This window comes from Phacochoerus africanus, chromosome 9 (genome assembly GCF_016906955.1).
Source record: "Phacochoerus africanus isolate WHEZ1 chromosome 9, ROS_Pafr_v1, whole genome shotgun sequence".
Lineage (NCBI taxonomy): Eukaryota > Metazoa > Chordata > Mammalia > Artiodactyla > Suidae > Phacochoerus > Phacochoerus africanus.
This window is the reverse complement of record NC_062552.1, coordinates 47,438,073-47,726,430: the sequence shown is the minus strand read 5'-3', so window position 1 is coordinate 47,726,430 and position 288,358 is coordinate 47,438,073. Positions and strand designations below refer to the sequence as shown.

At 45.9% G+C, this 288,358-nt stretch overlaps 3 protein-coding genes and 1 long non-coding RNA gene across 8 annotated transcripts; 2 read left to right on the top strand and 2 right to left on the bottom strand.

Annotated features, from left to right (window-relative positions):
* Positions 1–4,701: 4,701 nt before the first annotated feature.
* On the bottom strand, positions 4,702–12,353 carry TMEM14A (transmembrane protein 14A). Of its 3 annotated transcripts, none has more exons than XM_047796672.1 (5): positions 11,854–12,346; positions 10,088–10,172; positions 8,463–8,564; positions 6,442–6,529; positions 4,702–5,565 (listed from the first exon to the last, which is right to left on the bottom strand). In XM_047796672.1, exons 2-5 carry the CDS (start codon positions 10,155–10,157, stop codon positions 5,526–5,528), a joined length of 300 nt encoding a protein of 99 aa, XP_047652628.1. In that variant the 5' UTR covers positions 10,158–10,172; positions 11,854–12,346; the 3' UTR covers positions 4,702–5,525. The 3 variants fall into 3 exon arrangements, with proteins under 3 accessions (XP_047652628.1, XP_047652627.1, XP_047652629.1); XM_047796671.1 differs by having other exon boundaries at positions 5,266–5,565; positions 12,211–12,353; XM_047796673.1 differs by having other exon boundaries at positions 5,266–5,565; positions 12,204–12,346.
* Positions 12,354–14,538: 2,185 nt separating this feature from the next.
* Positions 14,539–96,370, top strand: LOC125136388 (uncharacterized). Of its 2 annotated transcripts, none has more exons than XR_007137170.1 (3): positions 14,539–14,696; positions 34,622–35,022; positions 95,446–96,370. It is a non-coding gene; the product is annotated as an uncharacterized LOC125136388 (long non-coding RNA). The 2 variants fall into 2 exon arrangements; XR_007137171.1 differs by lacking the exon at positions 95,446–96,370 and adding an exon at positions 80,039–80,173.
* Positions 96,371–114,545: 18,175 nt separating this feature from the next.
* TRAM2 (translocation associated membrane protein 2) lies at positions 114,546–198,160 on the top strand. Of its 2 annotated transcripts, XR_007136904.1 has the most exons (12): positions 114,573–114,804; positions 161,733–161,796; positions 179,833–179,942; positions 180,399–180,515; positions 186,493–186,551; positions 187,798–187,882; positions 188,630–188,700; positions 190,932–191,036; positions 191,259–191,402; positions 192,124–192,287; positions 193,343–194,035; positions 194,157–198,160. XR_007136904.1 is itself a non-coding variant. In XM_047794768.1 (11 exons), exons 1-11 carry the CDS (start codon positions 114,685–114,687, stop codon positions 193,414–193,416), a joined length of 1,113 nt encoding a protein of 370 aa, XP_047650724.1. In that variant the 5' UTR covers positions 114,546–114,684; the 3' UTR covers positions 193,417–198,160. The 2 variants fall into 2 exon arrangements, 1 of the variants encoding a protein (XP_047650724.1); XM_047794768.1 differs by having other exon boundaries at positions 114,546–114,804; positions 193,343–198,160.
* A 2,098-nt stretch (positions 198,161–200,258) lies between these two features.
* On the bottom strand, positions 200,259–275,720 carry EFHC1 (EF-hand domain containing 1). The gene is made up of 11 exons (XM_047796381.1): positions 275,519–275,720; positions 260,887–261,108; positions 249,183–249,470; positions 243,037–243,186; positions 240,645–240,837; positions 229,235–229,455; positions 227,351–227,491; positions 220,107–220,320; positions 219,388–219,535; positions 202,039–202,249; positions 200,259–200,490 (listed from the first exon to the last, which is right to left on the bottom strand). Exons 1-11 carry the CDS (start codon positions 275,579–275,581, stop codon positions 200,419–200,421), a joined length of 1,923 nt encoding a protein of 640 aa, XP_047652337.1. The 5' UTR covers positions 275,582–275,720; the 3' UTR covers positions 200,259–200,418.
* Positions 275,721–288,358: the final 12,638 nt, after the last annotated feature.

Genomic DNA, 288,358 nt, shown 5'->3' with positions numbered 1-288,358 from the left:
AACAGTAATTCCCTTACATCAGATGTGCAGTTATGGTTCAAATACTCCCAACTGTATCATATTTAAAAAATAATAGGAGTTCCCATCGTGGTACAGTGGTTAATCCAACTAGGAACCATGAGGTTGCAGGTTCAATCCCTGACCTTGCTCAGTGGGTTAAGGATCTGGCGTTGCCGTGAGCCGTGGTGTAGGTCACAGACTCAGCTTGGATCCCGCGTTGCTGTGGCTCTGGTGTAGGCTGGCCGCTACAGTTCCGATTAGACCCCTCGCCTGGGAACCTCCATATGCCGCGGGAGTGGCCCAAGAAATGGCACAAAGACCAAATAATAATAATAATAATAATAATAACTACAGTTAGAACCAGAAGCCAAAAAAAGTCTACATGTTGCATTCATTTGAAGAATCTCTTAAATCTCTTTAACCTCTAGGTTCCCTCTGACTCTTTGATTTTCCTGCAATTTACACACTTTCTTGTGGAAATGTAAAAGTAGAGAGTCATTTGAAATGTATTAATCACTTGAGTTGGAGAACAGTGCTTCTCAAACTTGAATATGCATAAAAATTCCTGTGGATTTTGGAGTTCCCGTGGTGGCTCAGTGGAAACGAATCGGACTAGGAACCATGAGGTTTCGGGTTCGATCCCTGGCCTTGCTCAATGGGTTAAGGATCTAGCGTTGCCGTGAGCTGTGGTGTAGGTCACAGACACAGCTTGGATCCTCAAGCTGTGTCTGTGGCGTAGGCCGGTGGCTACAGCTCCAATTAGACCCTAGCCTGGGAACCTCCATATGCCACGGGTGTGGCCCTAAAAAGACAAAAGACAAAATAAAAAATTCCTGTGAATTTTAAAATACAGATTCTGGGGTAGCACATGAGATGCCAGGTACAGTATGTTGCTGATCTGGGGACCAATCTCTGAATAGCAAGCCTATGGAATTCCACATTATAAATGTTGCTGATTTTGCTAATTACACCCATCCCTAAAGTGTTTCTCTGCTTACTGTGTTTCCTGTAAATTGCTATCTAGAGGCTCGATTGAATTCTGGGTCAATTGTTTTGGCAAGGATTCTTCACAGGCACTGCTGCATACTTTCTATTGTTTCACAGAAGGACCTTCATGTCCATTTGTCCCACTTTTAATGATATTAGATATTTAGGACAGGCAGCCTGATCTTTCCACTACAGAGATCCCTATGAGTCGTTTTAGCAGCTCTTGGCATTCTCATCGCCCAGATGGATGGTTGTCAACGCTGGCTACATGTTAGAATCACTTGGAGAGATTTTTCACAGACGCTGATGCCAGAGACTTTTCTGGATCAATTTTATTAATCTGGGGTGGTGCCCAGGCAGTATGGGTGTGTGTGTGTGTTCTCACTTGCACACTTGTGTACCTGCATGTGTTTTAAGGCTCTCACATGATTCTAATAGGTACCATGTAGGGTTGAAAAATCATTAGCCCAGATCACTTTTGTTCATTCTGGTTTCCAAATGGTGATATTCTCCATCTGTCTTTTTTTTCGTCATTTATTTTGCTGAGCTCTTAATGTGTACTGTAGAAGTATTGGCTTAGAAAGTGAGCTGGGTAACAGGCTACAAAGCAAATCAGCTCCCATTCACACTATGAAGACATTCTCTCCTCCTCCTCCTCAAGCCACTCTCTCCCTTCCCCACAGCCCCCCTCACTTTCAGGGACTGACTCCACACAGGTATCTCAAACTATCTTTGCATGTCCAGCGCCTGTTACCCCACTGTCTCCCCAAACATGACTCACCAGCCCCTCAAGGCTGTCTTGGGGTGATGGGGATGGGCTTCTCATTTCTCATTTCTTCTCTTTCATTCTGTATCTTCCTTCCTTCTTCTTTCTTTTCTCCCTTCCTTCCTCCCCCTTTTTTTTTTTTTTTTTTTTTTTTTGCTTTTTAGGGCCATACCTGTGGCATATGGAAGCTCCCAGGCTAGGGGTCAAATCGGAGCTGCAGCTGCTGGCCTACACCACAGCCACAGCAACTCGGGATCTGAACCACATCTGCAACCCACATGACAGCTCACAGCAACACCAGATCCTTAACCCACTGAGCGAGGCCAGGGATCAAACCCACATCCTCATGGATACTAGTAGGGTTCGTAACCCAATGAGCCACAATGGGAACTCTAGTCTTCTGATTTTTATACTATTTCACCTTCATCAAAATAGGCATGGGTTATGTTTCTATAAAAGATAGCTTCCTTTCCAGAAGAAAAGTGTGAAAAGACCCATTTTTCCTAACTCTGCACTTTTTCTATAAATCCCAATATGTCAATGAAAATCCTCTTAACAGATGGAGTTCCCATGGTGGCTCAGGGGTTATCGAACCCAGCTAGCATCCATGAGGTTGAAGGTTTAATCCCTGGCCTCGCTCAGTGGGTTAAGAATCCGGTGTTGCCGTGAGCTGTGGTGTAGGTCACAGATACAGATCAGATCCAGCATTGCTGTGGCTGTGGTGTAGGCTGGCAGTTACAGCTCAGATTGGACTCCTAGCCTGGAAACCTCCATATGCCACGGGTGTGGTCCTAAAAAGACAAAAAGAAAGAAAACCCTCTTTATTGAGGTCTTTATGCTTCAGAGGATGCCAGAATTAAAATATGGAGATGACTGTAACTTGGAAGGTAAAAAAACCTCAGCCTCCCCTAATCTCACCCTGTTTCACCAGTTAAGGCTTGTCCTGCCAGGAAGAGGATCTGTAAATAGATGAAAAGAAAAAAAATTGGAAAGCTAAAAACTTGCCACCTGTCCCAGGAGGAAAAGCTGTCCAGAGTCTGTTTTCCTTCTGCCTGGCTTCCTTAGTCTCATCCCCTATTTTTAAAACATATCAGCTATTTAATTAGAGCACAGTTTGTGAGCATAAACTCCATTTGTGAGAAAGAACACAGAACACAGGTACCTTAGAGCTAAAGAACAGCTTTGATTTTTGGCATAAATTGGGAGTGCAGAGCCTTCTAGTCAACCTGGCACTGCTCTGTTAGCCTGTATCTGTCTTTGTCTCTCTCTGCAGAAGAGTCTTCATCAGTCTCACTCTGTTGACTTTCGGGAATCCTTAAGCATGGCAAGCCAGCCCAGGCTTTACTACTTCAATGGAAGAGGATGGAAGCTTTCCCGTGGCGCTTGGCTGCAGCAGGAGTAGAATTGAGATGCTGGAGTTACTCAAATTACTTTCGGGGGTAGGGGTGTCACTGAGCACTTACCTAGGGAGCAGCTGGGGAAAATTCTTTATATGGCACTCGAATGAAAAAGTTTTTACCACTTGTTCTTTGAATGTTGGGCTGTGAATGGATGAGTTAATTTTTTTTAGCAAGTACCCCGATGCTGTGTTAACTGGTTGTTGATACTGAGCTCTTCCAAGGTGCAAAGGAAGGAAGGAGGGAGGAAGGAAGGAAAGGAGGGAGGGAAGAAGGGACTCATTCCAACTTACAGCTTCTCTTCATTTCATTCTTGTCAGCAAGTATTGTGTTTATTTAACTACATTTGCCTCAAGAACATTAAGAGACAGGTAATTTTCAGAGTTCCTGTCATGGCTCAGCAGAAACAAATCTGACTAGCACCCATGAGGATGCAGGTTCGATCCCTGGCCTTGCTCAGTGGGTTAAGGATCCGGGGTTGCTGTGAGCTGTGGTGTAGGTCACAGACACAGCTCAGATCCTGTGTTGCTGTGACTGTGGTGTAGGCTGGCAGCTGTAGGTAGCTCTGATTCGACCCCTAGCCTGGGAACCTCCATATGCTGCAGGTGTGGCCCTAAAAAGACAAAAAAGAAAAAAAGTTCACGACCCAACATATCTTCAAACTAGTTTCTTACGCTTCCAATCACAAGAGTATTTTATAGATAAGAGTATACGTTTCTATGGCCAATTTCACATTTAGTTTCTGCTCCAGTATCATAATCATAGTCTGTGTCCAAGCTGTTGCCCATCTGAACCTGGAGGTCTCGCTCCATCATCTTTGACTGTCAGCAGTAACCTCCGCCTTCCCAGCCTTGCTTGTGGTACCACCTCTTTGGCACCAGTAGGATTGATGGGATTTTTTTTTTCTTTTTTTAAGTAGGATATTTTTAAAGTATATCAATGGATTCTGTCTGGGTTTCCTATCTGGTTAAATTAGTAAGCTTTTTTTTTTTTTTTTTTTTCCCCTTTTCCTTCTTCCCTTAATGGAATTACCCCTGAACGTTTAACAACCTCCTTGAAGGCTGGTCAGGAAAGATAAGCAAAGGTAACAACCTTATAAACCCTGCTGTCATCGGCTGGGCCTCTACCCACCAGGCCATGTAAATAAAGGTCTGAAATCTGACACCATTGCACAGAGCCAACAGGACCAAAATTACAGATTTTTAGAGCTTTAAGGATCCCTTAGTTCAAATTCCTCCTCAAGGATGAGAAACTGAGTCCCAGAGAGGGGACATGACCTTCCAAAGGGCACAGAGCAGTCAGTGAGAGAACTAGGCTGATTCAGGCCTTCAGGGAAATACCCTGGACATGAAGAGTCCTAAGCATGCCTAAAAATGAAGTGGTGATTTAGAACAAAATCGCTTTTGTTTCAGAATTATTACTGTTATGGCGGAAGAGGGAGAATATCTGCTTCCAAGGAAAAGTTCTGGCTTAAATAACCCTCATTCCCAATCTCCAGCAATTAATAATTTAACACTGAAATTTTATAGAGAAGACACTAAAATGAAAGAATCAGGTTTAAAAAGAATGTCTTTTATTTGAATACTGAATACATTCTGTTAAGTACAGAGTGTGCTGAGGATTAGGTTTTTTTGAAGAAAAAAAAAACATTGGCAGTGATACAACTAAAATGGGAAAAAATTTTCAAAAATAATACAAATGCCATATAGGGAGTTTCCACTGCGGCTTTGTGGAAATGAACCCAGCTAGTATCCATGAGGATACAGGTTTGGTCCCTGGCCCTGATCAGTGGGTTAAGTATCCCGCGTTGCCATGAGCTGCAGTGTAGGTCATAGATGTGGCTCGGATCTGGCACTGCTGTGCCATAGGCCAGCAGCTACAGCTCTGATTTGACCCCTAGCCTGGGAACCTCCATATGCCATGGGTGCAGCCCTAAAAAAAAAAACAACACAAATGACAAACAGCTACATTAGCATTTTGTGAAGCCCACTTAGGGTGTCCCATCATCTGATCAGTTATAGTTTAATTTACATTTACTTCAGACATGGGTATTTGGAACTGTCAAAAAAAAAAAAAAGTGTCACATCTATAAAACATGACACAGCAAATCAAAGATATATGATATCACGATTTATTAAATATCTTTAATGAAACCAATATCAGACAGTTAGAAAACAGTTAAACCATTTGCTTAAAAAAAAAAAAAAACAAACTAGTGTCCATATTAGAGGTGACAGTGTTTCTTTTGTAGTTTCTAACATAAAATAAGACCATGTTGAACCTTCATTATCGAAATTTATCTTTTCAATACAAAGAGGAGGCTTTGCCCGTTATGGTAGAATGACAAGAATTTAGATTTCAGTTCCTCTGGATTCTCAGAGCAGCAATAAGACAAGTCTCAGGATCATCAGGAGGCTGGATTAAAACAGAAGACAGGCAAGGGGAGGGTGAGGTAGAGGCCTGAGACTGAAGGGTCACGGGCTCACCTAACCCGCGTGGTCCTGATCCCCCACTCCCAGGGTTCTGTCCTGCTTCTACTCCCTAGGGCAGGGGCGATCACGCCATCCTTGCATTTGAACTTCCCAGATATGACTGAATTAGCCACTTAAAAATAGCCACTGAATGAAGGAGAAAGATCAGAATTCACTGTTCTGAGAATATGGGATGAGTCTTCATAAGAGAAAGGTCCGGAAAGAAACACTAAACTTTCAAAAGCTAGTAAAGGCAAGCAACTTGAAAAATGAATCAAGGAGCGATTTAGGGATGCCACGATGATAAGCTCAGCTACTTTCCACCTTTGGAGTCTTTTTTTTTTTTTTTTCCCCTACCATGCCTGCTGCATGCAGAAGTTCCTGGGCCAGGGATTGAACCCAAGCCACTGCACAGACAATGCCAGATCCTTAACCTGCTACACAATGAGAACTCCTGAATGCACAATATTTTAAGGTTTTATAGTCATGCTGATTGTAATAAAAATTACTTTGACCTTTCAATTTAAAACTGACTTTTGCCAAAAATTCAGCACTTCACTGATGCCGTAGGAAAGCATAGATCAAAATAGTTTTTCTTGGAGTTCCTGTTGTGGCTCAGGGGTAACGAAGCCAACTAGTATCCAAGAGGATGTGGGTTCAATCCCTGGCCTCCATCAGTGGGTTGGGGATCCCACGTTGCTGTGGATGTGGCGCAGGCTGACAGCTGTAGCTCTGACTGAACCCCTAGCTGGGGAACTTCCATATGCTGCGGGTGTGGCCCTTCCCCCCCAAAAAAGACCCAAAAAAAAGTTTTTCTTACCTCAAACCTGCAACCAGCCCAGCTGGCATTATTTTCTTGGATCGCTTAAACCTCACCCCCATTATGGTGGCCAGGAAGAAAGCTGTAACTAAAAACCAAACAGTGCGTGAACCAGAGTTTCAAACATGTTATCAGTGCTTGCTCCTGAAAAAAAAAAACATATTGTTTCAGCTTTTTAATATAACGACTATGATGTATTGATATTGAATTGCTGTTTTCTTGAAACGACAAAGTGCTCTATTCAATCCCTTTATGAACTAGCTTATCAGAAAAGTTTCTGAGTTAACAAGTATGTTAAAATCAACTCCTGAAATCTCTTCAAAAGAAAAAGGCTTTTTCAAACTTAAATTTCTATGTACTGGGTCTTATTCAAGTTTCCTCAGAATACTAGGCAGTAAGCCTGGGTCCACAGGACACACCAAATAAGTATTTAGCGAACTGAATATATGGAAAAGAATCAGTTTCTAAAGTAAATCTTTAAGACTTTATTTATAAAATAACACTAAGAAAAGGCTGGCTGTTTTTATTTTGTAGCATTCCATTTTGGAAATTTTATGCCTAGAGACTAAATTAACAAGTCTAATGATAACATTACATTCAGAAGCATCATACCAGCCTCTAGGATCTGAACCCATATGATGAGAGAGGCAGTTTTATGTAAGAGATTAGGACATGGATGTCATAATTGAAGAACAACTTCCAAGGAAAAATCACTTGCTGATGTAAAAAACAACATGACTGACAGTAAACATGTATAAACTATTTAAATGCATATAAATAAAAAAGCCCAATATAATCTTGCTGACCTATTTTTATCTTTTGATACAATTTCATTACTAAAAATATCCCTACCTCCTATTTAAAATAAGGAAAAAGGGAGTTCCCATTGTAGCTCAGCGGAAACAAACCCAACTAGGATCCATGAGGACGTAGGTTCAATTCCTGGGCTTGCTCCATGGGCTAAGGATCAGGCGTTGCCGTGAGCTGTGGTGTAGGTGGCAGATGCTGCTCGGATCCCGAGCTGCTGTGGCTGTGGTGTAGGCAGCAGCTATAGCTCCGATTCTACTCCTAGCCTGGGAAATTCCATATGCCACATGTGCAGCCCCCCAAAAGTAAAATAAGGGGAAAATCCCACTTAATCTCTCTCTCCCCCTCAAATAAAGAACTGATACAATGTCTTCTTTTGTATTTTATTCCATGCCCAAGGCCCTTTGAACTATCATCAAATTAAACAGAGACCATTTCCTCAGTGTAGTTTCCCAAATTTTCCCTATATTTCTCTTTCTAAAAGGAAGAAAGCCAAGCACCCTGGGCTTTAAATACACACAGCTTCTTTCCATCCTCCCTGTGCACATTCTTCCACTAAGCTCAACAAAGGGAAGAAGCGAAAAAAGGGTCAGCCTTGCTTTCCTAGGTTAAATCTTAAGGCAAAGTGGGATCGAAAAGCTGTTTGTGAATTAAATAAAATAATGCAAGGCTGTCTCTTTAAAGGTATTTTCACAGCAACACAGACTATGCTAATCTGTACTGAGAAGCATTAGCAGAAAATCCAGACATAATTCCTGGATTTTTCTCATTTTATTTTTCTAGCAACAAATGTTATAGACATAACCTTCTGAGTTGTAAGGTGGTACGGCAACATCATTATTTTTGATTGGGTCTGTGTAGAAGGAAACAAGAATGGTGTTTTTTCTCCACAAGTGACCACCTGCCATCTGACAAGTATGTCTTTTTGTTTTTGGCCACCTGCAGCACATGGAGTTCTGGGGCCAGGGATCAGATCCAAGCCACAGTTGTGACTTACTCCAGAGCTGCGGCAATGCTGGACCCTTACACCAGATCCTTAACCCAGTGTGCCAAGCTGGGGATCGAACTTGTGTCCCAGCACTCCAGAGACACTGCCAATCCCGTTGCACCACAGCAGGAACTCCTGACCAGTATTTTCTACACACCAAGGCTAGGTATCAAAAAGCCACCCCCAAGCTTCAATTCTCCAGAACTGGGGAAAATGTCTTACTCACACAGGGACAGTTTTACATCTCGCTTGTCAAGGGAGACACGGTAAGCTCCATAGCCAGCCAAAAAGCCAACAAAAAGACCAGCAATCAAAGACGGAACACCACCTGGGGGAAAAAAAATTATGGGCTCAGAGAGACAGTCCTCAAATGAAAGGACTTCAAGTATGATACAGACATAGAAAAATGCATTTCTTCTTGGGCACTGTAACTAGATAGAGCCAAACTAGGTATCAGCTATTCATGGATAGTTTCTAAGAAGTGACTGTTTCATGCTGAACCCCAAATGCGAGCAGAGGAACCCAAAGTACCTAGCATTGCAAGGGTCAGGGGTTAGGTACCACAACAAAACCCATCTTGTAGTAATGTTTCTAAAGTGACTGCATGATCTCAGACAATTAATTGACTTCTTTATGCCTCTCTCTTTTTTTCTACTTGCCTCCATCTCTTCACTCTGAGGTTGTGATGATAAAAATTAAGATGAGATGATATTTTTACCTCACGGAGGTAGAGAGAAACCCTGTGCAAACCAAGTGATGGTTCCGTCCTGAATAATTAACAAGCCTTCCCGCCTCAACTGGTCAGGACTCAGAGATGGAGCCTGACCACACTGAGTGGTCCGGAAGAACCTGGTCACTGATACAGCCAGCCAGCCACCATCCCCCGCCCCAGCCCCATCCCCCACTCCTGCCCAGCGCTGCCTGGGGCACTGTGACAGATATGGCACTTCCTGGGCCCTGGCCAGTGGGCATAAGCCAGTGACACTGTCACCAATCACACAGTCCTCACTTCAGGGTACTCACTCTATTTAGATCTATTGGATGGAATCCCTAGGGGTAGGGTCAGGGGGTCTCTGTTTTTAAGTGTCTACAGGAAATTCAGATTGCAAGAGGGTTAAGAATCATTGCAGCAACACACATACATACGCACACAAACTTGCGTGCAAGCTTTCTCTCTCTCCCTTTCCCTACCACTCAAAAAAATCACTAAAGGAAGTGACGCTGATAACTGTATAGACCTGAAACTTGAGTCTCTCAATGTCACAAATATAACGCTCTTTGAAATATAATTTCATTTGATGTATTTCTCAAAAATATAAGAAACAGAAATCTGAGACATCATGACTATAAGTGTTTTGCCTTGCAGTAAAATAGAAAACTTGACCTTTCATTTTTCTCCATGAAAATCCTCAAATCTATCAACTAGGTTTTCTTCTGTCTTTGGGAAAAAATGGAAGAGACCACTTAGGATATGACATCTAAGTGTTTAATGAACTGTCTTCTGAAATACACAATACCATCATAAATCAGTTTTTTGACACCATGTAACAAACATAAAAACAACTAAAAAAAAATCCACCTTTGATAAGAAGTGGGCAGCCTGAGGAGGTGAAGTCAATTAATTTTACAACTGATATTGACAGAAGAAGGGAGACTCAGATGCCAGGGCTGGAACATCCACCCAGCTCCAGAGAGAAGCCCCTCTTTCCACAAATCCCTACCATGTGCTGGTTCTCCACTGCCTGAGGACTTCATTAGCTTCCTGTCCTACCTATAGACCCTTAGATGATCCTGACACAAACATCGACCTCCCACCAGGTCCCTTGGATGAAAAATCTGGTTGGGGCTTACCTCTCCGCTTGTAGCCCAAAATGCTTCCGAACGTCACCAGGGCTGCATAACCAAAACCAATCAGGTCCATTGGCAAGGTTTAACTCTATATAGCAAGAGGGAAGGGATGCATTTTACACAAGAAGACTTTGGGGGAGCATGTGTGTATAAAAATGGTACGTGTTCCACAGAATTACAGAAATTAATCTCTCCAGTCTACTAAGAAGAGGGCACCTAGATCTTCACCCATCCCACCACCCAGCGCTACCCCAGTCCTCATCACTCTCAAGCACCATTTGAGGCGGCATCTCCTCTCCTGGTGAAGACCTGCTGTGCCCTCAGCTGTTTACTCCTTTCTACTTCCCCAGAAGGACTTTTGCCCTGGCTGTGACCCTTCCATCTCCACTGTGCACTTCCGTGCCTGGAAGGTCCCCCCTCCCTCACCTCCAATCCCAGCTCCCTTTGCACCTGTGCCCCATCTCAGCCGCACCCCGCCCCCCAACCTCCTTAACCGCTCCAGCCTGCACCGTCCACGTGGTCTGGAGCATCTGCTCTTCTTCCCCCGAATTCCTTGACTTCAGCAGCTCCGCCTGCTAATTCTTTCATATTTGTACAGATCTTTGTGCCCCCTCCTCCTCACACCAAAGAATAGGAAAGGGATAACATGGACGTTTGCTTATTGACTGAACCAAAGATCCCCTTTCAACATGTGCTTTGCCCTGGCTTTGCTGTGAGACAGATCTCCCTTGGTGGCAGAGACATCCACGCTTAGTTCATGGTAAACCATTAAAAGACAAACGCAGCCCTGGCACGCATGAGGTTAACTGAGTGACCGTGAAAGGCAATGTAACTCACAGCAGCAGCTGAAACATCCAGGGGTGGGAAGTTCTCAGAAGTTCCACTGAAATCTTCCCAGGATTCTCTAAGACCTAGGAGAACTGTGCTGACCACAGGTGACTACTAGCGGCTACTAGTCCCAGAAGTAATTTAGGGACCTAATTTTCTCCTTAATCCAATCACCTGGTGTTAAAGGCCAGTTCTTCACCCTCCTCTGAGCTTCGCAGTTCTTCCTCTGATCCTCTTTTGAGGCCCCATCCCTCTACTTAGTGTAGAGTTACTTCTGTTGAACTCATCTCTGCCCTGGGCCAGTCAAGCTTCTTGAGGACTAAGCTCAGGTTCACTCATCTTCCTCTCCCACAGCGCCAAGCCCAATGCGTGCACAAGGCAAATGCTGAATAAATGAGTGAATGAGCTAGGGAACCAAAGCAATAACTTTGGCCTGAAGACATTCTGTAACTGAGCCACCCTCCGTGTAGCTCCACTGCCAGGAAAAAAAGCCCTCTATCTCCTCAGTGAACTGAGTGTTGCTCTACAAAGGCAAAATAATCTATTCTCAATCCTTGTTAAGAAGTTTCCGTGCTCACAGCGAAAATTCACATAAAAAGCAATCCGCCCTGGCGCTCCTTTTCCGTAGCAGGACCGTATAACCTGCTTAGGACCACACAGTAAAACCAGAGGCTTGCGTTAGCCTGGGAGGGATAGGGGTGGGGATAAAATGTCCAATGCATCACGTGCTCTAAGTGTCATCGGTTGCCCAGCACTCGGAAGAGCCAGAAAGCATCGTGGGTGCAATGCGGCAAAACAATTTACTGCACAACGTACAAAACCAAGTGACACGGCCCTGCCTTGCCCCTAGCCCTGCAAAATTTGACGAACCCACTAAGAGATTTCCCGCAAGTCATTATATAAAAAGCATTTTCACATGCTGAGGATCAATAATTACCTACCTTTTAATTCCTTGGGGCTCGAAAGACATTTTCGAGTGCAGTCTGGTTGGTGCAGGAAAGGTTTTAAAACCTCGCCAAGCATTTCTGTGATGGTCCAAGATCTCCACCCCCTTCCCCACCTCTCCGTAGCTCCAGGAACTCCAGGGAGGACAAGTGTCCAGGGAGGACAAATGGGAGATTCAGGGCCGTGGAAGGAAGAAATTCGGAGAATTCCCAGGCAGAGGAGAAGCGATACCCTGGAGAGCTGACCCCACCCCCTGCAAAATCCTCCCAAGGTTCTTCGCATTGTTATCTATTTCTGCGCCTTTGCATTAAATTACGGGCAGGAAGGTATAAGTTGCGAGACGTACAGCTCACCTGCAGCCCCAAGCTCTCCCCGCGGCTGAAAAGAGGAAAGTCGGGAGCCAGCTGTGGGAAAACTTCGTAACTGCAGTCAGGAAGCTGACCTCAAAAGCCTGCGCCTTCAGACTCTGGGCACTACCCTCCGGCACTGGGCGGGGCCGCTGGTTCCGGGCGGCCCCGCCCCCCCCTGCGCGCATGCGCTCCCTCCCCCCAATTCCGCAGCTCGGGTCTGCGTAGGATGGTTCTGCTTGTACCATCTGCAGCCCTCTCTCTGGCAATAGCATCCTAGGCCGCGGCCACCCTCGGTCACTCGCTCCTGCGGCCTGGCTTTCCGCCCTGGTGCCAGGATCTGCTGCTTTCTGTCAGACGGGGCGGGACTGACAAGCATTCGCAAGGAGTGGGTCTGGGTGTACCAAGGATTCCAGAAGGCGAAAGATTTTTAACCATGAAGAAGTTCCTTCATCATTCAAGGGGCATTTGTGGGATTTCTCCAGCAGCCTAGGCCTTTTACATACTCTCCTGTAGATTGTCCTCATTTTCAGCGGTGGGAGCTAAGGTTCAGAAAGGTGAAAGGATTTCGTTGTCCTCAGCCTCAGCTCCTAAGAGAGGTGCGAGTGTTAGAACCCAGGCTGTCCAGTTTCGAAACCCGAGCAAACTTCCTTACACCGCCCATCTACGAGGTCATCTAGATGCGGAGGGGAAACCAGGAAACCGGTCTTATACTTCACACCCGGGATTTGCTGGGCCTAAATACCAGAAGGGAAAGGTACACCATGCCAGAAGTGTAAGGCACTTGAAATCATGTCTAGTTCCAGGATAATCTATACCCAGGAATGAGCTTTAGATTGATCTGGCATCGTGCCTCCTAAATACAACTTTTCATTTCACCCCAGTTTTGCCTTCTAGGCCACAATCCAGTAACTCCAACCCTTCCCCTTACATAACAGGCTGTCATCTAGGAGTCATCAAGTTGCTCTAGGGGTGCTTCGGGCTAGGAATAATAGAATTTCTTTTAAAAAGAAACCTAAGAATATACAGTAAATATTGTGAACTTTGCTGAATCTACTCCTTCTGCTTAAAAATGCTTCAGGGAAGCAATGTGACTGTATCTAACTTAGGAGAAGCCTAAGGTAGGCCTAGGAAGTTAACCAGGTTCCAGGAAAAGTCAAGGAAGAGTTGATGGCAGGTGCTGGAATGTGGATGGAGGAAGTGATACCCTGGAGTTTGGCTCTGAGTGCTCCCAGCTCTCCTTCTCAGCCCCTCTAGGCTTTTGCAAAAGGGAGGATAAGGTTGAAAGCCTGACCCACTGACAGACCTTACTGGAATACTTAGCATTTTACTGACTAGCAACAGCAATTTTTAGATTTGTAGGAATGTGCTTCCATTTCTCCAAAAATTTCCACCCACTTCTTAGCCACAGGCTTGTTTTGATAGTCCAGCTGTTGTCAATCAGGTCCTGTGTATCTATAGATTCATCCTGAAGGCTGTCCTTGTCTACAGCATCCATCATTTGTAAACACTCTGAAGCACGCTGGATGCTGTCATATGTTAGACATTTTCTCAGAGCAAACGGTTTTAAGGCACAGAGATAATTTGAACTGGTGAAATATAAGTTAGAGTCCAAATAAGTTACAGTTTCAGTAAAGAAATTAAGAAAGTCCTGTTTAGGAGTTCCTGCTGTGGCTCAGCGGTAAGGAACCCAACTAATATCCATGAGGACGCTGGATGGATCCCTGGCCTCGCTCGGTGTGTTAAGGATTTGGCATTGAGATGAGCTGTGGTGTAGGTCACAGACGTCACTGGGATCTGGCCTGGCTGTGGCATAGGCCAGCAGCTGCAGCTCTGATTCCACCCCTAGCCTGGGAACTTCCATATGCTGCCAGTGTGGCCCTCGAAAGAAAAAAAAAAAGTCTCAATATCACATTTAAGCAAATCACAACCCTTTTTTTTTTTATCATTGTTGCATATAAGACGGGCAGGACATCGAATACGTAAGATCTTTTCATTTTCTTTAGTAAGAAATTAGCAGACAGTGGCATCTGCCAACATTTACATTTGCCCTATCCGATGAATATGCAGATAGATGAGCTAAGTCTAGTTTGTATTTGGACAAAATATCAACAACCTTTGTTTTATGATTTCAGCGGACCGGGAAAAAAAAAAAAAAAAATCTGTGAGAGAAGAGGACAGACCTTTCACAAGGCCCAGGGGCGGGGCGGGGCGGGGGAGAAGGCGGAGCCACCCTCCCCAAGCGAATGTTCATTGGCTGAGCCCGCCTGACACTCAGCCGTGCTCTGGCGTCCCATTGGCTCCCACCTCGCGCTGAATCCGGGGAAATTTGGCCTCTGAGGAGGCTAAGGGGCGCCACGGAGGGTCGTCCGCCAGCTGATGCGGCAGCCTTCTCCGGTCTCAGGCTTCGCGGAAGTGAAAACAAGCCAAGAACAAAACCCGTACAAATCCCTAAGTCCAAACAGCTCCAGTCACATTCAAGGAAAGCAAAGGTAAATGCGAAAAGTAAAATTCAGTCATTTTCCCCGTCAGAGGCAAAGCAAGCAACTGAATTTCAAGGGGGGTGAATTCAAGAAAAGATAAGATGGAAATCTAAGTTCAATTTTAGGATATTTATACCAGGATATTTTGTTCGACATTGATAAGCGAAAGTTGTCTAAGAAACAAGTATTCGTTTTTGTTTGCCTTTCCTACGAAAGGCAGCAGGGGGCGCCAGACGCTGTAGTTTCCTTCTGGCAGGAGAGGCGTTTTAAACTTTGTCACTTATTGTCAAAACAGCAAATAGTTTGCTCTTAGAACAGGGCGGTGGTCTGCGCAAAAGAATGTACCACAAAGGTAACGATTTCTCCATTGCAGCCTGTTGACTAAGAGATACGGTTTCCTGAAATATTGTGTGGGGGGGAGGTCAATTGCAGGACGTAAGGGGGAATTTTGAGGTGGGCTGTGAAAGAGGCAGGCAGTGGAGAGCAAATAGGGTACCACTGACTTCCTGTCCCAGGCCTGCCAGCTAGACTCATTGCAAACTTTTGCCAAGAACACTGGACTTTTCCTTGCCAAAACCAGGACTGTGGGGTTTCCTGGGATTTGGGACTTTCCTATAAACAATAATGATAACAGCTAACTTTTGGAGTTCCCTAGTGGCTCAGCGGGTTGGGGATCAGGCATGTTCACTGCTGTGTCACAGGTTCCAGGAGACAGCCAAAAACCAAAAAGCGAGGCCGACATTGAATGAGTACTGTGGGCCAGCCACTTTCTAGCATTTAATTTTCCCAATAACCCCCTGAGGTAGATAATGTGTCACCCCATTTTACAGAGAGGGAAACTGAGGCAACTTGCCAAAGGTTATACAAACAGCTGAGAAGTGTCAGATCCAAGCTTAAGAAGAGTGTGCATGCAGGCTTTGCACACAGTTTTTTTTCTCCTTTTTCTGCCTGCCGGCCCCATGGCATATGGAAGTTCCCGGGCCGGGGATTTAATCCGGACAGGATCTGCAACCTAAGCCACAGCCACAGCAAGGCCAGATCCTTAACCCACTTTGCCTGGCCGGGGCTTGAGCCAGTGCCACCACACAAAGACAAGCCAAATCATTAAACCATTGTGCCGCCACAGCAGGAACTCCACAGATTTTATTAATACAGGAAAGCACATGACACATTGACTGGCACATAGGATATGCTCTGAAGTATTTGCTACTATTATTAAAAGAGTGGTCCTTGCTCTCCAAGAGTTTATAGTCTACTTTAAGGAGTTCCCTGGTAGTGACAGGTTTGGTGTTCTCACTGCTGTGGCCCAGGTTCAGTCCCTGGTATGGGAGCTTCTGCATACCTTGGGCACAGCCAAACAATACAAAAAGATAAAATCTAACTTAAGAGGTTGGTAAGATTCATAAGACCAGAGAGGTGCCTATTCGATGGGTGACTGGGACAGAGAATAGATGTGTGGAAATGATCGTAGGAGGGAACAGCTATGAAACGCAGAGGTCACGTCTGGGTCGCAGTTTGCTCAGTGTGGCACCTGCTTAAATGAGTACCTGCATGTCCTCATTAGAAGGTGGCCTCAGATCCTGAATGGCTTGAGCTAATCCCTATATTCTTTGTGTTTGATTATCACTTGGCTGTATGTGTTTAATTTAAAATGTCAATTTTTTTGTTAGTCATGAAAATTGTCTTAAGGAGTGGCATGCTGTCTACTCTTTTAGCTTGAAGAAGCACTTATTAATTTTTTCAAAGAAAGCATTTGTTAATTTCACAAATCTGTTAGATGTTGTATGGTCAGACCGCTCAAGATGGCTGTTCTCTTGCTCTCTTTATGTCTGTCTCCTCGACTAGGCGCTGTTTCACACACATAATTATCCAATTTTCTTACTTATAGGGTTTAATTAGTCCCTGATAACTGACCCCACCTGGTGTCAACTCCCCCCTCTAAACGGTAGCCTCCTTCTGCCACAAGTATCAAAGACCGTTGCCATGTACTATCTGCCGTACACGGTGGGGTGTCACTCCAGGACCTTTTGTAAGATTCCTTCTGTCCGGTAAACCATTGACATCTCTGTCACTGTCTCCGGGCTCTTTCTTTGGTCTCAAGGCTGGACAACTACAAGGCTGCAGCCTGACAGATGTCTTGACATGGAGTAGGAGTCTGAGTTAGAATAGGACTCTGGGGAGTTCCAGTCGTGGCTCAGTGGTAACGAAACTAACATCCATGAGGACGCAGGTTTGATCCCTGGCCTCGCTCAGTAGGTTAAGGATCCGGCATTGCCGAGCTGTGGTGTAGGTCGAAGATGTGGCTCAGATCCTATATTGCTGTGGCTGTGGTATAGGCTGGCAGCTGCAGCTCTGATTTGACCCCTAGCCTGGGAACTTCCATATGCCTCAAGTGTGGCCCTTAAAAAAAAAAAAAAAGAAGAAGAAGAGTATTCTGGGAGTTCCTATGGACCGAGGGGCTGGAAAGGGTTATTATCTTGAAAGCTGAAGTCTCAGGGGGAGCCAGCAGGCAAGGAGTCAGAGGAACCACAATGTGGGCAGCAGGAATGGCCTGCACCCTTGGGTGGAGAAAGGGCTCCATGCCTTGTAGGAGGGCACTTGGTTGGGGCTAGAGAGTTGTGAATTAGAAGCAGGATAAACTGGGTCAGCAACAAGTTGTGTTCATAAAGAGTGAGTGTGATTTTCTGCCTCTGAGTCTTCTTTTTTTTTTTTGTCATTGCACTCACGATATATGGAGGTTCCCAAGCTAGGGGTCTAATCGGAGCTACAGCTGCTGGCCTACACCACAGCTACAGCAACGCGGTTTCTGAGCCGCATCTGCGACCTACACCACAGCGCATGGCAATGCCGGATCCTTAACCCATGGATCGAGGCCAGGGATCGAACCCGAAACCTCACAGTTCCTAGTCGGATTTGTTTCCGCTGCACTATGACAGGAACTCCTGAGTCTATTTAAATTCTCTGGACTGTGCAGCCTCCAGATGTTGCCCCTTGGAAACTTTCCATCAGGGGTTGAGAGGTAATCTTTGTGTGCAGCTTGCTTCCACTGGTTGTCCTTAACTGATGCTCTACATTGAGTTTAACGCTCTGCGTCTGTGCAGGCTTCAATCCCGGAGAACTTCTATTTTGGATGAGATGACTCTTGAGCCTTCCATTTTGCTTACCCGTAAAAAAAAAAAAAAATGGTAAAATGGATTTCCATCCGTTCATTAGCATACTGATCCAACTATATCTTACCCAAAAGAAATTTCTTGGAATGAAAAATAAGAACAAGTGTTAAAGATAGCTCAGTCTTTCCTCTTCCATGGGTCTCCATGGAGCCTCTACTATACTTTCGATATTGGCGTGTAAAAATCAGACAGATGTGAGAAAGAGGACCTGATGCGCAGAGTTAATCCATGAGTCCTCTTCAGATCTCTTTGAGGAAAGAACCCTTAATGCAATAAATATGGTGTCTTTGAGGAAAAGCAGATTATCTTGTCTGATAAGGCTGCCTTTTTCTCATTATGTTAATGTTGCTCTGATAATCCATGTTAAAGTGTTTTTAATTTAAAAGAAAAAATCCCAAGAGAAGGCTTAGGCCGAAAAACAGGGCGTGATAATGCTTGGAAAGTGCAGTGGAGGAACTACCTGAAAATCCACATGACAGCACAGAGGGTCTCACTGTAAAGGTGAAATTGGGTCCAAATTTAGTGAAAAGATTCAGCCCCTTTCTCCTTTCTTCTTATAATTCAGTCTAAGCGGAAATTGATAGAGCATATTTAAATTTCCAACAAATTTCTTGGAAAGAAGGGCAGTGACTATTAAAGTGTCTATAAATCAAACCAGGTGTGGGTGGAGTGTTAATTTAAAATCAGGGAGTTCCCGTCGTGGCGCAGTGGTTAACGAATCCGACTAGGAACCATGAGGTTGCGGGTTCGGTCCCTGCCCTTGCTCAGTGGGTTGACGATCCGGCGTTGCCGTGAGCTGTGGTGTAGGTTGCAGACGCGGCTCGGATCCTGCGTTGCTGTGGCTCTGGCGTAGGCCAGTGGCTACAGCTCCGATTCAACCACTAGCCTGGGAACCTCCATATGCCTCGGGAGCAGCCCAAGAAATAGAAAAAAAAAAAAGGACAAAAAAAATAAAATAAATAAAATAAAAATAAATAAATAAAATCAGAACCACACACCTGTCTGTAATACCTTGGGCAGGTTCTGGAACACATGACAGCATTTGTGTAACTCACCTTCTCAGACTGGATTTAATCAAGATTATTGTGATGAAGATGATAGGAAGAAATTGAATTTTTTTTTTGTCTTTTTGCCTTTTCTAGGGCTGCTCCCACGGCATATGGAGGTTCCCAGGCTAGGGGTCCAGTCGGAGCTGTAGCCGCTGGCCTACACTAGAGACACAGCAACGTGGGATCCGAGCCGCGTCTGCGACCTACACCACAGCTCACGGCAATGCCGGATCCTTAACCCACTGAGCAAGGCCAGGGATCGAACCCGCAATCTCATGGCTCCTAGTCGGATTCGTTAACCACTGAGCCATGACGGGAACTCCAGAAATTGAATTATTTTTGAAATAAATTTTCTTTAAAAATTGATAAATGATTCTGGTTAGCAAAGTGGTTAATATTGGTCGCTTTTAGGCTGGAGTTTTCTTTTTTCTTTCTTTTTTTTTTTTTAAGTCCAAACCCGCAGCATGTGGAAGTTCCTAGGCTAGGGGTCGGATTGGAGCTGTAGCTGCTGGCCTATACCACAGCCACAGCCCTAACCGGCACCACAGCTCACAGCAACACTGGATCCTTAACCCACAGAGCGTGGCCAGGAATCAAACCTGCATCCTCATGAATACTAGTCACATTTCCGTTGAGTCACAATGGGAACTCTTGGAGTTTTCAGTTAGGATAGCTTCTAGGCCAGGAGCCTGCCAGATGAATAAGAAGGGGTCAGGGCTTCTCCCCCAAATTGACTGGGGCTGTGGCCAAAATGTAACAGGATATGCCTTTGGTTCATGCCCTCTTGCAAAAACGTCTCTACAGACAGAACTTTAGGAAAACTTTTTTTCCATTCTTCTTCTTAAATTGTCCCCTTGGAGGCTTCTGAGATGCTTAATTCAGTGGTCCCCAAATTTGCTGCCCATTGGAATCATCTAGGCATGTTTAAAAGCTAAGTTCTGGCTCCCATCTCCCGATATTGTAATTTACCAGGTATGAGCTGCAGCTCAGGCATGGGGAGTGGTTTTGTTCGTCCTTTTTTTCTTTTCTTTTTTTGCCAAACCCGCAACCTACAGAGGTCCTTGGGCCAGGGATGAAACCCATACCACAGCAGCAACCCCAGCTGTTGCAGTGATAGTGCCAGGTTCTTAACCTGCTGCACCACAAGGAAACTCCATCATTAATCTTTTTATATTGAGAAGATTATAGATTTACACATGGTTTTAAGAAATGATAGATTCCAAAAAATAAATAAATAATAGATTCCTTAAATTCTTTACCCAGGGCCACCCCGCCCCCCAGTCTTCCAGAACTTCATACAACATCACAACCATCTTATGGATATCTCTACAAGCAAGGTTTGCCACATTTCCATCACCACTGGGATCTTTCCCTCTTTTTGGCCTTTTATAACCTCACCACCCTCCCTGCCCACTCCAACCCCCTCGTTAATCTCTTGGGAACCACTAATCTTGTCTCCATTTCTATAGTTTTGTCATTTCAAGAATATGATATAGGGGTAATCATACAGTGTGTAACCTTTGAGGATTAGCTTTTTCCACTCAGCATAATTCTCTGGGGATTTAGCCAGGCCGTTGCAGGTGTCAGTATTTGGTTCCTTTTTATTGCTGAGTGGTGCTTCCTCATATGGATGTACCACAAGTTGTTTAACCATCTGGATTGTTTTCAGGTTTTGACTATTATGAAACTGCTATACACATTAATGTGCATATTTTTATGTGACACATATTATCATTTCTCTGGGGTAAATGCCCAGGAGTAGATTTGCTGGGCCAAGGTTAGTACATACATAGTTCTTAAAGAAAATGCTGAGCTGTTTCCAGAGTGGCTGTATTATTTTTACATTCCTGACAGCAGTGTAGGAGTGATTCTCTTCCTCTGCATCCTTGCCATCCTTTGGTGTTGTCATCACTCTTTTATGTTTTAGGGCAGTGATAGCACATTGGTTTGTTTGTTTTCTTTTTCAGGTCACACCTGCGGCATATGGAGGTTCCCAGGCTAGGGGTCCAATTGGAGCTGCAGCTGCTGGCCTACGCCACAGCCAAAGCCACAGCAACTCGGGATCCAAGCCGAGTCTGCAACCTACACCACAGCTCACGGCAACACGGGATCCTTAACACATTTTTCGAGGCCAGGGATTGAACCCACATCTTCATTAACCGCTAAACCACGAAGGGAACTCCAGCACACTTTGGTTTTCACCTGCACGTCTCTGGTGGCTAATGATATTGAACACCTTTCCCTGTGCTTATTTGCCACCATTTGGTGAAATGTCTATTCATGTCTTTTTCCCATTTTCTAGTTTGAATATTTATTTTTTACTGTTTTTGAAAGTCCTCTGTATATTCTAGATGCTAGATACCTTTGTCACATTTGTGGTTAGCACATGTTTTCTCCCTCTTGTAACTTGTCTTTTCATGCTTTTCAGGAGAGTCTTTCCACAGAGCAAAAGTTTTAAATTTTGATGCAGTCCGGTTTGTCATTTTTTTAAATGGATTGTGCTTGACATTATTCAAGGACCATCCAGTATCATGCGCTAAACAGACATTGCATCAAAGAAGATAGAGTCCCACATTACAGAAAGCTTTCATGTTCAAAGACTTCCATCGAAAATCTTCCCTCTGTTTTGTTGTTTAGATGTGTTGACTTTTAAAAGATGTTTGTGGTTTTAGAGAAACCCCCTGGACATAGAGATGGACTTAAAACTTACAAAGATGTGAATTGCAAGACTACTGTTGCTTACTATAGACAAGCTTCTGTTAAAGAGCTATTTACTCCTGGGCACATGGAGTTGGTGCTCATTTCTGCACTGTCACACACAGGGCATACAACCTCACCAATAAATCGTTCATTGTATAAAGAAAAAAAGGAACTGTTGTCATGTGGGAGGAGGTCAGGAAAAGGCTCATATGTCCCCAATGGAATTGCAACTCATTCACTTGAATGGAATCACTACTCATTCATTTGAAAAATAAAATAGGGAGACTTAAGCACAGTCCACGGGGATTATAAATTATGGGCAGTCTGTTCCCTTGTTTAGAATATTTGGGAAAGAAGAACTTTTGTATAGTCAGAGCAGTGAGTTTCCAGTTACTGAATATTTTCAAGCAGACTCTGGACCACCATGTAGCAGGGGTGTTGGAGAGGCAAGCCAGGCACTTTAAGGTATACGAGATGTATTTTGAGAGCCTATCCAGTCCTGGTGTCTCTGGTATCATGACCTTTGTCCAAGGTAAAGTACAGAACTGTCCTGGGAAGAAGAACACAGGTAGGACTGATCCTAAGAAATTAAGAAAGAGCACCAGGAAGGAGCCAGATAAATGAAGGAGGTCCTTGTCTAGACTAAGTTGGATTAATGGAGTTGGAAATGCCGTTGAGGGGAGGCTATTTTGCTCTTGATAAAGCGTTGGGGAAACTGTATTAGATATGCTAGACGGTGATGCACTATGAAATCGCAGTGACTTACCACAAGCAAAGTTTATTGCTTCCTTGTGCAAAGTCCTTCATGGATGTTTCTGGTACCGCATCCTCCCCCATGGGAATGACTCCGTGACTCAGGTTCCATCCATCTGGTTGCATGTCCCTTCAACTCATGGCCTCTAAGGTCCACAGGAAGGGGGAAGGGAGTGCAGGAAATACAGCCGCCTACTTTAGACGTCCCATCCCTGATTATTTCATGCATCACTTCCACTCACATCCATTAGGCAGAATGGATCCCACAGCCAGTCCAGTTTCTGGGAGGACCACCCAGATAGTTATACACCTGTAGCTTGTGCCACAAGAAGCCAAGACTTAGAGGGGTGCCAAGATTTCATTATGACCACTGTGTTATTATGACCAGAACCAAGATTAGATTCTCGATAGGATGACCTATAGGGTTAAATATGGTGTGTGGTGAAGCCTTCTACGGCTGAGTCCTGGGCATTCCAAGATCCTTTTCTGCCCCTTCCCCCTTGGCAGCCAGAACTTCTATGAAACATCTGTTTATAACTCCCTATGCTCACTTGACTTTATATCTTTGCTCCTGCTGCTCCTGCTGCCCCTGCTTAGGTGTGAATTCCTTCTACTTCTTCACCTATCTCCTCTTTGCCTACTTATTCCTTCAGACTCAGCATCTGTGCTTCCAGGAAGCTGGTCTTAATCCCCTGATGCCCTGCTCTCCAGATGGGTTAGATATCCTTCTGTGCCTCTGCATCCTGTCCGCCTCTAACATCACAGGTGCTGAAGGTTATGTCACTATCCGTTTATGACTCTGTTTCCTTCACTAGATTGTGGACTTCTTGTAAGCAAAAGACATCATTCAGACATTCAAACATTAATACAGCAAATCTGACCTTTTGTAAGCAGTTTATGAATTTTAACAATTATAAACTTGTATATATAAATTGTAAAATTGTATATACTTACTAGAGTTGAGACTTTCTTGATTCTTGGTATGCTAATTTTGGGTTTTTTGTTTGCTTGTTTTTTGTTTGTTTGTTTTTGTTTTTTAGGGCTGCACCTGTGGCATATGGAAGTTCCCAGGCTAGGGGTCAAATTGGAGCTACAGCGGCTGGCCTATGCAACAGCCGTAGCAGCCTGGGATCCGAGCCACATCTGCGACCTACACCACACACCACAGCTCACGGCAACGCCGGATCCCCACCCCACTGAGTAAGGCCGGGGACTGAACCCACATCCTCATGAATACTAGTCAGATTCATTTCTGCTGCTCCACAACAGGAACTCTTGGTATGCTAATTTTTGATTGTACTCTGGATATTTCGAAATTATAAGACTCTGAGTCTTGTTTGAATTCTATAAAATGACGGCATTTCTGCTTTAGCAGGCGATCAACCTAGTTGGTTTTAGGCAGACCAGCTTTCTGTAGGTGGGTTCTATCTTCAAAGCCTTTGCAGATCCAGCTGATGTGTACGCCACCTAGTGGCCAGTCTGATTGTGGGCCCTGATCTCTCCTGTGGTTCATTTGTTTCTGATCCACTCTGCATGGTCAGCTTAGAAATAAGCCCAGATTCTTAAACAACTTGAGCAGCACTCCCAGCTGCCTCTTCTCTGAGGTCTTCTGAGATCTCCCTGGTACTTCCTGGTTCCCTGAATTGCCCTTTTTGGACCCTCATCTGCTGTGTATTTCCCATAACTATACCTGTGTCTGGGGCAGTGGGGGTCACTGAGATAGATTCCCACCCCCAATTTTGGGGGGGCGTGTGTGGATTTTAAGATCAGTGATTCCATACATGCAACAAGAGGGAATGAAAAGGTTTATTATTTGTATTCTGGACAGTGCAGGGAGGGCTCCCAAGCTGGTCTGAAAATGGCTTGAGAGAAGGGAAGGGAAGGGCCAGGGAAGGAGGCTGGCTTGGTGCTTGTGATGCAGGGGTCAGGCTGGAGTAGGAGTTCCTGCATGCGGCCTGGAGCTCCATGGTTTGAACTGCCTGCCAGTTACAAAGGAGTATCTGAGCTTTCTATCAGTTTTACCCAGATGTGGGGCAGAAAGGGAGGAAGGAGTATTGAGGCTTGAGAGCTATGAGGGATCAAATAGCAAAAAAAGAGAATCAAATCCTTTGTTACAAGGAGCAAATGGCAAGAGGACAGAGAAAAAGCAACAAACATTTGTATTTTCTTGGGTGAGTTCTGTCAGAAAGGAAGAATCCTCTTCCTCAGAGTTTTTAGGTACCTGTGGGCCAGCTCAGGCTGGGTGGAGTGAGAGAGAAAGGAAAAGGAAAAATGGGGTTATTTCCCCCATTCCTTGAATGTCGGGAGACCCCTTTCCCACTCCTCCTGTCAGAACTTAAAGGGCTTCTTCTAGAGCCTTTGTTTTCCATCCTTGCCAAGGCTCATCTCTGGGTCTGGGGTCCTTGAGTCCAGGCCAGGAGATACCAGGAAGAAAAGTGTCAGACTCACCGCCAGTCTAATGGTACTTCAAATTGTGGTCTTTTCTCCAGTCTGCCTCCTACCATTGACTTTTCATGGTAAATCCCTGTTTGTGTATTCTCTCCAGCTTTTATAGATGCATTCGCTGGAGACACATGGTTACCCACCCCATCTTACATAGAACCAGAAGCTATCTCATTTCATTTTGTTCATCCTGGGCCTAGCACAGGGCCTGACACATGGAAGGGACTTAGCATATGTTGACTGAGTGAAACAAGTTTCTGATAACCATTCTATGATCAATTCTTTTCTTTTCTTGGGAAAGTGAGGCATACAGAACAGATCTAGCCTAAGTTTATAACAAGTTTTTTTTTCTTGTTGAATCTTTAAATCAGATAAGTATTTCAAAAACCAAAGTTGCTATATCTCTGGGAAGGGTTTGGATTGCATAGATATCAATGAAATTACTTTTTTTTTTTTTTTGGCCATGCCTGCAACATGAAGAAATTCCAGGGCCAGGGATCAGACTTGTGCCACAGTAGTTACAATGCTGGATCCTTAACTAGCTGAGCCACCAGGGAACTCCTCAGTGAACTTTTTCTTAAACTCTCTTACCTGTTCTAAGATTAAAAGAAAATAAAACAGAACTGACAAAGTACTTCCTTTAGTTGCAAGTGTTTATAGCCTAGTTACCACCCAGACAGGCTGAGCCGTAGGTTTAAAAGAAATTCTGTGGAGCTCTGTTGCCCATTCATCCGTATGCATATAAATTATTGGATTCTTTTACAATCCGAGTGCCAGAAACACCCCCAAGTACTTGAATAGCCAGCTCTTTTATTGCTGCCTCTTTAATCCTAGGCTGCTGTGACCCTTGCCGGCAACAGAACTTAGCCAGCAAGTCCAACATGAAATTGACCAGGGCTCATCTTTTCTGTTTTTGAAGTTGGCTTTGACAGGGACCACACGAGTCAATGGGACCTCTGTGCGTGGATGGGATTCCCAGGAGAGTCAGGAAGGAACGGATGATTCGTTAGATAAAACAGCCCAGAGAGAGTCTGCTTGCCTTTTAAATTCGTGTCCTGTGAGAAATTTTGAAAACTGATGCTGCTGAAGACAAAATTCCCATCATGAGCTAAACAGGATCCCTGACAGAGAGGAAACCCAAGCTTCTGAGAAGCAAGATGCAGTTCTCTTTACATGGAGGCCACATCGGTGGAGAATGGCACCCAGCCAACTAGGGTGCACACTCTTTCAAATGAATCGGAGGCTCAGCCCCCTTCTAAAGAATCTTTTTTCACTCTGATTCCATAAGAACAAATCAGTTATCTGCTCTGAGTGATCGAATGCCATTTCTCTCTGAGTCTGCTTTTCTCTGCTCCCTTTTTGTTCTATCTAGCTGCTTTGGCTTTTTGAATGGCTTTTTCTGTCCTGGTTTATCACAGGGATGAATTGCATCCATATCAGGAGTTCTCTCTTATGGCAGGCTTGGCACCAAATGGAGAAGTTAAAACCCTCCCTCCCTAAGTCAAATCCAGTTCCAGGGGGCACCAGAGAACCATCCATGCACTTTGGATGCAGTGGTTTTGGTTTTATCTCCATTTTGTATTATTTGCTGCAACCTGGAACATACTTGACTATGCGAGAATTTTTATCGACATAGGACTGGTCTGGCCACAGAATCTACTCCCTGGGAGTTCCTATCGTGGCACAGTGGTTAACGAATCTGACTAGGAACCATGAGCTCCTTGCTCAGTGGGTTGAGGATCTGGCGTTGCCATGAACTGTGGTGTAGGTTGCAGACGCAGCTCCGGTCCTGCGTTGCTGTGGCTGTGTCATAGGCCAGCAGCTATAGGTCCGATCTGACCTCTAGCCTGGGAGCCTCCATATGCCCTGGGAGCAGTCTTAGAAAAGACAAAAGACAAAAAAAAAAAAGAATCTACTCCCTGTCCCCCTACTGCAATCCCCAACCCGGTCCTCTGTATTTGCTGCCAGTTAGTCCCATGTGACTCGAGGAGGGCTCCTGTGGGGGACTTCTGTCCTCTAAAGTCCCCCGGCCCCCTTAGGGGGAGCTCCCTGCTGCCATGTCTTTCCGGTTGCTCCCTGGGAATGTTTGTGTCTTTCATCTATATCTGGATCTGGCACATGGGAGGAGAGGGTAACTATCTATGTCAGGGATTTTTCTTCCTTTATTTCCCCTCTCCTCCTGAATGCACAGTATGGCAGATTAGAACCATAACTACGTCTTCACCACAAGTATTGTGAGTCCCTGCCCTGTGAAAACGGCACAAAGTGAAGCATATTTGTTGCAGAAAAATGAGAAGAGATGAAAAGAAACATCCCCACGTTCTTTTTAATAAAACAATCGGGCTGAGGTCCCTTCCCTCCCTCTAGTCTTTCTGACTCAGCTCCTGCTCAATTTCATCAAGTTCTGGTCTTGCCTGGCATCAGGATGGTGCCCTCACAACCATCATTTTTATTCCTCAACCACTTTAGTGAAGTTGCTTTTTAAGGAAAGGCTTTTTAGGGCCACACCTACAGCATATGGAGGTTCCTAGGTGAGGGGTCCAGTTGGAGCTGTAGCTGCCGGCCTACACCACAGCCACAGCAACTCAGGATCCAAGCCCCATCTGCTACCTACACCACACCTCACAGCAATGCTGGATCCTTAACCCACTGAGTAAGGCCAGGGATGCTAGTCGGGTTCATTAACTGTTGAGCCACAGCAGGAACTCACCCAGAATTCATATTTTTAAAAGGTCTTCCAGCCACACAAGCATCAGCAGATCCTAGCCCTCCCGGACTCCAGGCTGTGGTCCTGTATCTGAGTCACAACTAGGCCCACCTGTGGGACAGCAGGGGCTGCTCTGCCACCATCTAGGCTGCGCCACAAACTCTGGTCTGCATCCCTGCTGGGGAGGAACAGGCAGCCTAATGTCTAGGACTAGGGCAGCAGGCAGTGCCATGTGGAAGTTTGATGTCAGCCGGCCAGGTGCTGTCAGAGTTGTATTCTAAAATCTAAACGCGATCCTCAAAGTGGGGTCCCACCCAGACCTGCAACATCAGCAGCACTTCAGAACTCTAGAAATTCACATTCTCTTCAGGCCCACTGAAGCTGACTCCAGGGTTGGGACTGGCAGTGAGTTTTAACAAGCTCCCCAGTGATTCTAATGCACTATGAAGTTTGAGAACCACTACTTTCAATGTGTGCTCTGGATTCTTCAGGATTCTTCAGTAGGTTTTTATTTATAATCTCATTAAAATGACTGTGGGACCCAGTTCAGAGAATTTTAAGATGGTTTGGCAACTCCAAATATGTCCTCAAACCTCATATTACACTATAGGGGATTCCTGCATTAGAAATTTATTCCTTCAGGTTTTTATTTTATTTTTTTTAAGCTATTCTCTTTTAAAAGGTAAAGATTTGGGGAGTTCCCATTGTGACTTGGTGGTTAGCGAATCCAACTAGGAACCATGAGGTTGGGGTTTGATCCCTGGCCTTGCTCAGTGGGTTAAGGATCTGGTGTTGCCGTGAGCTGTGGTATAGGTCACAGACATGGCTCAGATCTGGCATTGCTGTGGCTCTAGCGTAGGCCGGCAGCTACAGCTCTGATTAGACCCCTAGCCTGGGAACCTCCATATGTCAAGGGTGTGGCCCTAAAAAGACAAAAGGACAATACATACATACATACATATATACATACATACATAAAAGGTAAAGATTCTGCTTAGTAAATTCACATAAAAGTGTCCATGATACCTGTCATGTTCTGCTTACCGTGGCTAGGAGGGGAGAGGAAGACATCACGAAATAAGGAAATAGCTGAACCAAGATAAGTATTGCCTGGAGATGGCAATTTTGCTTAGGGCTGGCATTTCCAGAGCTTATGAAGTCACTAGAGTAAAAAAATTTATTTGAACTGTGCCCAATAGCTTAATTTAAAAATAAAATAAGGGAGTTCCCGTCGTGGCGCAGTGGTTAACGAATCCGACTAGGAACCATGAGGTTGCAGGTTCGGTCCCTGCCCTTGCTCAGTGGGTTAACGATCCGGCGTTGCCCTGAGCTGTGGTGTAGGTTGCAGACGCGGCTCGGATCCCGCGTTGCTGTGGCTCTGGCGTAGGCCGGTGGCTACAGCTCCGATTCGACCCCTAGCCTGGGACCCTCCATATGCCGCGGAAGCGGCCCAAGAAATAGCAACAACAACAACAACAAAAAGACAAAAGACAAAAAAATAATAATAAAATAAATTAAATAAAAATAAAATAAGGATGGGAGTTCCCCCTGTGGCTCAGTGATGATGAACCCGACTAGGATCCATGAAGTTGTGGGTTCGCTCCCTGGCTTCGCTCAGTGGGTTTTAAGAATCCGGCATTGCTGTGAGCAGTGGTGTAGGTCAAAGATGAGGCTTGGATCCTGCCGTTGCTGTGGCTGTGGCATAGGCTCTGATTCGACCCCTACCCTGGGAACTTCCATTGGCTGCACATGTGGCCCTAAAAAGCTGAATAAATAAATAAATAAATAAGAGAATGGAAGCGTGAGTTCACGGGGATTTATGGTGGGCAAGACCTCAGTTCATATGCTGGCACCAACTAGCTAAAATCTTAGCTAAGTTACTTAAACTTTGTGTCTGTAGAATGTGGTGATATAATCCAAGACATTGTTCAATTAGAATTTGGTTGCAAGTGACAGAAAGTCCAACTCAAACTGGTTTATGACAGAAAAAGGTAATCTATTGGCTTTTGTAAATAAAAAGTCTAGAGATAGTTCTGACTTTAGAAACAGCTTGATCAGAGTTCAGAAGGGGCCACGAGAATGCAGTGGGTCTTCATTTCCCTCTCTGCTGCTCACCGTGTGTTGGCTTCATCTCCAGCCTATGCAAGTTGGCGAGATGGCAGCCTCAGCTCCCGCCAACATGTCAGGGTTCAAATTTGGATCAAGGGCAAACCCCAGAGCCCAGACCAACCCCCCAAAGGAGACTGATTGGCTCTGATTTGCATCCCTTGAGTTATATGCTTAGCCCTGAGCCGGTCTCTGACCACAGGGGAAACTGATGCTCTGGATCAAATGCCAAGTCTGTGTCCTACCCTGTCCCTGGAGCGGGGGTGGTGAGAGGTACTGCCCATGCCACAGAAACCACAGGGGATGGAGGTTGGGAGGGGTGGCTCCCCACAAAACATGGGAGGGGAGGTTGTTACTGGAAACAGAGTGAATGGAGAGGGGCTGGCCTGGAAACCACACATGTCCACCACAAGGATCTTGGTTCCCACATCTGTCACTCTGTGAGGTCCTCCCATGGCCCAGAGCGGGAGCCATGTTCACCAGACTGCCCTGTAAACGGAGCACGGCTTGGCCTTGGGGAGGGAGGGGTCCTGCTTCTATTCAGGATGACTAAACACATCCCCTTCCCGATGGAAAGGCTGTCCCTGATAGAAAGGCAAAGCAGTCCGGCTTCTTGTTCTCATGAGAACACACGCAGCCCTGTCCACACCGCTCCTGCTGGCCTCTCCTGCCTGCTCACCGCCATCTCCCCATCTGCCATCCTCTGTCCCCTGGGCTCTTCCTTGGCACGTCCATCTCTTTCTTTCTCCCTTCATCTCTGATCACCTGTGTTTCCTGTCTGTTCTTCTCTGCTGCCTCTCTGTTTCTCTCTCCCCATTGCTGATTGGATGCCTCTGTCTGTCTGTCTGTCTGTCTGTCTCTTCTTGCTCTTCCCTAGCCTCTGTCTCTGCTTCCATTTCTCTCTTGCTGGGATTCTGCCTATCTCTGTCTGACTCATTCTTTCTTATATTGTCTGTTCTTCTCTATCTCTATTTAAGTACCTGCCTGTTTCATTCTTTGTATCTACTTCCCTTTCTCATCTGCCTTCATCTCCGATTTTTCTTTTTTTTCTGAAATAGACAATTCTTACTGCTCTAGACGAAAGCAGGTCATGCTCACTCCACATGTTTCTTAGCCAACGGGCAAATGGTTTGTAAGAATGGAGGAAAGACCTCAAAGGGGAGGAAATAGATAGAGAAAAATGAAGCATTGATGGGATACCTGAGGCATAGCACTGCCAGTAAGGGGTTTTTTGAACCAAAAAATACACAGCATGGGCACATGTACAAACTCGCATATTCAGGTCATAACCACCTTCAAGCAAGCACTGACCTTCTCCATCACAATTACAGTTGGATTTGGTTGACTTTTTTTTTATTTTTTATTTACTTTTTCCTAACTGAATAGTAGCTCTCTGGGTCTCTAGGCAGTCTGGATTTCTGTAACTGATATCCAGTCTCAGCAACAAATGACCTGACTGCTATAGGACACCTTCATGTCCACCCCGTGGACAGCTTAGCCCCAGGTTTCCTGGTAGTGGTCACCCAGGTCCTGCTCCTCAGTGACTGACTATATCTCCAGTGCTCCACTCAGCAGGGAGCCTTTCTTACTGTTGAGCTGCAATCTCCAATTCCATAGGAGGCATGGCTAAGTTTTGAAAAATAGAATGTTTTTGAAACATTAGAAGGGAAATATCTATCCAACAGGTGTGGCACCCAGATTTTACTTCCTTATGCATATAAAACTTTGCTTCATATAGCTTCCTTGAGGACAACCCTAATCTTCAACGAAATGAGTTAGTCTTCACTTAATCATGTCTGCATTTTCAAGGGCTATACATTGGCTTCTGCCATCAGTATGCTTTTTAGGGCCACACATAGCATATGGAAGTTCCCAGGCTAGGAGTCAAATCGGAGCTACAGCCGCTGGCCGATGCCACAGCCACAGCAAACCAGGATCAGAGCCTCATCTGCAACCCACACCACAGCTCACAGCAATGCCGGATCCCTGACCCACTGAGTGAGGCCAGGGATTGAACCAGCATCCTCAAAGATACTAGTGGGATTCATTTCCGCTGCTCCTCAATGGGAATTCCCACTAGTGCATCTTTTAACTCCTTGATATAAATGACAAAAAGAGTGTAAGGTCATAGGATCTTTTCTCTCTCCAACTTGAACACTTAGCTGCTCTGTTATGGTAAACAAATTAACCTTTGTGAGTCCCAATTTCCATGTTAGTAAAATGAAGGATAACAGGTGCCCAGCCCAGTGCCTGGTACTTAGTAGGTGCTGATAAATGTGTTCATTAATATAGGAGAATGATGTTCTGCTTTGGCTGCCCATGAGAATCAATGAGAAGCTTTTTTTTTGCTTTTTTGTTTTTGGTGTTTTTAAGGCCGCACCCACAGCATGTGGAGATTCCCAGACTAGGGGTCAAATTAAAGCTGTAGCTGCCAGCCTACACCACAGCCACAGCCACATGGGATCCAAGCCATGTCTGCGACCTATACCACAGCTCCAAACATCACTAGATCCTTAACCTACAGAGCAAGGCCAGGGATCGAACCTGCATTCTCATAGATGCTAGTCACTTTCGTTTCTGCTGAGCCATGATGGGAACTCTGAGAAGCTTTTTAAAACCTGAAGCCCAGGAGTTCCTGTCGTGGCAAAGTGGTTAACGAATCTGACCAAAAACCATGAGGTTGTGGGTTCCATCCCTGGCCTTGCTCGGTGGGTTAAGGATCTGGTGTTGCCATGAGCTGTGGTGTAGGTTGCAGACGCGGCTCAGATTTGGCATTGCTGTGGCTGTGGTATAGGCCAGTGGCTACAGCTCCAATTCGACCCCTAGCCTAGGAACCTCCATATGCCGCAGAAGCGGCCCAAGAAATGGCAGAAAGACAAAAAAAAAAACCCAAAAAACAAACAAACAAACAAAAAAACCTGAAGCCCAGGCTGTAGATTAGACCATTTTTTTTTTCTCCTTTTTAGGGCTGCACCCTTGGCATATGGAGGTTCCCAGGCTAGGGGTTGAATAGGAGCTATAGCTGCCAGCCTACAGCACAGCCACAGAAACACAGGATCTGAACTGAATCTGTGACCTACAACACAGCTCACGGCAATGCTGGATCCTTAACCTGCTGAGCCAGAGATCGAACCCGCAACTTCATGGTTCCTAGCTGGATTTGTTTCCGCTGCGCCATGATGGGAACTCCCCAGATTAGACCAATTATATAAGAATTTCTGGGTCTGAGACCTGGCAGCAAATATTTTTTAAAATCCTGGTGCTCATTCCTCTCCAGGTGATTTCAATGTACGGCCAAGCCTGACAACTACAGATATAAGAGGCGGTTTACATTAGCTGGGTGCCTTATGTGTTTAATAAAGGGTCAGGAGTTCCCATCATGGCTCCATGGTTAAAGAACCCGACTAGTATCCATGAGGACTTGGGTTTAATCCCTGGCCTCGATTAGTGGATTAAGGATCCTGTATTGCCATTAGCTGTGGTATAGGTCATAGACGTGGCTCAGACCTCACATTGCTGTGGCTGTTGTGTAGGCCAGCAGCTATAGCTCCAATTCAACCCCTTGCCTGGGAATCTCCATATGCCGTGGGTGTGGCCCTAAAAATACAAAAAAAAAAGGGCGGGGGAGTAAAATGCCCCCTTTTAAAAAGTGTGCTTTCAGACTCCAGCCCTCATGAATGAAATGTCTCCAATGTCTGAAGATCGCCTGTTCCTTAGGGTCATCTGAAACAAAAAATGACCTATCAGAGTTCTTTATTTGGTCAAGGGAAAGTACATGTTAAACATTTAGTTCAACAACACACAATGAATGTTTTCCAGGTACTGAGAATTGTGCTAAACCAAAAGTCTCTATCTTCAGAAAATCATCTGTAACTGAAAAAGACACACCGCAAGTAAAAAGCAATACTTCGTGAAACAAAACCAGACCAAGCAAAAACTTCCTTTCCTTGAAAGTTGATGCCTTTAAGCACACACCCTGCCAAGTTAATTTTCTGCTGAATATTATTTCTCCTGCTGCCTGTAATGAGGGGCCTGAGAAGAGGAACAGGAAGTTTGCACTCATGTGGGAGGTTTGCTGGAAAATTGTGTGCTAAGGAAATCATTTCAGTGGTCAACATTGCTAACAAAAATGCATTGAGCTTCCCCCCCAAAAAAAAAAATTGAACAAGTTTTGTACTTAGTGGTACCCAGCGATTTTAATCTAAAAAAATTGTGTGTACATTTATGAATTTCTTCCTCATTTTGATGACACTGTTGACACACTCTGGAAATGAGATGTGTTTGTTTTTCTTTGTTCTTTGCTCTGCATTGGTTGTTCCCAGTCTAGAAAAGAGATGTAATCTTCAGAAAGGAAATAGATTAAGGGGGCTCCATTTCAAGAGATTCCATCAGAAGCTCCACTTGTATCTTCTTCGCTCTGAAGCCTTTTCTGTGCGTCTCATGTCTGCTTCCTACCTTTCGCCTCCCACTCTGGATCCCCAGGATCACATTAGGGCTTGTTTTCCACTGGCCGCTCAGCTAATACTACTCTCTAAAGAATTCAAACTGGCATCTGGTATTCATGGACCATCTAATGGGAAAAGATCTGGAACCAGGAGGCCAGAGTTTAAGGCCTTGTTTTATTCCTTACCATGCATACGACACCAAGCAAACACAGCAGCCTCTTTGAGCCGCTGTTTCCTTGTTTATGAGTGATACCAACATTAATTGTTGTAAAAATTTAGTCAACCACAGGCTTATTTGTATATGTGATACAAATGTCCCGGGCTATTTTGTAACACCCTGAACTGGCTTGATTTTTTCCTTTGGAAATATTTCACCTTTAATATGAAAAAATCGATAAATGACTTAAATGAACCAACCGAATTTTTTCATTATCCTGCAAACGACCCCCACCCCCCCAGCTCACACCTTAGTGCAGTCCAGCCCCTTTGGAACAGGTAACCCTAAATGCACCAGGAAGAAAGATTTCAAAATGTGTTGCCTTATTCTTTTTTCTTTTCCCAGGTGATTTATTACAGAGATCCAGCTGGGCTTTGGAGTGAAATCTGGTGGCTCTGCAGAGGGTGACAAAGGCAGAAATGGATCTGTCTTTAAACAAAACAGAAGGAAGGGCAGAGAAACCTCTATATGCCTGCCCTCCCTGCCACACACTGGGAGCATCGCTCAGGGTCTGGGAGTCAACTCAGCAGCCTCTGCTGACGTGTCCCCACCACCAGCTCATGGGGAAGCTGGCCTCCCACACAGCAGCTTAGTCCCAGATCAGCGGTTCCCAGTGAGCAGTAAAAAAACAAAAAACAGCAAGAAATGGTTTTCCAAGTCCTCTTTCATGGAGACGAACAGAAATGGCAAAGACTATTTTCATCATTACTGCTGTAAAACGTTCTGATGTTCTAGGGAGATAAAAGGTAAGGATCATCCAGCCCTCCCACCTCTATCTACCCTGATCCACCCATAGCCACCCCACCTGTAAAACTGTTCCACCTGGTCTTTATAAATTCCCCAAAGGTCCAGATTTCAAACTAACTATCTCTGAAATATGGAGGAAGGTTATTCTTCTCTCTTGTCCTCTGCTAAGAAGTTCAGGGGAGGTGCTAATATTTACTGAGCTCCTGGCAGATGTCAAGGCATTTTCTCAGTATTTAATGTTCATGATGGCACTTTAAGGTACGTATTCTTATGCCTATTGATGGGGAGACTGTGCATCAGAAAGATTAAGAAATTTATTCAAGATCACATTGCAAATAATTGATGGGAGTTCTCTTGTGGCTCAGCCGGTTAAGGACCCAGCGTTGTCACCACAGCAGCTTGGGACACTGCTGTGGCATGGGTTCAGTCCCTGGCCAGGGAAACTCCAAATGCCATGGGCATGGCCAAAAAACAATTGGTAAAAACAGCATCTTAACCCCATCCACCTCATTCCTTCCATTAATTGATCTTCCAAAACATGATTGGAGAGAAAGTATGGCATAAATTACCACTGTAGTTCTTCAGTTGGTTAAACAGAAAACATATTGAGCTTATTTTCAAATCAATCAATCAATCAATCAATCTTGGTTGTTTCCTCCCAAAGGCAATATTGACTTGTTTAAAAAAAAAAAAAAAACCCTAAACATGAAGCTTTGTTGATATTTGAAAATGACCATATTTTTTCTATATGTGTCATTGAAACCCTTGAGAAGGCTAGAAAATTCTACCACTTCACAAACCCTCGGACCTGACAAGGGGGGGAAAGCCTTTTTTACAAAGTCAAGACACAGTCATTCTTGGCTCATGAGCATATGGGGATCAGTTGAAACATGTCTGAAAGCAATTTATTGCCAGTATAGAAGTTAGCAAATCATTACTCAGATATGATGAAGTACTCATAAAAGTATACTTTCTAGTGTTTTGTATGCCTGAAATTTACATTAACAAAAAGATTTATTATGTTTCTTTTACATTTTCCAATTTTTATTGAAGTATAGTTCATTTGCAGTGAAACGTCAGATCTTCAGCACACAGTTCTGAGTTTTAGCAGTCATGTACATCTGTGTAACCCACACCCCATCATGCTACAGAATACTTCCACACACCCCCAAATATCCCTCAGGCCCTATCTCTGTCAACCCCTGCCCACCCTACCCCTCCATAGACAACCACTGTCCTGATTTCTTCTGATGTAGATGGGTTTTGCCTTTGTTAGAAGTTCGTATAAATGGAATTGGTGTGTATCTCTTTGTACCTGGCTTCTTCCATTCAGCATAACAATATTGAGGCCCATCCATGTGTTGTGGGTATCAGATTTTCTGTGTGATTTTCTGTTCTTTTTTATGGCTGAGTGGTATTCCTTTGTATGGAAGGATCCATTTTGTTTATTCATTCTCCTGCTGATGGACACTTGAGTTGCTTCTAGTTTGTGGCTATTCTAGTTGTTGAAGCCAAGGCTGGGAAAAGAAAAAAGAACTAGGTAAAATATTTTGAAATCTGATTTTCTTCCTGGAACATTCTATTTTAGGAATAAAACTGCTATGAACATATATGCACAAGTCTTTTCCATGTCCAGTGTTTTCATTTCTCCTGGGCAAATACCTAGACGTGTGTTTGCTGGGGTAGGTGCATGTTTAACTTTACCAGAAACTGCCAGACTGATTTTCGAAGTGGTTGTACAGTTTTACATTCCCCTCGTGACACGTGAAGTTCTCTTGCTCTACTTTGTTGCATCCTTAGCAGTTATCCCAAATCTCCTCTGACTTCTTTCTTTTCTTTTCTTCCCCCCCCCCTTTTTTTTTTTTTTTTTTTGCTTTTTAGGGCCACACCTGAGGCATATGGAGGTTCTCAGGCTAGGGGTCAAATTGGAGCTGCAGTTGCCAGCCTACACCACAGCCACAGCAACTCAGGATCTGAGCCACATCTGTGACCTACACCACAGCTCACAACAACACCGGATCCTTAACCCACTGAGCAAGGCCAAGGATAGAACCTGGATCCTCATGGATGCTAGTTAGATTCATTAACCACTGAGCCTCTGACTTTCATTAGCATTTGCATTTTCTTGATAACTAAGGATGGGTTTTTATGTGCTTACTGGTATATCCTCCTTTCTGAAGTGCCTGTTCCAGTCTTTTGCCCACTTTGTTTTTTAACTAAGATCACGTAATCACAACACCCAGAGATAACCATCATTAACATTTTGGTCTTTTTTTCCCCCTAAGTATTTACTAATTTGCAAATGTCTTCTTTACAAAATTGAATCTGTATTATATAAACTGTTCTGTAACCTATTTTTTTCATTTGTGATTGGTCATGAACATTTTTTTTTTCTGTCCGTAAATACACTTCTTTGTCATCATTTCTTTTTCCATGAATAGTCATTGTGAAACTGACAGCACTAACGGCCTGAACCCAGCCAGAACACAGATTGGGACTTGAACCCACGGTTTTAAATTCGAGTTACCCTGTATCTGAACTCACCAAGGCTCAGTTTCTTTATGCCTCCGTGCAGAAGGAATTCAGCGAGAGACAAAGTGATAGGCAAGGAACAGATTTATTAGGATAGGATACTTGTAAGAGATGCAAGCGGGCAGGCAAGGAAGCTCTGCCCCAGGATGCTGTGGGCCACAGTTTTATCATCCAAAAGTCATGGGGTTGGAAAGGCCTGCCTCTTCCTTTCTGGGAGTAGTAGCTCCTCCTTAGTATCAGGTAAGGTGTGTATTCAAATCAGCTGACAGGAAATCTTCAAACTCTTGCCCTTGGTCTGAATCCGAATGCAGGCCTCATCCCATCCCCCACCCAATGACTTGAGGCAATTCTTGCACCTCCACTAGTTAAGCAGGCCTGCCTTTTCTTAATGGTCTTCTTAAACTTACAGTGTTCTTCCAACATCTCCTAGGTTTCCCTCTTTATCAATAATCCCCTAATGAGACTTGCAACCACCTGTAGCAACTCTATCCCTATCAATTGCAGTTTCATTTACAGTAATAGCCCAGACAGGATACACTCCAAATGCCTTTCACTTGGTGGGTGGATAAACAAAAGGCAGCTTATATCTGTACAGTGGAAGACTACTCAGCAATAAAAAGGAATGGACTACAGATAAATGTGTCATACATGCAGAACCATTATGCTGAGTGAAAAAAAGCTAGACCCCAAAGTGTAAATGCAAACTAAGGTGAAAATGCAAAAATAGTGACCAAAAAACCCCCAAAAAAACCCCAAAAAACTTGGGCCTGAGAGATGGATTGCCAAGAGAGAAAATAAAATCTTTGAGGAGAAAATATTCTATATATTGATTGGAGTTATAGTTTCACTGGTATATGCATCCATCAGAACTCGTCAGGTTATACCTTTAAAATGAATGCACACTGAGGCAAATTATAGCTCAATAAATTGATTTCCACAAAAAGCATTGTTAAGGAAATGCAATATAGGATACAGGCACTGAAAGAAGCAAAGCAAGCATGGCAACACAAAGAAAAGAGAGGAATTAAGTAGTGAGAAGCCAGGAAGTATAGGAAGTTGAGATAAGAAAGTAGAATTTTTCTTTCAGGAAAAAAAAAATTAAGTTGAATTAGGGCTCTTAGTTAAACCTCATTGAAGTTTAAGCCAATAGGTGACTTACTCCTCATAGCATACAAAAAAAAAAGGGGGGGGGATTGGACAATTGGAGCCTGAGACTCAAGGCTGTCCATTTTGATCCTTTGGCTAGAGCCAGCAAGCAGGCTTTTCTAGGGTATGTGTGTGTATGTGTGTGTGTGAGAGAGAGATGTGTTGCAATTGATTTTTTTCCTACATAGATAGCCAGTTGTTTTAGCACCATTCGATGGAAACATTTTCTCTCCTTATTGAACTTCTTTGGTTGTCTAAGATTTTCTATAAATATAATGATGTCACTGCAAAGATACTTTTACTCCTTTCTTTGCAGTTTTATGCCTTTTGTTTCTTTTTCTTGTCTTATTACACTGTTGGAGACCTCTACTAGGAGGGATGAAAGTGGACATATTTGTCCTGATCTTAATCTTAGGGGAAGAGTTCCCAATGTGGCTCAGTGGTTAACGAATCCAACTAGTATCCATGAGGATGCTGGTTCGATCCCTGGCCTTGCTTGGTGGGTTAAGGATCTGGGATTGCCATGAGCTGTGGTGTAGGTCACAGATGCAGCTCGGATCATGCATTGCTGTGGCTGTGGTGTAGGCTGGTGGCTACAGCTCAGATTCGACCCCTAGCCTGGGAACCTCTGTATGCTGCAGCCCTAAAGAGACAAAAAAGACAAAAAAAAAAAATCTTGGGGGAAAACTGTTTTTATCTTTCACCATTAAATACATTGCTAGTTATAGATGTCCTCTATTGGGTTGAGCAAATTTTCTTTTATTTTGTGGGGTTTTTTGTTTGTTTGTTTGTTTGTTTTTGTCTTTTTTGTCTTTTTAGGGCCGCACCCAAGGCATGTAAAGGTTCCCAGGTTAGGGGTCAAATCAGAGCTATAGCTGCCAGCCTACACCCAAGCCACAGCAACGCACAATCCGAGCTGCGTCTTTGACTTACGTCACAGCTCACAGCAATGCCAGATCCTTAACCCACTGAGTGAGGCCAGGGATCCAACCCAAAACCTCATGGTTCCTAGTCGGATTCATTTCTGCTGCACCATGACAGGAAGTCCCAATTCTGTGTTTGATGAGAGATTTTATCATGATCGATTGTGTTGTATTTTGTCAAATGCTTTTCCTACATCTATAGAGGTGATCACATGATTTTTCTTTTTTATTCTGTAAATTGTAACAATTTGTATTCAAATGTTAAACTAACATTGGGTTCCTGGAATAAACATCATTTGATCATGATAATTATTATTTTTCTCTGTTCCTGGGCTCAATTTGCTAAAATTTTGTTAAGGACTTTTATATCGATGTTCTTTTTTTTTTCCTTTTCTTCTTTGGCCACCCCGTGGCATATGAAGTTCTTGGGCCAGGGATCAGATCCGAGTCTCAGTTGCAACCTAAGCCATAGCTGTGGCACCATTAGATCCTTAACCCACTTTTCTGGGCCGGGGATCAAACCTATGTCCCAACACTCCCAAGACGTCTCCAATCCCATTGCACCACAAAGTGAACTCCTATATCTGTGTTCTTGATAATATTGGTCAGCAGTTTGGGGGGGGGGGTTGTTTTAGTGTCTTTTGGTTTTGATATGAGTAACTCTGGTCGCATAAAACAAGTTTGTAAATGTTTCCTCCATTTCCGTTCTATTTTCTAAAAAGCGTTGTGTAGGATTAGTATTATTTCCTCTTTAAATGTTTGAGATAATTCGTCAATGAAGTTTTTGTATGTATATGTAAAACCCCTTGTTTGTTTCCCTTCTTTCAGGAGTTAAAGCCCTCTCTGACTGTTGTCCAGCGTCTATTTTATGTACTTTACCTAGTTTTGTGGTTGTTTATAGCGAGAGGGCTGTGTGGTGCCAGTTGCTCCATCATGGCTAGGGCAAAAGTATCTGGTAATAAGCTTGTTTAAGTTTCTGTTATTATTAGAGTAATTCTAAATTCAGTAGATTCAGTATTACCTTGGTATTGAACCCATCTCAGTAGATTGTCCTAACTGCATTTCTACCGGGTCTACCCCCAAATTAAATATGAATGTAATTAGTATAATTCAATGTACAATTTCATTGTAATGACTAGTACAATGAAAGGCAGCTTGGACTCGATAATTAACGTTGCTTTTACTCATTTCAACATTGATATGCTTTCTTGTATGGAATACAAAGTAGCAGCGTTATAGGTAGGGTTACTGTGTGTAACTCTGATATGCTTCAGGACAGTGTTTGCATTCCATCTATTATGCTTACTGATAGGAGAAAAGTTTGACAGCCATTATTTCTGAAACATCTTATATGTTTCAGAAAGGTTATTGATTAAATGTGCTAAACCATTTTAATAAAAAAAAAAAAAAGCATGTATAATTCTGGTATGTTAGCCGAAATGAGATGTTTCCCTGTAGGATGTAAAAGACCTTTGCTATCACAACTCCTGGGTGGCTTTGCCCCTGCTGATTTTCATCATGGGATTGGACAATGTAGAAAACAAATCATTTTCCAAAATGATACATAATATCTAGGTCAAGTGGATTTGTTAGGCTCATATCTCGCTCCATAAGGAACCATGCTGGAAACCCAGTACTTTGCTTATAAGGCCGAGTCTGGGCCTAAATCTACTTTCTTAGACAATCAAATTACTTCACCTTCCTTTGTGGAATTAAGTGGGAGTATTAAATAATAAAATAAAAATTAAAACCTACTGGAGAGATGTGATTTTTGCTTTCACTTAGAGTAGGTAAAATAGTTTTAGCCTATGCTCCCTTAAAGCACTCCACCCTTTGGAGAGCCCCAAGACCCAAAGTCTGCATCCCACTTCTGGGCCCAAAGGGAGGAATCATCAGAGCTGGGGGTTACCATGGCTATCCCAGTGTGAACTTTAAGCTGGAATAGATTATAAAACAAAACCAAACCCTGGCGTTACAGGTTGTTATGGTGACACACGCTATGTAAAGGTAATGTTACATCCTATGAAAAATCTTCAATAATATTGCAACATGAAGAACATGTACGAACACTCTAACTGGGGAAACTTTTTTAAAAAAAAGCTATAGTGGAAAAAATAAAAATCATGATAAAAAATAAATAAATAAATAACACATTATAATGCAATGAAACAATTACTATGTTCCTTTATTGCTAACACTGGTGAATTCTGGCAGGGGTAAATTTTAGCTAGGATTACTCTAGACTTTTTCCTGCCATCTGTTCCCATTGAAATTACCATTAGAGCAATTATGGAGGGTCAAAGAATTGTGTTAAATCTCTGCCAACAAATTCACAGTTAAAAAAAAAAAAGATGGATGGTTTATTTAATCCAGTGGATTACAAACTCATGGTTCTTCAAAATCACCAGGCAGCCTTTAAAATTTTAAATGCCCAGGCCTCATCCCCAGCAATTGAATTTGGTTGATCTGAGTAGAGACTAGTCACCAATATTTTTTCACAGAATTTTTTGAAATATAATTCACATTATACAATAGAATTCACAGTCTTGAAGCATGCAACTAAGGGGATTTTGGTGTATTCACACAGTTGTACAGCCATCACCACTCCCTAATTCCAGAACATTTTCATCTTCCCCCGAAAAACTCCTACTCATTGATAGTCCCTCCCTGGTCCTTCCTCTTTCCAGCCCCTGGCAACTATTCATCTGTTTTCTGTCCAAATGGATTTTGGTTCTGGACATGTCATGCATATGGAATCGCACAGTATGTGGCCTTTAGTGACTAATTTATTTCATCTAATGTATTTTCAAGGTCATAACTTACTGTAGCATGAATCCATACATTATTCCTTTCTATAACTGAATAGTATTCCATCACATAGCTATATCACATTTTGTTTATCCATTCATTAGTTGATGGACCTTTGGATTGTTTCTATTTTGGCCATTATGAATACTGCTGCTACGAACGTTCATAAACAAGTTTTTGTGTGGATTCTCTTGGATATACATTTAGGTGTCAAATTACTGAGGCATATGGTAATACTATGTTTAGCTTTTTGGAGAACTGCCAAATTGTTTTCTAAAGTGGCTGCAATATTTTACATTCCTACTAGCACTGTATAAGGATTACAATTGCCCATAGAGTTCCCATTGTGGTTCAGTGGAAATGAATCTGACTAGTATCCATGAGGATGCAGGTTCGATCCCTGGCCTCAATCAGTAGGTTAAAGATCCAGCATTGCCGTGAGCTGTAGTGTAGTTCACAGACACAGCTCTGATCCCAAGTTGCTGTGGCTGTGGCTAGGCTGGCAGCTGTAGCTCCCATTTGACCCCTAGCCTGGGAACTTCCATATGCCGCAGGTGTGGCCCTAAAAAGCAAAAAAAAAAAAAAAAAGGAATTACAATTTCCCCACTTTTTTCCCAGTAACACTTGATGTTATTTGTCTTTTTGATTATAGTTATCTAAATGGGTATGAAGCAGTGATATGTCATTGTGGTTTGGATTTGCATTTCCCTTATGACTAATGTAGAACATCTTTTTTTCTCTTGCTCTTTTTTTTTTTTTTTTTTTGACAGTGTTGGTGGCAAGTTCCTGGGCCAGGGGTTGACCCTGAGCTACAGCAGTGACCCAAGCTGCTGCAGTGGCAACACTGGATACCTAACCCACTGTGCCACAAGTGAACTCCAATGTTGAAAATCTTTTCATCCGTTTATTGTTCATTAATATATCTTCCGAGACATGTCCATTCAAATCCTTTATCCATTTTTATATTGAGTGGTATTTTTTTTATTGCTGAGTTGTAAGGGTCTTTATATATCAAGGTATAGACTTATTGATATATAATATCTAATATATGATTAACAGATATATGATTAACAAATATTTTCTCCCATTTTTGGCAGGTTGTGTTTTCATTTTATAGTGCTTTTTTTTTTTTTTTGCCTTTTCTAGGGCTGCTCCCTCGGCATATGGAGGTTCCCAGGCTAGGGGTCCAATCTGAGCTGCAGCTGCCAGCCTACGCCAGATCCACAGCAATGCGGAATCCGAGCCTCATCTGCAACCTACACCACAGCTCACGGCAACACTGGATCCTTAACCCACTGAGCAAGGGCAGGGATAGAACCTGCAACCTCATGGTTCCTAGTCAGATTCGTTAACCACTGCGCCACAATGGGAGCTCCTATAGTGCTCTTTGATGCATGGAAGTTTTTAATTTTGAGTGAGTCCAGTTTACCTCTTCTTTCCATATTGTTTGTGCTTTTGGTATCAAATCTAAGAAAACATTGCTCAATTCAAAATCACAAAGATTTACTCCTACATTTTCTGCTACAATTTTATTGTCTTAACTCTTACATTTATGTCTTTGGTATATTTTAGGTTAATGTTTGTATGTGGAATGAGGTAGGAATCCAGCTTCATTCTTTTGCATGTGGATATCCAATCATCTTATAATTCTAATTCTGATCTCACTTCTGATCACAACCATGATTCTCACTAGTTCCACTGTGTGAGTTTTCCTTCCCCCCACATAACCAAGCAATTCTCTGACACCAACTGAGTGTCCTGAAATGTAACTCAATTCTGACTCTGTCTACCTGGAGAAAGCTTTGGATCCCACAAGTAAAGGGTCCAGTCCCATAAAACTGCCCCTTCCCTAATTTCAGACACCAGTAGCAAGTCTGGCTATAAATCAGAGGTTCCCACAACCCCCTCTTTGGGTTCTGTTAAATGCTGGAGTAGCTCACAGAACTCAGGAAAACATTTATTTACTAGAGGATATGTCATAAAAGGATATGACAACTAAAAAATGTCCCTTACATTTGGTTCTACAAGAATACAGTCACTAGTCACTGCCGTAGCTAACCTTTAACACACGCTGAAAAGAGTTCAGGGCAGAAGAATGAGGCACTCTGTGCTGTGCAGAAACAGGCAGAACAGGCCTTCAGATAGTTAGATATTTTTAGAAGATTTTATGAGCTCAGTTTCTTGCATCTTCTCATACCTAGAAAAGCACTAAAATCATTAACAGAGATATCTGCTCCCTGTGATGAGTAGCAACCTTCCACCGAGATGTGTGCTTAATTGCAAGAACCCCCTTCCCCAAATCATGTATATACTGATCTCCCTCCCCACCTCTTTGGAGCAGTTCCTTAGAGCTGTCTGAGATGCTATCTCCTTGGCTATAGTCCTCAATAAGTCCCCCAGTAAAACTGAACTCATAGCTCTTAAGTTATGCACCTTTTCTTTTTCAGTCAAAAGTCATAACAGCCAGATGAAAGAGATGCCTAGGGAAAGGTATGTGGGAAAGAGCATGAAACTTCCGTGACCCCTGAGCATACTACTCTCCCTGCTCTCTGGACTGATCCCTTGATCATTATGTAGTAACAGTGTTTATTTTAAAGTCTTTAGAGTCTATTTTGTCTGATAAGTATTGCTGGTCTGGCTTTTTGATTTCCATTTGCATGGAACACTTTTTCCATCCTCTCACTTTTAGTCTGTGTGTGTCTTTAGATCTGAAGTAAATCTCTTATTGTACAGGTCTTGTATTTGTATCCATTCAGCCACCCTGTGTCTTTTGATTGGAGCATCTAGTCCATTTACATTTAAGGTAGTTATTGATATGTACATTTCATATTAATTGTTTGGGGTTGTTTTGTAGGTCTTTGTTTTTTCATTCTTTTTTTGTCCTCTTGTTACTTGATGAGTACCTTTAGTGTTATGTTTGGATTATTATTTTTTTCTTTTTTGTGTAGATCTACTATAGATTTTTGGTTTGTAGTTACCATGAAGTTTTTATACAGCAGTCTGTATATATATGTGATTATGTTACTTTGCTGATCTCTTAATTTCAAATGTATTTTAGAAATCCTGCATTTGTACCCTCCTCTCATTTATTACTGTTTTGATGATATATTTTTCACCTCATTTGTTTTTTGTATCCCTTAACTGCTTGTTGTGGATATATAGATGATTTTACTTTATGTTTGCCTTTACCAATGAGCTCTTCCATTTCATAATTTTCTTGTATCTAGTTGTGACCCTTTCTTTTTTGTTCCTTTAACATTTTTTATAAAGCTTTAGCTGTAGCTTGTCCAAAAAGCTTTTGATTTTAGCTTTAGCTTGTCCAAAAAGCTTTTGATTTCCCCACAAAAGCTGAACAAGAGTCTTGCTAAGTTTTGTTTGTTTGTTTTGTTTTGTTTTTGTTTTTTTGTCTTTTGAGGACTGCACTTGTGGCACATGGAAATTCCCAGGATAGGGGTCAAATCAGAGCTGTAGCCACTGGCCTACACCACAGCCATAGCAACACCAGATCTGAGCCACATCTGCAATCTACACCACAGCTCATGGTGACACCAGATCCTTAACCCACTGAGGCAGGGCAGGGATTGAACCTGCATCCTCATAGTTACTAGTCAGATTCACTTCCGCTGGGCCACAACAGGAACTCCCAGTAGAGTATTCTTGATTGTAAGTTTTCACCTTTCATCACCTTAAATATATCATGCCATTCCCTCCTGGCCTGCTGAGTTTCCTTTGAAAAATCAGTGATAATTTTATGGGAGTTCTCTTGCATGTCATTTGTTGCTTTTTCCTTGCTGCTTTTGATATTCTCTCTTTATCTTTAATTTTTGTCATTTTTATTATGACATATCTTGGTGTGTTCCTTCTTGGGTTAATCCTGTATGAGACTGTGCTTCCTGGACTTGGGGGACTGTTTCCTTTCCCAGGAAGTTTTCAGCTATTACATCTTCAAATATGTTCTCAGGCCCTTTCTTTCTCTCTTCTCCTTCTAGGACCCCTATAATGCAAATATCAGTGTACTCAGTGTTGTCCCAGAGGTCTCTTAAACTATCCTCATTTCTTTTCATTCATTTTTTTTTCTGTTCAGTGGCAGTGATTTCCGATACTCTGTTTTCCAGCTCACCAATCCATTCTTCTGTATCATTTAGTCTACTATTTATTCCTTTTAGTATTTTTTTTTCTTTCTTTTTAGGGCCACATCCACAGCGTCTGGAGGTTCCCAAGCTAGGGGTTGAATCAGAGCTACTACAGCTGCCAGCCTACACCACAGACACAGCAATGTCAGATCTGAGCTGCATCTGCTACCTACACCACAGCTCATGGCAATGCCAGATCCTTAACCCACTGAGTGAGGCCAGGGATTGAACCTGGAACCTCATGTTTCCTAGTTGGATTTATTTGTGCTGAGCCATGATGGGAACTCCTTTTTTAGTGTATTTTTTCACTTCAGTTATTGTATTTGTCATCTCTGGTTGTCATTTATATTTTCTAATTCCTTGTTTAAAACTTCTAATTTCTTGCTCTGTGCACCCATCTTCCTCCTAAGTTTTTTTTTTTTTTTTTTCTTCTTAATCATCTTTGTAATCACTACCTTGAACTCTTTCTCAGGTAGATTGCTTATCTCTACTTGACTTAGTTCTTCTTCTGATTTTACCTTGTTCCTTTATCTGGAACATGTTGCTCTGCAGCCTCATTTTGCCTAAATTGCTGTTTGCATTTTTGGGTATCTGGTGAATTAGTTATATTTCCCAACCTTGGAGAAGTGGCCTCTGTAGGAGACACCGTAGGTATCCCAGCAATGTAACTGTTTCTTGTCTCCCAAGCTCTATGCTCTAGTGGTTCCCCCTATTAGGGCTGCATGGGTCCTTCTGTTGTGGGCTGACAATGTGGGTGGTTTGGTGGACTTGGTTGGCCCCTAGTCTGGTTGGTTGCCAGGCCCTGTCTTGTGGGGAGGCTGCTGGCTGCTGGTTGAGGGACCAGGTCATGAGTGGCTGACTGCAGAACCCCAGGGGGCCCCAGGGCTCATGCTGGCTCACCGATGGGTGGAATAGGGTCTAGAAGACTCTAGGGACTGTTTCTTTTTTTCTTTTTTGTTGTTGTTGTTGTTGTTGTTGTTGTTGCTATTTCTTGGGCCACTCCCGCGGCATATGGAGGTTCCCAGGCTAGGGGTCTAATCGGAGCTGCAGCCACCGGCCTACGCCAGAGCCACAGCAACTCGGGATCCGAGCCGCGTCTGCAACCTACACCACAGCTCACGGCAACACCGGATCGTTAACCCACTGAGCAAGGGCAGGGACCGAACCCGCAACCTCATGGTTCCTAGTCGGATTCGTTAACCACTGCGCCACGACGGGAACTCCTCTAGGGACTGTTTCTTGCCCACTGGTGGATAAAGACTGGGATTAGTGCTGGACTACTAGCAAGCAGAGCTGGGTCCTGGAGTCTGGCTGTATCAGATAACTAGTGTGGGGAGGCAGATTCCTGACACAGTTGAGTATGGAGTCCAAGGGGTCCCAAAGCGTCTGTTGGCCCCCTAGTGGGCAGGGCCAGGGCCAAGTTGGTCCCAGAGCAGGGTCTGGCCCACTGTGGGCATGCTGTGGGAGGTAGTTTTCTTGTATCTGTGTCTGCCCCTTGGTGGGTGAGGCTGGTTCAGAGGCTAGAGCAGGCTTCCTGGAGGGCAGGGTTTGTGCCTTCCTACTGGTGTGTGGAGGTGGGTCCTGGCCCTCTGGTGGGCAGGGCCATTGCTGGAGACATGTCTAGAGGTGGCTGGGTGCTCATGAAGTCTTTAGGCAGCCTGTCTGCTGATGGGTGGGGCTATGTCCCCGCCCAGTTAGTTACGTGGCCTGAGGTATCCCAGCACTGACGCCTACAAGCTGTTGGCAAAGTCTTGGTGCTAATGAGCTAGCTGGAGGACTCCACAGTGGCACCTGCCAGAACCAGTGTCTATAATGTAGAAAAAGCCTCCAAGAAGAGCTGCCACCAGTGTCTATGTTCCCAGGCTGAGCCACAGCCACCCTCTGCCTCTCTAGACTCTTCAAGACTAGCAGGTAGGTTTGGCCCAGATTTCTATCAGATTACTACTTTTTCCGTGTGTCCTGGAGAGTGTGAAACTCTGTATGTGCCCTTTAAGAGTGAAGTCTCTGTTTCCCTCAGTTCTTTGGGACCATAATTAAGCCCCACTGGCCTTTAAACCAGATGTTCTGGGAGCTCATCTTCCCCGTGGAGGACCCGTGGGCTGGGAGCCTGATGTGGGGCTCAGAACTTTCACTCCTGGGGGCAAGCCTCTGTAATATAATTATTCTTATGTTTGTGGGTCACCCACCTGGGGGTATGGGCCTTGGCTGTATAGAGTATGCCCCTCCTACTTGTGTTTAGTTGTAGAAGATCTTTTCTCATAGGTTCTAGTCTTTTTCATGGTTGGTTTGTTGTTCTGCAGGTTGTTATGACTATGGTCTGCTCATGAGAGGAGGTGAGCTCAGAGTCTTTCTACTGCTCCATCTTGGCCCCATGTCCTCCCTATTCTCCCTGTCATGTTTAGTTTTTATGCAGGCTTCATTGCTTTGGCATGATTGATTAAATCATTGGCTATTGGCTGTTGATTCAACCTCCAGCCCCCCTCCCCTCCCCAGAGTTCAGGGAGACGGGACTGAAAGTGCCAACACTCAAATCACAGGGCTGGTTCTCCTGGCAATCAGCCTCCATCCTTAGATGCTTTCCAAAAGTCTCCTCCCTAGCATAACAAGAAAACCCTTTATGGCTCTCATCACTTAGGAAATTCCAAGGGTTTTAGGAGTTCTGTTTTGTCTAGCAAATTATGCTCCGAGATTGAGATTATCTTTGCCAATAATCTGTTTAACACAGGTTCAAGGCAGTAATTATAATTTATAATAGTAATATTTCACAAGCCAATAGCATACAGGATAATGTCTCTTAATAAGCCAATAAAGAGATTTCATACTTTGAACCAATGATAAATTAATTACACCATTGCTCCAGGCAGAGGGGAGGTGAAAGAAATAAAGTCCAAATTTAGTCTACCTTCCTACAAGTTAGTTCTCAGTAGCATCAGCTTAGCCAAACAAGAGCAAATATACAGCTGCCAGAGCAAGTAGAAAGTCCCTTTTGTAGCTAGAACTCCATGCTAGTGGAGTAAAGGCATTAGTATTAGCCGTTAAGGCTGGGCTGCTCAGAAGATCATTATTCCAGGGACCCTTTCATGGCTTGCAGCATTCCTATAAGGAGTACAAGGAAGAAATAGATGTCCTTTTTCTTCCTGAGACTGCTGCATGCCCACCAAGAGTGGCTATGGCAGAAGCCAGTGTCTTAAGCTCTTAGGAGATCTATTTTGATCAGCAAAGAATAGCCTTGCCCAGACTGAACACTCTTGGTAAATCTTCCCAAAGACTTGGAATTTAAAGTTTAAATGTCCATTACATGATAGCCACTCTTCCATATGTTCTGATCCATCAGCCCCCAGTGGTACCTCTCAATAGTTGAGCTACTGATCCACAACAACAGGTGTCAATGACATCATCCTGGCACAGCTTTCTCAAGATAAACAAGGTTACCCTTAGATCAAAACGACTTCACTTAAGTTACAAGCAAGTGGATTTGAAATCATAACCAATACATGACAAGTTCTGTGCCTGAAACTGAGATGAAGACCAAACATACCTTTCTTATTATAAATCACAATATCACACATCTTAACACCATTTGTCAAAAAGACTATTCCTTTCCCACTGAATGTCTTGGCATTCTTGTCAACTGACCATAGACACCACGGACATGGGTTTACCTCTGGACTCTCAGTTCTATTCCATTGATTTATATGTCTAACCTTATGCCAGTACCAAACAGTCTTGATTACTGTAACTTTGTGGTAAGTTTGAAATTGAGAAGCACAAGCCTTACAACTTTGTTGTCAAGATTGCTTTGACTCCTTTGGGTCCCCTGAATTTCTGCTTGAATTTTAGGATCAACTTGTCATTTTCTACAAAATAGCCAGACTGGATTTTGATAGGAATTGCATTGACTCTGTATATAACTTTGAAGAGTATTATCATCTTAACAATGTTAAGCCATCCAAACCATGAATGTGTTTCCATTTATTTAGGTCTTCTATAATTTCTTTCAGTGGTGTTTCATAGTTTTCAGTGTACAAGTCTTACGGCATCAAATTTTTTGAAGCTCTTCAAATAGTTATGATATGCAGCCAGTGCTGCGGATCACTGGTTATTGTCCTGAAGATTGTTCCCTCAAATCACAAATCTTAGGTTATATGTCTGTGCAGCCCCACTGGGGATAAGGAAGTGGAGTTTACCTTGACCAGAATGAACTGCTACTGAGAGATGTCCATTTCATGACATTTCATAGAACAAATCTGATAGTAAAATTTAACTATACCTTACAGAGAATCAGAGTTGCAAAATCTTTGGAGGTCTGAGATTCATTTGTTTTGACCCAAAGGGGTGAGATTCTATCCTGTTTTAATGTCCGCCAAGAGCAAATATACTTTGAACAACCTTCATTAAAATAACCCATTCGCATGTTAACTAACTCACTCCTCTGAAGATATCCCCACCCACTAGCTCTGCTTTCCAATTTATAACTAGATTTTTAATCCCCTGGGCTCTCCAGCCCATCTGCACCAAAATCATGATATGTCTAAATTCTGATTATTACTTAAGGCCACATCTCAGTGATGTGGGGAACATCTGTTCACCATTTCTGATATAAAGACAAAAAGGACTTTATTGTTTGTTCTTGTGTTGTTGGTTTGGTTTGGTTTAGTTTGGCTTTTTCTTTTTCGCTCTTGATTTTTGTGCTTTTGACACACACTGGCTTCTAGCTTGATAAAATCACTCTGAGATCTAAAGGGAATAAAGTGACCTCTCACTCTAATACTACATCTTATGATCCCATCAGTGATGAAGGCCATGAGTAGCTGGAAATGTTGACTTCAAATCTAACCTATCAAATGGTCAGTCTATCTCTGGGGAAACTTTGGAACAAAATCAATGCATCAACTTGTGGGCATCATCTCTTCCTGACTCCACATGTCTCTCTTTCCCATCACTCAACTTCAGGGTCCCTCTAGGTCCTGAAAGTCTGGTCCACCTAAACTGCCTGGAGCAGTCTGGATTTCTGGAATACTGGTGAAGAGATGATCTCTTCAGATGCGACTAAGATATAGGCCCAAGGTTCTCGTCTTTTCCCCACGGCAGCATGAGTGATGAGTGATGTTCACAGCCATGCCGCTCTTTCATGATCCGCTCCAGATATTAAAAAGGTATCTGGAAATATATATATATATATATATATATATATTTTTTTTTTTTTTGTCTTTTTGCCATTTCTTGGGCCACTCCCGCGGCATATGGAGGTTCCCAGGCTAGGGGTCAAATCAGAGCTGTAGCCGCCAGCCTACACCAGAGCCACAGCAATGCAGGATCTGAGCGACGTCTGCAACCTACACCACAGCTCACAGCAACACCGGATCCTTAACCCACTGAGCAAGGCCAGGGATCGAACCCGCAACCTCATGGTTCCTAGTCGGATTTGCTAACCACTGAGCCACGACGGGAACTCCTGGAAATATTTTACAGAGGAAAAAATAAGAAAAGAATACTACAGGGCTTTTTTCTTGATTTGATATTAATAAAATCATTTTCTTCATCTGGTAAATCAGTCATTTGGAATTTGAAAAAGTATTATACATCATGGAAAACCACAGGGTTTGTCTAACCTTTAAACTTTGATTATGGTGTAAGGGGAGTTGTTTTCAACTCATTTCTCCATAGGTATGTTAACAGGGCAAGGAAGTATTACAAGTGAAGAATAAGCTTAAATAAAACTTATTTTAATATGCCATCTGTTGATTTTTTAAAATTAACATTAATGTAAATAACATTAGTGCTAATTTCATTCACATTGTTGCTTTGTGATGATGATATGTTATTATGATTGATATATTATTGATAGTGATGATTGACATATTATTGTGATGATGATATATTATCGATAGTGATATTTAAAGTCCCAGTCTTGTTTATAAACTGTTTATGCATATGTTGACTATTCTTTTGTTGTATTCTTCTATACATCTATTCATGTTTCTCATTTAAAAGAAAATGAGAAATTTTCTCATGAGAAAATTAGTTATAATGATTTATACGTTTCTTGGTAATTAATAGTACCTCAGAAGTGAGGGCTAACTTTGGGCTCTGAAGAAAACGGAGCAAGCTATATGATATTTTTCTTTTCCACTGATAAAAAGCACCCCACTGACACCAAATACACAATCCATAAAAGAAATAATTGGTAAGCTGGATTTCATTGAAATTGAAAACTTCTCTGCAAAAGACAACATCGAGAGAATGAGAAGACAAGCCACAGACTGGGAGAAAATATTTTCAAAGATGCATCCAATAAAGGACCGTTATCCAAAATATACAGATAATTATTGAAACACAACAAAAAAGTAAACAAACAACTCAATTTTAAAAAATGGATCAGGAGTTCCTGTCATGGTGCAGCGGAAACGAATCTGACTAGGAACCATGAAGTTGCAGGTTCGATCCCTGGCCTTGAGCAGTGGGTTAAGGATCTGGCATTGCTGTGGCTCTGGGGTAGGCCGGTGGCTACAGCTCCAATCAGACTCCTAGCCTGGGAACCTCCATATGCCGCGGGTGCGGCCCTAAAAAGGACAAAAGACCAAAAAAAAAAAAAGAAAGAAACAACCAAGCTATGAAAAGACATGGAGGAAGCTTAAATGCATGGTACTAAGTGAAAGAAGAAAATCTGCAAAGGCTAATACTGTATGATTCCAACTATAAGACATTCTGGAAAAGGCAAAGCTTTGGAGATAGTAAGAAGATAAGTGGTTGCCTGGGGTAAAGGGAGGGATGAATAGGCAGAGCACAGAGGCTTTTCAGGGCAGTGAAAATACTCTGTATGATACTGTAATTGTGGATACATGTCATTATACCTTTGTTCACACTCAGAATGTATACCAAGAGTGAACCCTAATGTAATCTATGAACTTTGGGTGGTGATGTATCAACGTAGGTTTATCAGTTGTAACAAATGTATCACTCTGTGGGGGATGTTGATAATGGGAGAGCTTATGGATGTGTAGAAACAGAGATCTGTGAGAAATCTCTGTACTTTTAATTTTACTGTGAGCTTAAAACATGTTTTAAAAATAAAGTCTTTAAAATGAAAAAAGAATTTAAAACACACGACCTATATGAGAACTGAGAGTGATACACTGAATCTTCTGATTTTTAAAAATCCCAATCTGATATGGTATTTCACTATTATCAGTAAAATAAATATTAACTGCAACATGTTTCAGTTAATTGAGGCTGAGATCCCCTAGTCTAGATTTTTTTGCACATACCCCACCATTAAAAAATGTGAGCAAAAACACCTCATATATGTATATTTGTTTTGAAATTATATAAATGTACCACAGTGCTGATATATTCTGTACACAGAAGAAATAGACTTTTTGGGGGGACACACCCATGGCATGCAGAAGTTCCTGGGCCAGGGATCAAACCCACACCACAGCAGTGACCTAAGCCACAGCAATGACAACACTGGATCTTTAATCATTAGGTCACCAGGGAACTCTGAGAATAGACATTTTTAACAGGTGACATGAAAGTAAATGTACATCAGAACTCTAATATGTTTTTCCTCCATCTATATGGACTGTGTTACACAGACTTTGGCAAGTTTATTTTCCTTCCAACTTTCAGCAAAAGTCAAGCAGAGGGAGAGTTATTTATTGGTCCACCAGGGAATACAGGCCTTAAATTTTGCTCTTTGATAAAGAACTTCAAAACTACTAAAGAGCAGGTCAGATGCTTGCTTATGTGTGTCATCTGTCTTCTGTGGATGTCAGGAAGATTTTGGGTCCCCCCCCCCTCCCCAGAAACTTCCAGATTGGATTGGTTTTGACCTCTTGTGAACTCTGGAAAGAAGATGAAAATGACTCAGTATAGAGTCTTAGGATTTTTCTTTTATAACCCCCATTTTTCCCATTGTAGGAATTGCACAGAATTTTATGCAGCTTTCATGATCTTTTCCTCTTTTTTAAAAAATGATTTTTATTGTTTCCATTATAGCTCATTTACAGTGTTCTGTCATTTTTTCTACAGTATAGCAAAGAGACCCAGTCACACATATGTATATACATTCTTTTTCTCATATTATCCTCCATCATGCTCCATCATAAGTGACTAGATATAGTTCCCTGTGCTATAGAGCAGGATCTCATTTCTTATCTGTTCCAAAGGCAATAGTTTGCATCTGTCTTTTCCTTTTGACAAAACATTGAAATGATGAGCCTTTGTCAATTGTCTATATCACACGTGTGTCCTATGTCATGGGATTCCTCAAGGAAGTATGTTTTTTTGACTTTTGATCTATTCTGTGCTTTGTTGTTTTTGTTATTTTTTTCTCCAGTGTAAATTATATGGAAATTGCAGTTATTTCATCCTCAAGGGAACTGAACCAATGACAATTCATTTACTTTTCTTTCTTGAATTTTTTTTTTTGATAGGCAAGAAATTGATTTATTAAGATAGGGTGCTTTAGAGAGATGCAAGCGCCAGGCAAGGAGGCTCTGCTCTTTCTTGAATTTTTTTTTTTTTGTCTTTTTCTTTGTCTTTTTTCCATTTCTTGGGCCGCTCTTGCAGCACATGGAGGTTCCCAGGCTAAGGGGTCTAATCGGAGCTGTAGCCACCAGCCTACACCAGAGCCACAGCAACGTGGGATCCGAGCCGCGTCTGCGAGCTACACCACAGCTCACGGCAATGCTGGATCCTCAACCCACTGAGCAAAGCCAGGAATCGAACCTGCAACCTCATGGTTCCTAGTTGGATTCGTTAACCACTGCACCACGATGGGAACTCCTCCTGAATTTTTTGAATAAGCTTTTCTTTTTGTTATAGAAATCTTGTGATATATCTGTATATACCTGTATGTCTGTAGATCTCTATTCTCTCTATATATTCTCTATGTGTAATCGTTTGATTATAAAAATTTTTGGAGGAGTTCCCATCGTGGCTCAGTGGTTAACGAATCCTACTAGGAACCATGAGGTTGCGGGTTTGATCCCTGGCTTTGCTCAGTGGGTCGAGGATCCGGCACTGCTGTGAGCTGTGGTGTAGGTCGCAGGTGCGGCTCGGATCCCACGTTGCTGTGGCTCTGGCATAGGCTGGCAGCTACAGCTCCGATTAGACCCCTAACCTGGGAACCTCCATATGCCGCGGGAGTGGCCCAAGAAATGGCAAAAAGACAAAAAATAAAAATAAAAAAATTTGGAAAATACAAAAAGTAAAAGAACAAAATTAAAATTTCCTATACGTAAATTAACCAGAGATAGTACCTATCTAGTCTTTTTTCATTAATATTTTTCAAAGTTTATATCATTTTATTTCACTCTTCTTAATACTTAATCGTTATGAGTATTTTTCTTTTTTTTGTTTTACTTTTTTAAATTATTTTTTTAATAGTTATTTCCCCAATACAATTTTTTTTCTACTGTACAGCATGGTGACCCAGTTACACATACATGTACACATTCTATTTTCGCACATTATCATGCTCCATCATAAGTGACTAGACATAGTTCCCAGTGCTACACAGCAGGATCTCATTGCTAATCCATTCCAAAGGCAATAGTTTGTATCTATTAACTCCAAGCTCCCCAACCACCCCACTCCGTACCCCTCCCCCTTGGCAACCACAAGTCTATTCTGCAAGTCCATGATTTCCTTTTCTGTGGAAAGGTTCATTTGTGCTGTATATTAGATTCCAGATCTAAGTGATATCATATGGTATTTGTCTTTCTCTTTCTGACTTACTTCACTGAGTATGAGAGTCTCTAGTTCCATCCATGTTGCTGCAAATGGCATTGTTTTGTTCTTTTTTATGGCTGAGTAGTATTCCATTGTGTATATGTACCACATCTTCCTAATCCAATTGTCTGTCATTGGACATTTGGGTTGTTTCCATGTCTTAGCTGTTGTGAATAGAGCTGCAATGAACATGTGTCTTTTTCAAGGAAAGTTTTGTCTGGATATTTGCCCAAGAGTGGGATTGCTGGGTCATATGGTAGTTCTATGTATAGATTTCTAAGGTATCTCCGTACTGATCTATATAGTGGTTGTACCAGCTTACTTTCCCACCAACAGTGCAGGAGGGTTCCCTTTCGTTATAAGTATTTTTCATGTCATAATTTAAAAACCTAGTTTTTAATGATTGCAAGCTGTTTTGAGTAAATATATTAAAATCTAACCATCCCCTTATGATGGTTACTTAGGCTGTTTCAATTTTTTGTGTGTGCGCTTTAATTTGTCTCTGACTTTATTGAGAAATAACTGACAAATGTATATATTTAAAGTATACAATGTGATGATTTGATTTACATTTACATCTTGGAAGGATCACCAACATCAAAAAACCAACACATCCACTACCTCACATAGTTGACTTTTTATTTTTTTGTAGAGAAAATGCTTAAGATCTACTCTCAACAATCTTACGTATACAATACTGTATTACTAACTCTAGTAACCATGTTAAATATTAGATCCTTGGAACTTCTTTAACTGAAAACTTGTATTCTTTGACTTACATCTCCACAATTTCTACTTTTTTGAAAACACTTCTGTAGTGATAGGCATCCTTACATGTATATGTTTTATTAAATCTCACATTTGCTTAGGATAGAATCCAAGGAACTCCATTCCTTCCATAATGAAGAAACTTAAGCAGTATCAATACTTCTGATATTATTGCACAACTGCCTTCTAGAAATTCCATTTCTATTAATGATTTGTGAGAAAGCACGTCTCACAACACAATGACAGGTACCAAGTATCAGCTCTGAAACATTCTCCAGAGGGGCTGACTGGGAGAGGGCATGAGAGAGGCTTCTGTAGTTTTGGAAGTGTTCTGGACCTTGGTTTGTGTGGATTCACTATGTGTGTATGTGTGTGTGTGTGTGTTTGCACATAGGGGTCAAAGTTTCATTGACTTTTAAGGTTTTGTCCTTTCCTGTGTGCATATTTTTCCTCAATATGGTTTTTTTTATATTGACTGTATGTTTTATACTTGACAACTTGATACATGGAAATAATATATCTGTTTGCTTGTTTGATTTGACAAGTGTGCCACCATTGTGCCTGAAAGAGGGGTACCAAATTTCTTTGATTGACTATCAATACATTTTTTTTAACCATTAGAATTTTCCACTCTGGCCAATTAGTGAAAATTTTATTTCTATTGTATCCGCAAATCAACATTAAATCTCTTTGGTGGATGCTAATTTTGAGTGTAGTTCACTGTCTCTTTTCGTCTTATTCATTGCTTTGTTCAAATGTTAAAAGTATTGGGGAGTTCCCATTGTGGCTCAGTGGAAATGAATCCAACTAGTATCCATGAGGATGTGGGTTCGATCCCTGGCCCCACTCAGTGGATTTAGGATCCTGTGTTACTGTGGCTGTGGTGTAGGCCAGCAGCTATAGCTCCGATTCCACCCCTGTCCTGGGGACTTTCATATGCCCTAAAAAGAAAAAAAAATGTATTGGGAGGGGGAGGGAGTGGGACGAACTGGGAGTTTGGGGTTAGTAGATGCAAACTATTTCATTTGGAGTGGATAAGCAATGAGATCCTGCTCTGTAGCACAAGGAATTTTATCTAGTCTCCTGTGATGGAATATGATGGAGGATAATGTGAGAAAAATATATATATGCCTGAGTCACTTTGCTATACAGCAGAAATTGACAGAACATTGTAAATCAACTATAACATGAAAAATAAAAATCTTTAAAAATGTTAAAAGTCTTAAAGCTTCGAAACTTTAAGTACAACTGCAGAGTTTTTAGGATATAGAAGAGTGCATCTCAAACTTGAATGCATGTACAAATACACCTGGGTTTTTGTTTTTTATAAAAGACTCATAACACAAAACTTACCTTCTTAGCCATTTTTAAGTGTATGGTTCAGTAAAGCACATTCATATTGTTGTACAGGAGATCTCTAGAACTTTTTAATCTTACAAACTGAAACTCTGTACCCATTGAATGACAACTCTCCATTCCGCCTCCCTCCACCCCAGCTCCTGGCGACCCCCATTCTATTTTCTGATTCTGTGAGTTTGACTATGTTAGATGCCTCAGACAGTAAAATAATACAGTATCTCTTTGTGACTGGCTTATTTCACTTGCCATAATGTGCTCAAGTTCCATCCAGGATTTAGCATGTGACAGGATTTCTTTTTTTAAGGCTCAATAAGATTCTTTTGTGTGGATATACCACATTTTGTTTATCCATTCACTTGTTGATGAACACGTGGGTTGCTTCCACCTCTCAACAACTGTGAATGCTGTAATGAATATGGGTGTGCAAATATCTCTTTTGGATTCTGCTTTTAATTCTTTTGGATATATACTCAGCAATGGGAGTACTGGATCATAAGGCAATTCTGTTTTTAATCTTTTAAAAGGAACTTCCTTATGATTTTCCATAGTAGTTACTTCACTTCACATTCCTACCAACAGTAAATGAAGTTTCCAATGTCTTCACATCCTCACCAACACTTCTTATTTTCTGGTTTTTTGATAGCATCCTAATGGGTGCAAGGTATGGTTTTGATTTGAAATTCTCTAATGATTAGTGATGTTGCGCTCAACCTCTTTTCTTATTAGTTGCATATTTTACTGGTTGTATTATCTTCTTACTTTTTTTTTTTTGCTATTTCTTTGGGCCGCTCCCGCAGCATATGGAGGTTCCCAGGCTAGGGGTCGAATCGGAGCCGTAGCTGCCAGCCTGCACCAGAGCCACAGCAACGCGGGATCCGAGCCGCATCTGCAACCTACACCACAGCTCACGGCAATGCTGGATTGTTAACCTACTGAGCAAGGGCAGGGACTGAACCCGCAACCTCATGGTTCCTAGTCGGATTCGTTAACCACTGCGCCATGACGGGAACTCCCCCTTTTTTTCCTTTTTTTTTTTTGGCTTTTCTAGGGCCACTCCCTCGGCATATGGAGGTTCCCAGGCTAGGGGTCCAGTCGGAGCTGTTGCTGCTGGCCTATGCCAGAGCCACAGCAATGCAGGATCTGAGCTGCATCTGCAACGTGCACCACAGCTCATGGCAATGCCAGATCCTTAACCCACTGAGCAAGGCCAGGGATTGAACCTGCAACCTCATGGTTCCTAGTCAGATTGTTAACCTCTGAGCCACGACGGGAACTCCTGTATTATCTTCTTTGATGAAATGTCTATTCAAGTCCTTTGGCTATTTTTCAATTGAATCGTTTGTTTTTTGTTGTTATTGAGTTGAAGTTCTTTATAAATTGAGAATATCAACTCCTTATCAGATATGTGATTTGCAAATATTTTCTCACATTCTTATATTGCTTTTTCATTATATGAATTTTTTCTTTGGTGTGCAGAAGTTTTTAAGTTTCATATAATCTCACTTCTCTATTTTTGCTCTTATTGCAGCTACTTTTAGTGTCATATCCAAGAAATCATTGCTACAACCAGTGTCATGAGGTTTTTCTCCTGTTTCCTTCTAGGAGTTTTATAGTTTTAGGTCTTACATTTAGGCTTTTGGTCCATTTTTTTAGGTGGGGTAAAGTTGGAGTCCAACTTCATTATTTTACATGTATATATCCAATTTTCCCAACATCATGTTGAAAGGATAGGCCTTTCCTCTTTGGCATCCTTATCAAAAATTCCTTGATCGTATATATTAGGATTTATTTTGGGGCTCTCTATTCTATTATATTGGCCTACATATCTGTCTCATGTCATTACTGTATTGTTTTGATTATTGTAGCTTTGTAATAAGTTTTAGGAGTTCCTGTCGTGGCTCAGTGGTTAACGAATCTGACTAGGAACCGTGGGGTTGTGGGTTTGATCCCTGGCCTCACTCAGTGGATTAAAGATCCTGCATTGCCGTGAGGTGTAGTGTAGGTCTCAGACATGGCTCGGATCCTGTGCTGCTGTGGCTCTGGCGTAGGCCAGTGGCTACAGCTCTAATTAGATCCCTGGCCTGGGAATCGCCATATGCCTGCCACGGGTGCGGCCCTAGAAAAGACAAAAAGAAAAAAAAATTTTAGTGTAATAAGTTTTAAATTGATGAAATATGAGACCTCCAACTTTGTTATTTTTTCAAGATCGAGTTGGCTCTTCAGGGTCCCTTGAGATTCCCTATGAATTTTAGGATAGATTTTTCTTTTTCTTTTTTTGTCTTGTCTTTTCAGGGCCACACCTGTGGCATATGGAGGTTCCCAGGCTACAGGTCAAATCAGACCTGTAGCCACTGGCCTACATCATAGCCACAGCAACGCAGGATCCAAGCCATGTCTGTGACCTACACCACAGCTCACGGCAACGCCAGATCCCTAACCCACTGAGCAAGGTCAGGGATCAAACCCACATCCTCATGGATATTAATCAGATTCATTTCCACAGTGCCACAACGGGGACACCAGGATGGATTTTTCTGTTTCTTTAAAATACACCACTGAGACCTTAACAGGAAGTGCCTTAAATCTATACATCGCTTTTGGATCATATTGCAATATAAACAATATTAAGTCTTCCAATCCCTAAACATGGATGTCTTTTTTTTTTTGGTCTTTTCTAGGGCTATACCCATGGCATATGGAGGTTCCCAGGCCAGGGGTCTAATTGGAGGTAACCCACTGAGCGAGGCCAGGGAGCAAACCTGTAACCACACAGTTCCTAGTCCGATTCGTTAACCACTGAGCCACAACGGGAACTCCATGGATGTCTTTTTTAAGCTTTCTCCCTTTAGTTTTTTCATATTCCCTGCCTTTTCTAGGCAGTTTAATTTCTTTCATTTTCAACATTTTTGAATTCTTTATATGTTAAGAATCTTAGGGAGTTCCTATTGTGGCTCAGTGGGTTAAGAATCCAACTAGTATCCATGAGGATGCAGGTTCCATCCCTGGCCTCACTCAATGGGTTAATGATCTGAGGTTGCTTTCTGTGGTGTAGTCACAGGCATGGCTAGGACCTGTATTGCTGTGGCTGTGGCGTAGGCCAGCAGCTGTAGCTCCAATTGGACCCCTAGCCAGGGAACTTCCATGTGGTGAAGCGTCAGCCCTAAAAAGAAAAAAAAAAAAAGAATTTTAACTTGTCATATTGGCAAAATTGGAAAATATTTTGCTCAGCAACATACCATCATTTTAAAGACTGATTTAGGACTACAACTGAAGTCAAATCCTTTTTTAAATGTACCGGGAAGGCGTTCCCGTTGTGGCGCAGTGGTTAACGAATCCGACTAGGAACCATGAGGTTTGAGGGTTCGATCCCTGGCCTTGCTCAGTGGGTTAAGGATCTGGCGTTGCCGTGAGCCGTGGTGTAGGTTGCAGACGGGGCTTGGATCCCGCGTTGCTGTGGCTCTGGCGTAGGCTGGCGGCTACAGCTCCGATTCGACCCCTAGCCTGGGAACCTCCATATTCCGCGAGAGCGGCCCAAGAAATGGCAAAAAGTCCAAAAAAAAAAAATGTACCGGGAAGTTTTATTTTTTTTTTTGCAAATTATGTTTATATCATTTTCATTTTTAAATTAGGGGTTGGCATTTTTAAGGATCGATCAGAAGGAGTTAATTTTATGTGGTAGCAGATACTTATCAGTGTATTGGCATAACACCCCTCATTAGGAATCACCCTCTCCTCTGCCCATCTAGTTGCAACAGGGAAGCCACTGCTTCGTGTGCAACTTCTGATCCACCTCCACCCTGGCCATAGTCGATTGGTCCTGAGATAGATACCAGTCCAACTACATTAGTCACAGACTTCCCCAGGGAGTTGGGATGGAACAAACAGAGTCAGGTCATCTTCTCTCCAAGTAGCTGGACAAGTTATAATAAAACTTGGGTGCTTCAGGGGGCTGTTGACTACCATGTGCTCTGGGAAATAGAGATGGAGACCTGCAAGGAAAATTAAGTATGAAGCAGAAGAGAGAGAAAGAGAAAAATCTCAGGTCCTGATAATGTTCTAGTAACTGAAGTCTAGCTGCCTTCCCACTCTTAGTCAGTTTTAACTTAAAGTAGCTGAAATGATTCCCTCTTAATTGTAATAATAGTACTAATTGGGGTTCCCATCATGGCTCAGTGGTTAACGACCATGGCTAGTATCCTAGAGGACACAGGTTTGATCTCTGGCCTTGCTCAGTGGGTTAAGGATCCCACTCCCTGGCCCCGCTCATTGGGTAAGGGTCCCACATTGCTGTGGCTGTGACATAGGCCGGCAGCTACAGCTCTGATTGGACCCCTAGCCTGGGAACCAACATATGCCGCAGGTGCAGCCCTAAAAAGACAAAAAGAAAAAAAAAAAGACAATGTACTAATTAGTAAGTATATATATTCTGAGTACTATATGCAGGTACTGTTCTAGATGCTGGAAATAGAGGTGTGATTGAAGTAGACAACCCCTGCCCTTGTGGAGCTTACATTCAAGAGGCAGAACACAGAAAATCGAGTAAATGTATGCAATGTCGGGGAGGAAAATAAAGCAAACCCCCGGACAGGGGTAACCATTTAAAAAAGTGACGTGGAGGGCTGAAGAAACAAAGACCAGGGAGTGGGCGTGGGCATGAGGGATTCAAGGTACAAGATGGCCAGTGTGGTTTGAGTGAGAAACGCAGGGAAAGAGCAGGAGGCGACAAGGACTGAGGACGCCCAGCCCTGAGGACACAAGAAAGACTTTTTGTTTTTATTTTTGTTTGTTTGTTTTTGTCTTTTTGCCGTTTGTAGGACCACACCCTTGGCATATGGAGGTTCCCAGGCTAGGGGTCTAATTGGAGCTGAAGCCGCCCACCTTCGCCAGAGCCACAGCAACTCGAGATTCGAGTTGCATCTGTGACCTACACCACAGCTCACTGCAGATCCTCAACCCACTGAGTGAGGCCAGGGATTGAACCACAACCTCGTGGTTCCTAGTCGGATTCGTTAGGCACTGAGCCACAACAGGAACTCCTGAGAAAGATTTTGATTTCTCCTGGGAATGACATGGAGGTGCTTGGAAGGATTGGAAAGAGGCGGGTGATCTCCTGTGTTGTAAAAGCATCGTTCTGTCTGAATCTCTTTGTCACATGTGTTGAAGAGGTGCTTTTGAGTTCTGCCTTGATTTAATATGGATGATAAGCAAAAGGAAGGCTGTGGGCTAGGCAAGCTCCTGGAGTCACCATGCCTCTGTACTCTTGTAACTCAGAAGCTCTGTAAAAGAGTTTTATTTTTGTATATGCTCAAAACATAACCTTTCCTCTTATGACCTCTTTTTTTGTTTGTTTACATTTACAGTGGCCTTCTTTCTAAATAGCAATTACAACTTAACCTACATTTTCAAATAAAATTATATATCTTGTGGTTATATGGAAATGTTGAGGCCAAACTGGAATTAGTATTGGTTTTTTTTTTCTTTTCTTTTCTTTTTTTTTTAACAGCTGTACCTGTGGCATATGGAAGTTCCCAGGCTGGAAGTCAAATAGGAGCTGCAGCTACAGGCTTACCCCACACTCTTGGCAGCACTGGATCCAAGTCGCATCTAACCTATGCTGCAGCTTGTGGCAGTGAGCGAAGCCAGGGATTGAACCCACATCCTCACAGACATTATGTCAGGTGCTTAACCCACTGAGCCACAATGGGAACTCCCAGGCTTGGTTTTGTTGTTCTTTTCGCATAACCAATTTAAAATATATATCATCTGGTGAGTATTCTTTCCTTTTATCATCAGATTGTGGTATTTATCTCTAATACATTATATTGATTGATCTGTTTCGGGCCAGATGTTCTATTTTGTTGAGCTAATTCTTCTGATTTTTACAGCACACATTTTAAAAAGTTGATATTCTGTGCTATAGTTTAACATGTAGTAGAACAAGAAAAATCCTGATTTTTCTCATCATTCTGTCATGAGTGGATTTTAGGACCATGTCCTCAAATTCCAACAATAAAATAAAATCTTTTGAGATTTTTTTTGTTGGGAAGACTTAATCTTGTAAATTAATTTGGGAAGAATTTGTTTATCCTTTGCAACAGTCAGTTGTGTTTTGTTTTTCTCACCCAGGGGCATAATCTACCTCTCCATTTATCTCAACCTACTTGTATATTTCTTAATAAAGTTTTGGTCATATGGTACCTGATATTCTAGGATGTTTTATGCTCTTCTCTTGCTTTTATGAACATTTTTTTTCGTTAGTGGCATCCAATCAATAATTGATCATATATTAGAAAACTAAGCATAACTCCAGATGTTTTACTCAATTTCACTTTATTTTGGGGGGTTTCCTTACTTACTCCTAAGTTTAGTCATTTCTAGTAATAAAGATTCTAAGTAATATTCTATTATGTAGTACATTCTAGTAATAAAGTTTTTCAGTAAGAGTCTTCACAGTTTCAGTTGGTTATCTATTTTGTAGTCTCAAGACAAAAGCTCACAGAAAACATAGTTTCTTAGTCCCAACAAAACCAGTAGAAGTTGAAGTTCTTCCTGGAAGAGTCTAAATTTAAGAATGTTTTGCTTAGTTTTTCCTACATGAATTTAGCAGATAGCTAAGTGGGATCCTCATATTAGGAACCCTAAAGCAAGTTCTTTTTCAAATTAATTTTATAATTAACACTGAATAAATTATATAGCTAATGCTTAAGTATATCTGCTTATAAAAATTAAATATAATAAACAAACCTGAAGTCCCCTTTTGGCCCTGAGCCCTTAACTTATTTTCCTTTCCAGAAGTGACCACTCATCAATTTGCTATATATCGTTTCAGAACTTTTTCCAATATATTTACTCTCAGAAACAATATAGCATTATTCAAATTTAGTTTTCTGTTCTCTTTTTTGTTTTGTTTTGTCTTTTCTAGGGCTGCACCTTCAGCATATGGATGTTCCCAGGCTAGGGGTCCAATTGGAGCTGTAGCCACCAGCCTACGCCAGAGCCACAGCAATGCGGGATCCGAGCTGTGTTTGCAACCTGCTCACGGCAATGCCGGATCCTTAACCCACTGAGTGAGGCCAGGGATTGAACCCACAACCTCATGGTTCCTAGTCAGTTTCGTTAACCACTGAGTCACGACAGGAACTCCTCTTCTCTTTTTTAATATTCAAGGGTTGTCAAACTGTGCATATTATTCTGCAATTAACTTTTTCCATTCAGCTGGGTGACAAGGCACATTAGTCCCCTGAGTACTTATTAGTACCAATTATTACTTCCTTTTCCTTTTTGTATGATATTCCACAATATGACTGCACTAGTGTATTGGTCTCCCACTGATGGACATTTAGATTGTTTTCTGTTTTGTTTTCAGTCATAAGCAATGTTGCAATGACATCTGCATTTGCTTCCTAGCGCAGATAGTGTTAGGATAGTGAAATATTCTGACCTCTCATTGAGTTCCTAACCTATTTTCAAGGTCTTGGTCATTTTCATTATATTTTTCCATTGTTAAATAGTTAAACAATATCGAGGCCTCGAGTTAGCCTCTCAGACCCGAATTGGTTAAAAAGCAGATTTGGCCGTTATTTTCTTAATTGGGCAGGGTGATTCCTGGAAACCTCCGGGAGCAAACGGCTGCTGTTCGTTTTTTACCCTGGGCCATTTGACTTGGAACATTTCTGAAGTTGTTCCGTTCCTGCACATCTAAATGAATGGCTGTTTCTGGGGACAGGTCGTTTGGTAGTTTTTAAAACCTGGACATGGGCCTCTGTTTTTGGAGGACTCAGTTCTGTGTACCTGTGTTCCTCTATACAAGGGAGCCTTATGTAAGGAACCATTCATCACGCCTCTCAAATGGGTCACAGGAGAGAAGCAATTTCCCTCCAACCCCCTGGTTATTACTATGAGGCGTGGGCCTGAGTCGAAGTCAGTGAGGGAAACATTAGTCCTCCTGATTTTGCATGGTTTAAATTCTGCTTTCCCCATGCTTCATCAGTGCAGCTCTCCCAGGACACCTCTCACCCCCTTCCCTGGTGCTTTCTCTTTTATTTTTTTTTTCTTTTTAGGGCCACACCCTTAGCATATGGAGGTTCCAAGGCCAGGGGTCAAATTGGAGCTGTAGCCGCCAGCCTACGCCACAGCCACAGCCACAGCAACGAGAGGGATTGAAGCCTTGTGACTGCGACCTACACCACAGCTCATGGCAACGCTGGATCCCCAACCCTCTGAGCCAGGCCAGGGGTCAAACCTCCTCATGGATACTAATCGGATTGGTTTCTGCTGGGCCACAATGGGAACTCCCTGGTGTAGTCCTCCTTCACTCCCCATTTCTTTATCCAATGCAATGTATATTTTTTATATACCTGCCATTCTAGGCAAAGCATAGAGGAGCTTATACACCTGGACTGATGTGAAAAGGTGACAGAAAAGAAATATCCTAAAACATCTTTGATTAATATAGAGCAACTTTCAACTAAACAGACCTTTAAAATTACCTATACTTTGGAATAAGATAGTTCTGGGTTCAAATTCCAGCTTTATTTTTTGATAATAAGCAAATATTTACATCCAACCCTAAGACCTCAGGCCAGTTTACTTAAATGAGTTGAGTCTCAGTTTTTGTAACATTAAAATGGGTATAGAAATATTTAGCTCACTCAATGTCCTACTAGTATATGAGTTAATATAGGACAAGAGTTTGACATGAAATACCCTCAGGTGATATACTAGTCTCTGTATTGATTTGGGAAAATCTCCTATATTATTTATTTTTTTAATCATTTTTAAAATTGAAGTGTAGTTCATGTACGATATTATATTAGTTTAAAGTGTACAGTGAAAAGAATATATATATACTTTTTCAAATTATTTTTCATAATAGGCTATTATAAGATAGTGAATATAGTTCTCTGTGCTGTATAATAGGTCCTTGTTGTTTATTTATTTTATGTGTAGTGGTGTGTATCTATTAATCCTAAGCTCCCAATTTATCTCTCCCCCTCACCTGCCTTGCTATCCCTTTGATAACCATGAGTTTGTTTTCTATGTCTGTGACTCTATTTATGTTTTGTAAATATGTCCCTTTGTGTCATTTTTTTAGATTCCACATAGAGTGATAACATATGATATGGTCTTTCTCTGAATTACTTCACTTAATATGATGATCTCTAGGTCCATCCATGTTGCTGCAAATGTCGTTAATTTCTCTCTTTTTTTGTGACCATGTCGTATCCCGTTGTATGGATGTACCGCCTCTTCTTTATCCATTCATCTGTCAAAGGACATTTAGGTCATTTCTCTGTCTGGGCTATTGTCAATAGTGCTGCCATGAACATTGGGTGCTGTGTTATTCTTTTAAGACCCTACAAGAGCTTGAATTTTCAAAGAATGACTTAAGTGGTTTCTCACTTTCAGGACTAATGCAGGGAAATTGGTCAAACATCTTAACAAGACCATTAGCAATAATCCCAGGAAGAAAGACCTTACTGAAAGCTCCCAAACACCACATTCCTGATTTGAGGGGCTGGGAAACAGCGTGCTCTAGATGACGGCCAGATCTGGTCATGAGAATCTGCAGCTTCAAATCCATCCAGCCTAAATCTGTTAGCCTAGTAGATGAGACCTCCCATGACCTGGGTTGCTTCCCTCTTCACCCTCTCTTGCAATTTTCCTACACTCAACACATGTGCACACATGCATTTTATATTCTATTCTGATTCAGATTCTTCCAGTTACTCAAACCCAAAATGCTCTCATCACCGGGCCATTGAATACATGCTTTTTCTGTCCAGTACACACCTTCTTCAACTTCTTGCCTAACTTCTCACTTTAGAGGTTTTTTTCTCTGAGTGACATTCCTTGATGTCTCCAAAGCTGGATTAGCTGTGGTTCTGTGTGCTCCCATCCCATCCAGTGCTTAACTCCATGCAGGGCTCCTTCCATCATTATTGTCACGGTCAATTCATTTGTTTGTATTCTTGTCTAAACAGTAAACTCTTTGAGTATAGAACTCAGACACCACCCCTTATCACTGCACTGCCATACAGAAGACATCCAATCCATTCTTGATGTATAAATAGACTGGATATAAACATTTAGCATAAAAATCTGACCAATTTGTCCAAGCAGAAAATTTATAACGAGTAGTTGTGGGAAGACCAGGAAACAAGTTCATTCCAAATTTTAGAAGCTCTTGGACTCGAGTTAAATTAAGAGTTTGATCTTTGAGTTCCTGTTGTGGCTCAGTGGGTTAAGAACCCAACACAGTGTCCATGAATATGCTGGTTCCATCCCCAGCCTCACTCAGTGGGTTAAGGATCCAGTGTTGCTGCAAGCTTTGATGTAGGTCACAGATGTGGCTCAGATCTGGCATTGCTGTGGCTGTGGTGTAGGCCAGCAGCTGCAGCTCTGATTTGACCCCTAGCCTGGGAATTTCTATATGCCACAGGTGTGTCCATTAAAAAAAAAAAAAAATTGATCTTTATCCTGTGAGCAGTGAGGAGCTATTGAAATTTTGAACTCCACAAAATGACATAATTAAAATGTTTATTGAGGAATATTAATTTGGCTATGGAATGCTTGATAGAGAAGAGATTGCAGATGGGAGATTAGACTTGGACCTTCAATTTCTCTCATGGGAGGAAAATATCTGAGAAATAATTGACAAATGTTGCCCTTAAGAAGCTTTGTAAACTTCTTCATGGTGAGAACCAACTCTTATTTCTTATTTCTATCCATTTGTTAGTCTTATTCTTATCCACTGCCACCAGTACAATGGCTCAGATTTCATTGATGCTTAATAATTGTCACTAAGTAAATGAATGAAGTACGTGGAAAAGGAGAGGTGTGCAGGCTTTGGAAAGGAGGACTTGGTAAGACTTGACTGGTTGCCTCTGGAAAGGTGTCAAGTAGAAGACAGTCCCTTTGCTAGAAAAAGAGGAGACAGGAATAGGACCAGGCTTATGGAAGATTTGAGTCCAGGAATGCATACTATGTGTGGATCATTTTCTTAGAAGGGATGGACAAAAAGCAATTCATTCTCATAATATCCTTGGGCCTGAGAAGCAGTTCAAAAGCTCCCCTTCTCCTTCTCACCTTTAATGGCAGGAAGAAAGTTGCCAGGTGGTTGAGTGAGTCACCCAGTCATAAAGAAAGAGGCTGTCTTCAGAACAGAAGCCTGGCCTCCCTGACAGGGTTGTCTAGGACTAAGTCCATGCTGTCTCCTTACTTTGCACTAAAAAGCAAATTCTGTCCTTAAATAAGTGTATCATGACACTCTGGTTGTGAAACTTATGACTTGAACCTAGCCAGAACCCAGATTGGGACTTGAACCCACAGTTTTTAAATTAGAATCACTCACCTGGTGTCTGGACTTACTGAGGTTCGGGTTCTTTGTGCCTCAGTGCAGAAGGAATTCAGGGAGAGGCAAAGTGATAGGCGAGAAATAGGTTTATTAAGACAGGACACTTGTTGGAAGTTCTCTTCATGGCTCAGAGATTAATGATCCCAACTAGGATCCATGAGTATGCGGGTTCAATCCTTGGCCTCGTTCAGTGGGTTAAGAATCCAGCGTTGCCAGTGAGCTGTGGTGTATGTTTCAGATGCAGCTTGGATCTGGCATTGCTGTGGCTGTGGCGTAGGCCGGTAGCTGTAGCTTAGATTCAACCCCTGGCCTGGAAACTTCCATATGCTTCAGAGTGCGGCCCTAAAAAACAACAAAACAAAACAACAACAGGAGTTCCTGTCGTGGCTCAGTGGTTAACAAATCCAACTAGGAACCATGAGGTTGCAGGTTCAATCCCTGGCCTTGCTCAGTGAGTTAAGGATCCGGCATTGCCATGAGCTATGGTGTAGGTGGCAGACGCTGCTCAGATCCCACGTTGCTGTGACTCTGGCGTAGGCCAGCGGTGACAGCTCCGATTAGACCCCTAGCCTGGGAACCTCCATATGCCAAGGGAGCAGCACAGCAAATAAAAGGCAAGAAGGCTCTGCCCTGAGGATTAGGTGGGCCGCAGTTTTATAATCCAAGGGGGTTGGGGGTGGGAAAAAAACACCTCTTCCTCTTTCTTGGAGGAGGAGCTTCTCCTCAATATCTGGTGAGAGAGTATTCAACCCTATAAGGTCAAACTAGGACTGTCAAGGTGCGTATTCAAATCAGCAGAAGGGCAATCCTTAAACTCCTGCCCTAGGTCCTAAGGGTCATTGTCTTGCTGAACCTGAATGCAGGCCTTATTTTAATGACCTATGGCATATCTCAGGCTTTAATTTGTGTTTTGTAGTTAAGCAAGCCTGCTTCGTTCTGATGGCTTTCTTGAGCGATTATTAACTTATGGTGGTCTCCCAAAGTCCCCTGGGTTTCCCTCTCCATCCATGGTCCCCTATTGGGACTTCTACAACTACCTGTGTAACTATCCTGCTCCCTCCCATCAGCTGCACTACACACCCTTCAACTTTTTCACCTTGGTTGAAGGAGATGAAACTCTAACTGCCCGCTGTCGGAGGAAATAAAAAAGAGAATATAAGCACACAGTGCTCTTAGAATTCTCTGGTGGGCTGTTTTCAGGAAGCATTCTCTTGGGTAAAGAAGTGAAATGTGATGATAAAAAAAAAAAATAGGCTAAATTACAACTAAAGGAAAGGGTGCAAGTGAGGCCAGGTGATAAGTAGTCCAAACTGGGGTTAACTAAATGGTAATCACCCTCAAATCAGGTTTAATTAGGGGCTTTTTTTTTTTTTTTCCTTAGGCATAAGGATGTTAACTGTCACAGGTGCTTGACCTGGGGTCTGTGTCTGCCTGCCAGCTGGGAGCTGTATGCAGCCCTCCCAGCTGCCTCTTGTCTTCACAAATGCCCCAGCTGAGTCCCCTCATGCCAGTGAGACTGGCTGCATAGCACACAGGGCAGACTGTGGTTATTCATTCACACAAATATTTATAGAGGGCCTGCTCGCCTGACACTGTACTGAGTGTAGTGGAGGTAGGAAAAAACCATAAATTCCAACATGGGAAAAGCATTCCCTGAGCCTGACAGGAGTTTACCCTCTCCTCTGGCAGACAAAAATACATCACCTAAGGAGAAAAATAGCATAAAAAATTTTTTAAAACATTATAAAAACATGATAAGTGGTGCAGGCATCCCAGAACACTAGGCTAGGGCTTTACAACATATAGGAAAATTTAAAGGTGGTTTGAGTTTGTAGGGACAAAGACAGAGCTTATTTTTTGTTGGAAGAAAGATCTTATAGAGGAGGAAAGAGCTCACTTCTTTGGCTGTTGTTATCCAAACCTGGCCTGAGGCTAAGCTCAAGAGGCCGAATGAGTCACCAGAGATAAAACAATTAAACAACAGACTGCCTGGCTTGCACAACCCAGCATCCGGTCCTGAAGTCTTTTTCTCTGAATAGCCAGTTGTCCTGATGATCACAGAGCCTCAGCCTACCATTACATCCCTTATTGTTTTAAGACTTTAAATTTATTGCATTTACTGTTTTAGGACTGATAGGAACTTTTAGTTGTTATGCATGATTGCTGGATAATTACTGAGCAAATGGAAGCCAGCTCTCCCTAGCATTCTGGATTGTCAAGGAGAACCCCAGAGACTAAGAGAATATGCTAGACCTGATGGAGGATCCCAGTCCAAGGCTCTGACACCAGACAGGAGGTCCACTGCTCCCTTCTGAGAGGAGCCTTGGTTGGGAGGAAACACTCTGAGGGATACAGAGCGTTCCCTGTTCAGTCCCTCCATTTGGGAGCAGGGAAGACAACTTGGGGTCTAAAACCATGTGAAGTTTCCCATCTTCTTTTTCCCATCCAGAAAATGCAGGAAATTAAAACCCAACACGAGCTTACTTACACCATGGTTGTCATAGAACCTGGGCACTCACTCAAGACCTTTCTCCTGAAAGCCTAGGGCAGTTGTTTTAGCATAGTGAGAGGGGGGTCCCCATCGAGACAGTGGGGTCTGAGATGGGCAGGGGGGCAGGAGTGATTCCTTTTCACTCCAGCTTCATCTATTCTTGAAGTCTTCTCCACCCGTGTCCCCTGTGAGCCACCTTGGTCCCGGCCCCGCCCTCAGCTAATGCACAGCACTTGGCGATGCATGAATCATTCATCCACGTGAATTCCTCCTTTAATTGTCATAATCGCCTTCATATTCTCGGTACCTCCTTCGCGCCTGATACATGGCAAGGATTCATTAAATGTTTGCTGAAAGAATGAGTCCCTGGGAATTGTAGTTGGCAAAGTTGCGGCTTAGGGACATGTTTTTCAAAATAGGATTGTCAGAGCCCCAAAAAGATGTTTGGGGACCCTCATGAGAATGGGGTAGACGGTGTTCCCAAAGGCTCCATCTCCTCTTGTAACTGTCTGTGATCTGACTGGTTCTGCTTTTGTCTGTTTAAAAATTAGGGGTCCACATCTGGTTTTGCTAGAAAACTGCTAGAAAAATCCTAGCAGTGGGAAGAGGGGGTACAATATGGTACAATATCAGCAGGATATGATCACAAGATAAAGAGGAGTGAGGCATTCAGGAGAGTCTGAGCTTGGTAACAGCCTCAAGACAGCAGGCCAGGAGTTCCCATTGTAGCTCAGTGGTTAAGAACCTGAATAGTATACATGAGGACTCGGGTTTGATCCCTGGCCTAACTCAGTGGGTTAAGGATCTGGCGTTGCTGTGAGCTGTGGTGTAGGTCGCAGACGTGGCTCAGATCCCATGTTGCTGAGGCTGTGGTGTAGGTAGGTAGCTGCAGCTCTGATGTGATCCCTAGCCTCAGAACTTCCATATGCCCAAGTGTGGCCCTAAAAAGCAAAAAATAAAATAAAATAAAATAAATAAAATTTAAAAACATAAAAAAGACTTCAGGCCAGTAGAGAGAAATCCCCAAGGGGAGAAAGGTGGCCAGAGGGGTCTCTGAATCACTCCTCAACGACTTCCCCTTGGTCTTTGGCCACGGACTGGACTTCTTCAGACACCGAACATGGCCCCACTTCCTTCTCTTGCTCTTCCCACTCTCTTAATTTACACTGTGGTCACTCTTCCCTCAAATACAGCACACTATTTCCTGCCTCAGGATCTTTGCACGGACTGTTTCCTCTGCTTGGAAAACTTCCTTCCTCCTCTTTCCTGGGCCAGTCCTTCTTTAAGTCTCCACTGAAATGTCCCTGCCTGACAGCTGACCTCCCTCAACGTAGACCAGGCGGGAACCTTTATTCCCTGTATGTCTAACTTGGAGTGCTCCTCACCAATTGCAATATTCTATTGTCTGCTCATGAGTTTCCATGAGAGAAAGATGTTCAACGCTGTATTCCCTGTACCTGGGCCCAGGGTCACACAGCTAGGAGGTGCTCAGCAAATTCCTAACATGTGATTGGCAACCTCTGAGGTGGCCCTCGTTAATCCCCACTGCTGGTATTCAGGGCCTCGTGTAGTCTCCTGACCCTGAGAAACTTCTTTTGACCTACGGGGTATGGCAGCGTTGAAGGTATCTTCCATTCTTAGGTTACGAAAGATAGCAACTTCCGTCTTGCTGGTTACCATCTCAGCTTACGTGCTCTGATGAAGCAAGCTGCCAGGTCTCAGCTGCCACTGCAAGACCCTGAAACGAGGGCCCAGCCAAGCCACACCAGACTCGTGAGCCTCAGAAACCAAGAGATAATAAATGTGTATAGTCTCAAGTCACGAAATCTTGGGGTTAATTTGTCACACAGCAATATATCACTAATAAAATTTTTAAAAATGAGTAAATCAGAATATGAGTGAAACTAAAGACCTCGCCAAAGGAAGGGGTGCTTAAGACTCAGGGGGAACCGTCTGAGGTGCTCAGGCAAAGACATTTGCTAATGCTTCCCGTTTGTTTTTTCTGGCTACAAAATCTGAAGTTGGGATTCAGGCGAAAACTCTTCCACAGTTTTCAGAATCAGAATTTCACCAGATCAGTGGACATTTTATATGCCCAGGTACCAGGTACCGTCTGATTGTCACACATGAGAATTTGTGTTTGTGGATAAATGTAAAAGAAAAAAACTATCCTTGGGAGTTCTCTGATGGCCTAACAGGTTAAGGTTCCTTCGTTCTCACTGCTATGGCCCTGGTTGCTGTTGTGTGGTGGGAACTTCCCTGGCCTGGGAACTTCCATATGCTGCCTGTGTGGCAAAAAAAAATTTTTAACATTTTTTTTAAATTAAAAAAATAAAAAGGAGTTCCTGTTGTGGCTCGCTGGAAATGAATCTGACCAGAATCTACTAGGACACAGGTTTGATCTCTGACCTCGATCAGTGGGTTAAGGATCTGGCATTGCTGTGAGCTGTAGTGTAGGTGGCAGACACAGCTCAGATCCTGCATTGCTGTGGCCGTAGTGTAGGCCTGTGGCTACAGCTCCAATTCGAACCCAAGCCTGGGAACCTGCATATGCTGTGGGTACAGCCCTAAAAAGACAAATCAAATAAAATAAAATAAATAAAATAAAATAAATAAAAATATGAGAGAACCTGAAATAAATGTTGCAACTCTCATTAAAAAAAAAAAAAATTCCTTAGGATGCCAATTTGGATCTGATTCTTGTCAAAATGAACAGCCTGGCCTGGGCGGGGGGGGGGGGGGGACTTTATTTTAAATGGCTGTATTTTAAGTCTTGATCCCAGTGACCCTCTCAAAGTATCTCTGTCTCATGTGCATTTGGCTGCAAGAAGAGCCTCATGTGATTTTGAAAATGGAAATAGCACTAATTAACTGGAATGGGTTAGTAATATTGTATATAGTCTAGATATAAATTATATAAAGTCCTTGCTAGAGCTATAAATACCAGCCTTATCAATAACTCTCATAATTTAGAATTTCCCAATGCATTTCAATTCACCTTTTCCTTAGACTGATTTCCTTGCTTCAGAGTAATAAAAAGGTGCCCAAAAACATAATTGATATACTTTAAAGTGCATTCGTGTTGCAACATCCAATTTTAATGGAGGTCTACAAAGAAGTTCCCTTCCTACCTTCTTAAATCTCATATTTTTTCCTGCCCAGTTACACATGGGAAATAGAATTGCCTTTTGAGTTTCCCTGGGTTAAGCTTATTTCAATTGGGACTACTAATTACTTGATCACCATGGCATTGTAACCTGCCCTGACATTTAAAATTTATTTGCTCTCAAATAAAGGGCATTTGTTTTTCCTGTTATTTATAATCATTTTCTTAATCTCCTAGCAGCCAAATCCCATTTCAGTTGCTCATTATGAAAACTCATGTTTGCTCTGTGAAAATGCAGAATTGCATATAATGGCATGATGTACATTTGTGTGTATCCAAAAAGAAAGGGAGGAATCTGAATGGTGAAATCTTGAACTTAAAGATGAGTTAACAGACTGCCTATTGGAGTCACGAACTTTCCAAAATCATAATTTGCAGAGGGATGCATTACACTATTAGACTGTTGGTTGCCAGGCCAGGATTCTTAAAGCTGCAGTTTTAGAGGCCACCGTCAAAAAGTAACAGATCAGAAATTAAGATAAAGGGAGTACACTGGGGCTGGAGCCTTACACACGTGTTAGGCTCAGGTGAGCTAAGAAAACAGTTCTTGACTGTCTCTCGAATCCTTGCCCGCTGAATTACCTTAATCTGCTGCAAGAATTCAAACAATACTCAAGGGGAAATACTCAGGCTTTCTGATTTTGTTGCCTTCTCTGTTTCCCAAGGGTGAGATTTTGTTGCCTTCTCCTCTGTTTCCTCTGTTTTTCCAAGGGGAGGGGCGTGTTAACTGAACCATCCCACTATGATGTGAAAGGGGTTCTAGAATCCAAGACGCGTCCCTGGTGTGCCGATCCCCAACGTTGCCCACTGCTCCCTCTCTGCTGACCTTTACAGCAGCTAAGTTGACTGGTGATACGCTTCATCTGATCTCTTGGCCAGAGTTTGGGGCTGATTCCTGGCTGCTTAGCTTCCACAGCCTCTTGCTGGCGTTAAACCCGCAAGGCATGTCCTCTGTCTTGCCCCTGGTCCGGGGGATTAGCCCATGACCCCTGCTGTAGCGTCATCTGCCCCTATCATAGCCAGCCACTCTCAACTCAGCTCCCTCCTCCCCTCTGCCTTCTTGAGGGGACTTCCGAGGCCCCTGCCATGCCACGTGGGAACTTAAATGGTTGCTCTGTCACCAGGCCTGCTGAGGAGTGGCTGCCTCCTGGGTTTGGTGTGGGGCAGTTGCAAGGCAACCTCATCCCAGAGTCCAAGCCCTGAATTGAAACAAACAAAACCAAAATGACCCTGCCCTTGGCATTCCTCTCCCCAACTCCCCAGACTTCCCCTGAAAGAGAGATGAAGAACCATGTGATTTACTTCCTGCCTCACATGAATTTCCTCGTCCCTCTATCCACTCAGGTGGAAGGGAGAACTTTCTTTTATTTTCCCTTTCTGAGCACCTGAGATCTCCTCTGTATTGTACCGTCCTCCTTGCCGACTCCAGCCCTGAGACTTGATGACTGATGGCATATGAGAAAGACCCACTTACCCATAAAGGAGCTGATTTAGGAGGCATCTGAAAAATATCCTACCTCTTCCATAAGTTAATGGGGAATAAATCATCTAATTTGGAATGAAAATTATAGGGTTTTTTTTTCTTGGTCTTTTTGCCTTTTTTAGGCCACTCCTGTGGCATATGGAGGTTCCCAGGCTAGGGATCTAATTGGAGCTGTAGATGCCGCCTATGCCAGAGCCACAGCAACGCCAGATCCGAGCCGCATCTGTGACCTACACCACAGCTCATGGCAATGCCAGATCCTTAACCCACTGAGCAAGGCCAGGGACCGAACCTGTGTCCTCATGGATACTAGTTGGGTTCGTTAACCACTGAGCCACGATGGGAACTCCTATTTTCAGATTTTTGAGGAACCTCCACACTGTTCTCCACAGTGGCTGTACCAATTTACATTCCCGCCAGTGATGTAAGAAGGTTTAAAGGAGTGAATTTTATTTTTTTTTATTATTTATTTATTTATTTGTCTTTTTGTCTTTTTAGAGCCACATCTGCTCAGCATATGGAGGTTCCCAGGCTAGGGGTCAAATCGGAGCTGTAGCCCCCAGCCCATGCCTCAGCCACAGCAACATGGGATTCGAGCCACATCTGTGACCTACACCACAGCTCACAGAAATGCTGGATCCTTAACCCACTGAGCAAGGCCAGGGATCAAACCGGCAACCTCATGGTTCCTAGTCAGATTTGTTTCCACTGCGCCACAACAGGAACTCCACGAGTGAATTTTATTTTATGCAAATTAGACCTAAATAAACCTGACTTTTACCAAAAAATGATGAGCTTTCACATTTTCAAGATAATACCTGACATGTATTAAATAGTATATCATCCTACCACCTGGCACTAGCTCATTCAGTCCTCAAAAGGACGGTATTCGGAGGGTAGTATTGTTAACGTCATTTCCATCTTACTGATAAAGGAACTGAGACCTAGAAAAGTTAAGTGCTTGCCCAAGACCACACAGTGCGTACAGCTGGGATTCATGCCCAGAGAGATCTGATGTCAAAGCCTGTGGGTTTCACCGCTATGTGAGATGGCCTCTCAAGTAAGTCCCGGCTGATAAATATTTAAGAGATCAACTGGTAATGTTTATGTTTGCTTACAACTTACCCTTCCTAGAGTTTTTTTTTTGGTTCAATCATATTTGTTCTCGAGTCAGAAAGTAAGTGGTACCACCACACACACACACACACACACACACACACACACACTCCCAGGAACGTATTTCTCCAGTTGCCCCAGTTTGCATCCTCAGTTACTGAGAGACCCATTCCCAGCCATATCACCAGAGGGCCTGGAATGAATCAGAGATGGAAGACTGTTGGTTAGGAGGATCCCTGGAAAGTCTAGGGATTGCGTCGCCCACATCCCCTGACCAGGCCCCCAAGCTATACTCTCAACTGGGGGTCTTGCAGTTCCAACCCAGATACCACTGCAGCCTGACAACAAAGATAGCAGACTTCTCCTCCACCTGTAGATACGTTCCCTTCTCAAGTTCGAATTCACTTATCCTGGGTCTGAGATCCCCAGCCTGTTCTGCCTCTGACAGCACATGAATGAAGCACTGTTTTCATTAGTTGCTGGTGCTAGCACATCCAGAAATCCAGATTTCTGAGTCTTCCTAGCTGCTTTTATCTGGCAGAATGCTTTCCATAATCAATGACGGAGCTGATGTGGGACAGTGTTGAGATATGGCAAACTCGTGGGAACTCGGGGCTGCTGCTTTTCTCTTTCTTTCTTTCTTTTTTTTTTTTTTCTTTTTTGGCTGCCCTGCAGCATATGGAGTTCCCTGGCCACAGATCAGATCCAAGCTGCAGTTTTGACCTAAACCAAAGCGGCTGCAACACTAGATCTTTAAGCCACTCTGCTGGGCCGGGGATCGAACCTGCGTCCCATCTCTCCCAAGAGGCCGCTGATGCCATTGTGCCACAATGGGAACTCCTCAGGGCTGGTTCTTGTGGAGGATAAGGGGCATGGAAGCCCACATCTAGTGTTCTGGTTCTCCCAGCCTGGTACCTGTGCTTCAGAGCACACTCATTATCAGCAAGGCTATCAGGCAATGTACATTATTTCAACAGAAGCTTTGGGCATGTGCTGACTCCAGAGCAGGGAGGTTTAACTGCTCACGTATCACTTTGCTCAGCCAGGGACCTTGGATCAGAAGTAGATATAGTAAAAACATGCTGAAAGGACAGTGATTCACAGAAGCAAATACCACCTCATGTTTTCTCTTATCTGCTTTACTCGGGGAGCAGTTTGGTCCTCTGACATTGCCGATGAGTCACCCATGCCCACAGGGGTGGAGGAAGATGCACTGCAATAGAGGAAAGACCACGTAGGCCACAGCCTCACTCATCTGTCATCGATCTTTTTGGGGTGCCTCGACTCCAGGGCAGAGGTGCTTATATTGGGTGATTTGAAGGTCTGCCATCTTGAAAATGCGCTTGCCCCTCATTCTCACTTTTAAGCATATCAGTATATTTGGTCAATTTATGATAAGATGCAATGCTGAGACAAGGTTGGGTAAGTCTGGATGGGGATGGTCAGAGGGGGAGTGGCCTGGGGGTCAGACTCGGTGAGGCCTTAGCTAGGAAGCCTCCCTTGAGCTGATAAAGAGCCTCAGGGAGGCGCTCTGGAGGCCAGGGACATCTTGGCACTGAAAACGGAGGATCAAAAATAGTTAAGAAAAGACTTAGGGGGAGTTCCCGTCGTGGCGCAGTGGTTAACGAATCCGACTAGGAACCATGAGGTTGCGGGTTCGGTTCCTGCCCTTGCTCAGTGGGTTAACGATCCGGCGTTGCCATGAGCTGTGGTGTAGGTTGCAGACGCGGCTCGGATCCCGTGTTGCTGTGGCTCTGGCGTAGGCCAGTGGCTACAGCTCTGATTCAACCCCTAGCCTGGGAACCTCCATATGCCGCGGGAGCGGCCCAAGAAATAGCAACAACAACAACAAAAAAAGAAAGACAAAAAAAGAAAAGAAAAGACTTAGGGGAGAAATTTTGCCTGTTCACAGTTTCACCTGGAATACAGACCATCTGCGCCAAACTGTTACCAGTTGTTTACACCTGCATGTAAAGGAGTTTTCCCTTTTTTCTAGAGGAAGCGGTGAAAATACAGGACACCTAATGGGCAGGGTCGTGGTCTGGGTCAACAAAGGATTCCAAGGAATGAAGACCGGAGACTTGGCCAGTGTCAGAGTTCCTGCTGTGGCTCAGCAGGTTAAGAACCCAGCAGAGTGTCTGTGTGGATGTGGGCTCAATTCCTGGCCTCCCTCACTGGGTTAAGGATCTGGCATTGCCGAAAGCTGCAGTGTACATCAAAGACTTGGCTGGGATCTGGCGATGCCGTGGCTGCGGCATAGACCTGCAGTTGCAGCTCTGATTCAGCCCCTAGTCTGGGACCTTCCATATGCCACAGGTGCGGCTGTAAAGAGGAAAAAACAAAACAAAACAATGTCACTTATATTTACCTTTTCAACCTGAGCATGAAGGATGAAGACTATTCAAATCTGAATGGGCCTGGCCTGATCAACAGAGAGATCAGTCAGGACAGTAACAGAAGGTCAGTCTTCATTCTGGACCAAAGGGTGGAGGGACTGGAAAAGGCAGCCTGTCTGGAATTTTATTTGCGCAAGCACTAGAAATCAGCTGTGTGAAACCTATAATGCCATCCTATATGAGTAAACAAAAAACATCGCTACGTTTAGAGTCGTCCCTTTTTCCTGTTTCTTAGTAATCTGTCCTGTTGTTTCAATCCTCCTAAATCTTGTTGCTTCAATATTCTTTTATTCTATTGAACAAATCGGTATTGGTGACAGCGCATGCAAACTTCTTTGCAAGGCCTGTTGCTACTAGTGGGGGAAAAAATTACAATTTCCTAAAATTGCTCTGTGCTTTATGCTCAGACCATTATGAAAGAAACATTGGGGTATGCAATAAAATGAGTACCTACTGTATACAAACAACAGCCTGGTAAGGAGAGGAGGGTGTTTATCCAAAGCTATGCTGCCCTGGCTCTTCCGAAGACTGGTAATCCCTGATGGGAAAGAAGCGCCTTGGAAGGGAAACTGAATTACGGGAGCTTGCATTTCCCTGATTAATCCCACTCTCTCCAACCACTCTCCCCAACCTGTCTTTTCTCATTTATAAAATGCATCTGCTCACACCTCATTGATTTAGGTAGTCTGCTCATTGATTTGTAAACATGGATCAAGGTGCCAGACCATCATTTATGCAAACTGGCCTTGCTCACAGATACAGAAACTAAGATAAATCAGGCCTTGGCCCACAAGCGGTCAGGGTGACCTCAGGAAGCAGAAGCCAGGGCTCCCCACAGGCCGATTCTCTCCCTCCTTCAATGCCAAATGGTGACTCAACGCCGACCTGCCCTGCCAGCTTGGTTCTCTCAGCTCCAGAAGGTTCTTATCTCCCTTCCATACCCAAAGGTTCAGTTATCTGTGGAGTGTAACTGTCTATACAGTATTAGCTCTTAGATGTTAAAGCTTCCATTCTGGTTTCTAGCACCAGGGAAAAGGCCTGTGGACTTCTACAGTCTAGAATGTTTCAAGTTTAGCCTTAAAAAAAAAAGTAAATTTGGGAGATACAAAAAAGCACAAAGAAACAAAGAACCCATAAAATTTGCCTTTAGCCATGTTTTCTAGCAATTGTTATGCATATACACCTTTAAGAATGTATTTTAGGTCGAGTTCCCACTGCAGTGCAGTGGGTTAAGGGTCCAGCATTGTCACTGCAGCAGTTTGGGTCGATGCTGTGGTGAAGTTTCAATCCCTGGCCTAGCAACTTCCACATGCTGCAGGTGTGGCAAAAAAAGAAAAGAAAAGAAAAGAAAAAGAATGTATTTTAGAGTAAAACCTGGTAATTGTAATACTGTTGTTTCTGCTTGTTGTTTAAGATTTCCCAAGACTCTTGATGAAATCTTCTTCATCCTTTGCAGGCACTGCCCTCTGACCCAATCAAGTGTAAGACCATTCCTGCATTCCTAGTGGGGTGGGGAGAGGAAGTGATTACAACTCTAAATACAGTATAGCAGTCCTTTCCCAATTATTTGGGATTATGTAGGATGCTTCCAGGAAATTCAATTCCCCTGCTGTATTTTAGGTTTTTGGCAGGTGCATGTGTGTGGAAGAGTATTTCTAGCACGGAAGACAAACCACAGTTGGGATGGTGAGGGAGGGTGGGGGCGGAGGGGGGACACATGGGAAACAGACTCCCCCCTAGACCTAACTGTTGAGAATCTGCATTCTCAGGAGATCCCCAGGTGCCCCCAAACTGTGCACCTGAAGCTTGACAAGCTCTGGCCTGTGGAGTCACTCTGTGGCCTTTCTCAGGTGGTACTGATTGTCAGGATTTATACATAACGGTCACCCCTCTTGATGCTGAAATTAGCAATAAAAATGCCACCTCTATGGGAGTAAACACCTTTTGCTCAAGCCATAACCTGCATTCTTCTGGGGAAATTCTGTATTACCTTCTCAAGGCCCTGGAGAGTTGCAGGGGCTCCAAGAGGAAGTCACAGGAGGTGGTCAACCTTTTCTTTTGCCTCCCTCTGTAAGTCCACTTCAGGGTCAGAGCTGTGCACTTGCAGCCCCTTAAGTCACAGTAAATCATTTGCCCAGGGGCACCGCGAGATTCACAACAGAGTTCTTCAAATTCTGTTGGGAAGAACTCCACCGCGCCTTCCACCCCCCTCCACACCACCACGCCTGCCCTATTTCCAGCCTCCACTGATTCATTTAACCTTGGTGCACCCACAGGGCCCCTAGGGTGGCAGCGGGGGCGGGGGGGGGTGGGGAACATACGTGGGCTCCACAGATTGTGAGGACCCTAATCACGCAAGCAGGGATCAAGGAAGCTCCGGGTACCGGGCTGCCGAGAGTGGGGAAGAAGAAGCCACACAAGCCGACACAGTCTTGGGCGTCTCTGGATGACCAGAACAGCTGCGTGTGCCTCGGAAGGTGTGCTAGCCCTGCCTGGGCAAAGCCCCCAAGGGCTGCTTCCATTAGCCTCTGCTTGACAGTCCCAACCGGGAAGGTGTTCCCAGGCTGTCGGAAGCATCTGCGAAGAGCAGTATCCGCCCTCCCAGGACTCGCTGCTCCCGCCCGAAGTGTCACAGACTTGAAAGGTGTCGCAAAGCCTTTGTGCCCGGAGAACCTTGGCTGCCTCAGGCTTCTGGCATCAGGTCCCCCTCTATATCTTCGGCAACATCAGATTATCCCGCTGGCGCCCGGCCCTGGCCTTGGTACTCCAGCTCTCACCTGGCATCTCTCCTCTCCCAAGCTTGGCATCCTAAGCTGTTATGTCAGATCTGCAAATCCTTCCTTGGGAGCATATGGGACCCTTTTGGGGCTCCAGTGCCTGTGGCAACAGGGAGAAGGATGAAGGATGGTTAGGAATGGCTTCTTCCTGGCCTTTGGAGAACTTATAAACATCACCCTCACCCTGGCCACCTGGTTTAGAAAGCAAGCAACTGCGGTGGTCATCTTTTTTCTAGAGGTTATGGTGCATAAGGGGTTGAAAACTCAGGCCTTGAGTTTGCAGAAGGCTGTACTCAAGTCCTGACTCCCCATCAATAGCTGGGTGATTCAGCTGTAAAATGGGGACCACGGAGTTCCCGTTGTGGCTCAGGGGTCATGATCCCGACTAGTATCCACGAGGACTCGGGTTTTATCCCTGGCCTTGCTCAGTGGGTTAAGGACCCAGCACTGCTGAAAGCTGTGGTGTAAGTCACAGATGCGGCTTGGATCTGTCCTGGCTGTGGCTGTGGTGTAGACCGGCAGCTACAGCTCTGATTCGACCCTTAGCCAGGGAACTTCCATGTGCCTCAGTGGTGGCCCTAAAAAGACACAGACACAAAAACCATAAACTGGGGATCACAAGACCTGCTTCAAAGCTTCTGATGAGGATTATATGAGGTGCTGGATGGAAAGCACTTAGCACAGTGCCTGGCACTTAGCGACTGCTCAGTGAAAGGTAGCTGTAGTCATTGTTGTTATTATTACCTAAAAATGGACAGCAATCAGGCCAGATAACCCAATTAGTCAGTTCTATAACCCCTAAAGCCTGGGTTTCCATTCTGGATCTGCCTTGAATCACCATGTTGGTCTCCATTTCCTCATCTAAGGTGCCGACACTATCTGGAGTTCTGTTCCTATTGTAGCTAATGCTTATCCACGTGAACTGAATACCAGGCACTGTTGTTAGTCCCTTCTTATGCAAGTAACACTTCTTGGGTTAATTCATTTCATCCTTGGCACATCCCTGTTTGAGAGATGAGGAACCGAGGCACAGAGGTGAGGGTCAAGAGTACCCAGGGTCAAGCAGCCAATAACAGACGGAGCAGAGATTTTAATCCAGGTGGTCTGGCCCCAGAGCCTGCACCGTCCACCTTTCTTACTGGGGTGAATGAAATAGTATATTGATTATGAAAGTGCTTTGGGAGTGAAAAGTGTGATATGAACACGAGATATTTCTCCTATTCATCCGAGTCTCTTGGTATTTGCTCTTCAGCTGGGATCCTTAATCTTCCCTGGCAGGGCATGGGGTAGGGGGGCCTCTTTAGCTTTTCCTGAATCCTTTTACTCACTGGATGTTATGAGCTGAATTGTGTCTTCCTCAAAAATATAAGTTGAAATTCTAGCCCCCAGGATCTCAGAATGTGATCATATGTGGAAAAAAGGTCTTGGGAGTTCCCATCGTGGCTCAGTGGTTAATGAATCTGACTAGGAACTTTTTTTTTTTTTTGGTCTTTTTTTTTTTTTTGTCTTTTTAGCCCGAACCCATAGCATATGGAGGTTCCAGGCTAGGGGTCTAATCAGAACTGTAGCCGCCAGCCTACACCATAGCCACAGCAATGGCAGATCCAAGCCACATCTGTAACCTACACCACAGCTCACGGCATCACCGGATCCCGAACCCACTGATCGAGGCCAGGGATCGAACCTGCAACGTCATGGTCCCTAGTTGGATTTGTTTCTGCTGCGCCACGACAGGAGCTCCCGACTAGAAACCTAGAGGTTGTGGGTTCAATCCAGGCCTTGCTCAGTGGGTTAAGGATCCAGCGTTGCCACGAGCTGTGGTGTAGGTCACAGATGCTGCTCAGATCCCAAGTTGCTGTGGCCCTGGCCTAGGCCAGCGGCTACAGCTCCAATTAGACCCCTAGCCTGGGAACCTCCATATGCCGCGGGTGCGGCCCTAGAAAAGACAAAAAAGAAAAAAAGAAAGAAAAAAGGTCTTGGAGTTCCTGTCGTGGCATGGTGGTTAATGAATCCGACTAGGAACCATGAGATTTCGGGTTCGATCCCAGGCCTCGCTCAGTGGGTTAAGGATCCAGCATTGCCACGAGCTGTGGTGTAGGTCGAAGATGAGGCTCAGATCCCACATTGCTGTGGTTCTGGCGTAGGCTGGCGGTTACAGCTCCGATTCAACCCCTAGTCTGGGAACCTCCATGTGCTGCGGGAGCAGCCCTAGAAAAGGCAAAAAGACAAAAAAAGAAAAAAGGTCTTGACAGAGGTTATCAAGCTAAAATGAGGTGACTTAGGGTAAGCCCTAATTCAGTGTATCCTTATAAGAAGGGGAAATTTGGACTGAGATACACACCGGGGGACAACTACTTGAAGTCGCAGGAGAAGGCCATGTGGATGTGAAGACAGAGGACTGGTGTCGTCCCTAAGCCACGGATGACGGAGGTCACCAGAAGCTAGGAGAGAGGCACTGAAAAGATCCTTCAGGGGCTATAGAGGGAGCATAGCCCCGCCAACCCCTTGATCTTGAACTTCTAGCCTGCAGAATTGTGAGATGAAAAATGTCTGTTGCTCTAAGCCATCGAGTCTGTGGCAATTTGTTCGGCAGCCCTGGGAGATGAAAACACTGACTAAGATCAAGGGGATGGAGATGAGTGGGAAAGTCAAGGCTGACAATGGGGAGTTCCCCCTGTGGCACAGTGGGTTTAGAATCCGATTGCAGCAGCTCAAGTCACTGCAGAGGCACAGGTTCGATCCCCAGCCTGGCACCACTGCTGCTCAGATTCGATCCCTAGCCCAGACACTTCCATATTCCACAATAATAATTGTTTAAAAAGGCTGACAATGGGTGCTAAGAGGTTGCTGAGAGGGGCCCAGTACCCCCATGTGTGTGTGTGTATGTGTGTGTGTGTGTACATGTGCATGTGTGCACTTCGACAGTGAAAACTGATCTCTGGGCTCATCAAGCCTGCAGAGCCTTCCTCTGTAAGGTCACATGAGAGGCAAAGTGAACATTAAATGTGAATCAGGGAGGGAGAGAAGTCTTCTCCGTGAGCACAATTCATCGAATCCCACGCCTTTGTTCTGCAGCAGAGGATGTGAGAATCGGGGGGCCGGGTTTCCAAAACCCTCTCCCCAGTGAACAGCACCAGTGGGGGCACGGATGAACTCTGACCCACAGCCCCGTGGTGAGGTTGTGCTGCCTCCCTGACCCTCAGGGCCTGCTTCTGGTTGACACACAGGAATTCACTTTTCTGCTGTTACAACTTATTTCACACAATTATACTGTTTTTCTTTTCTTTTCAATTTTCAATGAAATATATCAGACACAGATATGTCACAGATCCCAGGTGGCCATGACAGTGTGTCTGCATCCGTGTAAGTGGTACCCAGACAAGGAATGAGTACATTACCGCACCCTGAGGCCTCCTGCCCCCGTGCCCCCACCCCCTGCCCCGCTACTGGCGCCAACAAAGGAACCACTATCCTGACTTCTGACATCACAGATGGATTTGCCTGTTTTTGAGCTGATATGAATGGAATTCACAGTCCTCCTTTGTTCCTGCCTTCATTCTCCACACCGTATGTTTGTGAGATTTCTTTGCACCTCGCATATGGAGTGGTTCACTCCCACTGCCAGAGAGAAGTCCGTGCTTCTGGTCTTTTGAACCAAATCAAGAGGTACACAGAGAGAGGTGTCCTGGAAAAACTCAAGCTGGTCCTGAAAAAAGAAAAAAAAGTTAAAGTCACCCAATTGCTGAAATGAGAGCAAAACAACTTAATCTTTTCAAATTGGATCTAATTCATTGGCCATCTACTAAAAGCCACTTTCCAGGTCACTCCCAACCCGCTCTTTCTTTCCCCTTTCTCTGGGATGTGTCACCCTGGGATGACCCAGCCTGGACTTAGGGGATCGGGTTGGAGGTTAACTAGCTGGGGGTTACCTGGGTGAACCCCTCTTGACCCCAGAGTCACTCAAAGCCTGGACTCTCCCTCGCTTGGCTAGTAGGGTCCCTGTTCCTTCAGCAGCGTCATAGCCAGCTTCACCCACAGTCGGAGAGGCTGCCGGCACATCTGAGTTTTCAAGTTATTCCTTGTGTCTGAATCAGCCTCAGATAAAAATCCTGGAGCCTCAGGCTCGCCAGAGGCAGAGTGGAGTCCCTGGAAGGGGGCTGGTCCTCTGCTGAGTCTGTCCTCTTGCAATTGGCTAAGAGCCACTCCCACAACTTGCTGGGGTTCTGGCCTTCATTCTTAAGAGTGGCTTGGCTGAAAAGGGGCTGCACCCCCTTCCCTCATCTTTCCATGCCAGACCACAATTGGTCTGACTTCTTTCTGGGGTCTTCCCTTTCGCTGATAGCAATGACCTAATTCCAAAATGCAGTTCAGGAAGCTCAGATGCAAATCAGTGGGTCTGCTGTCCAGAGCCTGAGTCCATATATGGTCCAGTCTCTAAGCTGGGACAGGGATGGTGCTGGGCGCAGAGCGGCACAGTGATTCTTCAGCCGTCCCTCTCCCTGCCCTGAGCTGCGCCTGCCCACTCCAGTTTCCAGTGACGTCAGCACTGCACCCTTAACAAAAGGTTAGGACAGCCCCAGCCCAGCCCTGCTTTGTGCCTTTGGGAGCAGCAATCCAGTTGTTTCTCTTCAGGCTCCCTAGTTTCTAGGGGTCTGTCCTTTTTGGAACATAATAGAATAACAAGTTAAACCGTGTTTTTTCTTCAGTACAGCTCTGGTTGTGGGAATGGTCAGGGGGAGGCCAGGAGAGAGGACAGTCAGAGTTCCCGGGGCCAACTCCAGCCCAGTTGCTGAGGACTGTTTTGAACTGGAAGCAGTCGCAGGGCCCCACCCTGGCACTGGGCAGAGTTCAGTTTTCATAGACCTTAGTTAGAGCCTTGGCTCTTCTTTGGTCTCCACCCTCAGCTAGTTTCTATTTGTTTGGCCTTCTGTGAAGTATGAGCCGTGGAACTAGGACCTTCTCAGACACTGGAAAGAATCCGAAGTCTGGTTACCAGCTCTACTCAAAGCTCATTAGTGGATGATCGTGTTTTTTTATTAGCATCCTCACCACCATTCTAGAACCAATTAAAAGCAAAGCCACGGACTAGACTCTAGCCTGGCAGGAGCCTGGAGCCGGCTCAAACCAGTTGCAAACCTAATTGTTACGTTTTCAGGAAATGTGCGAGCCCATCGTTAAATAACAACTATTAGAGAATAAGTTACACACAATTAAAACAGAAGAAACCTCTCTTAAAACAAAGTCACTGAGAGTTCCCATGATGGCTCAGCAGGTTAAGAATCTGACATAGTGTCCCTGAGGATTCGATCCTTGGGCCTTGCTCAGTGGGTTAAGGACCCGGTGTGGCTGCAAGCTGCAGCATAGGTCACAGTTGTGGCTTGGACCTTGCATCGCTGTGGTGGAGGCCAGAAGCTGTAGCTCTGATTCAATCCCCTAGCCTGGGAACTTCCATAAGCCACACGCTCAGCCCTAAAAAAAAAGTACTAAATGAACAAAGCTCATTCACTTCAGAATGATTTTACTACATTTTGCTGCTATCAGTGCTCTGGAAGCGACTCACATCTATTGTATCTGTATGGTGGAGGCACCCTATAATAAGGTGCTTCTGTACACTCTTGCCAGCTCCTGGTTTTGTAAAATCTCACTGGAACCTCGAAATCAGCCGTGGTGGGGTATTTATGCCATGAAAAATACTACAAAGCTGGGCTCCCAACCCCTAACGCCCAAGCCAGCTGTTGACTTTGACGAGCACACCACTGACTCTAGGCGTCTCGGAGGAGTGACTCACTCCCCGCCCTCAGGGTACCTGTATTGCATGGGGGACAAGTCCTTCAAGACATAAGTTGGGCAGCGTGTTCTATAAAATGCCAAACGGGGCGTCAAAGGACATGGGCATTGAGGTCAGAAAGGCTTACATCAGCATCCCAGTTCTGCCACTTACTGGCTAGGTCACCTTAAATAAGTTACCTAATATTTTGAATCTTTTGCCAAATGGGAATAAGAGCATCATGGATGGTCACAAGGATTTAATGGTGAAGATATAAGAGTGTGGAAAGGCATTTCTTTTTTGTTTGTTTTAAAATGTAGATTTTATTTTATTTTAATATAATGATTTTTTTTTCACTATAGCTGATTTATAGTGTTCTTTCAATATTCTGCTGTGCAGCATGGTGACCCAGTTACACATACATGTACACATTCTTTTTTCTCCCATTATCATGCTCCATCATAAGTGATGAGACGTAGTTCCCAGGGCTACACAGCAGGATATCATTGCTTTTCCATTCCAAAGACAATAGTCTGCATCTATTAACCCCAAGTTCCCAATCCATCCCACTCCCTCCCCCTCCCCCTCCCCCTTGGCAACCACAAGTCTTTTCTCCAAGTCCATGAGCTTCTTTTCTGTGGAAAGTTACCTTTGTGCCATATATCAAATTCCAGATATAAAGGATATCAAATGGTATTTGTCTTTCTCTTTCTGACTTACTTCACTGAGTATAAGAGTCTCTAGTTCCATCCATGTTGCTGCAAATGGCATTATTTTGTTCTTTTTTATGGCTGAGTAGTATTCCATTGTGTATACATACCACATCTTCCTAATCCAATCTTCTGTCGATGGACGTTCAGGTTGTTTCCATGTCTTGGCTATTGTGAATAATGCTGCAATGAGTATGCAGGTGTATGTGTTGGAAAAACATTTCTGAGTGAGGGACCAGCATGAGGAATGGTGTAGCAGCATGAAAGTGGTAGGACCAGTCAGAGAATGGCCAGCAGTCTAGGATGTCTGGATATTAAGATACACCAGAAACATCAAGCTGGGCAAATTGCAGGTAGTCTGTGACCCTGGAAATGCAGGATTATTAGGGAGGGAAAAGCTGAGACTTCCTGGGTCAAAGCTGGGGAGACAGAGCTGCTGTGAGGGAGGCTTGTGGTCCAAGTCACCAAGTGTGAAAGTTACAGCAAGTTCAGGCATCATTCAGACAATCATCTCCACCAGAAGGTCAAGCCTGGCCAGCAGCATTAAGGACTGTGGACCATCTGTACTTCTAAGACTAATCCCCAGCCACAACTGGAAATAGAGGGGCCTCACCCAGCCCTACAGAGGGGATCAGCAGGAATAAGGTTCAAGAGTCTAGGCTGGTTCAGTGGCTCAACATTGTCATCAAATGGCTAAACATTCTCTCTCTTTTCATTCTGATACTCTCACTGCCATTCTCAGCGTGTCTGATTTTTTTCTTGGAGTTGATGCCTGGCGAGGTACAATGGCTGACACAGCTCACAGTCCCTCAGTCAAAGCAGATGAGGGTGGCAAAAGCCGCCAAGTCAGGAAGCAAAATCCTTCCCCGAGTTGCAGCAGACTTCCTCTTGTCTCTTGGCCAGAGTGGGTCATGCACCAGAGGCAGACAGTAGCCTCCAAAAATGCTCACACTCTTGGCCCCTGGAGCCTCTGAAGTTGCTACCTTACATGGCAACAGGGACCTTACAGATGTGATTAAGGGTAGACCCTTGAGATGGGGAGGCTCTCCTGGATTATCTGAGGTGTTCAGTGTAATCACATAAACCCAGCCAGTTGATGGAGATGGTGACGTGAGGGGGGAATTGTCACTGGTTCTGAAAGTGAAGGTTCTGTGCCTAAGACCTGGAGAGAGGCCACTAGATGCTAATAGAGGCCCCCAGCTGAGAGCCAGGGACCTCAGTCTTACAGCTACAAGGACATGAATTCTATCCATTTCAGAGACAGCAAAGAAACCAATTCTCCCCTAGAAGCTCCAGAAAGGAACTCAGCCCTGCAGACAACTTAGGAGACACCCAAGGAGATCTGTACATGACTTCTGACCTACGCAACCATAAGACACTAAATTTGTGTTGTTTTATGGTAAAGCTCTAGTCATTTGTTACAGCAGCGATAGTAAACCAATACACATGCCCACCCCTTAAGCCAGTAAAGGCAAAGGAAACTGAGATAACTGCTGGCTTAATCCAGTTAGGGATTTTCCCCTGGGACTGGGTGACAGGCCAAGTTCTCCAAGTGTGCTGGCAAGGGTCCATAAACTTTGGAAGGACTACCACAGCCAGGGTGGGGATGAAGTAAGCTTCAGGACAGATACGTTAGTGGTTTTCAGCCGTCTTCTGTTTCAGTTGGTCTGGTGATTAAACGTTTTAAGTTTGTTTTTTTCTTTTTATGGCCGCACCTGTGGCATATGGAGGTTTCCAGGCTAAGGGTCAAATTGGAGCTGCACCTGATAGCCTATACCACAGCCACAGCAACACCCGATCCAAGCCTTGTCTGCAACCTACACCACAGCTCACAGCAATCCTGGATCCTTAACCCATTGAGTGAGGCCAGGGATCGAATCCTCATCCTCATAGAGACAACGTCAGGTCCTTAACCCACTAAGCCACAATGGGAACTCCTTGTTTTTAAACAATTTTTTTGGTCATTAAGCATTTTAAATATCACCTGTGTGCAATCGGAGGGACATAAAGGCCTCCAGAGATCACCTCCACTATACCAGGACCCAGGCCTAATTGGGAGGAAGAGACTCAGAGAATAAGCTCACAGCTTCCCAGTCTCTGGCCAGGCTTCTAGAGCACAAACCTGAAAAATGCTACTTACTTCCTCAAACCTGGAATGCCTTCAGTTGGAAGCTACATCACCATTTTACAGATCACTACAAAAGAAAAAGTGCTGGAGTTCCTGTCGTGGCTCAGTGGTTAACGTATCCGACTAGGAACCATGAGGCTGTATGTTCCATCCCTGGCCTTGCTCAGTGGGTTATGGATCCGGCGTTGCCGTGAGCTGTGGTGTAGGTTGCAGACGTGGTTCGGATCCCACATTGCTGTGGCTCTGGCGTAGGCCAGTGGCTACAGCTCCGATTAGACCCCTAGCCTGGGAACCTCCACATGCCGCCAGTGTTGCCCTAGAAAAAAGACAGAAAGCCAAAACAAACAAACAAACAAACAAACAAAACAACTTGCCATCATTTTGCATGATCAGTGTTAAATAAATAAGATATTAAAATGAGAAAAAGCACGCATCTTAGAATCAACCAAAGAGGATGCCACAAATCTATTGGTACTAAGAATTAAATCTTAAGATGCTGCCAGCTCAGTTGAAATTGGCAAGGGAGGTATTCATGAGTTTCTAGGGAAGATGGAGGCCAAGGTGGGAAGACGAGAGTGTGCTTATGGACCAACTTGAAACCAAACTAAAGGATGCAGGAGTTTCCGCTGTGCCTCAGTGGGTTAAGAACCTGACACAGTGTCCATGAAGATGTGTGTTTGATCCTGGCCTCACTCAGTAAGTTAAGGATCTGATGTTGCCAGAAGCTTCGGTGTAGGTCACAGATGTGGCTCAGATCTGATGTTGCTGTGGCTGCGATGTAGGGAGGCAGCTGCAGTTCCAATTTGACCCCTAGCCTAGGAACTTCCATATGCTGCGGGTGCTGTCGTTAAAAAAAAAAAAGGATGCAGACTTCCTCTTGCAGGCAATGAGCAGCCACTGAGAGGTTCCTGGCAGGAAGGAGGGGAGTATGACATCTCTGCTCATCTGATCCTACAGCTCCTAGTTTGTTTTCGCTTTTTGCCTTTTTTTTTTTTTTTTTTTTTTTTTTTGCTTTTTACGGCCGCACCTGCAACATAAGGAGGTTTTCAGACTCTGTGTCAAATTGGAGCTGCAGCTGCCGGCCTATGCTACAGGCACAGCAACACCAGATCCAAGGTGTGTCTGCAACCTATACCACAGCTCATGGCAACGCTGGATCCTTAACTCGATGAGGGAGGCCAGGGATAGAACCTGCATCCTCATGGTACTAGTCAGATTCTTAACCCACTAAACCACAACGGAAACTCCTGGCCCCTAGTTTCTGAAACCATATTTACAAGTCCTCACAGAGGAGCATGAAAGACCTGTCTTCTTTTGCTCAAGAGAGGTGGCTTGGAGCAACATCTGAGCTCACCTTTGACGAGCACGGGTCACCCCTGTTACAAACGAGAATGCACTCAGAGGATAGCTTTTTCTTTTTTTTTTTTTTTTTTGGTCTTTTTTGTCTTTTTCAGGGCTGCACCCGTGGCATGTGGGGGTTCCCAGGCTAGGAGTTGAATCCAAGCTGCAGCTGCTGGCCTGCACCACCAACACAACAATGCAGGATCCTTAACCCACTGAGTGAGGCCAGGGATCAAACCCACGTCCTCATGGATGCTGGTCGGGTTTGCTAACCGCTGAACCAAGACAGGAACTCCAAGGATAACTCTTTTTTAATAAGAAGTTCAGGATTACCCGTGCTGGTGTGCAGGGTTTGTGGGTCCTCTGAGTTACTAGGTGATGGACAAACCCTCTTTTCAGCCACCCCAGGATTCTGGGGCCCAGAGGGGTAGCCGGGTCACACCAAAGGCCTATTCTGGAAACGTTGCAGATGGAGCCTGGAGCTGTCACCAAAGATCACTTTTGCCACCTCCCCCATCCCTTCACCTGGGGTTAATCCTGAGTCCAGAAAATTTGGAGATCTTTCCGAGTACCTATAATTATGGAAAAGAAGATCACAGCATCACCATAGGGAAGGGCCCCAAGAAATCACCTCATTCTCTTAATTTTTCCGATTAGGACATGAAGACTTAGGAAAAGAGTGCAGCTGGCCTGAGGTGACCCACCTGCGGAGTGGCAGTGCCAGGCTGGAATCCAAGCCTCCTGCCACCCCCAGGGCACGTCCAGAAAGGCAGGAATGGGGCAGGAGTTCCCTCCCCAGGCACAGTCTGCTCTGCCTCTTACTGGCCTGGGGCCTTGTGCCAGTTCCTTAATGTCTCCGGGCTTTCTTCTCTTGGTCTGTATATCAGGGCTACAAGCGGTACCTGCTGCCCATGGGTTGTTGTGAGGATTAAAGTTAAAAGTTCATGGAGTTCCCTTTGTGGGCAGCGGAAACGAATCAGACTAGAATCCATAAGGATGTGGGTTTGATCTCTGGCCTCACTCAGTGGGTTGGGGATCCAGCATTGCCATGCACTTCGGTGTATGTCACAGATGTGGCTCAGATCTGGCGTGGTTGTGGCTGTGGTATAGGCTGGCAGCTGTGGCTCCCATCCAATCCCTAGCCTGGGAACTTCCATATGGTGCGGGCGTGGCCCTAAAAAGCTAAATAAACAAACAAACAAATAAATAAAGTTAAAAGTTCGTGAGAGGGCAGAGACAGTTGCCTGCCAGCCAGGGATTGCTCCATCAAGAGTGATCATTACTGTCATTACCCTTTCATGCAATCTCAGCTGCCTCCATCACCTTGCTCTTGCTATCAAACTGGAAGTCTGAACTTTGAGACTCAGGGACAGAGGCATCCGTGGAATTTGCTCCCCTTGCTAATCTGGCAAAGTCAACAAACCCCTTCTGTGTAACCTGATGGGAGCCTCTCGGAGATGTTAGGTCACCGTGTGGAAGTTTCGAGTGAGGGCCCAGATTGCTGGCTGGAGGGAGAGTGGGCAGCCCGACTGGGGGAGGGAGGAGGCTTTCCAGGTGGCTGGGGGCCCTGGCTGAGGGTTCCAGGGGGGAAAGGGTGCAGGAGCCTGGAGGCACCAGGCGGGGCCCTTGGCATGTGAATGGAGTTGGGGGGGCGGTCAGGAAGGGGATATAGTTGGGCCTTTACGCTAGAAAGGAAGGGGACTGAAGTGGATGAAAAGAAGCATTTTCTGTGGCCGTCAGGAAGGGCCTCTCGCTGGGGATTTCCTACGCAGGACTGCAGGCCTTGGCCACCTTCCCGGGAAAGGTGGTGCTTGTCGTGGGGAGTCTGCACCCTGTGAGACTGCAGCCTGGGCACCAGTGGTGCCCACTCCCGCCTCTGGGGCTGCTGGCCTCCCTGAGCCTTGTTCATCAGGGAACAAAACGCTCTTTGCTTGAACCACACACTTTAGACGTCTTCATGCAAGGGAGGGACACGGAGGTCAGGGCAGAGGCAGACAGAGAGGATGGAAGCTATGAATAGAGTGGAGAAAGGGCGGTCAGGGCCTCAGAGGGCGTGCCTGGGAGGCTGGGCAGCGGGACTGTTTCAAAGCTCAGAGGCCTTGGCACGGCCTCTACATGGCCCTGTGTCTGCCAGCCAGCCCCAGACCATGGGGCATGCTGATGTGGCCATTCCAAGGAGCTCGATGTGGTCTAAGGCGAAACCCCCTTGGAGAAAAGAATTTCAAAAATTAAGGGGGGAAAAAAAAGCACAATCAACTCTCTTTTTCTTTTTATTTTTTTCCAGCCCCAATCAAAAAGTACAGTATCTGCTATTGAAAAATTGCATCTCAGAAGCGGCGCCTCTTTCTGACAGCATCTGCCAAGACTTCCGATGAGGCTGATGGAAACCTGTTCCATTTTCATGTTGTATAATAAGTAGATGGAAGCCTTGCACATCTGTTCAGGCAAGATAATGATGATATTATTACTAGAGGCCTTGTGCAGCAAAGAGAATCTATTTTTTTCTCTTTCCTACCCCCAGCCTGAATCCAGCCTCTCTTTCTCTTACTTCTCGTGTTTACTTTCTAGCTCACACTCTTCCTCTTCTCTCTTCATTTCTTTCCTCACCTCAGTGCCCCACCCAGCTTACTGAAACCAAGGTGATAAAGCCAAGAATTCTTCTCCTCTCAGGAGGAGGAGCTGCTGAGGAGGTACTGGGGCCAGGGGCTGGCCGAGCTCAGGGGGACAGGGGTCTCTGGGTCTCTCCTCAGAGCCCTGATGCCTCCTACGGCGAACGACCCTCTCCCACTTGTCAGCAAGTGTTCTTCAGCCCAGTCAGAGGAGCCTCTGGGCTTGCCCCATGCCCAGCCTCATCAGCAAAGAATCAAGGGAGACAGCAATGGGACCAGATAATTCCTGCCAAAGAGACAACAGATAGAAAGGGCTTAATGTATTTCACGTCCAGGGATAGTTTGCATCATAACTGGACATTCTCTGGATACATAATTGATTCATGAAGAATTGACATTTTTGAGTTGGAATATCATTGCAAAGAATCAAAATGTTGGGATGCATATCAGAGTTGGGGGGGGAGGCTTCCTTGTGCTTCACAAATCATTCATTCATTCATTTTTGTCAACAACAAATATTCACTCAGCACCTATCATGCAGCAGGGAATGAGCTGGTTACTAAAGCATGCACATAGATGGAAAGTTATGATTCCTGGAGTTCCCGTCATGGCGCAGTGGTTGGCGAATTCGACTAGGAGCCATGAGGTTGCGGGTTCGGTCCCTGCCCTTGCTCAGTGGGTTAACGATCCGGCGTTGCCGTGACCTGTGGTATAAGGTTGCAGACGCGGCTCGGATCCTGCGTTGCTGTGGCTCTGGCGTAGGCCAGTGGCTACAGCTCCGATTCAACCCCTAGCCTGGGAACCTCCATATGCCACGGGAGCGGCCCAAGAAATAGCCAAAAAAAAAAAAAAAAGTTACGATTCCTTTCTCTCAGGGCCTTAAAATCTACCCTAAAGCTAAGTTCAACCCAACCTAAATATAACTGTTCTTGAACACATCTCCTGTGTGGAAGCAGAATCCCCCTCGGGGCTCATTCACTATGGAATTACCTTGGGCACCAGTATAGAGATGGAATGGTATGGATCTCTTCATCTTGATCCATTAATCCATCCACTCATCCACTCTTCGACACATGCCACCATCTACCTTTCCAACCCTCCATTCTCCCCTCAGCCTATCCACCTACCATCGAGCTCCCCATCCATCCGCTCATCTCTCCACATACCCTTCCACCCATCCATCTCTTCATCCATCCACCCATCCATCCATCCATTCAGCTTTCCACCTATTTATCCATTCATCTACCTATCCACCCTTCTATTCAACCACACATCCATCCATCCACCCTTCCACATGTCCATCATCCTTCCACATGTATGATAGGTGGCTAATTTTTAGGTCAGTGGGGAGCAAGGCACCCCTAAACAATTATTGTGGTTGGGACCTGCGCAGAGACAGACCCATCAGTTGAATGTGGTGTTCATGACTGACAACCCTCAAGCCTGGGCTGTGGTGGGAGAAACAGAGACAGGTGAAGATTCCCAGGGAGGTGCTTAAATTTAATCAAAGTAATGTCTGCCTTTCTCCCCAATGTGGGAAGGCCGTGGCTCATGCAAACTGTCTTTCCACAGAGTTCTTGCTGTTGTGCACTTTTCATTAATGTGATGGCTCACTGCATCACAGAGGTGCCACTGTGATAGTTATTGCTTTCTTCTTAAACATAGGCAAACTAAGGATAAGCATCTTCATGGGCAGTTTAAGTTCCCCAGATAGTTGCCATTGAAAGATGCCCCCCCAAGTTGGAGAATTCAGTGGAAATCAAGATCTGAAATCATTCCTTTGATCCCCAAATGTTATACTTCAGTGTTTTTCGGGTTGCCTGAATTCTCACTGAAATGTACTCATTTCTTTTCTTTCTTTCTTTTTATTTGTGTATTTGTTTGTTTGTTGGCCACACTCACAGCATGCAGAAGTTCCAGGGCCAGGGATCCAGTGGCGCCTTAGCAGTGATCCCAGCCACTGCAGCGACAATGCTGGATCCTTAACTTGCTGAGCCACAAGAGAACTCCAGATGTACTCGTTTCTAATGTTAATTTGATTTGCTTCTCTTTTTAAAAGTGCCTCCCACTTCCCTTCTGAGTGTCAGGTGACACATTTATTAGTTGCCTGGAGTAAGTCTATCTCCAGCTGATTGAGAGTTGGAAAGAGGAAGCAGGAGGCAGCCCTGAGCTGTCAGGAGTCCTGGTTCCCATGTCTTATTCTGCCACTGAGTCACTAGCTGACCCTAGGAAAGCAACTTGGTTCTTCTGAGTTACCGCCAGGAGGGTGAGCAAGGAATGTAGAGACAGTGCTGGGAGCTCCCGGCCAGGAGTGGAGGCCTTGTCCTGCCCCAACTCACCAAATCCTTATGAGCTGCAGTGGGGTTATGGGCCTTCCTGTCTTTGTCTCTAAAAGGAGGGGAGTGGATATATGATCTCTAAGGCAGCTTCTGATACCTCGAATCTGAACTCACTCATATTTGTACTTAATGTTTTTAATAACTGGAGCCAATTACTTAACACTCTGCTCGACTACCTGGAGTTCCTGCTGTGGTGCAACAGGATCAGTGGTGTCTCTGTAGAGGTGCCAGGAGGCAGGTTTGATCCCCAGGCTCGGCACAGTGGAGTTAAGGATTTGGCATTACCACAGCTACTGGGTAAGTCACAACTGCGGCTCAGATCTGATCCCTGGCCCAGGAACTCCATCTACCTTGGGGTAGCCAAAAAAGAAAACAAAAACAAAACAAATAAACAACAAAAACCCTGCTCCTTTACCTGAAAAAAAAAAAAAAAAACCCAGAAATAATCATGACACATGACATGAAACTGATAATAATGGCATTTTGTATTCCATTTCACTGCTTTAAATTTTAAACACAAATAAGAGCTGCAAGTGGTTGCCCAGAATGACAGGATTCAAGTAACCAGTTCTGTTTCTTCATCTATGAAATCACTGTTATCATTGTTTGTTTCCAATTTGCAGTTCAAACACAAGCTTCTGTCACCCCAGAGGACTTGAGACCGGGCTGTGCTAAAACAAGCTTGGCTGATTCCAACTGGGAATGAACTTACTTGAAACTAATGTGTGCATCTGAGAACATATATATTAGGGGTCGGCTGTACATAATGAGAGCTCCTAGGATTAACTTTCACACAGGATGCAATGTTTATTAAAAATACATAACAAAAATAGGCTAAGTTGGGAGTTCCCATCGTGGCTCAGCGGTTCACAAACCTGACTAGTATCCATGAGACGAGGGTTCAATCCTTGGCCTCACTCAGTGGGTTAAGGATCCTGCATTGCCATGAGCTGTGGTACAGGTCGCAGATGTGGCTCGGATCTGGCCTTGCTGTGGCTGTGGTGTAGGCAGGTGGTTTCAGCTCCAATTTGACCCTTAGCCTGGGAACCTCCATATGCCGTGGGTGAGGCCCTAAAAAAGACAAAATAATTATAATAATAATAGGCTAAGTTGAAACATGTATTATTATTATTTTTTTGTCTTTTTTTTTTTGGTCTTTTTTGTTGTTGTTGTTGCTATTTCTTGGGCTGCTCCCTCGGCATATGGAGGTTCCCAGGCTAGGGGTTGAATCGGAACTGTAGCCACTGGCCTACGCCAGAGCCACAGCAACGCGGGATCCGAGCCGCGTCTGCAACCTACACCACAGGTCACGGCAACGCCGGATCGTTAACCCACTGAGCAAGGGCAGGGACCGAACCCGCAACCTCATGGTTCCTAGTCGGATTCGTTAACCACTGCGCCACGACGGGAACTCCTGAAACATGTATTATTAAAACTCAACAGCAATGACAGTAATTGTTTAGAACTTAGACCAAAAGATTTGAGGGAGGGGGGAGTAATTTTACCTCTAACATTGTTTAGAATTGTCATGCTGATAATTAAAAAACAAACCATTTTTCAGTCACTTTTGTTATTTGACTTTTTTTAACTATGAAATAATTTTAGATTTACAGGAGAGTTGCAAAAATATTCTGGAGTGTTCTCATAAACCTTTCACCCAGGTCATATAACCATAGTACATTTTTCAAAGCACAGAAATTAACCCTGGTGCCATGCTATTAACCAAACTACAGACTATGTTTGGATTTCAGCAATGTTTCCCCTAATGTCCTTTTTTCTGTTCCAGGGTTCAATCCAGGATACCACATTGCCTTTAGAGGTTTATCATTGTTTTAAAATTCTTTACTGATCATGCAACCCCTTCATGCCTACCCCCCAGGGCTGACCTTGGTACACCACTGATTTCACTAAACTGCTGCAGTATTAAAGCCAGAAGATCTGATGGCTCATCCTTTTGCAAAAGGTGGTGTTGAGCCTGATCTAATGTGCTAGACTGTCAGAGCACCAGCGCTTCACTTTTTCAAGCTGGAGATCTGTCAGCCAGATGCTTCAACAGTGACTGGTAGGTGTGTGACATTTGCAAGGTTCAGGTGTATACTGTCCGGAACCCAGAAAGCAAGACTTCTTTTCGACAAGAGTGCTATGAATCCTGTGAGGCAAAGAGGTGAAAATAGAGTAAAAAGCTCTGAAAAAAGTTATGGTGCAGACGATTCTGGATGCCTGCTCCCACCAGTACCCCCCCCCGCCCCCTTTTTTTGTCTTTTGTCTTTTTAGGGCCTCACCCAAGGCATATGGAAGTTCCCAGGCTAGGGGGCGATTTGGAGCTACAGCTGCCAGTCTATGCGACAGCCACAGCAACTTGGGATTGGAGCCATGTCTGCAACCTATAGCACAGTTCATAGCAACACAGGATCCTTAAACCACTGAGCAAGGCCAAGGATCAAACCTGCGTCCTCGTCCTTGTGGATACTAGTCCGGTTCTTTAACCACTGAGCCATAATGGGAACGAGTCTCCCCCCCCCCCTTTTTTTTTGCCATTGATAACCAGGATTTTCAAAGGAGGCTGGAAGTCTCCTTGGCCCCTCTCAGGATGCCCTCCTGGTAAGGTTAATCTAATCAGTCACTCACCTTGCCAATGATTGGTCTAGGAACGTGCATGTGATGCATTTCTTGCCAATGAGGCATAAAGGAGGTTTCTGGGAAAGTTTTCTTCACACTTCAAAATGCCCCTCTCCTTCTTGTCTGTATTTGGGGCTTATTGTGTAAAAGAAAGGATAGAATGCCTGGAGCTCTTTTTTTTTTTTTTACTACTACTCAATGAATTTATTACATTTATAGTTGTACAATGATCATCACAATCTAATTTTATAGGATTTCCATCCCACACCCCCAAGCGCATCTCCCCACCCCACAAACTGTCTCCTTTGGAAACCATACATTTTTCAAAGTCTGTGAGTCAGTATCTGTTCTGCAAAGAAGTTCAGTCTGTCCTTTTTTTTTTTTTTTCAGATTTCACATGTCGGTGAAAGCATTTGATGTTGGTGTTTCATTGTCTGACTGACTTCACTTAGCATGATAGTTTCTTTTTTCTTTTTTTTTTTGGTCTTTTTGCCATTTCTTGGGCTGCTCCCACGACATATGGAGGTTCCCAGGCTAGGGGTCTAATCAGAGCCATAGCCACCAGCCTACACCACAGCCACAGCAACGCAGGATCCAAGCCGCGTCTGCGACCTACACCACAGCTCACGGCAACGCCGGATCGTTAACCCACTGAGCAAGGGCAGGGATCGAACCCGCAACCTCATGGTTCCTAGTCCAATTCGTTAACCACTGCACCACCACGGGAACTCCAGCATGATAGTTTCTAGGTCCGTCCATGTTGCTAAGAGAAAGGATAGAATGCCGTCCATGTTGCTAAGAGAAGGGATAGAATGCCGTCCATGTTGCTATTTCATTCCTTTTAATGGCTGAGTAACATTCCATTGTGTGTATGTACCACATCTTCTTGATCTACTCCTCTATCGATGGACATTTAGGTTGTTTCCATGTCTTGGCTATTGCAAAGAGTGCTGCAGTGAACATTGGTACATGTGTCTTTGTGAGTCATGGTTTTCTCTGGATAGATGCCCAGGAGTGGGATTGCTGGATCAAACGGTAGTTCTATTTTTAGTTTTCTGAGGCATCTCCATACTGTTTTCCACAGTGGTTGCACCAATTTACAATTCCACCAGAAGTGTAATAGGGTTCCTTTTCCTCCACACCCTCTCCAGAACTTATTGTTTGTAGACTCTTTGATGATGGCCATTCTGGCTGGTGTAAGGTGGTACCTCATAGTGGTTTTGATTTGAGTTTCTCTAATAATGAGTGATGCTGCACATCTTTTCATGTGTCTTTTGGCCGTCTGTATGTCTTCTTTGGAGAACCATCTGTTTATATATTCTGCCCATTTTTTTTTTTTTTTTGTCTTTTTGCTATTTCTTGGGCCGCTCCCATGGCACATGGAGGTTCCCAGGCTAGGGGTCGAATCGGAGCTGTAGATGCCGGTCTACGCCAGAGCCAGAGCAACGTGGGATCCGAGCCGCATCTGCAACCTACACCACAGATCACGGCAACGCCAGATCCTTAACCCAATGAGCGAGGGCAGGGATCGAACCCGCAACCTCATGGTTCCTAGTTGGATTTGTTAACCACTGCGCCACGACGGGAACTCCCCATTTTTTGATGGGATTGTTTGTTTTTTTGGTTTGGAGCTGCAGAAGGTGTTCATAAATTTTGGAGATTAATCCCTTGTCAGTCAATTCATTTGCAAAGATTTTCTCCCATTCCGTGGGTTGTCTTTTTGTGTTGTTTAGTGTTTCCTTTGCCATGCAGAAACTTTTAAGTTTAATTAGGTCCCATTTGTTTATTTTTGTTTTTATTGTCATTACTCTAAGAGGTGGATCTGAGAAGATGTTGCTGGGGTTGATGTCAGAGAGTGTTTGGCCTGTGTTTTCCTTTAAGAGTTTTATCATTGTCTGGTCTTCTATCTAGGTCTTTAATCCATTTAGAGTTTATTTTTGTGTATGGGGTTAGGGAGTGTTCTAATTTCATTCTTTTCCATGTGGCTGTCCAGTTTTCCCAGCACCACTTGTTGAACAGGCTGTCTTTTCTCCATTGTATATTCTTCCCTCCTTTGTCACAGATTAGTTGGCTGTAGGTGCGTGGGTTTAATTCTGGGCTTTCCTTCCTGTTCCACTGATCTATAGTTCTGTCTTTGTGCCAGTACCATATGGTTTTGATGACTGTTGCCTTGTAGTATAGTCTGAAGTCCAGGAGCCTGATTCCTCCAGCTCCATGTTTCTTTTTCAGGATGTCTTTGGCTATTCTGGGTCTTTTGTGCTTCCAAACAAACTTTAAAATATTTTGTTCGAGTTCTGTGAAGAATGTCCTTGGTAATTTGATAGAGATTGCATTGAATCTGTAGATTGCCTTGGGTAGTATAGTCATTTTGATAATATTTATTCTTCCAATGCAAGAGCATGGTATGTCTTTCCATCTATTTGTGTCATCTTTGATTTCTTTCATCAGTGTCTTATAGTTTTCAGAGTATAGGTCTTTTGTCTCTTTAGCTAGGTTTACTCCTGGGTATTTTATTCTTTTGCATGCGATGGTAAACAGGATTGCTTCCCTAATTTCTCTTTCTGATCTTTCATTGTTAGTATATAGAAATGCCGTCGATTTCTGTGTATTAATTTTGTATCCTGAGACTTTGCCAAATTCATAGATGAGCTCTAACAGTTTTCTGGTAGAGTCTTTAGGATTCTCTAGGTATAGTATCATGTCATCAGCAAATAGTGATAGTTTTACTCTTCCTTTCCAATTTGGATTCCTTTTATTTCTTTTACTTCTCTGATTGCTGTGGCTAGGACTTCCAGAACTATGTTGAAGAGTAGTGGCGAGAGCAGACATCCTTGTCTTGTTCCTGATCTCAGCGGGAATTTTTTCAGCTTTTCACCATTGAGAATGATGTTTTCTGTGGGTTTGTCATATATGGCCTTTATCATGTTGAGGTAGGTTCCCGTTATGCCCACTTTCTGAAGGGTTTTTATCAGAAATGGGTGTTGGATTTTGTCAAAGGCTTTTTCTGCATCTGTTGAGAGGATCATATGGTTTTTACTCTTCAGTTTGTTAATGTGATGTATCACACTGATGGATTTGTGAATATTGAAGAACCCTTGCATCCCTGGGATAAATCCCACTTGATCATGATGTACAATCCTTTTAATGTATTGTTGGATGTGGTTTGCTAGTATTTTGTTGAGGATTTTTGCATCAATGTTCATCAGTGAAATTGGCCTGTAGTTTTTTCTTTTTTTGTGGTATCTTTGTCTGGTTTTGGTATTAGGGTGATGGTGGCCTCATAGAATGAGTTTGGAGTGTCCCTTCCTCTGCAATTTTTTGGAGTAGTTTCAGAAGGATAGGTGTTAGCTCTTCTCTAAATGTTTGATAGAATTTGCCTGTGAAGCCATCTGGTCCTGGACTTTTGTTTGTCGGAAGTTTTTAAATCACAGTTTCAACTTCAGTTCTTGTGATTGGTCCATTCATCTTTTCTATTTCATCTTGGTTTAGTCTTGGAAGATTGTACTTTCCTAAGAATTTGTCCATTTCTTCTAGGTGTTCTGTTTTATTGCTGTATAGTTGCACATGGTAGTCTCTTACGATCCTTTGTATTTCTGTGATGTCTGTTGTTACATCTCCTTTTCCATTTCTAATTTTATTGATTTGAGTCCTCTCTCTTTTTCTTGATAAGTCTGGCTAAGGATTTATCAATTTTGTTGATCTTTTCAAAGAACCAGCTTTTCGTTTCATGGATCTTTTCTGTGGTTTTCTTTGTTTCTATTTCACTGGTTTCTGCTCTGATCTTTATAATTTCTTTCCTTCTACTAACTTTAGGTCTTGTCTGTTCTTCTCTCTCCAGCTGCTTTAGATGTAAAGTTATCTTGTTTATTTGAGCTTTTTCTTGTTTCCTGAGGTGGGCTTGTATTGCTATAAACTTTCCTGTTAGAACGGCTTTTGCCGCATCCCATAGGTTTTGGAGTGTTGTATCTTTGTTGTCATTTGCTGCTAGGTATTTTCAATTTCCGCTTTGATTTCTTCAGTGATCAACCAATGGGTTGTTTAGTAGCATGTTGTTTAGTCTCCACGTGGTTGCGTTTTTTGCAGTTTTTTTCTTGCTGATTTCCAGTCGTATAGTGTTGTGGTCAGAATAGATGCTTGATATGATTTCAGTTTTCTTAAAGTTACTGAGGTTGGATTTGTAGCCCAGGATGTGATCGATCTTAGAGAATGTTCCATGTGCACTTGAGAAGAATGTGTATTCTGTTGCTTTTGGATGGAATGTCCTATAGATATCTATTAAGTCCATCTGGTCTAATGCTTCATTCAAAGCCTGTGTTTCCTTATTGATTTTGTGTCTGGATGATCTGTCCATTGCTGTAATTGGGGTGTTAAGGTCCCCCACTATAATTGTGTTATTGTTGATTTGTTCTTTTAAGGTTGTTAGCAGTTACCTTATATTGTGGTGAACCTATGTTGGATGTGTAGATATTTAAAATTGTTATATCTTCTTCTTGGATTGATCCTTTGATCATTATGTAATGACCTTCTTTGTCCCTTAAAATATTCTTCATTTTAAAGTCTATTTTGTCTGATATGAGTATTGCTACTCCAGATTTCTTTTGATTCCCGTTTGCATGAAATATTTTCTTCCATCCTTTCACTTTCAATTTGTATGTGTCCCTAGAAGTGAAATGGGTCTCTTGAAGATAGCATCTATATGGGTCTTATTTTTGAATCCACTCAGCCAGTCTATATCTTTTGGTTGGGGCATTTATTCCATTAACATTTAAGGTGATTATTGATATGTATGTTCTTTTTTTCTTTTTTTTCCTTTCTTGTCTTTTTGCCATTTCTTGGGCTGCTTCTGTGGCATATGGAGGTTCCCAGGCCAAGGGTCCAATCAGAGCTGTAGCTGCCGGCCTATGCCAGAGCCACAGCAACACAGGATCCAAGCTGCGTCTGTAACCTACACCACAGCTCTCAGCAATGCTGGATCTTTAACCCACTGAACAAGGCCAAGGATCGAACCCACAACCTCATGGTTCTTAGTCAGATTCGTTAACCACTGAGCCACGATGGGAACTCCTGATATGTATGTTCTTATTGCCATTTTATTAACTGTTTTGGATTTGTTTTTATTGCTCTTTTTTCTTCCCTTCGTCTCGTTCTCTCCTCTTCTGGTTTGATGACTACCTTTAGTGTTGTATTTGAGTTGATTTTTCTTATTTGTTTGTGTATTAATTGTAGATTTTTGGTTTGCAGTTATTCTTAAGCTTTGATATGAGTCTATATATATATACGAGATTGCTTTAAGTTGTTTGTCTCAATTGCAAGTGCATCTCCAGTGTCCTGCATTTGTACCCTCCTCTTCTCATGATTTCTGATTTTGGTGGCATAATTGTGCATGGATTATTTTCTATCTTTACTGGTGAGCCTTGTCATTTGTGCTATTTTTCTGGTTGCAGCCTTTTCTTTTCTGCCTAGAGAAGTTCCTTTAAGTATTTGTTGTAAGACTGGTTTAATGTTGCTGAATTCTCTTAGCTTTTGCTTATCTGTGAAGGTTTTGATTTCTCCTTCAAATCTGAATGAGAGCCTTGCTGGGTAAAGTAATCTTGGTTGGAGGTTTTTTCTTTTCATCATGGTAAGTATATAATGGTTCTCCCTTCTGGCCTGCAGAGTTTCTGCTGAAAAATCTGCTAATAACCTTATTGGGATTCCCTTGTATGTTATTTGTTTCTTCTCCCTAGCTGCTTTCAAGATTTTCTCTTTGTCTTTAGTTTTGGTCAGTTTGATTAATATGTGTCTTGGGATATTCCTCCTTGGGTTTATTTTATATGGTACTCAGTGCACTTCCTGGATTTGAGTGAGTGGTTCCTTTCCCAAGTTAGGGAAGTCTTCAGCTATTATCTCTTGGAATATTTTCTCTGTCCCCTTCTCTCTCTCCTCCTTCTGGCACCCCTATAATACAGATGTTGCTGCATTTAACATTGTCCCAGAGTTCTCTGAGACTCTCTTGATTTGTTTTCAATCTTTTTTCTCTTTTCTGTTCCACATCCGTGATTTCCACTAATATGTCCTCCACCTCGCTTATTCATTCTTTTGCCTCCTGTACTCTGCTGTTAGCTGCTTCTAATGAATTTTTTATTTCAGTTATTGTATTTTGCATCTCTTTTTGTTTAAGTTTTATATCTTGTATCTCTTTGGTCAGTGTTTCCTATAAATTATCCATCTTTGCCTCCAGTTTATTTCCAATGTCTTGCATCATCTTCAGCATCAGCAGTCTTTTTCCTGAAGACTGAGATTCTCCTGATCATTTAGCTGTTTTTCTGGTTTTTTTTTTCTTTCTCCTTCATCTGAGTTATAGTTCTCTGTCTTTACATTTTTATAGGTTGGGGTGGTGACCTTTTTACAGGTAATAGAGTTGTAGCCTTTCTTACTTCTGGTATCTGCCCCCCTTGTGGCTGAAGTTTGTACGGGGGGCTTGCTCTAGGCTTCCTGATAGGAGAAACTTATGCCTGCCCACTGGTAGGTGGAGCCGATTCCTATCCCTCTCTTGAGTGGGGCTTTGTCTATGGATGAGATTAGAGGTGGCTGTGTGCCTGAGGGGTCTTTAGGTAGCCTGTTTATTGATGGGTGGGGCTGTGATCCCACCTGGATTGTTGTTTGCCCTGGGGCTTCTCAGTGCTGATGGGTGGGGCCAGATTTTCCCAAAATGGCCACCTCCAGAGAGAGGCGCGCTGATGAATATTCCCAAGAGCTTTGCTTCCAATGCCCTTTCCCCATAACAAACCACATTCATCCCTGTTTTCCCAGGTGGTCCTCCAAGAACTTCAGTCAGGTTTTACCCAGATTCCTATGGAGACTTTGCTTTGCCCTGGGACCCAGTGCACGTGAAAGTCTGTGTGCACCTTTTAAGAATGTGTCTCTGTTTCCCCCAGTGCTGTGGTGCTCCTGCACACAAGCCCCACTGGCCTTCAATGCCAGATGCTCCAGGGGCTCTTTCTCCCAGTGCCAGATCCCCATGCATGGGAGTTTGATGTGGAGCTCAGAACTCTCACTGCTGTAGGTGAGTCTCTGTGAAACAGTTACTTTCCAGTCTGTGGGGCTTCCCACCTGGGAGTTATGGGGTTGATTATATCATGTAATCGCCCATCCTACCTCTTGATGTGGCCTCCTCTTTGTCTTCTGGAGCAGGATGCCTTTTTGAAAGTTTCCAGTCCATTTGGTTGAAGATTGCTCAGTATTTGATTGTAAATTTTGTTGTTTTTAGGAGAGAAGTTGAGCTCCAGTCCTTCTATTCCATCATCTTAATCCCCATCTCCTAGAATGCCTGGAGCTCTCGCAGCCTCTTTGTAACCATGAGGGACAAATCTGAGACAAAAAATGAACACAGAGTGGCAAAGTGAGAGACTCTAGGCTTTGGTGAATCAGTTACCCCTGGGAATGAACTAACTCAGGACTTCCTATTATGTGAGAAAAGACATTTTCCATTTGTTGGGGATAGTGGTCACATTTATACCAGCTGTGGCAATAGCAACTCTCTTTTGATCAATCATTATTCATTCAACCAACACTTGATGAGAACACACCATGTGGGATTCTTGCATTTGGTGCTGTTGGAATATGAGAGTGAATGGCTAGATTCCCTCCTTTCAGGAGACACCACCCAAAGGAGATATAAATCTCATAGACAAATCCATTGATTGCAATAGAACCTGCTGCTACCTGAGAGCTGGGCACAGGTGCTGTGTGATGCCTCCAGCCTAGTGCCCTAAAGACAGCTTGGTGAAGAAAGATGTACATGCTCTTTATCTTGAAGGATGGTTACCATTTAGGCAAAGGGACATGGAACAAGGGCTTTGTGGGGGGAACAAAAACATAGAGATTGGAAACATAGAGATTGGTTTGTTCTGGAAAGAGGAGCTACCGAAATTTAGTTAAGAGTTAGTGTCACAGAATTATCAGTCACCACAATGGGACAGGTGGGGAGAGACTGATGGCACTTAATGCCATGCTCTGGGAAACACCAGAGGCTCCAGTATGGGTCAGAGAGGGGACCCTGTGCTGCCTTTGGTCTGAGTCCTGTTTCAGCTACCTGTTAATTATGTTGCCCTTGGTCATTCATGTGGCTCAGAACAGCTATAAGAAGGGGTTGGTAATCACTGTCTTGTCTCCCTCACGGGGCCACCATAAAGTACAATATAAACCTGAGGGGTTTATCTTCTCCACCTCCAGACCTAAATGTAGATTAACCCGTCTTAGATCCTTGCCCCAGCTTCAGAGGAGTTTCCTTTCTTCCTCCTGTTGTTGGAAAAACCTTCATGCCTCCTCCTTGGTTTTATTAGCAAGCTCTCATCTTTCTAGTATTTTCAGTACTTCCTCCTCTCTCTCCTGAGTGTTTCACCTCTGTCTTCAAATATGCTCCAGTCTCAAAAAATCAATATAAATATACTTCCTTGGATCCTCAATATCTCCCAAGACACCATCTGTTTCCTCCCCAAACCTCTTAAAAGAATAGACCACTTCCTCATGTGCTTTTCTCATCTTCTATCCACTGTTAATTAAGTCTGATCCAACGTCCAGTTGAGTGAGCCCTCAGAACGCTCCTACACTGTTGGTGGGAATATAAATTGGTGCAGCCACTATGGAGAACAGGATGGAGATTCCTTAAAAAACTGAAAATAGAACACCACATGACCCAGCAATCCCACTCCTGGACATGTATTCGGAAAAGATGAAAGCTCGAATTCAAAAAGATACATAAGAGTTCCTGTCGTGGCTCAGTGGTTAAAGAGTCTGACTAGGAACCATGAGGTTGTGGGTTCGACCCCTGGCCTCACTCAGTGGGTTAAGGATCCAGTGTTGCCGTGAGCTGTGGTGTAATCTGCAGTCACGGCTCTCAGATTCCACGTTGTTGTGGCTCTGGCGTAAGCTGGTGACTACAGCTCCAAAAGACTCCTAGCCTGGGAACCTTCATAAAGACAAAAAAAAAAAAAAAGAAAGAAAAAAAGAAAGAAAGAAAAAAGATACATAAACCCCAATGTTCATAGCAGGATTGTTTACAATAGCCCAGATATAGAAGCAACTTAAGCTCAATAGATGAATGAAGAAGGTGTGGTGTATATATACAATGGAATATTTCTCAGCCTTAAAAAATTAAATAATGTCATTTGCAGAAACATGGCTGGACCTAGAGATTATCATACTGAGTGAAGCAAGTCAGACAGAGAAAAATGAATACTGTATGATATCACTGACATGTGGAATCTAAAATATGTGATGCAAATGCACTTATTTACAAAACAGAAGCAGACTCAGACATAGAAAACAAACCTTATGGTTACTAAAGGGGAATGGGGTGGGTAGGGGAAAATTAGGAGTTTGGGATTAACAGATACATACAACTATATATAAAATAGATAAACAACAAGGACCTGCTGTTTAGCATGGGAAATTATATTCCATATCTTCAAATAACCTATAAGGGAAAAGAATCTGAAAAAAGAATATATGTGTGTGTGTGTATATATCTGAATCCCTCCTATGTATACTTGATACATTATAAATCAACTATACTTAAATTTAAAAAAAATTTTTTTAAAAGGCCATAATGCATCGTTTAGGGCTTCATCCTCTTCTCATCCTGCCTGGTTAACCTGCCCTGGTGAAATGCTTGCGTTAGGGCTTTCCCCACCCTTTCCTTTTCCTTCTCCTCCCTTCACCAGGTTGTGTATTCCTAGGATTCTGCTGCCCCGGGCTTTTTCTCACTCAGCACATTCTCCCAAGGGCACCTAGCCTCATGGCTTTACCAGTCCTCTGGCAGATGAAGCACAAATACCTTTAATTCTGGCTCTCCCTCCAATCCAATCTGATGCTATCCAACTGACCTGTCGAAGCATCAGTTAGGACACCCTGAGAGTCCCCAGGCTCAGCTTGTTCAAAGCTGTGGCCAGCCTCTCCTCCCTTATACCTACCCTTTCTCTGTATACATTTTTTTATTTTTATTTTTTTATTTATTTTTAGGGCCATGCCTGTGGCATATGGAGGTTCCCAGGCTAGAGGTTCAAACAGAGCCACAGCAGCCGGCCTACACCACAGCAACACAGGATCCAAGCCGAGTTTGCAGCCTACACCACAGCTCATGGCAACGCTGGCTCCCCAACCCACTGGGCGAGGCCAGGGATTGAACCCACAACCTCATTGTTCCTAGTCAGATTCGTTTCCACTGTGCCATGACGGGAATTCCCTCTGTATACATTTTTTTAATGGTCCCACCATCATTTATGTTATTGCAGCCGAAAGTTTTGACCCCTCCAACTTTTATACATCATATAATAAAGCAGTCACCAAATCCAATTAATTAACCCTTGAAATATCCTAGAAATAATTCCTCTCTTTTATTATTAATCACCACTATTCTTTGAAAGTGTTCTTTTTCATACTGGGCTGTTACAATAGTCTCTCAAATGGCCTTCCTGATATAACTCATTTTTTTTTTTTGGCCCTGCCCACAGCATGTGGAAGTTCCCTGGCCAGGGATCAAACCCATGCCACAGCAGCAACCTGGGCCACTGCAGTGGCAGCACCGGATCCTTAATCTGCTTCACCACAAGGGAACTTCCTGATACAACTCTTTATAAATCAAAATGATTTTTCATATTCCTGATGGTTCTCTTTCTAAAGACTGATTTAGTCATACTTAAAAATTTCCCCTTGTTTGCAGAATAAAGTAATAATTCCTTTTAAAAAAACTTTTTTTTATTGAGGTATAATTGACAAATAAAATTGTAAGATGTTCATGATGATTTGATACACGAATACATTGAAAGATACAGTTCATCATGGCATTTGAAATCTGTTACAATCCAGCTCCATCTTAACTCTCCACAATTCATCTCCCACCCTTCTTCTGCATGCTCCGTCAGTAAAATCTTACTAAAGGCCCAGCCCAAATGTCCTCTTCCTTATACCCCGGACAGAATTAAGTGACCTTTTATTTGCACTCATAGGGTATATATTTCAAGTTGTTCTTGGGGTCACCATCATCACACTGAATTGTAAGGATGCCTCTGTCACTTCTTTTTTTTGGCTGCCCTGAGGCACATGGAGTTCCTGGGCCAGGGATCAGATCTGAGCTGTAGTTTTGACCTAAGCCACAGCTTTGGCAATGCCAGACCCCCAACCAGCTGTACTAGGCCTGGGATCAAACCTGTGTCCTAGTGCTCCCCAAACGCCGCTGATCTCATTGCAACACAGCAGGAACTCCGTGTCACTTCTAATAGATTGTAAGCTCCAGCATACTTCTTATTGCGTAATAAATGACAAGATTCAGTGACTTAAAACAGCAGATGTTGATTATCTCACAGTTGCTGTATGCCAGGAATTTGGGAGAGGATTACCTAGCTGGTTCTGGCTAGGGGTCTCTCGTGAGGTTGTAGTCCAGAGGGCAGTTAGGGCTGCAGCCATCGGAAGGCTTGACTAGGCTGGAGGATCTGCTTCCAAGATGGCTAACACAGAAGAAGCCTGGAACAGAAGCCTGGAAAATTAGTGCTGGTTGTTGGCTTGAGGTCCTGGTTCCTGTCCGTGTGAACCTCCCCACACAGCTGCTTGAGTATCTTCACAACATGGCAGCCTACTTCCTCCAGAACGAGTGATCCAAGGCAACAGAGAAAGGGGAAAACCAAAATGCCTTTATGACCTAGTCTTAGAAGTCTCATACCATCAATTATGCCATATTCTGCTTGTTAGAAGTAAGCCACTAAATCTAGCCCACCCTCAAGAAGGGGAGTAATTGCTATCTCTTAAAGGGAGGAATATCAAAGAGCTTGAGGAAATATCTTAAAACCACCAATAGGAGTTGTCCTATCTTTCTGTCTTCAGTAACTAGCATAGCATCTGGCAGCATGTAGGTGTTCAGTAGATGTTTCTAATGGAATGATGTGTTAAGAAGGAGAATTGGATGTTGGGTACCCATGGGTAATTAGTGTGGGCCAGGTGAAGAATGATGAAGATGAGAATTGGTGGGAGACAGGTAAGACTTCATGGGACTCCATGACTGACTGCATGAGAGGGGTTGGAAAGAGATCCATTTGGGGTTGAAAGTGATCTTGCAACTAGGACTTAGAGATGGTTGTGATGGCTGAAGCAGGTATCTAGGACTTCCTCCATGGGGTTTCAAAGTAATCAAATATCAAGCCATACAGTTAAGAACCCTATGTCTGGTCGCTCAATTATATTTGAAAGGCCCCAGAGCTGGCAGTTATCAGTCTAAGCCCTAACCTATCCCTTTATGTCAGGTTTCTCATTTATAAATGTGGAGGTTATAATACCTAACTATGTCCCAGAACTTTCCAGTTCAACTCTTAAAACATCCCACCTTTTGCAAGAAATTCCCACCACAACAGCCTCTGCAAATGGTCATGCAGAAATAAGAGGAAACTATTAGGTTGAACCACATGAAATGCTGGTATTTCAGTTTTCACTTATAAACAAATCATTTTCATGGGGTTCAACCTAAGGGATGTGACTGCAGTTTGAAGATTTGAACACCTTTTTACAGATGGAAAATTGAGATGTTCCAGAGTTCTGGATCTTTCTGTTCTTCACACAACTAAGATCCATCTTTAAGAAAGGTCAGTCTTGATATTAAACTAGGCTTAGTGCAATAAAGACATGACTTCCACATTTCCTTAAGTCAGATAAAGGTATTAAAGTCTGAAACTGAAGTCAAGAATCTTAAGATGGAAAATTTATCTTGGAACTCCAGATAAGTCCAGACTCAATCACACTTCATACACTGTGCCATTTCTAAGAAATTGTATTTACTGAGAAGTGAAATAGCTGTGGACGTAATAAAAAAGAGACTAAAAATTAAATACTTTTTGCTCATTTTCTATTTGTGTACATCTGAAAAGTAATTAGTCGACTCCTTCATACTGGTAGGAATAAATCCAATATTTGCCAATATAAACAATGCAAAATACCTTTTGTTCTTTCCAGGAGTAATTTTAAAACTTAATATTAAACAGAAACTCAGCGAGAAAGTTTTCTTCTTCAGTGTTTATCCCTCCACTTCTTCAGATCAAATAATACCGAAGGCAGGCTTTGAGTAAAACGTGTAAAACTAATTTATAGTAGTACAAAGATCTCCAAAGTTAAGGGAGCAAAACTGCATCGATCTATCCACTCCCCCCACTGGTAAGAAAGCTCCCCGAAGGCAGGGTCTTTGTTAGCAGCATATTCCCAACAATCTGAGCCATGCCTAGCCAGCTCTAGCTCTCAAAAAATACTTAGTTAACAGTCCATTCATTATCATCCGTGCAGGGCGCTCTGGCCAGCGAGGAGGCCAGCCTGGAACTCCCCTCCCTGCCCCGAACTTGGCGCTGCTCTCAGCCCCCAGGGCCACAGCCCGTACCCCCCGGGGCATCCGGCCGTGCGGCCCACTCCGCCGCCCAGCCCGGGGCCTCGTCGCCCTGCCCTTCCCGCGGAGGAAGGAACGGGTTCCGAGGAGTGGGAAAACCGGACCCACTTCCTGTCCGGGCAGGGCCCGGCGTCCGCGCGCAAACACCGCCGACTCCCCTGGCTCGCCGGGCGGCCGAGCCGCAGCGGCGAGAACGCGGCGGGGCGCGGGCGCGGGGCCGGAGGAACTCGGCCGCGCGCGCCGCCCCCAGCCCCGCCCCCGCGCGTCCCCGGCGGCGAAAGGGTTAAGCGCGCAAGGGGGCGGGGCCGGAGCGAGTCCGGCGCGCAGGGTGCGGGCCGCAGGCTGCGAGGGGGCTGCGCTGGGGGCGGTTCCGGGCGGCGGGGGCAGGGGCGGGCGGAGGAAGGGGGCGGGCCCCAGAAGTTGTTGGGCTCCGGGCCGGCGGCGGGAGGGCGAGCGGGCGGCGGGCCGGCGGGCGGACCGGGCGGGGGCTGGAGAAGTTTGCGCTGCCGCTCGTGAGCGCCGGGTGCGGGCCCCGCCGGCCGTGCGCGCCCGCTGCCATGGCTTTCCGCCGGAGGACGAAAAGTTACCCGCTCTTCAGCCAGGAGTTCGTCATTCACAACCATGCGGACATCGGCTTCTGCTTGGTGCTCTGCGTCCTCATCGGGCTTATGTTCGAGGTGAGCGACCCCGGGGCGGAGAGCGCCCGTCTCGCGCGCCGCCCAGCGTCTCCCTGCGAGTACCCGGGGTCCGCGTCTGCGCCCGGGTTCCCAGACGCCTTGTCGGTTCCCCGCACCCCCGGCTTTGTGCACTGTGCGCCCCTCGGCCTCCTGGGCAGCCCAGACACCGCCGCCAGCTCCGCGCCGTGCCCGCCCGCCCTGCTGTGCTGCCCCCTTAGGCACCCACCGTGCCCTGCAGCGCTCTCTGCAGTCCCGAATCTTAAGCCTGGCCTAGAACCAACCGCAGCGCTGCCACCCTGGCCGGACCAACGGAGGTTCTGCTCTGGTGTCCGGGAGCCAAGCCGGGAGACTCCCAGCCCCGCAGTCATTGCACAACTCCCCCTCCCAAGCGGCGTCTGCCAGCTCCTCTAGGCTTTTACAGTGGGAGGGACCCCGGCCCTTTTCCACCTCCTACCTGATTTTCAGGGTCTTTTGCATCCTCAACTCTGGACGGTACTCAGGTACTCGGGGTGTTCACGTGTGGCTCTGGCTCTATCCCAGAGTGCCCTTCTGCGGTCCTCTTGCCACCCCTTCCTTTTTTTTTTTTCGTCCTTGCCCAAAAGGCCAGTTTTCAGTACCCTGTATCATCCCGTGGACTGTTCCGTTAGATCCATCTGTAATGGACCCAGAGCGTCTCCCCGTTACTGGAGCAAGGCGAGGGCCAGGGATTCCCTCTGCTTTTAGGGGAAAGATGATTCTCTCATAGCTCGGGGGGAGGCGGGGAGGGAGATAGGGCTCTGCTGGGGACGGCTGGGGCAGGCCTCCTAGAACAGGGAGTTTTAGAAAGCCCCAATGCGGTCAGAATCCAAAGCAGCTGATGAGGACTCCCTACTCCTGACCGCCAGAAAGATGTGGTATTTGGAAGTGGGGGTAACTGGTGAACACTGAGTATAGGGTTTGCGGTGGTCTGTCTTGTCTCAGGGGCCAGTTACCTGGGTGACACTCTGTCACTCCCACGTGGTCTCCCTTCTGCAGCACATTGTCCTCCATTCTGGGTAAAATTACTGATCTGGATTCTCAGGGAAGAGTTAGGAAGCTGTATCTATCTATAAATTGCTTTGGAGATGGTGGATTCCTGGCATGGCTAATTTCCTCTTCCATGTTCCTCTGTCTCTGGGTTCCCTATCTACTCTCTAAGGATGACAAGGGCCTTGCTTGACCAGTCAAACTGTCCTTAAGCTGGGGACATTCTGGTGGTGGCTGAGTCAGGGTTGGATGTGTGCATGTGTCCTTGGCTGGGCTTAAGGGTCTGTAGAAAGGAACCCAGAGCCTAGGATTGGGGTCTGCAGGCTGCTTTACTCCTTCCTCCCATGCCCACAGCTCTCGTGGTGTACCCAGGGCTTTGTCAAGCCAGGATCATCCCCCTGTCCCAGTCACTGATCTGTCACTAGTCTGATGAAATAAAAAACTGACTGCTGGAGTTCCTGTTGTGGCTCAGTAGTTAATGAATCCAACTGGGAACCATGAGGTTGCAGGTTCAATCCCTGGCCTCACTCAGTGGGTTAAGGATCTGGCATTGCGGTAAGCTCTGGTGTAGGGTACAGATGCAGCTCAGATCCTGAGTTGCTGTGGCTCTGGTGTAGGCCGGCAGCTACAGCTCCGGTTAGACCCCTAGCCTGAGAACCTCCATATGCCATGGGTGCGGCCCTAGAAAATACAAAAAACAAACAAACAAACAAAAAAAAACCCAACCGACTGCAGCCTGTTTTCCCATCTTTAAAAAGATTAGTAAAACCTCTCTCTTACAGGGTCCTTGTAAAGCTCAACTGAAATCACATGAGCAGCAAAAGCCATAACAGATTCTACCAATGGTAAAAGCTAGTGGTTTGCTCCTGAAACCTTGTTATTGTTTATCATAGTAGTAGCTTAGTGGGATAGCAGAGAATTTGTGTTGTGTACAGAGCCAATGCCCTCTGTGTCTCTTTGCTGTCCCCCATTCTAAGAGGGCTCCCAGTGCCTTGTCACAGTCTTGGAGGATGTGGTTGGAAAGACACACATGACAGCTGTGGCCCTCATAGCCACACACTCTGCAGCCAGCAAAAGCTCTTGCATAGCCTGGTGGGTCTCTCTGCTGTGTCTCTGGCAGTTATTAAGGACAGTGGCTCTACCTGCTTCATCTTTGCAAAAAAAAAAGAGCTACCTAGGGTTTGAGCTCGGTACTTCCTTCCCTCAGTGCTTCTGGTCTGGTGGAAGTCGTATTTTTTAAACCTGGCCATCTGTGGGAAGTGAGAAGGGCTGGGAGAAAGGCCCAGGGTGGAAAGAATGAAAAAACTGCTCTGTCCTCCTTCCTCCCCCCCCCCCCCTTGGGATTGGACTGGGGAGTGTGGGAAGGGCCCTGGCTGAAATGCCTGCGGGCTCCCCGTCCTACCACCCTCTCTCGGTATCCCAGTAGACACTCCATGGGTATCTGCACCTGCCAGACGGGTTGTCACCTCCAGAAAGTGCACTGGAGGTGCACTGTGGGCCGGTCTGGGGGGAGAAGGGCTGTGCCCCAACCTCCCTCATGAAGCATGGGTTCTGCTGTGCCGGGCACACAGGTCTTCATTTATCCGTACCTACCAACTGACTCTCCACAGAGACAGTTATTTGGGTGGTGGGGGGACAACTCAGATTTCTGGAACTCCCGCTCTCCCTGCCAAATGAGCAGGGAAACAGCACAGTTACTTCTGGGGACCTCAGAGAAACACATGTGGGCATCCTCATAGCAGTGGTGGACCAGCCTTACTAGATATCACTCAGGGCCATCTGGGTTCTTCCCTGGAAGGGTGGTGTGTCTGCGTGTGGAGGTAGGGATGTGTATGTTGGGGGCAGGCCAGCACTTAACCCAACTCTCTTTTTCTTAGAAGTGAGGACGGAAGGAGATGGAACAGCGAGGGGGGGACTGGGAGAGATTCAGACTCTCGGGTTTCTAACTTGGGCAGGGCTAGGATGCCTTCATTCAGAAGCTGAGTCAGGAAAACTCAATTACAATTCTTCCCACAAAGAGCAAGTCTCTGGCCACTCCTCCCGCTGGGGTCCCCTGTCGAGGGTATGGGGCGGGGGCTCTGCCAATGATCTGGCCTCTCTCCCCCTACCCCAGGCAGCCATGGCCCTTGCATCCTAACTGGTCTCCACCTCCTCCCTGCTTCGCCCCTTCCCCAACTCACTTAGCCCGGCTGCATTCAGAGGGGCTTGCGTTCCACCACAGACACCCCAGGACTTTAGTTCTGTCCCCTGGGAGATGGTGACTCCCAGTTCCTTCTCTTGGGATCACTGCCTTTAGAGAAGAGACATGAGAAGGTACCCCTCCCGCCTCATGGTCTGGTCCAGTTTTGAACCCTGCTGAGAGTCCTTCTCCCACTTCGGAGGCCAGGAGCAGATTCTTCCCCCCTGAGCCCAGGTTTTCTTTCTGTCCTGCAGGCTGTTTGGAATAGAGCTGCTCTGTGCAGCCGCAGCACTTGGCTCAAAAATGTCAGGAATGTGGAGCTTGATTTTACCCCCTCCTTCCCTTCCAGCGTTCTCTTTCTTGACTCCACCACTGGGGAGAGGTGGTGTAAGGGGGTCTGCACAGCACACTTGGGTCCTTTGGTCCTGTCTTTAGGTGGAGCCCGGTCCCCGCGTCCTCCAGGGTGTGGGCGGCCAGTCGGGTGTGTGTCAGATCCGAAAGCTGCCTTCCCTCCCCTTTCCCTTCCCTTTCCAGTGTCCTGTTCCTTTGGTGCCACGTTTCAAACTGAAACAGGCAGGGGAAGAGAGAGGAAAAAGCTCTCGTTAGCAAACAGAGAATGAAAATGGGGTGGGGGGGAGGGGGGGCACATCCAGCAGAGAGGAAGCCACTTGTCCGCTACCCCTCAGATGTCATTTTGAGACAGAAACTTTTTTTTTTCTTTTGGTTACAAAGCTCATTTGCAGGCGCCGCTGGCTCTGTAGCACAGAAATGATTCTGAAGTGCTAGGCCTGTCATTTGGAGGTTGGGTTCCTGTTGGGTCCATGATGACTTTAAGAATTTAGGACCCAGAGAACTTTGGGGGTAGTAGCTAGTTTTTGCTTTTTCGTCATTTGGGAGACCAATGTGGCATGGCCACCTTCTGTCTGGGAACTGCCTTCTTCCCTGTTGGCTGACACCATGGTGTACTTGTCAGGATGATGTGTTTGCAGCATATACAGGAGGAGCCTGTTGTGTCACAGCCCAGCAGGACATCCTCCTGGATGTACCCATGGGCATCACAACCTGAGGTGAGGCTGCTGGTCCCCACGCGTAGTAGCATCGGTGCTGTAAGACAGTTTTGCTTACATTGTGTTAACACAGAGCACAGGTGTATGTCCGTGGACATATGTCCTCTCTCTTTGACTAACTCCTAATGTGCTTTTGACAGCATTCCTCTACCAGCTTTTTTAGTTGCTGACTGTCTGCATCTTCCTCTCTAGCCTCTGACGTGGCCCACGTTCTAGAGAAATGAGTCAGGGGAAGCCGAGAAGGGCCACTTACTCTCTTGGGTGCCCTTGTTCTGTGGCTGGACTTCTACCCGCCTTTCAGGGATCTGAGCAATAGAGCAGAGGTCTGGGGCTCGTGTTCCTCCCGGTGCAGCCTCAGGCCAAATCCTGTCCCATGGGATGTAAGGGCACCTCAGTGATCCCTGTTGCTTCCCTTGGCAAAAATGTGACATTCAGAAAGGTGGCAGTTTTCAGGGGGTGAGTTTTTAACCCTCCCTGCAGGTTGAATACACAAAAGTCCCAAACCGGGTCGGGCCCACAGGCACTTAATTGATGGTCTCAGACGCCAAGCTGGTGGCCATCATTATTGGGGTCCCAGTTGGGTGTGTGCGCACACAGCTTCCGCCATCAGACCGGCTCAGATTTCATTTTCAATACGACCTGGTTTGCCATGAAACCTTTCCCCAAGTTTTTCCAGTGCCAGCCATCTGCTCCAAAAGGGGCGATCGCTCTGCTCTACTCTGGGAGCCTCTTTCCCTGCTCCACAGAGAACACATGTTGTCCCTCTGCTGTCTGTCTTTGAACGAGGGTAGGGGTGCTGGCAGGTCTCAGAGCTGCCACTGTCACCTGCTGGAGGACGCTGCCCCGCCAGCTAAGTTGATGCCACTTTTCTCTTGCTCCATCTGTGTGCGGCTGCACCCTCGGTTGCTGTTTTGCGGGTGGGGGGCACTATCTGGCCCAGTCACAGCAGAGTGCCTTAGTCCCGCCTGTTTGCAGAGTAGCATGTGTTGCTATGGAGAAAACTTCCCTCGGGCAGGCATGAGCTCCTTTTTGATCTGCTCAGTCGTGGACAGGGGCCCCAGAAATCACTCTGTGGCAGAGCTGGTGTCCCTCCCGTTCCCACCCTGATAGATGCCTAAGCTGGAGGGTTGATAAGAGCGGGTTAGAGTTCCCGAACTGCAGAAGTGATTTCTAATCAGCCAGAGCGCTATTAGCAGGCTTTGGTGGGAACCTTTACTGATACGATCTCTAAACCTTGTTATCCAGTGCTGTGTATCTGGTGTCCACTGGTACCTAATCGTTAAAGAAAAGGGGGCAAAAAAAAAAAAAAAAGGGAAAAGAAAACAATAAAACCACTGCCATGGCTCCTAAGACAGCGCTTCTCGTTTCATGAGCAGACCTTTATCTCGTCCAGTCTGTGGCTTTGCCTTGACCTACCTCCGCATCTCAAGTGTCCTGGGTAGAGGGAAACCAGCCCCACCTAGTCACAGCTGGTTAACCAGCTGTGTGGCTTAAAGAGCTTTGCAGGCAGGTCTCCTGGAGGAGCCCTGTCGTGGGGGTGGGGGTGGAGGTGCTGGGAGGCCTCTGGTGGGGATTGGGGAGTGCACAGGGTTAGGCAAGGCGCTGCTCTGTGGCCCTCCATCCGAGCCACGTTGCCTCGTGACGGCTTCTCTCCTGTCTGTCTCTAGAGGCTGGCAGCTCTTCGTATCTGTGAAATGCTTTACTAGCCTCACCCTGTAATCTGGATGGTTTATGGGGGTTGTCTTGCCCATCCAGAGCCTGGCTTCTAGAGGAGAGGCTTGGCCGAGGACCATCCGCTCCGAGTTAGAGTCGGAGCCAAAATAAGAAGTCAGCCACGCCTGGCTCACATTTAGAGCTCAGCCTGATGCTTCTGCGAATGGGGAATGTAGCCACAGGCCACTTTATTTTCCTTTGTCTGAGTGGAATCTGTTTATTATGTGGAAGTGATGCCTGTGGGTCATTGCTCCACTTGGAGGCTTTTCTGCCTGCAGCAGTGAAGTTTGCATCTCCCTGAAGGAGCCTCTGGAGGGTGACCTAAAGCTGTGCCTCCCAGGTGACTGGGGGGCGAGTGGGTGGAGGCTTTACCTCCTTTTAAAGTTGCTGCCTCTCCTCAGCCCGCATCTGAGTGAAAATAGCTGCCTCTGGCTGCTGTATTTTCATTGTCCTTATCATCAAGTTAATACTGTGGCCATAGCTCAAGGGCATGTCTTTTCTTCATATTTTACAAGTTTAAGGGCTAAAGGGAAACCTAAACATCTTCTACTGTTTATAGAAGAAGAAAATAAGACCCCAGAGACTGGGTGATTTGCCCAGCACAGTCGAGTGGATTTTAGGCCAACTTGGAGCTTGAACCCACATCCTCTTACTCAAGTCTAGTGCATTTTTTACACGTCTGCCCACTGGCATTCCACATGCTACCTTTGACTGCCACTGTGTGTGCAGAAGCCTCGAAATGGGTAGATGCTTCCCAGGTGTGCTGCGTTCACTTATTTAGCAGCTCTTTGTTGACTGAGCATCTGCTGGGCACCTGTATTGAGCTCTGGGCATACATATGAATAAGATGGGGTCTCTGTCTCCAAGGAAGTCTCAATGAGGTGGCTTAAAGCCGATAAACTATTCGTGGATAGAAGTAAGTTCTTGAAGCTGACGCAAGTAGCAGGTGCAACTTTCAGATGGTTGGGCCTCAGGCTCAAGGCCATTGCTATTGGTGAAAGGAGGGGTTTATGGAATAGAGATCTAACTCCCTGAGTGTGGTGGTCAACAGTCAGAGGACAGGTGTGGAGGTCACTCCTGGGCATCTTTTGTCACAGCTTTGCGGATGCATGAACCCACCAAAGGCAGTGGGCCCGTGTGAGTGCAGGTGTGATTTCTGGTACTAGGAGGCTTTCATTGACTGGAACCTTGGTTGAGGTTTGGAGAAGTTTCATACGGTTTCAAGATTTCAGCATCAAACCCCTGAGGTAATCTGGGATGTGCCTTTTGAGAGTTGCACCTGGGGTGAGAAGGACATCATCCGTGGAGCCTCAGTTGTCCTGCTTCTGCCAAGGGCTTCTTAATAAAGCTCCTGAGTTAGGTAAGGGCAGAATAGCATTTGTTTAATCCATTTGTTCCTTCATCTTTATCATAAAAGTGTAGCTACTCTCTGTTTTCACGGAGAATTTTCAAGAGAGACTTTTTCATGTTTGCCACCACAATGAAGACTTTTGTGGCTCTGGGGCAGGAGAAGATGTGCCTGCCTGAGGACCAAGGGTGGGGTTGTAATATCTACCCACGTGCACTTCTACCGACCTCCGCCCCCTTGCCTTGAGGAAAGCCCAGGACCTCGCTGGTCAGTTAGCAAGTATTTCCGGTCTGGCCTGTGGACCGCTGCATGCTGGCATCTGGAAAGATGGCCTTGAGAGTCAGTGAGGACGTCGCGTTGGGGTGAGAGGTGCCGGGGTGGATTATCAGCTCCTTTCCCGAAGGTTAAGGGCAGTCCGGGGGCTCCTGACCTGGGTGGGTGGGGGGGGGTGGGCATAATAATCCCTGGAGCCTTGCGGGATGTCCAAGGCCCCTTCACAATGCCTGGTTTCCTGCCGAGAAGGGTCCCTGGGAACTTGGGGCGAGACTGGGCTTTTCAGACCCAACACTTCAGGAGTTTAGAGTCTGGTTTGCCATCTGATTTTGTGCTGGGTCAACTTTTGACCTCCATGGGCAAGGAATAACTTGTTTGTATGGATTTTGGATTTTGTGCCTGCTGTTTGGAAGAGGGAGGTGGAGGTGGAAAGGAATGGGGGAAGAATTGCTGGGGGTTTTTTGTTCGTTGTTTGTTTAATTGCAGTCTCTGGTTTGGTGTGAGTGTGAACAAGTGCTTCTCTCCAGAGCCCTTAAGGCAGGGCCTGGGTGGGGAGCTGTATGGTGGAGCGTGAGGACTGGGCCGGGGACTCTGCCCCTAAGTAGCTGGGTGGTTCCTTCTCCAGTCCGGGCCCCCTGCCTTTCTGGGGGTGGGGGTCATCGTCCAGTGGCTCAGTCCTGCCCTCCCACCATGCTTGTGCAGCATGGGTCTGGGAAATGTGGGTAACAGAAAGGAGGCACCTTCTTCCCCACCGGCCACATAGATTTGGGATTAATGAGAATAAAATTGTCCTCTGCTAGAGTAGTGCTCGCAACTTCTGATCTTGGTTTCATTTATCATTTGTGTTGAAATCTAGCCTGAATTTGGGTTTGAGCTTCGTGGAACCAGTGGTGGAGGAGAGGGAGACGCATGTGTTAGGAATCGCCTGGGATGGGCTTGGTTTGTCCAGTCAGAGGCCCTGACCCCGAGGCTGACCGGAGACCTGGAAGAGCAAGAAGTCACTGTCTCAGGCAGGATGGCCAGTGTCTGCTCATCACATCAGTGATGTCTGCTCATCACATCAGTGTCAGGGTGGGCTTGAGCATACATTCACATTCAGTGATAAGCTCACCTGTGGCCTGTGTTTTCAGCTCAGTAGGGTGACCCTGGAGTCTGAAAATGCCCCAACCCCACACCCCACAGCAGTGTTCTTAAGGCGTTGTCCGGCCAGCTAATACGCTCCCACTCCATGTGGAAATCCTCATCAGCATCTCTGACCACTGGCTTGCTTTCTGCCTTGGAATTATGAGAAATGAACTAAAACCTGCACAGGGTTGGAGAGGATGCTGTGAGAAGATGCATCAGCTTGAGTGACATCCTTCTAAAGCCATCGTTTTGGGTAGGAATTATCCATTATGGGTAATGTTTGAAATGTCACAGTTTTGGACTCACCAAACTTAGGTCTCACCTGTGCCAGCCGATAGGCAGCAGCAAGCCACACTTGGCTATTTATTTATTTATTTTGGTTTGTTTTTCTTTTTAGCGCTGCACCCGCGGCATATGGAGGTTCCCAGGCCAGGGGTTGAATCAGAGCTGCAGCCGCTGGCCTACACCACAGCCACAGCAATGCGGGATCTAAGCCATGTCTACGACCTACATACACCACAGCTCATGGCAATGCTGGATTCTTTTTTTTTTTTTGTCTTTTTGCCATTTCTTGGGCCGCTCCTGCAGCATATGGAGGTTCCCAGACTAGGGGTCGAATCAGAGCTGTAGCCACCAGCCATACCAGAGCCACAGCAACGCGGGATCCGAGCTGTGTCTGCAACCTACACCACAGCTCACGGCAATGCTGGATCCTTAACCCATTGAGCAAGGCCAGAGATTGAACCCACAACCTCATGGTTCCTAGTCGGATTCATTAACCACTGAGCCACAACGGGAGCTCCGGCAATGCTGGATTCTTAACCCACTGAGTGAGGCCAGGAATTGAGCCCTGAACCCTGTGGTTCCTAGTTGGATTCATTAACCACTGTGCCACGACAGGAACTCCCTACTAGTTGGGTTCTTAACCTGCTGAGCCATAACAGGAACTCCCACACTTGACAATTTATTTATTTTTGTTGATTGATCGATTGACTGATGTTTTGCTTTTTAGGGTTGCACCCTCAGCGTATGGAAGTTCCCAGGCTAGGGGTCCAATCAGAGCTAAGCTGCCGGCCTACACCACAGCCACACCACCATGGGATCCAAGCCACATCTGCAACCTACACCGTAGCCCACAGCAACACCAAATCCCCCAACTCACTGAGCAAGGCCAGGGATTGAACCTGCATCCTCAAGGATACCAGTCGGATTCGTTTCTGCTGAGCCACAACGGGAACTCCCACTCTTGACAATTTAAATGTAAGTTCATTAAGGTGAAATGAAAGGAAAGATTCTATTCCTCAGTTACACTGGCCACATTTCAAGTATTCAGCAGTGCAGAGATGGAACATTCTGATCATCGCAGAAAATTCTGTTGGACAGCGCTGGCCTCCACGTAGCTTTCCGAGAACTTGGTTTTTGTGGTCTTTGTTTGGGTAGTAATAAGTAAGAAGGGATCCTGTGGTGTGGTTCTTTCAGGAGCCCTTAGAGGCACAGATTGTAGGGCTGAGGTCGTGGGCCTGGAGCCACACTGCCTAGGTCTGAACTCTGGTTTCCATGCCCCAGCAGTGTCATCTTGGTAGAGCATTTAATTTCTCCATGCCCCAGTCTCCTCATCAGTAAAATGGGGATAATAATACATCCTAGAGTCGTTGGGAGGATTAGAAACATCCGTACAAAAATCCATCAAAAATGTTAATACAGGAGTTCCCATTGGGGCTCAGCAGAAACAAATCCAACTAGTATCCATGAGGATGGGTGTTGCATCCCTGGCCTCACTCAGTGGGTCGGGGATCATCATTTCTGTGAGCTGCAGTGTAAATCACAGATGCGGCTCGGATTCTGCATGGCTGTGGAGCCTGGCAGCTATAGCTGCTGTTCCACTCCTAGCCCGGGAACTTCCATATGCCTGGCTCTAAGACGCAAAAAAAAAAAAAAAAAAGAAGCCAAAAAAAAAGAAAGAAAAGAAATGTTAATACACATACAACTCTTAGAAGTGGGTTTGGTACAGGGTGAGACCCCAGCACATGTTCCCCATTGTTCGTATCACCCTTGAGAGGCATTGGGGTGATGCCTCACCTGTGTGGGGGTGCCCCAGGTATTTGGAACACAGCTGGGAACAGGATACATTGAGAGGTCCCAAGGCAGCCCTGTGCCCTGTCCTGTGGCCTCCACAGTGGGCTCGTCACTCAGGCTCTTGTTCACAGCCATCTCCACTGACTTTCTGTGCCGTTCCCAGAAGCTTGTTTATCTGATCCATGACTACAGAACGGACAAATTCAAAATGGGAGCAGTGGCTGCAGTAGGTAGGCAGGTGGTGGCTGACAGCTGGGAGGGCTGTCCATTATTAAATACTTAAAAGTCATAAGAAATGGACACAAAAAAGTAAGTACCTGGTATCATTTAGCATGTGAACAAACAGCCTCAGTGGATTTGGAGGTTCCTGTAAGAGACCAGTGCCGGACAGTGCTTGATTCTATGACTACCTGTAGTTTCATAAAAAAGTAAAAGGTGTTCCGTTTACTCAGAGTTTTAGAGAGATTTCCATCCACAGTGATTCATGTTAAAGTTTCAATACCTAAATCTTTAACATATGGAAAATTTGGCTATCCAGAATGATTCAGGCCCCCCCCCCCAAATTTCTGACCAGACAGTCTTAGAGCCCTGAAGTGCACAGCAGAGATGGTGTGTGCCTTGCAGAGTACTTTATTACCCAAGAAATGGGAAAGAAATGCTTTTGACATTGTCGTTATCCAGCTTGGAAATACCTTTAGTCAGCACTATTCAACCACTGGGACACCTAACTTTCCTTTTTTAGTTTTTATTTTTTTAAATTAATTTTTTTTTTTTCGGCCATGCCTGAGGCATGCAGAAGTTCCCAGGGCCAGGAGTCAAACCAGCACTAAAGCAGCAACCCAAGCCACAGCAGTGACAGTGCTGGGTTATTAACCCACTGCACCACCAGGGAAACTCTGAAACTCACTTTAAAAGAAAAAAAATTCACGGAATATACCTGCAGTGCAAGACACTGGAATCTGAAACGGAAGCCAGAAAACATGTTTGTTCATGCGAATTGTCCACTGTGGTCATTTTGGAGCTTTGAAACGGAGAGCACAAGATGCTTCTCAGCCTCTGTTCCTGGAGTTTCTTAGGTCCTGTTGCTCCAGTCAGGACAGCTGTGGCCCAGTTAGATTGTCATTGGCCACTTCCGCACCTTGGACTACAGATGTAGCCAAGGGTAACTTGACCGGTGCTCTGGCCTCTCACGTGGCCCAAGGGATGTGAGTCTGGCCTGAGCTGTTTCTGATCTTTTGTCCCCTCATTCTGCAAACATTGGTTAAAAGGTGCTTTTTTGCGAGGTAGTATGCTAGCTGCTATGAACACAGGAAAAGGACACATTCCTCAATGACAGGGAGGGACCTTACCATCTAATAAGGGAATCTGATCAGAGGGAACTAGGGTGGTCACTTGGTGATGAGTGTTCCAGTTGAGCCGCCATCCTGGTCTTGTGTGTCTGGCACACAGTGGCATCCCCCAGGTGGCGGGCTACTAGAGGGATCCCTGGGAACGTAGAGGAGGAGCTCCTCATCTGGAATAGGGCTGAGTAGATGCTGAGTGAGGCCAGGGAGGGAAGAAGATGTGGGGAGCACTGGTGTAGCGGTGTCAGAGGGACTGGGACTGGTGTGGAGTGTGAGGGTGCCCTGCAGCCTGGTGTCCTGGGGAGCCCCGGAGGTGGGGTGGGGGGAAGGAAGGGAAAGCGGGGAGACAGGGCCAGGTCACAGAGGGCCTTGTGGGTCGTGCAGGGAGTTGAGACTTTATCCTGGAGGTGGTAGGGAGCCTTTGAAGAGCTTTGGGTGGGTCAGTGACTGAGGCTCTGTCCTCTCTTTTCCCTGAAGAATACGGGGCGGGGGGGGGGGGGGCGGATTGGAGGTGAGGAGTCTGGTTAGGAGCTTGTGGCACTGACCCCCATGAGAACTGTCCTCAACATGATTCAGTGTCCACCCCCAAACAGAAAGTCTACCCCAGGACCCCACTCCCGCCAGGACCCCCCCCCCCCACTCAGACCCCCAGGAATGCAAGGCCTCAGCCCAGCTCTCTCCCATCCCCTCTGTGTGACAGGCACACTCTGTGTGACATGGCAGTTCCATGGGGCTGACAAGGACAGGTGGAACTGAGAGGGAGGAGGGCTCCGCCTTGGACCCGCTGTAACCGGAGGCTGCCCGGGTGCCGTGTTGCCCTTGAGCTCAAGTGTCACTCTGTGCCACAGACTGGCCCTGTCTTCGTGTGACCTTATCACCGAGGTGTCCTTCAGACTTATTAAAAGAGTATGTTTTGTATCTAACATGATGAATAATTTTTTTAAAAGTAGGGCTTTGACCAGATGGAATATCGTTTTCCTTCGCCTTTCTTTTTTTTTTTTTCCATTACACCCGAGGAAGCTGGGTTTGTTCCAGTGTCAGAGGAGGTGGAGCAACGGGTGGGGATGGGGGTGGGGGGTGGGGATGGGGGCTTCTTTGTTCACAAAGTTGCTGTGCTTACTGTCATTGGGGCTGCCACCCGTTGGCAGGCAGTGCCCACAGTTCTTTGACGCATGCTGGACAGACGAGGGCTCCCTGATCTGCTGCGAGCCTTCCCTCTCTGAGCTGGTGCTAGCCCCCAGGTTTACCCCTGTGAATTCTCTGTGAATATTGGAACCCCGGGGGTCTTCTTCCCAAGGCCTGTGGGTGGTCACCCATGATTTTGTTAAACACCCTTGACCCCCAGTGCCTGGGTTTACGTGGTCTGCAGAGGAGGGGAATAAAGCAAGTGGCTATGTCAGAGCAGAGACCCCCGTGGTCACTGCCCCCTTGTCTGCCTCCACATCTGGTCACTGGTCCCACCAGCCTGACCTCCCACCCTTACTGCTCTTTGGCCTTAGCTCAGACCCTGAGCGTCTCTCACCTGGACAGTGGCAGTGGGTCCTCCCTTGGTCCTCAGCCTCTTGTCTTGCCTCCTCTCTGGTCTCTCTTCCACAGAGTTGGCACCGACTTCCTCAGACTCAGAGTTGAGCTTGAGTCTCCCTTACTCACAGTCCTTCCGTGGTGCCCACCTGAAGTCTGGGCTGCTCAGCATGGTGTTCAAGGCCCCACCCCTCAGCGTCTGACCAGCCTTTGTCCTATGCTTCATCTGTACCTCGATTGAGCCCTCATCACAAATCACCTAGGAGTTCTGGAACATTCCTTTCTGTGCTTTGTTTATGACCCCTTCCCCCATCTCTGTCCCCCTTTCTCGGGACTGACCTGTGCTTTTCCCTCTGTGCCCACCTATGTCATCACACCAGCACCACCTGCCCAGAATGTGCTCCCCTCAACCCAAGAGAGTTCATGCCTCCTCTTCTTGACCTCTGTATTTCTGTTGTCCATTCATTCAGACGGATCCAGGCTGAACATTGCTTTCTGGGCCGGGGAACTTCTGCCATCACAGAGCCAAGAGGTGGCAGTGTCAGTGGTACTGTTGTGGGCAAGGGGCCCAGCGTGACAGTCAGGGGAGGGCACAAATCCCCTGGAGGGGACAGTTTTCTGTAAACTGGAGACCCAGCGTGCTGGGTCTTGAGGCCTGAGGGGCGCTTGCCAGGCAGATGTGGTGGCAAGAGGCTATTCCAGGCAGAGAGAGGACCTGGGAAAAGGACAGAGAAGCTAGGGGTGTGGGGGTGGGGCTGGCACATGGCTCTGTGTTGCAAAGTTGGGGAGGTGGTTCAGGAAGGAAGTTATGGAAGATGAGCCTGGGCTGAAGGGTAGGGCCACGAAGGTCCATAGTTTGGATTTGCTCCTCGGCTTAAGTAATAGGGAGCCATTGAGGATTCCTGAGCATAGGAGTGACTCCATCAGATTTGTACTAGGAAGGTTACCATATTCAAACCAAGGAGTCAGTGAGCCTTGGCCTATTTACTGTGCATTCATGGAAATACATGTTATATGCTAAAAGCTTTGCCAGTATCTGCATGGGTCTGTTTCCCTGTTATTGTCTCAGCATCTAGCACAGTGCCTGGTACACAACAGGAGCCACTGGCCTATGGTATTTTTAAATTACATCCTTTGGCATGTTTGGGTAATATTGATTATCCTGTTGTATATCTTTTAGCCCTTCCAGCATGTTTCTCTTGCCTCTGGCCCTTCATACAAATTCTTCTCGGGGCTTTCCCTTGGGCAGCCAGCTGGTCCTCGATCCTCAGGCCACAGCTCAGTTTTTCCAGAAAGTCCCCCTTTGCCCCGGGCAGGGTGGTTGCTCCTGCCCCGGCCTTCGTCCCCTGTGCCTCCGCATCTTGGCCCTTTTGACTGTGTCGTCATCCCTCCTCATAGCCTGACGCTAGGGCAGGAGAAGGGCTTTCAGAAGAAGGGTGTCTTCCCACCCAGCCCTTGATGTTCTCGTGGTTTCCATGTTATAGTCTTTCAGTAAAGAAGGGATAAAGTAGAATCACCTGTTGATAACCAGTTTTAGAAGAATCTTTTTCATAGATGTAATGGAGATACAATTCGTATGTTATAAAATCCACCATTTTAAAGTGTACAGCTAGTGGGTTTTTTTGGTGTATTCATCATGTTTTGTAACTGTCACCATTATCTAATTGCACAGCATTCTTTCTTTCTTTCTTTCTTTCTTTCTCTTTCTTTCTTTCTTTCTTTCTTTCTTTCTTTCTTTCTTTCTTTCTTCCTTTCTTCCTTCCTTTCTTTCTTTCTTTCTTTCTTTCTTTCTTTCTTTCTTTCTTTCTTTCTTTCTTTCTTTCTTTCTTTCTTTCTTTCTTTTTCTTTTTGTCTTTTTAGGGCTGTGCCCACGGCATATGGAGGTGCCCAGGCTAGGGGACCAATCAGAGCTATAGCTGCCAGCCTATGCCACAGCCACAGCCACGCATCTGTGTCCTATACCACAGGTCATGCTAACGCCGGATCCTTAACCCACTGAGTGAGGCCAGGGATTGAACCTGCGTCCTCATGGATCCTAGTCGGGTTTGTTATGCTGAGCCACGACAGGAACTCCAGGATAGCATGTCTATCATCCCCCAAACAAAGCAGTTAGCAGTCACTTCCCCTAGGCCCGCCCCTCCCCCCGCCTGTTGGACTTTCTGTGGATCCACCACAGATCTTCTACAGACCTACTTTCTGTCTCTTTGGATTTGCCTGTTCTGCATGTTTCGGGTATGTGGAACCATGTAATGCATGGCCTTCTTCGACTGCCTTCTCGCACTTGGCCTAAGATTTTCAAGGATCATCCACATCACAGTGTGTATCCGGGCTCACTCCCTGTTACAGCTGAGTGCTGTCCCACCACCTGCAGATGCCACACTTCTCTTCTCCACTCATCAGCTGGCACATGTGTGGGCGGCTTGCGTCACACTTCAGGAATAATCCTGCTGCGAAGTTCATGTCCAAGTTTTTGTGTGGACACAATATTTTCAGTCCTCTCGGGTATATACCTAGGAATGGAAATTGCCGGGTCACCAAATAATTTTAATACAAGCAAGCAGCCAGGTGAAAACCCGCCTGAACAGTGTGTCTTTCTGATCTGAGGGTTCTGTCGCAGGCCAGCAGTGCGACTATTGCCCACTGTTCTCCAGGCTTCAATGGCACTGCTGGCTTTGGGGAGTGGACCGCGGCCCCATGTCCATCTGGTGAATATTGTCAGAGTTTACACAGTGGGATGTACGGAATCCTCACCACATGCGCCGTGCCACGTCTATGGAGATGCCAAAATAGATGCCCTCAAGACACCATTCATTTGAAACAGCATAAATAGGCATTTATATTAAAACAATTAAGTAAATTACAGTATAGCCATACAATGGAATAGTCCATAGCTGTTTAAGAGGGGATAAGGTCAGTGTTTATGTTTTGACATGGACCCATCTGAGGGAAAAAATAGGTTATAGATTAGTATGTAGAGGATGAATCCATTTTAATAAAAAGCTTAGGTTTGTATGTGCACAGGCAAAATCTGCATCACAGCAGACTGTCAACAATGATTATGTTTCTGGGAGGTAGTTAATGGAAAACTTTAACTCTTAATGTTAGATCTTAAAAATTTATTTATTTTTTTTTAGGGCTGCACCCAAGGCATAGGGAGGTTCCCCGGCTAGGGATCGAATCAGAGCTGTAGTGCCGACCTACACCACAACCACAGCAACGCAGGATCCGAGCCATGTCTGCAACCTACACCACAGCTCACGGCAACGCTAGACCCTTAACCCACTGGGCGAGGTCAGGGATCAAACCCGAAACCTCATGGATCCTAGTCGGATTCATTACCACTGAGCCATGACGGGAACCCCTAAAGTTTTTTTTACGGTGGGTGTCTGTAGCTTTTAAGTTCATTTAACCCTCTCCCAATTCTATCTTGGAAAAAGAAGAACTTGAGATAAGATTTCCATCTGAATCACTGCAGATCAGCGTAGGATATAATACTATGTATCAGCACATAACTAAATGCTAAGTACATTTGTGGTGAATGTAGTGGTCTCACACACTGTGTAAACCTGGAGACGCGAATGCTTTTCGATTCTGGAAGACAGGGAGGCTTTGTAAGGGAAGAGTGGGACTTGGCTTGGGCCTGAAAGGATGCTGACGTTCACATAGCACTCCACAGTTTGTAGGGTCAGAGAACAAAGTGTGTTGAGGGCCTGCCTTGTGCTGGGCACTACTCTGAGTACTTTCTGAGTTCTCGTCCTGTCCTCACAGTCGCCCTCAGGGTGGGTGCTGTGAGTGGCTCCCATAGTACAGATGAGATAACTGAGGTCTAGAAAGGCCAGGGATCTTGACTGGGCTCCCACTGGTCAAGAGGCCAGAGCCAGAATTCACAGCCCACCTTGCTGACCAAAGAGCCTGGGTCTGCACTCCCCTTAAAGAGAAAAAGGTCAAGAGAAGTCAAATAACTTGCCCGAGATCACACAGCTCATCAGTTGGGGAGCCAGGTCACACTCAGGGTGTTCCAAATAATCCATCAGGTCTGTTACCCTAATGTTCTGCTTTGAGTTCCAGGCTGTTGGGAGTCTGGGGGGTGGTAAAGAGAGGCTGAGACATTCTGGGTCAGAGAGCTACGTGACACTCTTCCTATCAGCCCTCGTCCTTGGAGATTCACGTACCACAAAAACTGATTAAAGTGCAGAACACCTCAGACCTATTGGCCATCTGTTTCCAGTGGCATTTGGGGACATCCACAGATCTACTCTGCGGAATGTCACCCTCCCATCCCGTAATGAGGTGGGCAGGAACAGCTTTCTCTCTCACCTGTAACACATAAGAGTGCCAGCTCTAAGGAGGGTGTGAGGAAAAGTCCAGTTTCTCAAATGACTTGGGGGCCTCCTCTCTGACCACCAGCACAGTTATTGATTCCTGCTTTAGGACATCTGCAAGGACCTCCTAAGTGTCATATGTGCCACCTCTTTGTGATTTTTGTTTCAGGAAATCATGATTCACTGCTAACAGTTTTAACTAAAGCCCACCCCATACTTCTTAAACTCCTTATTCAACCCACACCACACTAAATTTCATACAAGTATTAGAAGCACTTAAATGCCACCACCTGTTTTTTTTCTGTAATATGTACTATTATTGTTTTTTAAATTGCAATAAAATATAAATTATAGTTAGTATCTTACCATTACATTTTTTTATTTTTTAAAAATGAAGATTCTTTAAATTCTATAGCGCTTAACAATTTTGAAAAGTTTCAGGAGTTTCCATCATGGCTCAGCAGAAACCAATCCGACCAGCATCCATGAGGAAGCAGGTTCACTCCCTGGCCTCACTGAGTGGATTAAGGATCCAGTGGTGCCGTGAGTTGTGGTGTAGGTTGCAGGTGCAGCTCAGATCTGGCATTGCTGTGGCTGTGGTGTAGGCCAGTGGCTATAGCTCTCATTCAACCCCTAACCTGGGAAACCTCCATATGCCATGAGTGCGGCCCTGAAAAGACACACACAAAAAAGTTTCATACACATGATTTCTTACAACCTCATAATAACTTTTTTTTCTCCTACCCCCTGTATTACCTTTTTTTTTTTTTTTTTTGGTCTTTGTGCCTTTTTCTAGGGCCGCTCTCACAGCATATGGAGGTTCCCAGGCTAGGGGTCCAATTGGAGCTGTAGCCACCGGCCTACGCCAGAGCCACAGCAACTCGGGATCCGAGCCGCGTCTGCGACCTACACCACAGCTCACAGCAATGCTGGATCTCCAACCCACTGAGCAAGGGCAGGGATTGAACCGGCAACCTCATGGTTCCTAGTTGGATTCGTTAACCACTGCACCACAACAGGAACTCCCTGTGTTACCATTTTTTAAGTGTACAGTTTGGTAGAATTAAGGACATTCACATTGTTGTGCAACCAGTTTCCAGAACTATTTTAAATTCATTCCATAGTATGTACTGAACACCTGCTGATTGAAGGTGCCTGGGACCTGGAGACATGCTCCATCGATCAATCTGATGCAGAGAAGGGAGAAGACCAGTGCTCCCAGTTCAATGTGGCTGTGTGTGAGGGGTTCTGTGTGGGTTGGGTCCTTGGTGCAGGGTGGGGTGGGTTTCTGCGACTTGGGAGAGGGCCTCGTGCTGGTTGTTTCTCACCCCTTCACTCCCTGGAGTGGTCAAGCTGCCTCTGTCCTGCATAGCCCCCGGGAAGAATTGTGGATGGTACCCATGGGAGAGTCATGCCTAAAGCCACGTGGCCGGGGTGGGGGTGGGGTGGGAGAAGAAGGCACCATGCCCAAGCCAGGGTTCCAGCAGACCCCAGTCCACAGTTTGCCCAAATACAGCACCGAGCCCTTCCACCTGGTGTGCTTAAGCTAAGCAGATTGTCTTTCTTTCTTTTCTTTTTTTTTTTTCTCTTTTTTTCTTTTTAGGGCCGCACCTGCAGTATATGAAAGTTCCCAGGAGTTCCTGTTGTGGCGCAGTGATTAACAAATCCGACTAGGAACCATGAGGTTGCAGGTTCGGTCCCTGCCCTTGCTCAATGGGTTAATGATCCGGCGTTGCCATGAGCTGTGGTGTAGGTCACAGACGTGGCTCGGATCCCTCGTTGCTGTGGCTGTGGTGTAGGCTGGTGGCTACAGCTCCGATTCGACCCCTAGCCTGGGAACCTCCATATGCCGAGGGAGCGGCCCAAGAAATAGCAAAAAGACAAAAAAAAAAAAAAGAAGAAGAAAAGAAAAGAAAGTTCCCAGGCTAGGAGTCAAATCACAGATGCAGTTTCTGGCCTACACCACAGCCACAGCAACGTGGCATCTGAGCCATGTCTGTGACCTACCCCACAGCTTATGGCAATGCCAGATCCTTAACCCACTGACTAGGGTCAGGGATCAAACCCGCATCCTCATGCATACTAGTTAGGTTCATTACCTCTGAGCCACTAGGGGAACTCCTAGATTGTTTTTCATCTTGCATGGTCCACTGCCTCCAGGTTAGCTCTGTGATTAGTCCTATGTACCTTCACTCCATTATCCTGCTGAAAAATGACCTTAGGGACGTGGCCAAAGCCCGAGGGTGAGGGGCATATGTACAACTAAACAGATTGGGGAGGCCTGGCTCCAGGTCACCTTTGGTTTTGTGCATCCCTGGAGGGGGATGGCCTTCTTGTGTAGGTTTATTAGGATGGTTAACTCCTGGGCTCTCCTCCCCCTGTTCAACAGACTGCGGGTGTGAGGCTCAGCCGGACTGGATGGGCACCCCTAGAGCTCTCATGCCCCATTGCCAGATCAGGCTGGGCTTATAAGTGCCACAAAGTGTGTGCAGCTTGGGAGTGCAGGCTTTACATTCATGTTGCCTGGTTCTTTGCCAGCTCCCCCACTTCACTAGATAATTTAAGCCACTCAACTGTGCCCCAGTTTCTCGGTCAGTACAATGGGAAGGAAAATAATCGTGCCTAACCTCATGGAGTTTTTGGAAGCCTCACTGAGGTGCTCGTACATGTCCAAACAGCATTTTTACAGAGCTTGATATCAAGTGAGAACTCAGTTGACATTAGTCATTCATGAATATTAACTAATTCCCTGACCATCCCAGCCTTCCTTAGCTCTTTTTCTCTGCTTCTCATTTTCTTTCTTTCTTTTTTGTCTTTTTAGGGCCACACCCTCGGCATATGGAGGTTCCCAGGCTAGGGGTCTAATCGGAGCTACAGCTGCCGGCCACAGCCACAGCACTGCGAGATCCAGATGGGTCTGCAACCTACACCACAGCTCACGGCAATGCTGGATCCTTAACCCACTGATGGAGGCCAGGGATCGAACCCGCAACCTCATGGTTCCTAGTCGGATTCATTAACCACTGAGCCACGACGGGAACTCCGGCAACGCTGGATTCTTAACCCACTGAGTGAGGCCAGGAATCGAACCCTGAATCCTGTGGTTCCTAGTTGGATTCATTAACCACTGTGCCACAACGGGAACTCCCTACTAGTTGGGTTCTTAACCTGCTGAGCCATAACAGGAACTCCCACACTTGACAGTCTCACCAAGACTGCTGAGAAATGTGGACGTGTAGTGCATTTGCTGAGGGCTCGTCCTGGGTGGGCTCTGAGCCCTTGCCCCCAGCCCACGGCTCTCCCTGTGACGAGGGCCCTCCCTCCAGTGCTCCAACCTCAGGATTACCCCTCACTACTTCCCCTTCTCAAAGATCACATGGCTTCAGACCACTGTCTTCTTCCCCCCAGCCCCCCGCCCCCTGGGAGAGAAAACGCTGAAGGTCACAGAAGTAGAGATCAGCTGCTTGAAATATTTTATACTGAGGTGTGACCTACCTACTTTGGCATTTTTTTAAGATAATGGGGAGTTTGGATTTTCCAGGTTATTTTTTGTTGAAGGACTTTCCTTGCTGTTTGAATACCACTTTTCTAAAGAGATTTCTTCATGCTCTCCTACTTTGCACAAATTGATTTAATTTTTACTCTGTTCATATGCCCAGACAGGATTTTATGATTGCAGTAAAAATGCACAGACCAAATTCTGACTTTTTCACACTCAGTGGTATATCCAGATATTTTGAGATGTTAGCATTTTTAAAAGATGAGGCTGTTCCTAAATGCCCACAGTAAGGGACTGGTTAGATCCATTGAAAATCATGACATAAATCTACATGCAGTGCTTAGAAGGATGTGTCCATAACATATGGGTGTGTTTTTGTTTTTTTTTTTAAAGCAGGTTATAGAATGCTGTGTCAGTGCGGTCCTCTCTAGAAGTTCGGATTTGTTTTATTTTTATAAAAAGACAGCTGTAAGGATAATCACCAAAATGTAATCAGTGATTTTGTTTTCTCTGTGTGGTAGAATTTCAGGTAATTGTAATTTTTTCCCATGCTTTTATTTACATATATGTTTTTTTCCCCAATGGAACGTCTATCATTTTGCTACTCAGAAAAGCTACATTAAAGCTTTTGTTGGAGTTCCTGTCGTGGCTCAGTGGTTAGCGAATACTACTAGGAACCATGAGGTTGCAGTTTGATCCCTGGCTTTGCTCAGTGGGTTGAGGATCCAGCGTTGCCATGAGCTGTGGTGTAGGTTGTAGACACGGCTCGGATCCCATGTTGCTGTGGCTGTGGCGTAGGCCGGCGGCTACAGCTCCCATTAGACCCCTAGCCTGGGAACCTCCATATGCTGCAGGAGTGGCCCAAGACATGGCAAAATAAATAAATAAAGCTGTTGTCATTTTAGAGGTGGAAAGCCTGGAAAAGTGAATGGAGGCAGGGAGGCTGGATGTAGGGAGGTGTTGCCATGAGCTGTGGCGTAGGTTGTAGACACGGCTCGGATCCCATGTTGCTGTGGCTCTGGCATGGGCCGGCAGAAACAGCTCTGTTTGGACCCCTAGCCTGGGAACCTCCATATGCCACAGGTGCACCCCTAAAAAGACTAAGACAAAAAGAAAAAAAAAGAAAATGTGAAGTTTAAATCCTAAGACAGCAGCCCATTGTTGTCCCAGTTGTGGGACTGTGGAAATGGGCCACCCAGTCCACTTTGGGATGAGGCCCGCTCACTCTGGTTTCCAGAGAGCCTCCGACCCTTCCAAGGCTGGAGGAGGCCAACAGGTAGAGGGGTGGGCAGGGCAGGATGGTAACATTTGTGGGGAGGGGGCCTCTGAAGTTATCGGACTTGACTGCCTTGAAGAATCTTTGGCCCGACAGCCTCTTGCTCAATGCCAATAGCCTGGGGCTGATGGCACCGCTTCCCAGGCCAGGTGTGCACTCACCTGCCCTGGTGGAAGGGAAAGCTGTTGGCGGTGGGGCTTTATCAGCACATTATTTGTTAAACCTGATTGTGTAGAGGGAGGCGCGGATGAAGGGACAGTGCTTAGCCCGGGAAGCTTTCAGTGGTTTCCCATCCAGAAGAGCCACAGAAAATGATAAATGACAAAGCCATGATAACAAATTAGAAGAAAAGTGGCTAATTGATCCTTACTGAATGTGTGATGTGCTGGGCCTTGTGTTAGACTGGACCTTCTAATCTCACGGATCCTTTTCACAGTTCTCCTTAATGGATGCTATTACCTCTGTCTATGCAGAGCCAGCTGAACCGCTCCGTCTGAGTTATTGAGGGCAGAACTAGGATTTAACACAGGTTTCCCTGAATTCAAAACCCGGGGCTTTTAGCTGCCACGCTCTCCTGCTCCCTCAGTAAGGAGCATGGGGCAGCATGGGCTTCCGGTGTGAGGGAAGGAAGGAACTCTGGCCCAGATGGCAGGACGGGGGAGAAAGCCTCCAGAGGAAGTGAGGCCAGAGCTGGAAGTCGAGGCAGAGAGTCAAGTGGAAGACATACAACAGAGGACTGGCGTTCCAGGCAGGAAAAGGTGTTCAGAGAACCAGAGAAAGCCGTTAATAGATGAAATGCTACAGAAGTTCCTGGGCCTGAAGGCTTTGGAAATGCTAGGCTAAACAGGTTTTTTTACTGCAGGACTCGTCAGAGCCTTTAATGTAGCAGTAACGAGTCTTGTATACCTGCAGGGAACATATTTGTTGGAGAGTACGTCACGGAGCAGTATTCTAGAATATCTTTAGGAGCAGTATTCTAGAATATCTTTAGGACGTCCCAGGCTGTTGCACTGAGTTTGTCCGGAGGGTAGTGATGGTCAAGGGTGGAGAGGGAAGGAGCTTCAGGGATGTCAGATTAAAGGGTTGGACATTATCTTGTGAGCAGTGGGGAGCTTAAAGGGGGTGTATATTTTTTATCTGATGCATGGCATTGGCTGTTCTTTCCAGGATTGGGGGAGAAGACCGGAGAAGATTGAGTCCTGAGGCAGAAAATCCAGTTAGGAGCCTCTTCTGTAGGCTGTTGAGAGGTGAGGGTGTGAGACTTGGTAGTAGCACTGAGAGAGGAAATAACAGATTTAATCACAACAAAGGGAAAAGCCAACAGGTAGGAAAAGGTGGGGGTCCCTGACTGCACCCTGGGACGTGGGCAGATGTAGTGATGTCTCCCGGGCACTGGCCTTTGGAGTGAAGAGCAGTTTGGGTTTTGGCGTGCCCAATGGGAATTAGTGGCGTGCTGTTTAAATAAAGATTCAGGATTGTCCCCAGGAGATCTGAGTAGGGAAAGTCGGTCTGAGCGTCACTGGAATAGAGGTGGCCCCCGGGGCAGGATTCCTAAGGGAGCAAAAAAGGGCTGAGCCTTGAACCCAGCGCCTGGGGGTGAATCTCTATCCTGGGCATCCGTGTGCGGAAGAACCTGTGGGAGCACAGGGACTTCAGAGAACACCCTTTCGAAGGGGAGGAGCCGAGGAGCCGGAGGCCTGGCGAGGGGGGCGGGGTGTAGCCTGAGGCCACACATCTGCAGATGGTGGAGCCGCCTCAGAACGGCCTCCGTCTCCTCCCTGAGCTGTTTTCCTGCTGTTCTGCTGGCCTCCCGCTTCCTCTGCCTAGTGATGCTACTGAGTCTGGAGTTTACATATTTGCAGGTGCTGCAGGTGGCTTCGTAGCAGGTGTGGCCACCTGTACCCACCAGGACTTTGGACTTGGGTCCATTCTTGCCTCCAGCACCCTCTGATGGGCCGCTAGAAGGCTTGAGGTTCTGGCGGTCTGGTGGCCTTGTCCAATGGTCAGTGTCCAAATCCTTGCCTCCTGGGCTCACATGGGGGAGCCTTAAGTCTCTGTCGCTAAGGATGGAGGCCAGGCTGGCTGTTGGGCCTCTGGCTCCCTGCACCTTCCCTGTGCTTGGTTGGGGTCTGGAGCCAAGCGTGCCCAGGGCCTGCTTGTCAGCACGTGGCTTGGGTTCCCGTGTTAACGACCCCAAATCGGGATCTCAGAGGATTGAGTGTGCATGCCGTCTGATCAGTCTGAGTCTTCTGGAACAACCAGCTGTGGAAGTTTCAAAGGGCCAGGTGTAACTGGTCTGGGGATGTAGCTCGTGCGGGAGACCGAGATGGGGACAAAAAAGCCAGTTTGTCACAGGAAAAAAAAGAAGTGAGCATTAACAGCCTTAGGCCGTGTAGGTGGGGTGTGGCACTTGGGCGCCTTGGAACCCTTTTTCCTCTTCCCTTGGGATTCTTCTGCTTCCAGAACCCTGTTTGGCCCGAGTCTTATTGACCCCTGCAGTGAGACTGGGTAAATATGGCCCCTGCCTCCCACCCCCTCACTCATGACGCATTCCTTTAATCCGACCCGTCTCCAGGTCGCCAGCTGGCAGAGATGCAGCAGATTCCAAACCCCAGCTGGTGCCAGAGTGTTTACACGGGGAAGCTTGGCAGACAACTTGCCCCCAGGCTGCTCAGCTGGAGGAAAAGGTAGAAAGATGTCCCAGAGCTGAGGGCCAGTTTGTTTGCAGACTTTCCCTCCTTCCTCTCTCCCTCGCCCCCTCCCTCTGCTGCCTGCTCTGTCCCCAGAAAGTGAAAAGGAAAAGAATCCCTCTGTGTGCTAGGAGGTGCCAGGCTGGGGACTCCCTTGCTCACCCTTTCCATCTGCGAAAGCCTTCATGTGGCACTTGGAACACACGCAGGCCAGGGGCCTTTCACTTCCTGACCGGAGCAGATCAGATTATTATTTAAAAGACATTATTTGTCAGTATAAAGACAATCTCCACAGTGGGTGTGACTTTACAGAATCAGTGCTAGAAGCTCTGTGGGCCAGTGTTCCTGAAGCCAGCCCAGGGATTCCTTCCTGCAGCCTGAGGGCCATGCTTCCTCCTGACAACCCCTGCAACATGGGGCAGGTGGTCGCTCAGTAGGGGCCTTTTTTTTTTTTTTTTCTCCCCACCCCGGGCTACACCTGCGGCATATGGAAGTTCCCAGGCTAGGGGTCAAATCAGCGCTATAGCTGCCAGCCTACACCACAGCCACAGCAATGTCAGATCCGAGCCGATTCTGTGGCCTACACCACAGCTCATGACAGCTACAGATCCCTAACCTACTGAGCAAGGCCAGGGATTGAACCCACATCCTCATGGGTACTAGTCGGGTCTTAACCTGCTGAGCCACAATGGGAGCTCTGCGGGGAGCTTGTGAGAAGCCAGGCCCAGGGCATCCTGCACACAGAAAGCTGTTTCTGTGGTTGTCGGCATCGTTGGTCAGTGGGAACTTAGAGAGCAGCTGTTGGTCAGCCTCCTGCTGGTTTCCTAGGGACTCTTCCCAGCATGTATGTATGGGGAGAGAATCCTGCTGATTGGAAGCGCCCTGTTGCCAGCGGTTGTATTGACAAGTTAATTATTGTCAGGTAGTGTTTGTAAAAGCCTTTTATTGGAGGAGTGGAACTGCTTCAGTCAGGGTCCCACGGGAAACCGATGCATGATGAAAGTTTATGGAAGACACTGTTCACCAGGGAGGAGACAGGAACAGGGAAAACAGATAGGGGATGGTGAAACACCCCAGGGCTTGCAAAAGTGGAAGAGAGCCCCAAACCTGAACAGACCGCGGATGGCGCGGCTGCAGAACTTGAGATGTAAGGGGCAGAGAGAGGAGGAGAGACAGCTGTGGCTGAAGGAGGAGGCTGGACCTTTGGTCCAGGATCAGGTCACAGCCACATCGCCAAGTAGGGACAGAGCCAGGCTGTGACACCCTCCCCGTGCCCTCTCACCTCCTTTGGATTCAGTGAAGCCAGGGTTCCAGGAAGCCCACTGGTGCACTCCCTAAAGGTCATTGCCCTCTGCTCTGGGACCCGGGGCTCATCCAGGGGCATGTAGCACTTACAGATTCCCTTCTGTCTCCTGTTTGAATCCTGCCTCCTTTATGCTCATGGGCAGTCGGAAAGGGTGGTGAAGCGGGACTGGCGCTCCTGAAATACTACATGCTCTGACAACAGCCTTTGGGGACAGATGTTTCCTGATTGCAATAGGCCAGATCATTTACCACTTTTGCTCTAAACTACTTATTGCCCTGATCTTGGGTGAGACCAGGATGGCCCTGGCTTCTGAAAAGTGGCTGCACGTTAAATGCCTCCACTTCCCTCTTTTGCCCTAGTTCAGATAATACTCAAGTACCACTTAAACCCATTTCCTTCTCGGCTGGTGCTCTGCACACTCGGCCCTCAGGGACCAGGAGGAGGCTCCAGTGGTGTGTAAATGGAATGCTAATCCCTGTGTCCAGTTACCACTAGTCTTTGAATATCAGTATCCAACAGGAAATTACCTCCTCGACAGTTTCACATGGAGGCCTCAGACTCACTTGTCCATCAGGTAAACTGATAACATTTAATTGGCAAATTATGAAACATGGGACAGCCTTTAGAGTTCAATGGCTGTAAAGAAAGGTTTGAGTTTTTATGTGACAATGTTGCCTCCCTTTTATGTCACAGTGTTGCCTCTCTAATTGAGGGAAGCCTTTGTTTTTTCTCCTGGGCTGGGATATTTGGGGAAGCAAGATGTTGAAAGGCCCACTGGGCTGGAATTGTCAGCATCCCATTGATGAACTCCGTAGGCAAAGAGTTGACTTTGGAGCCTGGTAGCTTTTTGAATGAGTGAATCAGACCCTCCAAGGGGTCTGAGGGCCAGATTTCCTTTCTTCTTCCCATTTTATTATTAATTTTTTTGTCTTTTTTTTTTGGTATTTTCTAGGGCCACACCTGCAGCATATGGAGATTCCCAGGCTAGGGGTCTAATCAGAGCTGTAACCACCAGCCGATGCCACAGCCACAGCAATGCGGGATCCGAGCCTTGTCTGCAACCTACACCACAGCTCACGGCAACGCTGGATCCTTAACCCACTGAGTGAGGCCAGGGATCGAACCTGCAACCTCATGGTTCCTAGTCGGATTCGTTAACCACTGAGCCATGATGGGCACTCCCTTCTTCCCATTTTAGACTAGCTTGTTTGAAACAGATGGGGCAGCTGAGGTCTGAAGTTGGCCCATGCAGTGGATGGCACCCCAAAGCCACCATGCGTGCATGAAGCTAGGCAGTTCTGTCTGGAGGCCTCTGTGCTCTCTCAGCACAGTCATGATTCTTCTAACCCTCCCTCCCCACTACTTAGCTACAATCTGTACGGCTCTCTGGCTCTCCCACCCCCTCCCAGAAGTCCTCGTCCATCTCCAAACACAGAGCACTTACTGACATTCACCGAGTCCCTCCTCTGGGCCAGGGACCCTGGGGTTGCCTTGGCCCCTGCCTTGGGAAAGGAAAAGATCCCCCACTTGTCCTTTGTCTAATCATGTTCTGATTCATGACATCTGTTCTTGTTTCACAATTAACTCCTCTCGAGGCAAAATTGCCATCATTCGTTTTCAGGCCCATTGTTCAGGGGCGCATAGGGTGCTTGAGTCTTACATCACAGTCCATTGGATCTTGGGTTCCAGTCCCACCTTGGGGGCTTATTGGCTGTGTGCCCTTGGAAGCCTCGTAAGCTTTTCGAGCCTCACTTGTTCTGTATAATAGGGCTTCTGAGAAGATCAAATGAGATAATTTCTGTTAAGTGTTTACAGTGGTTCCTGGCACGAGGGGGAGCTCAGTAAATAACAGTAATAGTAGCAGCAGGGGTTGTTTCTTCCAGAGCTGGAGGTTAAATGAGGTGGTCCTGTTTGTTGTTGAGTACAGGGCCTGGCATTGAATAAACTCTCACACATTCGTTGTTGATCCTTACAGGCTTGTTGAGAGTTACATGAGGTAACCACGTAAGATGTCACAACCTGGCCTGGCTTGCAGTTGATGTTTGATAAAGGACGGTCGGTTTTATCGATTCCGAAATTAAGGCTAAGTTGATAGTCTCGCTTTTCTGATGTTGGGCTCTGAGCCTTTGAGGGAAGCAAGTGGATCTTAGAATTTTTTTGCATCTGCAGTAGCATCGTGCTTTGCCGGAGCATGCACTCAGGAAGCATTCTGTGATTGATGGGATGATTTTATACTGTAAAAGTTTCAAAAATCTTTAATTTTTTTAAAAAATTCTCTTAATTCTAAACAAAGATAGGTTTCTGGGGTGTGAAGGTGTCTTACCAGCCCACTTTGTATGCATGTGTGTGCCTGCGTGCGTGCGCACGCACACACACACACACACACACACACACATACACACTTCTAATGCTTTCCTTGACACATCTGCTAGAAGACCCGGTGTGGCTATTGTAAGCTCCAGGAGAAAGCCCCTGAATCACTGCATGGCTGTGGTGACAGTCACTGCAGGCGTCGGAACATGAGCCCTGGCCCTCAGCCAGACGCTTACCTGCCTGAGGGTTCTGATTCTGAACCCATCAGTCTGGCGAGACATAGGGGAAGCTGAGGGGCCGATGGGAGGCTGGAGGCCTCCTGATGGTCCTCTGGGCAGCACCCTGACAACCCCCCACCCCGGAACTTCCTGTGAGTCCATCCTGGTGGCCCTGCCTGTCACCTGGATGCAGGAGAGGTGGTGGCCTTGGAGGGTGGCAGGGTCAGAGGAAAGGATTCGTGAGACATAGAAATGTTTCCCAGCCCCGCTATGAGTGTGATAGGGTGGGGGTGTTAATTCTGTCCCTTCCCTGTGTCCTCCACTGTCCTCTTGGACTTCCTGTTTCCCCCTCTGAATTCCACCAATTCAAGGTGTTGACTGAATATCTTCTCTGGATCTAGACAAGTGTCAGAACCTCAGAGGTGACAGGGATCCATCCCTCTCCTTGGTGTGCATCCCCATTTCCCTTGAATAGATGCGTTCCTTCCAGCTCCCCTCTTGGGCTCTCTCGTCTCCCCTTCACGCTTGCCCTGGGTTCCAGCTTCTGCCGCTTCCTCCTCTGCTGCGTTTACTCAGCAAGCTTCCCAGTGACCTTCTGCTCCCAAATCTGAAGGACTCTTCATACATCCATTCATCCCACAGATATTTATTGGGAAGCCCTCTGTGTACTGAGCACTGTTCCAGCTACTCTGGACCCATCAGGAAAAAAAAAAAAAAAAAAAAGTTAAGACTGCTACCACCTGCAGCGAACATCTCAGTCCCAGGCCAGCTGGTCCCCCCTGGAGCCTGGTCTCCTTCTAATGCTCTCCTCTGGCTGCTGGCTTCCTTCTGCCTCTCTGGCCCTTCTCAGCCCTCCTTCGCCCCGCCTCCCCCCAGCCCTGGACCACCACTGTTTTCTCTCTCAGTTGATAATCCCACCACCCACAACCTTCTGAAGAACCATCCTAACACCAGGCACATCTTATTGCAGTTAAGTGTTTGTGCGTCTGTTTTCTGAACACACCAGCGCACTGCTCTTGGCTGCTCCCCCCATCCCAGTGGTGCCATCGGAGTCCTCTGGAAACCATCCCACACTGTCCTGTGTCTGTGGCCATCGCTTTCGTCCAGGCCCGTGAGATCCTTCCTTCCTCAGTGGCTTGCTGCCACCCACCCTTCCACAGCCCACCCTCTGCGCCCTGAGCAGAGCAGGCTTTCTGCGGTGGAGACCTCATTGTTGTCCTTTCCTGCTGAAAGCCCCCAACAGGTAGGATAAAGTCCAGCTTTTATACCTGCCATAAAGGGCCCTTCACAGGACCAGGTTCTTGCCAGCCTCATTGCCTTCACACGCAGACCGTTCACGTCCCGGGCGTTGAATGTCTCCTGCTTCCTTGCCTGAGTGCATGCAGCCTCCTTCCTGCCTCCTTTTGCCCTGTCCATCCCTTCAGCATACAGGTGGGGCAGAACCTTCTGGGTGAAGTTCTCCATGGCGGTGGAATCGACTGGGGGGCGGGCGGGGGCTCTCCCTGTCTCAGTCAGGGCCCCTCTGGTCTCCTGAACTGCCGTCTGTACCCTCTAATAATGACAGTGTCATTGTGTTGTAAGTGGGCTTTTCTGTACTGATTTGTTGAACCGGACTCCAAATTTGGGCGGTACCATTCCTGCCTGGGATGGTGTTTGGAGTGGGGGTGTTCCCGTGTCTGGGAGTTTAGGGGACAAAGCTTAGAAAGCTGAGGGGATGGTACCTGTGGAATCCTGAGATCTAGGCAGGGGTCCTGTTTTTTTGCAGGGCTGCACCCCGCAGGCCCACAAGCTTTGTCGTGGTCCAGCCTTGAGACTGAAGGAAGAGCCCGGAGACAGCGGCAGAGGCATCAGAGGTTTCTTGGACAGGGGGTCTTACAGAGGGTCATGAAGTGACATGCCACGTGTGCGGCAAGCGACAAGCAGGACATGGCAGTGGTGTTTGCTACTGCGGAGAGAAGGAGGCTGCCATTTAGGGAGACTTGACGTCAGGTGGGCTCCTCAGTTACCAGGGGCTGTAGCGAAGAGGACTGCAGGGTCATGTGAAGGAAGGAGGGCCCGGTCGAGCAGCAGATGCACAGAGAGCAGGAGAACAGCCATCTTGAGTGGCCTGACCCTCCAGGAGTCGTGGAGGACTGTGGAAAATTCCACTTCCCCGTGGGATTTTGGGGAGATGAATCTGTAGTCTTTCCCACTGCAGTCAGAGAGGTGGCAGCGCTCTGGGCGGTTCTTTAATCTGCCCTTTGCAGGCCGTGTCCTTGGTTCCTGCCTCAGAGTGGGTGTATGGTGGGGCCAGAGCAGTGTCTGAAGAGTGCCCCCCTCCGGCCTTGGCAGGAAGGCGTCTCCCCTCCTTTGTTGTGTGTGTCTGTGTTTCTGCATCCTCTCCTCCTTTCCGTCTCGCTCTGTGTTGTCTTTCGTGGAGATTATCTGTGCTTCTCAACTAAAGCTTAAAGTCACTGGTGTCCCTGGTGGTTCCTGTCCCTTCTTGTGTCCCCCCTGAAATAGAGGTGGCCTGGGGTGGGGGTCACTTGACCCCTGGCTCTTGCTCTAAGGCCTGGATGCATCAGCAAGTGTTGGGGGCAGGTGGATGTTGCATGCCAAGCGTTGGGTGAAGGTGCCTGAAGCCGCCCATCAGCCTCTTGAGGATCAGCTGTGAGTTCACACTTGGTCTGGCCTCTCTGAGGTGTGGTTTTCTTCCTGGTCTGCCTTTACCCTGTGTGGGGTCACAGGCAGCCTCCTGGGGCACCGGGAGGCTGTGGTGGAGGCTGGCCTCCTGGGCAGAGAAAAAGCACTGCATGTTTTGGGGTGTCATTTGAAATACCAATTTCAATTAGTAGAAATGAGGTTTTGTAGTAATATATAGGTAGGTGTGTGTGTGTGTGTGTGTGTGTGTGTGTGTGTGTGTGTCAGGGGAGGAGGAGAGAGGGAGAAAGTCTCCTGGAGTATAGCATGGAGCCTCGCTATCAGCATTTTCTGGGGCTTGGTTTAATTCAGTTTTGGGGTATGGAGGGGCTCTTTTGTGGCAAAGTGCGGGTAGTGTTTACCTCAAGTGGTGCCTTGGGATTACATTTGTATTTTCGGTTTCTCTGTAGCACATTTTTCTAGAAACTTCTGCCTTTTATGCTGTTGTTTTCCTTCTCCAGCATCCCCTTGTGAGTATCACTGCCAAACGGGGATAATTGAGGGCCGGGTGTTTTTCGTTCTCTGTACTGGCTTTGATTTAATTCACCTGAATCCCATCATCATCCCTTAAGTCCTCGCAGGTGCCCTCACGCAGGGGTCCGTGGTGGGTCTTAATAGACTCTCACACGAGAGGCGGCCTGCCTGCCCAGAGGGGGCTTATAACACGCGTCCCTCAAGTGTCTGGAAGAGGTGCTTTGAGTCAAGACACGCAGAGCAGAGCCCCGGGCCTGGCCTCAGCTTCCCATCGCGTGTGGAACGTAAGGATTTTGCTGGTATTCGAGGGCACTCTCGTCGCCAGGCCCACTGCTGCCGAATCCCTCACCCCCTCAGCAGGGAAGGGGGTACGGAAACTGGGACAGCTGAGACCACACAGCGAAATTCCAGGAGTGGTGTATTGTAAAAACTCATCTCTTTACCTTCTTGCCCTGGTTCGAATATGGGTGGAGGTGCACAGCCCAAGTTAGGCCCTTTCTCCACCTGCCCCAGTACTTGGGAAGAGTCTGAGGGTCCCCCTGGCAAACCTGCCTCAGCACCCCCTCCCCCACCGCCCCCTGACAGCCCTGGTTTGTGGCCCCTGGTGGTGCAGCTTTGCTGTCTTGGGTTCGTGTTCCTTGGAAGCTCTATTCCATGTGCCTGGCTCTCCAGTCAGAATGTGGGGGTCGACAGGCTCATGTTTTAAGTAGGAGGCTTTCCAGATGGTGGAGAACAATTAAAAATGGTTGCAGTGAAAAGGGGAAAAAAAAGTGCCTGCTTGCTCTTTCCTTTCCTAACTGTGAACAAGCCACTGAAGTCAGATTCTTGTGGACCCCCGCCTAGTCCAGCGACCCTGGCTCTTCAGAGCCCCGAATAATCCTTCCACTGCCCCCCAATAGGAGGAAATGCTGCAGTTCCTTGGGCATGATTCTCCCTGGCAGTTACTCTTGAGGACTGCTAGTGATTAGTGACTGGCTGTCACAGAAACAGCTGTGACAGTTAGAACTGCCCCCGTGTGCTTCCCGCCTTGGGGCAACGAAAGCCTCTTTGGAAACTGCAGCTCAGATGAGGCTGTATTGGTGAGTGGTTCCTTTTCTACAATCAGATCTAAAATGTTGCTTCATCTTAACCCTCCAAAAATTACTTGGGCCCTAAAATTTGACACTCCAAAACTGTCTCTTTTCTGTATTGATGTTTAAGGTATTTTAAGGATGACACTGCATCTGAACGGGTGGCTTTTGGTCAGGAGTAAAGATATTTTGAAGTTCCTGTCATGGCTCAGTGGTTAATGAATCTGACTAGGAACGATGAGGTTTCGGGTTCAATCCCTGGCCTTGCTCATTGGGTTAAGGATCCAGCGTTGCCGTGAGCTGTGGTGTAAGTTGCAAACGCAGCTCGGATCCCGAGTTGCTGTGGCTGTGTAGGCCAGCAGCTGTAGCTTCAATTGGACCCCTAGCCTGGGAACCTCCATATGCTGCGGGTGTGGCCCTGGAAAATACACACACACACAAAAAAATTTTTTTTTTGTCTTGGAGTTCCTGTTGTGGCTCAGTGGATACGAATCTGACTAGCATCTGTGAGGACACAGGTTCAATCCCTGGCCTCACTCAGTGAGTTATGGATCCAGCGTTGCTGTGAGCTGTGGTGTAGGTCGCAGACACAGCTTGGATCTGGTATTGCTGTGGCTGTGCTATAGGCCGGCAGCTATTATCTCCAATTCAACCCCTAGCCTGGGAACCTCCATATGCTGCAGGTACGGTCCTAAAATTAAAAAAAAAAAAAAAAATTTGTCCTAACCCATGTGTGTGTTTTAGGAATATCCACAAAGAATCTTAACTCTGCTATGCAGTGCAAGAGAAGTGCATTTTAAGAACATGGATATTCTACTAAGCTATTTTGTGTGAACATGTCTTTATTTCATTATTTTTGATGACCAGGCGCTTTTCTGTTTTTAGTTTTTAGCTTCTGTGGGGAATGGTTTATGGGTATGCAGAGCTATCCAAATAAGGGGGTGGTGGGTGAAGGGGTGTGAAGTGTATAATTACGTATAAGGATTTGAATTTTTTTTTTTTTTTTTGGTCTTTTCTGGGGCCGCTCCCGCGGCATATGGAGGTTCCCAGGCTAGGACTCTCATTGGAGCTGTAGCTGCTGGCCTACACCACAGCCACAGCAACTCAGGATCCGAGCCACGTCTGCAACTTACACCACAGCTCAGGGCAACGCTGGATCTTTAACCCACTGTGTGAGGCCAGGGATCGAACCCACAACCTCATGGTTCCTATTCGGATTTGTTAACCACTGAGCCATGACGGGAACTCCCAGGATTTGAAATATTGACTCAGAGCTCTTTGAGGAAGCAGATGAGAGTGTGCATATATTAAGGCCTCCAGAGGAAAAAAAAAATATATTTATTACATGGAATGTATGTATTTTATCTCAGGCTATCTGTAAGGCACATACAAGGTCAAGTTCAGTCCATCTAAGCATGGATTGCATAAATATGCAATCTTAAATTTCTAGGTAAAGATGCAGCTGCAAAGGAAATAAGGAAGAGCTGGCCCTAGATCCCCTCCTGTGTCTCAGTACTTCCTTCCAGTTCAGTCTCCATGTGCATCTTTTTAAAAGTCTCTTCAGAGGTTTTTTATACTCTTTAAGTGACCCGGCCTAAATTCCTCTTGATTCCAGTATCAAGTTTAGACCTTGGAAACGATGAATGCGCTGAAGCAAGTACTATCATCTTAGCGTGGCTGCTCTGGTTACGGGTGCTTCTCATAAACATAGTGTTGATTTGTAACCCGATATAAAACTGCGATTGCGGAGTTCCCATCTTGGCTTGGTGGTAAACGGACCTGCCCAGTATCCATGAGGTTGCGGGTTCGATCCCCAGCCTCACTCAGTGGATTAGGGATCTGGTGTTGCTGTGATCTGTGGTGTAGGCTGGCAGCTACAGCTCCGATTTGACCCCTGGCCTAGAAACTTCCATATGCTTTGGGTGTGGCCCTAAAAGAAAAAAAGACAAAAAATGTAAAAAGTGCAATCATGACTATTAGTTGTGAATCTGCTTAGCATGGTGGACACGGGCTTGTAGAGAGGCTGGTGTGTGTGTTTGAGTAGCTTTGCCTCGTTCTCATATCAAAGGCAGTTTTTCAAGTGAGAAGACCGAACCTCCTGGTGTTGCTAAAAGCCACACAGAAGGTACTGTCAGAACCCTGCCCCTGGTTGTAGGCACTCAGCCCCCCTCGCCAGCCCCCGGTCACCCAGACGGGGAATTTCAGAATGCAGGCGTGAAAAGCATCTTTGTCTCAGCCAGATCTGCCTTTCATTGAATGACAGAGGGGTGGCAGACCACGGACATCAAGTCCCGGCCATCAAAACGTGCGTGCAGGTGACCAACCAGCCTCATGAAGCAGACACTCCAGGAGAGAAAGCCTAAAAGACTTTTATTTAAAAAACAGAAAACAAAAAACCCTCCCTCACCAATTGGGCAGGACTTTGAAGTGTTTTCCTGTCTGACTGAAATTTTCCTCTCCACCGCCTCTCTTGGCAGAGAGATGCAGAATTACCTTGGGGCAGCTCTGAGTGGAGATGGTTTGGCTTCCTGAGAGCAGGCCAAGCTGGAAGGAAGAGGCACAGGCATCCCCACTGTCAGGCATGGAGGTTACGGGTCCCCTGCAGGGACTCTGTTTTAGCTCCAAGGAGGGGCAGAGCGGTTTAGAGCAGGACTGCCAGCCCACCTGCCCCCTACCCCGCCCCGTCCTTGATGGCTGGTCTCCCAGTGCAGCCCCTTCCAAGGCCCAGTGTGTGGATGTGACCAGAAATAAACAAGAAACCAAACCAGAGGTTAGGTACTACCTACAAGGCAAGCCCATGAGGCTGCCTTCATCCTACCTCTCCTCTTTTGTTTGGTATCCAGATATCAGCTTGCAGTGAAAGGGAGCAGAGCCTTGGGAAGCCCAGGTGTGCCTGGGGTCTGGGGCCAGCAAGGAGCCCTGCTTTCCTGCTGTCAGATACAGGGGACGCCTGGACCTCATCTTCACAGGGTGCAGAAGCAGTAATATATTTTCAATTTGTAGGAACATCTCTCAGCAAGTCGTCCATGTAAGGCTGTTTTTGGCAGTGGCTCAACTGGAATTAGGAAACAGTAGCCTTTTGGCCCTAACGGTGGAGGGGACCTTTCAGGCCATCCCTTCTGACCACCTTCCTAAGCTTATCTGTAAAATGAGAATGTTTGTCAGTGTCTGCCTCATAGGGTTGTTGTGAGAATTACATGAAATGATTTTTAGAAGGCAGCTTAGACCCGTGCCTGGCATGGAGTTAAGCCCTTGATGACATTCACCACCAGTATTCTTGTTCCTCGTGGGTGAGAAGACTGGGGTCCAGGGAGGGGAAATGCCTTGCCTGAGGTCCCCTTGCTGCCTCTGAGCAGAACTGGGGCTGGAATCCAAGTTCACTATGCTTTGCTGGAGGCAGCTGTCTTACTGGCATCCTTGGTCTAGTTGCAATCGAGAGCTCAGATTCATGTGCCCCTAATAGGATACGGCATGTGGGATGGCTTTTGTTTTGTTATGGCTACACAGCTATGCTCAATGTCACTGCCTTTGTGCTTGATGCCCTGTTTGAGTTAAGAATTCAGTGAAGCTTCGTGTGTGTGTGTGTGTGTGTGTGTAGTGTGGTGGTGGCAGCCTTGCCTATGTAATTTAGCATCCTCTCTCTCTCTCTCTTTTTTCTTTTGCTCTTTTTTTCTTTTTAGGGCCGCACCCGAGGCATATGGAGGTTCCCAGGCTAGGGGTCTAATTGGAACTGTAGCCTCTGGCCTACACCACAGCCACAGCAACACGGGATCCAAGCCCTGTCTATGACCTACACCACAGCTCACAGCAATGCCGGATCTTTAACCCACTGAGAGAGGCCAGGGATTGAACCTGCGTCCTCATGGATGCTAGTTGGGCTTGTTAACAACTGAGCCACGACGGAAACTCCCTAGCGTTCTCCTTTGCGTTAGTGTGTTAGCATGTTTTCACTTTTAACCTTTCACCTTTAACCTTTGAGCCTGGCATTTAAAATGCTATTAAACTCAGTGTTTCCAATAAACAGCCTTAGAGGGATGGGAAATCACTGGAATGACTTTGTTTTGTTTTTTCAGGGTTGCACTTGTGGCATATGGAGGTTCCCAGGCTAGGGGTCTAATTGGAGCTATAGCTGCTGGCCTACACCACAGCCACAGCAACTCAGGATCTGAGCCACGTCTGCAACCTACACCACAGCTCACAGGTAATGCCAGATCCTTAACCCACTGAGTGAGGCTAGGGATTGAACCTGAAACCTCATGGTTCCTAGTCAGATTCATTTCCACTGTGCCACAATGGGAACTCCTGGAATGACATTTTTTTTTAAATTTTTTTTATCATGTATTTATATATATTTTTTCTACTGTATAGCATGGTGACCCAGTTACACATATGTGTATACATTCTTTTTTTTTTTTTTTTTGTCTTTCTGCTATTTCTTTGGGCCGCTCCCATGGCATATGGAGGTTCCCAGGCTAGGGGTCGAATCAGAGCTGTAGCCGCCGCCCTATGCCAGAGACACAGCAACGTGGGATCTGAGCTGCGTCTGCAACCTACACCACAGCTCACGGCAACGCTGGATCCTCAACCCACTGAGCAAGGGCAGGGACCGAACCCGCAACCTCATGGTTCCTAGTTGGATTCGTTAACCACTGCGCCACAACGGGAACTCCACATGTATACATTCTTTTTTCTCACATTACGTGTTCTGTCATAAGTGACTAGACAGAGTTCCCAGGCTACACAGCAGGATCCCATTGCTCAGCCATCCCAAAGGCAACATTCTGCATCTGTTTACCCCAAGCTCCGAGTCCCTCCCACTCGCTTCCCTTCTCCCTTGGCAACCACAAGTCTCTTCTCCAAGTCCATGATTTTCTTTTCTATGGAAAGTTTCCTTTGTACTGTGTATTAGATTACAGATATAAGTGATATCATATGGTATTTGTCTTTCTGACTGACTTAGTATGAGAATCTCTAGTTCCATCCATGTTGCCATATATGGCATTATGTTCTTTTTTTATGGCCGAGTAGTATTCTACTGTGTATCTATACCACATCTTCCTAATCCAGTCATCTGTCAGTGGACATTTGGGTTGATTCCATGTCTTGGCTATTGTGAATAGTGCTGCAATGAACATGCGGGCGCATGTGTCTTTTTTAAGGAAACTTTGGTCCAGATATGTGCCCAAGAGTGGGATTGCTGGGTCATATGGTAGTTCTATGTATAGTTTTCTAAGGTACCTCCATACTGATCTCCACAGTGGTTGTATCAGCTTACATTCCCACCGACAGTGCAGGAGGGCTCCCTTTTCTCCACACCCCCTCCAGCACTTGTTATTTGTGGACTTATTAATGATGGCCATTCTGACTGGTGTGAGGTGGTATCTCAAGGTAGTTTTGATTTGCATTTCTCTAATAATCCGTGATGTTGCATTGTTTCAAGAGCTTGTTGGCCATCTGTATATCTTCCTTGGAGAAATGTCTATTCAGGTCTTTTGCTCATCTTTCAATTGGGTTGTTGGCTTTTTTTTTTTTGCCGTTGAGTTGTATAAGTTGGTTGTATATTTTAGAGATTAGGCCCTTGTGGAATGACTTTTTTGACAGGCCTCTGTCCCTCAGCCATCCGTGCCACATGCTCCCAGACAGCACTTGCCGAGGGGGCTTGTCGGCAGTTTCAACCCTGATCTGCAAGGTTGGGAGAAGTATGGAGTGAAGGTTTGGGTGCCAGAGGATCTTTTAAAGCACAAAGAATGGTGTTTTGTTTTGTTTGGCTGCACCCTAGGCATGTGGAAGTTCCCGGGCCAGAGGTCAAACCCGAGCCACAGCAGTGACAAGGCCAAGTCCTTAACCACTATGCTACCAGTGAACTCCCAGAGAATGGTTTTTATGCTGGAGAAGTAGCGTTGATGGTGGTGGTGGGGAGAGGGGTCCAGTTTTTTTGTTTAATTAATGGATAAAGTGAATCCAGGAGTTGATCATTCCTTCCTCCTTCTTATGGCTTCAAGAAAGCTTAGAGCCCAATTTCTGGCCACCTTTAGTCAACAAGCTGGACTTTCTGGAATGTGTTTCTATGGATCAGCATCATTCTTCTCCCCTCCCCCCGCCTTCAATGTATATATTTTGGTCCTCTCCTGATGCTATTCTGTGTCACCATTCAATTTGATGTGCCATGTTGTGACTCCCAAGTTTGTTTTGGGAATGTATTTTTTAAAAGTAAAAGTCAAATTGAATGTTGTCTTTTCTGCTTGTAAAGTCGTGAGGTCCTGGCGGGGAGGGAGCCCGCCCTCTCTGTGCCCCAGGTTTAGCCTCATCTTGGTGAGACGTGTAATGTGGGAGCGAGCACGGCTGCTAGAAATAAAGATGCACCGTTTGGAATGGTTTCTGCCGCCACCACCTGGGCTTGGGGGAGGGATGGAAAAATACTGGAATCTCGGATTTTTGCCTTCATCCGAGTCCTGGATCCTATTCGCTCAGAATCACGTTCAAAAAGCATTTGTTGAGCATTTATCTGCGGTCACTAAATATTACAGCTGCTTGCGGTGTTCGCTCATCAAATAGGTGTTTACAAGATACTGACTATGTGCCCAGCCCTGAGACAGACCCTAGAGAGAGAGGCGACATGCACCGGGGAATGAATGAGGCAGAGGCTCAGGTGACAGCACAGATACAGGCCCCCTGCTTAATCCTGTGTGTGGTTAACAAGCGCTTGCTAGTGTGGGCTCTTTCAGGCAATGGGTTAATAATCATCAAACTGAGTAAGATCCCCACTCTCCTAGAACTTACATACCAGTGAAGGGAGAGTTTAAGAAAACAAGGAGAGGTAAACCCTAGAGTGCTGTATACCTACCAAGGGTGGCTTTTAGGGTGTGTAAATTTCATCCCAATAAAGGTTAAAAAAGAAAAAGCCTTGGCCCACACTGGCCTTTGAGTTTGCCCAGATACAGTTGACCCTCTGCCTGCCTCTTGTGTGCATAGTGCTGCTGGCTGACACATGTCTAACCCCGAAGCCCATCTCCTGGAGATTTGGGGGTCATTTGGGGACATACACAGGGCAGTGGGACGTTTGGTTCACCCGACTAGCACAGTCCCAGCTGAAGGGGAGCCAGGCGACCCTCTGCCACCTGTTGCAGCTCCTGCTGTGAGTAAGCGGCCTTTTTGCCATCTATTTAGTGTCACGTTCTTTCATCTTTGTGCTTTTTTTTGGTGACTTAGCTGCTTAAGATGGCCCTGATGCATGGTGCTAGGCGTCGTCTTGGGATCCTGAGCCCCAGAAGGTTGCCATGGGCCTGGCTGAGACCCCTCAGGCCACAGTGTCATTAGCCTCTTCAAGGTTCATGCTTCAACAAGTGTTACATTTGGCGTCTCACGTAAACCAAGATTCCGCATTCATCAGTTGATGGAGCTGTTGTGACCAGAGGCCTGTAGGAACCTAACCCCATGTTCCCCTAGGAGCAGTGGTCCAGTGTCACTAGGGTCATGGTGACTTCCCAGAACGGAGTGACTGTGAGTAATAAGGATTGACTGGATTGCAGGACCAGGCCAAGGGTATCTGCCCTGCCCAAATACCAAACAGCCTCCCTCCCTAAAAACACTGCAATTCTTCTTCCAGCAGTTCATCTTCTGCCCTATTGTGTTATCTCCTGTGTCAATAGCTGTTTCCCTTAATTCGGGATATAACCTCTTGTGTAGGACAGTGTTCCTTCATGCACCATTTTAGTGGGTGTGTGTGTATCTGAGTTGGGGCAAATTGAGACAAAAACACAGCGTTTTTCCTTTTCCTTTTTTTTTTTTTTTTTTGTCTTTTCTAGAGCCGTACCCGAGGCATATGGAGGTTCCCAGGCTAGGGGTCTAATCAGAGCTGTAGCTGCCAACCTACACCAGGGCCACAGCAACACCAGATCCAAGCCGAGTCTGCAACCTACACCACAGCTCACAGCAACGCCGGATCCTTAACCCACTGAGCAAGGTCAGGGATTGAACCCGCAACCTCATGGTTCCTAGTCGGATTTGTTAACCACTGAGCCACAATGGGAACTCCTAGCTTTCTTCCTTTAATTGAAGTATAGTTGATTCACAATGTTATATTAGTTTCAGGTGTACAGCAAAGTGATACAGTTATACATTATATTTCTTTAGATTATTTTCCATTATAGGTTATTACAAGATATCGAGTTCCTTGTGTTATATAGTAGGTCCTTGTTGTTTATTTACTATATATCTATAATTATAGTAGAGTGTATCTGCTAATCCCACACTCCTAATTTATCTCCCCCCCTTTTCCCTTTGGTAACCATAAGTTTGTGTTCTGTGTCTAAAAACACAGCTTTTTAATTTGTTTGAAACAGACTTTCTGCCTGTTACATTTTGTGCATTTAACCTGTGAAGCCCATGGCATTTTCAGTTTTATCTTGCCAGGTTTCCCACTAGTAAATCCCTGTTGATTCATTTGTGCCCTTTGATATTTTCTAAAATTTTTTTCAATAGCAAGAATAAAGATATAAAGAAAAAAAGTCCGTACATCTGTATACACTCTCACAGAGAGCCCATTGTATTTAGGTGAGCATTTAGTGTTCAGTCTTAGGGGTAACCTTGTAGGAAATAGTAGTGGAAGCACTATAAGTGTAAGACGTTTTCATGGCATAACCATTTATCTCTGTGTTAACGTCAGTAAACAAAAGATTGACCTACACGTTTTCTATGTCTCCATACTTTGAATACTTTCATGTACACTAAGTAGATGTGTGCCTTAGTCTGTATGTTCTTGAAACCACTATTTGATTCAGAGAGCCAAAAAAAAAAAGTGATTTAAATGGTATTTAATACGTTGCTGTTCTTTTACTAAGTGAAGTCAGGAAGAGAAAGACAAATACCATACGATATCACTTATATGTGGAATCTAAAGTATGACACCGATGAATTCATTTGCAAAACAGAAACAGACTCACAGACATAGAAAGTAAACTTAGGGTTACCAAAGAGGAAAGGTGGAGAGGGATAAATTAGGCGTTTGGGATTAGCAGATACAGACGACTCTGTATAAAATAGCTAAGGTCCTACTGCAGAGCACACGGAACGGTATTCATTATCCTGTAATAAACCATAATGGAAAAACATATGTATAGCTGAATCCATTTGTTGTACACCAGAAATTAACATACCATCGTAAATCCACTGTACTCCAATTAACAATTTTTCAAAAAGTTGTAGCTCTTTTACCACTTGTGTTAAGTGGTATCAACATAGTTCAAGTTATACTGTCAGAGTAAAATGAAGTTAGTTCCAAGTGTATACAAGCATAGGAAAAGCTCTCAGAATTGTCCCCACGACATGTGGAGGGAGACGTGATCAGGCTGGCGAGAGGATGGAAGACCAAGAACATTGGGTGAAATTCGTTTTTTACCTGTTTCTGAGTTGTTTCTGTTTTTTTATACGAGACCTGTGTCTCTTGAAGTGAAAATAAAAACTGACTTACAGCGTAAGCTGATTAAATGAAATGAGTTTTGTGGAGGACACGGACCTGGTGTGAGGGACCTGCTTTGTGAGGCTGGGGGGCACGGATGTCCCCCAAGGGCCTCTCGGGCTGGGCTGCCCGTGGCTGCTCTGGGGAGCCTGGCTGCCCACCGATGCCCGCAGGGGGCAGGGTTAATTGACTGGGGGTGGCTCCCCCAGGGGTTTTGACGTGCAGCCGGGGTTGGACTCCAGCGCTCTGATGTATCTTAGGAATGTACTCTGGGCCAGCTTCAGGAGCCTGTCTGGGGGCTCACACAGTTGGGGGGGGGGTCTTTGCTCCAGGACAGGACCGTGGGAACACCATCGGAAGAGTCTGGTAGGCACACGACACTGACCAGCTTTTCTTCCATCCTCCTCCAAGACGCAGTGCCCAGGAGAGGGTGTTGGATGGGCTGGGGAGAGGGTCTGGCCCCTTCCCTCCTCCCAGGAGGATGGTGGTCACGAGTGATACAGTGATACTCCCCTGCCTGTCCCCCAGCCACATAACTGGGGAGAGGTGTCTCAGGAAATCCTGGAGCTGTTGGGAAAGGGCGTGGGGTGCAGGTTGCTTTACTCCACCAACGTAAAAGACGAGTGTTTCCTGAATGAAATGGAGAGACTGTGCCTTGAGCATGGTACAGCGTGTGGTAAACGTTCTCTCCTTGCCTCCCTGCCTGCCTTCCATTTCATCCAGCTTCCTCTGACCCTCCCTCCCAGGGGTTGTCAGCCCCAGAAGACGAGATTGGCTCCAAGGATTCGTGGCACACAGTGTAGAGTTAGGTAGTGGGTCCAGGATGGCGCTTGAGGGTGGAGTTCAGGCATGGAGAGATCAGGCTAGGGTGTGGGTGGTGGGGGCTTCATGGAGGGCTGTGGTGTTAGCAGCCAGTATGTGTTGAGGCACGACTGTGGGTGACCAGTGGGCGAACTAGAGGATAGCTCAGTGATGGCCCTGGAGTGGCCCCACTGGAGAAAGGAAGCAGATGTGGGTTGGGGATGCAGGCCAGAGCAGACTCCGCCTTTATTTTTTATTAAAAGTATAGTTGATTTACAATGTTGTGCCAGTTGCTGCTGTAGAGCAAAGTGAGCCAGTCATACATGTATACCCTCTTTTTCTCATATTCCATCATGTTCCATCACAGGAGACTGGATATGGCTCCCTGTGCTATATACAATAGGACCTCATTGCTTATCCATTCTAAATGTAATACTTTGCATCTGCCAACCCCAAACTCCCAGTCCATCCCACTTCCTATCCCCTCCCCCTTGACAACCACACATCTCTTCTCCATGTCCGTGAGTCTGTTTCTGTTTTGTATATGGGATCATTTGTGCCATAGTTTAAATTCCACATATAAGTGGTATCATATGCTATTTGTCTTTCTGACTTCACTTAGTTTGAGAATCTCTAGTTCCATCCATGTTGCTGTCAATGGCATTATTTTGTTCTTTTTAATGGCTGGGTAGTATTCCATTGTGTATATATACCACATCTTCCTAATCCATTCATCAGTCAATGGACATTTAGGTTGTTTCCATGTCTTGACTATTGTGAATAGTGCTGCAGTAAACACATGTCTTGACTATTGTGAATAGTGCTACAATAAACACATGTATCTTTTTGAATTGTGGTTTTGTCTGGATATATGCCTAGGAGTAGGATTTCTGGATCATATGGTAGCTCTGTATTTAGTTTTCTGAGGAACCTCCATACTGTTCTCCATAGTGGTTGTACCTGCTTGCATTCCCACCAACAGTGCAGAAGGGTTCCCTTTTCTCCACACTGCCTCCGGCGTTTGCTATTTGTGGACGTATTAATGATGGCCATTCTGACTGGTGTGAGGTGGTACCTCATTGTAGTTTTGATTTGCATTTCTCTCATAAGTAGTGATGTTCAGACTCTGCTTTTGATTTTGCATTTGGGTAGTTACTTGGAAGGGTGCGAGGCTCAATGAGGCAGCACCGTTCCTGCCATCAAGGAGTGCTCCTGGGAGCTCCCGGCGTGGCGCAGCAGAAATGAATCTGACTGGCATCCACGAGGACGAAGCTTCAATCCCTGGCCTTGCTCAGTGGGTTGATGATCCAGCGTTGCTGCGAGCTGTGGTGTAGGCCTGTAGCCACAGCTCTGATTTGACCCCTAGCCTGAAAACTTCCATACGCCTTGAGTGTGGCCCTAAAAAGACCAAAAAAAAAAAGTGACCCTGGGGGCCGAGGGGAGAATAAACAGGAAGAGGGGGCAAGGATGAATAGTGGATGCAGTACAGATTGCAGATGACACAGCCTGTGAGCAGTCTCGGGGATGGGGGGCTCGTGGCGGGTACATAGTTGAGTTGTTCATCTGTAGGATTGGGGGGGGGTTTGGTGGGGGAGCTTAAAGAAGTAGGATATAGAGTGAGAGGGGGTAAAACCCTTCAAAAGAAGTGGTAGCGCATGTTAGCTGAAGCAGAATACAGAGGTAACATCTTCTAGAGAAATAAGGGCAGTCAGATGGCAGGGAGGTTGGGAGCACTAACTCTGAGAAGGGTCCTGACCACTGGAGTGAGGTTCACGGGTGCCATTTGGACCAGGCTCTGTGTTCCCAGGGCACCTCTCACACTAGGCTCATTGGGCATCTTCCCCGCGCACTTGACAACCACGTCCCAGGTGACAGTGTGGACATACAGGAAGACAGGTGCATGCTGCGTGAACTGTGACAGCCACTGCAGACAGGGCTTGTGACAGGGTTCTGCCATTTAAGGGACAGAGAAGACAGGACAGTAGCTTCTTCCCAGGCCTGTCAGGAGGCCACCCCTGGAGGGGCCAAAACGCGGCATTCACCCGTGTCCCTGCTGTTCTGTCTGTGGCCCAGGGTGCAGCCTGGACACCTTTTAGTTTAGAAGAGAACCAGTAACTCTAGTTATGCGGTGACCCCAGGGGACCCCCGGAAAAGGCCTGGCTCTGGCCCGCCCCTCACCTGGCCGCCCACCTGCTCCAGAGGTGAGTGGCGGTGCTTCTCAGCCCCAGCTGCATATCAGAAACATCTGGGAGCTCCCAGCCAGGCCAGCCCCACCCAGATCAGGTGGGGTTCCACAAATATCCTGGCCTTTAGGGACTCGGTAAAATGAGGCCCCAGGGGTAGGGTCACAGCTCTTGGTTGTGCTGCCAGCAAATGCAGAGGCAGCGTCTGGGCCCAACAGTCGGTTCTTGCGTCCAGGCTTCGAATTGTAGTCTCTCCCCTGCAGGTTGAGTTGCAGGAGGACTGAGCTGATGGTTGATAAGCAGGTGACAGCCACACTTTTCTCACAGCACAACCTAGATTTTAAAGGCAGCTTTTGAGGTAAACAGACTAGCAGTGGCGGGGGGAGGGGTGTCCTCTGCACTCCCCTCCCCCCACCCCACAGCAGAGCAGATGTGAAATTAGCAGCTGGAGTTCTCTGTTTCTGAAGCTCAGGTTTAGACTTTTCAGCTGCCGCCCACTATGTAGTTAGCGGGCTGGAGGATCTCAGCTTTCTGGGTTCTGGCAACCTATAGAAGGCTGTGACCTTGCCTTCTATTAGTTTCTGTCTTCACCAGTGCTAGGTACCTAGGACTAAGTTGATAGACACCTGAATGAATGAATGAATGAATGAATGAATGACAGATAGACTCAAACCCTTTGCTTGTGAGCTCTCGGCTGCCTGAGCACACCTTGTGGCATGCCATTGGCAGTGAGGACAAGTCTGGATATCGAGCAGAGCCTGGGGTTGTTTCGTTTGCTTTTAGTGCAGCTAGTGGGAGGCATGTCATTAAAGAAAAATGGAAAAAACCTGGAACAAACGGTGTTAACTCTGCTTTAGGTAAAACCCTTCACTGCAGAGGCCTGTGGGTCTCAGATGTGGAAGGCGTGGCCCAGGGGCGGTAGCAGGCTTCGCTTGTTTCCTTTGATGTGGCCAAGAAGCTAACTTGGAACTATTCCCCTTTATTTCACAGGTCACCGCCAAGACTGCCTTCCTATTTATTTTACCTCAGTACAACGTTAGTGTGCCGACAGCAGGTAAGAGAAGCACAGGTCTCTATCTTTCCTGGGCCTCGTTAACCCCAAAGGACTTGGAAAACTTCTTTTTCTGTGTCTGTGTGTGATCTTTTTAGATATTTAGACTCAGCATCCAACTCCCTGTTGCTGTGAAGGTGCCGCTGTGGTTAACATACCCAAATTGGTTGCATTTCTTTGTACTAACAATGAGATATCAGAAAGGGGATATTCGGGAGTTCCCTGGGGGTCTAGTGGTTAGGTTAGGACTCAGCGCTTTCATTGCTGCAGCCTGGATTCAATCCCTGGTCTGGGAACTTAGGTCTCACATTAAGCCACTGCATGTGGCAGCCAAAAAAAAAAAATAAAAAAAAATGTTAAAAAACAAAAACAAAAAAAACCACCTTTTAAAATCACCCCTACTCCCCCTCCCAAATAAAATACTTAGGAATAAACCCGACCAAGCAGGTGAAAGACTTATATGCTGAGAACTATAAAACGTTAATAAAGGAAATTGAAGATGATTCACAGAAGTGGAAAGATATCCCATGCTCTTGGATTAGAAAAATTAATATTATTAAAATGGCCATGCTACCCAAAGCAATCTCCAGATTTCACACAATCCCTAGCAAGTTACCTATGATATTTTTTTCACAGAACTCAAATAAGTAATCCTAAAATTTACATGGACCATGAAAGACCCAGAATTGCCACATCAATCCTGAGGAAAAGAACAAAGCAGGAGGCATAACCCTCCCAGACTTCAGACAGTACTACAAAACTACAGTAATCAAAATGGTGTGGTATTGGCACAAAAACAGACATTGGCACAAACGGCTCAAAGATGCAGCTGTGGACCACCTGTAGCCCCCAGCCTGAGGCTCTGCTCTTCATGTGTGGGGTTCTCAGTTCTACCACCAGGAACCAGGTATTGCTGGTCCCCTCCTGGTGAATAAAGAGGGGCTAGTCTTTCCTGAAACCAGTCCTCCCCTCTCTCCCCTGCAGTGGATAAGCGAGTTGTCTGGACTGGGAGATCTAGTTCTTTCTTGGCCTGGCTCTGCCAGTGGCTAGCTGGAGGACATGGGGGGCAAAGGCCTTAACCCATGGCTTTGGCTGGGGTGTTTCCTGGTCTTGCCTGCCCCCGTGGTCCTGGTAGCTAGGCTCTAGGGGATGTCATGACTTGGGGGCAACCTACTCAGTCCTTTATCTAGAATCAAAATGAGAGATACTGTCAGGAATGAGAGAGAACTCCATGCTCATGATGGAACACGAGGAAAGGCCCTGGCCAGCACCGCAGTCAGGAGACAAGGCCTTACCTGCTCAGCCCTGGGCACACGCCAGGCTGGCGGCCACACGGTCTGTGCTCCTTGATGCCTTGTGAGCCAAGGCCAGGTTCAGCCTTCTCTAGTGTCTCTTGAAAATCCTCATAATGCACCTCTAGATCCAGCTGTAGTTATGAGTTACTGATGTAAATTTTTTTTTAAGGTTTTTTTTTTTTTTGGTTTTAAAAACATAGGGGTAAAATATGTATAACAGATCATTTACCATCTTGGTCATGTTTAAGTGTACAGTTCAGTGGCATGAAGTACATTCACTCTGATGTGCTGCCGTCACTACTGTCCAACTCTAGAATTCTTCGTCTTGCAAAACTGAATTCTGTACCTATTAAACAATAACCCCCCCCACCCCCACTCCCCTGGCAACTACCATTCTACTTTCCTTCTCTATAAATTTGACTCTTTGGAGGCTTCATGTAAGTGGAATCATATAGTATTTGTCCTTTTGTGACTGATTAAAATGTATTTGTTTTAATTTTAATTTTTATTTATTTATTTTTTTTACTTTTTAGGGCCACACTTGTGGCATATGGAGATTCCCAAGCTAGGTGTCAAATCAGAGCTATGCCACAGCCACAGTAACTCGGGATCCAAGCTGCATCTGTGACCTACACCACAGCTCACAGCAATGCCGGATCCTTAACCCACTGAGCAAGGCCAGGGATCGAACCCACATCCCCATGGATACTAGTTGGATTCGTTTCCGCTGCACCACAATAGGAACTCCCTGACATTTGTAAACATTTTCCAAAGTATGTTTATGACTCTCAGAGGAAATTTAGAAAATACAGGTAAACAGAAGAAGATAAAAATCTCCTGTGACCCCACCACCCAAAATCTAACAGTTAATGTTTTGGAATCTTGATTCGTAACTCACCTTTTTTGTTATTAGCATGCGATGAACCTTTTTTTCCATGTCATTATTATGATTCCATTCAGTAAGATATTTTGAAAAGCTTCAGAGTTGGTTTGGGGGTTCTTTTGGCCACACCCACATTATGTGCAAGTTCCTAGGCCAGGAATTGAACCTGAGGCACAGCAGTGACAATGCTGAATCCTTAACCACTAGGCCATCAGGGAACTCTCCTACAGAGTATTTATTCATAGGGATAATCACAGTTATTCATTCAATCCCATATTATTGGATATTTCAGCTTCCAGCTTTTATGGTGCTACAGGTAAGTATTCTTGTGACTACCTGCATTCATGATTACTAGGATAAATTCCTATTACCAGGGTTTCTGGATCACATGGTATATGTGTGTGTTAAAGGGTTTGTATCTGAATTGCCAAAATGCCCTTAGTCATCTAATTCTGGTGACTCATAAATCCTGAGTTTCTGTAAATAGGAAGAGCTTAGACTTCTTTTTTTTTTTAATGTCAGAATGCCAGTTTTTTAATTTATAAAGAGATATCCGCCTATCAAAGGTTGTGCCTGTATTTTCATGACATTGCTGCTTGAAGTCAGTTGAGAGGAGATGCCGGATCATAGCCCAACCATGCTATGTAACTTTCTGGGACAAAATATTGTCCTGGGGATCACAGCAGGTGAAGTACGTGTGTGAGGGATGAGCCTTGTAGGAAGGGCCTATTCGTAAAGTCAGATCATGATTCGAGGGTTGGTTTGTTGTTTTAGTTTGAAACTTTACCAGGGAAATTAGGAGACCAGTGATATCCTAAAAATGTTTCTCTCAAAATAAGGATGAGCTTCGATGGCTCCAAGCTGCAGCGGTGAACCTGGAGCCTCTGAGCAGGAAGAGCATCCCCGAGTTCCTGTCATGACCTCATTTGTTTGTTTTAACTAATTAATTAATTGATCTATCTAGTCAAATATTTGGGTGCCTGCTATGTGCTGGGGCTGGACTATAATTTATAAACCCTGTCTGATCTCTGTCTCTTGGAGCTTACCATGTATCAGGGTGGGGACAGATAATACACAGCAAACAAGAAATAATTATGGTTGTGATAAGGAGGATGAAGGAAATATACAAGGTTGTGAGATAAGGACTCATCAAAGGGTGATGGCGAGATGTTCCTGGAAAATTGCCCTTTAAACTGAGCATGTGTGTTGGAGCTGGTGGAGGTTTAGGGCGGTCTGGGCAAAAGAAAGAACATTCTGGGCATAGGGATCCGCATGCGTGAAGGCTCACATGGGCACGTTCTAGTAACTGAAGGAAGCCCAGTGTGACCAGAGCCAGCGAGGTTTGGCCTTTTTTTCTCTGGTGGGGCTATTGAATCCTATGCCCGAGATCCTCCTCCAGATCAGAGCAGAGAAGGGATGGGACATAAAATCCATACTGAATTGAAGAGGTTTCCGTCACTTTAGAAAGAGAAGATAAAGTTTTGCTAAGTAACCCAGCTTTCGTTTCAGTCTCCCCCTTTGGGGCTGTTTGCAGCAGGACAAGCATGTCATGCTGAGAGATGATGCCATCAGAAGCGCCTGCTTAATTTTGTCGTGAGCTTCTCAGTCACCAGGCATGAGGGGTGATGCTTGGTTTGTAGATTGTCGAAGATTGAAGAAAGGAGTAGTTCACACATGGGGGTGTGGGGGGCTGTTAAGTTTTCTAACTTAAAACCCTCTTCCCACCCCCATGTCTGTAGGGCTGCAGGTGCCTGGGGATGTGTAACCAGGTTCAGTTCTATCTCTAAGGTTTCTTCTTTGAGCAGCCTGTAACTTGTGCAATCCGGTGTTTCAATTGTGAATGTTAGCACAGGGGCTGTCATCCCCAATGGTCCGCCAGAGTGGTCCGCCGTTTCTGAATCCTTCAGTGGCAGAGGTTTTCAGGTTCTGCAGAGAACTGTCAAAGGGAGAGTTCCTGTTGTGGTTCGGCGGCAGCAAACTTGACTAGATCCATGAGGACGTGGGTTCAATCCCTGGCTCTGCTCAGTGGGTTAAGGATCCGGCATTGCTGTGAGCTTTGGTGTAGGTCACAGATTCGGCTTGGATCCTGCATGGCTATGGCTGTGGCATAGGTCAGCAGCTGCAGCTCCCATTCAACCCCCTAGCCTGGGAACTTCCATGTGCAGCAGATGTGGTCCTAAAAAGCCGAAAAGAAAAGAAAAAAAGGAAACCTCCAAAGGGAATGCTGATGTGGTTTCCTGCTGGTTTCCTTTTGCTCCTCCCCCCACTTCCTTTCTTCCCAGCTCCCAGCATGTGCTTATAGGCCTGCCAAGTGGCTTCAGCCACCAAAACGCCTCGTATTGTAGAAGTCCAAGATCACAGTGTCAGCAAGGCCATGTTCCCTGGCCACGTGGCGCTCACTCTGTGTCCGTGGCGCACTCTGCGTCAGTTTCCATTTTCTATAAGAACATCCGCTGCATTGGGTTAGGGCCCATTCTACTCCACCATGGCCTCATCTTAACTAGTTCCATCTGCAACAACCCTAACTCCAAATAAGCTCACTTTCTGAGGTACAAGTCTTCGTAGGAATTTTGCAGGAACACAGTGCAACTCATAACACCAGCTATAAATCTGTGGTCTTGTCACATTATAATAAGCTAGTTAAGAAGATTAAGTGGGTTAAGGATCCTGCGTGGCTGTGGCTGTGGTGTAGGCCCGAAGCTACAGCTCTGATTTGACCCCTGGCCTGGGAACCTCCATATGCTGTGGGTGCAGTCCTAGAAAGACAAAAAGATTAAGCTCCGTTCAGAGAGATAAGATGAAATGAGCACGGTGGTTGCAGGAGTAAGTTGTACATCCCATGGAGGTGCTGGTGTCCCTGTGGTTTTCTTTCTTTCTTTTTTTTTTGTCTTTTTTTTGTCTTTTCAGGGCTGCACCTGCAGCATACAGAAGTTCCCAGGCAAGGAGTTGACTCAGAGCTGTAGCTGCCGGCCTACACCACAGCCACAGCAGTGCCAGATCCAAGCCACATCTGCAACCTACACCACAGCTCACGGCAACACCAGATCCTTAGCCCACTGAGCGAGGCCAGGGATCGAACACGTAACCTCATGGATCCTAGTCAGATTCGTTTCCGCTGCGCCATGACAAGAACTCCCCTGTGGTTTTCTTGAAGGACAACAGCAGTGAAGTAGGAAATGCTCTTGTTACCACATCTCTACTCGCCTCATTCCCGCCTGTTACGGTTGCCAGACATAGCAAATAAAAATCCAAGACCACCCATGAAATTGATATTTCAGATAAATAGCAAATACCTTTTTGTGTGTAAGTATATCTCAAATTATATGTGCTGCATAATTACACTAGAAAATTATTCTTTGGAATTCAGGTTTAACTGACTGTCCTGTATTTAATCTGCAGTCATACTCCCAGGCCAGCTCTGGCAAGGACTAAAATGCCATGTCTCTGGTCTTAACCATTAGTCCCTCTGCATCTTTCTGATGCAAACACCACAAAGTAGCTGGCATTACAGCCAGAAATATATAGATTGTAAAAAAAGGTCAGCAAAGAATAGAGGCTTGTGTCTACCCGCAGACAGGCAGGCGCGGGGCCTGCTGGCTTCCCTTCTGATGTGGAACAGGTGGCCCCAGACAGGCTGCAGATGACTAGGTGGGTTTGAGTTGTGCCGCTAACTTGCCGAGTTGTCTGGGGGACACCGCTTAGCATCTGGGTCTCCGAACCCTGCTGCCAAATCGTGGGTGATGGTCCCTGTCTCCACCCTGGCAATTCCCGAAGAAGGGAAGGCCCAGGAGGCCTCCTGAGTGCTTGTTGTTCAAACTGCCTGCAGACCCACCCCACCTGGGAACTTACTACAAACAGACTCTGGGCCCCACCAGTGACCCTGCTGCATCAGACCCTTCGTGTCCACGAGACCCCCGGGGTCTGAAGGGCTTGCTCAACCTGCCCTGAGTGGAAAGCTCCGTAGGCTTTCAAATGACCCTATGCTTCCAACTCCAAAGATGAGCAAGGGAAACCCCCTACATCTAGTGGCTCATTTGCATCTTTCTGTTCTCCTCCAGTTTGGGTTTTTCTGTAACTGTTTGGTCCGAGAGGTGGGGGAGGTGGGGACTGCTATTGGGTGGGTGTGGTTTGGGGGGAATGGTACGGGCATGAGTCCTGAGCACTTAGATATTCCTGGGCACCCAGGACAGGAGGGGCCCCTTCTAGAGAAGGGTTGGTTTTGCAGGAGGCAAAGGGGACAAGGACCCATCCTCTGGCTGTGCTGGTCCCAGGTGGTTTTATGGCCACCAGCTGCCATGAAGCATTTAGCAGCTGGAGATGAAAAGCTCGGACCCCTTTGACACCACAGTGTGGCCCTTGTTCTCACAGCCCTTCCAGGATGAGAAACACGGCCCCCTAAAACCCACCTCAGACAGATGGTTGTAAAGCCTCATTCAGCCAAAGGCCTTTGTCCAGGGCTCAGAGTGTGTTTTGTTCCCTTGCCGGCTGGCGGGACCCAGTCTGGTCTCATGTTTGTATCATATACTTGAAAGATTGGCATCACATATCAAACTCGGTCCCTCTTTGTAAGATGAGCTTGGGGGGGACCAAAAGGGAAAAGACAGGTGGGCAGCCGTGACTCTGGAGGTGGAAACCTGACTTGATTATGGATGAAAGCTGCCCAGCCCGGACCTATGGCCCGTGCAGCTGCAGGAGACGTGAGCCTCATGTAGTGTGGCCTTGGCCTTTTACCCCCGGGGAGGGAGGTGACGGACATGCCCAAGGAAACCCTAGTAAGGGTGGGGGTGGGGAGGGGTGCTCACACTGCGCACAGGGCCCAGGGAAGCTGTGGGAAGGGTGGTGGGCATGGCCCAGGGGACAGCCAGCAAGGCAGAGGCCTGGTGCCATCCTGGTCCCTTGGGCCAAACTGCTATCAGGATTTCCTGTGGCTCTTACCTGTCTGTGTGGATAAGATAAAATAAACCGGAGTCTGCGTGGCCCTCACCATGTTGGGTGGCATCTGAAAGAGAGTGGGAGCTTGTAGCCAGCCTGGACTTGGCCTTTTGTTTGTTCTTTCTCAGCTAACAAAAGCTACTCATTAAACTTTCTGGAGTTCCCATCGTGGCTCAGTGGAAATGAACCTGACTTGTGAGGATGCTAGTTTGATCCCTGGCCTCCCTCAGTGGGTTAAGGATCCGGTGTTGGCGAGCCCTGTGGTGTAGGTCGCAGACTAGGCTTGGATCCTGCATGGCTGTGGCTGTGGTGTAGCCCAGCGGCTACAGCTCCAATTAGACCCCTAGCCTGGGAACCTCCATATGCTATGGGTGTGGCCCTAAAAAGACAAAACAAACAAATAAAAAACTTTCTTAGTCCAGGCTGCTGGAACAAAATACTGTGGACTGGGTGGCTTATAAACGACAGAAATTTACTTCTCACAGTTCTGGAAGCCCGAGATCTGGGTGCAGCCTGGTCAGGGAAGGGTCATCTTCCAGGTCTTGGATGCCTCGCTGTGTCCACATCTTGCTGTGTCCTCTTGTGGTGGGAGGGGCGGGGAGCTCTCGGGAGCCTCCCTAATAAGGGCACTAATTCCACTCCATGAGGGCTCCATGGTTTAAACACCTCCGAGGGGGCCCACTTCCTAACACCATCCCCTTGGGGGCTGAGGATTCGAACATGGGAATAACATTCAGACTATAGCATTTATTTATGTATTTGTTTGTTTGTTTTTTGCCTTTTGTCCTTTTAGGGCCGCACCCATGGCATATGGAGGTTCCCAGACTAGGGGTCGAATCGGAGCTGTTGCTGCCAGCCTACACCACAGCCACAACACCACCAGATTGGAGCCGCGTCTGCGACCTACACCACAGCTCACGGCAACACCGATCCTTAGGCCACTGAGCGAGGCCAGGGATGGAACCCACAACCTCATGCTTCCTAGTCCGATTCGTTTCCACTGCGCCACTATGGGAACTCCCAGCACCTGTTATTTAAGTATAACATTTGTGCAGAAAGGTGGACAAACCTGCCTGAGGGCAGCTCCAGGTAACAGCACCTTCAAAGTTTCCTCTCCCAGCCTAGACTTGATATTTGTCCAATTCTCCATTACAGCCCAGAGACTATCCCATGTGGAGCTTCCATAGGTTTAAGCAAGAACCACTGAGTTGCTGTGGCTAATTGTTAACCAGCCTGAAGCCAGCCAAGCCAGAAGCATCTTTGAATGGCTGCCTCCCTTCCCCCACCACGCCCCTTTCTCCTGATCTCCTCCTGGCTAGCCAGGATCCGGTTTTCTTGCTCAATTGTTCTTACTGAAATAATTTTTGTCCTTAGTTTGCCAATGAGCTTGTTGACATTGTTATTTTTATCCAAGTTCTTTTAAAACTGGTTGTGGATTTTAGACATTTTGGGGTCCATGATCTTCTTTATGGCTCTTGAATTAAAAAAAAAAACTTGCCACTTTCCCCCACCGTAAGCACATTGTCTGCCCAGGCTGGTTGTGAGTGGAAGCCTCACACTTGTAAACCGTAGTGGGGCAGAGTGTGTACCTGGCACCAGGGGCTTTTGTGATAGTTCTTTCTTAAAGGCCACAGGCAGGGTTATATAGCCTTATAAAGAGGAATGGTACATCAGGAAAACCGTGCAGAGGCCAAGACTTTGATTTCCAAATTCTCTTTAATGCATCTCTCATTTTTTGCTCCATTTCATTTTTTGCTCCATTTTTGCATCATAAAAAAATCCTCTCCTATTGTCTTAACTTCTGTAAAACGGGAAGAATTGTATTAGAAATCACGCACTCTCGGGTTAAAATGGTAACTTTGGAGATGCTTTCATTCTCTGGGCAGCCTGGGGGAGAGAGGGAGAGAGAGAGAGAGAGAGAGAGAGAGAGTGAGTGAGTGTGTGTGTGTGTGTGTGTGTGTATTTGCCAGGACTGCCATGATAAAGTATCACAGACTGTGTGGCTTAAGCAGCGGTGAAGTGCACACATTCTTGGCGGCACAGCATGATGAGTGCCATTCCCTGGGCTGAGAGACAACAACCCTCCCTGCTTCCTCAGGCCCCTTCAGTCAACACCCCCCCTTCCAAAGCAACTGCTCTTCTGCTTTCCCTTCTCCCGATTAGCTTTACCTGTTCTTGCCTCTTCTCTTCTTGCCGTTTCTCCCTAGTTTTTGAGACAGCTCCGTTGTTGACATCAGTGCATGTTAGCCTGCGTCAGCATTGCCTGGGGCCGTGAAGCTTGGATTTCTGGGCTGTATCCAAGCTTCTGATTCATAGCCCTGGAGGGGATGTAAGGCAGTGCGCACCTCGGCTCTGCGAGGTCCACAGCCACACCTGCTTATAACTGTTCTAAGCCCCGGTGTTGTAACTCTGGTCTATTTACCCTGTACTGAAAACTACTCGAGTTGTTTCCATTAGCTTGTTTTTAAAAACTGTGTGTAACCTTGTACGTGTGCCATTTTGAAAGTAGCATGTGTGGATAGACGATAAATTCCCATCAAAGGGTTGATGTGTTTGTAATCTCGGTGGAGATCGCCAAATCGCCCTTCTGAAGAGGTGGTACATTTTGCATCCTGCCAGCAGTGAGAGAGAGAGAGATAACCTGTTTCCCCCACAGCCTTAGCAAGAGTGAGCATCAAGCTTTGGAGTGTTGGATTTCTGCCAATTTGATAGGTGTGAAATGGTATCTCATTGTAGTTCTAATTCATTTTTCTTCTGCGTGAGGCTGAGCATCCTTTTAAATATATAAGGGCCATCTGTCTGTGTTGCTTTCCTCTGTGAATTGTCTTTTCATATCCTTTGCCCATTCTTCTGTTGGGTTTATCATCCTTTCATCCTCAAGTTCAAGGAGCTCTTCACACCTTAGCGAGATTTGTCTTTGTTTATGATTCCAATTGTAAATGTTTCCCCTCATCCTCTTTGCCTGTTTATTTTGCTTATGGTGTTTTTTCATACCTAAATTCTGGGTTTATAAATCTTGCGAAAGATTCAAAATCGGGGAGAAACAGAGTTGGCTGTAAGCACAAACCAATAGAGAGCAACACTTACAAATGAGATTTGCGGGGGTCAGGAAGGAAATGGGGAGAGAAAGAGGCATCCAGGTTGTGCAGTGATGCTCTTTATTTTTTAATTTTTTTTTGGCTTTTTTGCTTTCTAGGGCCACACCCGCGGCATATGGAGGTTCCCAGGCTAGGGGTCGAATCAGAGCTACAGCTGGGGGCCTACACCACAGCCACAGCAATGCAGGATCCAAGCTGCGTCTGCGACCTATACCATAGCTCACAACAACACCAGATCCTTAACCCACTGAGCGAGGTCAGGGATTGAACCTGCAACCTCATGGTTCCTAGTCGGATTCGTTTCCGCTGCACCACAATGGGGACTCCAGTGATGCTTTTTAAACTACTTTTTTTTTTGTAGTTTTTTTTTTTTTTTTTTGTCCTTTGTCTTTTTAGGGCTGCACCTGAGGCATATGGAGGTTCCCAGGCTAGGGGTCGAATTGGAGCTACAGCCGCGGGCCTACACCACAGCCACAGCCACACGGGATCCTACGCCACGACGGGAACTCCCTAAACCACCCTTTTTTATTCGGACATTTATTCAGACAAAGGCAGAAGCCTCAGTGGCAAGTGCCTGGACTCTAAGGGGATGTAAAGAGAAGATGGGACATCAGTCACAAGTGGCCACCAGCCAGCTCCATTGGTGGGGAAGGGGTCAGAGATCGCACAGCCATATCTGGATAAGATGGGACATGCGAAGGCAGGTGGGAGATGCTGCTTACAGGTGACACCAGGGGAGACAGGAAAATATCTCTTAGTCACAGGAAGCAAAACAGGCGGTCAGGGCTCCCTAAAGGGCTGGCTCCACCTGAGGTTGTCAGCACAACCAGGCTCTTATCATGTTGGCTCTTTTTTTAAACTGTGGCCAGAGAGAGAAACAAAGCAAGCATCACTTTGACAGGAGACCGGATAACTTGTCCTCAGAGGGAAGGTCATTATTTGAAGGTGCTTCCTCCAGGGCCAGGTTAACCCCTCAGGGGGTACACTGACCTACTTCGTGGCCATGTCTAGGGAGAGGACCCACAGAATATGGGTGCTGGGAAGGTGCCAGGCGTCATCTGGGCCAGGGATTGCAAAGTGGTGGCCTGTGGTCAGAGTTGGCTTGTGCGTGTGTTTTCTTTGGCCAGTTTGGGGTTGGCCTATAAAGTGTTTTTAAAATTTTGAAATCAGTCACCACCATTTTAAACTCTGATGATTTCTGTAGAGGATCTCTCTCTTTGCTTTTGAAACAGGGGTGATCTGGCCACACTGGGCCTCTCCTGACTCCTTCCTTCACCCCAGGGAACATGCACTCTGCAGTTTTCCACAGTTGCCACTTCTCCCTAGTCTGTCCCTGACATGGAGACTACCTGGCAGTCACCACGGGTCCCACTTGTTGTTGTTCTTTCAATAAGGTGAAAGGGGAAGTGGAGCTTTCTTAAACTTGTTTCTCTTTCAGAGTGGAGAGGTGAAAGACAGACCAAAAGGGCCCCACGTTTAAGGAAAAATGGTGGTGGGAGTTCCTGTCATGGCGCAGTGGCAACGAATCCGACTAGGAACCATGAGGTTGTGCGTTCAATCCCTGGCCTCGCTTAGTGGGTTAAGGATCTGATGTTGCCGTGAGCTGTGGTGTAGGTTGCAGACGTGGGTCAGATCCTATGTTGCTATAGCTGTGACGCAGGCTGGAAGCTGTAGCTCCGATTAGACCCCTAGCCTGGGAACCTCCATACCCCGCGGGTGTAGCCCTAAAAAGACAAAATACAAAATAAATAAATAAATAATTAGTGAGCAACCAAACAGTTAAAAAGAGAAAGAAAAAAAAAAACCCCTATGTGTTTATGGCCTCCTAAAAAATATGAATTTCCAACCTCCATAGCTCTGTGGCAAGCAGAAGGGGCCAGATCAATCTGCTTTCCTGTTCTGATCAAAATAGGAAGATAGCAGATAAGGGGAAAGCGCTAGAGATAAATTGTATGAATCAGAGTATGGCTTGTAAGTACGTGGGTATGATGCTGCTTGTTAGGGTGTAGGAGGAAGGGATCAAAGGAGCGACTTCTTACAGGAAAGGGTCGTGAGTTCCCTGGTGGCCTAGCAGTTAAGGATTTGGCATTGTCACTGCTATACTGCTGTAGCTCAGGCTTGATCTTGGTTGGAAACTTCCACATGCCATGGGCGTGGCCAAAAAAAAAGGGCTCCCAACCTCCTCTTGACCCTGAGGTGGCTTTAGTGGCTGGGCTGGGGCACTGGACCCTCCGTCCCATGAGTGGTTACGAGGAGTGGACAAGATAACACGTGGAAGAATTCTGAAACCGTGGAGGGCTACAGAGGACAGAAATTCCGAAAAGAATATGATAACCGTTTCCTACAGCCAGTCCACCAGCTGGTTCTTTTGAGTCCACCACCCCTATCTCTCCGAATTTGTCTTCTCTGTCACTCTCCCACACAGGCACCTACAACCCCCATCCTGGTCACCCAGCCTGGGTTCCCCCCGGCTGCTCTCTCTGGCCCCCTCACCCATCCGTCCGGCAGGAAGATTGGTCTCTCCAAGTGGTTGTGACTGATCTCCAGAACCTTCCCTCGCCTTTGGATCCATGACTTCCTCTGCCTTGTCAGGGGCCCCGAGGTGCCTGCCCACCCTGGTAACTCCAATCCTCAGCCCGCCTGGATCTTCCCTGCCGTCTCTGTGCAGACCACTGCGCCCTCACCAGCTCTCCCGCCAGCACACCTTAGTGACCGACCACCCCCCATTTCCTGCCCAGCCTTCCGTCCATATCATGGCACTGGTCACACCTGGGCGTTGGTGGGGTTTTGGGGGGGGGGGGGGTTTGGCCGCCGCATGGCATATAGAGTTCCTGGGCCAAGGATCAGAAGGGATCAGATCTGAGCCAGAGTTGTGACCTCAGCTGCAGCTATGGCACCTCAGGATCCTTAGCCTGCTGGTCCGGGTCAGGGATCGAACCTGTGTCCCAGTGCTCCCAGGATTCCGCCCATCCTGTCGCACCACACTGGGAACTCCAGTTGGCCCTGGTGTTTGTTTAATTGTGAAATCCACATAACGTGAAACCTACTGTCCTAACCATTTCTGCGTGTAGAGTTCAGAAGTGTTAGAGCATGCTGTTGTCCAGTCTTTAGAACTCTTCATCCTGCAAAACGGAAACTGTATCCGTTAACCAGCAACACCCCATCCCCCCAGCCCCCAGTCCCCTGCCACCATCCTTCTTCTTTCTGTCTCTATGAATGTGATTCCTTCAGGAGCCTCCTTTGATGGAATCATTTGGTGTTTGTCTTCCAGTGACTGGCTTCTTTCACTTTGCACAGTGTCCTCTGGGTTCATCTATGTGTAGCATGTGGCAGGATTTCCTTCCTTTCGAAGGCTGAATAATACTCTATTGTATGTATAGACCCCATTTTCTTTCCATTCCACTTGGGTGGTGTCTCCCTTTGGCTGTTGTGAGTAGTGCTGTGAACATGGGTGTACAGATATTTCATCAAGATCTGCTGCCAATTCTTTTGAGTGTGTAGCCCAGAAGTGGAAATTGCTGGATCATCCGGTAGCTCTGTTTTTAATTTTTTAAGGAACCATCATACCGTTGACAGTGATTGCACCATTTCACATACCCACAAATAGTGCATAAAGGTTCCAACTTATCCACACTGTCACCAACACTTGTTTGTTTTTTGGGGTTTTTTTTGTTTGTTTGTTTTTTGCTTGTGGCATATGGAAGTTCTGGGCTAGGGGGCAAAACGGAGCTGTAGCACCAGCCTACAGCACAGCCACAGAAACACCAGATCCGAGCCGAGCTGCTCCTGTGACCTACACCACAGCTCACTGCAATGACAGATCCTCCACCCACTAAGTGAGGCCAGGCATCAGCCATCAAACCTGCACCCTCATCATTACTGGGCAGATTCATTTCCACTGAGCCACGAAGGGAACTCCTGCTTGTTTTTTCTTTTTCTTTTTTTTTTTTTTCTAACTGTGGCCATTCTAATAGGTGTGAGCTGGTATCTCACTGCAGTTGTCTTTTACATTTCCTAATGGTAGTGATGTTGAGCATCTTTTCAGGTACCTGTTGTATGTCCTCTTTGGAGCATCTTTCCCTGCACCATTTGTACGTCATCTTCGGAGAAATGTCTATTCAGGTCCTTTGCCCTTTTCTAAAAAACTTTTTTTTTTTCCTTTTCCATTATGGCTTATCACAGGGTATCGAGTATAGTTCCCTTTGTTATATACCGTAGGGCCTTCTTTTTTAAAATCTATTTCATATACGATAGTATGTATCTGCTAATCTCAAACCGCTAATTTCTCTGTCCCCTCCCCCTCCTTTCCCCTTCGGTAAACGTAAGTTTTTTTCTATGTCTGTGAGTCTTTCTATTTTGTGAATGAGTTCATTTGTGTCATTTTTTTTAGGTTCCACATGTAAGTGATGTATGATGTTTTTTTGTCTGACTTCTCTTAGTATGAGACTCTCTAGATGCATCCATGTTGCTGCAAATCTTTGCCCATTTTTTTCGCTAGATTTTTTTTTGTTTTTTGGGTTTTTGTTTTTGCTGCTGCTGTTGTTGTTGGCCTCTGGTTTTTAGATATAGAGAATTGGGGATGCACTGGCTAAGCTCTGCCAAGGTAGGGCCATGCCCACCTCTCTCCCTGCCATTCCCCCAGCACCCAGCATGGAGCCCTGCATGTGTTTTGCTGGTGGGTGAACAAACATGCATGGAGCTCTCATCAGCAAAGGATTTGAGGCTTTACTGATGAGATTTAAGGCTCTCGTCCTGTCTATTCAAAATCATAGTATTGGGGTGAAGAATGGAGGTGACTTGAAGAGGCTTTAAGGTGGATAATCCCAAGTCTTGACACAGGTTGTTTCACTACTTCTGGACAGTGCTCGTTTGAGTATAAATCTCGTTTTGCCTCATAATGCTGGTGTTGATGGCGAAACTTGGCGTGTTTTAGCTATTTTACAGTTTCAGAAAATGCTGCCTTCTAACTCTTCTTTCATCCTCCCTTACGAAGAAAGCAGGGAAAGGGCAATGCTGGCCTCACCATGGAAGGGCAGGGAGGAGAGGCTTTTCCACATGCCCCCCACTTTCCCTGCTCCTGTGTCTCCTCTGGTCCTCAGTGCTGACCCTCCTCCCAGGTCTCAGCCCCTTCACGGGTCAGTCGCCTAGTCTCACCAGGCCTCTGTGGCTGATGCCCCCCCTGCTGGCTTTAATTCAGGTCCCCGTAGTTCCTACCTGCATCACTGGTGTCTCCCTCCAGGCCCCATGATGTTCACTGCTGCCAGAGTAAATGTTCCAGAACCCAAATTTCATCATTTCCCTCTTGAGTTTGAGGTCTTCGATGTTTCCACGTTGCCTTCAGGATAAAGTCCACTCCCTTTCACATGCCTGCCTGCAGCATTGCATCCTTTGCAGTGCATCCTTTGCTGGTGCTGTCTCCTCTGCCCAGGACCTCTTGCCCACCTGACTAACCCCTACTTGTTCCCAAGTTTCACTGTCATCCTGTTTCCCCTGATGAACCACCCCACCTCCTCTGCCCCAGCTGGAATCAGGCCCTCCCCAGCCTAGCACGCTGTGTGGCTGCATTTACCTCTTGGTATCACAAGCCTGGCTGCCCGAATGTAGGTCATTGTACATTTGTCAGTCTCCCCGCCGGTCTGGGCTCTCTGAAGCTGGGGCAGTGTCTTTTGTCTCCATGTGTCAACAGTCCAGCCCAGTGCCTCTCACAGAGCGGGGTCTTTGAGGAAGCAAGGGGGGAGAGGAAAAAGGACAGTTTGATCTCAAGGTTCATGTGCTCCACGTCCTCCCTGCCCCTCCACCGCCACTGGCCACCAGCACAGTCTCCACCTCCAGGGTGGTGGGGTCGCGGGATGACTCCCAGCTCTCCTTCACGCTGCAGCCACCCTGAAACTCACCCACCCTGGACTGCCATCCCAGCAAAGCGAGATGACTCATGAGTGTGTGACTCAGCACGAAGGCAGCACAGCTGGAAAGGCGGCCAGGGTGTCTGCTCGGGGGAGGGTGTCCACAGAGCACCAGGGATCCAGGCCTGCATCCTGAGCTCCTGCAGCCCTGGGGCCTGCCAGCTGGAACAGAGGCATGAGGCCTCCTCTGTCCGAGGAGAGAAAGGCTGCAAGAGCAAAGCTTTACAAGACTTGGGTATCTGGGGTTCCATCTCATTTATTACTAGTAATATTTTAATAAACTACCATATAGTACATGCTGTACCATGGTTATAGACACTGTGATAAGTATCTTGCATACAGATTATCTCATTTAATCCTCATAGTAGCCCAACAACGAGCAGAATAATAGCAAATACATATATAGCACTTACTTTGTATCAACTACTATTCTAAGCCCTTTGCATTTTTTTAAGTCATCTGATTCTCACTATAACCCTACAGGACAGGAACTGCTATTCTCTTCATTTTACAGATGAGGAATCTGAGGCACAGAAAGGTTACCTGTAGAGGTGCTCCAGAGTCACATGGGAAATAAGTGACATCTTCTTTATCTATTCATCTGTCAGTGGACACTTAGGTTGCTTTCATGTCTTGGTTGTTGTAAATAGTGCTGCTGTGAATATTGGGGTGCATATATCTTTTCCCATTAGAGTTTTCATCTTTTTTTTCTGGATAAAGAAGATTGTGTCGGGGGGGGTACTATGTAATGGGACATAGTAATGGAATACTACTCACCCATAAAAAAAGAATGAAATAATGTCGTTTGCAGCAACATGGATGGACCTAGAGATTATCATACTGAGTGAAGTAAGACAGAAAAATATATCACTTTTATGTGAAATCTAAAAAATAATAAAATTGAATCTATTTACAAACCAGAAATAGACTTACAGACATAGAAAACAAACTTATGGTTATCAAAGGAGAAAGAGGAGGAAGGATAAATTGGGAGTATGGGATTAGCAGATATAAACTATATAAAATAAACAACAGAAATTTACTGCATAGCATAGGGAACTATATTCAATATCTTACAATAACCTATAATGGAAAATAATCTGAAAAAAATATGTATATAAAACTGAATCACTTTGCTGTACACTCAAAACTAGCACAATATTATAGATCAGCCATACCTCTTTTTTTTTTGGGGGGGGGGTCTTTTTGCCCTTTCTTGGGCCGCTTCCATGGCATATGGAGGTTCCCAGGCTAGGGGTCGAATCAGAGCTGTAGCCACCAGCCTACGCCAGAGCCACAGCAATGCAGGATCCGAGCCGCATCTGCAACCTACACAGCTCACGGCAACTCTGGATCCTTAACTCTCTGAGCAAGGCCAGGGATCGAACCTGCAACCTCATGGTTCCTAGTTGGATTCGTTAACCACTGAGCCAAGATGGGAACTCCTATTCCTCCATTTTTTTAAAAAGAGGGTGGAGGATACATGCCAGAGCTTTGACACAACCTCAGGCTTCTGTGTCCACACGCAACGCTGTACCACGCGTCCCTGATGAAGTGTAACTGCAGTCCCTTTTTTCTGGGTTGGGTGGGGCATAGGGAGATAGTAACTCAGAGAGGTTGGTCCCTCTCCCATGGTCACACAGCCGGGGAGCAATGGAGATTGGTGGTCTCCAACCCCTGGCTGCAGCCACTGTGCCCTCCTGCCCAGGCCAGGATGTGCCGTGTGCTTGGTTCTCCCACTGGCGCCTCCACGGGCCAGGTCCAGAGGTCGGGTGGGATTCTCAGGAAGAAACGCTCTCTTCTGAGTCTAGGGTTACAGCCCAAGGGGGGCCCTTCCTCTTCAGCACTCCTTTGCATGGGGGGTCCCAGGGCACTGCCTCCCCGGGGCTGCTGATGTGGCTCTGATGTGGCTCTCCTTCCCCCCGCAGACGGCGAGACCGTGCACTACCACTACGGGCCAAAGGACCTGGTCACCATCTCGTTCTACATCTTCATCACCATCATCCTGCACGCGGTGGTGCAGGAGTACATTTTAGATGTAAGTGCCAGGCCAGGGCTCTGAGAGGGGAAGCTGCGGGGGGAGCGGCCGCAGCCCTGAGTCTTCTGCCCCCGGTCTGTAGATCCTGGTTGGTGCCAGGGGCCTAGACCTCCCGCACTGCCCTTTGGCCTCCGTCCCCCTCACAGCCTCCGCAGCACATGGGACCGCAGTGTTTATTACACGGGAGGGAGCCACCTGAAGTGTGAAGGGACAGCGTCCTGGGGGAGGGCGGTGGGTCACACACAGCATGGTTGGGGGATGTTCTCGGCATCTCACCGCTTTCTCCAAATGCTTGCCTTCAGCTAAGCACTGGATGCACACATGACGCTTGCCCTCGACTCGGACGACGGCTGCCTTCAAATGTGAGCCCTTTTGTGGGCAGCGAACAGGATTTGGAAACGTGCCCGTTACCAATACCCACGTATATTAACATGCATGAGTCTCTTTGTTCTTTAGAAAATCAGCAAACGGCTTCATCTCTCCAAGGTCAAGCACAGCAAATTCAACGAGTCTGGACAGTTGGTCGTCTTTCATCTCAGCTCGGTGATCTGGTGCTTCTACGTGGTGGTGACGGTGAGTTGTCCTCGAGATGCGGATGGCTGGGCCTGGCTGCCATGGTGTCGCGGTGAGAGAGGGTCAAATGGTTTCGATGCCATCTGATAGCTGGGGAGTGGTGTCCTGTTGGCAGATTAACACCTGTGATAGTTATGTGACGTTCTCGGGAGGATACCATGTAGCCACACAGCTCTGATCCCTTCCCAGGGCCCTGCCATGGTGCCGCCCTACCAGCTCAGCTTTAGGTTCACTCTGACACCCCGGTTATGGATCGAAGAAATCCAAGCTCAGATGTGGCGGTGGCCCCACCATTCCACAATGGCAAGGATAGAGCTTGGACTTGAAGGTCTGATTCGGCTCCATCACACTGGCCTCCCTCAACAAGGCTGGCAACCCCCTGCACATATCAGGTCCTGTGGGAGTCAGGGTCATTCCCACAGATGCCTGAGGGACCAGACAGGTGACCCACCTCCCCCTCTACACAATAAGGCTCTTGTTTCAAGCAGCCTTTGATATAGCAAAATCCCTTCATATGAAGAAATGTGGACAGTCCTTTGGGGGGGGTTGCTGTAACAAGTCTGTCGTGCTGGGAAGTATTTAATTAGCCCCCTCGCCCCAATCCCTGCCCCTTTACCTGGAGCACCTCCTGTCTGTAACCTGGTCTCTTCCTCAGAAGCTAGAATTGTCCTGGGAGAGATCCAGGTCCCGGGGTTGGGAAAATTCAGCAACATTGTGACCTTGAGGAAGCTTCCCTCCCTCCTCCGCTGACCCCTCACCCCCCTTCCTCTTCCTCATGACAGTGATGAGCTTTCCCCTGCTTCAGGACCTCTCTGTCCCCAGAACTGAACTCTGGATTCATATTCTCAAAACAGGACTCGACCTGCCCTCCTGTGTGGTGTCTTTAGTCATGGAACCCAAGGAAGTTTCAATGCAGGACCCAAGGCCTCCGTGCCCTGGATTAGGCCTGCCTCGTTACACTGCCCCGTGTAACAGGGGTTGCAGTGTGGGCCATGTGCCCAGCACTCCCTGCCCTTGTGCAGCACACGCCACCCCAGGAAGTCAGGGAGGTCAGAGGACCTCGGACCTCTCCAGCCACCGGGTGTTTGGTTCGCGCAGCCTCTGGAGGCCCCAAGCTGGTTTGGGGCAGAGCAACCCTCAGGTCCCACAGACACTTAACTGGACTTGTGGCAGAAGTGTTGCCTCGTCTCTGAATCACTTTTGCCCTTTCTGCCTCCCCCACCCCGTCTACCCTAGCTGTGACCAGTTAGACTCGATTTTCAGGCCTGCAGCCCAGGGTTTCCTATTCCTTCCAGCTGTGAAATGTTCGATGCTGTGCCCTTGCTTCTCCTGGGCCGCCACGGCCTTGGGGACAACCGTGCTCCTTAGTCTGGAGCTGTCACACATTTCTGGGGTCGCTGAGAGCAGGCTTTTACTGTGGTGGTGGCTGGTTCCCGACTCAGCATCTCCAGCAGGAAATGGAGACTGAGGGACCCCGGAAAGTTGCAGTGGCCTCAGGTCCTGGTAACACTGGTAGCTCTCGGCCCTCACCTGTTCCGTCCGAGCCATTCTGCCTGGAGTGAAGCTGATTGGAAAAGAGAGGGTCGTTTTGTAAAAGGAGTAAAAACAGCTAGTTTTTCAAAATCATGTGTTTCTCTTATGAGCTTTTTCTCGATTCTTCTCTTTCTTTCACCCTGCTATTGGTTCATCAGCAGGGCCCCCTCCCCCCACTGAGGGTCCGCTTTCTACCTGTCCTGCTGCACCCAGGCCAGGGGTTTCTCCAGGGGACACTTGACAATATGCTGCCGGCCTCTGGTGGGCGAGCTAGTGATGCTGTAGCATATCCTGCTGTGCACAGCCCGGTCGCCAGAGCTAAAGCCTAATGTGTGGCCCCCGATGTCAGTAGTGCCACAGCCTGGAAGCCCTGATCTGTAATCCAAGCCACCGTCCTCTCTTGCTGGATCACTTCTAGAAGGAGGCAACTTCTCCTCTGTACCCTGCACCCCAGTTGGTTGCCCAGCCAGGCAGATCATTTTAGAGCATAAACCCAGTCTCACGTCTTCTGCTTCAAAAGGCCGCATCTCTTAACTGTGAAAGTCGTCGTCTTCCTTGCTCCGTGCTCTGGGCCCTGCTGGCCTTGTGCATCTCTTCTCTCGCAGGCCCCAGCCTCTCCCCCGCTGTTCTTAGCTCTGACTCTCCCAGGCTTTGCGGGGGGCCTGGGGGGCTTCCTCTGCTGAAGCTCCAGCCCCTGACATCTGTCACCACCCTTCCTGCCATCCAGGTCTCCACCTCAATGTCACCTTCACAGAGACCGCCCCCCACATGTATTTGCCGCACTTAAAGCCTTAAAGTTACTGTGGGGTTTCCTGGTTCACATGAGTCTTCGCTGGTCCCCAAGCTGGCACCGTGCTCACTGCAGTGCCCTGGCCTATACCGGGTGCTCACTAAACATGGTTGTGAGGGCGAATGAAGAAGCCGCAAACGCCTCTTCTTGCTCCAACCTTCGTTTTTAAAGTAGTGAGAGGCTGGTTTTTATGAACGTCACAGGTGATTGTTGTGTGAAAAGCGAGCCAAGCAGAAGTTCAGAAAGAAAGTAAAAGTTGACCCTAAACCCCTCCCGCACAGAATAACTAGTTTTATCTTCATGCTGGATTCAGACATTTCTCTCCGTGTCGATGCGGGCAGGGGGATGGGGCTATAGATGGGCCATCTGATGCTTTTATGAGAATGCCAGCCTTCTGCCTTTAGCTCGGAACTCCTGCTTATTGTTTAGGGAAAACAAAACCCTCTAGTGGGGAAAGCAGGGTGGGTGGGCGTCTAGTCGTCCTGCCTGGCTTCCCCCCGGGTGCCTCCCTTGGTAGTTTAAACCCGTAGCCCGGTGCTCAAAGCTGCATGTGGGAAAAAGACAAAAAAGGAGTTCCCATCGTGGCTCAGTGGTTAATGAACCTGACTGGTATTCATGAGGACATCAGTTCAATCCCTGGCCTCGATCAGTGGGTTAAGGATCTGGTTTTGCTGTGAGCTGTGTTGTAGGTCACAGACATGGGCTCCGATCCCACATTGCTGTGGCTGTGATGTAGGCCGGCGGCTACAGCTCTGATTTGACCCCTAGCCTGGGAACCTCCATTTGCCACGGGTGCGGCCCTTTAAAAAAAAAAAAAAAAAAGGCCAAGCATGGGGTGCAGGGTGACTCCTGACGACTGGGCTCTTGGAGCAGAACCTCAGCGATGGCCCAGAGAACCACAGATCCAGGCAGCAGCTGGCTGTGGCAGGACTGGATTCTGCTCTTCTTAAGTGCTTTCTGTTCATCCACTGGAAAGGAAGGCTGTGGGGGAGGGAAGGGAGGGTGCCAGCCACCTCAACATCCCTCGGGACGGCTGTACCCATTCGCAGGTGGAGTCTGGGGCACTAGCCCACCCTGGGCCCCGGGGACCCCACACTCAGTGTGCTGAGCTCCCAGGGGCCCCGACCTGGGCCTCCCTGGGTGGCTGGCTGGCCTGAGGTCTGGAAAAGACTGTTCTCGGAGCAGTGAGTCATGCTTCCTCTGGCTGCCCTGCTCGCTTCACTCCTCCTGGGACTGGCCTTCGCAGGCAGGCAGGCAGCATTGTTCTGGGGCGTTCTCCCCGCCGGTTGGCTTCACAGTTCTGACCCCTTTGTCTCCCAAGAAGAGGGCCGAGCGGGGAGGCTCCTTGTTTTAAATCACAGGCTCTTCCGGGCTTCAGATTTCCCCCAGTGCTGCTTGTCTTGGCCAGTCTTTTCTTTGGCAGACATTCTTCTCTCATTCAGTCCGTCCCAGAAGTACCATTTTCCCCCTCAGATATATCGGGGCTTCTTTTCTAGGAAGGAGTGTCCTCCCCTCTCGCATCTCCTGGATCAGGGAGGGTGGGAGGCCGGGAACCAGGGTTGGCATGTGGGTGGCAGAGAGGGTGGGTGGGTGCGGGAACGCCCTCTTGCCACCCAGCATACCCCGGAGCCTCCTACCTCTGCTGGACTGTGAGGCCAGAGTAGAAATGGGGTCATGAGGGTGTAGGGGGAGGCCCTTTCCTTCACACCTAAGTCCCCCGATTGCACTGGGGCCTGTGTGTGAAGGACCCGACCCATCAGTCAGGATGTTGTGACAGTGAGGCCCTGGTTGTAGGTTTGGGGCCGTGGACCACACCTGCAGGGATATTTAGTGACTGGGGGGTGGGAGGTGGACTGGCCCTCCCCTGGGAACACCTGGCTCAGTTATCACCTGGAGGCTCCTCTCTGAACCGTGGGGCCTCCTCGTGAACACAGTCCCTGGTCCCTTGGCCTCCTCGTGAGAGCCACCAGCTCGGTTTCTTTCTTTCTTTTTCTTCTTTTTTTTTTTTAGGGCCCCACTGGGCATATGGAGGTTCCCAGGCAAGGGGTCTAATCAGAGCTACAGCCGCCAGCCTACACCACAGCCACGCCAGATCTGACCCGTGTCTGTGACCTACACCACAGCTCGTGGCAACGCCGGATCCTTAACCCACTGAGCGAGGCCAGGGATTGAACCCACAACCTCATGGTTCCTAGTGGGATTCATTTCTGCTGCGCCACGACAGGAACTCCCAGCTGGGTTTATTTCTGACCAACAGGACAGCCAAGGCCTGGGGTGACAGAACCAGGGGGCTGGTGGTGCAGCTCAGGCTTCAGTGGTGCTGCTGAGGAACCCTCTCATTTCAGAAACTCCTTCCTTTCGCTCTTTCTAAAAGGAGGTCAGGCTGATGTAACCTTCTCACCCCCCGCTGAGCCTCCTCTTGCTCGAGGTGGACTGTTTCCTCGAATGTTTTGTAATCTGAGATGAGAAGCCAGTCTCTGGGTGTGCGGGGGCCCTGTTTGTCCTGGGATGAGAGTATGTCCCCGTGCTCCTAGTGCCGTTAAGATTGATTTCCTTGCGTGGAGGCTCCTGGACACACAGGCGATGCAAACCCACGTGAAAGTGAACCTGAGGTTTTCAAGGGATCGTATTTTCGTTCCTGTGTGAGCACAGGGTGAGCAGACATTGTCTTTGTTGCCCTGCGCTGGTCGTCAGGCTCTCTTGGGTCTGCCCTCCTCTGAGGGGGCAGCCCTTTAAGGGTCTTCTGTCCCTGTGTGGGCAAAAGGGCCCTGCCCCCCTCCCTCTCCCCTCCCCCTCTGGCTTTTGGCCCCCTACCCTCTTGAGCGCCTACCCTCTTGAGCCTCTTGAGCTTTCTTAGTGTGAGCTCAGCTTTGCATTTCAAAGAACCTATGTTAGATTTCTTCAGGCAGTTTGTGATGGGAGTTGTTGCGTGGTGGGAGGGTTTTCGGTCGCCCCCCCCCCCCCCACCGCTCTGTAAGAGGCCCTGGGCTAGAGCAGCAGAGATGCAAAGAAGGGCCAGAAGAGAGCCAACAAAAAAGGGTCAGGAAAGGAGGCACATGCAGAGTCCTGGTGGCCACGGGGCAGGGATGGTGCCATGTCATCAACGCCACAAGTGAGGCCTGTGGGGTCCTGCCATTTTTTTTTTCTTTTTCTTTCTTTCTTTTTTTTTTTTTTTTTTTTTACTGGTGGTGGGAAAGGCCAAACAAGGCTGTTTGTTTTTCCAGTGGACGGTGATACTGGAGTCCATTTGCTTATTCACTCGACAAGCATTTCCTGAGTGCCTACATGCCAGGCATAATACTCTGTCATAATATGCTGTCACATAAACATAAACTGTCACATTTATTTCTAACAATAGCTCTGGGAGGGTATTTTTATCCTCATTTTACAGATGAGCCAGCTGACGCTCAGGGAGACGGACGTGCTCAGAGGACGCAGCTCATCAGCGGCAGGGTTGGGTCCTCCGACCCCAGAGCCAGGCTCTTTGACAATAGAGAGACTGGCCAAGTGCCAGGGGGAGCTTTCCAGTTCCTTCCTCTTTCTGGCAGTGGGGGACGAGGTGCATCCCTGACCCCTGACCCCTGGGGCAGGCTCCCCCCGCCCCCAGGCCTCCAGCTCACACCGATAAATGCTGTCTCTTCCCACCCACTGCAGGAAGGATATTTAACAAACCCAAGGAGCCTCTGGGAAGACTACCCGCACGTGTACCTCCCGTGAGTATTGTCACTCTTAGTCCCCAGGGAGGAGGGGCTGCTGGCACGAGGCCCTGACCACCCCTGAGCCTGTAAGAGCCCAGTGTCGTGGGGGCAGCCTCGTTCCCGTGAGCTTGACATGCAAATCCTGAAATGATGTGTCACCTGCGTGAGCTCTGTCACATCCTGTCTCAGCCCAGCTGCTATTGCAGCACTGCAGACAATGGGGTCCAGGCTGGGGGGTCATAAACAACAGTTTAAACACAGTTCTGGGAGTTCCCGTTGTGGCTCAGTGTTAACAAATCCAACTAGGAACCATGAGGTTGCGGGTTCAATCCCTGGCCTTGCTCTGTGAGTTAAGGATCCGGCGTTGCTGTGGCTGTGGTGTAGGCCAGCAGCTACAGATCCCATTAGACCCCTAGCCTGGGAACCTCCACATGCCACGGGTGTGGCCCTAAAAAAGACAAAAAATTAAAAAAAAATAAACAGTTCTGGGCGCTGGCGGTTCCAGAGTCTGGTGAAGCCACTTGCTGCTTCATAGCATCTTCTGTGTCCTCATGTGCAGAAGCGGGGTGGGGCTCATCCCTCTCAGGAGGGCCCCACTCTCATGACCTGATCACCTCCCAGAGGCTCCTTGGCCTGTGGCAGGTTCCTAAACCGCACGGGATGGACACAGGGGCAGGGCCTCTGCGTGAATCTCTCTGGGCTGCTCTGTCCTGACCGCACGCTCCTTCGCACACATCTGCCCTCGGGCCTCCAGGGCCGGGGCTTGGTCAGAGGCAGCACCCCCTCCTCGCCTGCTCCAGTGGGACACCGGGAGGGCAGAGCTGGGCCCGCTCCCTCGGTGACCACTCTTGGCCTTTCCCAAGGCCTTCGGGCCCTTCCTCTGCCTGTGGGACCCCTTCCTTCCTCAGCACATTCATGCCACCTGCTGTCTTCCCACCGACAGCCTCTGGAACCAGCCCCTCCTCAGGCTTCCCTCCTCCAGGGAAGGAAGGGGAGGAGGTGCATCCCTGACCCCTGGGCCTGCCCCCCTCTCTTTTCATCCTGAGTCTTTCCACAGGCTTCCAGTGTCCCTGACAAGGTGGCCTTGTGTGTGGAGCGGTGTCGGGACACAGTGCTCAGCTCCTCCCCCACCCTCTCCTCCTGTCCCTCCTTCCCCTCCCTTCCCCCCTTCACAGGCCCTGCCCTGGCCCCCCTCCTGTGCTTGGGAGCCCTGCAGACACTTCTCTCCATCCCTCTGGGTGACCGGCCCCTTTGTCTCCAGCTTCCAGGTGAAGTTTTTCTACCTGTGCCAGCTGGCCTACTGGCTGCACGCACTGCCTGAGCTTTACTTCCAGAAGGTGCGGAAGGTGAGTACTCGCTGCCCCGCTGGCCCCCTGCCCTCCCTCCTGCTGCCCAGAGGATGCTGAGATGCTGAGCCAGCGCCTGCTGGTCAGAGTCTCCAGGGGAGCAGGAGTCTCCTACCCGCCTCCCACGCGGGGCAGAATGTGTGGCCCTGGGGAAACCTCACTCTTCTGGGGAGTGAATCTGCCCTTCCCATCATCTTTGTGGGTTTTTTTTTTTTTTTTTTTTTTGGTCTTTTTAGGGTTGTACCCATGGCATATGGAGGTTTCCAGGCTAGGGGTCGAACAGGAGCTGCAGCTGCCAGCCTATGCCACAGCCATAGCAACACGGGATCCACAGCCACAGCAGGGCCAGATCCGAGCCACATCTGTGACCTGCATCATGGCTCACGGCAATGCTGGGGCCTTAACCCAGTGAACGAGGCCAGGGATCGAACCCACATCCTCACGAATATTAGTTGGGTTCTTAACCCACTGAGCCACAACAGCAACTCCATCTTTTTTTTTTTTTTTAAAGTTCCCTCTGAGTTATTTCCAGAAGCCCCATTCCCTTGTCCCTGTGTCTCTCTCAACCCAGCTCACCCTCTGTCCTCTGAGCCACCTTCAGACTTTGCGCAGCAGCCTGGTGTTCAGGCGCCACCCAGTCCCACTCATCAGGTCCCCCTGCCCCCACCCTGCCCCCATCCGCCCCACCCCGCCCCCGGCCCCTCAGTCTGGCAATGAGCACGTGCACTGTTTGCATCTTGTTTGCAGGAGGAGATTCCCCGGCAGCTCCAGTACATCTGCCTGTACCTGGTCCACATAGCAGGCGCGTACCTCCTAAAGTGAGTGAGGCCCAGATCTCCCTGCCCCTTTATGTCTGTGTGTCTCTCCACGCAGTTATTCAGTCAGAAGGCATTTATTAGATACCTTCTGTGTGCCAAGCGCCATGCTGAGACCTGGAGTATACGGCTGGATAATGGACAGTTCCTTTACGTGTAAGGGGTAGGAGAGACAGTTACACACATAAGGATGGACAGTGGCATAAGCGCTGTGCTACCCTAAGGCCCGTCTGCCCTGGGAACGCAGAGGAGTAACTACCTCAGCCCAGGACAGAGCAGGGGTGGGGGGTGTGGCTGTGGCCCCTAAACAGGGCTTGGCAGGGTGCAGCGTGAAGGCAGCCTGAATTGGGGTCATGCGTCCAGTGGGGGGTGCGAGCTCCGAGCCCTGGACTCACTCCCCTTCCCTTTGACTTGTAAAGAAATGTAGTCACTGCTTGTTCCAAAGTACCAAGAGTTGCCATGGCCTGAGTGTCTCTGTCGTGAAGAGAATCACTGCTGAACAGAACGTGTCATTCTAGATTGGAGTCTTCTTGGGCTTAATTTTTGCAAGTGAGACAGCTTGTACTGCATAACCTGCTAAGGTGTCTGGTTCTGCAAGGCAGGTGTCCTATGAAAATGACCCACCTAAGGGACAGAGTCAGGTCCGCTGTCTTGTCTCTGGAGGCCGAGAGCAGCGTCCAGGCTGGACGGGTCTCTGAGGGGTGAAGGCTGTGGGGCCAGCTCTGCTCTTGTGTCAGAGGTTCCTGTGCTGTGTGTGGGGTGGGTCTGAGGATGACAGCCTGGTCGCCCAGCAGTGTGACAAGGACTGGGGTGAGGGCACAGGCAGGACCCCCTGGAGGAGAGCTTCCTGTTGTAGCATCACTTCTTCCTCCCCCATCTGATGTGTCCAGGGAAGGAGAAGGGTAGGCTCTGACCTTGTTGTTCTGGAAAGAGAACTGAGAGGGTGAGGCCAGCCGGTCTGCCACACGCTGCCCCATCCCTTGCAGGGCTGGCTCCACTCGAGGTCATGACCTCCTCTCCCCGCCCCCGTCTTACCCTGGTTTTCTCGAGTGAGTGTGGGGCGAGGAGAGACCCTGGGCTGCAGGATTTCCCAAGAAAGATCGACCCTTGAGCTGACCAATGGTGCAGGGTCTTGTTTGGGGGGAGCTTGGTGTTGGGAGCCTTCATGCACCGTGGGCCCAGCCCTGGCTCAGGAGCTTGCAGGGACATCTGGGTGAAGGCAGACAAGGCCCGCCTTGTCTCTGGGGGTGTCTGTTCTAGTGGGGGGCAGACCGTAAACGAATAGAGTTTCCTATGGTGGCAGGTGTGAGGAAATGGACGGTCGTGGGATGGCAAGACTCGGCCCCTGGCTGGCGAGGCCTCTGAGGAGGGCCTGGCGTGGGAGCCAGGCGGTGGAGACCCCGGGAGGTGTGGGGGGAGTGGGGCCGCAGGGGCAGAGCCAGGAGCAGGGCTGGAAAGTGAGCTTTGAGATGGTCAAGGGCAAGATCCTGCTGGTCCTCCTCAACCATGTGGAGACACTGGGCCTTTTTCCCATCCAGTGACCGTCCTGATTGATCCCGCACATCTTGCATCCCACGGATGGAATCGTAGGGTCCCTCTTCCATATGGCCTGTAGGCATGGCTCCCCCTGCCCCAACCCCGCACCTCCAGTACCTCACCAACCCCTCGCGGCCCCGCCTGCTTCACTGTGCAGCCTTCTTGCTTTTGTTCCAATCCCAGCCGACTGTGCCCAGCAAACGTCCCGGGAAAGTCAATAAGAGCGTCACAGGCCTGGAAGTGAGCAGGACGGGCTGTGGGAACGGGGGCTCCTGTTTTAAGAGATGTTTTAGGTCGTGTTGTGTTCTGCTGCTTCGTGTACGTCGCAGCTGTGAAGACTCGGGTGATTAAAAACAGTGCGAATCCCTCGTATTCACGCAAAAGCTCAGCAACGTGTTCTGAGCATCTTTTCTGTGCTTGGTCCCAGGCCAGGGGATGAAGGCAGGGAGGCAGGTGCTGTGAAGGCAGCCAGGTCCCCAGGGAGTGGGTGGGGCGTCGGGGCGCAGACAGGACAGGTGAGAGGCCAAGGGTCGGAGTTAGGAGTAATTCTTCAGGTGTGCCATTCAGACAGAACTGAATCCTGGAGGACGCGAGGTGGGCGGGGCAGGGGGGTGGCCCAGGGACAGTGGGCGTGGAGGGCAGAGCTCAGGCTCCCTGGCACCTTGGGGGGACTGTGAGCCCCATCTGTGTCTCCACAGCCTGAGCCGCCTGGGCCTGGTCCTGCTGCTGCTGCAGTACTCCACCGAGTTCCTCTTCCACACGGCCCGGCTCTGCCACTTTGCTGATGAGAACAACGAGAAGCTGTGAGTGGGGCTGCTGGGTGGAGGCTCAGCCAAGGGGAGGGATCTGCCCTGGGTGTGAATGGCCCCATGGCCTGCAGGAGGCACCTGGGGTCATTTTCTCTGGAGCATCTTCTTCGAGACACCTCAACCCTCGAGCAGCCTCCCTGGCCACCCTTGAACCCTCTTCCCACATGGGCACATGGGCCTGGAAGGCTGATGTCCCTTCCCCACCACCTTGGGCAGGTTTAACGCCTGGGCGGCTGTATTTGGGGTCACCCGCCTCTTCATCCTCACTCTCGCCGTGCTGGCCATCGGCTTTGGACTCGCTCGCATGGAAAACCAGGCCTTTGACCCCGAGAAAGGGAACTTCAACACGTTACTCTGCAGGTGAGTTGGGCCCGAGCCCTGGGCACCCACAGCCCGGCCGGGAACCTCTCAAACTTGGCCCAACTTCCCTGGAAGGTCAGGAGGCAGCAGGCTTCTGGGTCTCCCGCACCTTGACATTCAGGTGGAAATGTTGGACGTGAAGCTGGAGGGGAGAATAGATTTCAGCCTCTTCCTTCCATCACAGCCGTGTCCCTGCCTGGCCCTGGCCCGTCAGGCTGCTGGCCTGTCCCGGTGGCAGTGGGAGTCCCTCCCCTGGTCCAGCACCTCACTGGCGGTGCAGGGTTCACAGCCTGCGTCTCAGTTGGCTATTGGGGCCACACATGGGCTCTTTACAGTGTGTTCTCAACAGTGAGGCCAATGGCCTCCCCCAGCGGCCAGGAGGGCAGCGAGGAGGCCACGGTCCTCATTTCACCCAGGGCCTGGGGCTGAGAGCTTCGTCCAGGCTTGCAGGGTGAGAAGCTGCTCTTCTAGAATTATTTCTGCTGTAGGCCAGTTCAGCTCACTTGAATCCTTCCAATGTGGACAGAGCTTATGGGAGCCGTGTTCCATGCTGTGGGTCCCAGGCACAGGGTGGTGTGGCTGGAGCTGGACTTGCATCTGTCACCACTTCCTGGCACTGACCTTGCTCTTCTCAGTGGTGGTGGTGGTGGTAGGTTGGGTGCCATGTGGTCCTGGTGTGACCCCGCCGACCGCCCGAGCCCACTGAGCCCTCTGCCCGCAGGCTGTGTGTGCTGCTGCTGGTGTGCGCTGCCCAGGCCTGGCTCATGTGGCGCTTCATCCACTCCCAACTGCGGCACTGGCGCGAGTACTGGAGCGAGCAGAACGCTAAGCGCAGGGTCCCCACCGCCCCCAGGCTGGCAGCCAGGCTTATCAAGAGGGAGTCAGGTGAGTGCCAGGGCAGTGGGGAGTGGCGGGGAGAGGCTCCACGGGGCAGGTGGGGCCCCCAGCCCTGGACCAGGCCTGCCTCTTCCTGTGGGCCCCCAGGCTCCTTGGCTCCTGCTGGGGCCTGACACCATGAGGGGAGGTGGGGAGGCATGTGGGCGGGGCTGGCAGACAAGGTGGGGCCCTTGCCCCAGTGGGCAGGGCAGCAGCTGGGGAGGGGGACTCTGGCGGGACCCCAGCAAGGGCACCTGCCCACTCTCTGTGTCCTCACCTGCCCTCTTGCTCTGCACCTGGCATCTCTCAGGTTGCTGGCTCTGCCTCTGTCTTCAGAGTGACCTCAGGTGACACAATACTGGGGGCGGCGGGGGGGGGGGGCACCCACTTCTCCTCTGGCCCCTGCCAGGTCCCCAGGTGCTGCCAGCCCCAGCCCAGTGCTCTGTCCAGCCTGGGGGCTTGTTGGCACCAGGATCTGTTTTCTGAGTCACCAGCCTTCCTCCAGGTGTGGCCTGCTTGGCAGGGCCTCCTGTGTGTTTGAACCAGACACGTGCGCGGCTGGGTGTGACAAGGAGTCAGGCCTGGCTGGGGTGGATATGGGGTGCCAGGCTGCAGCCAGATGTGCCTCTGACTTTGAGCAGGCACATGGGGGCACTTCTGACAGCAGTAAAAGCAGTTTTTCTGCCAGAGGAACGTTGGGCAAGGAGTGAGGCCTTGTCCCTACAGCCTCTCTGCCTTCCGCTTGCTGGCACTCTGCTGGTGCCTGGGAGAAGTTGAGGGCCCAGCAGCCTCTGAGAGACTTCAGGGAGGGTCTGGCCCTGGCCCCGGGCCTGGGCAGGCGGGCCTCTGCCTGTTCCTGGGTTACTGTGTGTCACCCCCACTCCACCCACTAAAGACAGTCAGAGACCAACCACCTCACACGGAGCAACACCCTGAGGGAAGCACGAGCCCCTGGGAGCTGTCTGCTAGTGTCCGTCCAGGTGGCTACAGCCTCGGGGCTGCCAGGCCACCCCACCCCCGCTGCAGTCCCACACAAACACTGGGCCTTCTCCCTTCAATCCCAGGTTACCATGAAAACGGAGTGGTGAAAGCAGAGAACGGAACCTCCCCACGGACTAAGAAACTCAAGTCTCCTTAAGGGCAAAGCGCTGAGAACAGGAACCCTCCCGTGGGGGCCCAGCAGGAGGTGGGCCTCCATCAACGCCCCCTTTCCTGCTCCGATGCTCCGTCTCAAACAGCAGAAACCTGTCTCCACACAGGGCCTTTTCCTCTTTCTTACGTCCTGGCTTTCTCTTCTTCCTCCATGAACCATTCTCAATAAAACCAAAAATCTTCCTCTTTCCATCCCTTAAGCCACCTCATGTCCTCACCTCTGTCCTCTGCTGGGTTTTCTAGGCTCTCCTGGTTGCTTTTCTGCTGCCCTGATCTTTTTCCTCCCATGGCTGTTTCTTTCTCGTTTTACTTGTTAACTTTATTCTATTGTGCAATTTTTCTGTGTCTGATTTTTACAATGAGAGGGAGCAAAGCTTGCAGTGTGCTGGCCTTCCAGCACCCAGTCCCTGGGACCCGGCTGAGTTGACCTTCATGCCAAGGAGCCCTGGCGTGGCCGGCAGTAGCCGCTCGGTGATCCCTGCGTGGACGGGCGGCAGGAGGAGACTGGCCTCGGATCATCATCTCTTGGGTGCTGATGAACTGGCGAGATGGATGACTCCAGTTCTGCACGCGCATCCTGAGGCCCCTCGGGGCCCCTGCTGGATGTAAGCGCCAAGGCTTTGGCTTTTGGTCCAGAAGGATGGTGTTAGCTGCCTTGGGCCCCACGGCTCGGAAGAGCATCCCAGTGGCCGGTCCTGGATTGGAAACCAACTTGCTCTCTCTCAGTCAGGGACGAGCTGGAGGAGGACATCTTCCCACTTTGCAGCAAGAGCAAAGTGACAGGAGCGGCGGGCTCGTCCTGAAAGGTAACACGGCGGAAGCGATGGAGGCGTCGACCCAGGCCTTTGTCGGGCAGGTCCTGCTGCCTCGCCCTTCCCACCATTCACCAGCATTCAAAACCAAACCAAACAGCCGTTACAGAACCAGCTGGGCACATGCTGCTCCTAAACCCCAGGCCGGTCGGCCCTACACCTGCCTCCACCGTCGGGCTGCAGGAACACTAAGCTCCTGCTGGCCTTTGGGGCGGGTCACCTGGGCCCTGTTCCCTCTGGCCTCAGTGTTGAGTGTCCTTTGGAATTGTCATCGTTGTCTACTGCTGTTTGCTGAGCACACTCAACAGCGTTTTAGACAGTTTGCAAGCAGGCTCAGTCAGAATTGCTCTGCTGGTCAGATGGGCAGACACAACCATGTCGCTGTGCATCTTTTTGCCCTCTCCCCGCACGCGTTCTTCCCCCCCCCCCAACAACAACAAGGCCTCATGGTGCCTTGAGGACGCCTGCAGGGAGGGAGGCTGTCGGTAAGGAGGCTTGCAGACTGTGCGGGCCGGATCCCATGGGCACGGGGGCAGTAGGGGTGTCTGCCGCGCTGGTCCTCTTCCTGACATCACATTAGCAACCACAGCTGGGATGAGTACCTAGAAGGCGGGAACTGGGTCTTTTCATCAAGGCAGCTCCCTTCTCGTCACTCGCCCAGAAGTTTTAATCGGCCAGCGCCTGGGGGTTGTTTCCCGACACCACAGCAGACCCTCGTCTAGCTCTTTGGGGGTATAGGGCCGAGGGGGTGGGAAGAGCTTCTCGTTACTCTTAGGAGAGGAAGAGCAGATTCCCCCCAGGCTTCTCTCTCCCTCCCTGACCCTCATCTGGGCCACAAAGCAGAACCCTGGTGAATGGGCAGCTCGTACCAACCCAGCAGACCCAATCTGCGATCTGTCCGCCAGTCAGTCGGTTCCCCCCTCCCCGCTCATGGCTGAAGCTGAGCCTCTGTTCCTAGGGTGCCCCGGGGTGCAGCCTCGCACCCAGCCCAGTCCTTTTGGGGCTGTGCTCCTGTTCCCTGCAAGAGGCTGCCCCCACTCTCCACCCCAGTGGGGAGCCCTGTCTTCAGTGCCTAACCTGGCCTCCTCGCCGTGGGCTGGGGAGGTGGGCCACAGCCACGGTCCTGCCATCAAGCAGTGTCCCTTCTCACATTCACTGGAAGGTGACTGCTGCCAGGGAACCCATGCTGACCCCCGGTATAGTGTGCCTTCCTGCGGTACTACCAGCCGGGGCCAAAGCCAGGGTTGGTTCCCTGATGAGTGTTGGGAAAACCTTCCCTGCAGTGTGAATCCCCTGAGACCTAGAGTGGTTCTGGAGGGAGTTGAAGGGAGGGTAACTAGGTGCCCCATCCGCCCAGGCAGGCCTGGCACGTTCATTTCAGAGCAGAGCCAAGCCTTTGGCAGGTTGGCTTGAAGTGTGTTGCCGGGGCCAAAATAATTCCACTTCATCCCCAGAGCTTGACGGGCTGGCTTGTCCTGATTGGGCCAGTCTGGCTGTTTTTTTCTGCCCTAAACCCTCTGTGAAGGCCTTGCCAGACGCCCGCAGGTTTGTGAGGCTTCTCAGCACCATCCCCGGGAGGAGAGCAGATGCTAATCTACCTCAGCAGCCCCGGCCTCCTGGCGTCACTGTTAGGGGCATCACTGTTAGGGGCATCGCTGGCTGGTGGGCGGGGGCGCCGGGCACGTGGGAGAGTGAAGCTGTGGGGGGTTGGGTGACCTCGGCTGCCAGCGCCCCTCCTTGGAGGGACGTTACTTCACCTCCAGGCTCTGATGGCTCCGCTGTTCACAAGTTCCGTGTGTCCCTGCTCCGGGCCCGGCCAGCGGCTCCCTCCTGTTCTCATTAGTTCAAGCCCTGCTGCGTCTGTGCCACCAGACCCGCGCTGTTGCCGAAGACCTTTTCCTTTTCTGTCCTGAGGCAGAGCCACCCACATGGCAGAAACCGGAACAGACACCTGTGCTCTGGCCGCTCCCGCAGATGCTCCTCCCCTCGAGCTGGGTGACCCTGGACGCGGGCAGCCGGGTTTGTGGTGGGACCTCCCTCCTCGGTGCCGCTGAGTTAGAGGTGGGGGCAGAAAGTGCGCGCCCAGCCCAGCTTCACAACAGAAAAGCCTGTGCCCTGGGTGCCTTTTAAAATTCACAGTGGTTCACTGCCCACCCACCCCTTTGGGTCCCTTCCTGGGCTTCGGCCTCCCCTGAGGGCTGAGGAGGACAGAGAGCTGGACATAATCCCCCTTGAAGAACCTTGGCTCCTGATCGTCAGGGCCTCTGTCTCCAGTGGAGGGTGTGCTGCAGGCTCCCGAGTCAGGACCCTGAGTGGGCCGCCTCCCTCTGCTGCCCTCCTAGCTCGCGGCCCTGCTCCTCTCCGACCGGAGGAGAATCAGGTTGTTGACAGATGACCTGGAACCTGAATCGCGTCTCTCCCTGCACAGAAGTAGCCGCTGACTTGTCCTCTTCTAGCTTAGTTCTTGTGTGAGTAGTGACTCCTCCAAAGGCTGAGGATGACCTGGTGCCCCAGCCGCCTCCCCACCCCACCCCAGCTCTCTCTAGGGTGGTCACTCTCTGCATGGCCTCCTTCAGCTCCGAGCTGATCTGGAGCCTTTTTGTGTCTGAAGTGCCTTCCTTGCCCTAGTCTCATGGCCGCCACGTGCACTGTGTGGCCGGCCCCCGGCAGTTACACATGAGAGGGACACAGACCGTGAGCTTCCCTCGTTTCCACTCAGCCTCACACCATCCTACCCGCCCCTCACTGTGTCAGAATCAGGTTGTTTCCAGTTTCTCCCTTGTGGGGTGGCTGCAGGCCTGTGAACTTCCTCCCACCGCCCCCAGGCACCTGCCTATTGAGGAAGTCCAGAGCTTCCAGGGGCACCAGGCCTGCCATGCTCTTCCACCTCCCCCCACATTTAAAAAAGGTACCCTTGCTGTCGTCTCTTGGGGTCTCTCTCTTGCTTCCCGTTCAACCCAAAGTCTAGGCGATAAGGTGTCTATTTTTGCTTCCCGGTCACCAGTGTTCCTCCCAGGTGCCCATTTGATGTGGGTGCTGCTGGCTGTTGCAGAGTGCCCCTCCCACCCCCGCACAGTGTCTCCTTGTATGAGCAGCAGCTCCCCTGCCCATTGCCCACCTTGTCCTTGCTCTTCCGGGTTGTGCAATAACTCTCCCAGCTAGTGGTCTTCCCCACAGGCCCTCTGTCCCTTTCAGTGCCCAGCCACTGGGGCAGGACAGTCTGCCCAGAAGGAATGTTAGCCACCTCCTCTGTTGCTGTCGTTCTTCTGACCCTGGTGGCACACCAGTGAACCCTGGAGCATCATCGTAGCAGTCCATCATTTAGGAAAACATCCTCACCACAATGGGGCATTAATATGTCAGTGTCTGGGCATGACATCTGTGTGAAGCGACACCGTCACCCAGAGGGTCATGTTTATGAGGCGAGGAAGATCGCCCTGCGCCTCAGCCACACATGGACAGCCTGGTCCACCCAGCTGGATCTGACCGGTTCTGAGTACCACCCTTTCCTCGGGTACAGAGTCAAGTGTTTATGTGATGAGAGTATATACACCTCGTTTTTCACTTCTTAATAAACAGCTGAGGATGAGCTGAGGCCGCTGGTGCCCTGAGCAACTCCTAATGCAAATGTGGACAAAGTGTCTTTGTGTTTTTCTACTTTAGCCTGTTCATGTTATGGACCAAATTTCAACAACGAACTCAAGGAAAATTTGTACCTGCCGTATTTATGCTTTCATGTAAAAGGGTTTTGGAGGGGGGGCTCTTTTCACCTTCAGTGAACTTTTTCCAAGTCCTTTTCTCACTCTTTCTGTCTGGTTTTGAAACAAATTACAGTTTTGTATGGATTTTTTTAAATGTGCATTTTGAAACAAATGATCAAATATTTTTGAGATAACTGAATAAAAGGCAGAATTATTAGCTTAAGTGTCTTGGGTATAATTCTGTTCCTTTTTACCCGGATGCTTTATTTGCTTTTACTTGAACCTAATTTGCACCATTAGATGATTGTTGTGGGAATGAAAAGGATGGAGAAGGAGTCAGCTGTAGGGAGTGGGGAGTAGCCACAAGCCTCATTTTGAGTGTGTAGGAGTGAAATGTAACCGTGGAAAGGGGTATGTGGATGGGGTAGGACGTGTGGGTAGGAAGCCCTGCAAGGAAGCGCACTGGGCCTGACCTGATGACTGCTGTACAGCAGCGCCCCTCAAACTCGGGCACTTGTTCCAAACCCAGTGGATACCTGACACCACGAGGGGGCTGAGGCCTGAGAATATGATATTCTTTCCCATATGAATTAGGCACAGGAAGAGTTTAACAACACTAATGCTACAACATAACAATTATAATCATACACCAGAGTGAAAGTTCTTTGCAAACATCCCAACGTGCTGCACTCACTCTTCTTCCTGTGACATGAGAGGCCTCGGTGCCCACGTGAGGTGAAGTGAGGAGGATGCTGTGATCAGGTCCGAGAGGTCCTGGATCCCTGAGCCACAGCCTTCTCCGGGCTGGGGATCCTGGGCCCAATGGCCAGACGACTCAGAATGGTGCGCAATTTAAAAAGTTATAAATTAGTTCTAGAACTCTCCATTTAATATTTTCAGACCATGGTTGACTGTAGCGAAGTGTGGAAAGTGAAACCATAGGTAAATAGATAAGGGGGAGACTGTTCTGACGTCATTTGGCTGCGAGACGGGGTTCAGACCGTGTATAAAAGCCATAGATGTTGGTGTGGGCACCAGGTAGAAGTCTTGAGTGTTGGGGGCGCTGCTGGCATCAGGCAGGCGGTCTGCTTGCTCGAGTCTGTCCTTTTTTTCCCAGAACCGAGCTGCGTCTGCGACCTACACCACAGCTCATGGCAACGCCGGATCCTTAACCCACTGAGCGAGGCCAGGGATCAAACCCTCAAGCTCATGGTTCCTGGGTTGGATTGATTTCCGCTGTACCACGATGGGAACTCCTAAGAAATACATTTTACATCATGACCCAGTAAATACACATTCAGCTGAAACAAGTTTCATGAAGGAATAAAATCACTGTGCCATACTCCGATATTTCCTAATCGATCCTGTAGGTCTACTACTGGGTCTAGAAACCGTGGTTTGGAAAACATAATATCAGGAGTTCCCAGTGTGGCTCAGTGGTGTATCCATAAGGACGAGAGTTCGATCCCTGGCCTCACTCAGTGGGTTAAGGATCCGGCGTTGCGGTGAGCTATTGTGTAGGTCGAAGACGCAGCTTGGATGCTGCAATGCAGTGGCTGTGTGTGGTGTAGGCCAGTGGCTACGGCTCCTGTTTGACCCCTAGCCTGGGAACCTCCATATGCCATGGGTGCAGCCATAAAAATACAGAAAGAAAGACGAAAGAAAGACAAAAGAAAGGAAGAAAGAAAGAAAGAAAAAACAGGGTGTCTATTTCCCTACAATCCTGGGGTGGGCGGGGGCTGTCTGGCAGCAATACCAGACGCCACGGGTTGTCTCCCCGAACAAATTCCATCTGTCCTCTTGCTCTTAATCATTCTACACCTGCATTAGTCAGGATACCTTCTCCAGAGAAGCAGAACCAGTAGGCTGCATATATGGAGAGAGAAAGGGATTGGCTGTAAGGAACTGGCTCATGGAACTATGGAGGCTGACGAGCTCCAGTGTTCACCGTCAAGCCGCAGACCTTCAAGAACTGATGGTGTAGTTCCTGTTCCAAGGCCAGGGGGCTGGAGACCCAGGAAGAGCCCGTGTCTGTTTGAAAAGGAAAAAGCTGACGACGTCAAGGCAGGCAGAGGGAGTTCTCTCTCATCAGGGAAGGATGAGGGGGTGGGGAGAGCCACCCTGCTCCCCCAGGACCATCTGCTTTACTCCATCTGCCAACTCAAAAGTTAATCTCATCCAGAGACAGCCTCGCAGATGCACCCAGGGCAACGTCTGACCAAACGGCCAGGCACCCCTCGGCCTAATCAAGTTGACACGTAAAATGAGCCATCACAACACCCCTACCCACCCCCTCCCTAAATGAGGCACCAAGCTTAGCTCCTACAAGATCCAATTTAATTTAGGCTTCAGTGGTAGTGGAATATAAGACTCAGAGACGAAACGTCACTTCAAGAGCTCTGTAAAGGCCTCTAGGAAGAGCACAAGGTGTGTGTAGGCCTGACCTCGAAACATGCTGCGCTCGTCCTCAGCAGCTCAGTGGGAGAAAGCGCGGACAAAGCTGGAATAGTCCATCTTGTCGTCTCCGTGGGAGCACATCCTGACGAGCTGCAGGGGAGAGGGTGAGCCCGTGAGAGCCGGGCGGGCTGCCTTCAGCTCGGCTGCCCAGCGCCCTTGGTAACGGTCCCCCACTTGGTAAAGCAGCTTGGAGCCTTTATAATCTTGGCTGATTCTGAAAGGCTCCCATGAGCCTGGGAGGAGGGTCAGATTAGCCCCATCTTACACTCCATGAAATCAAAGCTCAGAGGGAGGAAGAGGCCTGCCCAAGGCTTCAGGTCGAACCTTTATAAGAGCACTGTCGTTGCCAAAGCATTGTTGTTTCTATATTCTAGTACACAACTTTGTCCATCCAGTCTGCGCAGAGCTAGACTCTTAAAATAGCAGGCTGCTGTTACCACAGCCTAACAGAAAAATCTCGCTGTCATTGCTCAAAACCATGTCCCCTGAAAGTCACTGGTGAATGACAGTAAGTACACTGATCTCGAGAGACGTGTGCGAATCTACTCCACCCACGCCTCCCTGCCCACCTCCCCAACTGCACTCCGCTCTCCCGTGTCAGGTCACAGCTGGTACCAGGGACTTAACAGCAGAGGCTGGGCATGCTGTCAGCCTGGCACTCGGGAAGTGAGATGGGCGTTTGCCCACGTGAACTGTTTTCCTTCTCCCTGCCTCCCCCAACCCTTGCTAATGTTCCTGCCTGAAAGTCCTCCTCTCCAATCCAGTCCCCCTGGCCCCAAACAAAAGCCTCCCCTAAATAAGTCTCAAATTCCAGACGTCGCTATCTGCTCAAGAGTCATTCAGAAAGTCTAGAGCCTTATAGCATTGAGAACTTTGTCTAGATACTCATGTTGCAACACAAGAAAGGCTGGGGGAAAAATGTAATTGTAATGTATACATATAAGGATAACCTGACCCCCTTGCTGTACAGTGGGAAAATTAAAAAATAAATAAATAAATAAATAAAATAAAACCTTTTCCTGAAATCCAAAAAAAAAAAAAAAAACAGAAAGTCTAGAGCCCAGCAATGTTCTTAGTCAATGAGAAGGTCTCAATGATAACAAGGTACCACGGTTGGCAACTGGGGGAGAGAGTCTGTCCTAGAAGGGGAACCATGGCCAGAGGGGTTTATAAGGCAAAAAGGTAGGAAAGGCCCTCTGCAGCTCCTTCACGGAAACTCTAGGAGGAGAAGGTCCACTTTGTCCCTTCACTGGCAGCTGGCCAGGACCCTAGAGACGGATGCCGCTGCCCGGGGCAGTGGCCAAACACCCCTCCCATGCTAGCCCTACAGACGGCTGACACGAAGGAGTCAAAGGCGTCCACCGTTCTGCTCAGTCCAGCTTTTGCGTCTGCCCTTGACAGCCACCTCCTTCAGCCCTCACATTGCTTACCGGTGCTCCCGGTAAAAAGATGCCCTGCACCAGCACTCAGGAAGGAACACCAATGCTAGGGTCAAAGGCAAGTGCCGTAAGCAGGATGAAACAGGAGATCCGAGCTCAACACCTCAAGTCGTCCCCAGTTCAAACAAAATGCACACGCAAGTGCCTCTGGGAGCCAGTGGGGGTCTCCAGCCCCTCCCCAGGAAGAGCTCCTACTAACCTCCTTAATCAGAGAATCATCCACCGGGAGGTGCAGAGAGTCGCAGATTTTAAAGAATGTCTCCCTGTCCACGTATCCTGAAGCCTCCGTGTCATAAATCCGAAAGGCCTCACGGATGCTGTCCCTGCACGGGTGATCTTTCAGCTGCTTCTGGATCGTGTCAATCAGCACCTCTAGTTCCTGTGTGCCTGGGTCCTTTTCTGTCCGCTGGCTGTGGAGAAAGGAAGGAAAGGCTGGACATGGTGTTTATTCTTGACTGGTCTTATCTCAGCGACCAGAGTTCTCATTCGTTGAAATCAGGGAAGCTTCTAGTGACAAACAGCTTTGACACTAAACTGATCGATGATGGAACACGTGTCTGCGGGGCCTGGCGGACGGCTGGTCTCACATCAGGGACCCTGATTAGGCTCAGCCCCGACTCTTCGGCCACTGATTCAATCGCCACACCAGCAAGAGCCAAATCTTACACCACCCCCCACCCCCAAGTCAGGTGCTTGTGGGAGTCACATGATTGCCATCATCTATGTTACATCGTCTAGAAAGAAATGTTTTAGGAATTCCCATGTGGCTCAATGGGTTAAGGATCTAGCACTGCCTTGGCCCTGGCATTGCTGTAGCTGTGGTGTAGGCCTGCAACTGAAGCTCTGATTCGACAGGAATTTCCATATGCTGCGGGTGCGGCCCTAAAAAGCAAAAAAAAAAATGTTTTAATCTACAGACACACACAGAGTAAGGAATCTCTTCCTCCCCAGTTCACTTGGAATTTTGTGAGAGGTTATCTCACTTACAGAAGTTAAGAGACTGCTCTGTGTGGTGGATTGAGAAATTTAGGCTTAGCATTTATGGAAATGGAGAGAGATGAGTAACTCAGAGCATTAGGACAAGGGGGGTCTATCCCTTCAAAACACAACCAGGATAAGCAGAAGCTTGATTTTAATTCCTCTGAACATGAAAGTACGATTAGCAAAATACAGAATGCTGGAGCTGGAGAGACTCTTGTTTCGTTTCTGTAAATCTGTTTTGAAACAAGATGGGGCCCAAATACACTCAGTAAAGGCTCCTTCCTTCTTTGAAGACAAGAAAACAGCCCAAAAGACCTTAGTGACTTGTCCCAGACCGCATGTCAGAGGCAAGACCAGAACTGCCCTCCGTCCATTCTCACGTGTCCTTTCAAGGACCCCCAACCACCATTCGCTGGGTCCCTCTCCTTCCGAACCTTCAGAAGCCAACCCACCACTGCTTTCTCGCTCTTTTTTCCTGTACATAATATTCAAAAAGTTCACGTTCGTGCCTGCTGGCAACCCTTGCTGAGGGAGGTGTAAAGTGGTGTGAGCTTTCAGGAAAAATCTGGAAACACAAAACAAAAAGCCTGGCAAAGAATTTCAAGTAGGAGTTCCCATCGTGGCGCAGTGGTGAGCGAATCCGACTAGGGACCATGGGGTTGCGGGTTCGGTCCCTGCCCTTGCTCGGTGGGTTGACAATCCGGCATTGCCGTGAGCTGTGGTGTGGGTTGCAGACGCGGCTCGGATCCCGCGTTGCTGTGGCTCTGGCGTAGGCTGGCGGCTGCAGCTCTGATTCGACCCCTAGCCTGGGAATCTCCATATGCCTCGGGAGCGGCCCAAAGAAATAGCAAAAAGACAAAAAAATAAAAATAAAAATAAAAAATTTCAAGTAATCTATCCTAACGAAGTGACTATGAGTGGTATACAGAGATATATCTATAAGGCTATCCTGAAACAGCCTAAATGTCCAATTATTGGGAGTTGGTTAAATGATATACACTACAATCAGGCAACGTAATGATAATGCAGCTGTTGACAATGTTGCAGAAAGAGTAGAAAGAAACTGTGAGAAAATCAAGAGGCAAAAATATACTGAATGAATGCTACCTTTTATGTCAAAGTTGTAGAGGAGTAAGAAAAAATATTTAAATCTGCATATATTATATGAAGAAATTCAGGGACTATATTCCAAAAAACCAATGAAAGTGGCAGTTACCTATGAAAGAACAGAGGGTAAGAGGTCACTGGAAGATGGAGTGGGAGCAAAACTTTTCAAGGGTCCCTTCATATGTACACAGATAACCCATGTGAATGTAATACCTACGCAAAAAATTATCAATGCACCATAAAATATTTCATGACATCATAAATGTTTGTGATAGACTACCAATTGAAAATGGCTGATAAAATAGTGTGGAGAATTATCCCATTTAATTAATTAATTTATTTGTCTTGTCTTTTTAGGGCCACACCCGCAGCATATGGAGGTTCCCAGGCTAGGGGTCTAATCGGAGTTGTAGCTGCTGGCTTGCGCCACAGCCACAGCAACTCGGGATCCAAGCCACATCTGTGACCTACATCACAGCTCATAGCAACGCCAGATCCTTTACCCACTGAGTAAGGTCAGGGATCGAACTTGCAACCTCATGGTTGCTAGTCAGATTCGTTTCCGCTGCACCACGACAGGAACTCTGAATTATTCCATTTTATATGCATATTAAAACAAAACATTCAGGAGTTCCCGTCGTGGTGCAGTGGTTAACAAATCCGACTAAGAACCATGAGGTTGCTGGTTCAATCCCTGCCCTTGCTCAGTGGGTTAAGGATCCAGCGTTGCCGTGAGCTGTGGTGTAGGTTGCAGATGTGGCTCGGATCCTGCGTTGCTGTGGCCCTGGTGCAGGCTGGCAGCTACAGCTCCGATTGGACCCCTAGCCTGGGAATCTCCATATGCCCCGGGAATGGCCCAAGAAATGGCAAAAAGAAAAAAAAAAACCAAAAACAACAACAAAAAATATATTCAAAGTAGTCATCTTTGGGTTATGGAATTTTAAGAAATACTCTTGTTTATTTCTATTTGTATTTTTTAAATTTTTCCTAAGTTTTCTTAGTCTGAGCACGTGTTACAGTGAGGCAAAAACAAAACTGTAATAAAGATCTCTAGTCTCGAAATGCAACTCAAAACTACTATGAGGTACCACCTCACACCTGCCAGAATGGCCATCATTAACAAGTCAACAAGTAACACAAATGCTGGAGAGGGTATGGAGAAAAGGGAACCCTCCTACAATGTTGGTGGGAATGTAAATTGGTACGACCACTGTGGAAAACAGTATGGAAGTACCTTAGAAAACTAAATATAGAACTTATAACCCAGCAATCCCACTCTTGGGCATATATCCTGACAAAACTTTCTTTGAAAAAGACACATGCACCCTTATGTTCACTGCAGCACTATTCACAATAGCCAAGACATGGAAACACCCTAAATGTCCATCGACAGATGAATGGATTAAGAAGATGTGGTATACAGACACAATGGAATACTACTCAGCCATAAAAAAGAACAAAATAATGCCATTTGCAGCAACATGGATGGAACTAGAGACTCATACTAAGTGAAGTAAGGCAGAAAGAGAAAGACAAATACCATATGATATCATTTATATCTGGAATCTAATGTGTAGCACAAATGAACCTTTCCACAGAAAAGAAACTCATGGACTTGGAGAATAGACTTGTGGTTGCCAAGGGGGGATGGGAGGGACTGGGGTTAATAGATGCAAACAATTGCATTTGGAGTGGATAAGCAATGAGATCCTACTGTACAGCACAGGGAACTAAATCCGTCACTTTTGATGGAACATGATGGAGGATAATGTGAGAAAAAGAATGTATGTATATAGGTATGACTGAGTCACTTCGCTGTATAGCAGAAATTGACAGAGTGCTGTAAATCAACCATAATGGAAAAAATAAAAATCATTTTAAAAAAAGATCTCTAGTCTTTTTTTTTTTTTTTTTTGCTATTTCTTGGGCCACTCCCGTGGCATATGGAGGTTCCCAGGCTAGGGGTTGAATTGGAGCTGTAGCCACTGGCCTACACCAGAGCCACAGCAACGCGGGATCCGAGCTGCATCTGCAACCTACACCACAGCTCACAGCAACACCTGATCCTTAACCCACTGAGCAAGGGCAGGGATCGAACCCGCAACCTCATGGTTCCTAGTCGGATTCGTTGACCACTGCGCCACAACGGTAACTCCCAGATCTCTAGTCTCTAAATGCTGCCTGGCATTATCTATTATAGAAGCAGGATATATTGGACTGATGTGTTCAACTACAATCTTATATACTAAATTATAAACGACTGCCAGGGAGCTGTTTTTTGGCAGAAAGCAAAGCCAAATCTTGTGTATCTTCTCAGCGGTTAGAGCCATGGAGCATATAAGGTTAAAATGTGATCATCTAATCATTTTATGAGAAGATAACTCCCCTTGCCCTGAAGACTTTAAGAACCCACACTGCTTCGTACAACAGGAACATGCCTTAGAATAAGATGGTGTCAGTTCTAAGAGAGCCTGCAACAGGTGGTGCTCTTAAGGTTAAAAGCTAAAAGTGGAACTTAGAGAACTACCCAAAGTCAGGGCCCCTACTTGACTGCGGGGGGTGGTGGGGGGCAGCCAGGTCTGTTGTTAGGAAAGCCGCATGGCTCAGGGTAAGGACTGTTCCACAGGTGAGCAGGTGAACACAAGGGCCGACACCCGAGACAGGTTCAGACTCTGTGCTATGCCATTCAGTGGCCCCTCTGCACTTTCCATAAAAGCAAACGTGAGCCGTGGAATTCACATATTTTCTTAGAAAGCAAACAGTCTGAAATCATTTTCTTTCTTTCCTATTGTATACACACATACCGTATACATCAATATCAACAATGTACTAGAAGTTTAAAGTGTGGCCATTTTATTTATTTATTTATTGTCTTTCTAGGCCCGCACCCACAGCATGTGGAGGTTCCCAGGCTAGGGGTCGAATCAGAGCTGTAGCCACCAGCCTACCTCACAGCCACAGTAACACGGGATCCAAGCCAAGTCTGTGACCTACACCACAGCTCATGGCAACACTGGATCCTTAACCCACTGAGAGAGGCCAGGGATCAAACCTGCAACCTCAGGGTTCCTGGTCGGATTCGTTAACAGCTGAGCCACGATGGAAACTCCTAAAGTGTGGCCATTTTAATTGCAACGTTTAGTGTCTACCTTTCAGTCTGACCTTAGCTCCTGATCTGTGCCCAGGGCCTCCTCTCTGCCCCAGTGACGGTAAACCCATGCCTCGGACAGTCAGGAAGATGACTATAAGAATATACTCTGACTTTTCGGTGTTTCTCTTGGGCAAGACAGAATAAACTGTAGTTAAGAGCATGGGCTCCACACCCTGACTGCCTGGTCCAAAATCTCAGCTTTGCTACTTTAATGTCTGCATGGTCTTGAGATCATGAGCCTCTCCGTGCTTCGGTCTCCTTACCTGCCATAGGGAGTTTTTAAGGAAAGCCAGTTCACAAAGACCCCCGTGAGAATTAACTGAGTACTTGACATGGCAGACACATGCTAATGTTTGGAGGGTTTTTTGTGTCATTTTTTTGTTTGTTTGTTTTCGGGCTTTTTTTTTTTTTTGTCTTTTTAAGGCTGTACCTGACAGCATATGGAAGTTCCAAAGCTAGGGGTCGAATCGAAGCTGTAGCTGCCGGCCTACGCCACAGCCGTGGCAACACCAGGTCCAAGCCACATCTGAAACCTACACCACAGCTCACAGCAGTGCCAGATCTCCTTAACCTACTGAGTGAGGCCAGGGATCGAACCCACGTCCTCATGGATATAAGTTGGGGTTGTTACTGCTGACCACGACGGGAACTCCGCCAATGTTAGCTTTCAGTGAAGCTCCTCTGACAGTCCTGGTAGGGAGGTCTGTTCACTCATCTAGCAGCTATCCACTGAGCACATATGGCTCAATGCTAGCTCTAGAATAAAGTTCTAGCTGTTGCATATAACAAGAAACTTGTCTCCAGTAAGGATCCCTACTCTCCAGATGGGGAGCTAGGACACAAACTGTAAAGGTGCAAACAGAAAGGAGAAAAGGACCATGACCATTCAAGGGAGGTGCCGCGGAGAAGAGGACCAGGAAGGGCTGAAGTGGGAGGCAGCATCTGACCCAGGCCTTGAAGGATGTGAGGGCTCACGACTGCAGAATGAAATACAGCAACACTGATGGTGGAAAGAGGCTGAGAAAAGGCACAAAAAAAGGAACGATTGAGGAGTTCCTGTAGTGGCGCAGTGGTTAACGAATCTGACTAGGAATCATGAGGTTGCGGGTTCGGTCCCCGCTCTTGCTCAGTGGGTTAAGGATCCGGCGTTACCATGAGCTGTGGTGTAGGTTGCAAACGCGGCTCGGATCCCGTGTTGCTGTGGCTCTGGCGTAGGCCTATGGCTACAGCTCCGATTGGACCCCTAGCCTGGGAACCTCCATATGCCACGGGAGCGGTCCTAGAAATAGCAAAAAAAAAAAAAAAAAAAAAAAGACAAAAAAAAAAGGAACACTTGAGGTCCATATAGTGGACCTGTCTGTCAGAGTGCAGAGTGTGTGGCAAGGTAGGAAAGGCCTCCCAGAACTCTGGGCAGATGGATATTTGGAGCCATACTATGGAGGTTCCTGGCTTCTAGATTAAGAACTTCAGAATTTTGTTTTTAAGTGACAGCAACCTCTTATAAGTACTATGATGAAGAAGTCAAAGAAGATCAAAAGGGAAACAAAAATATATAGAAACAAACAAAACTGGAAAAACAGCTGACCCTTGAACAATGCAGGGTTTAGGGGTAAACCCTCTGTGCAGTCAAAAATCTGTATGTAACTTAGTTGGGCCCTCTGAATATGGGGTTCTTACATATCCACAGTTCCATCCCCTAAGGATTATGCAGTAGTATAATATGTATATACTGAGAAAATCTGCATGCAGTAGCCCCACAAGTTCAAACCTGTGTTGTTCAAGGGTCCCCCTACTGCATATCAAAATTTATGGGATGCAGCAAAAGCAGTTCTAAGAGGGAAGTTTATAGCAAGAAATGCTACCTTAAGAAAAAAGATCTCAAATAACCCAAGTTTTTACCTCAAAGAACTAGAAAAAGAAGAAAAAATTAAGCCCAAAGTTAGCAGAAGAAAGAAAATAATAAAGATCAGAGCAAAAATAAATGAGACTAGCAATATGACAGAAAAGATCAATGAAACTAAGAGCTGCTTTTTTTAAAGATCAACAAAACTGACAAACTTTTAGCTTGACCAATTAAAAAGACTCAAAATAAGAAATGTGAAGAGACGTGATAATTAATACCTCAGAAGTACAAAGGCTCATAAGAGACTATCATGAATAATTACACATCCGTAGACTGGAAGAAATGGATAAATTCCTAGAAACATACAACCTACCAAGACAGAATCATGAATAAACAGAAAATCTGAACAGACCAATAACAAGTAAGGAGATTTAATCAGTCATCAAAAAAATGTCCCAACAAAGAAAAGCCCAGGACCAGATAGAAGGTTTTACTGTGAATTATACCAAACATTTAAAGAAGAATTAATAACAATTCTTCTCAAACTCCTCTAAAAAACTGAAGAGGAGGGAACACTCCTAAATTTATATTGCAAGGCCAACACTACTTTGACATCAAAGCCAGACAAAGACAATGTCTGAAAAGAAAATTACAGGCCACTTCCCTGGTGAACACAAATGCAAAAGTCCTCAACAAAATCTTAGCAAACTGAATTCAACAGCATATTAAAAGGATCATATGGAGTTCCCGAGGTGGCTCAGAAGTAAGGAACCTGATTAGTATCCATGAGGTCATGGATTCCAACCTTGGCCTCGTTCAGTGGGTTAAGGATCTGGCGTTGCTGTCCGCTGTGGTGTAGGTCACAGATGCAGCTCAGATCCTATGTTGCTGTGGCTGGCAGCTACAACTCTGATTGGACCCCTAGCCTGGGAACTTCCATATGCCACAGGTGTGGCCCTAAAAAGCAAAAAAAAAAGGACCATACATCATGATCAAGTGGGATTGAGCCTTAGGATGCAAAGACGGTTCAACATACACAAATCAATACACCACAGTAATAGAATGAAGGATAAATAAATGATCATCTCAATAGATAGAGAAAAAGCATTTGACAAAAAAAAAATTCAATATCCTTTCATGATGAAAACTCTCAACATTATAAAAGCCACACATGACAAGACCACAGCTAACATCATACCCAGCAGAGAACAAGATAATGATGCCCACTCTGTAAGTTTAAGAACAAGACTGAGATGTCTGTCTACTCTTGCCACTTCTTTTCAACACAGACCTAACCAGAGAAATGAAGCCAGGAAAAGAAATGAAAGGCATCCAAATAGAAAAGGAAGAAGTAAGACTCTGTTTGCAGATGACATAATCTTATATATAGAAAACCCTAAAAATGCCACCAAAAAACTACTAGAACTAATCAACAAATTCAGTAGAGATCCAAGCTACAAAATCAACATACAAAATTAATTCCATTTCTATACACTAACAATGAACTACTGAAAGAAAAATTAAGAAAACAATCTCATTTACAATAGCATTTTAAAAATGCTTAGGAACAAATTTAATCAAGGAGGTAAAAATCCAGAACACTGAAAACTTTATAAGATATTGATGAAAGAAACTGGAGATGACACAAGCAAATGGAAAGATATGTTGTATTCTTTTCTTTTTTTTTTTTTTGTCTTTTTGCCATTTCTTGGGCCGCTCCCGCGGCATGTGTAGATTCCCAGGCTAGGGGTCTAATCGGAGCTGTAGCTACCGGCCTACGCCAGAGCCACAGCAACTAGTGATCCAAGCCGCATCTGCAACCTACACCACAGCTCACGGCAACGCCAGATCCTTAACCCACTGAGCAAGGGCAGGGACCGAACCCGCAACCTCATGGTTCCTAGTCGGATTCGTTAACCACTGCGCCACAACGGGAACTCCAAGATATGTTGTATTCTTAAACTGGAAGAACTGACATTGTTAAAAATGTCGACATGACCCAGAGCCATCTATAGATTCAACGCAATCACCACAAAGTTCCAAGGGCATTTTTCACAGAAATAGAAAAAAAAAGTCCTAAAATTTGTGAGGAACTACCAAAAAAACCCAAATAGCCAAAGTATTATTGAGAAAAAAGAACAAAGTTGGAGGCATCTCGCTTCCTGATTTCAACTGCATTACAAAGCTATAGTTATCAAACCAGTGTGGAACTGGCATAAAAACAGACACATAGACCAATGGAATAGAACACAGAGCCCAGATATAAGATCACCTGTACATATAGTCAACTAATCTTTAACAAGGGTGCCAAGAATACGCAATAGAGAAAGGACAGTCTTCAGCAAACGGTGCTGGGAGAATTTCATATCCACATGCAAAAGAATGAAACTGGATCCCTATTTTCTACAACCCACAAAATTACCTCATGGATTGAAGACTTAAATATAAGACCTGAAACTGTAAAACTCCTAGCAGAAAACAGGAAAAAAGGTCCTTGACATCGTTCTTGGCCATGATTTTTGGGCTATGACACCAAAAGCACAAGCAGCCAAAGCAAAAATAAACAAATGGGACTACATTAAACTAATGTACAGAAAAGGAGATAATCAACAAAACAAAATAGTCCACAGAATGGGAGACGATATTTGCAAATAGGCTTAGTCCACTTGGGCTGCTGTAACAACATACTAGAGACTGGGGGGCTTACAAACAACAGAAATGTATTTCTCACAGTTCTGGAAGCTGGAAGTTCAAGATCATGGCACCACAGATTCCACATGGTGGCTTGTGAGGAAAGCATTCATAGCCAGCGCTTTCTTGCTGGGTCCTCACATGGTGGGAGGGGGCTAGGGAGCCTTCCGAGGCCTCCTTCATAGTGCCACTAATACCTCTCATAGGCCCCACTTTTTAAAACCATCACGTGAGGTTATCAACGTATGAATTCTAGAGGGACACGAACATTCAAACCACAAGAAATCATATATCTGATAAGGGGTTAACATCTAAAATATATATTCACATGTATCAGAAGCAAAAAAAACCACAACAAAACACAATTTGATTAAAAAATGGACAGAAGACCTGAACAGACATTCTTCCAAAGAGGACACACACCTGGACAATAGGTACATGAAAAGATGCTCAACATCACTGAGCATCGGGGAAATGGAAATCCAAAACCACAATGAGATTTCCACTCACACTTGTCAGGATAGCTATTATCAAAAAGACAGCCAAAAACACAAAAACAAACAAAAAAAGGAGTTCCCGTCATGGCGCAGTGGAAATGAATCCGACTAGGACCCATGAGGTTGCCGGTTCCATCCCTGGCCTTGTTCAGTGGGTTAAGGATCCGGTGTTGCCATGAGCTGTGGTGTAGGTCACAGATATGGCTTGGATCCTGTGTTGCTGTGGCGTAGGCTGGTGGCTACAGCTCCGATTAGACCCTTAGCCTGGAAACCTCCATATGCTGCACGTGCAGCCCTAAAAAGACAAAAGAAAAAGAAAAAAAGAAAAAGAAAAGATGAGATAACAAGTTGAGAAGGACGTAGAGAAGAGGGAACCTTGTACATTCCTACCAACAGTGGTGGGAACTGGTGCAGACACTGTGGAAAACAATATGGAGGTTCCTTTAAAAATTAAAAACAGAACTACCATATGATTCAGCAATCCCTTTCCTGGGTGCATATATGTGAAGGAAATGAAATTAGTATCTTAAAGAGACATCTGCACTCTTACGTTCTCCGTAGAGTTATTCACAATAGCCAAGATATGAAAACATCCAAAGTGTCATCTGGACAGATGAATGGATTTAAAAAAGAAGTCTTCCAACTGGTAACAACATGGATGAACCTGAAGCACATCATGATTAATGAAAAACCCAGATAGAAAGAGACAGATACTGTATGATCTCATTGATAAGTGCACTCTAAAAATGTTGAATGCAGGAGTTCCCATTGTGGCTCAGTGGTAAAGAACCTGACTAGTATCCATGAGGATGTGGGTTTGATCCCTGGCCTTGCTCAGTGGGTTGAGGATTCGGAATTGCCGTGAGCTATGGTGTAGGTTGAAGACGCAGCTTGGATCCTGTGTTGCTGTGGCTGTGGTGTAGGCTGGGAGCTACAGCTCTGATTCAACCCCTAGCCTGGGAACTTCCATATGCCACGAGTGCAGCCCTAAAAAGACACACAAAAAATTTTTTTCAAATGTTGAATTCATAGAGAGAGTAGAAGGGCAGATGCCAGCGGCTATAGAGTAGGGGGAAAAGAAGACATTGGACAAAGGGTACAAACTTTCAGTTATGAGGTGAATGAGTTCTGCGGATCTAAGGCACAGCATAGGGACCATAGCTAGTACTATACTTGCAACTTGCTGAGAGAGTAGGTTTTAAATGTTCCCATCACACACATAAGGATGTATGGTAACTATATGAGATGATAAATGTGTGAACTAACTTGATTGTGGTAATCATTTCACAAAGTATATGTATAGCAAATCATCACATTGTACACTTTATTTTTATTTATTTGCTTTTTAGGGCCGCGCCTATGGTATATGGAAGTTCCCAGGCTAGGGGTCGAATTGGAGCTGCAGTTGCTGGCCTACACCACAGCTATAGCAACATGGATCCTTCACCCACTGAGCAAGGCTGGGGATTGAACCTGCATCCCCATGGACATTGGTCGGGTCTGTAATCTGCTGAGCCACCACAGGGACTCTCACATTGTACACTTTAAATGCACACAATTTTTGTCAATTATACCTCAATAAAATTGGGAGAGGAGGAGGAGTACGATGAATTTGGAGCCAAGTTCCAGGATGATGGCTCTGGTAATTGTGTGCAGTGGATTAAGGAGGAGAGTGGAGGTGGGCAGCCATTGGGTGGCTCTGTGGGAGCCCAGGCCTGCAATAACGGGGGCATGGCAGACACTGGTGGGTACCACCCAGTATTCATCCTCTCATTTTTCCTAATAGAGCCCTCATTTTGATTGGAGCAGCAATCAGGAGTGGCCGTGTGACATGGCCCAGACAAGGAGATGTAAGCCATAGCTGCTAGGTGGGGCTTCTGGACAAGCCCTTAAAAAACCAGAAAGACTTGGCGAGGTGGGCTCTTCAGACTGTTACCCTCTGTCCTCCCCTCTTCCTGCCTGGAATATAGAAGCAATGCTAGAGATGGAACATTTAGTGTGTGGCCACAGAGTGAAAAGCGTGAGGACAAAAGCTACTTGTAAGAACGTCTGAGGAGGGAAAGAGAGGAAGTCAGGTCTCTGTTGGACTGGGAAAGTTCAGGACCACCGGCACTCAGACACTGTGTTCCATGAGAAACAAAACGCCACTGGGTTAAGCTAATGTAAACTTATTTGTTGTTACTCTTGTTGCTGTTATTAAGTGCAGATAAATGCAATTCCCAACTGACTGGATGCTTTAAATTAGGAGGTGGTGATGAGAATAAAAAGAAGCCAGGGAAGTTCCCATCGTGGTGCAGCGGAAACAAATCCAACCAGGAACCATGAGGTTGCAGGTTTGATCCCTGGCCTCGCTTGGTGGGTTAAGGATCCTGCATTGCCATGAGCTGTGGTGTAGGTCGCAGATGTGGCTCGGATCCCGAGTTGCTGTGGCTGTGGTGTAGGCCGGCAGCTGTAGCTCTGATTTGACCCCTAGCCTGGGAAATTCTATATGCCATGGGTGCAGCCCTAAAAAGGACAAAAAGACAATAAATAAATAATAAAAAGAAGTCAGAGGGAAGAGATACTGTAAAATAAAAGAACATAGCAATGTATTGACTATGGTGCAAAACAGAAGAAGTCAAAGGCATCCCCAAGGTTTCAATCAAAGTAAATGGAGCACTGAGGTGACCAAGAGAAAGCGGCGTGGGGGGAGGGGTGGGCTGACATTCAGCTTCAGCTCCTGTGCACCAGACACAGCTGGTGCTTTACGTTATCACAATGCTCTGTCGTTGACACTTGATGAGACAGATGAAAAGAAGGAAGAAGGACAAAAGAAGAGCAGGTGTGAGAGAAAGACAAAGGCAAGCGTGGTCTCGTTCTCACTTGTACAAACTGTGAGGTGCTAGGGGCTCAGTTTCCAGGAGCCCTGCCGGGCAGGCAGACAGGAATCTGGGAATAGAGTCAGGAGGATGTCAGGATGGAGAGTGACTTATTCAGACACTCTGCCATGTGATGAGATGAAAGTTGTCCAGAAAATTTAGAGAAAGCAAACAGGAAGGGCATTCCCTTCATGGTGCAGCAGAGAAAAATCGGACTAGGAACCATGAGGTTTTGGGTTCGATCGCTGGTCTTGCTCAGGGGGTTAAGGATCCAGTGTCGCCATGAGCTATGGTGTAGGTCACAGACGCCACTCGGATCTGGCGTGGTTGTAGCTCTGATTCTGATTCAACCTTTAGCCTGGGAACCTGCATATGCCACAGGTGGGCCCTAAAAAGCAAAAAAAAAAAAGGCACACAGGAGGACAGAAACCAGAGCTTTGAGAGACTGCAATGGAGTAGACAGAAATGGGGAAACGACACAAAGAATCAGCTTCCAGGGAAGTGGCAGGATCATTAGACTCTGGCTTTCTGGAACTCATATAAGAAAGCCTTTCGGGAGTTCCCGTCGTGGCGCAGTGGTTAACGAATCCAACTAGGAACCATGAGGTTGCGGGTTCGGTCCCTGCCCTTGCTCAGTGGGTTAACGATCCGGCGTTGCCGTGAGCTGTGGTGTAGGTTGCAGACGCGGCTCGGATCCCGCGTTGCTGTGGCTCTGGCGTAGGCCGGTGGCTACAGCTCCGATTCAACCCCTAGCCTGGGAACCTCCATATGCCGAGGGAGCGGCCCAAGAAATAGCAACAACAAAAAAGACAAAAGACAAAAAAAAAAAAGAAAGCCTTTCAAAAAGTGAGTGGTAAAGAGTAATTTATATTACATGTAGATCAAAAATGTTAAACACTAGGTCAGGGGATTGGCCTATTAGCCGCTGGCTGTTCTTCTAAATAAAGTTTAATTGAAATACAGTCACATCTACAAACAACTCATACAATGCACAACAATCAAAAAACCCAACTGAAAAAAGGGCAGAAGACCTAAACAGACATTTCTCCAAAGAAGACATATGAATGGCCAGTAGGCACATGAAAAAATGCTCAACACCACTAATTATTAGAGAAATGCAAATCAAAACTACAATGAGGTACTACTACTTCACGCCTGTCAGAACAGCCATCATTAATAAGTCTACAAATAACAAATGCTGGAGAGGTGTGAAGAAAAGGGAACCCTCCTATCCTGTTGGTGGGGAATGTAAATTGGTACAACTATGATGGAAAACAGTATGGACCTCATGACTCATCCATTCTAAACATCATAGTTTGCATCTACTAACCCCAAACCCCCAGTCCATCCCACTCCCTTCCCCTGCCCCTTGGCAACTACAAGTCTGTTCTCCATGTCTGTGAGTCTGTTTCTGATTTATACATAGGTTCTTTTGTGCCATATTTTAGATTCCACATATAAGTGATAGATATCATATGGTATTTGTCTTTCTGACTTCATTTAGTATAAGAATCTCTAGTTCCATCCATGTTGCTAAAAATGGAATTCTTTCTTATGGCTGAGTAGTATTCCATTGTGCAGATGTACCACATCTTCTTCATGCCTTCATCTGTCCATGGACAGTTAGATTGCTTCCATGTCTTGGCTGTTGTGAATCACGCTGCAATGAACATATGGGTGCATGTATCTTTTTGAATTGTAGTTTTGCCTGGCTATATGCCCAGGATTGGGATTGTTGGATCATATGATAGTTCTATATTTAGTTTACCGAGGTTCAAGTTTCAGTCACCACAGTTTATGAACTGCGAGTAACTGCCTAAAGTACAAATCCAGTCAGGTTTTCTTTCAGTCCATGAGCTGTGACACAAATGGCAGCATGATCAGTGACAGGCGTATCACTTCTTTCAAAGTCTGTCCATGACTGGTCCCTGGGCGGGATTCTCAGGTCACACATAGACAACAAAGGGTGTAGCTATGTTGCCTCTTTTTCACCAAGTGATAAGCCCAAGTGACATTAAACCAAAACGGATAAACCAAAAGACAAAACTGGCCAACAAAGATGAGTGTGGCAAAGAAACAACAAGTGATAGAGCTAGAAGTTGACTTCAAGTCAAGCATGGTGGAGTTAAAGAAGAACTAGTTGACTGTGGACGGCTGACCGTGCTGCCGTCCCAGGGACTCCCAATGGGCAGCCAGAGGACCTTAGGAAGGCAGGCTTTACTGACATGAATGAAGGAAGAGATCTAAGGAAAAGAATGACGATATCCCAGATGCCAGCAACACGCTTCACATTAAAAGAACTCTGAGATAGTTCACTGTCATTAAAGGAACACAAGGATGTATTATTTCACAATGTCGAAAGCAAAGATTTTTAAATGTTGGAAGTTGATCCAAACTTAGAAAGGAACATGACAATTTGCTAAGGCATAGAAAGAACGTTCGCTCTGTGTCATAAGCTACATGACAACAAGAAGGCAGGCACTACTCTGACGACTCTTTTCACAAAGAAATACAACACTGTGAATTCCCAGTGTTGCCAACTGTTTTAAATTGTAGTATAGTAAATAGAAATCAATTTCACTAGTTTTTATTTCCCTACACTTTTATAACCATCAGAGTTTTCCATGGCTTGACCAAAGTTTTAACAGCTACAGAATAATAGTGAAGTTTCCCATTGGTACCAAGATTGCCTGCATGGCCACATTTATAGTTCTGCATCACCACGCAAAGGGGGCGGCCTTTGCATCTCTTTGGATGGATTCTAGGACACCACACCCACGTGGCTCTCTTCCTACCTCACTAGTTGTCCTGCCCAGTCTCTTTCCCAGCTCTTAGGGTTGGAGGATCCCAGAGAGCAATTCTTGGCACTGTTCCCTCTTCTGTCTACAATGACTACTTTAGAGACTTCAACCAGTCTCCTGGCTTAAAATATCATCCATATGCCCCAACTCCCACATTTGTACTTCCAGCCCAGACCCCTCACCTGACTCCGGATTTACAAATACAACAGCCTGTTTGACATCTCTACTTGGACACCTAACAGGTATCAACCTACTATATCTAAACTGAAATCCCCCCACCAAAAACTCTCCTCCACCCACAAGCTACATCTTCCCATCTCAGTTCATGGCCATCCCCTTCTTCCCAGCTGCTCAGGACAAAAACCTTAGTCATCCTTTATCATTCTCTCTCTTATTTTCCCTATACCATCCTGCTGAAGCTTTATTAGCTCTACCTTAAGAGAGATCCAAAATCAGACCTCTTGTCCCCATCTTCACTGGTGCTTCCCGGGTCCACACACCACCATCCTGTGCCTAGATTATAGCCATATTCCCCAAACTAATTTCCCTCCAAATCTGTCCTTAAAACAGCAGCCATGGAGTTCCCATCGTGGCGCAGTAGTTAACAAATCCGACTAGGAACCATGAGGTTGCGGGTTCGATCCCTGGCCTTGCTCAGTGGGTTAAGGATCCAGTGTTGCCGTGAGCTGTGGTGTAGGTTGCAGACTCAGCTCAGATCCTGCGTTGCTGTGGCTCTGGCGTAGGCCAGTGGCTATGGCTCTGATTCGACCCCTAGCCTGGGAACCTCCATATGCCGCAGGAGCGGCCCAAGAAATGGCAAAAAGACAAAAACAAAACAAAACAAAACAAAAAAACAGCCAGTTATTTTCAAATGATGTCAAATCTTGCCCCTCACTGTTCTCAGGAGCACACGATGGTTGTCCCTTTCACTCAGAGAAAAGCCAACTTATTCCCAAAGACCTGGCAGGTGGTACACCCTCTGGCCCCTGGTTAATGCTGTAACTCCAGCTCTGGCTCCTTCTCCTCTCACCCAGTCCATGGCAGCCACGATCACAGCCTACCTCTTACCAGGGTTACTTGAGTTCTCCGGGCAAGCTAATACTTAGGGTCTAAAGGCTCACCAATCCCTCTTCCTCCAGACAGCCACACAGGGAACTACTTCACCTTCAAGTGTTTGCTCCGGGTCACCTGTGGAAGGTGTGACCACCTCCCCCAATCAATTGTAACCCATCCCTCCCTTGTTTTGCTGCACTTTCCGATGGCACTCATCACCTAACACACCTTTTAACTGCCTTACTGTGCTGCTTATTAGTGATACTTGCTGCTTAGAAGGTCAGCTCCATGAGGGCAACAACTTCTTTGTTTACTAATAAAAGCCCAGGGGCCTCATGATAGTGTCTGACACATACTAGGCATCTGATAAGTATTTGCTGAATAACTGAAGTTGAAAAGGTCCTAAGTTACTAGTTATCACACTGGACCCAGGTAACCTGTGTATGTCTAGGGACTCCCATTTGGAGAAGGAAATCTGAGAATCTAGAATGTGATGACCCAGACGTCTATTCCCTGAGTATGTCACTGTACCACAGCCAAAGCAGACCTCAGATGGTCAAACATACCTGTCCAATTCCAGTGCAGGAGTGTCTCGCCTTCGAATGTGGTTCTGAATTGACAGGAGAGCTTCTGGGGAAAACTGGGTAGGGTTGCTCTCCATGTATTTCAAAACATAGTCATCGGAATCGAGGATGACAAACCGGTGGCCAAACACTGGGGAGAGGAGAAAAACGCTTCACTTGGTTATGTTTGTTTGTTTTTATGTTTTTTTAGGGCCACACCCACAGCACATGGAGGTCCCCAGGCCAAGGGTCCAATCGGAGCTGTAGCCGCCAGCCTGCGCCACAGCCACAGCCACACGGGATCCGAGCCAAGTCTTCGACCTACACCACAGCTCACCGCAACGCCGGATCCTCAACCCATTGAGCGAGGCCAGGGATGGAACCTGCAACCTCATGGGTCCTAGTCGGATTCGTTTTCCACTGCACCACGGGAACTCCCAGACTGGAGAACTTTCAATAGCTCTCTAAGCTAATACACAGTAGTTTCCTCAGTGTTTAGGAAGCTCAGAGTCTACACTTACAGCCAACAGAAGAACCCCACTTACAGTTTAACTGATGAAGGAGGAGATTAAGACACTGTGCCACATGTACGAGAATATTAGCTTTATCTCAACTAGACTGCAGACTAACTACCTCCTACAAGGGTTAACTGAGTTAAATCCCAAATAAGAAGAACCCATTCGCTTGGCTAGTAGGAAAGCTTAAACTGTGCTGAGACCTACCTTCAATCACGGCACCAATGAAGAAGTCACTGGGGCCATAGTAGATGGGGTTTTCCATGGAGGAGTCGGGCTTGACAACTTTAGTTCTGCCGAGGTACTTGCCCCCAATGATCCCTGAATTTCGAACAGGAGGCTCAAAGATACTGATCATGTCAGTGGCTAGAAAATAAGATAAGACAAACCGGCGGCCCTTGTCTTCTGGGATGGGGGATTCCTGGGAAGGTGAAGAAAGGAGGACATGATGAAGGTCCATGATCTATCCAGATGCCCCAGACTGAATACTTACAGTGACCAGGGGACAGTATAAACCTAACATGGGAAGTATAATATCGATGAACAGTACAGGGGGGGTGGGGGGTCAGGAAAGAACACCTCATCTAAGGGAGGCTGCCCCAACTCTCCTCCAGCTGACTGTTGCCTTGTGGGAATGGAGCCCCAATGTTGCTAGACCTTCTTATTTTTCATGAGAAGGCAGAAATGTGCATTATTATAGAAACCCCCTGATTTTAAAATGTTGACTTCAACTCTTTAAAAGCACAAAGCAGGCCAAACAAAACACACATGTGGGGAAGTCTCCTTGTGGCACAGCAGGCTGAGGACTCGGCATTGTTGCAGCTGTGGTGCAGGTGGGGAACTTTCACAGGCCTCGGGTGCAGCCAAAAAAAGAAAAACAAAACACCCATATGGGCTCCACTCTGCCCACAGGTTGCCAGCTTGAGGCCTCTTGGCTGACACTATGTTCAACTTCATGGATGCGGAAGTGATTATGCAAAGTTTAATTCTTTAAACAAATCCATTTCTTATACATAATTTTGAAAAGAAAATGTAAGAAGGGAGGAAGGAGAAATACAATATCATAGAGTTGAAAGTGATTCTGAGAAACTACTTTATAGATAAGACTTTTCCCAAATCAAATCACTGAGAGTGATCCCATAACCCTCAAGAAACAAATTCCAGACTGAACAAGCCTAAATACAGACATGCTTATTCTTGACTAAAATCCTCTCACATCACAACTTCAACACATATCTTCTCATTCAGACCATGGAATTATTTGTGTCATAATTTCTTATTTATCAGAGTCTTGGGTTTCCTCTGAAATAATTTCCCCATTCCATTCCCCATCTAAGCGCCTCCAAACTTTTTTCATAAATAAAAAAAAATTTTTTTACAACAGCATAGTTAATAAAAATCAAAGCACATCCCTCCTCTGCTCTCAAATCTCCAGCTGATCCCCATCACACTTGAAAAAAAACACAAGTTCCGAGCAGGGCTACAGGCCCAGGAGTACAAGGGGGTAGGGGGGACAGTGGCAATGGCTTGGCCTGGCAGGAAGAAGCATATTAAAATTAAAAAAAAATTTTTACCATTTTTATTATTTAAGCTTACTAGACCTACAGAAGGGCTGCATAATTAATAGAGAATTCTCATAAGCCCCTCACCAAGCTTCCTCAACATTAACATCTCACATCAGAGTACAACCAGAGTACAATCATCAAACCCAGGAATGCAAGGATGGTACAGTGCTTTAAATCAACTGCCGTCCTTATTCCGACTTCACTTACTTCCCACTTATTGTTCTTCTTCCATTTCTGGACCCTATGTAGGATCCCAAGTTGTGTTGTTACTTCTCTGAAAACTCATCCAGTCTGAGACAGTTCCTCATCCTGCCCTTGTCTTTCACGACCCTGACATAAGTATTGGTCAGTTGTTTTGCTGACTGTCCCTTATGCATCTCACTTTTGCGTCTTTGGCAAAAATACTACAGGAAAAAACATCATGTTCTTCTCAGTGCATATCTAGGAGTTCATGATCTCAATTCATCCTTTTTTTTTTTTTTTTTTTCCTTTTTAGGGCCACAACCCAGGCATATGGAGGTTCCCAGGCCAAGGGTCAAATTGGAGCTTCAGCTGCCGGCCTACACCACAACCACGCCAGGTCCAAGCAATGTCTGGAACCTAAACCCCAGCTCACGGCAGTGCCGGATCCTTAACTCACTGAGCGAGGCCAGGGATCGAACACACATCCTCATGGATCCTTGTTGTGATCGTTAGCCACCTGAGCCACAAAGGGAACTCCTCAATACATCTTTTTTTATTGGTGACATTGACCATGACCACTTGGTTAAGGTTAAAGAGATGCCTGAGCAAGGGGTTCTTGCCTGTAAAGTTACCGTCTTTCCCTTTGCAGTTAATAAATATCTTGAGGGAGATACTTTGAAACTACGAAAATCTTTTCTCCAAAAGTTCTCCCACTGATTACAGCATCCCTTGATGGGTCTTTTCAGCATATTGCTGTGGTATGTGCTTAAAGGTAATTTTCTATTGCTCTCTTCTCTTCCACATTTATTCACTGAAATTCTACTGTGTGGAGGAACTGTCTCTTTGGGGTTGAGGATTATGTGACGTTGTTTAGAATTACAGGCTCATGATGACAATGAGGAGCAGAGAGACTTTAGCATGTTTTATTTGTAAATTCTCTACTGGCTTGTTACTTAACAGCCTCTGTGACCTGCACCCTGGGTGATGGCTCTCACCACCCACTCCTCTGGCCTTGTGCCACTGGCTGCAAAGCCCTGAGCTGGTCCCTACCCTCCATTCACTGCACCCCACCTTCCTGTAGTACAGCCCCCAAGGGTATTCGCTCGTGTCTCTCTGCTCCACTGTGCCCTCCTCAGAGAGGCTCTCCCTGACCTTCCAATACAAAGGAGCTCCCTCCATGGCACTGTCTCCTGCTTTTACCTTTTACACCACGTGCTACCACCTGTCCTTTTAGGCTATAGCTGCTTTCTGGTTACAACATCCTCAGTTATGAGGACATGAGGGCAGAGGTTTGTGTCTTATTTTCTACTGTACCCTCGATGCTCAGAACTATGCCAAGCCCAGAGTAGCTAAGGTTCACTGAATGTGTTTTGTACATTACAAAGTACATATAAAAATATCAAGGGCTATAAAATAAATGCCCTCATAATAAATCATAAACAGAGGCTGTCATTTTTTCTTAACAAACCCCATAAATCTTCAGTCCGCCCACACTTTCTACTTTGGTGTGAGGTGAAGTCAAATATTCTTTTTCCCCATATGGAAAGCTAATTGTTCTGCTATCATTCATTGAAAAGACTTTCCTTTCTCAACCCTACTGCAGTACCATATTTTCCATGTATCTTAAGTGGGGGCAGAGGTGTCTGCTTCAGGGCTATTCTACTGATCTAATTATCTATTTTGCCTCAATACCATATTGTTCTAATTCCTTCATATGACTCCTTAGTGTTCTACCAATGCTGTTCTTTAAGGGTGTCTTGGCTATTCTTGATGCTCTGCATCTCTGCATAAATTATAGAATCAATTTGTCAAGCTCTGCAAAACAAGTTTGGGATTTTGACAGTAATTGATTTAAAACCATAGATCAATTTGGGCCAAATGTCTTTATAATATTGAGGGGTTTTTTTTGTTTTTTGTTTTTTTGTTTTGTTTTGTTTTGTTTTTGTCTTTTGGCCTTTTCTAGGGCTGCTCTCTCGGCATACGGAGGTTCCCAGGCTAGGGGTCAACTCGGAGCTGTAACCGCTGGCCTACACCACAGCTCACAGCAACACTGGATCCTTAACCCACTGAGCAAGTTCAGGGATCGAACCAGCAACCTCATGGTTCCTAGTTGGATTTGTTAACCACTGAGCCATGACGGGAACTCCTGAATTTTTTTAACCAGAGACCATGGGGTGTTTATTCATTATTTTAGGTCTACTTTTCATTTCTCTCAATAATGTTTTCAGTATTATGCACCTGTTGTTTGACATATTCCTAGGAATTTAGCATTTATGATTCTATGGTAAATGGCATTTTTCCTATTTTGTTCTCTGTATTTATGACTTATTTGTTCACTTGTTCTTTAGATTCCACATCTAAGTGAAATTACATGGTATTTGATTTTTCTCTAACTTGTTTTACTTGGTACAACATCCTCTAGGTCCATCCATGTTGTCAAAAACGGCAAGATTTTGGGAGTCCCCGTTGTGGCACAGCAGAAACAAATCTGACGAGTATCCAAAAGGATGTGGGTTTGATCCCTGGCTTTGCTCAGCAGATTAGGGATCTGGAATTGCCATGAGCTATGGTGTAGGTCACAGATGCGGCTCAGATCCCATGTTACTGTGGCTGTGGCATAGGCCAGCAGCAGCAGTTTTGATTTGACCCCTAGTCCGGGAACTTCCATATGCCGCAGGTGCAATCCTAAAAAGAAAGGGGGGAGGGCACAAGATTTCATTCTTTTTTTTATGGCTGAGTAATATTTCATTGTATATACATACCACATCTTCTTTATCCATTAATCTGCTGATGGGTGCTTAGGTTGCTTCTGTATCTGGGCTCTTGTAAATGATGCTGTAATGAACACATGAGTGCGTATATCTTTTTGAATCAGTGTTTTCTTTTTCTTTTCCATCCCAGAAGTGGAGTTGCTGGGTTGTATGGTAATTCCATTTTTAATTTTTTAAGGAATCTCGATAGTGCTTTCTTCAGTGGCTACACCAATTTACTTTCCCACCTTTAGTGCATGAGGTTTCCCTTTCCTCCACATCCTCACCAAAACTTGTTCTTTATTGTCTCTTGATAATAGCCGTTCTGACAGCTGTGATGTGATATCTCATTCTGGTTTTGTTTCTCTGGTGATTAGTGATGTTGAGCATCTCTTTATGTGCCTGTGGACAATCTGTATGCCTTTTTTTGGAAAAATGTCTATTCAAGTTCTCTAACCATTTTTTGATTGGGTTGTTTGTGGCTTTTTTGAAGCTGAATTGTAGGAGTTCTTTGTATACTTTGAATATTAACCCCTTGTAAGATACACTGTTTGCAGATACATTTTTCCATTTAGTAGGCAGCCCTTTTGTTTTGTTGACAGTTTCCTCTGTTGTCCACAATCTTTTGTTTGATGTGTGTCTATTCGTTTATTTTTGCTTTTGTTTCCCTTGCCTGAGGAGACAGGTCCAGAAAAACACCAAAAAAAGAGAAATACTGCTAAGACCAATGTCAAAAAATAAATAAATAAGAGTGTACGGCCAAGTTTCAGGTTTTACATTTGTCTTTAATTCATTTTGAGTTTTTTTTTATGTTGTGAGAAAGTAGTCCAGTCTGATTCTTCTGCATGTAGCTGTCCAGTTTTCTAAACACCACTTACTGAAGAAGCTGTCTTCTCCCTGTTGAATATTCTTGCTTGTTTGTCATAGATTAACTGCTCATATTAAGTGTGGGTTCATTTCTGGGCTCTCTATTCCACTCCATTGATCTGTGGGTCTGTTTTTATGCTAGCATCCTACTGTTTTTTTTTTTCCAACTTCCTTCCTTGTGGCGACTCCTCCTGTTACCTTGAGGGTTCTGGTAACTATCTCTTTGTAGTAAAAATACCTGTGATCCTTTTTTCTCTACTGCCTCTCCCACATATAAGATAGAAATATTAAAATTGCTTGCACTGGAGTTCCCATCCTGGCGCAGTGGTTAATGAATCGGACTAGGAACCATGAGGTTGTGGGTTCGATCCCTGGCCTTGCTCAGTGGGTTAAGGATCTGGCGTTGCCGTGAGCTGTGGTGTAGGTTGCAGATGCGGCTCAGATCCCATGTTGATGTGGCTCTGGAGTAGGCTGGTGGCTACAGCTCTGATTAGACCCCTAGCCTGGGAACCTCCATATGCCGAGGGAGCGGTCCTAGAAAAGGCAAAAAGACAAAAAAAAATTGCTTGCACTGAGTGTACTGTCATATTCCCAAAACTATGTTCACTGTATAATAAATATATACTCTAAAATTAAAAAAAAAAAGAATGCTGACTTGAAAGTCAGAAGGTTGAGTTCTAGCACTGCTTCCGCCTAAGGACTAAGACATGGGACACAGCAATTAGCCTCTCTGATTCTTACATTTTGAAGCAGGAGTATAATATTATACTGGTTCAAGGATAGTGTATGTGTAAATAAATTCATTTACCCATTCAGTCAACATTTACTGAGTACCCAGAGTCTAGAGAGACATGACTCCTGCCCTAAAGGAGTTCATGGTTACCACGTCATAATTCAAAAAACCTCTTGAACTTCAACAGTAACTCAAAGAACTTGGCAACAATGCAAAACCTTCATTAATTGGAATGTGTACGGCAGGCAGCGCTCTAGTTGGCCTAGAGTTTGCTAAAACTCCCTTTTTTCAAGCTTTCATCAACATTTTAAAAATTTATTAGTCAACTGTGCTCTCATTTAAATTTTTACTTTTTCAAATACATGTACAAGTTTCAAGAGTCATCTGAGCCACACCTTCCCCTCCCAATTCCTACTCCCAGAGTAACTTAATTCAACTTCTGCTATTTATACCTATATTTCAAATAAAATACTTACATTCCTGTTTGTGGATTTTTCTATTTTTAAAGACATGATCCTTTGAATTCTTATCAGTAATTTGCTTCAGGTAATTCAGCCAGTGAATGGACCATTTAGGATTTGAACTTACGTCTGTTTCCAAACCCATGCTCTCAGCCACTGCCCATACCACCTCTCAAAGTTAACATCTAGGAGTTCCCGTTGTGGCTCAGGGAAAACGAACCCGACTAGGAACCATGAGGTTTTGGGTTCGATCCCTGGCCTCGCTCAGTGGGTTAAGGATCCGGCGTTGCCTTGAACAGTGGTGTAGGTCACAGACACGGCTCGGATCTGGTGTTGCTGTGGCTGTGGTGTTGGCCAGCAGCTGTAGCTCTGATTAAACCCCTAGCCTGGTGACCTCCATATGCTGTGGATGCGGCCCTAAAAAATAGAAATAAACAAGGTTAACATCTATTAATTTGGTATGATTCCATTTATCATATTTAATAAGTAAAAATGCATCAAGCTTAGATATCACTAATGATAAAAATTAGTAAGACATGGCCCAACCCTCAAGGAAATCACAGTTCACTAGAAAGACACACAATTTGTATGTTAAGTTGGGCTCTTATAATTGCTTAATAAAAAAGGCCAAAAATTCAGACAAAATTTGAGGGATAGAAAGGAGAGATTCATGATTTAGAAAGGATCTTGGGAGCAGAAAGGACTTGAGCTAGGCCTTGTCCCAGAGGCACCATACTTGATCCTACCCTATCTGCCTGAAGGCTGGAGCCAACGGGTGTTTAAGGAAATGCTTAACTCTGGCAGCGGTTACTCTACAGCTTACAGACAAGATGGACAACTGTGCACGGTACTGAGATATAGCAGGATCTTAGGATAGAAAATCTGTCCTCACCAGTGCAGCCAAATAACGAAGCACCTTGTTGTCATTCATCAGCATTTTAATGACATCTTTTTTGGGAGCTTTTGGAATGAGAGCCAAGCAATTCTGAGCAGAGTCTTCGATGAGTCCATAACCATTATAGGGAGGCAATTCCTGAAGAAACACAGGAAGCAAGAAATAAAGCAGATGCTACTTGTGTTAAAAGTTACATAAAAAGTAACTAACTTTTAAAAATCTAGAAAACATGTATTTAAAAGCAATTTCTATATATACAAGTATAATTAGAAAAAAATAACATCACACAATCTTTTATAGGGTTGTTCCTAGAAGTGACTGATAATGCTACAAAGGAACACTCAGTGCTATGTTGACACCATTACTGGTGTCCACTGACCCCATACTGCCAATCAGAGCCTGGCCCTGCTCCAGGCCCCAGTCCCAGCCCACGTGAAGCCCATGGGCCTGTCTGTGACTTCTTTGTTCTGGGGTGTGAGCCCCAGCCTGGCAGATCTGGAAACTATTTTCTCAAGTTCATCCAAAGTATGCGTGTGTGCATGCACACGTGTGTGTGTGTGCGTGCACATGAACTCAGGTGCACTGGATTTGGGGGTGTGGTAGGGGTGTCAGGACCTGGTTCCTTTTATAGCCATATTTCTAATATTTTTACCTTTTGATTTCTGCCTCAGAGTAGAGAAAAGATAGCCGTATTTTACCAAGAACTCATATTTTTCAGGCCCCCCTCTGCCCACACAGGACTCCCCTTTCCTAGTGAAGGAGCAAACGCAAGGAGCTAAATTCCAGATGTAAACGGTATCAGGTGCAAAGTTAGTGTCGAAGTATAGGAGGGGCTTGTATTTTTCATTTAGGGTCCATGAAGGGCTGAAAGCATCACTACAGGTGGCTAACATTGGTTTGTCTGAAACCTGAAGTGGTTCAGAGGCTGTTTTCCTCTCTCACTGATGCTAAGAAGACTCTTCCTCTGCCTCCCTTTTGCGACGCTTTCTCAGCAAGCCAGCTTGTACTGTGCTCTCACTTGTAGATACCGTCCCCAAATCTTTCAATATATTGCATTCAGGGATTTTAACAAATTAGTCCATATGTTCACTGGTCTATCCATTGCCTCAACCAGAGGGACTCTGCCATGTTCACCCAGGGTGGCGAGTTTAGAACACGGATTCCTTCTCCACTTCCTGGGCTGTAGTTAATGGGATCCTCATAGCTGGAATGAGACTGTGGATCCAGCAGATGGACAATGATCTAACTTACTCCAAATGCAAAACCACAACTGGATGACCATGTAAACTGCCAGAGGCAGAGGGACTTTGGGTGAGACCCACAGGCTGGGCTCTGCGTTACTCAGGGGGCAGGCAGAAATGTACAGCAGTGAAACCTCATCTCAGTGCACACGGAGAGGAGCCTGGCTGCGGAGTGGCAGTGGAGGTTAAGGGGTTTTGAAATAGGGAGGGAAGCCTCTGAGACGCTTCCTCTCAAATTCCTTTTGTGTTTCAACAGGGTTCTACAGGCTTGCCTGAATCACATCTCATTTCCCCTGCCCTTCAGAGGAGTTTTTTTAATTGGTTCAACTATTAACAGTACATGAAATGCCTATCTCATTACACCAGAGCAAACACTGGATATTGTGAGTTTTTTGTTTTTTTTTAATCAAATAGATCCCAAGTCTCATTACTTTCATTTCATTTCTTAGAGCATCAGTTGAGGGTCTCTCCCCATGTTTATTAGCCATTTGTATTTCCTCTTTGATGAACCTGCTCTGTTTCATTGGCTTTGTCCGTGTTTTACTGCGTATTCAACAGCCTCTGAACCACTTCAGGTTTCTTAAACTTCTACAACAGAAGATGAACCCTCTTCCTACCCTCAGAACTACTGCCGCGTTACCTGTTTCACAGGAGGCGGCTCCTTCTTGCTCACGTCAATGCGTGGTAGATCGGAGATGCCAAACTTCTCTTTGTAATACTGCCGAGTAAATGGATCACAGTCATAAATGAAGAAGGTTCTCCCCAGCATAGTGAGTGGCTTTCCGACGATGAAGTCCTTGGCGGTGTACCATTCCAGCACCTCCTGATCAGAGATTTCCAGCACACACTGAGGGAAGTTCTCTAATATAAGACAGCAGGGAGAGGGGAAAGGACAGGGAGTGAGGATAGGGAGGAAGACTGACACACAAGGGCTAGTCATTCCTGAGAACCAGAGGGAGGGCCGGCTTCCGCGCTGGCCAAGGGGCCCAGGCTCCTCACACTCCCAGCAGAACACAAGGCAGCGAGTTTCCATCTGTGGACGGGACATGGAAGTAACAGGTGGTCTTTGAAGATCCTCTCTCCCATATTTAGCCTGGACTAAACCCTATAGGTCACTAGTCTTAGCAGAATTAGTGTTTAGGAGGAACCACTACAATAGGAAAGAATAAATGTCCTTCTATAAAGACAGAGGACTGGATCTAAGGTGGGGAATCCCAGTCATTTAGTTCCACCTCCCTCCCACTTATCCATTCATCTAACAAAGTATTAGTGACCACATGTAACATATTCCACGTACACTGCCGAATATTTTTAACAATTAACAACATGGATAAAATTCCTGCCTTGATGGAGAAAACATTCACTTCAGGGCAATAGACACTTTACATACAAATAATGGTTTTATTTCAATTGTGATCACTGCCATTAGTGCAGTCTGATCCAGTCCTGTGGCAGGAGGCAGGAGGCAGGGTGTGATGCTTACGGTAATCTCTTCATCTGGGGAATCAACAGATCTTCAAAGGTAGAATCAACCTTGCATTTCTGAAATAATCGAATTTGTGACACTGTTTTAAGAGAACTAGGGGTTGACGTTTAAGATGGCTTCCCTGCAGCTTGGCCTGTACGGAAACCGTAAGATCGTCAATCAATTCTGTTAAAGGGCCTCACTTTACCGCTGGAACCAAAAAGCTTGACCAGAACTCTGATCACCAGGGGTGTGAGAGGGAGGGTGGTGTTCTCCTAACTGGGAAATGCTAAAATGGGAAAATAAGGAAGGAGGCTAAGACTGCTACAGCAGACAGAAAAATTCCGCCCTCCAGCCCTCGATTTGCCAAAGGAAGGGCTGGCATTTTCCCAATCATGAATCTCAAAGGCCCTATAGCTCCTTCTCCCAGAGTCTAGTGCCCAACCCTTCAAGATCCCTTTGAGTTACTCTAGGAAGTGACGGCCAGTGGGGGACATGGCCTGTGACTCCATTATATTTTTAAGTATGTCTCTACTTTCATTTTTAACACATATGTGCCTTTTCTCCTTTCTCCTTTAATAAATCTTGTCAATGGTTTGTCATTCTATTAGTCCTTTGAAAGAAACAACTTTCACTTGATAAATCTGTTACTTTTGTTCTCAATTTCACTATTTTCAGGCTCTCAGTTTATTATTTTCTCCCTTTAAATTTATTTAGATTTATTCTGTCATTTTTTTTTCTAACTTTTTAAGAAGAATGCACAGCTTTTTGTTAAGTCTTTCTTATTTCTTAAATAAGCATTTAAGGCTATAACTCTTTCTCCAAGTAACATCTAAAAATGTATTTAAAAGCTTTGAGGGAATTTTTGCTATCTTTCGGTTCTAAGTATTTTCTGATAGCATTTTTTTTTTTAAACTCATGGATTATTTTTAAATGGGTTTATCAGTTTCCACTTACATGATTTTTTAAGTTATATTTCCAAAACTGAATTGTAACTTAATTGTATTAAAAAATGATAAAAATATTAAGATGCCCAGTCTTTAAAATGTGTTTGGACTAACCAATTTTTATGAGGGTTCTACTTGTGCTTGAGAAAAATAATACACATCCTTTACAGGTGCACATGGAACTACCTCTAGGATAGATCCCATGCCAGGCCCCAAAACAACTCTGAAAATTTAAGAAGACTGAAAGCACATCACACATCTTTTCCAACCACAACACTGTAAGACTAGAAACCAGCTACAAGAGAAAATTTGTTAGGAAACCCAAATGTGTGGAGGCTAAACAATATGGTACTAAACAACCGATGGGTCACTGAAGAAATCAGAGAGGAAATAAAAAATATCTAGAGGCAAATGAAACCAGAAATACAATGATCTGAAATGCCATGGGATGCAGCAAAAACAGTTTTAAGAGGGAAGTATACAGCAAAAACAGTCTACCTCAGGAAACAATTTTCAATCTAACCTTTACATCTAAAAGAAGTAGAAACAGAACACCAAACCAATTAGTAGAAGGAAAGAAATAATAAAGATCAGAAGGGAAATAAATGATATAGAGACCTAAAAAATAGAAATGATCAATGAAACTAAGAGCTGGTTCTTGGGAAAAATAAACAGAATCAATAAACCTTTAGCCAGGCTCATCAAGTAAAAAAGAGAGAGAATCCAAATAAATAAAAAATGAGAGAGAAGCTACAACCAATAGCACAGAAATACAAAGGATCATAAAACATTACTACAACCAATTACACACCAGTAAAATGGATGACCTAGAGAAATCAACAAATTTCTAAAAACACATAACCTTCCAAGAATGAATCAGGAGGATACAGAATATATGAATAGAACAATTATCAATAATGAAATTGAATCAGTAATCAAAACATTCCCAACAAACAAAAGTCCAAGATTAGAACATTTCACAGGTAAATTCTACTAAATATTTAAAGAAGAGTTAACACCTACCCTTCTAAACTATTACAAAGCATTGAAGAGGAAGGAATGCTTCCAAACTCATTCTTTGAGGGTGGCATCACCTTGATACAAAAACAGGACAAAGACATCACAAAAAAGAAAATTGCAGGCCAATACCCATGATGAACACAGATGCAAAACCCCCCAAAATTTTAGCAAACTAGGGAGTTCCTGTTGTGGCTCCACGGTGACAAACCCAACTAGTATCCATGAGGATGCAGGTTCAATCCCTCGCCTCACTCAGTGGGTTAAAAGATTCGGCATTGCTGTGCCCTGTGGTGTAGGCCAGCAGCTGCAGATCTGATTTGACCCCTAGCCTGGGAACTTCCATATACCACAGGTGCGGCCCTGGGAAAAAAAAATTAGCAAACTGCATTCAACAATATGTTAAAAGCAGCATACACAATGATCAAGTGTGCTTTATCCCAGAAATGTGAGGATGGTTCAAAAGCCACCAATCAATGTCATATACCACATTAACAAATTGAGAAATAAAAAAAATTTGATCATTTCAATGGATTCAGAAAAAGCTTTTGACAGAATTCAACATCCATGTATGATAGATACTACAAAGTGGGTATAGAGGGAACATACTTCAACTTAAATAAAGGCCATATACGCAAATCCCACATCTAACTTCATACTAAATGGTGAAAAGCATTCCCTCTAAGATTAGGAACAAGACAGAGATACCCACTCTCTCCAATTTTATTCACCATAGTATTGGAAGTCCTGGCCACAGCAATTAGACAAGAAAAAGAAATAAGAGGAATTCAAATTGGAGATGAAGTAAAATTGTTACTGATAAGATACTATACATAGAAAAGCCTAACAAGGGCACCAAAAAAACTTAGAATAAATGAATTCAGTAAAGTTGTAAGATACAAAATATACAGAAATCTGTTGCATTTTTATACACTAACAAAGAACTATCAGAAAAAGAAATTAAGACAACTCCATTTACAACTGCATCAAAAGGATACTTAGAAATAAATCTAACCAAGGAGGTAAAAGACCTTTACTCAGAAAATTATAAGACACTGATGAGAGAAATTGGAGATGGGACCAAAAAAAAAAAAAAAACCCACACAAAAAAAAGGAAAGATATACCATGTTCATGTTTTGGAATAAATAACATTATTAAAATGACCACATTACCCAAGGCAATCTACAGATTCAATGCAATCCCTATCAAAATGACAATGTTCTCATAACTAGAACAAATAATTATAAAATTTGTATGGAAACACAAAAGACTCCAAATAGCCAAAACCATCTTGAGGAAGAAGAATAAAATTGGAATATATCACTAATTTCAAACAAAACTACAAAAAACAGTATGGCATAGATAAATGTGTGTCTACACTGAGAGCCCAGAAAGAAAGGAAAAAAAAAACAAAAACAAAAAACACAGAGAGCCCAGAAATAAACCCACACTCACATGGTCAATTAATCAATGACAAAGGAGGCAAGGACATACAACAGGGGAAAGAGAGCCTCTTCAATAAGTTGTGTTTGGGGAACTTCTGTCGTGGCTCAGTGGAAATGAATCTGACTAGTATCCATGAGGACGCAGATTTGATCCCTGGCCTTGCTCAGTGGGTCAAGGACCCAGCGTTGCTGTAAGCTGTGGTGCAGGATGCAGACATGGCTCAGATCTGGCATTGCTGTGGCTATGGCGTAGGCTGATGGCTACAGCTCCAATCTGACCAGCAGCTTGGGAACCTACATATGCTGTGAGTACAAATAATGGTAATAATAATAACCGGTGTTTGGAAAACTAGAAAGTTACATGCAAAAGAACCAATCTAGACAAGTTGCTCATACCATACATAAAAATAAAGTCAAATAGAATAAAAACTTACATTACCATTAAAAACTTAAAAAAAAAATAAAATTCCTACTAGAATACATTGGCAGTACATTCTTTGATATTAAGTCTTACCAATATTTTTTTGGACATGTCTCCTCAGGCAAGGGAAACAAAAGCGAAAATAAACCAATGGAACACATCTAACTAAAAAGCTTTTGCAGAGAAGGAAATTATCAATAAAACAAAAAGGCAGCCTACTGAATGGGAAAAGGCATTTGTAAATAATATATCTGATAGGGTGTTAATATCCAAAATATAGAAAGAACTCATAAAAGCCAACATCAAAAAAGAAAACCACTCAATTAAAAAAATGGGCTGAGGACCCGAATAGGTATTTTTCCAAAGACGACATACAGATAGCCAACAGACATATGAAAAGATGCTGAACATCACTAATCATCAGAGAAATGCAAATAAAAACCACAATGAGATATCACATCACACTTGTCAGAATGGCTACTATCAAAGTGAAAACAAATAACACTAGCTAGTAAGGATGTGGAAGAACAGGAACTGTCGTGCACTGTTGACAGGAATGTAAAGAGGTGCAGCCGCTAGAGAAAACAGTATGGAGAGTCCTCAAAAAATTAAAAGCAGAACTATCATCTGATCCAGCAATTCCACTCCTGGGTGTTTTTTGAAGAAAACAAAAATATGAAGTCAAAAAGATATATACACCCTATGTTCACTGCGGCATTATTTACATTAGCCAAGAAATGGAAGCAACCAAGTGTCCATAATAGATGATAGAAGTGGATATGGGAGTTCCTGTCGTAGCACAGCAGAAACGAATCTGACTAGGAACCATGAGGTTGCAGGATCGATCCCTAGCCTTGCTCAGTGGGTTAAGGATCTGGCGTTGCCGTGAGCTGTGGTGTAGGTCGCCGATGCAGTTCAGATCTGGTGTGGCTGTGGTGTAGGCTGGCAGCTGTAGCTCCAATTAGACCCCTAGCCTGGGAACCTCCATATGCCATGGGTGCCGCCCTAAAAAGACAGAAAAAGAAAAAAAAAGGAAGTGGATATGATGGATGGATAATGAATTAGTGCTATGTCACAAACACACACACACAGTATTACTCAGGTATAAAAAAGAATGAAATCTTGCATTTTCAACAACATGGATGGACTTGGAGGGCATTATGCTAAGTAAACTAAGACAGAGAAAGACAAATACTACATGATTTCCTTAAATGTCGATTGTAAGAAGCAAAACAAGCAGTTCCCGTTGTGGCTCAGCAGTAACGAACCTGACCAGTATCCATGAGGATATGGGTTGGATCCCTGGCCCCACTCAGTGGGTTAAGGATCTGGTGTTGCCATGAGCTATGGTGCAGGTTGCAGATGTGGCTCAGATTCAGTGCTGCTGTGGTATAGGCCGACAGCTGCAGCTCAGACTCAACCCCTAGCCTGGGAACTTCCATATGCTGTGGGTACAACCCTAAAAAGCAAAAAAAAAAAACAAAACAAAATAAAAAGGAATAAACATAACAAAACAGGAACAGACTCACAGAGAACAAGCTGGTGGTTGCAAGAGGGCACAGGGTGGGAGGATTAGTGAAGTTGATGAAGGAGATTAAGAAGCACAAACTTTCAGTTGTAAAATATGTCACAGGGATATAATGTATAGTATAGGGAACATATTGTAATAACTTTGTATGGTGACAGATGGTAACAAGACTTATCACGGTGGTCATTTTGGAATGTATAAAAACATCAAGTCACTATGTTGAACACCTGAAACTAATACAGTATTGTAAGTCAACTCTGTTTCAATAAAAATAAATAATAGTCCATAAAAACACCTCAACATTTTTCAAAACATTTTTTTTTCTTTTTAGGGCTGCCCCTGTGGCATATGGAAGTTCCCAGGCTAGGGGTCGAAGCTGAGCTGCAGCTGCCAGCCTATGCCACAGCCACAGCAATGCCAGATCCAAGTTGCATCCACCACCTACATCATAGCTTGTGGCAAGGCCTGATCTCTAACCCACTAGTCAGGTTCTTAACCCAATGAGCCACAACATAAACTCCACATTTTTTAAAATAATATCAAAGCTTCTATACCATTATTGTGTGTGTTTGTGTCTGTATAATATTTTTGGCTGCCCCACGACACATGGAGTTCCCAGGCCATCGATCACATCCGAGCTGCAGTTGAGATTTATGCCACAGCTGGGCAACACTGTGCCAGGCTAGGAATTGCACCTGCGTTCCAGGGCTCCAGAGACACCACCAATTCCATTGTGCCACAGCAGGAATGTCTCATTTTTGTATATATTTTACTTTGATATTTTTAATCCCCTCAAATTTAACATTGTTCCCCAAGTTTGTCAAATGCTTAGATTTACCTCACTTTGCTATTTTATCACTTCCTATATCTCAGATCTTCTGGAATCATTTTCTTTCTATGAGAATTATACATAAGACTTTTCCTAGTAAGGGCTCGCTGTCAGTAAAATCTGTTTTGTTTGCCTAGAAAGGTATTTCACCCTCTTCTTGAAAGACAGTTTCCGGAGTTCCTGCTGTGGTGCAGTGGGTTCAGAATCTGACAGCAGTGGCTCAGGTTGCAGCTGTGCCTTGGATTCAGTCCCTGGCTTGGAAACTTTCATATGCTGTGGGTGTGGCCATTAGAAAAAAAACCTATTCTTTTCTCAGCACTCTGAAGATATGGTTTCTCTGCCTTCTTGTTACTAGTGAAAAGTCAGCTGTCATTCTGCATTGGGTAACTTTGTTCTTTGGAGCTGATTTTATCTTTTAAAATTTGATGTTCTAAAGTTTGACTATGACATCCAGGCACGGACTTATACTTTTCCAACTTTAGTGAGGTATAATTGACAGTGATAAGCTGCACATGAAGTGCACAATTTTGACGTTTTTGTGGATGTTCATATTTTCCCTGGAAAAGGCAAGATTAAGTATGAAAGCCATTGCAAAGGATAATTAACAGACTTTCAGAACCTAGTGCCCTGGGTTTTACTGCTGAGCCAAAGGCTTTTGGTGGGCCAAATACTGGTTATCACATACTGGTAACCTGTAATTCTCGACAACAAAGATAGATCTTTCAGAAATCCTCATATTTTTAACTTCATCTGTCGTGAAAATAAAGTTTTTATTCATCTACTTAAAAGAAGGCCGAAGCAGAGAGAATTTTTGAAGGATATTCCCATAATGCCCTGTTACTGTCCAACACAAACTCTCTGCCGTCCCTTCCACACCCCCAGGCCATGCTTGCTCGAAATCCCTAACCCTGCCTTTGTTCGTCTCTCAACAGTCCTCTCTTCCTTTGTTCTCTGCCGTTCCAAATCCAAGTCCTCTCCCAGTTCTCCTGCAAAGGCTTCTTGAATCTTTCTAGATCACAACTCTTCTTCTAAGTTCTACATGTTATGGTTATGTCTACATGACATAACCAGTTCCACAATCAGATAATCTGGGGCACTTGTGTTACTGTTTAAGAGCTTTTTTTGTCTTTTTAGGGCTGCACCCACCCGAAGCATGTACCGTTCACAGGCTAGAGGTGGAATCTGAGCTGCAGCTGCTGGCCTACACCACAGCCACAGCAATGCCAAATCCCAGCCGCACCTACAACCTACACCACAGCCACAGCAATGCCAAACCCTTAACTGACCAAGTGAGGCCAGGGATCGAATCCACGTTCTCATGGATACTAGTCGGGTTCGTTACCACTGAGCCACTAACAGAAACTCCAAGATCTTTGAGTATTTATATGATACGTCTCCCAGCTGCTAGAAGGGACTGAAGGACAGGGATTCTAGGTCTCAGAGCTACATTCTCATCTTATCCTCCACAGCACGTGGTACATGACACAGTTCCCACAGCAGATATTTACCTCTGGTTTAACTGAATTCAGTAACAATTTTTTATGGTATAAAGGCCTCTGGGAGTCAATTAGACGCTTTAACACCATGGCTCCAATTAAAGGAATTACTTAGCTGATGGGAGGTTAGCCTTTTCTGTCCTGCTACTGCATGATGAAGGATGTTTAAAAAAAAGATATGTGCCCTCCCTTTTCAAAGGACCCTACATATGTCACCAGGCTGCCTCCCCATCTACCTCTGATAAAAATTTTGTTAAAGTTTGGGAAGTTACAGAAGAGGATGATTACATAATGCAAAGTTTAAACATGGGCCACATTGATAAGGCAGAGACAAACAAGGAACCTGAGAGTCCAAGGGATTCAGTGATACTTTTTCCACACTGCCCTGAATGTATTTCCATTCTTCCTCTTACTCATAACCCTAATGCTTATTAGCTCCAGATGGCAGGGGTGCCAGGCTCATTTAAGCATGCTGGAGGGCCAAAATTAGTACATTTGTCCCAGCGTAATAGAACTCTTAGAGGGGTCTATGGCGGCCAAGAACAAGGCAGGCAGCAGCTTGACTGAATTGAACTTGGGCCGGGATCCAGGCATAGCTATTTGAGAATGTAAGCTGTGTCAGCAATTATTCTCATTTCTCAAAAAAAAAAAAAAAAAAAAAAGAGCTGTTTTAAGGCTAATGTTGTTAATTTTAAAATCACGACAAACTTTGGAGCTCCTGCTGTGGTACAATGGGTTGAGGATCTGGTGTTGCCACAGCTACAGCTCAAATTTGATCCCTGGCCTGGCAACTTTCATATGGTGCAGATACAGCCCCTCCCCCCCAAGTAATAAATGTTTAAAAATGACAATTTTTTCCCTTTTATTTTTTTCCCCCAATCTCATTCATCTCTGCCTCAACACACAACCATGCAGTTTTTTGATTATATGTGTGCTATGACTGTTTTGTGATTTTACTTCATGGAAATGATATTGCATTACACATCTCATTTTCTTTTTTCTACATGGCGCTATGTATTTAAGATGCATCCTTTTGCCTTCTTGTACATTTTGTTTATTGCTTCTAACTACTACATATTTATCAAGACACACCTTCCCCACATTTTGATTATCCCCTCTCCCAGTGATGGAAATCGCCAACTCCTTGCCCCCAAACGACTCTGCATGTTTTAAAAAAACGCTGTGCAGGGGAGTTCCTTTGTGGTACAGCAGGTTAAGGATCCAGTGTTGTCACTGCAGTGGCTTGGGTTGCTACTGTGATCCCTACCCCCAGAACTTCCATATGCTGTGAGTGCAGCAAAAGAAAAAAAAAAGAGAAAAAAATTAAAAAAATAAAAACACTGTGCAGGCCAAGCAATTCATGTGGGCAGGGTGAGTCCAGCCTTCAGACTGCCAATTTGTTTATAACCTCTAAGACAAACCTCTTGCTTGATACCTGGAATTTTTAATCTCCTAGTTCCAAAAAATGAGTAAAAAGAAAAAAACAAACAATACAAGTATTTACGGTTCTGTCAGCCATCTAAGCATTGCACATTACATGTGACCAAGATGACACTTTTATAAGAGAAAATTCTTCGACTATTAAGTCAATTACTAAAGCAAGTCTATTTATTCTAGAGAAATATTGATGGATAACATGTTTTAGCTGCATTTGGTTTGCATCCTCACACTCCAGTCCACTAAGTTATTTTATACCAGCAAAGAAAGATGAGGATGATACAATGGGGCTCTACCTCCGTGAGTCACAGACATGCCTCTTCCCATCTGACGTTATCCCACAGACAAACTTCCTGATGAGGAAGTGAGCAGCAGTCAGGAGAGCACATAAGGAAATGGTAAGCTATACCTTTGAATGAAAACAATTTGGTTTAAAATGCATTAAAGGGAGTTCCCATTGTGGTGCAGTAGAAATGAATCTGACTAGTGTCCATGAGGATGCGGGTTTGATCTCTGGCCTCATCCACTGGGCTGGGGATCCGACGTTGCTGTGAGCTATGGTGTAGGTTGAGGACGCAGCTCAGACCTTGAGCTTAGGCTGGCAGTGGTAGCTCTGATTCGACCCCTAGACTGGGAACTTCCATATGTTGAGGGTGCAGCTCTTCAAAGCAAATAAATAAATAAATAAATAAACAAAAATTAAAAAGATAAAATGCATTAAAAATATGGAGCTCTCGCTGTGGCACAATGGGATCAGCTGCATCTTGGGAGCACTAGAGTGAAGGTTCAACCCTGACCCAGCACTGTGGGTTAAGGATCTGGCATTGTTGCCACAGCTGTGACCTAGGTCACAACTGCAATTCAGATCTGGTCCCGAGCCCAGGAATTCCATGTACTACGGGGCGGCCAAAAAATAAAAATTAAATTAAATTAAAATAGGGAGCTCCCATTGTGGCACAGTAGAAACGAATCCAACTAGGATCCATGAGGATGTGGGTTTCATCTCTGGCTTCACTCAGTCGGTTGGGGATCCGGCTTTGCCGTGAGCTGTGGTGTAGGTCACAGACGCAGCTCAGATCCCACATTGTTGTGGCTGTGGTAGGCCATCAGCTGTAGCTCTGATTCAACCCCTAGCCTGGGAACATCTGCGTGCCACGGGTGTAGCCCTCAATATAAAAAAATAATAAAAATAAAATAAAATGCATTAAAAACCTGATATGAAATTGCTTCAGCTCAGAAGTCTTGCCCTTCCACATTTTAAATATATTGCCCACTGCTGTTTTGAGTATCAGTCATCTCTGCCAGATGATTTCAGAGAGGAGCCTGGACCAAGAGGCTAGTAAAGGAGGAAGGCCTTTTTTGAACAAGAACCTCCCAAGTGTGAACGGAATGACCACACTGACTAAGTCCTCTGAGATCCAGGAAAGGTCCATATTAACAGTGGATAAACTGGATCGAACATACTTGCATTCTCCACCAAAACCTTGGGCATGCGCTGGCGGTTCATCAGGAGGGGGAAGGGGTCTCTCCCGTCATTCCGTTCGTGGACCTCCAGAATTTCCACTGTGTCGTCCATCAGATAGTAATGAATGATGTAGGTCCGACATTCACCAAACATGCTGTCTGTATCATCCCAGATTGCATAGAATCGAAGGACCTTTGAGGAACCCAAAGCCATGACTTAAGTAAGAATTCTGCAGCTGGAGAGTTTAACTTAACTACTCTGGCATTTATGTATCAGACAATGATGAAAAGATTAGCTAGGAAGACTGTGAAGTCATCTCAGATGGTTTAAAAAAATAAAGACGTATTCGCCCAAGATACAAAAACATCTGAAATTATATACCAGATGTCAACAGCTGGAAAATATTAAATAATAGGCTTATAAGCTTGTGCTGAGAAAGGAGTCATTTCGATCCAAAATATTAGTAAGTGAAAGAGAAGCTGAATTAAAAGAGCAGCTGGTCCTTTACTCAGTGGTTTAAACATATTAATAAAGGTGCATGTAAAAAAAAAATTAAAAATAAATAAAATTAAAAAAAAAAAATGGAGTTCCCGTAGTGGCACAGTGGTTAACAAATCCAACTAGGAACCATGAGGTTGCGGGTTCGGTCCCTGCCCTTGCTCAGTGGGTTAACGATCCGGCGTTGCCGTGAGCTATGGTGTAGGTTGCAGACGCGGCTCAGATCCCGCGTTGCTGTGGCTCTGGCATAGACTGGTGGCTACGGCTCGGACTGGACCCCTAGCCTGGGAATCTCCATATGCCGTGCAAGCGGCCCAAGAAATAGCAAAAAAAATAAATAAATAAAATAAAGGTGCATGTGAATGGTTTGAGTACAATATGGAAAGAATTTTCATTTATTAATCAGTCTCTTTTTAGTTCTTTCAATCCTTCCTTCTAGTAACAGTATCACCAACACAATCCTTATTTATTCATTCATTTTTTAGGGCCATGTCTGCAGCATATGGAAGTTCCTAGGCTAGGGGTCGAATCAGAGCCATACCTGCCAGCCACTGCAAGGTGGGATCCAAGCCGAGTCTGTGACCTACACCACAGCTCACGGCAATGCTGGATCCTTAACCCACTAATCGAGGCCAGGGATCAAACCTGAATCCTCATGGATACTACTCAGATTTGTTCCCACTGAGCCACGACGGGAACTCCAACAACACAATCTTAAAATACAAATAACAGACATATGACTGTACAAAGAATGTCCCTAGGGAGTTCCCATTGTGGCTCAGCAGGTTAAGGACTCATCTCTGTGAGGACGTGGGTTTGATTCCTGGCCTCACTCAGTGGGTTAAGGATCTGGTGTTGCCAAGACCATAGCTGCAGTTCTAATTCGACTCTTAACCTGGGAACTTTCGTATGCCAGAGGTGCAGCCACCAAAAAAAAAAAAACAAAAAAAAAACAAAAAAAAAGAATACCCTTAAAAGACCTTGCTGGTACTAAGTGAAATTTTCTGAACAAAAAGGAATTCCACCTCTGAGAGACAAAGAGCAGCAAATAAGCACTGAGGGTGATGTCTCCGTTTTCTCTTTGCCTTTAGCACAGAAAGGAGACAAGTCTGCTCTAGGCACACCAACCCAGGAGGAGGAAAGACAGGAAGGCTGGAACACAGTTGGAAAAATACCAGCACACTCTGTACTCATACATCAATATAAAACTTAAAAAGGAAGCATCTGCAATGAGAATGCTGTGAAATTACTCTTTTAACGTTAGAACCCTACATATATGCAATAGCTTTGAAATTTCCCAATAATTCATTTAAGGCTTCCCAAAGGATTCTTTGAGATTAGTTCCTATTTGGGAAAAGTAGGTGGGAAGCAGATGTAGCTCAGGAATTGCTTTAAAAGTTTGGTGGAACTCACAAAACCCCATAATCTTCTTTGAATCTCTGATATGTAACAGGCACTCCTGTACCTCTAACCTTAAGTGAAACCAGAAAGATAGCACTATATCTGACCAGCTACATTGTAGATGGAGGAGTTCCTGTCGTGGCGCAGCAGAAATGAAGCCGACTGGGAACCATGAGATTGCAGGTTCTATCCCTGGCCTCGCTCAGTGGGTTAAGGACCCGGCATTGCCGTGAACTGTGGTGTAGGTCACAGGTGCTGCTCGGATCCCATGTTGCTGTGGCTGTGGCGTAGGCCGGCAGCTATAGCTCTGATTAGACCCCTAGCCTGGAAACCTCCACATGCCATGGGTGCAGCCCTAGAAAAGACAAAAGACAAAAGACAAAAAAAAAAATTATAGATAGAATGTTTCAAAATACACATGTATCAAAATAGGTTGCTAATGAGCAGTAATGCATTTGGAAACAAACCTTCTGGGGTGCCTGGGTCACTTACCTGTTTGTCAAAGGTGAGAAACTGCTTCAGTTGATCAAAGTCCGTTGGAGTCACATACTTACGAAGAGGCTGCTTCCGGAGTTCAGTGTAAGGATCAAGAGCCATCTTCTCTGGTGGATTTAATTCAATCCCTTGACTTTCCAGAAATACCTACAGAATTTGAAAGTAATAATGATCACCTTCCTTGAACCTCCTCAAAGTAGATATTAAGTGAGAGTGTAAAAGTAAGTATAATGAGAATTTCTATGCCACTGCCCACGTTAACCATTAGTTTGCAACTTGAGCCTATCTTACGGGTACTAAGCCTCCAAATGACCCAATTCTATAGCACAGGTAATAACTGATAACTGCCTTAAGTATAACCAGAAGACATGATGGTAAGGCTTTAAATATGAACTCAGATCAACTAGACTTAGTTAGGAGCCCAGCAACAGAAGAAGTACTAGGATGGCTTATATATACACAATAGGAACCTAACCATAGTTTGAACAACATGTAATTCATTTTAGGTATGGGGGCAAGCTACACAATGGTAAAGTTAAGCTGAAATCAAACTCTCAGCTTTCCATCTTATTTAAAACAAGTATATGATTAAGTAGTTCCCATACATACACACACACACACACACACACACACAAAAGAAAGTATACCCACTGGTTATTTTAGGCCAAAAAACATTTCAGCCAAATAGGAAAGATAAATCAAGCACTCAAATCTCACCAGAAAAAGTTAAAGAAAGCATCTGAACTTGACTTTTGCAATCTTGAATTTTATTTTGCTAAGTATGAATAAATACGACATTTATTTAAAGTCACTACAGGAAGTTCCCATTGCGGCTCAGCGTTAATGAGCCTGACTGGTATCCATGAGGATGCAGCTTTGATTCCTGGCCTCGCTCAGCAGGTTAAGGATCTGGCATTGCCATGAGCTGTGGTGTAGGTCGAAGATGCGGCTTGGATCCCTTGCTGTTATGGCTGTGACACAGGCCAGTAGCTATATAGCTCTGATTCAACCCCTAGCCTGGGAATTTCCATATGCCGCACGTATGGCCCTATATAGCAAAAATAAAATAAAGTCACTACATAGTTTAATACAACTTGACAATTTTTTTTCGCTTTTTAGGGCCACACCTGCAGCACATGGAAGTTTCCAGGCTAGGAGTCAAATCGGTGCTACAGCTGCCAGCCCACGCTGCAGCCACAGCAACACAGGATCTGAGCTGCATCCACGACCTACAACACAGCTCACAGCAATGCTGGATCCTTAACCTACTGAATGAGGCCAGGGATTGAAACCACATCTTCATGGATACTAGTCAGATTGTTCTCTGCTGCACCACAGTGGGAACTCCACAACTTGACAATTCTTAAAAGCACCACAATAAACTATCTTTTTTTGTTGATCAGAGAAGTATGAGTTCCTAGGATCTGTTTACATGCTCAAACTGGAAATTAACCCAAAATCTGGACTTCTTTTGGGAATTGTGTGGTTTGCTTTTAATTCAATAGAAAATAGATGTAACTCAGTGCCAAAATATTTGAGTTTTAGCATTAGCTCTGCTGGTAACTAGCTTGTAATCCTAGTATTTCAAGTTCTACTGGGCAGTGTCTGATATCCTTTCAACATTAGAATATTACAATCCCAAAGTCTATTGAAACTATTAAGGTGCAGATAATGACAATAAAACTCTCCTCTTCCTTGAGATGGTCTACTAGTGTAGCAGGATTACTGAGGTATTTAATGGGTGTTTTACTTCTTTCTGTTGCTTCCAACAGATAACCAGGCCCTTACCTTACCTTAGGGATTTGGGACAGGAATGCAGAAGCTTCCTGACATTGACTGCTCTTCCAGGCTCTTTAAAAAAAAAAAAAAAAAAAAAAAAGCCTAAACTTTGATTATTCTAAAGTGTCCCAAAAGGAGGGGAGAGAAGGGAGAGAAGCAACTGTCTGAAGGGCAAGAGGAAAGAAAGAGGGGAGATGCCCTCAGACACGGTTGGTAGGTCTTAGAAGAGGAAGACTCCCCATGCTCTCGGGGTGGGGGGTGGGGGGGACGCGTGGAGAGCCCAGGTGCCGCAGTCAGCACAGTCTCTCACTCAGCACCTATGCTTCAGGGAGATGCCCTGGGTCCCTGGACAACTAACAGACCCTGCTGGATGAGCCCTTTAGGTTGGGAGTGCTGCTGCTTCCTTGCTCTTCTCAGGGTTTGGAATCTTTGGCAAAGCCGAGGTCGAACAGAAACACCAGGCCAGTTGGACTGGGGCTCAATTAGGTCTTAGGTTACTTTCTTTCTTTTTACAGCCACACCTGGGGCATATGGAAGTCCTTGGGCCAGGGGTCGAATCAGAGCTGCATCTGCGACCTCTGCCACAGCTTGCGGCAATGCCGGATCCTTAACCCACTGACCAAGGGCAGGGATCGAACCTGCATCCTCACAGAGACAATGTCGGGTCCTCAATCTGCTGAGCCACAACAGGAGGGCCTGGTCTTAAGTTACTTTTAAAAAAACAAAATAATATTTCTTATGCATCTGCATCCATTGAGTAGGATTCACATCTGCTACACTAGCAGTAATACTTTAATGAAGACAATACATTCTAGCTCTCTGAGTTCTGGGGCTTTATTTTTTAATGTGTTCAGTTCATGCTGTGTATGGGACCATTTATGTGGAGCCGTGAGGAGGGATGAGAAGGGTGGGCGGTGACGATATGTGGTGAACAGAAATGGTTCCTTGTACAAATCACACTGTAAAGATTGCTCTCTTCCTTATCCACTCATAGGTCTAGCTCTAGTAAAAATCATCAAATTATGTAAGATGTGCATAAATTTTAAACTGTTATAGGAGCCAACTTCGAACACAGCAATTATTGAAAACACAATTCAGTCTGATCATCAGGGCTTGAAATACTCAATTCCTGTCTATAATCAGTCATTAAAATGTAGTTGATTTTCATTATTCACAAATTCTATATCTACAAATTTGACTTGTTAAAACTTATTTGCAATCAACCCTGTGGTGCTTCTGTGGTTCTTCACAGACATGTACGGTACAGTGGAAATTCTGAGAGGCCTCGGGTGCACCTTCCCAGCTGAGGCTGAACAAGGTGACACCTGCCTTCTCCTTTCAGCTTTCATAACAGAAAACTGTCCTCTTCATGGTCTATTTGGAGGCACTTTTTCTCACTTTTGTGCCTTCTGTGCAATTTTGCTGTTGGAAATGACCTCCAACTTTGGTGCTACATGCAAGAAGACTGTGATATGTACCAGATGCCATAAACTGTACATTAAAAATGGTTAAGGAGGGAGTTCCTATCGTAGCTCAGTAGCTAATGAATCTGACTAGGAACCATGGGGTTTCGGGTTCTATCCCTGGCCTTGCTCAGTGGGTTAAGGATCCAGCGTTGCTGTGAGCTGTGGTGTAGGTCGCAGATGCAGCTCGGATCCCGAGTTTCTGTAGCTGTGGTGTAGGCCAGCGGCTACGGCTCCGATTCGACCCCTAGCCTGGGAACCTCCATATGCCGCAGGCACGGTCTTAGAAAATGCAAATACACACATACACACACACACAAATGGTTAAGGAGTTCCCATTGTGGATCAGCAGTAATGAATCCGACTAGCATCCATGAGGATGTGGGTTTGATCTGTGGCCTCATTCAGTGGGTTAAAGATCCAGTGTTGCTGTAAGCTGTGGTGTAGGTCCAGATGCGACTCGGATCCTGTGTGGCTGTGGCTGGCAGCTATAGCTCCGACTAGACTCCTAGCCTGGGAACGTCCATATGCCATGGGTGCTACCCTAAACAGACAACAACAACAAAAAAGTTTATAAAGTGGTGAATTTTATGTTATGTATATTTTACCACGAAATAAAAAAGTGCAGCTGTGATGCATCTTAAGGAAAAAACACAAGTGTCAGCTAAGCTTCATTCAGGCATGACTTAACAGTGCTGTTGGCCATGAGCTCAGTATTAATGAACAAATAATAGATTTTAAATATCGTGTCTAAACAGAAACACACACAAAACAAGGTTATGTATTGACCAGGGGCTTGTAGGAACCTAACCCTGTAATCCTCCTAGGAGCAATGGTTTAGTGTTTGCTAATTCAGCATTTGTGGCGACTGCACTGAATGTAAATAATGAGAACTGACTGTAGCTGACTGAGATCAGCAGCTCAGTGACCAACTTGCAAATGTTCGAAATGTCTGTAAAAACAATTATAATGCTTTATACGTTTCGTAATGTTTCACTGTTGGCACAATTCCGGAACTGCCTAGGATAACAGGGCCCCGAAAAACATTAAAAAATGAGAAATCACGATGCGGTTGAAGAGGACAGTATCTCAAAGATGGTCCAGCACCTCCACCTTCTGCACCGTCTTCTCTGCTGCTCAGCAGCTCGGATGCCATGGCTCCTCTCCTCACTGCCCTGAGGTCCTGTCTCATCAATGGAGCCTCGGCTGATCAGCTTTTACATACAGGACCCCATCTAAGTGTTATCCCCTCTGCTCTCTTTAGCTTCTTTCAAAGCTCTTATCAGCATCTGACATACATTGGTTTACTTATTATTTGTCACTTCCATTCTATGGAGAATGTAACAACCTCCATTAGGACAGATCTTTATACCTGGCACCTAGAACAGTGCCTGGAAGATGGCAGGCACTCAAAGAAGTACTTGGTAAACACATTACTAAATGAAAAAACAAACAAACAAAAACAATGAGTGAACTCATAGGAGCTCAGTGCATGGTAAAATTTAATCATGTTTTTTAAAAAAATTAATCACACTGGCATTAGGTCACATGGGATTAAAGGCAAAAAATAATTCAGAAACTATCTCTGCCACTAAAAGAAAATTTTTTTTAACTAAGACAAATTTGAAATAGCTATCTTAATACCTACATTTCATGTAAAGAAAGTGCTCTATTTGCTCTTCCTCTCTCTCTACAATTAAATGTTATTAAAAAATCCATATTTAGGAGTTCCTGTTGTGGCGCAGCAAAAACAAATCTGACTGGTAACCATAAGGTTGCTGGTTCGACCCCTGGCCTTGCTCAGCGGGTTAAGGGTCCAGCGTTGCCGTAGCTGTGGTGCACAGATGCAGCTTAGATCCTGCATTGCTGTGGCTGTGGCGTAGGCTGGTGGCTACAGCTCAGATTTGACCCCTAGCCTGGGAACCTCCATATGCTGCAGGTGCAGCCCTAAAAAGCAAAAATAATAACAATAATAATAAAAAATTTAAAAATCCATATTTACAAAATAGAGAAGTAGATGATTTTTCTCAATATAAAAAAGTGTTTTCTGGAGTTCCCACTCTAGTGCAGTGCGTTAAGAATCCGACTGCAGTAGCTCGGGTTTCTGAGGAGGCACAGGTTCCATCCCCAGCCCAGCACAGTGGGTTAAAGGATCCAGTGTTGCCACAGCTGCAGCTCAGATCCAATCCCTAGCCCAGGAATTTCCATATGTTGCAGGTATGGCCATTATTTAATGTTTTCCTTTAAAAATGGTTTTATTTTGGGAATTCCTTTAGATATTAAGTTTCCCTAGAATATAGCAAGTATGAGTTAACAGAAAAAAAAAATGCAAACCACACAAAAAATTTTAGGCTCATATCTGCTAAACAGAGGCAGGACTGTTTTTGTAAACCCAAACTTCAGCTAAACTGCCCAGTCCTCTTCTGTATTTCAATCACATCAAGGGTCCTAGCTCCCCCTACTCTCTATCTGAACCAGCATAGGAACTGATTCCTCATCACATGAGTCAGCTGTGAGGAGAGTTTAACTTAATTTGAATGGATATGTAGCCACATAACTGTGGGGGAAAATGATATCCCCCCATAGCGATGGCACCCAACTGCACCTATACCAACACCGAATTAACCTATGCAACAATCCAGTCCAACAGACAATCAGCGTCCTCCTCTTACCCCACAAGTGAAATGTACCCTTCCATGATTAGAATAACGCCTCAGGAGTTTCCTTGTGGGGCAGCAGGTTAAGGATCCAGCAATCTCGCTGCAGCAGCTCAGGTCTCTGCTGTGGCATGGGTTCAATCGCTGGTCTGGGAATTATCACATGCTGGGGACACCCCGGCCCCCCAAAAAAGAATAGTGACTCAGACACCACAACTTCCAAAAAACATAAACTAAATGATACCTGCGTGAATTTGTCACAATTGACAATGCGGAAAGTTCTGCCATAAATGGTGATGTTTATTCCTCGGTTCAGGTCCTTCCAATGGTAATGGTCTCCCCGGTCGTTCTTGGGTAGCCGCTGGCGTTTGATTAACTTGCCTTGAGGGATCCCAGAGTTTTCCACGACAGGCTCTATGACAGACATGCTATCATCCTCTAGATAGTAGTAAATATTCACTTGGCGGATCCTGTAATGTTCCTCAGTTGACCCGGGAACATCTTCTTGGAAATAGGCATCAAATTTCAGCACCTGTAACACAGAAGAGAGGGAGAAATGAGTTTCTCATCCAAAAAAATAGCAAGCCCCACTCAGGAAGGTCTGAATACTCATCACTCCCATCTCCTAAATCAAAGGCTGCCACCTGTCCCTGCTGAGGGACAAATAGACCCCTGCCACCTGTTTCTGTAGGACCTACAAGCTAAGAATGGTTTTTTTACATATTTAAGTGTTGAAAAATCAAAAGACTAACAACATTTCCAAACACATGCAAACCGTATCGAATAATTAACACACATTTGCTAAGGGCTGCTTTCCCATTATAAGGGCAGACTTGAATAGCTGGGCAGCTGCTATGGACTGAATTGTGTCATTCGTTGTCCCCCTGCCCCCCGCGCCCCCATATTCCTATGTTGGAACTCTTTACCCTCAATGTGACTATACTGTAGAGATAAGGTCTTTAGGAGGCAGTTTAGCTTAAATGAGTCCTAAGGGTGGAGCCCTAATCCAACAGAACTGGCGGCTTTATGAGACTAGGAAGAGAGCTCTTCCCCTCTCTCAGCACATATGCACCGAGGAAAGGCCACCCGAGGACACAGCAAGAAGGCCAGGAAGAGAGCCCTCACCAGAAACCAAATCAGCAGAAACCATCGTCTTGGACTTGAAGCCTCCAGAACCATGAGAAAACTAATTTCCCTTGTTTAAGCCACCTGGCCATATCTTATTATGGCACCTCAAGCAGACTAAGACAGCTGCAAAGCCCCAAAATGTTTTTTATTTGGCCCTTTACAGATAAAGTTTGCTGACCTCTGATCCAAACACTCAGACTATGTGTAGACTGTTTACTAATGTGTTCCTTAAAGATCTTAACTCTACTAGCTTTGCTTCAATGTCAAAAATCCCTCTTACAATTCCTGGGAAAAAGAAAAAATTTGGACTAGATCCTGACCTTTGGTTTCAAAATGAAAACGAAGGCTCAAGTCCATTTTGTAAGAAGTAGAGTCCCTTGTAAAGGCACATTAATGACATATTCATTCTTAGACCTTTTGTATGAATGACTCTCAAATCATCAATCCACCACAGACCCCGGATGGCATGTTAACCACCCTCATTGTGCTCAGACAGAGTAAATTCTAGGTTTTCTGGAAGCATCTGCATCAGCGTGAAGTCAAAATGGCACATCTATTGTACATTTAAAAAACATTTAAGGAGTTCCCGTCGTGGCTCAGTGGTTAACGAATCCGACTAGGAACCATGAGGTTTCGGGTTCGATCCCTGGCCTTGCTCAGTGGGTTAAGGATCTGGCGTTGCCATGAGCTGTGGTGTAGGTTGCAGATGCGGCTCGGATCCTGTGTTGCTGTGGCTGTGGTGTAGGCCGGCAGCTACAGCTCCCATTAGACCCCTCGCCTTGGAATCTCCACATGTGCCAGGGGTACAACCCTAAAAAGACAAAAGACAGAAGGAAAAACAAACAAACAAACAAGATGAAATGCATGAATGTAAGGAAAGTTTTAAAGGAGAAAAATCATAAGGTAAAAGCAAAAGACAAAGATCATTATTTATTAATTTATTGCTTTTTAGGGCCAAGGGTGCAGCATATGGAAGTTCCCAGGCTAGGGGTCGGTTTGGAGCTGCAGCTGCCAGCCTACACCACAGCCACAGCAATCTTGAATCCAAGCTGTGTCTGCAACCTATACCACAGCTCACAGCAACACTGGATCCCCTGCCCACTGAGCGAGGCCAGGGATGGAACCCCCATTCTCATGCATACTAGTCAGATTTGCTTCCACTGTGCCACAATGGGAACTCCAAAGATCATTTTAAAGTAACAATTTAGAGCAACTGCAAAGAGTTGAAATGGGGGCTGATCAGTAATTCATATATGAAATGATCTGTATTTGAGCCACGGATTACAAACAAAAGTAAGGGCCAGAAGTTATCAGATAATGGAACCTGCCTCATTTTACAAAGGAGGAAATGGAGGCTCGGGGCAGTAAGGTGGCTTGCCTGAAGCCAAAGTTGGGGCATAGCTGGATGGCAGACTGGAGTTCTCTTGCTACAACTCACTACATCTTAGATAACAGGTGCCATGCCAGTCCAGAAAAAGAATCTGTGTGAGTGAAGATGGTCAGAAAAGTTTAAGTGAAGAAGATAAGAGGGGGTTCCAGGCATGGTACCCACAGAAGAAGCAGAGGAAGAAAACCAAGCAGTAAGCAGGCTAGGATGCGGGAGGAAGAAGCTGGGTGTGACGCTCAGATGGCAAGCCCTTCAATGGTCCAGGTCCGCAGTAATAAACTACCAATGATGGAAAAACAAGGAAGGGTGATTGGACTGACAGTGGGGAAGTGGGAGGGTGGAAGCGGACCAGGCACTGAGGAAAACAGTGCTAGGATGGGTGGAGATGCTCATGAAAGCAAACACAGGAAGAAGATTGGGCAAGCCCATGAGCTCAATTTGAGACATACTGAATTCAAGGGACAGCACAGTTAATGTTGCAGGGGACAATACGAGATGCAGGGCTGGGTTCTGGGAAAGAAGGCAGTATTAGAGAAAAATCGGGACCACTCAAACATTTTGACCTGAGCAACTTAAAAAAAAAAAAAACAGAACTACTATGAAATCAATACTGGAGAAACTGTAGTGGAACAGATCTGGGGAATGGGAAAACAAAATTAGGGTTTCAGTTTTGAACATGTTTGATTTGAGATTTCCATTAAACATTCAAGAGGAGACGTCAAGCAGGCAACTGCACCTAAGATTCAGGACGCAGTTCATCGTGTAAAGGACATTTCAAGCCATAAGTCTGACGTGGACAAAGAAGAAGACCAAAGACTGAGCCCTGGGGCACACCCATGTTCCTACACCATCTCCTTCTAAGACGGTGGGGATGAAAAGACCTTTGGGAATAGGAACTTGGCCTCAGAATGCGAGCCAGGGAGGAGATACACCCACGCAGACACACACACACTTCAAAGCTTCAAATAATCAAAAAATCCTACATTCTATTTGCTTAATGTTAATAGGTTATTTTTTAAAATCTTCTAAAATTATGCCATATGATCAGTACAGATATCTATGCATTTACAGTAGTGAATTATGACCACATGGTCATTTTGCAAAATCCAAAACATTCCTTTTGAAGCAAAAAAAAAAGAATAATGTAAAATTAAGTAATACACAGTTCAGTCTTTGCTTTATATTCATTGTAGTACATTCAGACAGTGCAGGGAAAAGAAGTAACTGATTATGTATCTATGACATTATTTCGTATTTCTTGAAGAAACTGTCCAATTAACTAGGGCAAAAATTCTTAGGTTCTATGGCTATTTGGGAGTCCACTGTCTGACATAAACTGTAAGTGGTAAAAATTTTATGCATTTAAAAAACCCCTCAGGATTTCCCACTGTGGATCAGTGGGTTAACACAAAAGAGCCTCTGCAAGAATGCAGGTTGGATCCCTGGTCTTGCTCAGTGGGTTGAGGATCTGGTGTTGTGGCAAGCTGCAGTGTAGGTGGTTGCAGATATGGCTCAGATCCCACACTGCTGTGGCTGTGATGTGGGCCTGAAGCTGCAGCTCCAATTTGACCTCTAGCCCAGGAACTTCCATGTGCCAAGGGTGTGGCCATAAAAAAGAAAAAAAAAAATTAAATTTAAAAAATCCTCAAAGTTTTTTCTGTACATTCACTTCTAATAATTTAATAGAAATCAGTTTGTCCAATAAAGTATTTGGGCTTCCTGGGCATATCATCTATACATCTGGCTAAAACTGCATGTTTTCAATATGTAATTCATATTACAAAGAGCCACACAAATATGTGAAAACTTAGGACAAGAATATTCTAACCCTAGTGTACTTAATTAGTTAATCAAAAGGTACTTATCTACTATTAAGAAGCGAATTAAGGCATTCCCATAGTGGCGCAGTAGAAATAAATCCAACTTGGAACCATGAAGTTGTGGGTTTGATCCCTGACCTCGCTCAGTGGGTTAAGGATCTGGCATTGCCGTGAGCTGTGGTGCAGGTCAAAGACGCGGTTCAGATCTGGCATTGCTGTGGCTGTGTGTAGGCTGGTGGCTACAGCTCTGATTAGACCCTTAGCCTGGGAACCTTCATATGCCACGGGTGTGGCCCTAAAAAGACAGAAGACAAAAAAAAAGAAGCGAATTAAGAGTTCTGTGCTCCTCCCAGTAAGAAATGACCAGAAAAGAGTTAATCTAGGAAAACTATTTAGCAAATGGGATAACCTTAGCTTTCTCAGGTAGAATAAGAAGGAAATATATTATGTGGAAAGGAAGGAAAAGACAATATTTAGATACTGTGTTAAAAAACGTATTTTTCAGAGTTCCCATTGTGGCTCAGTAGAAACAAACCCAACTAATATCCACGAGAACGCATGTTCGATTCCTGGCCTTGCTCAGTGGGTTAAGAATCCGGCGTTGCCATGAGCTGCGGTGTAGGTCGCAGATGTGGCTAAGGTCCCACCTTGTTGTGGCTGTGGCTGTGGTGTAGGCTGGCAGCCGCAGTTCCAATTCAACCCCTAGCCTGGGAACTTATATACGCTGTGCGTGCCGCCCTTGAAAAGAAAAAAAAAAGTATTTTTCACGAAATTTCACAGCTGGCTAGACTCCTACGTGTATTCCAACTAATTATGTAGATGAGAACACTAGAGCTTGTGACTGGCCAAGGTCCCAACACTGGTTGGCAGGAGACCTGGAATTAGAATCCAAGTCTCTTAATTCCCCCAGGAAGCACTCAGAATGCCACCGTAAACTTGGAAATATTCACAATTACATCAAGATTAAAAGGGAGGATGCTTGAATAAATACTTTCATATCACAATTATAAAAAGCCTAGTCACCCTTTATTGTTATTTTATTCTATTATAGCTGTGTTGCATGCTCAGCTTGCCAATTTTCAGCAGCAACACAGACAATATATTAATTTCATTTGTTAAATAATGATTTATCCCATTTTTTCAACTCACATTTATTGAGTTCCAATCACAGAATAAACCAGACGAGTCCTTGCCCTAATGAAGCATACACTCAGGTGGGGCACATAAACACTAAACAAATCAGCAATACAAACTATAACATCCTGATGTGAAGGAAACAAAGAAAAGTGATAGAGAAAACAGGAGGGACCGCCTCAGTAAGGTGGCCAGAAAAGCTCCAGGTGAGTCACCTTGAAGGGTGAGAAAGGTGAGATGGAGCAGAGGGAAAGCTATTCCAGGTAGAAGGAACAGCATGTGCAATGGTCCTGGGGTTGAGGGGGGGATGTTACAGGAGTCTCAAGGAAATAAGGAAAGTAAATCCAATGTGACTGAAACACAGTGGGTAAGGACAAGGGAGGTTCAGGAAAAGGCTGAGGAACAGCAGGGGGGCTGGATCTCATGTGGGCTGTGAGGAACCTGTAGAGTTGGATCTAGTCCATATACAATGAGAAAGCCATGGAAGTATTTTAGGTCAGTATGTGACATGTTCTGACATTTTTTTTTTTTCTTTTTTTAGGGCAGCACCCACAGCATGTGGAGGTTCCCAGGCTAGTGGTCGAATTGGAGCTGCAGCTGCTGGCCTATGCCACAGACACAGCAACACAGGATCTGAGCCAAGTCTGTGACCTATATACCACAGCTCACGGCAACGCTGGATCTTTAACCCACTGAGCAAGGCCAGGGACCAAACCTGCAGTCTCATGGATGCTAGATGGATTTGTTTCCACTGCACCACAGTGGGAACTCCCATCTGACATTTATTTTTAAAAGCCCGGCTGCTATATAAAGATTAAATTAATGACAATAGTGGAGATGGAAATATGTGGATGGATTAGTTATAAATTTTAAAGGCAGAATGACAGAGCTTGTTAATAAGATTGGTTGTGTTTTGTGAAGGAAAAAGAGTCTCAGATGACTTTCGAGCGGGGCCAGAGCAACTAGGGATGAGTAACGTTTACTGTACTGGAGAAGAGAGTCTCAAGCATTTTTCCCAGAGAAACAACAAAGTGAGAGTTTGTTGCATAAAAGCAAGTACTAACACAAGAGACGCACACAAGACCAATACTACAAGAGACTAACCCAACAGATCAACATACTGCTTGTCTGAACTAAGACTGGGGGAGGACACGGAAGTGAGAGTGGGGAGTGAAGGGAGGAAAAGCCAAAAGTGGCTCAGGTCACGCTTCTCAAGCTTGGATGATTTAGTGGAGCCACACAGAGAGAGCACATCTATGGGAAAAGGGGATGAGCTGAGCCAGAGACACACAGAACCTCAGGTGCCAACAGCTCACCCAGGTGAAGATATCTCGTGGCAGAGGATAAATGCCTGGAGTCTCAATAAGGCCAGGACTGGAAATAAACATTGGCAGTTGTCTACCTTGAGATGATAGTTGAAACCATAAAAGTGGGTGAGATCTCAGAGTTCCCGCTGTGGCTCAGTGGTAACTAGGACCCATGAGGATGTGGCTTTGATCCCTGGCCCCACTCTGTGGGTTAGGGATCTAACATTGCTGTGGCATAGGCCAGTGGCTGCAGCTCCAATTCGACCCCTAGCCTGGGAACTTCCATATGCTGTGGGGCGGGCCTAAAAAGACCAAAAAAAAAAAAAAAGATACATGCACCCCTATGTTCACTGCAATACTATTCACAACAGCCAAGACATGGAAATACCCTAAGTGTCCATCAACAGAGGAATGGATGAAGAAGATAAGGTATATATACACAATGGAATACTACTCAGCCATAAAATAGAACAAAATAGTGCCATCTGCAGCAACACGCATGGAACTAGAGACTCTCATACTAAGTGAAGTAAGTCAGAAAGACAAATACCATATGATATCCTTATATTTGGAACCTAACATATGGCACAAATAACCTTTCTACAGAAAAGAAACAAAGTCATGGACAAGGAGAACAGAACTGTGGTTGCCAAGGGGTTGGGGGAGGGAGGGGGACTGGCTGGGAGTTTAGGGTTAGCAGACGCAAACTACAGCATTTGGAGTAGATAAGCAATGAGATCCTGCTGTACAGCACAGGGAACTATATCTAGTCACTTGTGATAGAACATGATAGAGGATAATGTGAGAAAAAGAATGTGTACATGTGTATAAGTAGGACTGTTGTAGAGAAGAAATTGATGGAACATTATAAATAAGCAATAATAAAAAAATTTTTTTAATAAATAAAATGGGGAAAAAAGATGTAGTACATATACGCAATGGAATATTATTCAGCCACAAAAAAGAATAAAATAATGCCATTTGCAGCAACATGGATGGAACTAGAGATTCTCATACTAAGTAGTAAGTCAGAAAGACAAACACCATATGATATCATTTATACATGGAATCTAAAATATGGCACAAATGATCCCATCTACAAAACAGAAACAGGGAGTTCCCATCGTGGTGCAGTGGAAACAAATCTGACTAGGAGTGTGAGGTTGCAGGTTTGACCCCTGGCCTCTCTCAATGGGTTGAGGATCTGGAGTTGCCATGAGCTGTGGTGTAGGTTATAGATGTGGCTCAGATGCTGTGTTGCTATGGTTGTGGTGTAGGCTGGCAGCTGTAGCTCTGATTAGACCCCTAGCCTGGAAACCTTCATATGCCGTGGGTGTGGTCCTAAAAAGCAAAAAAAAAAAAAAAAATAGATCATGGACATGGAAAGCAGACTTGTGTTTGCCAGTGGGGAGGGGGAGAGAGAAGGGGATAGGTGGGGGAGTTTGGGGTTGGCAGATGCAAACTATTACATTTAAAACAGAAGGGTGGACAGGTGATGGGATTATACAGCACAGGAAACTGTGTCCAGTATCTTGGGGTAGAATATGATGGAAAATGGAAAAAATAAAATAATGTGTGTGTACGAGTGGCTAGCAGACTTTGCTGTACAGCAGAATCTGAAGGAACATTGTGATCCAACTCTAATAAAAAAATTAATTTAAATGTACAATTTAAATATCTGAGATCTACAAGGTCAAAACTAAAATGTATGTGATTCAACAATTTGGTATTAAATTCATCCACTGAAGATAAATGTCTAATTCATTAGAACAGACCTTGACATTCACCAAATATTGAATGGAATGGCTGGAAATAAAGTATTTTTATTTTTTGTCCTCCAAACTGCCACTGAAATGAGTTGCCCAAATCACCTAAATTTCTCAGAATTCAGCTGTTTTTTCCACACTGAATGAAAAAGGAATAATGATACAGGATACAGGTTACCTATGGAGCTGTAAAAACCGAATTATTATCTGAATGAAGGGCATTGGCTTCTTGGAAGAGAGTATTGCAGCACAAATAAAAGTGGTCTTTTTTTTTTTTTTTTAAGGGCCACACCCACAGCATATGGAGGTTCCCAGGCTAGGTCAAATTAGAGCTGTAGCCACCAGCCTATGCCACGTCAGAGCCATGTCCAAGCTGCATCTGCAGTCTACACCACAGCTCACAGTAACACTGGATCCTTAACCCACTGGATGGGGCCAGGGATTGAATCCTTGTCCTCATGGATGCTAGTTGGGTTCACTACCACTGAACCATCATGGGAACTCCTAAGTGTTTTTAATTAAAAAAAAAAAAATTGTTCCCATCATGGCTCAGGGGAGATAAATCTGACTAGTACCCATTGAAGATGCAGGTTCAATCCCTGTCCTCGCTCACTGGGTTAAGGATCTGGCATTGCTGTGAGCTGTGGTGTAGACTGCAGACGCAGCTCAGATCCCGAGTTGCTGTGGTGGCTCTGGCGTAGGCCAGTGGCTATAGCTCTGATTCGACCTCTAGCCTGGGAACTTCCATACGCCACAGGTGCAGCCTTAAATAGACAAAAAAAAAAAAAAGAAAAGAAAATGCTTACCATTAAAAAGTGAGAGGATGAAGGGAGGCCTGAGTAGATGCAATGAGGGAGACAGAGAAACCAAGAGAGTGAAGAGTCCTGGGAGCAAAGGAAAAGCAGTGTTTCAAGGAAGAGGTGGCTGAGCAAGGGCAGAGGCTGCAAACTGGTGGAAGAGAATGCTGGCAAAGAAAACCTCCAGACAAAAAGACAACACTGGCTACAAGGAAAAAGCAGCTTTGGATCTGAGCTTGCAAGTGATACAACAGTCAAGGGCGGAACACAGTGCTGTTTCTTAAAGGCCATAAGGGGAGTTCCCGTCGTGGCTCAGGGGTTAAGGAATCCTACTAGGAACCATGAGGTTGCAGGTACAATTCCTGGCCTTGCTCAGTGGGTTAAGGATCCAGCGTTGCCGTGAGCTATGGTGTAGGTCGCAGACGTGGCTTGGATCCCGAGTTGCTGTGGCTGTGGTGTAGGCCAGCGGCTACACCTCCCATTAGACCCCTAGCCTGGGAACCTCCATATGCCGAGGGTGCGGCCTAGAAAAGACCAAAAAAAAAAAAAAAAAAGCCACAAGGAGAAAGAAGGTTTTGTAGGACAGGTAGCAAAGATGTCAGCTGAGTGAAACGGCAGTGAGGTGGACTTTAATGATGAAAAAGATGAAATGAAGACCAACACCAGGAACACAGAGTGGGAGGGTAGCCTGGGAAATAGATATAGTGGGTGATGATGATGAGATTGGCATTTGAGCAAAGTGAAAAGATGTAGGCAGTCAGAGGAGATAGCCTAGTCTTTCTCACCAATGTGAGAAAGAGTTATATCCTAGGAATGAAGAACAGTACAAAGAATTTCAAAATATGGACAAATACATTAGCTGCTGAGTGGACTTCCGGAGACCCCTAAAAAATTTAAACCCTGATTTAAATAAGAAAAAACAAATTTTCTCATTGAAAAAAATAAAACTTAATTTAAAAGCCACACATTTAACTATTCTTTACTTCATTATCTTTTTACAGCCACACCTGCATGCAGCATATGGAAGTTCCTGGGGTCAGGGGTCAAATCGGAGTTGCAGCTGCCAGCCTACACCACAGCCATGGCAACACTGGATCGGAGCCACAGCTTGAAGCAGTGTGTGTGAGTGTGTGTGTGTGTGTGTATCTATCTTTCTTTATAGGGCCATTCCAGGCTAGGGGTTTAATCAGAGCTGTAGCTGCTGGCCTTTACCACAGCCACGCTGGATCCTTAACCCACCGAGTGAGGCCAGGGATCGAACCCACAACCTCATGGTTCCTAGTCAGATTCGTTTCTGCTGGGCCGCAATGGGAACTCTTTCTTTTTTTTTTTGCTGGATTCTTAACTGAGCAAGGCCCACTGATTCCCACAGAGTATAGCTAGGGATAAAACCTACATCCTCACAGAGACAACGTCGGGTCCTTAAGCCACTGAGCCACAATAGGAACTCCTAAATTAAGTGATTATTAATGTAAATGGCATATTTCCACCTCTGAATCATTTGCATCTTCCAGCCTCTACCTTCGATAGGTAGCGTATTAGTAAAGGTTGACCAGCTGGTATAAACATTGAACGAAAACAACAAAATAAAAAGGAAAAAAAAAAGAGATGGGAGTTCCCATCGTGGGGCAGTGGAAATGGATCTGACTAGGAACCATGAGGTTGAGGGTTCGATCCCTGGCCTTACTCAGTGGCTTAAGGATCCTGCGTTGCTGTGGCTGTGGTGCAGAGTGGCGGCTACAGCTCCAATTAGACCCCTAGCCTGGGAACCTCCATGTGCCTCGGGTGCAGTCCTAAAAAGCAAAAAAAAAAAAAAAAAAAAAGAGAGAGAGAGATGAAGAAGCTAAGCTAGGAGTAAATGAAGAAAGTTAACTTATAAAAACTGCTTAACAGTCCTCAGGCTCAGTTACACATAACCATCATCTGGAAGTGAGAATCAGTGAAGGCTGGGAACACCTCAGGCTCCTTAAAAGTCCCACCAGTAATTCTGCTGTATGCCCGGGGGTAGAACAACCTCACTTTACTGAAAAGAGGAGGCTCACTGACAAGGAAAATTACAAATAATGTAGAAATGTTAACAGATGTAAACAGAGCAACTCACAAGACCAAGGCAAAACTGTTATACTGCCCTCGGGTTATGTTATGCCAAATCTGGAATATTCCCTGAAAAAACAAAAACTTATGGAGACAGTCTGGAGAAAACTGACAGCAGAATAAGTCCCTGTCATGATGACATTTTGCATTTTATAGAGATTAAGGATTTGTCATTACTCTAGAACATAGGACTTTTAAAAAGTAGAAAACACAGAGAAGAGGGTAAACACAGCAATATGAACTCAAGAGTTCAGGACTCCTCCAACTATTTAAAAACTGTATTTAGAAAATATTTCAGTGAAGTCTACAGGGAATTATTTTCTGTAATCAGCTTCCTGAGTAAAGAAAGAGTCTTTCAGTCCGAAGTTCAGCTGTCTATGACTAAGGGTTCAGGCATGGGAACAATTTTCTCCTCAGAGGATCTGGAAAGGCTGCGGTTGGCTGGTGACTTTTCTGCACACAGTTGGCTCTCAGAAATGTGAACTCGAAGGGTACCCCACCGTCCCAGATGATACCTTTTTGTCAAAAGCCACGTGTGCAGGAATGAACTCTGCCGGCGGGGCCCGCTTCAGCTGGCCGTAAGTGAGCACCGGGGCCTTGCTGGCCAGCTCGTCCAGCTCAGCCTGGGACAGCTGGTTGACCTGGAGCCGGTCCCCACCTATCCCGACTGTTGGACGGCGAACGACCGCATAGCCGTTCCTGTAGCCCAGCGTCTGGCTTCTATGAAATGCTGTTTTCTGAAGGAAAAGAGAAGCATGTCATTCATAATATGTGACGGGTATTTGTTAGATGAAAGGGCTAGCTTTCAAAAATATAACTCAAACCTCCGCTTATAAACATCACATTTACCTGCATGAGAAGGGATGTGTATTTTCAGCTGAAACACTTGGCCCAGAATGAGGGAGGAACCAGCAGCCCGACCTTAAGACAAAACTTCAAGCCCCGACACGGAATACCTGATTTAATTACCAGCTCACTTTGAACAAAAATCTAAAATATTATCTCATCTGTACTCTCTCTCTTTTTTTTTTTTTGTCTTTTTAGGGTCGAACCTGTGGCATATGGAGGTTCCCAGGGCAGGGGTTGAATCGGAACTATAGCCGCTGGCCTACACCACAGCCACAGCAACGCCAGATCCAAGCCGTGTCTGTGACCTACACCACAGCTCACAGCAACACTGGATCCTTAACCCACTGAGCGAGGCCAGGGATCGAACCTTTGTCTTCATGGACGCTGAGCCACAACAGGAACTCCTCATCTGTACTCTTAATTTTGTACCATTTTTCCATGTCTTCCATCTTATCTGGAGGTCATAAACCATGGAACCAAGAAGATCTAGTTCTATGAAGTGAATTTTTACCTGAAATGATAGAAAGGGCCTCTTGCTACAGTGACACTGCTACATTCCTATAACTCTTTGGAAAGCAAATGGATGTTACAGACTTAAAGGTCTTGAACTCAATAATTCCACCTGGTCCTCTAAGGATATCATCCAAAATTATGAGAAAGACCAATATGCCTAAGCCTGACCATGACAATGTTAATTACAGCAGTAAAACATGGGAAACAGTCTAAAAGACAGGTATGAGTAAATGATGGAAAACTCATTTAATGGGCTATTATGCAGCCATTAAAATACTGCTTTTAAAGACCATGTGGCAATCTGGGGAAAATGTTTGTGATTTAATAAGCCCAAAAAAGCACCTTATAAAATTACATGTGTATTATAATTACAAGCATGCAAACACGTGCACAAAAGACTAGATCTGGAAAATGTTCTGTCTGTAGTATACATTTCTGAATCATGGTGTTTTTTGTTTTTACAATCAACACATTTTTATGAGCAATTGGAAAAAGCAAAAACAAAAGATTAAGTAACAAAAGAAAAAGGTAGAAAGGAAATATTCTAAAAGCACAGGAGACCTAGCCTCCCCAGCACTCCACAAGGAGCAAGTGCTGGATGGTTGTCCATGGAACAAAAGCTCCGGAAGAGGCCCAGGGTCCATTTAGGAGGTTTTAACAACACAGTAGAACAAAAAAGCAAGGATATTCACAAAACAGGAAGAGAAGGAAGACAGCTTCATTGTGTCTGCATCATCCCACCCTCCCAGCCAGCATCGCTCAGTACCAGGATGGAACTTCCCAGCTAGAAAGAGCTCCCCTCACTGGGAAAGGAAGAGCAGAGTAGGCAACTAACTCTCCAGTCTTTCAGGAGCACTGTACGAAAGTCCCACCTCAGCTTCACCCAACCCAGACCAGCAAAGCTAAAGTGTACTTAGCCAGCTAGGAGCAAAGAAGGCCACTGGCAGCAGACATCATGATTTACAGAGATCTGCTTGGCAGACAAACAGATTTCAACCCAAAGCCAATGGCCAGCACAGCTGGAGCTGCCATAAAGCCCCTACGGATTTCACCAGCTTTTGCCCCAGAAACCACAGTTTTCAGGGGTTACCAATGCCACCAGAGCCCGGGAAGCACACAGGGAGCCAACTCAGGCCTCTAGAAAGCACTGAAGAAAGAAACTGCCAACCAAGAGTCCTTTACCCAGAGAAATTCCCCTTCAGAAATAAAGGCAAGATAAAGACTTTCCCTAATAAATAAAAGCTGAGGGACTATATCATCACTAAGCTTGCCTTACAAGAAAAGCTGGAAGGAGCTCTTTGAGCTGAAACAAGACGTTAATTAGTAACATGAAACTATACAACAGCCTGGTAAAGGTAAGCAGAGACATCCTAAAACTGTAACCTGGCAGCATGTTAACTAATTAACTCTAATATAAAGTAAAGGACAAAATTATTAAAAAACAGCTACAGTGGAGTTCCTGTCATGGCTCAGCAGTAACAAATCCAAGTAGTATCCACGAGGACACAGGTTCGATCCCTGGCCTAACTCGGTGAATAAGGATCTGGCATTGCCACAAGCTGTGGTGTAGGTCACAGATGGTGCTTGGATTTCAAGTTGCTGTGGCTGTGGTATAGGCCAAAAGCTGCAGCTCTGATTTGACTCCTAGCCTGGAAAGTTCCATATGCAGAGAGTGCAGCCCTAAAAATACAAACAAAACAAAACACAGCTAGCTATAGCTTCAACAATTTGTTAATGGAAACACAATACAAAAAGATGCCAGGGGGAGGGGATTAAGATGGCAGAATACAAGGACTGGAGCTCAACTTCTCTCCTAAAAACAACAAAATTCACAACTAAAGGCTGAGCAATCTTCAACCAAGTGGGCTGGAAACCTTAAAGACATCCTACTCCAGAAGACAAAGAAGAAGCCATATCAAGAAGTAGAAGGGGTGATTACGTGATATAAACAACCCCATACCTCCTGGGTGGGAAGCTCCACAAACTGGAAAGTAACTGTTTCACAGAGACTCACCTATAGCAGTGAGAGTTCTGAGCCCCACACCAAACTCTGACATGTGGGGATCTGGCACTGGGAGAAAAAGCCCCTGGAGCATCCGGCATTGAAGGCCAGTGGGGCTTGTGCTAAGGAGCTCCACAGGACTGGGGGAAACGGAGACCCCATTCTTAAAAGGCGCACACAGACTTTCACATGAAGTGGGTCCCAGGACAAAGCAAAGTCTCCATAGGAATCTGGGTCAAACCTGACTGCAGTTCTCAGAGGACATCCTGGGAAAATAGGGGTGAATGTGGCTTGTTGTGAGGGAAGGACATTGGAAGCAAAGCTCTTGGGAATATTCAGCAGCTTGCCTTTCTCTGGAGGTGCCCACTTTGGGAAAACCCGGCCGAACCCATCAGGGCTGAGAAGTTCCAGGCCAAACAACAATCCAGGCAAGATCGCAGCCGCGCCCCTCAGTAAATAGGCTGCCTAAAAACCCCTCAGGCACACAGCCCCCTCTAAACCCATCCAGAGACAGCCCCATCCACCAGAGGGATTAGAATCAGCTCCACTACTAGTAGGCAGCCATCAGTCCCTCCCATCAGGAAGCCTACAACAAGCCCCCATACCGACTTCAGCCACGGGGGGGCAGACATCAGAAGTAAGAGAGGCTACAACTCTATTATCTGTAAAAAGGTCACCACACCAAAAACCTGTAAAATTGAAAAGACAGAGAACTATAACTCAGATGAGGGAGAAAGGAAAAAACCCAGAAAATCTCCTAAGTGATGAGGAGATTCTCAGCCTCCAGGAAAAAGACTTTAGATTGTTGATACTGAAGATGATGCAAAACATTGGACCTAAACTGGAGGCAAAGATGGATAACTTACAGCAAACAATGACCAAAGAGATACAAGATATAAAACTTAAACAAGAAGAGATGCAAAATAAAATAACTGAAATAAAAAATTCAATAGAAGCAGCTAACAGCAGAATACAAAAGGCAGAAGAACAAATAAGTGAGGTGGAGGACAGATTAGTGGAAATTACGGATGGGGAACAGAAAATAGAAAAAAGATTGAAAACAAATGAAGAGAGTCTCAGAGAACTCTGGGACAACGTTAAACACACCAACATCCGTATTATAGGGGTGCCAGAAGGAGAAAAGAGAGAGAAGGGGACAGAGAAAATATTCCAAGAGATAATAGCTGAAAACTTCCCTAACATGGGAAAGGAACCACTCCATCAAATCCAGGAAGCACAATGAGTACCATATAAAATAAACCCAAGGAGGAATACACTGAGACACATACTAACCAAACTGACCAAAATTAAAGACAGAGAAAATCTTGAAAGCAGCTAGGGAAAAGAAACAAATAACATACAAGGGAACCCCAATAAGGTTATTGGCAGATTTTTCAGCAGAAACTCTGCAGGCCAGAAGGGAGTGGCATGATATACTTAACATGATGAAAGGAAAAAAACTCCAACCAAGATTACTTTACCCAGCAAGGCTATCATTCAGACTTGAAGGAGAAATCAAGACCTTCACAAATAAGCAAAAGTTGAGAGAATTCAGCAACACTAAACCAACCTTACAACAAATACTAAAGGAACATCTCTAGGCAGAAAAGACAAGACAGTAACAGGAAACAAAAATTCCACAAATGACAAGGTTCACCAGTAAAGGTATATATGCAGTAAAGATACAAAATCATCCATGCACAATTATGCCACCAAAATCACAAATCATGAAAAGAGGAGGGTACAAATGCAGACACTGGAGATGCACTTGCAATTGAGACAAACAACTTAAAACAATCTCGAATATATATATATATATATATATATATATATATATATATATATATATAGAGAGAGAGAGAGAGAGAGAGAGAGAGAGAGGGAGGGAGGGAGAGAGAGACTCATATCAAAGCTTCAGAATAACTGCAAACCAAAAACCTACAATAAATACACAAACAAATAAGAAAAATCAACTCAAATACAACACTACAGATAGTCATCAAACTACAAGAGGAGAGAACAAGGGAAGAAAAAAGAGCAACAAAAACAAATCCAAAGCAATTAATAAAATGGCAGTAAGAACATACATATCAATAATTACCTTAAATGTTAATGGAATAAATGCCCCAACCAAAAGACACAGACTGACTGGATACAAAAACAAGATCCATATATATGCTATCTTCAAGAGACCCACTTCACTTCTAGGGACACATACAAATTGAAAGTGAGAGGATGGCAGAGAATATTCCATGCAAATGGGAATCAAAAGAAAGCTGGAGTAGCAATACTCATATCAGACAAAATAGACTTTAAAATGAAGAATATTTTAAGGGATAAAGAAGGTCATTACATAAGTATCAATCCAAGAAGAAGATATAACAATTTTAAATATCTACGCACCCAACATAAGTTCACCACAATATAGAAGGCAACTGCTAAAAACATTAAAAGGACAAATCAACAATAATACAATCATAGTGGGGGACCTTAACACCCCAATTACAGCAATGGACAGATCATCCAGACACAAAATCAATAAGGAAACACAGGCTTTGAATGAAGCATTAGACCAGATGGACTTAATAGATATCTATAGGACATTCCATCCAAAAGCAACAGAATACACATTCTTCTCAAGTGCACATGGAACATTCTCTAAGATCGATCACATCCTGGGCTACAAATCCAACCTCAGTAACTTTAAGAAAACTGAAATCATATCAAGCATCTATTCTGACCACAACACTATACGACTGGAAATCAGCAAGAAAAAAACTGCAAAAAACGCAACCACGTGGAGACTAAACAACATGCTACTAAACAACCAATGGATCACTGAAGAAATCAAAGCGGAAATTGAAAATACCTAGCAGCAAATGACAACAAAGATACAACACTCCAAAACCTATGGGATGCGGCAAAAGCCGTTCTAACAGGAAAGTTTATAGCAATACAAGCCCACCTTGTAAGAAAAAGCTCAAATAAACAAGATAACTTTACATCTAAAGCAGCTCCAGAGAGAAGAACAGACAAGACCTAAAGTTAGTAGAAGGAAAGAAATTATAAAGATCAGAGCAGAAACCAGTGAAATAGAAACAAAGAAAACCACAGGAAAGATCCATGAAACGAAAAGCTGGTTCTTTGAAAAGATCAACAAAATTGATAAATCCTTAGCCAGACTTATCAAGAAAAAGAGAGAGGACTCAAATCAACAAAATTAGAAATGGAAAAGGAGATGTAACAACAGACATCACAGAAATTCAAAGGATCGTAAGAGACTACCATGTGCAACTATACAGCAATAAAACAGAACACCTAGAAGAAATGGACAAATTCTTAGGAAAGTACAATCTTCCAAGACTAAACCAAGATGAAATAGAAAAGATGAATGGACCAATCACAAGAACTGAAGTTGAAACTGTGATTTAAAAACTTCCAACAAACAAAAGTCCAGGACCAGATGGCTTCACAGGCAAATTCTATCAAACATGTAGAGAAGAGCTAACACCTATCCTTCTGAAACTATTCCAAAAAATTGCAGAGGAAGGGATACTCCCAAACTCATTCTATGAGGCCACCATCACCCTAATACCAAAACCAGACAAAGATACCACAAAAAAAGAAAACCACAGGCCAATTTCACTGATGAACATTGATGCAAAAATCCTCAACAAAATACTAGCAAACCACATCCAACAATACATTAAAAGGATTGTACATCATGATCAAGTGGGATTTATCCCAGGGATGCAAGGGTTCTTCAATATTCACAAATCCATCAGTGTGATACACCACATTAACAAACTGAAGAATAAAAACCATATGATCCTCTCAATAGACATAGAAAAAGCCTTTGACAAAATCCAACACCCATTTCTGATAAAAACCGTTCAGAAAGTGGGCATAACGGGAACCTACCTCAACATGATAAAGGCCATATATGACAAACCCACAGAAAACATCATTCTCAATGGTGAAAAGCTGAAAAAATTCCCGCTGAGATCAGGAACAAGACAAGGATGTCTGCTCTCGCCACTACTCTTCAACATAGTTCTGGAAGTCCTAGCCACAGCAATCAGAGAAGTAAAAGAAATAAAAGGAATCCAAATTGGAAAGGAAGAAGTAAAACTATTACTGTTTGCAGATAACATGATACTATACCTAGAGAATCCTAAAGACTCTACCAGAAAACTGTTAGAGCTCATCTATGAATTTGGCAAAGTCTCAGGATACAAAATTAATACACAGAAATCGACGGCATTTCTATATACTAACAATGAAAGATCAGAAAGAGAAATTAGGGAAGCAATCCCGTTTACAATCACATCCAAAAGAATAAAATACCTTGGAGTAAACCTAGCTAAAGAGACAAAAGACCTATACTCTGAAAACTATAAGACACTGATGAAAGAAATCAAAGATGACACAAATAGATGGAAAGACATACCATGCTCTTGCATTGGAAGAATTAATATTATCAAAATGACTATACTACCCAAGGCAATCTACAGATTCAATGCAATCTCTATCAAATTACCAAGGACATTCTTCACAGAACTCGAACAAAATATTTTAAAGTTTGTTTGGAAGCACAAAAGACCCAGAATAGCCAGACATCCTGAAAAAGAAACATGGAGCTGGAGGAATCAGGCTCCTGGACTTCAGACTATACTACAAGGCAACAGTCATCAAAACCGTATGGTACTGGCACAAAGACAGAAATATAGATCAGTGGAACAGGATAGAAAGCCCAGAATTAAATCCATGCGCCTACAGCCAACTAATCTATGACAAAGGAGGCAAGAATATACAATGGAGAAAGGACAGCGTGTTCAACAAGTGGTGCTGGGAAAACGGGACAGCCACATGGAAAAGAATGAAATTAGAACACTCCCTAACACCATACACAAAAATAAACTCTAAATGGATTAAAGACCTAGATAGAAGACCAGACAATGATAAAACTCTTAAAGGAAAACACAGGCCAAACACTCTCTGACATCAACCCCAGCAACATCTTCTCAGATCCACCTCTTAGAGTAATGACAATAAAAACAAAAATAAACAAATGGGACCTAATTAAACTTAAAAGTTTCTGCATGGCAAAGGCAACACTAAACAACACAAAAAGACAACCCACGGAATGGGAGAAAATCTTTGCAAATGAATTGACTGACAAGGGATTAATCTCCAAAATTTATGAACACCTTCTGCAGCTCCAAACCAAAAAAACAAACAATCCCATCAAAAAATGGGCAGAAGATCTAAATAGACAATTCTCCAAAGAAGACATAGGATGGCCAAAAACACATGAAAAGGTGTTCACCATCACTCATCATTAAAGAAATGCAAATCAAAACCACTCTGAGGTACCACCTTACACCAGCCAGAATGGCCATCATCAAGAGTCTACAAGCCATAAGTGCTGGAGAGGGTGTGGAGATAAAGGAACCCTATTACACTGTTGGTGGGAATGTAAATTGGTGCAACCACTGTGGAAAACAGTATGGAGATTCCTCAGAAAACTAAACATAGAACTACCATTTGATCCAGCAATCCCACTCATGGACATCTATCCAGAGAAAACCATGACTCACAAAGACACATGTACTCCGATGTTCATTGCAGCACTATTTGCAATAGCCAAGACACGGAAACAGCCTAAATGTCCATCGACAGAGGAGTGGATCAAGAAGATGTGGTACATACACACAATGGAATATTACCCAGCCATTAAAAGGAAAGAAATAATGGCATTTTTAGCAACATGGATGGACCTACAAATTATCATGCTAAGTGAAGTCAGCCAGACAATGAGACACCAACATCAAATGCTTTCACTGACATGTGGAATCTGAAAAAAGGACAGACTGAATTTTGCAGAACAGATGCTGACTCACAAACATTGAAAAACTTATGGTCTCTGGAGGAGACGGTTTCGGGGGTAGGGGGATGTGCTTAGGTTGTGGGATGGAAATCCTATGAAACTGGACTGTGATCATCATTATACAACTACAGATGTGATAAATTCATTTGAGTAATAAAAAAAACTAAAAAAAAAAGATGCAAGGATAGTTTTATATGTGATAAAACACTAACACATTTGAAGAGACCTCAATACCCCACTTTCATCCATGCATAGAAAATCAACAAGGAACACTGCATTTGAACCATACTTTAGATCAAACATTTCTAATAAATACATACAGAATGGTCCATTCAACAGCAGTAGAATAATCGTTGTTCTCAAGCACATACAGAACATTCTTCAGGGCAGCTTATATGGTAAGTCACAAAATAAGTCTCAGAATGTTTAAGAAGACTGAAATTATACCATGTATCTTTTCTGAACACAATGGTATGAAACCAGGAATCAATAGCAGGAGGAAAGTGGAAAATGCGCAAATATAAGGAAATTAAATAACACACTTTTGAACAACCTTGAATCAAAAAAATCAAAGGGGAAAAATTTCAAAATCTTGAAGAAATGAAAAAGAAAGCACAAAAATGAAAACCTATAGGATGCTGTAAAAGCAGTTCTAAGGGGTAAGTTTATAATGATATACACCTGCATTAAGAAAAAAGAAAGATCTCAAGTAAACCACCTCACCTTATGCTCCAAGAAACTAGAAAAAGAACTAAGGCCAAAGTAACAGAAAAAGGAAATAATAAAAATTAGAGCAGAAATAAATGAAGTAGAGATTAGAAAAAGAAATGATCAAAGAAATTAAAAGCTGTTTTTTTAACATAAACAAAATTAATAAACCTTTAGCTGAACTGATTAAGAAAAAAGAGAATGCAAAATCAGAAATGAAAAAGGAGATATCACAACACCTACTGATACCACAAAGAATACAAAGGCTCATGAGAGACTACCATGAATAATTATATGCCAAAAAACTGAATAACCTAAAAGAAACTGATGAATTTCTAGAAATGTACAACCTACCAAGATTGAATCATGAAGAAATAGGAAATCTAAACAGACCAGTAACAAGTAAGGAAACTGAATCAGTAATCAAAACCTCCTAACAGAGAAAAGCCTGGGACCAGGTGGTTTCACTGGTGATTTTTACTAGGCATTTAAAGAAGAATGGAGTTCCTGTTGTGGCACAGTAGTTAACGAATCCAACTAGGAACCATGAGGCTGCAGGTTTGATCCCTGCCCTTGCTCAGTGGGTTGAGGATCCGGAATTGCCGTGAGCTGTGGTGTAGGTCGCAGACGCGGCTCAGATCCCAAGTTGCTGTGGCTCTGGCGGAGGCCAGCGTCTACAGCTCCAATTAGATCCCTAGCCTGGGAACCTCCATATGGAAGGCAGGAAAAGGCAGGGAAAAAAAAAAAAAAAAGAATGCCAGTCCTTCCCAAATTCCTCCAAAAAACTAAAGAGGAGGAAACATTCTCAAACTCATTTTGAGAGGCCAGCATTATTACCTTTACCAAAACCAGATAAGGAAACAACTCAAAAAGAAAATTACAGAGCAGTATCTTTGATAAACATAGATGAAAAAAATCCTCAACAAAATCCCAGCAAATCAAATTCAACAGCACATTAAAGGAATCATGCACTGAGTTCCCGTTCTTGCTCAGCAGAAATGAATCCAACTAGTATCCATGAGGATGCAGGTTCAATCCCTGGCCTCAATGAGTGGGTTAAGGATTCGGCATTGCCATGAGCTGTGCTGTAGGTCACAGATGAAGCTCGAATCCTGCATTGCTGTGGCTGTAGTGTAGGTCGTCAGCTACAGCTCCAATTTGACCCCTAGCCTGGGTTCAGCCCTAAAAAGATTTAAAAAAAAATTAAATTAAAAAAAAAAAAAGGAATAGTCTCTTCAATAATGCCGTTGGGCAAACTGGATAACCTCATGTAGAAGAATGAAACTGGATGCCTATCATACACTACTTACAAAAGTTAACTCAAAATGTATCAGACTTAAATATAAGGCCTGAAACTATAAAACTCATTGAAGAAAACATAAGGAAAAAGCTTCTTGACATTGCTCTAGGCAATGATTTTTTAGGTCTGACCACAAAAGCAAAAATAAATAAGTGGGACTATTCTCTGCACAGCAAAAGAACTCATTGAAATGAAAAAGCAACCTACAGAATGGAAGGAAAATGTGCAAATCATATATCTGACAATATCCAAAATATATTTTTAAAAAGACCCTCATACAACCCAATAGCAAAACAAAAACAATCCAAACAAAGTCTGATTAAAACATGGATAGAGGGAACTGAGTACGAGAACTAGTATCCATGAGGATGCAGGTTCAATCCCTGGCCTCGCTCAGTAGGTTAAGGATTCAGCATTGGGAACATGAGTATGTTTCCAAAGACAAGTGGCCAAGAGGTTCATGAAAAGGTGCTTCTCATCACTAACCATCAAGGAAATGCTAATTACAACCACCATGAGATATCACCTCACACCTGCTGGGATGGTCATCAAAAAGACAAGAGATACCAAGTGTTCAAAGGATGTGGAAACAAGGGAACCCCGTGTACTACTAGTGGGAATGTAAACTAGTACAGGCACTATGGAAAACAGTGTGGAGGTTCCTCAAAAACTTAAAAATACTTGTGGCTGACTGATGGGAGGGGGAGGGAGTGGGAGGGATCTGGAGCTTGGGCTTATCAGACACAATTTAGAATAGATTTACAAGGAGATCCTGCTGAGTAGCATTGAGAACTTTGTCTAGATACTCATGTTGCAACAGAACAAAGGGTGGGGGGAAAAATGTAATTGTAATGTATACATGTAAGGATAACTTGATCCCCTTGCTGTACAGTGGGGAAAAAAAAAAACAAAAAACTTAAAAATAGAACCACCAAACAATCCAGCAATTCCACTTCTGGGTACACATCCAAAGGTCAAAAACATAGGATCCTGAAGACATACCTGCAAGCCCACGTTCAATCCAGCTTTATTCAGCATCACCACACACACCTATATCTTTTAGGATCAGTCATAAAATATATTTTTATGAAAAAAAATTACTAACTTAACTACCTCCTAATTTCTTGGCAGCCCAACCTACTATCTTTCAAGATCTGTACTAACATAAAAGGTGCTAAAAGAGTTATGTACTGTGGACTTTTATTTCAAGGGTCACACATTCAGGGATACAAGTCAGTTGACAGGACATATCACAATGACATAGAACAAAATAGGCTGAGTTGATTTCATCACTGGGTAACCTATGTCACTTCAAACTCCTTTTCTTCCACCTCTGAAGACAGAGCAACATCAGCGGCTTCACTTGCTTTCCCTGTTTTAGACAGACATCGCCACCATCCCTCAGCTCCATGACCTTTGTTGGAGGACATCACGGGCACCCCGAGGCAAGCCACCTCCAGCTCCCCATCTTAGTCACTGTGGTTCACCTTCCCAAGGCCTTGAGAGTTATACATACTTAGTCCTTCAGGGCTGAAGACAGTCACCAGGGTTTTTCAAATTTCAAATAAGGCACAATGATTGACACTTGGCCAGTGTACTTAAAACCTGATATGGGGGAGTTCCCATTGTGGCGAAGCGGGTTAGGAACCATGAGGTTGAGGGTTCGATCCCTGGCCTTGCTCAGCGGGTTAAGGATCCGGCATTGCAGTGAGCTGTGGTGCAGTTCGCAGATGCGGCTCGGACCCGGCATCGCTGTGGCTGCGGCATAGGCCTGTAGCTGTAGCTCTGATTAGACCCCTAGCCTGGGAACCTCCCTTTGCCGCGAGTTCGGCCCTAAAAAGACAACAAATAAGTAAATAAATAATAAAACCTGATGTGTGTCCAATGCACAGTTCATCTTACTTTTAGTGCAGCAATATATGTCCCCAGAGCCCAGGACCCCCAGTCTATACTTCCGTAATCTCCCTTATCAACTCCACCCTGCCCTGTGGGTAACCCACACCCACCAAAACCAAATGGTAAACTGTTCCTGCCCAGGGCAAGAAACAAGCATACAACATTTTAGACATAAAACAGCAAAGTTCACTGAAGCCAAAACACCTATCATGCTGTGTCTTAATGCAGGAATGACCATGAAGAAGAGATTCATAACCCAAACTCTCTCACCAAACTCTTGATTCATTCTCCCAAAGAAAATAAATTGACAATGTATTTTACATTCCCTTTATGACCAGGGAGAGGTACTTATAAATTATTAAACTAGATAAATATAAATTAGTTTCATTTCTGATCATCAGCCTACTGAATCTCAATGTGGATCTTCCAGTACACAGTTCAATAACCCTGAAATTTCTTTTTTTTGCGGGGGGCGGGTTGGTCTTTCTGGGGCCGCACCTGCAGCATATGGAGGTTCCCAGGCAAGGGGTCAAATTGGAGCTACAGCCACTGGCCTACGCCACAGCAACGCAGGATCTGAGCCGCATCTGTGACTTACACCACAGCTCAGGGCAGTGCCAGATCCTTAACCCACTGGGCGAGGCCAGGGATTGAACCTCATGGATGCTAGTCAGACTCGTTTCCACTGACCCATGATGGGGAACTCCTTGAAATTTCTTAATTAAAACAAATAATTCTGTCAAGGGCTAAACTATGTTGGAGGGGGAGAAAAAGCCTTTTTTTCCTCTTTAATTTTGTCTAAAGGATGCAGATGAAAACACTTAAATTAGAGGAGGAGCCAAACAAAATCGCAACGTGTATCTTTAACATTAAAGTGAAAAGAGGAGTTCCCACTGTGGCTCAGTGGTTAACGAATCCGACTAGGAACCACGGGTTTCGGGTTTGCTCCCTGGCCTCACTCAGTGGGTTAAGGATCTGGCGTTGCCTTGAGCTGTGGTGTAGATCGCACACGTAGCTGGGATCCCGCATTGCTGTGGCTCTGGCGTAGGCCGGTGTCTACAGCTCAGATTCGACCCCTAGCCTGGGCACCTCCATATGCTGTGGGCGGCCCTAGAAAAGACAAAAACAAAACACACACATTAAGGTGAAAAGAAAAGGGCTGGGGAAGAAAAAACCAGCAACAAATCAGCTGTGGTGGAGGGAAGGAAAACATAATTATCTCCTACAAAGCACCTGAGGATGATTTGGGACAAAGACGGCCAAGTATTGAAAGTCTTTTTGGAGAAAGAGCAGTTGAGAAAGAAGACGAAACAAGAGCAGGGTGACTGTGGAACTAAACTGTAGAAAAGCCAGAAGTGCTGGACAGAAAAGGGATGCGATTTGGTAGAAGCATAAATGAGAGGTAAGGAGACTTTGGGAAAGGACCTGGCAGAACGAAGTGAATGGGTAGATATGGTCTGTAAGACTGGAAACCGAGCTGGGGTGGGAGAGATGACTGGGTCTAGGATTCAGAAGAGGAAAGACGCGGGGCAGGAGTGATGGGCCCGGGGAGAGTGGGTGGGATAGGGCCGTGAAAATAAGGATGAAGATGTAAAGAGGCTGCGTCTGGGAAGGAACCAGGCTGGGGGAAGGGTTTAAGGATGAAGCCGGGCAGAGAGGGTGGGAGAGGAGATAGAGTCTAGGGAGAACTTGGGAGCAAGGTGGGGAAAACAATGATCTAGAAGGAGAAGAGACCGGGGCTAGAAGAGCAAAGCCTGAAGGAAGAACGCTGGGAGTCCAACAAGCTGTCTGGGCGGAGTGGAAAAAACTAGAGGGATGGATAGAGGACAAAGGATGGGAGAAAGGGTGAGGCTGGGTGTTTGTGTGTCGGGGGAGAACAGGGTTGGGACAGAGGAGAGGTTTCAAGGGAAAGAGCACAAACGCGTGGACAAGCAAGTAGGCGCAATAAGCGGCTGAGGACAGGTGGGGGCTGGAGAGAGAAGTCCTCACCGTGGAGTCCTTAAAGGACGTGCCCGGGAGAAAGGGCAGGCCGTGCACTGGGTGAGACACCATCGCAGCCACCTCGCGCGGGCTTGGTCCTCCCGGGTTGCCCAGACGCCCAGCCGCGTTCCTTGGCCAGGCCTGGGCAGCTCCATGGCAACGCCAAACAGCCGGAGCGCCCGCGTGCCAGGTCTGCGCGTGCGCTGTCCACGGGCCTGGGCGCTTCTCGCGGGAGGGGGGCCGGCCGAGGCGAGCTGGCCCCGCCCCTCCCAGCTAGGGATGCGGGTTGGCGGGAGCGGGTGGGCGGGGGCGGAGGAGAAGGTTGTGATGACGCGATAGTTCTCGCCGAGAGGTCCCGTTTGGGGCGGGCCCTTGGAGCCGTTCCAGGCCCAGGGGAGGCCCTGCCTTCGCTCCGCCCAGTCCTCACCGCGACCCGCCCACTCTCCCTTCTCCCAGCTGTGGGAAAAGGGACTTGACACAGTTCACACTGAAGTGTCAGTGGTTGGTCCTGTTTAAAAGTGTTATCTCTCAAGGACCCCCGCTTCCTTGGGTCAAGGGGCTCCGGATTATTCACGGTTATAACTCTGTTGCTCAAGGATGTTCAATGAACAAATGCAATTTCGTCCCTAATCCTGTCACTATCGTATTCTTTTTCCACTTTAATCTACTGTCCATACCTGCAGTTCTGCATCTTCCCGGTTCTTGTTGGTTGGGCCTGAGGATCTTGCATATTCACCACGGCATACTCAATATTTGTAGCCTAAAGAGGCATAGGGCGTTCATCTCAATTCCTCTGGTCTCTAGTTTCTACCCACCTGCAGCTGCAGTGAACCAGGAGGTGATACTCATCTCCTTCAAAGAGAAAACAAAAGTCGTAAGCAAATAAGTGAGGTGACATACTGCCAGGATCATAGCTGCTCTTTTTATGAAATTTGTTATCCCTTAAACGTAATCGTGTTCCTGAAACGTTTTCAGGAAAGAAGGAGAAAAAAAGTTTTTCAGCAGCGCTGAAGAGCTTAAAAGGAAAAACAAAAATCAGCTAAAACCCAGGTGCCCACACTTTGGATTCATTAGATCTGAAATGGGGCCCGAGAATCTGATTGTTCTAAAAGCTGTTTCTGATTATGAGCTAGTTTAGGAACATGATATAGTAGCAAGCCTGACCCACTAAGGCCTATCCCCATGTCATGGGTGGGTTACTGCCTATACAGACAGGGGCTTTCGTTTTCCTGCTGCTTGTCAGAGCAAATACCCTTGTTGGGTTTCACTAATAAGCGTAAACCTCAGGGGGCCCAGAACATCAATCCAGTAGGGGCCCTGAAGCAGTTACTGGTGGCTCTCTCCACACCCTACCCAAAGATATTCTTTTCTAATAGCACTTTTTCTCCCCTAACTACTCCTAATTCCCACTTTTGTCCCCACCTCTCTTTTTTTAACCTTTAATTTTTTTAATTTTCTATTTGAGTGGTACCTTAATTAGGTGTTTAATACATTTTTTGTTTTAAATCTATGCGTTGCAGGAGTTCCTGTCGTGGCATATCGGAAACAAATCTGACTGGGAACCATGAGGTTGCAGGTTCGATCCCTGGCCTCGCTCAGTGGGTTAAGGATCCGGCGTTGCCGTGAGCCGTGGTGTAGGTCGCAGACATGGCTGGGATATGGCGTTGCTGTGCCTATGGTGTAGGCCGGCAGGAACAGCTCCGATTAGACCCCTAGCCTGGGAACCGACATATGCCGCGGGTACGGCCCTAGAAAAGACAAAAAAAAAAAAAAAGATCTATGCATTGTGGAAGTTACTGAAGACTTAAAGTATCTGTCCATTGCAGTCTGTCTTAGCCACTGACCTAGATGGGGATTGTGGATGAAAATTGTCACCTTCCATTTCAGTGAACAAAAGATGTTGTGGCTTCAAACCATCAGCCACTGTAGCCACTCACGGCTGTGCAGCCTGAGGGGATTCAGGATGGAGAAAAGCAGGACACTGGCCCTAGGTAAATGTGCTTATCAAAGGAATGATTTCAATGAACCCAGACGTTGCGTCTTCCCATACGCAGAAAAGCACTGAATTCCCTAAATTGAGGTACTTGGTTTTTGTTAACAGTAATCTTTTGATGTTCTAACTAGCTTTTGTTGCAAAAACTCCTATGTATATCCTGTCTCCTCCCTTCCCTCTTAAGAGCAGTCCCCCAGAGCCGCCTCCCCAGCTTGAGTCCTCGGAAAGTACAAGGAATAAAATAGAATTCTCAACTTTTAGGCTGTGCGTTTCTTTTCAGTCAACAGAAGCCAACCACTAGGAGAATATTTCAAGATGGCAAGTTCAACCTCAGGCTCACTGGAACTATAATCTTTGCTGACTCTTCTTTTTTTCCCTTTAAGGTCACACTTCTTGTACATGGAAGTTCCTGGGCTAGGGGTCGAGTCAGAACTGCAGCTGAGGTCCACACCACAGCAACACAAGATCCAAGTGGCATCTGTGATGTATACCTCAGCCGGATCCTTAAACCGCTGAGCGAGGCCAGGGATCAAACCCACATCCTCGAATCCTCACAAAGACAATGTCAGGTCTTTAACCCACTGAGCCACAGTAGAAACTCCAAAAATTGAATGAATGTTATGATTTTTGGGGGGGGGGGTAGATATTTTTTCTTTTTTGGCCATCCTGAGGCATATGGAGTTCCTGGGCCAGGGATCAGACCCAAGCCACAGTTGTGACCTGTGCTGAAGCTACAGCAATGCTGGATCTTTTAGCCCACTGGGCCTGGCCAGGATCGAGCCTGCACCCTGGTGCTGCAGAGATGCCACCGATCCCGTTGTGCCACAGCAGGAACACCGCTGGCTCTTCAGGATAACTTATAAACTCTTCCCAGTTAGTAGATCCCTCCCTGCCCTCTCTCTTCATAAAAGTAAATCCATGTCATTAGCATATACTTGCAAGAGCCCTTCTGGAATAACTGCAGGGTTGCACTTGGTCTGTATGGAAGGAGCCCATGGGGCCTGGAAAGGGTGAGTCATGGCTAAATCTATTGTCCTTTGTGGCATCTGTTTCTATTAGGGGAGTGCCTTCTGCTCAGATGCCCTTCTTTCCCAGAAGAACCCACTAGTTAAATGGTTAACAGAGTGTCTTAACTACCTCTGGACTCTAGAAATGCACCATGAAGGAAAAGTCTCTGGGCTGTGGCCTCAATAAAAATGCCATCATCTCTGGAGAGGAAACCAGGCGGTGTTGCATTAGTGCTAAAAAGCACAGGCACAAGGGGTGGGGAGTTGGGGAGACAGAGCTTGAGAAAACTGCCTGAGAAAGTTGCATGTGAGAAGTAAAATCTTGCCTGCCCTATCAGTAAACAAAGGCTGTCACAGCCATCAGTGATTGCAGCCACCTCCTTGGTGAGCTGAGAGTCCTGAGGGAACTCGGGAAGGAAATAAAGATTACCTGCCATCTAGCAGTCATCAGAGTGCAGCCACTCCCAATGGTGCACCGGAGGAAACTCAGGATGTGAAAGCACAGGATACTGACCCTGGAGAGTGGAGGTGCATAATAAAGGAATGTTTTCAATGAGCCCAGACCTTGAATCTTCCCATTCAGAGAAAAGTGCTAAATTCCTTAACTTGAAACATCTAGTTTTCTGTTATTAACAGTAATCTTTTGTTCCACTCCCTGCCCTTTGTTTCAAAACTCCTGTATATCCTGCCCCCTCCCCACTTCAGAGCAGTTTTTTAGAGTTACTTGACATGCTGCCTCCTGGGCTTAAGTCCTCATTTTGCCCCAAATAAAACTTAACTCTCAACTTTTAGGTTGTAGATATATTTTGTTAGTCGACAGGTATAATTAGGAGTTTCCATCGTGGCTCAGCGGCTAATGAACCTGGCTAGCATCCATGAGGACACGGGTTCGACCCCTGGCCTTGCTCAGTGGGTCAAGGATCCGGCGTTGCCGTGAGCTGTCGTGTAGGTCGCAAATGAGGCTTGGATCTGATGTCGCTGTGGCTGTGGTGTAGGCTCGAGGCTTCAGCTCCCATTAGACCCCTAGCCTGGGAACCTCCATATGCCGAGGGTGTGGCCCTAAAAAGACAGACAAAAAAAAGTCGATGGGTATAATTAGGGGTTTATATGCCATTTCTCCAAGCACGGCAACCCAGCATGGGTTATACTCACCATCGTCCACACTTACCATTCCCCAGATGTGCGACATACACAGGAGAAGGCAGGACCTTGGCCATCCTTGGCAGCTAAAGTAAAAAGGGCCATGGTTGGAAGGCTGGACTCAGAAAACCATAGGGACATTGCATGACCATAGCGGGTTCTTCGGGGCTTGGGGAATGAACAAAAAAAATGGGAAGACCAGACTGCCAGAGGGCCCTGCTGGATGATGACTCCCAGGGGCTCCTAGTGTGAGAGGTCAGATGGCAGAGCCTGCAAAGCAGCCACCTAAATTAAATGTCTCCTTTTTTTTTTTTTTTTTTGGCATTGTGCCCAGAACTGGCTTTGCCTTACCCAGAATTTGTTTACCATCCTGAAAAAAACACCTTATTCTCTCTTAGCTCCCTCCCCCATCTTCTGGCTACTTCTGCAGTGATTCTGTGGCTCTACTGTCCTCTGCTGGAAAAAAATGGGACAGCATGGCTTCTGAAAAACAAACACAATTACCCACCTGTAGATTGGAAGTGCCGAGTAACTATGGAGAGGAGACTTTGCAAGGGCACGTCCCTCAGTCAGATGCTCTCTATCCTTCATTTCTATCATTCCACGGTCTCCGGAATCGCTTATCTAAAAGAGTGCCAGTCAACTACTCTGATCTTTGCAAGGTATGGAAAAGGAGAGAGGCAGCCACAGTAATTTCCAAGCAGATTCTGGAGCAGATTTAGGACCCACAGGAATTCTTCATTTGACACAGAATTACATAACTTGGGTTTAGACTATGCTAGTCTTGCAATGCGCTGTTGCCAGGGGGTTGAAAAAAAACTTGTGTTTCTGCTGCTTTTTTCTTTCTTAAACCAAACCCATTCTTTGAGTTTAGCTAATCCAGCTGGAATTTGCTTCCCTCTGAAAAAGCCTATCAAGGAAGACCTCATAGAGTTAGAGATTCCACAGGATGTAAGCCTCCTAAGGATAGGTCCTTGGTTTTGTTTATTGCTGTTTTCTTAGCTTCTATCACAGTGCCTGGCACCTCATAAATACTCAATAAACAGCTATAAAATGACTGACCCAGTAAATGAATAAATGATGACTTGGAAATTCACCCGGCAAAGCATTTTTCAAACTGCCAACGGATCCTCATTACTAGATATTAAAATCAACTTAATGACTGTGATAAAAATCAGAATTTTTTTTCTTGGCCGCACCTCAGCATACAGAAGTTCCCAGGCCAGGGATCAAACCTGAATCACAACAGGGACAATGCTGAGTCCTTAACTGCTAGGCCATCAGGGACCTCCCAACAATCAGAAATTTTTTTTGAAAAAGAGAAGAGTAGGCCAGCAGCTACAGCTCCGATTGGACCCCTAGACTGGGAACTTCTATATGCCGCAGGTGTGGTCCTAAAAAAAAAAGACCAAAAAAAAAAAGAAAGAAAGAAAGAAATAGAATATTAAACTATCAGGGTGCACTCCATGTTGAATGGGTAAGAATAAATCAGTGAAAAATATTTTAAGATGTATGCAAACACACCCATTGCTATTGGGTATTACTGTGGTCAGAGCTGAAAAACTTGGAAAGTGATTGACACAACCTTGCCCCGAATTTTTCTGATGAGACGTCTGCAGACCAAAACAAATTAAAAAGCCATCGGCTAGTGACTGGTTACCAACTGGGTTTGTTTTTTTTTTTTTTTTTTGCCATTTCTAGGGCCGCTCCTGCGGCATGTGGAGGTTCCCAGGCTAGGGGTCGAATTGGAGCTGTAGCTGCCGGCCTACACCACAGCCACAGCAACACCAGATCCTTAACCCACTGAGCAAGGCCAGGAATCAAACCCGAAACCCGTGGTTCCTAGTCGGATTCGTTAACCACTGAGCCACGACGGGAACTCCCAACTGGGTATTTCTTACACTCAGCCTCGGCTCTCACGCAGCTGGGAAAGATATTGCTCCTTCAGCACCCACGGGATCTCAGGGCTCAGCATCCTCATGTGAGCCATCTCTGCCCTAATCAGGCTCTTCACAGGATGGAGAGAGAGCGGCTTTAGAGCGACTTTTCTTGGCCAAAGTGACTAGAAATGAAACCAGATAACAACTCTTTAGGTTTATTTTATCAGGGCAAAAATGAAAAATCATTATAGGAGTTCCTGTTGTGGCTCAGCAAAAATGAATCTGACTAGTATCCATGAGAATGCGGGTTCGAACTCTGGCTCCACGCAGTGGGTATTGCCTCCAGCTGCGGGGTAAGGTCACAGACGTGACTCGGAACCCAAGTTGCTGTGGCTGTGGTTGTGGCATGGACTGGCAGCTGCAGCTCTGATTTGACCCCTAGCCTGGTAACTTCCAAATGTTGTGGGTGTGGCCCTAAAAAAAAAAGAAAACATGTATATTTCCTCTCAGTTCTCCACCTTGTCCAGTTCACCCGCTTGGCAACAGGGAAGTTAGACCAAAGGGCCTCCTACATTCAGTCTCTTTTTATGATTAAGAATAGGTACTCTGGGAGTTCCTGTTGTGGCTCACAGGGTTAAGAACCTGAACTAGTGTCTGTGAGGATGCAGGTTGGATCCCTGGCCTTGCTCAGTGGGTTAAGGGGCTGTCAATTGCCACAAGTTGAGGCTTAGGTCCCAGATGCGGCTCAGATCCGGTGCATTGCCAAGGCTGTGGCTCTGATTCAACCCCAAGCCTAGGTATTTCCATATGCTTCAGGTGCAGCCCTAACAAGAAAACAAAAAGAATAGGGACTCTGTTTTCAACAGCCTGATTTCTGTGAGATCCTATAAATTCAGAGGCTGGAAGTTTGAAGCCAATTTACTGAATCTGCCAATTTCCTCATTTATAAAATGCGGGCAGGAAGGGTCCTTATCTCACAGGGATGAATGAGGGGTTAAGTGAAAGAATAAGAAAACAGCTCAGCCAAGGGCGTGGCAAGGAGTGAGCACTAAATAATGGAAACTGAAGCTTTTTAAAATTTTTTTATCTTATTTTTAGAGCCGCACCCCCTGGCATATGGAAGATCCTAGGCTAGGGGTTGAATTGGAGCTTCAGTTGCTGGCCTACACCGCAGCCACAGCAGCTCAGGATCCGAGCTATGTCTGTGACCTACACCACAGCTCACAGCAATGCCGGATCCCCAACCCACTGAGCGAGGTCAGGGATCGAACTCTCATCCTCATGGATACTAGTCAGGTTCATTTCTGCTGAGCCACAACAGGAACTCTGCAAACTGAGATATTATTATTCCAAGTTTGCAGACTCTGCCTTGGACGTTTTCTTGCATTTCTGCCTGGAGAAGTACCCAGAGCACTAACCAGTGTCAATCAGACTTAAGGAAACATCAAACCCTTTCTGGGACGCCGAGGTCAGCATTCCGGCGCTTAAAAAAAATGCTCTGAGAAGAATTTGGGAAGAATCCAGTGAGCAGGAGAGCATGGCCACGGGAATGCAATCCATTGGACCAGGCCCACAGATGGAATAACTTAATGATAACCCGGCCAGAGAATCTGCTCTATTTTCTACAGGCAAGGCCATGTGCAATTAGCGATTAGACCACATAGATAAACAGCTATCCTGTAATTTCCTTGGGCAGGATTCTGCCCCAGCATTCCCCATCCTAAAGTCACAGTGAAAGCCCAAGTCAGCCCTTACAAGGCTCTTACAAAGTCTTCATCCACTACTCCCTCCCGGGCCTCCTGTGATTCCCTGGCAGGCTCTGGCCTCAGGTCCTTTGCAATTCTCTCCTCTGCCAGGGAGGAAAACATAGCGGCCTTCCTCTCCTCTTTCTGTAGCCTCCCCTGATCCTGGTTAAAACTGTATTCTTGGCGTTCCCATTGTGGCGCAGCAGAAAAGAATCCAACTAAGAACCATGAGGTTGCGGGTTCAATCCCTGGCCTTGCTCAGTGGGTTAAGAATCCGGCGTTGCCATGAGCTGTGGTATAGGTCGCAGACACTGCTCAGATCTGGTGTGGCTGTGGCTCTGGCTGTGGTGTAGTCCAGTGGCTATAGCTGCGATTAGACCCATAGCCTGGGAACATTCATATGCCGCAGGTGCGGCCCTAAAAAGCCAAAAACAAGAAACAAACAAAAAAACACACTGTATTTTCTTGGGAGTTCCTGTTGTGGCTCAGCAGGTTACAAACCCAACTAGTATCCATGAGGATACGGGTTTGATCCCGGGCCTTGCTTAGTGGGTTAAGGATCCAATGTTGCCGTGAGCTGTGGTGTAGGTTGCAGATGCAATTTGATTCTGGCGTTGCTGTGGCTGCGGGGTAGGCTGGCAGCTGCAGCTCGGATTCGACCCCTAGCCTGGGAACTTCATATACCACAGGTGTGGTCCTAAAAAACAAAAGGAACAAACAAAAGAAAACTGCACTCTCACCCCACCCCTCCAGCCTGTCTGTCCTTGCTGTTTCTCCTTGGCATGATCACCTTCTCACATAATATTTAACAATTTGTTTATTTGGTTTACTGTCTGTTTTGCCCTCAGAGTGTTTTTGTCCATGGCTGTATCCTGGTGCTTAGAAGGGGGCCTGGCACCTATGGGCTCAGTGTTTGTGGAGTGACGGCCACGGCCTTTCCAGCAGAAGACACTCTGAGAGATTGATTCACAACTTCTCCCTTTTCAACTCAAGGTAATGTATCTTGGGCTTTGTTTCATGAGCCAGTACCCCAGCCACAACGTCATCAAATTACCTACACAGTGTAATGTCAGAAGGGAGTGTCATGATGCTGTCGTGCATTCCTGTAAACTGAGCCAGACCGACGTGCTTTTTTTACACTTTACAGAATGAAAGTGTTAGCTTGCTAAAAAGTTCCGAATTTTTGGTTTTCCAAGAAGCTTTATATCACATGGCTAATTTACTTATCATTGACAACATTTTGATGTAGCCTTATTCTTACTCTGATGGGGTTCATTATTTTAGTGATGGGTCCATGGATTATCTTTTTTATGTTTATGCATTGTCTTTAATAAGCATGTATTACTTGAAAGGGAGAAATAACCAATGACTTTGGGGGGCTTCCTGCTCTGTGTGCTTAAGTCTTTTATGAGGCAGGGAATCATGCTCTTTAAGTCATTGTTACTCGTCAGAATCCCTGGCAGAGCCCATCCCAGTGAAAGAGCAGAGGGAGGGCTTGCATGATTGTGGCAAGATTATTGACACTAGGTGAGTTTCTCTTCCCAGGATTCAAAGGTATTTTCAAGCCCTGGCTGGAGAGAGAGATTTGACACTTTATTTTGGTCTTTTTTTTTTTTTTTTTTTTAGGCCTGCACCTGCGGCATATATAAGTTCCCAGGCTAGGGGTTGAATTGGAGCTACAGGTGCCAGTCTACACCACAGCCACAGCAACTCAGGATCCGAGCTGCTTCTGTGACCTACATCACAGTTCATGGGAACTCCAGGTCCTTAACCCACTGAGCGAGCCCGGGGATCGTCCTCGTGGATGCTAGTCAGATTCGTTTCCACTGAGCCCCAGTGGGAACTCCAGGTTTGACTTTGGAATCTAGGCCACCAAGGGCCTGTGGCCAATGGAACTTTCTGGCTTCTGAGGAAACCGTAAGATACAGAGAAGGCTTTATTTGACATTCAAGGACATGGTGAAGGGACACCTTAACCACCCCCCCCCCCCCGCCCCAAGAGGTGATATAACCCTGGTTATCCGCGAGGTATTTAGGAACAAAAGTTAAAAGGAGGTGAGATTAAAGTGTTCACATATGTAAAAGTGCTTTATACACTGTAAAGGACTCTGCAAATGTTTGGTGTTGATGTTTCAGATTAGCCGGGCCCTGCATTTACCTGAAAGAAAAAGTTTCATGAGTTTAAACATGACCAGTTCTATGACTTTGGAGCAGTCATTTCAGCTTCTTAGTGTGTTTTCTGGCTTTACCTCATCAGATGATTGAGGAGCTCAAATGGATGTGGAAACCTTTGGGAGTATAGTGCTTGAGAAAACCTGAGGTGTTCTGTGACCTTTGAATTAATTGAGGCCTCCTGGAGGCTAAAATACAGTGCATACCTTCCAATGAGAATCATGTTGGGTAAGAAAAGCCCTTCCCTTAGATAGATATGCTACCAAAGTTAATTTTTTTTTTCTTTTGAGGGCCATACCTGCGGCATATGGAGTTTCCCAGGCTAGGGGTCTAATCGGAACTGCAGCTGCAGGCCTACACCACAGCCACAGCAATGCCAGATCCGAGCCACATCTGCGACCTACACCACAGCTAATGGCAACACCGGATCCTTAACCCACCGAGCGAGGCAGGGATGGAACCCACAACCTCATGGTTCTTAGTTGGATTTGATTAACCACTGAGCCCCAATGGGAACTCCCCAAAGTTAATATTGAAATGAATTTTCTCTTTACTGCAATGATTTTCTTCCCATGTTATTTCTATAAAAATTCCATAAAGGATAAGGTGGGTTTTTTTCCTTTTCAAAGGAGGCAGCAGACTGTAGTCAGCTGTTTGCAACTTAGCAATGCAGGGACTGCATCCAGGTTGGAAACTTATAGCCCTTTCCCTAAAGGATGGGGCTTTTGGGAAGCCCATACTGCCTATGCAAGCACAGAGCTTCTCTCTGTCTGGATGTGTCAAAGTTCCTGGGACTGGATTAAAACAACTAGAGGGAAGGGATAAGGGCTGAAAAGGCAGCAGCTGTAGCAAAAAGGATGCAGGTGATCGTAAGGTGAAGGCTTCACTGGGGGTGGGTGGTGTTTCCAGCCTCTGGAGGGGAGAGAACTCCATCCTGTTGGAAAGGATCTGGCCCAACGCAGGTCCCAGCCTCCCCTGCCGAGGCCCAAGATGGGGGGATACTGGTGCTGCTGTGGCATGGCAGGTCCTGCTTTTGTACCCTTGCTGTGGGATCAATCACCAGTCAGCCCCATGTCTGCAATGACTAGGTGCTCTCAAGTCCTTGCTAAAGCAATAACTGAAGAGGGGCTAAACTGTTAGCAGTGACAGAAGCATTTGCAAACCGCCCAGGGGCCCTCCTGGTGGTAAGAAGGGTTCGGGCAAGAGGCATATCCATACTTCTACCAGGGGAGCCTCTAGCCAGAGAATGCTGTTTTCTTCCTGTTATTGGGGGTGTAGGATCACCTTTTCCACAGCTATTTCCATCTGATAAGTCAGGCTACAAAATTCTCTGGCTGAAAGGTCCATGTTTCAGAACACTTTATAGTACCTGTTATGCTAGAATGATCGTATAATTCATAATTTTTACATTTCAAAAAATGCAGTCCATCAATTCAAAACTTTGGAATAGTGAACACTACTGCCCATGAAATTAGAAACATTTATTCAGTTAGATTGAAATCATCAGAGAAATCAACTCCATAGCTTTTATGGAGGGAGGCAATATAATCTACTCACTAGTGGGGATTTGGGGGAAGGGGAGCACATTCGGGGAATTTGGAGATTTTTTCTTTAAGCTTTTATACTCTCCTGCTTCTAGGTGGCTATGAAGTGTCCTGATCTCTTCCTCCCAGCAATGTTTGTCTAGAGAAACCCTTGCTTTAACATAGGCCTTGTCAAAGTAGCCTTTGTTAAGGGCCATCTCAAACACAGTAGCTGTTGACTTTACAATAATCTATCTACAAAATCTGTTTAATGGTCATTTGTTTAAGTAGGTTTAGATAAACAGAAAAGAGTTCTATTTTTTCTTTGCCAAGCACGCAGCAAACAGAACACCAGGATCCAACACAATTAGGCTTTCGGGGCAATTGCCCTGCCCTTTCTGAGTAAGACATGAGCGCCACCTGGAGGACCTATTGGAAACTACAGGGCAGCGACTGAAGACCCTAAGGTTTCCAAGCATTAAGGTTCAACTGGTGAACAGGTGGCCAAAGTAGGCAGGAAGGAACTACCTCCATCCTACAGCCTGAGCTCCTGTGACTTCAAGCTTCAGCGGAGGATTGAGAATAGTGTTACTGAGGTACTGTCAGCCGAGGTGGGGAATGAAAGCCTAACCTCTGAAGAGTGTTAACATTCACTCCTTAGTAAATTTAAGTCAGGGAGCACTTGCAAGAGGGAAACAGGCAATTATGTCCCCAATTTGCTGCATACTGCTGTCCCCTCTCCCTACCTTGAATAGGGGCTTGGGTACTGACCCAATTTTTATTCCCCAAATGTAAATGACTAATAGTTTTGTTTTGTTTTGTTTTTCCCAGAGGCATTTACATTTTAAGAGGCGGAGAGTCTTAGTTAATAAGAGAGAGATAGCAGAATTTCCAGCAGATGTCAACTGTTGGCTTTGGTAGAGTAAGAACAAGAATGATTTCTTTTTTTTTTTTTTGTCTTTTGTCTTTTGTTGTTGTTGTTGTTGCTATTTCTTGGGCCGCTCCCGCGGCATATGGAGGTTCCCAGGCTAGGGGTCGAATCGGGGCTGGAGCCACTGGCCTACGCCAGAGCCACAGCAACGCGGGATCCGAGCCGCATCTGCAACCTACACCACAGCTCACAGCAACGCCGGATCGTTAACCCACTGAGCAAGGGCAGGGACCGAACCCGCAACCTCATGGTTCCTAGTCGGATTCGTTAACCACTGCGCCATGACGGGAACTCCAAGAATGGTTTCTTTTATTAAATATTTAATTATTCCTTTTAAACAAACTAGGTCTCTTCCTTGCTGCTTTGATCATCTTAATGAAAAGGTTTTAAAAGGAGTACTTAACCCCTCAAAAATCTGAGTCGTTAAAAATACCTGTATTTCCTGTTTATATACATATA

Bases quoted from the DNA above. Each gene is read 5' to 3' on its own strand.
- TMEM14A (XM_047796671.1), bottom strand. From the start codon at position 10,157: ATGGACCTGATTGGTTTTGGTTATGCAGCCCTGGTGACGTTCGGAAGC. The intron at 8,565-10,087 runs GTAAGCCCCAAC...TTTTTCCCCCAG, and splicing joins TTTGGGCTACAAGCGGAGAG to GTGGTGTTCCGTCTTTGATT. The intron at 6,530-8,462 runs GTGAGTAAGACA...TTTGGTTTTTAG, and splicing joins AGATGTAAAACTGTCCCTGT to TTACAGCTTTCTTCCTGGCC.
- TRAM2 (XM_047794768.1), top strand. From the start codon at position 114,685: ATGGCTTTCCGCCGGAGGACGAAAAGTTACCCGCTCTTCAGCCAGGAG. The intron at 187,883-188,629 runs GTGAGTACTCGC...TCTTGTTTGCAG, and splicing joins ACTTCCAGAAGGTGCGGAAG to GAGGAGATTCCCCGGCAGCT. The intron at 192,288-193,342 runs GTGAGTGCCAGG...CTTCAATCCCAG, and splicing joins GCTTATCAAGAGGGAGTCAG to GTTACCATGAAAACGGAGTG.
- EFHC1 (XM_047796381.1), bottom strand. From the start codon at position 275,581: ATGGTGTCTCACCCAGTGCACGGCCTGCCCTTTCTCCCGGGCACGTCC. The intron at 261,109-275,518 runs GTGAGGACTTCT...CTTTTCCTTCAG, and splicing joins CGTCCTTTAAGGACTCCACG to AAAACAGCATTTCATAGAAG. The intron at 229,456-240,644 runs GTATGTTCGATC...GTCTTATATTAG, and splicing joins GGTTTTGGTGGAGAATGCAA to AGAACTTCCCTCAGTGTGTG.